Source organism: Delphinus delphis, chromosome 1 (genome assembly GCF_949987515.2).
Source record: "Delphinus delphis chromosome 1, mDelDel1.2, whole genome shotgun sequence".
Taxonomy (NCBI): domain Eukaryota; kingdom Metazoa; phylum Chordata; class Mammalia; order Artiodactyla; family Delphinidae; genus Delphinus; species Delphinus delphis.
The window spans coordinates 80,840,516-81,097,427 of record NC_082683.1 but is presented as its reverse complement, the minus strand read 5'-3'; the positions used below and the strand labels follow the sequence as shown (position 1 = coordinate 81,097,427).

The following is a 256,912-nucleotide window of genomic DNA, read 5'->3' as shown; positions in this document are numbered from 1 at the left end:
GGTAGTGAATGGGGAATAGAAAGGGAGTTGGAGGATTTCTACATATATGTTAGAAACAGCAAACATCTACTGAGACTTTACTAAGTGCCAGAGTCTATGCTAAGCGTTTACTACATTTTCTCATTTAATCTCAAAACTGCTTTAGCAGTAGTTCATTATCCCCATTTTACAGATGAAGAAAAGGATGCCACAGCCAATCACAGTGGGACACAGGGATTTTTTGAATCTAAGCCTGCCTTAAAACTGTACTAAAATAAGGAACTTGTACTCTAAAAAACTCATAAATGTGTATATTTGACTTTGGAATATATTCCCTGATGTATTTTTGTTTGACTAAGGGGTAAACATTCTTTGGCTTAGACTAACGACAATTAACTTTGTATAAAAATAAAGGTGAAACTGCAGCTAGTAAACTGTTGTCATCTTCTAAGTTATCAAAGCGAACCTGAAGCTTTACAAACTTCCAGAAAATGAAGACTTAACAAAATTCTGATCAGTTTGAACTAAGGAATGTAGCTTGTTCACTAGATGAAGCCCATATTATTAGAAGTAGGAGAGAAGCCCTTTAAGCTAAAGAAGACAGTCTCAGGACAAATCTGAGAAGTCCAGAACCACTTTGTTAGATGCTTAGTTAATACATGAAAGTCAAAAAATTTAAATGATTCAGTAATATTTACATGTTTTCCTGGAGACTAGATTTATAGTAAGTTATTAAGAAAAAGTTTGAATGTCTAGGGATTGCTAAACTTTAGAGGTCAGTGCTGCTTTCAGGGCAGTTATCACCTACCTGCTCACCTAATAAAATCTATTACTGCCACAAAATCCATGGAGGTATGAAATTAGGGGAAAGAACCTACGTGGGAATTAAAATTATGTGTCTTCTTCTTTCCTGGAATCATCAAAATTAACTATAGTCTTATTTCGCCAGTTCTTCAAGGCTTAAAATATATGACTAATGACAAACTCCATACATCCTTTTGAGATTCCACTTGTTAAATGACACTAATAATATTTGTCTCCCTCTTCAGTTACTTCGGGAATATAAGGAGGACCCAAGGTACACACAAGAAAGCCCACCAGGGCTTCCCTGGTGGCGCAGTGGTTGAGGATCTGCCTGCCAATGCAGGGGACACGGGTTCGAGCCTGGTCTGGGAAGATCCCACATGCCGCGGAGCAACTAGGCCCGTGAGCCACAACTACTAAGCCTGCGCGTCTGGAGCCTGTGCTCCGCAACAAGAAAGGCCGCAATAGTGAGAGGTCCGCGCACCGCGATGAAGAGTGGCCCCCGCTTGCCACAACTGGAGAAAGCCCTCACACAGAAACAAAGACCCAACACAGCCATAAATAAATAAATAAATATTAAAAAAAAAAAAAAAAAAGAAAGCCCACCAAGTTCTGTGGGAGAAACAACATAAATTATTGTGGCTGATTCTCCCCTTACGACATGACAGTAAAACCAGCTTCTGGATTCTCCCTATATCCTGAGTCAACTTCTTCAAGGAAATATTGCTAACAGAAAAAGGTGTAATTAGATCTGTTACAGACAACTTCAAAGCGATGTTCATAACGTTCTGAGTCATTCCCGCATTTCTGTGAGGGGTCAGCATCTTGAAGAGTCTGTGATTAAAGGCACAGTGTCTTGAATGGCACTTGGTACTGGCATCATAGCCATTAGATGAGTGAATACTCAGAATGACTCTAGGAGCTCCAATGGAGGGCAGGACAAGTACATGTAATGTACTTGCTATAGAGCAAATAACACAAAAACCCTTATAGTTATACTTGATGCCTCTCTTCTAATCAAGTTCCACATCCATATCCTGGTGGTGGCTGTATTTTTTTTTTTTTTTTTGTCACACCACATGGTTTGCAGGATCTCAGCTCCCCAGCCAGGGATTGAAGCTGGGCCACGGCAATGAAAGCCCAGAATCCTAACCACTAGGCCACCAGGGAACTCCTGTGGTGGCTGTACTTTTATATATATATGTAAATAAAATATCTGACCACTTCTCATGCCCTGGTCTAAGCTACCATCATCTGTTACCTGGATCATTGCATTAACCTCTTAGCAGTTCTCTCTGTTTCAAACCTTGCACTCCTACAATCTATTCTCCACACAGTCAGACTGATCTTTTAAAAATATGTCAGATAATGTCACTTCTGTCCTCAAAACCCTTCAATGGCCAAAGTTCCCATCATAGCCTATGAAGCCCTACAGGGTCTGTCCCTGCCCCTATGTATCTCTGACTTCATCTCCTCTCATTCCATCCCTTCCTCATTCTACTCCAACTTACTGGCCTCGAAGCCATGCCTATCTTGGAGCTTTTGCACCATTCCCTCTCTCTTGATAGCTCATCCCCCAGATATTCATGGGATGTGCTGCCTTACTTCTTTCAAGTCTCTATTCAATTGTCTTCCTTTCAGAAAGGCCCTTCTTAACCACTCCATCTAATATAGAACACTCCATCACTCTCTATTCCCCATAGACTGCTTTTTCTACAAAGCATTTATTACCACCTAGCAATTATCAATTTATTTGTTAGTTTTTTAATAATCTATCTGCCCTCCCTACAGCAAGCCCTCCCCTTAAGGAAAGGAGGGACATTATCTGTTGCAATCACTGCTGTATCACCACCATGAAGAACAGAATTTTGTATGCAATAAATTGAATGATAAATAAAATGAGAATAATATCATGATAGCCACATGATAATCTCTGATCATTTATTCTGATTATCCCATTTATCAATTGGTATGTAACAATCTACCTCAAAACATAGAAGCTTAAAATAATAACATTCATTTATTTTGCTGTGAATCTGTAATTTGGGCAGGTCTCAATTTGGACGGCTTAGCTGTGGTCCATTTGGCATCAGCTAAAGGAGCTCAACTGGGGCCAGAAGGATCCACATTCAAGATGGCTTATTCACATGGCTGGTAATTTGGGCTTGCTGTTGGCTAGGAGCTTGGTTCCTCTCCATGTGGGCCTCTCTATGACTTCCTCGCAGAATGGTGACTTGGTTCTTAGACAGAGTTCCAAGAGAACAAGGTAGAAGTGCATGGCATAGTGTGATTTCTACAGTACTCCACTGGACAAGGCAGTCACAAAGGCCCACCCAAGAGGAGAAGAGGCATGGACTTCACCTCTTACCCAGTAAGTGGCATAGTTCTAGAAGCACATGTAGAATGGGAGAGATTGTTACAGACATCTATTAAAAATACAATATTCTAGGGACTTTCCTGGTGGTCCAGTCGTTAAGACCCTGTGATTCCACTGCAGGGGGCAGGGGTTCGATCCCTGGCTGGGGAAGCAGCATGGCCAAAAACAAACAAACAAACAAAAAACAATCATCTATGCTAATTAAACCAATTTTTGAGAAACCATAAAATAATTATAACAACAAATATATTGGTGTGTATGGAACTGTGCTACATAATAACTGTACGTTTTGGGGGCTCATGTTACAAGTTATGCTTAGAGTATCTCAGAAAAAGAAATATTCAATTTCTTTCTGGTCTTCACCTCTGGTCCTACCTTCTGTGACTCTTTTCCAGCTTCCATAACCACCTCTTTAAAAGGGACTTCAACCAGGACTGAATTCTTGCTCTTTTCTTTCCTCTACTATTAAAAAATTATATTAAATAAAATTTAAAATAGCAATTAAAAAGTCAATAAATGTATTCTGACCACACATCCCAAACGTTTTCTTTTTCTTTTTTTTTTTCAAATTTATTTATTTTAGGCTGCGTTGGGTCTTTGATGCTGCCCGTGGGCTTTTCTCTAGTTGTGGCGAGCGGGGGCTACTGTTCATTGCTGTGCGCGGGCTCCTCATTGCGGCGGCTTCTCTTGTTGCACGGGCTCTAGGCACGCGGACTTCAGTAGTTGTGGCGCACAGGCTTAGTTGCTCTGCGGCATGTGGGATCTTCCCGGTCCAGGGCTCAAACCCGTGTCCCCTGCATCAGCAGGCGGATTCTTAACCACTGCGCCACCAGGGAAGCCCCCAAACGTTTTCTTAACTGTCTTCATTTTCAAATATTCCTCTTTTTGTGTAGTTGGATACGCATGATTGTTCGTCTTTTAATTTTACGTGAGGTATTTTTTGATGTTTATAAGTTTACAGTTGATTATGGGTAGTTTGGTATTGCTTGCAGTGCCTCTGTGCACCAGAAGGAGGATTGCACTCAGAAAGCTGCCGGAGGGGTTTCCCTGGTGGCGCAGTGGTTGAGAATCCGCCTGCCAATGCAGGGGACAAGGGTTTGAGCCCTGGTCCGGGAAGATCCCACATGCCGTGGAGCAACTAAGCCCATGAGCCACAACTACTGAGCCTGCACTCTAGAACCCGTGAGCCATAACTACTGAGCCCACGTGCCGCAACTACTGAAGTCTGCGTGCAGCAACAAAGACCCAACGCAGCCAAAAATAAATAAATAAATAAATTTCTTTAAAAAAAAAAAAGAAAGAAAGAAAGCTGCCAGAAGATCAAGCTGTATTTCAAGAGAGAAAAGCCAGTAGGGAAATGAACAAATGACTTGCTCCTCTCCGTCCAAGTGTACCTGAAGAAGGGCACAGCTACTGGCTACTGTCCCAAAATATGGGAAGTACAGGAGGAGGATGCAAATGAAAAGCTGGGGGAAGTTTTTAAAGATTCCTCTATTTCCACTAACGGCGGGACAGGAGCAGGTCAGTTTTAGGGTTTGTGCATGTGTGTCTGTGTGTATGTTTCAGGTGGGGCAGGGAGGATAGGGAGGAATGCCTCAGGGAGAGAACATGGGTAATGACAGTCAGTAGGTGTCATTACAGTAGTAAGCGACTTCACAAAAAAACAAAACAGAAACAAAAACAAAACAGGAAGTAAGCACAGGACTTCATAGACATTATACAGTTCATATCCATGTGCACTTCTATGTTTGGCCCTAAAATACGAGATGACCTATATGTGTGCCACAACTGTCCTTTGTATTTCAATCTTCTATAATACACAGATGGACATTCTGCCTCCAGCACGGAATTGACTGTATCTCCTAGGCCCACTGTCTCCTAATTTTTGCCCCATCTCTTTAACCCATTAATACCTTCTGCCACTCTGGTTGAGATAAAGACCAGCTTAGTGTGGGACACCTTTTCAAGAATATCTGAGGTTCAGTTGTAGTGACTTTGTATGTTCTGAAGACCTTAAGTGACTGAATCACTTCTGGGATAACTTTAAATTTGAAACCACCAAACGAGAAAGACTCCAGACCATTATGGGTCCCAGGGCCAGGGTAGTGTCAAAGAGGGAGAATAGGCTTTAGTATCTGCACAATGTTCATTAGCACCGCAGTCATTGAATAGACAATTAGTATTTTCTCAATTTCTGTAAAGTGCTATGTAAATGCAGCTTCGAGACCTGTTCCCTCACCCTACCTTCCCCCCCTAGAAAGCTGCCTGTCCCAGGCCCCTGCCATGTAGGAATCCTAAATCCATCACTAGTTCCTTATCTGCAATGACCCAACAACATTCGGCTTCCTGACTTGGCTTGATGATTACAGTCTCATCTTCGGTTTTCGAGTGCGTGCAATTGAGAGTCTTTGAACTTTGCTAAACTTCAAGTCTCACACAACCAAAGTAACTGCAGTGTTTACATTGGAATAACAGGTTCTGATCAGCATTAGTATGGGTACTTAAGTGTAGTTTTAACTTCTTTGCTTTTAGTTCACTGTGCATACTTTGGCCATTTAATCATGGAAGTAATCATTAAAACATGGTGTTATCCCAGTCATAGTGAAGTAAAGGCCCAGTCCAAAAAAAAAGTCTAAAATGGCTCTTGGCTTTATTTTTTTTTAATTTTTATTGGAACATAGTTGATTAACAATATTGTGTTAGTTTCAGATGTATAAAATGGCTCTTTGGTTTAAAACCACAAGTATAAGAATAATTTTTCATCTGCCAAAAGTATAAAATTAACATGACTTTCTAGACAGAAGACTTAAAATTTTGCTGTTACCATTACTTGACACATTTGTTAATGAATCATAAGTCCTTTTTCCCAGAACAAAGTAAGTTTTTTCTCTAGAACAGAGTAGATAACTTTTTTTTTTCCTACCAGAATTCTTCTCAAAGAGAGCACTTGAGAAGAAAATACTTGGTTAAGGTGCTGGTGTGAAGAGTGAGATCCCAAGGACATGTTCAAGCGTAAAGCTTGCTAAATTGCTATGCAGAAAGCCAGGTGAAGAATTTGCTTTGCTTCTGGAAGGGAGTAGGGTAGGTGAGAGAGAATGGAAAGCAAAGAGAGAAAAGTGAAGCTTTCTATGGATTGACCTCTCACCATGATCCCACATATCTTCAGTGAAGTCTACTAAAATTCACAAAATGTTGGTGGAAGTGAATTTCTTGTGAAAGCTCATGAAGGGCTGAGTTCTGGGAAGGCATTAACGAAAGAGGAACAAAGACAGCAAGGCCCAAAATATGAGCTAAAGGCAGAGATGGCCATGAAATCAGAAGCCACTGGGAAGTAACAGAAACCTTGATTAGGACATTGTGTTTTACAGATCTCAGAAACTGAGGGATTGAGCTCTCTGAGAGGAAAGGAGGTTCCCCAGCTGAATCTGAATTAATCCTCGAAGAGAATATTTTATGGAAGGTAGAGGACTGCCTAACACGGAGTGTCAAACCTGACAGTTCCTGTCAAAAGGAAGGGTAATTGTTGCCTAACTTCATAATTTGGAAATTTAAACCCATGTAATAAGAATTGGCTTTTTAAAAAAATAAATTTATTTACTTATTTATCTTTGGCTGCATTGGGTCTTCCTTGCTGCACACGGGCTTTCTCTAGTTGCGGTGAGCAAGGGCTGGTGGCTTCTCTTGTTGCTGAGCATGGGCTCTAGGCACACGGGCTTCATTAGTTGTGGCACGTGGGCTCAGTAGTTGTGGCTCGTGGGCTCTAGAACACAGGCTCAGTAGTTGTGGCACACAGGCTTAGTCGTTCCGTAGCATGTGGGATCTTCCCAGACCAGGGCTTGAACCCGTGTCCCCTGCATTGGCAGGTAGATTCTTAACCACTGTGCCACCAGAGAAGTCCCAAGAATTGGCTTTTTTGTATTACCTTAAATAATCTACAAACTGTGTTTTTTAAAATTTTCTCTTCCATCTCCAAAATTTTGGAGAAATATATCTCATTTTTAAGCAGTTAACTGGGGCTTAAGAATGGAATTCTGATATGCCCAAGTATCAACTTTGGTAAATCTCCCCAGAACTGATTTATGTTCTGCGCCATTATAATTTACTCTATTCCTCTGCACCTTGTTTCTCTGGGATGAATGTTAAGCTGTACCTGTGAAAGCCTGGGTTTTAGGGTGAGCAGCTTCTAGATTTCAGCATGGCTCCACCACTTATTATCTCTCTGAGCCCCACATTCTTTTCTTTTTTAAAAAACATCTTCATTAGAGTATAATTGCTTTACAGTGGTGTGTTAGTTTCTGCTTTATCAAAGTGAATCAGCTATACATACACATATATCCCCATATCTCCTCCCTCTTGTGTCTCCCTCCCACCCTCCCTATCCCACCCCTCTAGGTGCTCACAAAGCACGGAGCTGATCTCCCTGTGCTATGCGGCTGCTTCCCACTAGCTATCTATTTTGCATTTGGTAGTGTATATATGTCCATGCCACTCTCTCACTTCGTCCCATCTTATCCTTCCCCCTACCCATGTCCTCAAGTCCATTCCCTATGTCTGCGTCTTTATTCCTGTCCTGCCCATAGGTCCTTCAAAACCATTTTTTTTTTTAGATTCCATATATATGTGTCAGCATACAGAATTTGTTTTTCTCTTTCTGACTTACTTCACTCTGAGCCCCAAATTCTTTATCTGAGAAATGACAATAATAATAGTACCTACCTCCCAGAGTCACTGTGAGAATTAAATGAATACTCAATGTTCATTCTTATTAGCAGTATTGATGGAAATATTAATGGAAATACATACAAACCCAGTTTCTATGCTGATGTTTCATAATCTTCTTAGTGTTCAGGTTTATCTCTTGAAATGGATAGGAGGAAAGTGTCAGTGTACCTGAACACAAAAGGAGTTTCTCCTGAATAGAGCTAGACATAGACAAGGCAGGCGCAGGCAAATGATAACAAGGGATTATTCAGAACACCACAGCCTGAAGGCTCCATAACTACCAAATGCCTCCTCAGCTCTTGCCTAATATTCCGGGATCAGAAATCTAATCATTCGGGCTTCCACAACTACTGAAACCCACGTGCCTAGAGTCCTTGCTCTGCAACAAGAGAGGCCACCGCAATGAGAAGCCTGCGCACCGCAACGAAGAGTAGCCCCTATTCGCTGCAACTAGAGAAAGCCCGCGTCAGCAACAAAGACCCAGTGCAGCCAAAAGTAAAATAAATAAAATAAATAAATTAAAACACACACACACATACACACACACAAGAGATCTAGTCATTTAAGTAAAGGCTTGAATTCCCTGATGGTCCACTGGTTAGGACTCCGCACTTCCACTGCTGGGCCCCAGGGTTCGATCCCTGGTCAGGGAATTAAGATATCACAAGCGGCTTGGCGGGAGCAAAAATTAAATAAATAAAGGTTTTATTCAAATGTAAATACAAATACTGCTGGTAAAGATAACCATGGAGTGAATAATTTAAAACCTTCCTTTCTTAAGAAGAGGTTTTGAATGAGATTATGAAGGAGAAAATATGGGGGCAATGAACAGACTTCTGATAATCATAAAAAGAAAAAGTTAGAAAATTGAGAAGAGGTGGGCCTCAAAGACAAACTTGAAGGATTTAGTGGTTCAAATGTTAATAGTTAAGAGAGTCTGTTTGCAAAATCCTGAGAGTGTAGCAGATTATGAATGTGGGCAGTGTTAGACAAGCCAACATGGAGAGTGGATATTTCAGTCTGTGGGTGCTGTCTTCGAAACCAGAGTGAGTGGTTAGGTTTGCTTTCCTCTCGCTCTTAAATTGCTTAACCTCACCACCAGAATTTATTTGGGCTAATTTCTCTGGAAAATCATGTGGTCTTGGAAATTGAGAGCTAGAACTGAGGGTAACAGTGAGTGCGCTGGCCACTCTCAGACCTGGGGCTCTTGGCTTTGAGGTAGTTTCCGTGATTTCACCAGAGACTTGGGGACTAAGCATACACAGGAGATCTATTCGAGACCAAAAAGATTCCCTAGAACACGGACTTGTCAGGAGTCAGACAAGCCTAGGTTTGCATCCTGACTCAACGGCTTACTCATTGTGTGACTTTAAGCAAATTACTTAACTGCTCTAAACCTCAGTATCATCATCTGTAAAACAGGATTAACAATACTTACCTCATAGGGTTGTGAATATTTTTTTAACATCTTTATTGGAGTATAATTGCTTTACAATGGTGTGTTAGTTTCTGCTTTACAACAAAATGAATCAGTTATATATATACATATGTTCCCATATCTCTTCCCTCTCCCTCCCTCCCACCCTCCCTATCCCACCCCTCCAGGTGGTCACAAAGCACCGAGCTGATCTCCCTGTGCTATGCGGCTGCTTCCCACTAGCTATCTACCTTACGTTTGGTAGTGTATATATGTCCATGCCTCTCTCTCGCTTTGTCACAGCTTACCCTTCCCCCTCCCCATATCCTCAAGTCCATTCACTAGTAGGTCTGTGTCTTTATTCCTGTTTTACCCCTAGGTTCTTCATGACATTTTTTTTCTTAAATTCCATATATATGTGTTGGCATATGGTATTTGACTCTCTCTTTCTGACTTACTTCACTCTGTATGACAAACTCTAGGTCTATCCACCTCAATACAAATAGCTCAATTTCGTTTCTTTTTATGGCTGAGTAATATTCCATTGTATATATGTGCCACATCCTCTTTATCCATTCATCCAATGATGGACACATAGGTTGTTTCCATCTCTGGGCTATTATAAATAGAGCTGCAATGAACATTGTGGCACATGACTCTTTTTGAATTATGGTTTTCTCAGGGTATATGCCCAGTAGTGGGATTGCTGGGTCATATGGTAGTTCTATTTGTAGTCTTTTAAGGAACCTCCATACTGTTCTCCACAGTGGCTGTATCAATTTACAATCCCACCAACAGTGCAAGAGTGTTCCCTTTTCTCCACACCCTCTCCAGCATTTATTGTTTGTAGATTTTTTCATGATGGCCATTCTGACTGGTGTGAGATGATATCTCATTGTAGTTTTGATTTGCATTTCTCTAATGATTAGTGATGTTGAGCATTCTTTCATGTGTTTGTTGGCAGTCTGTATATCTTCTTTGGAGAAATGTCTATTTAGGTCTTCTGCCCATTTTTGGATTGGGTTATTTGTTTTTTTGTTATTAAGCTGCATGAGTTGCTTATAAATTTTGGAGATTAATCCTTTGTCAGTTGCTTCATTTGCAAATATTTTCTCCCATTCTGAGGGTTGTCTTTTGGTCTTGTTTATGGTTTCCTTTGCTGTGCAAAAGCTTTGAAGTTTCATTAGGTCCCATTTGTTTATTTTTGTTTTTATTTCCATTTCTCTAGGAGGTGGGTCAAAAAGGATCTTGCTGTGATTTATGTCATAGAGTGTCCTACCTATGTTTTCCTCTAAGAGTTTGACAGTGTCTGGCCTTAGGTCTTTAATCCATTTTGAGCTTATTTTTGTGTATGGTGTTAGGGAGTGATCTAATCTCATAATTTTACAATGTACCTGTCCAGTTTTCTCAGCACCACTTATTGAAGAGGTTGTCCTTTCTCCACTGTACATTCCTGCCTCCTTTATCAAAGATAAGGTGACCACAGGTGCGTGGGTTTATCTCTGGGCTTTCTATCCTGTTCCATTGATCTATCTTTCTGTTTTTGTGCCAGTACCATACTGTCTTGATTACTGTAGCTTTGTAGTATAGTCTGAAGTCAGGGAGCCTGATTCCTCCAGTTCTGTTTTTCCTTCTCAAGATTGCTTTGACTATTCGGGGTCTTTTGTGTTTCCATACAAATTGTGAAATTTTTTGCTCTAGTTCTGTGAAAAATGCCAGTGATAGTTTGATAGGGATTGCATTGAATCTGTAGATTGCTTTGGGTGGTAGAGTCATTTTCACAATGTTGATTCTTCCAATACAAGAACATGGTATATCTCTCCATCTATTTGTATCACCTTTAATTTCTTTCATCAGTGTATTATAGTTTTCTGCATTCAGGTCTTTTGTCTCCTTAGGTAGGTTTATTCCTAGATATTTTATTCTTTTTGTTGCAATGGTAAATGGGAGAGTTTTCTTGATTTCACTTTCAGATTTTTCATCATTAGTGTATAGGAATGCTAGAGATTTCTGTGCATTAATTTTGTATCCTGCTACTTTACCAAATTCATTGATTAGCTCTAGTAGTTTTCTGGTAGCATCTTTAGGACTCTCTATGTATTCTCATGTCATCTGCAAACAGTGACAGCTTTACTTCTTTTCCAATTTGGATTCCTTTTATTTCCTTTTCTTCTCTGATTGCTGTGGCTAAAACTTCCAAAACTATGTTGAATAATAGTGGTGAGAGTGGGCAACCTTGTCTTGTTCCTGATCTTAGTGGAAATGTTTTCAGTTTTTCACCATTGAGGATGATGTTGGCTGTGGGTTTGTCATATATGGCCTTTATTATGTTGAGGAAAGTTCCCTCTATGCCTACTTTCTGCAGGGTTTTTATCATAAATGGGTGTTGAATTTTGTCGAAAGTTTTCTCTGCATCTATTGAGATGATCATATGGTTTTTCTCCTTCAATTTGTTAATATGGTGTATCGTGTTGATTGATTTGCGTATATTGAAGAATCCTTGAATTCCTGGAATAAACCCCACTTGATCATGGTGTATGATCCGTTAAATGTGCTGTTTGATTCTGTTTGCTAGTATTTTGTTGAGGATTTTTGCATCTATGTTCTTCAGTGATATTGGCCTGTAGTTTTCTTTCTTTGTGACATCCTTGTCTGGTTTTGGTATCAGGGAGATGGTGGCCTTGTAGAATGAGTTTGGGAGTGTTCCTCCCTCTGCTATATTTTGGAAGAGTTTGAGAAGGATAGGTGTTAGCTCTTCTCTAAATGTTTGAGAGAATTCACCTGTGAAGCCATCTGGTCCTGGGCTTTTGTTTATTGGAGGATTTTAAATCACAGTTTCAATTTCAGTGCTTGTGATTGGTCTGTTCATATTTTCTATTTCTTCCTGATTCAGCCTTGGCAGCTTGTGCCTTTCTAAGAATTTGCCCATTTCTTCTAGGTTGTCCAGTTTATTGGCATAGAGTTGCTTGTAGTAATCTCTCATGATCTTTTGTATTTCTGCAGTGTCAGTTGTTACTTCTCCTTTTTCATTTCTAATTCTATTGATCTGAGTCTTCTCCCTTTTTTTCTTGATGAGTGTGGCTAATGGTTTATCAATTTTGTTTATCTTCTCAAAGAACCAGCTTTTAGTTTTATTGATCTTTGCTATTGTTTCCTTCATTTCTTTTTCATTTATTTCTGATCTGATTTTTATGATTTCTTTCCTTCGCTAACTTTGGGGGTTTTTTTGTTCTTCTTTCTCTAATTGCTTTAGGTGCAAGGTTAGGTTGTTTATTCGAGATGTTTCCTGTTTCTTAAGGTGGGCTTGTATTGCTATAAACTTCCCCCTTAGAATTGCTTTTGCTGCATCCCACAGATTTTGAGTCATCGTGTCTCCATTGTCATTTGTTTCTAGGTATTTTTTTATTTCCTCTTTGATTTCTTCACTGATCACTTCGTTATTAAGTAGTGTATTGTTTAGCCTCCATGTGTTTGTATTTTTAACAGATTTTTTCCTGTAACTGATATCTAGTCTCATAGCATTGTGGTCGGAAAAGACACTTGATACAATTTCAATTTTCTTTAATTTACCAAGGCTTGATTTGTGACCCAAGATATGATCTATCCTGGAGAATGTTCCATGAGCACTAGAGAAAAATGTGTATTCTGTTGTTTTTGGATGGAATGTCCTATAAATATCAATTAAGTCCATCTTCTTTAACGTATCATTTAAAGCTTGTGTTTCCTTATTTATTTTTATTTTGGATGATCTGTCCATTGGTGAAAGTGGGGTGTTAAAGTCCCCTACTATGAATGTGTTACTGTCAATTTCCCCTTTTATGGCTGTTAGTATTTGCCTTATGTATTGAGGTGCTCCTATGTTGGGTGCATAAATATTTACAATTGTTATATCTTCTTGGATTGATCCCTTGATCATTATGTAGTGTCCTTCTTTGTCTCTTCTAATAGTCTTTATTTTAAAGTCTATTTTGTCTGATATGAGAATTGCTACTCCAGCTTTCTTTTGGTTTCCATTTGCATGAAATATCTTTTTCCATCCCCTTACTTTCAGTCTGTATGTGTCTCTAGGTCTGAAGTGGGTCTCTTGTCGACAGCAAATATATGCGTCTTGTTTTTGTATCCATTCAGCCAATCTGTGTCTTTTGGTGGGAGCATTTAGTCCATTTACATTTAAGGTAATTATAGATATATATGTTCCTATTCCCAATTTCTTAATTGTTTTGGGTTCGTTATTGTAGGTCTTTTCCTTCTCTTGTGTTTCTTGCCTTGAGAAGTTCCTTTAGCAGTTGTTTTAGAGCTAGTTTGGTGGTGCTGAAGTCTCTCAGCTTTTGCTTGTCTGTAAAGGTTTTAATTTCTCCATCAAATCTGAATGAGATCCTTGCTGGGTAGAGTAATCTTGGTTGCAGGTTTTTCTCCTTCATCACTTTAGATATGTCCTGCCAGTCCCTTCTGGCTTGCAGAGTTTCTGCTGAAAGATCAGCTGTTAACCTTATGGGGATTCTCTTGTGTGTTATTTGCTGTTTTTCCCTTGCTGCTTTTAATATGTTTTCTTTGTATTTAATTTTTGACAGTTTGATTAATATGTGTCTTGGCGTATTTCTCCTTGGATTTATCCTGTATGGGACTCTCTGTGCTTCCTGGACTTGATTATCTATTTCCTTTCCCATATTAGGGAAGTTTTCAACTATAATCTCTTCAAATATTTTCTCAGTCCCTTTCTTTTTCTCTTCTTCTTCTGGAACCCCTATAATTCGAATGTTGGTGTGTTTAATGTTGCCCCAGAGGTCTCTGAGACTGTCCTCAGTTCTCATTCTTTTTTCTTTATTCTGCTCTGCAGTAGTTATTTCCACTATTTTATCTTCCAGGTCACTTATCCGTTCTTCTGCCTCAGTTATTCTGCTATTGATCCCATCTAGAGTATTTTTCATTTCATTTATTGTGTTGTTCATCATTGTTTGTTTCATCTTTAGTTCTTCTAGGTCCTTGTTAACTGATTCTTGCATTTTGTCTATTCTATTTCCAAGATTTTGGATCATCTTTACTATCATTATTCTGAGTTCTTTTTCAGGTAGACTGCTTATTTCCTCTTCATTTGTTAGGTCTGGTGGGTTTTGATCTTGCTCCTTCATCTGCTGTGTGTTTTTCTGTCTTCTCATTTTGCTTATCTTACTGTGTTTGAGGTGTCCTTTTGGAAGGATGAAGGTTCATAGTTCCTGTTGTTTTTAGTGTCTGTCCCCAGTGGCTAAGGTTGGTTCAGTGGGTTGTGTAGGCTTCCTGGTGGAGGGGACTAGTGCCTGTGTTCTGGTGGATGAAGCTGGATCTTGTCTTTCTGGTGGGCAGGTCCACGTCTGGTGGTGTGTTTTGGGGTGTCTGTGGCCTTATTATGGTTTTAGGCAACTTCTCTGCTAATTGGGTGGGGTTGTGTTCCTGTCTTGCTAGTTGTTTGGCATAGGATGTCCAGCACTGTAGTTTGCTGGTCGTTGAGTGAAGCTGGGTGCTGGTGTTGAGATGGAGATCTCTGGGAGATTTTCGCCATTTGATATTATGTGGAGCTGGGAGGTCTCTTGTGGACCAGTGCCCTGAAGTTGGCTCTCCCACCTCAGAGGCACAGCACTAACTCCTGGCTGCAGCACCAAGAGCCTTTCATCCACACGGTTCAGAAGAAAAGGGAGAAAAAGTAGAAAGAAAGAATTAGTAGAAGTAGAAAGAAAGAAAGGAGGGAGGGAGGAAGGAAGGAAGGAAGGAGGGAAGGAGGAAAAAAAGAAAGAAAGAAGATAAAGTAAAATAAAATAAGATAAAATATAATAAAGTTATTAAAATAAAAAATAATTATTACGAGAAAAAGAAAACGGACGGATAGAACCCTGGGACAAATGGTGGAAGCAAAGCTATACAGACAAAATCTCACACAGACGCATACACATACACACTCACAAAAAGAGGAAAGGGGGAAAAAATCATAAATCTTGCTCTCAAAGTCCACCTCCTCAAAATGGGATGATTCGTTGTCTATTCATGTATTCCACAGATGCAGGGTACATCAAGTTGATTGTGGAGCTTTAATCCGCTGCTTCTGAGGCTGCTGGGAGAGATTTCCCTTTCTCTTCTTTGTTCTCACAGCTCCCAGGGGCTCAGCTTCGGATTTGGCCCTGCCTGTGCGTGTAGGTCTTTGGAGGGCGTCTGTTCTTCGCTCAGACAGGACGGGGTTAAAGGAGCCACTGATTCGGGGGCTCTGGCTCACTCGGGCCGGGGGTAGGGAGGGGCACAGAGTGTAGGGCAAGCCTGTGGCGGCAGAGGCCAGTGTGACGTTGCACCAGCCTGAGGCGCGCCGTGCGTTCTCCCGGGGAAGTTGTCCCTGGATCACGGGACCCTGGCAGTGGCTGGCTGCACAGGCTCCCCGGAAGGGAGGTGTGGAGAGTGACCTGTGCTCGCACAGAGGCTTCTTGGTGGCGGCAGCAGCAGCCTTAGCGTCTCATGCCAGTCTCTGGGGTCTGCGCTGTTAGCCGCGGCTGGCGCCCGTCTCTGGAGCTCCTTTAAGCAGCGTTCTTAATCCCCTCTCCTCGCGCACCAGGAAACAAAGAGGTAAGAAAAAGTCTCTTGCCTCTTCAGCAGGTCCAGACTTTTCCCTGGACTCCCTCCCGGCCAGCCGTGGCGCACTAACCCCCTGCAGGCTGTGTTCACGCCGCCAACCCCAGTCCTCTCCCTGCGCTCGGACCGAAGCCCGAGCCTCAACTCCCATCCCCGCCCACCCCGGCGGGTGAGCAGACAAGCCTCTCGGGCTGGTGAGTGCCGGTCGGCCCTGATCCTCTGTGCGGGAATCTCTCCGCTTTGCCCCCCCGCACCCCTGTTGCTGTGCTCTCCTCCGCGGCCCCGAAGCTTTCCCTCTCTGCCACCTGCAGTCTCTGCCCGCGAAGGGGCTTCTAGTGTATGGAAACCTTTCCTCCTTCACAGCTCCCTCCCACTGGTGCAGGTCTCGTCCCTATCCTTTTGTCTGTGTTTTTTCTTTTTCCCTACCCAGGTATGTGGGGATTTTTTTTTGCCTTTTGGGAGGTCTGAGGTCTTCTGCCAGCGTTCAGTAGGTGTTCTGTAGGAGTTGTTCCACGTGTAGATGTATTTCTGGTGTATCTGTGGGGAGGAACGTGATCTCCACGTCTTACTCTTCCGCCATCTTCCCGGAAGTCGGGTTGTGAATATTAAAAATACAGTTCGTGTGAAGTGCCTAGCATTATATTTGGTGCATAGTAAATGCCCAAAAAAGTATAGGATTTTTGTAATCACTTTTATATGGAGGTATGATGGTTTGTCTTACTTGGCTAGGCTATGCTATTTATTCAGTCAAACATTAATGTAAGTATTGCTGCAGTGGTATTTTATAGATGTGGTTAACATCTACAATCAGTTGGCTTTAAGTAAAGGAGATGATCTTGATAATGTGAATAGCCCTCATCTAATAAGTTGAAGAACTTAATAGCAAAAACTGAGATTTCTTGGAGAAGAAATTCTGTCTCAAGTATGTAGCATAAAATCATGCTTGGGTTTTTAGTCTTCCAGTCTGCCCTGCCAGATTTCACATTAGCCAATCCCCACAATCGCATGAGCCAATTCCTTAAAATAAAGGAATTGTGTGTGTGTGTGTGTATTCTATTGGTTCTGTTTCTCTGGAGGACACTGACTGATACATGGGTTATACTATGGGCACAGATCAACGCAAGAGGCTTAGAAAATCCAGTTAAGAGAGTGGAAAGAAGGAGAGAGGGCAAGAGAGGTTATAAGAAAAATAGGATCCTCTAAACAGCTCCATAAACCCAAGTAGAATTTCCACAGGAAGTGGGAGTCCCTCAACTAGTGTGCAACCCAAAGTGGCTGCACAAAGCTGGGCCTGGTCCCCCCAGAGGAACTTCCACTCGCTCTTACTGAGGATCTTCTTCCACTCTGAATTGCTTGCTCAACCACACCCCTTCCTCTGTGGTCCTATGGGATTCACTGGGAGGAGCGGTCAGAGGTGCTTCTTTCCTCCTGGCTCAGGGACTGAGGACTGAAAGATGCTGTACCACAGTCATTGCAGGAACACTGGCCCTCTCAGCCTCCTATTCCTTAGTGGCTCTGGAGAAAGTCAGATGGGAACAAAAATCTCCTCCAACCCCTAAGGATTCCAAGGATGGACTCTCTCCTGCTGTGTGTCACTTACTGTTACATGTTTCCAAAAATACTACAGATATAACATAGTGATTGGAATCAGAGTTGGAAATTCCTCTCTTAGAGCCCCAAAGGGCACCCAGCTATTAATTAGAACTCAGATAAAATAACTGCTGCTTCTGGGCAATGAAGCAGTTAATTAAGCAGAATTTGTTTAGATAATACTCATATTAAAGATTCAGATTTTTAAAATTCAACTTGTCAAATGACTCAAGAACCACTCATTTCATACTCTGCTTAAAATTACTTAAAAATCAAGGCATTACTATGCTTTGAAGAACATCTGAATGAAGGGAAACCTAAGAGGCACAGTACCAGTGTGGACTGTCTCAGTGAGAAGCTTTTCTCTGTATTACAAACATCAAATGCTTAGCTGATCAAACATGGCCAATTATACACACTCTTTTGTCTCGCTTAAGTTTCTTGCACCATGGGTAACTTTCTAACCTATCATTAGCATCTTCTACCTCCATCTATTCTCCCTACTTCCATTGTTTCACCTTTCTGAAATTCCAGCTTTATCAGATCATGATTAATAATGAGCTTCCTCTGATTTAAACCTGGGTACATAAAACAGTAATATCTATATTTTCTAATTAAAATTCTATAAAACTTTCTTCCCTTGTAAAAAGTGTTTCCAAAGATAGATCAAGATCATTACAATATCAGTGGATATTTATTGGAAATTATGTCATTGTTTGGACAAACTAATTTTGAAAAAGTTTGAGCTGAGTTAGGAACTAATTACGTCCCATCAGGTGTTCATATGTTTCCCAGGTCCTAATAAAGGGTAGGAAAAAAGGGTCTGTGGACAAGATTAAGCATGGAAAGATGTGATCCTTAGGATACTCAAGAATTTACTAAGCCAAAAAGCACAAGAGAAAGTAATAAGGAAGGAGAAATTAATCAATGTGTGAAAACTGTTGATAAAATCTTGGATGACTAACCTGAAGAATCAAATTGAAGGGTCAGAATGGGTAGACAGTGAAACTGATGTCCATGAAACTGAAAGACCAGAATGAAGAGGCAAGTATTGAGTAGATATTGATAAAATTTTGTATTGGTAGAAATATGTTTCATCCTATTTTCCATGAAAGAAATAATTTGAGGAAGAATGAAGCTGTAAAATCATAGAGAAAATGCTGTTCATTTGACCAAAATCTGAGTTTTGATTTCATTTGTATCTCTGTCTACTATGTGTCTACATCCAGGTGGCTCAGTGTGTTTGAGGTAAAAGCACAACCATACTGACTGCTCTCATTTTAAATTTGTGACTATGCACATCAAGTGGGCCATTGATGCCTGGCAATCATATTATATTTCTCTAGTGAATTTATTTTTTCACTCTCCTAGACAACTATTTCATACTTTCCTATTAGCTACATCTTCCACTTCTTCTTCTCCTTCTTCTTCCCCTTCTTCTTCTTCTTCTCCTCCTCCTCTTTCTTCTTCTTCTCCTTCCCCTTCCCCTTCTTCTTCTTCTTCTTCTCCTTCCCCTTTTTAATGGATGCTTCACAAATTTGCATATAATCCTTGCACAGGGGCTATGCTAATCCTCTCTGTATTGTTCCAATTTTAGTATATGTGCTGCCAAAGCAAGCATTCTCTTAGCTTAGAGAAGATGACTTCTCTTGTTTCACTGAGAAATAAGCACAATCAGAAAAGAATGTCCACAAATTCCCAGCATCTCTACCCAACTAAACACTTTTGTGTACAGATACCCTGCCTTTTCTCTTGTAACAATGGATGAATTGCCCATGATTCCATCTGAGGCTAACTCTTCCACGCCAGCACCTTACTCTGTGTTATTGTTTCAGTAATTCTCTCCCTTCTCTCCTGCACCCTCAATTTCCCCTTTCTGATAGATCTTTCTCATTAGCATCCAAACAAGATGTTATTTATCTCACTTTAAAAACAAACAAAAAACACTTTCTTACAACTACTCCTCCATTCTTCACCTTTCCTTTACAGCAAAGCTCTTTCAAAGGTTTGTCTGTTTCTCTGATTCCATTTTCTTTCCTTTTATTTTTTTCTTGGTCGCACTCCAGTCAGGCTTTTTCCTACACTGTTCCATGGAAACATCTCATGGTCAGCAATCATTTCCATTTTGCTAAATCAAATGGTCATTTCTCTTTACCCATCAATAGCAATTGACTAAGTATTCTTTAAATACTTTTTTCTCTTGGCTTCCCAGAGACTATACACTCTCCTGGTTTCCCTTCCACTTCACTGGCTGCTATTTCCCAGTCTCTTTGGTTAGTTCCTCTTCTCTTCAACCTTTCTAATTGTGCCCTAGGTAAGACTCAGTCTTTGAACCTCTTCTTTTTTCCATCTATACTCACTCAGTTCAATCTTATGGATTTCCACGTATCGTATCAGTAACTATGATCCCATTTTTATAAATTAACCAACTATAGGTATTCATTTACTCAGAAATGAGACAGAAAGGAAAGAGACCAAAAAAGTCAAGGGTGATTATCATTTGATGATGAGATTACAAGTGATTTTAATCTCTGTAATCACATTTTATACAATTAACATGTTTCTGTAATCAGATTTTAAAAAAGAAGGATACATGGCTGAAGGGATGCAGAGAGATTTACCCCAGAAAACTTTAAAACGTTCTTTTCCCAACCTAAGCATCAGAACGCTTTGGAAATAAAGAGGGGCATGCAGATTTGAAGTGATTCTTTAAGAGTGGGAGAAAAGAAGCCTTGGTCAGCAAAAACTATGCCAACTTGCTTGCATTGTCCAGGACGGGACCTGTTTATATTTCCCAAGCTCTGAATGACTGAGAGTCACAGTCATTTTCCTGGGGAAGGACAATGGGAAAGTCTGAAGGCTTGAGGATCCCAGTCCTTGAGTACTTAGGCTCCAGAATTTTCTCTGATGTAGAAAAAAAAATTCCCTGAATATTTTGTTCCCTACAAATAGAATTTTAATAGTATTACTTCTTGTTTACTAAATCAGAGTTTCCCTCTTTAAAATTGTTTTGGTATGTAATATTTCCTCAAAAAAAGGATATCTGTGTGTAATGAAACTCAGCAACAAAACAGATGGCCTTGAACAACCCAGAAATTTACCTGGTCCCTATACATCACCAATACCTTTGCATGTACCTGGGCCACCCCTTTCCTATCCTATTCCCCTACCTCTCTCCCCAGAAGAAAATACCACTAACCTGATGTCGTTGCCATTTTCATATCTATTTTAGTAGTTTTGTTGGGTATGTATACTTTCTTAAACAATGTATTATTTAGTTCTTTTTAGAACTTCCTAAAAATAGTATCATATCTTATGAGGCTTTCTGCAAGGTGCTTTTGCAACTCAGTATTATGTTTCTAAAGTTCATCTACACTGTTGTGTGGAGCTGTAGTTCATTCATTTTCACTGTTACATAATATCCCATTGTGTTAATATTCCATACACATTCACCTGTCAATGGATATTTGGTTTGTTTTTAATTTTTTCTATTACTAGCAATGCTGCTATGAACTTTCTTGAAACTAATATACATGTGTAAGCATTTTTCTAGGCCAATAGCTTTCAGGCTTTTTTCACTGCAACCCAAGCAATAAGTATATTTTACTTTGCAGTTCAGTACACCTATATGGCACAAATGATTAGGGGTTCATACATTTCCATAGTGTAGAGTTATTACTGGAAAACAGAAGTTATTTAGAAGTGTATTTTCAAATATTGAGATCTCTAGGGATTAAAAATTATTTATCTGGGCTTCCCTGGTGGCGCAGTTGTTGAGAGTCCGCCTGCCGATGCAGGGGACATGAGTTCGTGCCCCGGTCTGGGATGATCCCACATGCTGCGGAGCGGCTGGGCCCGTGAGCCATGCTGCTGAGCCTGCGCGTTCGGAGCCTGTGCTCCGCAACGGCAGAGGCCGCAACGGCAGAGGCCGCAACAGTGAGAGGCCCGCGTACCGCAAAAAAAAAAAAAAAAAAAAAATTGATTTATCTATCTTCTTATCTTTAAGATAGAAAGGTAAATAGATAAAGTTTTTGCTGGTGACTTCTAATTTAGTTGCATTTTGGTCAGAGAAAATATTCCATATGATACCAATTGCTTGAAATTTGTTGAGACTTGCTTTATCGTCTGAAAAGTGGTCAATGTTTAGAAATGTCCCATGTCAATTTTTAGAAATGTTCAGTGTGTGCTTGAGACAGATGAGTATTCTCAAATTATTGGAGACAGGTTTCTATTTTTCCATAATAAATCAAGGTTAATTACTTTTTAAAAAATTTTAATTTATTTTTTTTGGTGGCGCCTTGAGGCATGTGGGATCTTAGTTCCCCGACCAGGGATGGAACCTGTGCCCCCTGCAGTGCAAGTGCGGAGTCTGAACCACTGCACTGCCAAGGTTAAGATTTTTTAAGAATGTTTAAAACAATGTTTACAGATGAAATGATTTGCTGCAAGAATTTGCTTTAGGGGCTTTTCTGGTGGTCCAGTGGTTAAGAATCCACCTTCCAATGCTGGGGACGCGAGTTCCATCCCTGGTTGGGGAACTAAGATCCCACATGCCATGGGGCAACTAAGCCTGTGCCACAACTACTGAGCATGCGGGCCACAACTAGAGAGCCCACGTGCTGCAACTAAGACCCGATGTAGCCTAAAATAAATAAATATATTATTTTAATTGCACACAATACAAAGTTAAAAAAAAATTTGTTTTAAAATACTCCAGTTCCTCTTCCTCAGAAAAAAATTGCAGAGATATCTTAAACAAGATTCCCAAAATGGGGAATTCCCTGGTGATCCAGTGGTTAGGACTCAGCGCTTTCACTGCGGTGGCCCCTGCAAGCCGCGCAGTGCAGGCAAAAAAAAAAAAAAAAAAAAAAATTGCCCAAATGGTTTAGTACTTAGAGGTTCATTACATCATACCAAGGTTTCACAAAGTGTGGTCTTCCAGCCAGTAGCATCAACACTACCTGGGAACCTGCTATAAATTGGTCTCACCCTTAACCTACCAAATTAGAAACTGGGGATGGAACACAGCAATCTGTTTTAACAAACTCTCCAGGTGCTTCTGATGCACACTAAAGTTTGAGATTTTACCACAGCTGTCTTTAGTTGATATTTGCCTGACTTCTTTTTCTAGTTGAAATTCTATTAAGATAATTGTACATTTATACACAGTTGTAAGAAATAATACAGGGAAATTTCTTGTATAGTTTGCCCAGTTTCTCTTACATTTTGCAAAACTATGGTATATCATCACCAGGTTACAGACACTGATGATTTGTCTTTTTTCTATCTCTTTAAACCTTTCTATATTCTTATGTTTTACATATGTCTCTTGTAAATAGTTGGGTTTCATTTATTCTTCAATCCAATCTACTTTAACAGGCTAGTTCATTCCATTTACATTTATTAAATTACTAACATTTCTACTTGTTTCCACTTTCTATTTATTCTTTTTTCCTGTTTTTTTCTTCATGACCCTTTGTTTTTTCATATTAAGGTTTAAAAATTATTGTTATCTAGTATGTTATCATATTCCATTTTCTCCCTTCTACTAACTTGGAAATTGCATGTTCTATTTTTGTTCTTTTAGTGGTCACCCTTGAAGCATTCGTAACAATATCCCAAGTTAATTCTTCCCTCCGAAACAATATAAGGACCTTTGAACTCTTTAACTTTGGTCATCCACCTTACCAACCTAAATGCTATTTTTTCCAGTTTTTGTTTTACCCTTTTCTTTAATCTTTCAAATTAGCAATATTTATTGTTATACAGATATTTGTTTAGATTTGACTACCTGCTTACCTATATCTTTGCTCAGTAGTTCATCTCCCACCTTTTAGCTAGGATTATTTTCCTTCTTTCTTTTCCTGCTCCTGGTCTGAGACCAGCAACATTGGCATCACCTGGGCAATTAGGAGAACTGCAGACTCTTAGGCTCCTCCTCAAGATCTACTGAATCAGTATCTGCATTTAATACAATCCCTGGGTGATTTGTATACACGTTAAAGTTTGAGAAGCATTGTCCCAACGAATTCCCTTTCAAAATTCTGTTAGTGCAAGTCTCTTATGGTAAACATTCTCAGTTCCTATTTATCCAAAAAGATCTTCATTTCACCATTCTTCTTGAATGGGAGCACAATTCTTCACTAACAATTATTTTCTCTTAGCATTTTTAATGACCTCATTTCTCTGTCTTCTAAATTATTTGCTTTTAAACTTGCTGTTTATCTAATTACCATTCATTTCTCTCTGGCCGCTACTGAGATATTTTCTTTGACACTATTCTGTTTCACTACAATGTTTTCAGCTTTGGATAGATTAGGAGTTTTCCTTGTGGTATAGATTTGGGAATATCTAAGATAAAAATCTAGAGTGAATAGTTATATTAAAAAAAATAAGTGGATAGAGCTCATGGAGTCACAGGTGATAGTTTTACAAATGATTGATAATTTCTTGGCTACATATAGATGGTAATAAATCAGACCTGATTGTCATTCAGGCAAAAATATACAATAGAAGTGAATTACATTGTGTTTTTCTTATTGCTGGATGTTAATCGTGACTTGAATTAGATATTATTTGAGACGCACAGAGCTACAGTTTTGCCTTTTTTATACTTAAGTATACTTATTACAAAAACTTTATGGATCATAACTAAACGGGAGTTAAGCCCTTTAAAAGATAATATGATGGAGAAAATAGAATTCTGTGCCATTGTTTCAGGTCTACCTCAAGAGATTAAAGTCTTAAAATTTGAACTCAGCTATAAAAAAAAGAAATATTGCCATTTGCAGCAACATGGATGGACCTAGAGAATACCGTACTAAGTGAAGTAAGTCAGACAGAGAAATATAAATGTTATATGACATCACATATGTGGAATCTAAAAAATAATACAAATGAATTTATATATGAAACAGAAACAGACTCACAGACATAGAAAACAAACTTATGTTTACCAAAGGGGAAAGGCAGGGGGAGAGGGATAAATTAGGAATATGGCATTAACAAATACAAACTACTATACATAAAATAGATAAGCAACAGTAAATAAGGATTTATTGTGTAGCACAGGGAACTATAGCCAACATCTTGTAATAACCTATAATGTAAAACAATCTGAAAAAAATATATGTATATATAATTGAATCACTTTGCTGTATGCCTGAAACTAACACAATATTGCAAATCAACTATATTTCAATAAAAGAAAAAAATATTAAATGCTGAAGTGAGCACAAGTTAGGATCCAAGACTAGTAAATTGTGTGTTGCCCATAACTTATACTTAATTACAAACAAAGATAAAATATTCTTTTTCATCCTCCCCAGTTTTTACAGAATGAGTAATATTGGGGCAGGGAAATCACTTTCAGCTTTCTGGGAAACAATAAATAAGTAAGGTTTACAAATTGAATAGATTTTAGTTCTAATTTTTATTATTATCTTTAAAATTAAAAAAAATTTTTATTTTTGGCCTCACAGCTTGTGGGATCTTAGTTTCCTGACCAGGGATTGAACCCTAGCCCTGGGCAGTGAAAGCGTGGAGTCCTAACCACTGGATCACTGGGGAATTCCCAGTTCTAATTTTTTTTTTTGTTTTTTTTTGCGGTACGCGGGCCTCTCACTGCTGTGGCCTCTCCCGCCGCGGAGCACAGGCTCCGGATGCGCAGGCTCAGCGGCCATGGCTCACAGGCCCAGCTGCCTCGCGGCATGTGGGATCTTCCCGGACCAGGGCACAAACCTGCGTCCCTTGCATTTGCAGGCGGACTCCCAACCACTGCGCCACCAGGGAAGCCCTCTAATTATGTTTATATTGGTCTAATTTAAATGAGGTACTTACAACTTTTATTTGTGAATACAATATTTATTATTATAGTTATTTCATATGTGTTTAATTGCTCATTTTCAATATGTGTTCCAAAATATCTAGGGTTTTGTCTATTTTGTTCATTATTGTATTCCTAGTACTTAACCTTGCCTGGCATGAAACAGGTGTTGAATAAACATTTGCTGATTGAATGAATGAGTGAACATAGTGATGCCATACAACAATTCTCCAAGTATTACATGTCACCATCTAAAAGATAAAATGAAGCTGGTGTGGAGCAGAGCCTGCCATGGAAGGAAATGTAAGTGGAAAATAAATCTCTGTTGGTGTAAGCTGCCAAAATTTGGGGGACTTTTGTTACTCAAGATTTGGAGGTTTTTGTTACGGCATAACTCAGCAAAAGCCTGATGATACAGCATATACAATAATATGCACGTATAGAATACAGCCCAATAGATGAGATTCCAAAGAAAGTGAGCTCAGTAAGCATTGACTAAATACATCTACACCCTTTTCAGTTACCTAACAGAACAGAACTTTTGTTCACTAAGATCTGCCTCAAATATCACTTACTTTGTGGAAACTTTTCGGACTACCTCAGTATTAGGACTCTTGACTGCACATGACAAAAACCCGACTCTAACTTATTCCCCACCACCACTCACGCTGCTCATCCTTCAGTCTTCCCTGTCTTGTAAATGGCAACTCCATCCTTCTGTTGCCCGGCCCCCAAATCTTGGAGTCATCTTTGATTTCTCTCTCTTTTTTCCCATAGCCAATCTGAAGACAAATCATGTTGACTGAAAATACATCCACGTTGATCACTCCTCTCCCTCTTGCACTTCCTACTCTGGTCCAAGCACTCACTTTTCTCAATAGCTTCTGACTCGTCTCCCCGTTTCTACCCTTCCCTAGAGTCAATTCACTGCACAGCAGCCAGCTGATGATTTTAAACGTAAAACATGGATCAGATCATGTCACTCTGCATATCCATCCCACTTAGAGTAAAAGCCAAAGTCCTGAAGATGGCAGGGTCCCCTATGTATTCTGGTTCCATTTTCTCTCTGATTTCATATCCTAGCATCTTCTATATTGCTCTTCCCATTCTAACTACACCAAAGCCTTGCTGTTCCTTGGATATACCAGGCACATTCCTGCCTCAGAGCCTTTGTACTTGCTTTTCTCTCTGCCTGAAATGCTCTTTGCCAGACCTCTTGCTCTCTTACCACCTTATTTGTGAGGTCTTCCCTGACTATTCTATTTAAAATTGTAATAACCCTCCCCCACACCCCTTCGCTTCTGTTTGTTTTCTCCATATACTTACACCATCTCATATACTATATATTTTGGGGGGTGGTTATTTATGTGTTCAATTTACTATTTCAACTAAGTCAAATCAAGATTCTCTTTCTCGGGCTTCCCTGGTGGTGCAGTGGTTAAGAATCCACCCGCCAATGCAGGGGACACAGGTTCGAGCCTTGGTCCGGGAAGATCCCACATGCCGCGGAGCAACTAAGCCCGTGCTCCACAACTACTGAGCCTGCGCTCTAGAGCCTGCAAGCCACAACTACTGAGCCCACGTGCCATAACTACTGAAGCCTGCGTGCCTAGAGCCCGTGCTCCGCAACAACAGAAGCCACTGCAATGAGAAGCCCGAGCACTGCAACAAAGAGCAGCCCTCGCTCACCACAACAAGAGGAAGCCCGCGCACAGCAAAGAAGACCCAATGCAGCTAAATAAATAAATTAATTAATTAATTTAATTAAATCAAAAAAGAAAGAAAGGAAGTATGTGTACATTATTTTTAAAAAAATAAAGATACTCTGTACCCATTTTGCACTAACTCTCCATGTCCCCCTCCCCTGGACACTAGTAAGCTCTATTCTACTTTCTGTCTCTGTGAGTACCTAGATATCTCATACAAGTGAAATCAAACAATATTTGTTCTTTTTGTATCTGGCTTATTTCACTTAGCATAATATTTTCAAGCTTTATCCATCTTGTATGTATCAGAACGTCATTGCCTTTTACAGCTGAATAATATTCCATTGTATGGATATACCATATTTTGTTTATCTATTCATTTGTTGATAGACACTTGGGTTGTTTCCCTTTTTGGCTATTGTAGATAATGCTGCTATGAACATTGGTGTGTATGTTTGAATTCTTGTTTTGAATTCCTTTAAATAACTTGATGTAGAATTGCAGGGTCATATGGTGATTCTATTTAACTTTCCGAGGAACTGCCAACTGTTTTCCACAGTGGCCGCATCAGTTTACATTTCCATCAGCAATGTATAAGGGTTCCAATTTCTCCAATGTCCTCAGCAACATTTGTAATTTTCTGTTTTTTTCTTGATAGCCATCATGGTGAGTGTGAAGTGGTATTTCATTGTGGTTTTCATTTGCGTTTTCCTAATGACTAATAATATTATACATCATTTTGTGTGCTATTGTATATCTTTTTTGGTGAAATGTCTGATCAAGTTCTTTTCCCATTTTTTTATTGGCTTATTTGTGTTTTATTGTTAAACTGTAGCAGTTCTCTATATAGTTTAGATATTATTCTTGATCAAATATATGGTTTGAAAATATTTTCTCTCATTCCATGAGTTATTTTTTAACTCTTTTGATAGTGTCCTTTGATGCAGACACATTTTTAAAAATACATTTATTTATTTATTTATTTTTGGCTGCATTGGGTCTTCGTTGCTGTGCATGGGCTTTTCTCTAGTTGCAGCGAGCAGGGGCTACTCTTCCTTGTGGTGCACGTGCTTCTCATTGAGGTGGCTTCTCTTGTTGAAGAGCATGGGCTCTAGGTGCACGGGCCTCAGTAGTTGTGGCTCACAGTCTCCAGAGCGCAGGCTCAGCCGTTGTGGCACATGGACTCAGCTGCTCTGCGGCACGTGGAATCCTCCTGGACCAGGGCTTGAATCCGTGTCCCCTGCAGTGGCAGGCAGACTCCTAACCACTGTGCCAGTAGGGAAGTCCAGACACATTTTTAATTTTGATGAAATCCAATTTATGTATTTTTTCTTTTGTTGCCTGTGTTTTTGGTGTCATATTTAAGAAGTCCAATGTCATAAACATTTTCCCGTTTTTTAAAATTATTTATTTATTTATTTATTTATTTTGGCTGATCTGGGTCTTAGTTGTGGCATGCATGCGAGATCTAGTTCCCCCACCAGGGATCGAATGTGGGCCCCCTGCAATGGGAGCGCAGAGTCTTACCCACTGGACTACCGGGGAAATCCTATATTTGTTCTTAATAGAGCTGCTCACACATAGCAGCTGGCTTCCCCCAAAGCATGCAATCTAACAGAAAAGGGGAAAACTACGGTGTCCTAATGACTTAGTCTCAGAGGTTATACTCTATCATTTTTGCCATATTTTATAGATCACACAGTCCAGCCCTTACTCAGTGTGGGAGGGACTATACAAGGACATGAAGAACAGGCAGCAAGGATCACTGGGGGTCAAATTAGAGGATGGCTACCATGTGTATCTATCCCCAGTACCTAGAACAGTGCCTAAATAATAACCTGGTATAATAAGTAGTATATTATATATAAGCAGTATATATATGTAAATGTTCAGAAAATACTTGATGATGAATGAGTCACTTGGAGGTTCTTGGTGAGATCACAGCATTAAAGAAAAATCAGAGTGACAATCATCGACAGAAAGACATTGTAACTCACTATAAAAGATACCCTATATCCAAAGACAAAGAAGAAGCCACAATGAGACGGTAGGAGGGGCGCAATCACAATAAAATCAAATCCCATAACTGCTGCGTGGGTGACTCACAAACTGGAGAACACTTGTACCACAGAAGTCTACCCATTGGAGTGAAGGTTCTGAGCCCCACGTCAGGCTTCCGAACCTGAGAGTCCGGCAATGGGAGGAGGAATTCCTAGAGAATCAGACTTTGAAGGCTAGCGGGATTTGATTGCAGGACTTCGACAGGACTGGGGGAAACAGAGACTCCACTCTTGGAGGGCACATACAAAGTAGTATGCTCATCGGGACCCAGAGGAAGGAGCAGTGACCCCACAGAGACTGAACCAGACCTACCTGCTAGTGTTGGAGGGTCTCCTGCAGAGGCGGGGGTGGCTGTGTCTCACCGTGAGGACAAGGACACTGGCAGCAGAAGTTCTGGGAAGTACTCCTTGGCATGAGCCCTCCCAGAGTCGTCCATTAGCCCCACCAAAGAGCCCGGGTAGGCTCCAGTGTTGGGTCGCCTCAGGGCAAACAACCAACAGGGCGGGGACCCAGCCCCACTCATCAGCAGACAAGCAGATTAAAGTTTTACTGAGCTATGACCACCAGAACAACAGCCAGCTCTACCCACCACCAGTCCCTCCCATCAGGAAACTTCTACAAGCCTCTTAGATAGCCTCATCCACCGGAGGGCAGACAGCAGAAGCAAGAAGAACTACACTCCTGCAGCCTGTGGAACAAAAACCACGTCCACAGAAAGATAGACAAGATGAAAATGCAGAGGGTTATGTACCAGATGAAGGTACAAGATAAAACCCCAGAAAAACAACTAAATGAAGGGAGAGAGGCCACCTTCCAGAAAAAGAATTTAGAATAATGATAGTGAAGATGATCCAGGACGTCAGAAAAAGGATGGGGGCAAAGATTGAGAAGATGCAAGAAACGTTCAACAAAGATCTAGAAGAATTAAAGAACAAACAGAGATGAACAATACAATAACTTAAATGAAAAATATACTAGAAGGAATCAATAGCAGAATAACTGAGGCAGAAGAATGGATAAGTGACCTGGAAGACAGAATAGTGGAATTCACTGCTGCGGAAAAGAATAAAGACCAAAGAATGAAAAAAAATGAAGACAGCCTAAGAGACCTCTGGGACAGCAGTAAATGCAACAACATTCACATTATAGGGGTCCCAGAGGGAGAAGAGGGAGAGAAAGGACCCGAGAAAATATTTGAAGAGATTATAGCCGAAAACTTCCCTAACATGGGAAAGGAAATAGCCACCCAAGTCCAGGAAGCACAGAGAGTCCCATACAGGATAGACCCAAGGAGAAACACACTGAGACAATCAAATTGGCAAAAATTAAAGACAAAGAAAAATTATTGAAAGCAGCAAGGAAAAAATGACAACATACAAGGGAACTCCCATAAGGTTAACAGCTGATTTCTCAGCAGAAACTCTACAAGCCAGAAGGGAGTGGCATGATATATTTAAAGCTATGAAAGGGAAGAACCTACAACCATGATTGCACTACCCAGTAAGGATCTCATTCAGATTCCATGGAGAAATCAAAAGCTTTGCAGACAAGCAAAAGCTAAGACAATTCAGCACCACCAAACCAGCTCTACAACAAATGCTAAAGGAACTTCTCTAAGTGGGACACACAAGAAAAGAAAAGGACCTACAAAAACAAACCCAAAGGGACTTCCCTGGTGGTGCAGTGGTTAAGAATCTGCCTGCCAACACAGGGGACACGGGTTTGATCCCTGGTCCGGGAAGATCCCACATGCTGTGGAGCAACTAAGCCCATGCTCCACAACTACTGAGCCTGTGCTCTAGAGCCCACGAGCCACAACTACTGAGCCCACATGCTGCAACTACAGAAGCCTGCTCACTTAGAGCCCATGCTCCACAACAAGAAAAGCTACCACAACTAGAAGCCCACGCACAGCAATGAAGAGTAGTCCTCGCTCCCCGAAACTAGAGAAAGTGCGTGCGCAGCAAAAAAGACCCAACACAGCAAAAATAAATAAATTTACTAAAAAACAAAAAAAAGAACAATTAAGAAAATGATAATAGGAACATACATATCAATAATTACCTTAAACATGAATGGATTAAATGCTCCAACCAAAAGACACAGGCTTGCTGAATGGATACAAAAATAAGACCCATCTATATGCTGTCTACAAGAGACCCACTTCAGGCCTAGGGACACATACAGACTGAAAGTGAGGGGATGGAAAAAGATATTCCATGCAAATGGAAATCAAAAGAAAGCTGGAGTAGTAATACTCATATCAGATAAAATAGACTTTAAAATAAAGAATGTTACAAGAGACAAGGAAGGACACTACATAATGATCAAGGGATCAATCCGAGAAGAAGATATAACAATTATAAATATATATGCACCCAACATAGGAGCACCTCAATACATAAGGCAACTGCTAACATCTATAAAAGACGAAACTGAGAGTAACACAATAATAGTGGGGGACTTTAACACCTCACTTACACCAATGGACAGATCATCCAAACAGAAAATTAATAAGGAAACACAAGCTTTAGATGACACAATAGACCAGATAGATTTAATTGATATTTACAGGACATTCCATCCAAAAAACAGCAGATTACACTTTCTTCTCAAGTGCGCACGGAACATTCTCCAGGATAGATCACATCTTGGGTCACAAATCAAGCCTCAGTAAATTTAGGAAAATTGAAATCAAATTAAGCATCTTTTCTGACCACAATGCTACGAGATTAGAAATCAATTACAGGGAAAAAAACCATAAAAAACACAAACACATGGAGGCTAAACAATACATTACTAAATAACCAAGAGATCGCTGAAGAAATCAAAGAGGAAATCAAAAAATACCTAGAGACAAATGACAATGAAAACACGATGATCCAAAACCTATGGGATGCAGCAAAAGCAGTTCTAAGAGGGAAGTTTATAGCTATACAAGCCTACCTCAAGAAACAATAAAAATCTCAAATAAACAGCTAACCTTACACCTAAAGGAACTAGAGAAAGAAGAGCAAACAAAACGTAAAGTTAGCGGAAGGAAAGAAATCATAAAGATCAGAGCAGAAATAAATGAAATAGAAACAAAGAAAATAATAGCAAAGATCAATAAAACTAAAAACTGGTTCTTTAAGAAGATAAACAAAATTAATAAACCATTAGCCAGACTCATCAAGAAAAAGAGGGAAAGGACTCAAATCAATAAAGTTAGAAATGAAAAAGGAGAAGTTACAACAGACACCGCAGAAATACAAAGCATCCTTAAGAGACTACTACAAGCAACTCTATGCCAATAAAATGGACAACCTGGAAGAAATGGACAAATTCTTAGAAAAGTATAACCTTCCAAGACTGAACCAGGAAGAAATAGAAAAGATGAACAGACCAATCACAAGTAATGAAATTGAAACTGTGATTAAAAATCTTCCAACAAATATAAGTCCAGGATCAGATGGCTTCACAGGTGAATTCTATCAAACATTTAGGAAGAGCTAACACCCATCCTTCTCAAACTCTTCCAAAAAAATTGCAGAGGAAGGAACACTCCCAAACTCATTCTATGAGGCCACCATCACCCTGATACCAAAACCAGACAAAGATACTACAAAAAAAGAAAATTACAGACCAATACCATTGATGAATATAGATGTAAAAATCCTCAACAAAATACTAGCAAACAGAATCCAACAACACATTAAAAGGATCATACACCATGATCAGGTGGGATGCAAGGATTCTTCAATATATGCAAATCAATCAGTGTGATACACCGTATTAACAAATTGAAAAACAAAAACCATATGACCATCTCAATAGATGCAGAAAAAGCTTTTGACAAAATTCAACACCCATTTATGATAAAAACTCTCCAGAAAGTGGATATAGAGTGAAACTACCTCAACATAATAAAGGCCATATATGACAAACCCACAGCAAACATCATTCTCAATGGTGAAAAACTGAAAGCATTTCCTCTAAGATCAGGAACAAGACAAGGATGCCCACTCTCACCACTATTATTCAAAATAGTTTTGGACGTCCTAGCCATGGCAATCAGAGAAGAAAAAGAAATAAAAGGAATACAAATTGGAAAAGAAGAAGTAAAACTGTCACTGTTTGCAGATGACATGATACTATACATAGAGAATCCTAAAGATGTCACCAGAAAACTACTAGAGCTAATCAATGAATTTGGTAAAGTAGAAGGATACAAAATTAATGCACAGAAATCTCTTGCATTCCTATACACTAATGATGAAAAATCTGAAAGAGAAATTAAGGAAACACTCCCATTTACCACTGCAAGAAAAAGAATAATATACCTAGGAATAAACCTACCTAGGGAGACAAAAGACCTGTATGCAGAAAATTATAAGATACTGATGAAAGAAATTAAGGATGATACCAACAGATGGAGAGATATACCATGTTCTTGGATTGGAAGAATCAATATTGTGAAAATGACTATACTACCAAAAGCAATCTACAGATTCTATTGAATCCCTATCAAATTACTAATGGCATTTTTTACAGAACTAGAACAAAAAATCTTAAAGTTTGTATGGAGACACAAAAGACCCTGAATAGCCAAAGCGGTCTTGTGGGAAAAACACGGAGCTGGAGGAATCAGACTCCCTGACTTCAGACTATACTACAAAGCTACAGGAATCAAGACAATATGGTACTGGCACAAAAACAGAAATATAGATCAATGGAACAGTATAGAAAGCCCAGAGATAAACCCATGCACTTATGGTCAACTAGTCTATGACAAAGGAGGCAAGGATATACAATGGAGAAAAGATAGTCTCTTCAATAAGTGGCGCTGGGAAAACTGGACAGCTACATGTAAAAGAATGAAATTAGAACACTCCCTAACACCATACACAAAAATAAACTCAAAATGGATTCGAGACCTAAATGTAAGACCAGACACTATAAAACTCTTAGAGGAAAACATAGGAAGAACACTCTTTGACATAAATCACAGCAAGATCTTTTTTGATCCACTTCCTAGAGTAATGGAAATAAAAACAAAAATAAACAAATGGGACCTAATGAAACTTAAAAGCTTTTGCACAGTAAAGGAAACCATAAACAAGACCAAAAGGCAACCCTCAAAATGGGAGAAAATATTTGCAAACGAATCAATGGACAAAGGATTAATCTCCAAAATATGTAAACAGCTCATGCAACTCAATATTAAAAAAACAAACAACCCAATCCAAAAATGGGCAGAAGACCTGAATAGACATTTCTCCAAAGAAGACATACAGATGGCCAAGAAGCACATGAAAAGCTGCTCAGCATCACTAATTATTACAGAAATGCAAATCAAAACTACAATGAGTTATCACCTCACACCAGTTAGAATGGGCATCATCAGAAAATCTACAAACAACAAATACTGGAGAGGGTGTGGAGAAAAGGGAACCCTCTTGCAGTGTTGGTGGGAATGTAAATTGATACAGCCACTATGGAGAACAGTATGGAGGCTCCTTAAAAAACTAAAAATAGAATTACCATATGACCCAGCAATCCCACTACTGGGCATATACCCAGAGAAAACCATAATTCAAAAAGACACATGCACCCCAATGTTCATTGCAGCACTATTTACAATAGCCAGGTCATGGAAGCAACATAAATGCCCATCGACAGACGAATGGATAAAGAAGATGTGGTACATATATACAATGGAATAGTAGTCAGCCATAAAAAGGAACGAAATTGGGTCATTTGTGGAGACATGGATGGATCTAGAGACTGTCACACAGAGTGAAGTAAGTCTGAAAGAGAAAAACAAATATCGTATATTGACGCATATATGTGGAACCTAGGAAAATGGTACAGATGAACCGGTTTGCAGGGCAGAAATTGAGACACAGATGCAGAGAACAAACCTATGGACACCAAGGGGGGAAAGCGGTGGGGGGTGTTGTTGTGATGAATTGGGAGATTAGGATTGACATGTATACACTGACGTGTATCAAATGGATGACTAATAAGAACCTGCTGTATAAAAAAATAAATAAAATAAAATTCAAAAAGAAAACCCAAAACAGGCCAGGCATTAAGGCAAAAAAGATTTAGAAGGGGGAAAAAAGAAAAAGAAAAATCAGAGCAACAGAGGCTTAGGAAAGGCAGGATTGACTGGAACCAGGGATTGTGTATCTTCAGGATGCTCTCCATTTCATTTTTAGTTTTCTGAGAATAGCCAGGATCTCTGGGTTCAAATCCCTAGAGCTTCATAATGAGAGGGCAAAGGGACTTTACTTTTGCAGCTCTGGTTTGAAAAATTCTAGGTGAGGACTCTCCCAGTCTTACCTCCTTGACCCAGTTACTATGGTCAGAGGGTTAAGGTAATGTGATTGGTTTAGCTTGTGTCAGGTGCCTATAATTGTTCATAGAAGATGGAAGGGGATGTGGACAAATAAAAATTGTACAACTCCCTGGCCAGGTTAGGTAACCCCCATACCGTATGTTCCCGCCATACTATATGTCCATATAATAGAACATATCAGTATTGTCCATTTATTTGTTCACATGTCTGTCTTCTACTCCAGACCATACATTCTTAAACTAAAGTCTGAACACAGGTACTACATTTTGTAACTCCAGACGACACAGGTTTTGTAGTGAAGACAGAGTTATGCTTGTATTTTTGCTTTTCATTTTTCTGTCACTGTGACTTTGGACCAGCCAGAGCTTCCTCAACTTTTAAATGGGTCTAATGATGGCTGCCTCATTTAGAAGCACATTATATTATTACTGACATGTTGTAGGAGCTGAGAATGTTAGTCACTATCCTTCCTGTTAGGAAAGTGCCTGACACAATTGTATGTCCTTAATACCTTTATGAATGAATGATTGAATGAATAAATAAATGAAGCATTCTTAGTGATTTGCTTGGGTTCACTTGTAAATGAGGACAATAATAGGGTTATGGTGAAGATTAAGTGAGATGATAGATAAAAAGTGCTTCCATAGCCCAGTTCACGGAGAATGGAGTATCTCCATTTAGATTTCTCTCACAAGGTGCATCACTTGCCTTTGTATTTCATAGAAACTCTCAATTAATAGTCCTGAATAACACAAATGCAATACCTATTAATAGAACACAAAAGCCTGCAGTATTCCAAAACCTCAGTTAAAGAGTTAAAAAAAACCCCAAAGGGTAAGTTCTACCAAGTTAGTAATTTTGTCTAATGTCAAATTCAAGTGCTGAAACCACCTAATATATAGAAGCTTCTAACTAATGCCTCAGACTGGGCACCCCCAAACACAGTAACAATTAGTATACAATTGTCATTCTGAGACCAATCAATTCACTGAAGGAAGGAAAGTGAAAGAAAGAAAAGGGAGGGATGGAGGAATAAAAGAAGGAAAGGTGGAAGAAAAACAAAATCAATTAGCACTCATGCCCAGAAAGTTTTGTTTATTGCATTCCTAGTCCTCCACATTCTCAGCTTCCCCTAAGGATACTACCTAGCAAATGTACAGGGTGGAACTGAAAGGGTGTTAGGTGGGTGGATCCCCGTGGCAATGTCTTGTAAACACTCCCTATGAGTCAGCTATAAATTCAATTCAAATCCCCAGTCTCCCTGTCTTTGCTTATCATGGTTACCACCAAAATGACTTCTGCCTTTAGAAACCCTAATAGGAAACAGGTAAATGTCTAACAATGTTCGATTTTACATTAAAACTTATAAAAATGTAGTCACTGTGCAGAAGATATTTTGTTACTGAGTTAGGGTTAATATACCTTCCTTAATCTTCAAATCACAGGAACAGCTGTGAACATTTCAGTTTTATTTTGAGAATGTTATCTCATTGTATTGCGGCCATTTGAGTGAGGAACAAAAATTTATGAAGGGTTAGGTTTAATTCCACACCTGTAAGAAAGATTATTTTAGTAAGTGCCTTTTGTAATTCGATACCATTTCTCTCCTTGCTGTAATTGGCAGCTGGTTATCTTTTTTGAATGTGCTTTCTCAGAGGAGACAATGTGTCTGTATGGGTTTCAAATTTCTCACGTGGAGAAAAAGATTAGCTGAGGAAAATGCTGGTTACCAGCATTTGGTCCTAATGTCGATGGCTGTATGGCCTTTCAGTGATGACTTCAGCAGTGGTTGCTTCCCAGTCCTGCTTAGGAGCACAGGACATAATAAAAACTAAATTAATTTTACCATAAAGTAGCACCTTCCTAATGTAGTTTCCCAATTTCCTTTTTGGTAGAGGTGGGGACAGAGTACTAATTAACATTAGCTAAAGTTTGTACTTTATACTGTTATTAGACAATTTTCACATGAAATAACACATCCATTGTTGGCAACTCTTATCCTTATTTGTCTGATGAAGAAACTGAAGCTTACAGAGGTCAAAGGCCAAACAATTAGCAGGTGGTAGAGTCAAGAGTTTTCTACTTAAGAGTCTGTTTAAAATCTATTTAAAATTTTTTGCGTGTTGGTGCTTTGTGGCTTTGGATAATAGCAATTACCATTCGTTGAATGCTTATTTTGTGCCTTGCATATATTATTTCATTTAATTCAACACTTACATAGATACTTTTATTATCTCCAGTTTATAGACGAGAAGATTGGAGCTCAGTGAGGTTAAACACACTTTTGGCAAGCACACTTGAAATTTTAGGTCACAATCTAGTCACATGCATTAATTTGGAGGTTACTAGTTCCCAGATAATTGGATAGATTAGAATTGCTACTATAGTTGCACTAAATTTTGTCTTGCGGTAAAACAGATATTTCAGACAGTCAAGAAAAGAATAGACTTCTCGTCTGGTGGGTGAGGTGGAAATTAGCACTCTACTGATGTCCCATTTTGGTGGCACAATTTCAAAAGCTGTTGTTGGGTTGATAATGTGAATGTCTGATATCACACATAGAAATGATGTCCAACCTCTAGAGCCCGAGAGCAAGTTCTTTACCACAACTGTGGCAGATATTGTCCCTACCTGAGCACAAACGCCAAGAGATGGCAATAGAGGTGTGTTCCTCTTAACAAACAATGTTTGTGTCTTGCAAACAACAGAATGCAGTGGAGGTGAAGTGGTGACGTTAAAGCCATTCTTACAAACTCGGTATAAGGAGAGGCCACAGTTTTTGCACTTGAGTGGCTTTTGGATTTGTGCTGTGGAAAGCATTGAGCCGAGTGAAATAAGCTTTCACTATTTCGTTGTGAGCCTTCAGTTTTCAAGGCAAAAAAAATCTGAATATTAGCTGGAGGTCACAATGGAGTGTTGTTTCTCCTTTTTCTAGAATAGTTCTGCCAAGAGAACTTTCTGATGGATGGACATGGTCTATGTGTGCTGCCCTAGTAACAAGCAGCCACATGTGGCTATTATTAAGCACTTGAAAGGTGTGAGCGCGACTGAGAAACTGAAATTTTAATTTAAGTTTAAATGTAAATAGTCACATGTGACCAGTGGCTGATGTATTGGACAGTGCAATCCTAGAATGTAACTGAGATGCCCTGGTTCTCTCTGGAAGCTCCAGATGCCAGCTGCTCAAAGTGAGAGTGGACAGTGAGTTTGACTCCACTGGTGAGTTCCTTTTCTGTACTCTGGGTAGTTTTTGCCTCTCAGGGGAATGCCTCCCTTGCCTTTCCTTTCTGTGAGCAATGAGGCTCACATGGCTGACTTATAAAACACTTTTGGCAGTTGAGAGCACTGTGTTCTGATACTTAACCCTTGCCTGGTTTAGAGGGGATTAGAGCTCAGACCCTCCTTCTGTTCCCCTCCTGGACAGTGAAACAAATCAATGATAAGGGTGTGTGGTATTAGAACATAGGGAATCTTGAATTGCTAACTGAATTTGCCTCATACTCAACTGTCTCTGAGGAGGGTGCCCCTGCCCACTGCCCCCATACTTCCTCTATCTTCTACTCTAGTTTCAGGGTGTGAACACCCGAGGGCAGAAAGTTGGAGCAGAGGCAGTGTTGGTGTGGAATTCACACAGTGGGATTTCACTTACGCGAGTGCTCAAGCACTTGGGAGAAGTTAGAATTAGCTATTTCTCTGGTTAGAATTAGCTTTAATGTTAATTTTATTATTTATTTATACAAATTTTATTTATTAAAAATAAAAATATTAATTTTAATTTTTCAGTAAAATAAATGTGCAAGCTCTTTCATCAAATAAATTGGAAAGTCAGAGCTAATGGTAGAAGCTTCTCTCCTCAGGCCCATGACCTCATTAGAGATAGTACATCTCAGGCACTTAGCACAATGGTACTGATTATTTGGATTATTTAGAATATTTTTTATATATATGTACAATTTGTACCAATTAAAAATGTGTAATTTGTACCAATAAAATTAACACCAAGCTTGTTCTTTATCATTCATTCAAAATACATTGAACAGCTACTATGCAAAGTGCTGGGGCAACTGAATAGTCTAAGACAAAATATGATTTCAGTCATTGCAAAGCTCTTGATCTGGTGGGTAAGTAATATAAACCACTTCTGACATTAGACGGACTGATTTCAAAGCCCTGCCCCACCATTTTCCATTTGTATAAATGGGGGCAAGTTACATGGTATTTACTAAGTGTCAATTTTCTCATATGCAGGGGGGTTATAATGATATCTGCCTCATGAGGATAGTATGAGGCTTAAAAGAAATTATGTATGTATAGCCCTTAGCCAATACTCACACAGAGAGTGCTCAACCGTGTGTTAGCTTATTTGTTTTAAAATGAAGTATAATTGACTCAGGATATTATATTAGTTTCAGGTGTACAGCATAGCGATTTGATATTTTTGTTATGAAACGATCATCACAATAAGTCTAGTTACAGTCTGTCACCAAAGTTATCACAACATTATTGACTATATTCTCTACATTACATTCCCATGACTTATCTATTTTATAACTGGACATTTTTACCTCTTAATCCCCTTAACCTATTTTACCCAATCCTCCACCCCCTTGGTGACCACCAGTTTGTTCTCTGTATCTTTGAGTCTGTTTCTATTTTGTTATTTGTTTGTTTTGTTTTTCAGAGTCCACATGTAAGAGAAAACATATGATATTTGTTTTTCTCTGCCTGACTTATTTTACTTAGCATACATACCCTCTAGGTACTTCCATGTTGTTGCAAATGGCAAGATTTCATTCTTTTTTATGCCTAATATTCCATTGTGTATATATACACCATATCTTTATCCATTCACCTTCTGATGAACTCTTAGGTTGCTTCCGTATCTTGGCTATTACAAATAATCCTGCAGTGAACTTTGGGGTACACATATCTTTTTTACCTTTTTTTTTTTTTTTTTGGCTGTGCCGCAAGGCTTGCAGGATCTTAGTTCCCCGACCAGGGATCGAACCCATGCTCCCTGCAGTGGAAGCACGGAGTCCTAACCACTGGACCGCCAGGGAATTCCCTGCACATATCTTTTAAAATTAGTGTTTTCATTTTCTTCAGATAAATACCCAGAAGTGAAATTGCTAGATTGTATGTAGTTCTATTTTCAATTTTTTGAGGAATCTCCATACGATTTTCCATATGGCTGCACCAATTTACATTCTCACCAATAGTGTGCTACTGATTTGAGTATTTGAACTCTCTAATCAATAGAAATTGATAAGAGGCCAGACAAGAAATTCAGGCAAGTTACTGGGGCTCCTGGTGCAGCATGAGGGAGCAAAAACAAGTAACAGGTGCTCTTACTCACTCCTAGGGGTCAGGGGGCAAGCTGGTTCCCTTGGGCAGGAGGCATAACTTAGGTGGTCTGTCCACCCCCTTGGTGGTGCTCTGTGCAGGGGTCCTGCATAGTACCCTGCTTCTGTTCCTGGCATCTCAGAAACAGCAGTTCGTTTGTGGCCTTTTTGTATTGTGTCCTAACTGCCCCAACTGCACATGTGCACAGTTATTTTTAGTCCCTTATAGTTTCTTTGTATTCTGTTGCTCAAGGAAACATTTGTGCAGGTGCAAGCACTTTAGTAAAGGGTCCCAGGTCCCAGCCTAGCTCAAGTGCGGGAGGGTTTTATGACCCAGAAATTTCTCTCATACACCTTCCCAGCCAATTTCCGGCCAGAGGCAACCAGTTACAATTTTTTTTTCGTAGAATTTCAAATAAATAGAATCATAGAGTATGCACTCTTTTGTGTCATTTATTTATTTTCAAGTAGGTGATATATTCACATGGCTTTAAGTTAAGAAGGTATACAAAAGGGCAGGCAGTCTCCTTCCCAGCCCTGACTCCCAATCATTCAATCTTCCTCCCTTGAAGCAAAAATTATTATTAGATTCATGTGGGCCCATCCCATAGCTATCATTATTAATTCAGGGCTTTACACAGGTACTTTGAGAACTCAGTTTTAAAGGTTACCCAAAGGATCTTCTGACAGCCCAGCTAAAACAATATAAAATCAGTTTAAAAATAACTGGAGTTCTTTTTAGACTCTGATTCCGAATGTCAAATTGTGACATTTTACCTATCTATGACTTAGGTAACCTTCAAGCTATATCTAGTTCAAGTTCTGGCATCCTATGATTCTCATTTATTGATGAAACAAAAAAATATTGAACAAATATGGAAATACAACCATGAACCAAAGAAAACCAAGCTCCTGGCCTTATTGATGTAATTAGTCCAGTGGGGGAGGGGAAACAAAAATTCACCAAAATAATCATATAATTACAGTTTCAGTGTCATGTGATAGGAATGGACCAAGATAGGAAGTGTGAAGATGCTTCTCAGAGGTAGAGACTAGAGGTGTGGTTAGAAGGATGAGGATTGGAAGAGCCTTCCAGGCACAAAGCAAAGCATATGCAGGTCTGTGGAGGGAGAAAACTGAGGAATTGGAAGAGGCCAGTCTGGCTGGAACAGAGAAAGGATGGAATGTGGTCTGAGCAGTGAGAAGAGGTGGAGAGGTGGGCAGGCCACCAGACCATGCAGGTTAGTTAAGAGGTTTTGTCTAAGGAAGTGGGAGGCCATTGAAGTGGTACATGCTGAGAAGATAAAAGATCACACAGCCATTTGTGTGGAGAAGAGATTAGAGAGGGGCTAGAGGACATGAGGGTAAACCAATTAGAGACTAAATTTGTAGCCCTCCCAGGCCCCTGGCCCTCCCAGACAAAGGGAGTTTGGACTAGGGTGGTGATGCAGGAGATGGTAGAGGACAGATTCAAGGAAATTTTGGGACGTAAAATCTATAGAATTTGCTGATAGATGGAATATAGGAAGGAAAGGTAGATTAACAAAATGTCTCTTAGCTTCCTATACAAGATGGATTCAGTTGCAATGAAACTGTTAGTTGAAACTACTTTAAATAATGGCATAATCTGAAGTTATGCAAAATTTTGCCTCAGATGCAATTTCAAGTTTTTAGCTGGGTGGAGAGCATGGCTCTACTTCCTATTTTCTGGTATTTCTTAATCTTGTTTTTTAAAAAAATAGAGGATTTTTCTTTTTCTGAAATACTTATTACAGTGGAATTTATAATCTCCCCTTCTGGAGATTATAAATTTAAATTAGGTAATAACCAGGACTATCTAATTTCTAGGCAATTTTTTTGGTGCTAATTACTATCATTTTGTCACTTCTAAATGTATAATGAAAGTAATTTACATTGCCTTTGTTATTATTATTGTTATTTTTTGCCTGTTTTTCCTGGGATTAGACCGGAATTAGTAGGTTGTTTCTGTTCTTAAGTACTTTCCTTCTAAGAATTTCTTCGTTGATATTGGATGACTGCCCGGCTGGACCTCACATATTTGTGCCCATGTCCCTGCCGGACTCCGCATAAATCCAATGTGTCGAGACGACTGATGGTAGAGTGATTTGCAATCACAAGTGCCATTTACACGTTAATTATTGTTTTTGGGAGTGACCAGGTCACCTCTCGGGGAAGCACGGACGGCCTTTCGAAGGTTGCGCGTCTGCATCCCGTGGCCGCGACCTGGCGACATGCGCATAAGCAGTGCAGCAATGCGAGGCCCGCAGCCTTAAGCGCGGGGTCGCTTCGGGGCGGGGGTAGTGTCTGGTGCAGCTCTTACAGGCAAGGGGCGGTTCCAGAGACTGGGGAAGTCAGCAATTTGTGGGTCCGACCGCTGGAACTTTGAAAGAGAGGCGGAGGAACAAGCGGGAGTTCCCCGCCCCCGTTCCCCACGGTCCAATCCCTTCGGCTTGCTTTCTCAGCCGGCCCGCCCGTCCCCTAACCTGCTCGAACCCATTAAGCGCTAGGGCGGCCCGGTCTCTTTAAGGCCCTGCCGCGCCTGCGCCTTGAGCCTTCCTGACGCGGCCGGGCCGGACCCGGGAGGAGCCGGCAGCGAGCACAGTAGGGGTTGGGTGGTAGTTGAAACCGCGGCGGTGCGGGGGGAGTGGGTCAGCGTCTGAGGCGGCCCCGAGCTCCTGAGTGAGCGCGGCGCTCAAGAGGGGGCGCGGACGGCAGACGGCGGAGCCGGGAGAGAGGCCGAGGCGCTGAGACGCGGCGGCGCGGCTGCCGGCTGGATGGGAAGTTAATGTTTACGGCGGAGTCCACCCAGCGTTTCCAAGGTGAGGGGCGCCGCGCCAGGCCGGGCGGGCCGCGAGCCCGGGTTCCGCGGGGCGCACAGCCGGGCCGAGGCGCGGCGAGTGGAGGCCGCCAACCAAACTTGCGGCGCGAGCGGGGCGGGCGCGCCCAGGCCCCCGGGGCCTAAGTTCCCTGTGGTCGCTGCGACCCTCCTGCCGTGGGCGCTGGGGAAGAAACTCTTCCGCGGGACTTCCAGTGGAGTCCCGGGGAGGTGGAGGGACTAGGCAGCTTCGGGAGCGCTTCCTCGTAAATTCTGTGGGGGAATACTGACTCTTCACCCCCGCCCTCGAGGCCAGGAGTCTGTTCCTTCTGGGTGATCTGATGGGGCGAGACCGTCCGCGCCTCTTGCAAAGTTGGCGTCTTTATTTGGCCTCTGGGATTCTGCGCAAAGCCGTGTCTCCAGGCAGGTGATGGGCGAGCCAGGTGTGCTAGATGACGCCCAAGGATGCACTTGGGGAGCGTTTGTAGCCATCACTGAATCACCTTATGACCAGCGGGGCAAGCCTCAAATTAACCACAGCATTTCCGGTAGGTTGGATTGTGGTGTTGGTGTTTGCTTTAGAGTTGCTGTGATTTCTTTGTGGCTTCATTTTTGTCTTTTGGGCTACACAAATCAACTCAGCTGGCATTCTCTCACCGAAGAGCTAACCAAAACTTTTGGAATGGTTTCTTCACTTTCCTATCTGTTGTTGTTAGAGGTGATTTCAAAAAGTAGCATTTCCTTGCAAAGATTTCTTTGGGTTACAGTGTAGAATAACAGACTCCTTTTATTGCTGAAAGAAATCCGGTGCTTCGTGAAGATCAAGAAAAGTTATCTGTTCATAGTTTTTACCTTTGTTCTGGGTTGAAATGTGTTAGCAGCTTTTTTTGTTTTGTTTTTTAAAAAAATTTTATTAATAAACTTTCGGCTGTTTACCAGAAGCTCCTTTTCTATTCTAAAATGCTAATGTTAATGTCTCTGAGAAATTTGTGTCAAAGAAATCTTAGAAAACTTATTGTAGTATAATATATTTTAAAAAGTGCACAATCTTGAGTATGCAGGTAAAGAATTTTTACTAAGTATACTATCACAGATCAAGAAACAGAACATTGCTAGGTTGAGGTTTATGTCTAGGAGTGGAACTCTTGGTTTATGAGGTATGTAAATGATAAAACTTTAGCATTAGATACAGTTGAACATTTTCCCAGTGTTCTACGAATTATCAGGGAATGGTATTCCATTTACCTCATATCCTTGCTAATGCTTGTCAGTTTTAAAAATTTTTGCTATTTTGGTAAAAGTGTAGTAATATATGTGTGGTCTTATTTACATTTTTCTGATGATTGTGGTTGGGTATCTTTTGTTGGCCATTTATATGTCATCTTTTGTGAAGTGCCTGTTAAGTCTCACTATTATTTTTTTTAATTGGTCTGTAATTCTTTATTCTGGATATGAGTTCTGTGTGTGTGTGTGTGTGTGTGTGTGTGTGTATACACATCTGTCTTCCATGAGTCCTTTCTGGACTTAATCTTTTTCCACTCTGTATGTTGCCTTTTCACTCTTTTAATGGCCTTTTTTTGATGAATGGAAATTGTTATTTTTTTTCTTTTTCTTTTGCGGTACGTGGGCCTCTCACTGTTGTGGCCTCTCCCGTTGCGGAGCACAGGCTCCAGACGCGCAGGCTCAGCGGCCATGGCTCACGGGCCCAGCCGCTCCGCAGCACGTGGGATCTTCCCCGACCGGGGCACGAACCCATGCCCCTGCATCGGCAGGCGGACTCTCAACCACTGCGCCACCAGGGAAGCCCGGAAATTGTTAATTTTAATGAAATATACTTAATCCTTCCCTTTATGATTACTGCTTTTTGTGCCCTATTTAAGAAATCTTTGCTTAGCCTAAGAATATGGAGATATTTCCCCATGTTACTGTACAGAAGTTTTATTTTGTTTTACTTTTCGTATTTAAGATGTACGATTTACAGTAAATTCCAGATGGATTGTAGGGGTCCAGCTTCACTTTATACCATATGGGTATCTATTTGACCCAGCACCATTTACTGAATATACCATCGTTGCCCTTCTGCACTGTGTGACACTTTTTCATAAATCAGGTGACTGTATAAGTGTGGATCTGTTTCTGGACAATATTCTGTTTCATTGGTCTATTTGTTATCCTTGCACCAATATCACTATCAGCTGATGTAACTTTATAATAAGCTCTGATATCTGTTGTTCGTATATATATATATATATATATATATTTTTTTTTTTTTTTGGCTATGCTGGGTGTTAGTTTCCTCACGCGGGCTCCTCGCTGTGGGCTTCTCTCTAGGTGCGGCGCGTGGGTTTAGTTGCCCTGTGGCCATGTGGGATCTTAGTTCCCCCATCAGGGATCGAACCCGCATCCCCTGCATCGGAAGGTGGATTCTTAACCACTGGACCACCAGGGAAGTCCCGATGGTTGTTCCTACTTTGTTCTTTAAGATTGTCTGGGAAGTTCTTGGTTCTTAGAGTTTCCACATAAATTTCAGAATCTTGTCCATTGCTACAAATTTTGGAAATAGAGAATTGACATCTTAACAATATTGAGTTTTCCAGTTTATGAACATGGTATATTTCTCCACTTATTTATGTCTTTTAAAATTTCTCTAATATTTTGTAGTTTTCTGTATAAAAGTCTTCCACATCTTTTTTTAAAATTATTTATTTATTTTTGGCTGTGTTGGGTCTTCATTGCTGCACATGGGCTTTCACTAGTTGCCGTGAGCAGGGGCTACTCTACGTTGCGGTGTGCAGTCTTCTCATTGAGGTGGCTTCTCTTGTTGCGGAGCACAGGCTCTAGGCGTGCGGGCTCAGTAGTTGTGGCTCATGGGCTCTAGAGCGCAGGCTCAGTAGTTGTGGCGCACGGGCTTAGTTGCTCCGCAGCATGAGTGATCTTCCCGGACCAGGGCTCGAACCCATGTCCCCTGCGTTGGCAGGTGGATTCTTAAGCACTGTGCCACCAGGGAAGTCCCACATCTTTTCTTATTTATTCTTAGGTATTTGTTTTTTTAAATATTGTTGTAAGTGATATTTTAAAACATTTGTGGCCAGTATATAGAAATACAGCTGATTTTGGGGGGTGGGGAGAGTGGCTCTGGGATTATTTTAAAACAAATCCCAGACGTCATTTCATCAATAAATCCTAAATCTTTAATGTCCCTTCAAGACCTAGTCCAAATTACACCTTGTATGCTCTAGTTTTCCAAGGTTTTAAAATCTCTTGTATGTTATCTCCAGTGTCTGGGACCAATTAAAGATTTATAGAGTGTTTAACATGGAGTGTAACTGTGTTAGGCTCTGGGGATATGAAGCTGATTAAGATGCTGCCCCTGCCTTTAAGAAGTTGAGAGTCTAAGAGGAGTTGTAGAAATTCAGAAGACCTTTATCCTCCACTAGGAGAAGTGCTGTGATGAAAATTAGTTTGGCTGCATGCAAAAGGGGCATTTAAATCCAAGTGTGGGGCACGTACTGTGCCTGGCTCCCGGTGTCCTGAGAGCTGCACGGAGGAATTGGGCTGTGGGTGAGGGCTGCTATTACCGCGCATACTTCTGCATTATTCCTTGGCTTTCAGCCTTGAGCCTCGCTCCACTCTTCTTGAGTCTGGAGTCTCTCCAAGTCACTGTTTCCAGAGAATAAATTTATGAGAGGATGTGAATAGTGGAGGAGGGAAACTGGAGGTCCATGTACAGACTTTACCAGACTTTAAACCACTGACCTGCTCTTCAGCCCCATACTTCTTCCCCACTGACTATATCCCTTGAGACTCTCAAGGGCTGAGCCTTTTGGGGCTCTGTGAGCGAGGCACATCAACCCGTTGACCATATTCCCTTGTGCAGGCCTGTAGGTTTAGCTTCCCATCCTCTACTCAGTTACTTATTCCTCAGTTACTTACGGCATCTATGAAACAAGAAAAAGTCTCTTTTCTTGTTTCATAGATGCCATATCTCTCTTACCTACCTGAGATTGTTAAAGGCAGTTTCTTTAAGCTTTCTTTTTCCTTGCATAGCTTGTTTCCTCCAAGTTACTTTTTTTCTGTTTGGTATAGTCTCAGCAGTAGAGGCCCTCTTCAGAGGTCTGATAATCCTCCTTGGTTGTTTGCTTGTGACTGAGGGACCAAATACATCAGGTAGCAGTACTTTTTAAAAATTTAAGTGTGATTGCACACAGTAAAATATATAGATTTTAAGTGTATAGTTTGATGATTTTGCTGTGTGTACACCTGTGTAATGAACACAAGGTACAGAGCATTGTGAAACCCCTAGAAAATTCCTTCATATCCCTTCTATCTTCCCCACTCCTTGCCCAGAGGCAACCACTATTCTGATTTCTGTCTGCATAGATTAGCACCAGTATTTTCTAAAGTTGCCCAGGTGATTCCAGTGTGTGGTCAGGATTGAAATCATTGGTTTGGGTGGGCTGTTTGAGGCTCTCTCCAGTGTCTGTCTTTCCATTTGGCCTGGTCAGATTTCCCAGAGAGTATCCCAGTTTTCTGCTTGGAGGCCAGAGGTCTAGTTGCCGGTGGTCTGGGAACTCAGGAAAAGAGGGCTGGGTAATGAGCCATAGAGCATTTAATATGAAGGGACATACAATTTGCCTCTTTATGTTAGGATACCTTCATCCTCCACCATGTGTGATTTACTCTTTTTAGAGAATAAATCTCTAACCTGCTGCCCCATTGAGGTTGGGTCACTCAGCAACTCGGGAGAGGCATGGGCTCTAGGTTTCTAACTGTTCAAACAGCTTTCACCTGATCCTTTCTTTCTTTAGTCTCCCTTCCCCCTCTGTGTTCTGGCAGTTCCTGAACCCTTTGAGGATTCTGTAGCGCAAAGTGGGTTTGTTCTTAGTTGTCAGCACTGCTGTCTTATAATTTGTCTTTGACCAAATCAGTTATCACTCATCCATCTTTCCAGCTTCCAAAATTTTGTTGCTGTTGTTTCTTCCATTCTCTCAATGCTTATGGTTTGTGTCCTAAAAACAGAACAAAACAACAGCAACATTTTCTTTATCTTGTTTTAGTAGGGTTTCGTGAGGGAGCAAAATTAGATGTGTGGGTTCAGTCTGCAGTCTTAACGTGCAAGTCCCTCATCTGCTTTCCATTCATCATACAAAAATGTGCTGCCATCTGCCCACCACTGTTTTCTCCTCCCTGTGGGGTTGTAGCTGTTAAAATTTCTTTACTGTTATCTACATAGAATGTTAGGAGGAAGAGCACTTAAATGTTGGATCAAACTGTAATTTCTCTAGAAACCTCTAAATTCTTTTGAGAAGTTTACATTGTCCCAGAATCTTATAATCTCAGGATTGGAAATGATTTTAAAGATAAGCCAGCTTATGAGCTATTTGATACTTTCTGTAGTGGGAAACCTGCTATAAAGAGAGAAATGACTGGAGAAACAGAGTGGGCTGTGGATCTCTGCAGTGGGTCTGGAAATCAATATGTGCATTAAACATTTAATATTGAAAGAACAAATAATAGATCTTGCATATTTGTAACATACAGGAATTATCAAAAAGTCGTGGTGGTTTTGTTATTTTAATCAATAATTCTTAAATCCAGCTACTGTCATGGGTGGGAGGTAATACTTAGAATTTTTTTTGTTTTTTTTGTTTTTTGTTTTTTGTTTTTAGCTGAGTTCTCTGAATACTTATTACAACGGGTCATCAGCAGTAATAGGGGTACGGGAGAGAGATAGGAGATGCATTTGCCCCTCAGGTAGATCTTGGGGGTCTGCCAGCCTGTGGGGGTTTCCTTCAGGCCCGCCTTCCACCAGATGCACTTCAGGTCTCTCTTGAACTTGATTTGCTGCCGTTTCAGGCGTCCTTCCTTGACTTTCCGCAGTAGGTACTGGGTCCTCTTGACCAGCTTGCGGTACTTGCGATGATTCATATTGTACCGGCAGATCTTGAGTGTGTTTTTGCATTGCATCTGGGGTGCATCCCAGACCTCCTTACTCCACTGCTCGACCCCCTCCCCCACCTGGCTGGGCGGACACTCAGAGTTGGGCTGGAGACACAGTCCCTGGGACCCCAGCGTCCAGTCTGGGCAGGAGGTAGCCAGCTCTCTAGGTCAGCCAGCTCTCCAGGGGACTGATGGATATATTCCTGCACAGCAGCATCTCCTCAAGCTCCAGATGGACCCGTCTGCCAGGGAGGGAGGCAGCGCCACTTGGGCCTGTTGGTTGCGTGTTGTAGCGAGGCCTGCAGGCATGCCTGCCCAGCACCCCTGAGACAGGCCAGGACCCACTGCAGCCTACCCGGGAACAGCCCTGAGCAGCTGGGAAGTGAAGCGCACCAGGAACAAGGTCTATGTGTGGCGGCGGCCCCAGGTGCTCAGTGGAGCCCCTGTGAGCCTCAGCTTCACCCCGAGGTGCCCACTGCGTGGGTGGTGTGGACTCTCAAGTCCCAGGTCCCCAGCCCAGCCGGCAGCAGCCGCCTCCGCTGTCCCTGGAGCCCGCGGCCTCATGCTGACCCTACCCAGACACCACTGGGAGACTGACCATTCTGCTGCCCAGTATTTTTTGTTTTGAGAAAAAGATTATATTCCAGAAAAAATTGAAAAGTATTGCTAAAGTTGTAGAAATCTTATAGTTAACGTAAACTGGTAAATTAATTAGAACCACCCACTAAAGCCTCTCTGTTAAGCTCCTCTGATAACTTTGTTATGCTTTGCACTCCTTTTTTCTTTAAAACACTAAGTATGTTTCCAAATGCTCTTTGAGATAAGAGTTTTTTATCATAAAGTTCATGATGAAATGAAAATATTATTCTCAATATAATTTGTTTTTTCTTAGGCTAAATTTATAAAATTTTATGTGTTTACCTTTATATTGTGTCCATCCTTATCTGTGTTACAGTATCCTTTTACACTTGAGATTTATGCTAGATAGTGAGTGGGTTTTTTTGTTACTTTCTGTAATGCCCTTATTTAGCCCTTTGTTACTCTTCAAATTAATTTTGGACAAGTTACATAAAATATAAAAGTCTGCTTATCACTGCACACAGTTTTATATGTTTGCATATAAAATTCAAGCTATCAATTAAAGATAACATTGGCAGTTATTACTATCTGTTTTGGCGGTATGATAGTCCTTCCTTATTGGAAACATGTAGGTTAATTAATGTGTGTTTTGTGGCTAGAAGCTGTTGACTGTGGCCTCATATGTTTGCTCAGAAAGGGTCATCCAATTTCTCATAATTGTAAGTTGCCTGGTGTGTTTATTTGTTGCCATTCCCAGATGTTTATTACTGTCTCTGTACTTCATGAGAGCATTCCCTGCCTGTGCTGTTGGCAGTTTATTGTTTAAGTGGCCAGACAATGTGGGTTTAGTGCTTGTTAATTGTTCTTTGTACTAATCCAACTGCTCACAATTGTACTTTGAAAAATGTTCCCTAAAGCTGGTTAAACTAGCTATTATCTGGGTCTTCATTGTTGGTTTTGCTATTCATTGTCTTTTGGGTTCATGATTAGGGCTCTCTCCTTAAGGAACTGCTAGCTCCTGTGTTTTTGGAAGGAACCTTGATAGAGATAGGAGGAGAATGGTTTTATTATGGATCATTGCTCTTTTTGTTTTTCATAAGAAAGTGTAAGCACTGATAGGGAGGTGAAGATGGGGATTTTGTCGTACCTTTGAATTGGTATTCAAATGATTAGTTGCTGTATTTGGCTTGATACAGATCTTTTGCTGTGTTAAAAATGAATCCAGCATTCTCATAAATTATGCTAGTAAGTTTGTTAGAACAATGTTAACAGATACTGGATAGGAACTTCCCTGGTGGTCCAGAGGTTAAGACTCTATGCTCCCAGTGCAGGGGCCTGGGTTTGATCCCTGGTCAGGAAACTAGATCCCACATGCCACAACTAAAGATCCCGCACATGGCAATGAAGATCCTGCCTGCTGCAGCTAAGACCCGGCGCAGCCAAATAAATAAATAAATATTAGAAAAAAACATACTGGATAAAAGTTTCACTTGAATGAACCACTGTATAATATGATATTTGAATGAGATACATAAGAGAAAGAAGAAAAATTTAATATCTTCAAGTATACCAGAATCAGGATAGTTTAGAAGACTGAGCCAGAATTTGCTGGTGAGGAGGTAGACCTTGAAGTAAATTGAGAACGAATCTTAGGGAATAATCTCATGAAAAGTGTAATGCCTTTAAACATTTAATTTAAAATACATGTAAGAGAGGAGCACAAAGACTCAACTTGGCTGCTTTTTTGAAAATGTGGAGAAGCTTCTTTTCTGCTGCTGGATGAACAAGGTTATAAATGTTGTCAAGCATTTAACACACGAGATCAGAAAACTGAGTTAGTAAATGATCTAGAAATTTAATGAAGTTATGAACATTGTCAGTAAGTCAGTAAGAACCACCAAAGGTAACACATATATAGCATCTCCTATGTGTCAAGCATAATGATAGGTACTGGGAAGACAACGGTGATCAATACTACATAGACAAAAATCTTTGCTTTCACAAAATTTATAAACCAGGGGAACACACAGTTGGTATAGTCTTGTTTCTTTACTTTTTTTTTTTTCTGGCCATGCTGTGCAGCTTGTGGGATCTAAGTTCCCTGACCAGGGATTGAACCTGGCTCCGGCAGTGAAAGCACTGAGTCCTAACCACTGGACCACCAGGGACCACTGCAGACCAGGGTAATTAAGTGATTAATTTGTCTTAAATCTTGAGGGTTTTTTTTTGTTTGTTTAAATTGAAGTATAATTGATTTTCAGTGTGTCAGTTTCAGGTGTACAGCGAAGTGATTCAGTTATACTGAATCTATTCTTTTTCTTTATAGGTTATTACAAGATATTGAATATAGTCCCCTGTGCTCTACAGTAGGTCTTTATTGTTTATCTGTTTTATATACAGTAGTGTGTATCTGTTAATCCCAAACTCCTATTTATCACTCCCCCCTTTCCTCTATGTCTGTGAGTCTGTTTCTGTTTTGTAAATAAGTTCATTTGTATCATTTTTTTGATTCCACATGTAAGTGATATTATATTTGTCTTTCCTTGTCTGATTTTACTTATTATGATTATCTCTAGGTCCATCCATGTTGCTGCAAGTTATTTTATTCTTTTTTATGGCTAATATTCCTTTGTATGTGTGTATACCACATCTTTATCCATCCATTTGTCGATGGACATTTAGTTTGCTTCCATATCTTGGTTATTGTAAATAGTGCTGCTGTGAACATTGGGGTGCATGTATCTTTTCAAATTAGAGTTTTCGTCTTGTCTGAATATATGCCCAGAAGTGGGATTGCTGGATCATATGGTAATTCTTTTTTTTAAATTAAATTTTTATTTATTCATTTGGTTGTGCCGGGTCTTAGTTGCAGCTCGCTGGCTCCTTAGTTGTGGCTTGCCAGCTCCTTAGTTGTGGCATGCAAACTCTTATTTGTGGCATGCATATGGGATTTAGTTTCCTGACCAGGGATGGAACCTGGGCCCTCTGTGTAGGGAGCATGGAGTCTTAACCACTGTGCCACCACGGAAGTCCCTCATATGATAGTTCTATTTCAGTTTTTTTAAGGAACCTCCATACTGTTCTCCATAGTGGCTGTACCAATTTACATTCCCACCAACAGTATAGGAGTGTTCTCTTTTCTCCACACCCTCTCCAGCATGTTATTTGTAGACTTTTTGGTGATGGCCATTCTGACAAGTGTGAGGCTTTTTAAATAATTAGTATGGAAAAATGCTGAGTGAAGTAAAAGTTTTAAATTTTAATATTTGCTTTAAAAAATTTTGAGGTAAAGATTACGTATAGTGAAATGAACTTAACTCTACAATTGAATGAATTTTGTCGAATGTGTACTCCTGTGTTAATCTCTCCCTCCCCAGTAATCCCACATGGTTCCTTTAGTCAGTTCCTGTTCTGCTGTCTTTTACCACAGATTCATTTTTCATGTTCTTGAACTTCACCTAATAGAATAGTAGAATTAGTGTGTATTCTTTTCTGGCTGGCTTCTTTTGTTCAACATAATGTTTTGAAATTCATCCATGTTAATGCTCCTTTCAGTAGTTCTTTTTAACTGGTGTATAGTAATAACATTGTATAACAATAACACAGTTTGTTTATCACTTCTCCCATTAGGCTATTATGAAAGCTGTTATGAACACATAGCTATTAGTCTTCTTATAGACGTACATTTTCGTTTCTCTTGGATAAATAACTAGTGGTGGACTTACTGGTTCATAGAGCGGATGTATGTTTAACTTTAGAAGACATTGCCAAACAGTTTTCCCAAGGGAATATATCATGTTACATTGCAACCAGCAGTCTGTGAAAGGTCTGCTTGAGTGACAAATCAGAATTGAGTTTCAGAAAGACTGGTACAGTGGGGTATGAGACTTGAGATAGGGAACACACACAGTTAAGTAATACAATTGAAAATTGATGTATTCTTGTTCTAAGGAATTGATAGGGAGGGAGAGACTTACAGATTCTGGAGCCTGTGGTATGTGGGGTGAGGATAAGGCAGGGGTCAGGTGATCCCCATGCATCTGCCATAGGCTGTTGGATATTGGTGTGTCAGTCATTAACAGAGAGAATACAGTGGAGGAGTAGATTTTAGAGGGAAGAAGGAGAAGTAAATCTGTTATGTTTGTAAGTAGTAATAAAAGGAAGTAGCAAAAGGAAGTAGATTAAATAACTGTGTATAGTGAGGAGAAGGCCCAGGATGGAATTGGAATTTTGGGGACCATTGACATATAAGAAATGAGCTGATGACGAGAAGTCTGCAAAGGAGCAGAAGGAGTGAGTAGCCACCACAGAAGGGAAACCAGGGAAGTGATTTAACAAACTGAAAGAACAGAACTTCGAAAAAGGAGGGAGGGGCTTGAATGTTGTTAATGTGAGTAAAAAATAAGTGTAGCCTTTCTGGAGGTTAACTTTTTTTTATTATTTGACCCAATAGTTGCACTTTGTGGAATAACTTCTAGAGAAACAGACAAATGTGGAAAGGTATCACACACACATACACAGAGTATTATATAGTTTTCTATTGCTGCTGTAACAAATTAGTACAAACTTAGTGGCTTAAAACAAAAATATAGTCTCTTACAGTTATGCAGGCCAGAAGTCTCAAATGTTTCACTGGGCTAAAGTCAAGGTATTGACCCAGCTGATTCCTGGGGTAGAATCTATTTCCTTGCCTTTTCCAGTTGCATTCCTTGTATTCCTTGCATTGCATTCCTTGATCCCTTCCTCCATTTTCAAAGTCAACTGCATAGCATCTTCCGATGGGCCCAACCCAGATAGTTCAGGATAATCTCATCACAAAATCCTTCCCTTAATCACCTCTGCCAAGTCCCTTTTACAATTTAAGGTAACATTCACAGGTTCTGTGTTTTATGATGTGCTCTTTAGGAGGCCGTTAATTAGTCTACCACATAATACTAACAAGGACAGAAGATCAAAGTACATTAAATTAAATTCTCAAAAATGTATAGTATGATCTGATTTTTTTTGGCTGCACCAGGCAGGGCATGCGGGGTCTTAATTCCCTGACCGGGGATTGAACCTGTGCCCCCTGCAGTGGAAGCATGGAGTCTTAACCACTGGACCACCAGGGAAGTCCCCAAGTATGATCTAATTTTTGTGAACTTAAAAAAAATACATATACCTGTATATTACCATATGTATAGAAATCTTAATATATACTGTACAGCTAACAGTGGCTGTCTTTGAGAGTGGGATTACAGAGTACTCAAACTTTTCCATTTTTTTCTGTGATATTTCAATTCTTAACATGTATTTGCTAATCAGAAAAATAAAAAATAAATAACAGGAAAAGTACTGTATGGATCACATGTTACAGAAAGGTCTGTAAGTAAGATAAGGACTATGAAGCATTTACTGGATTTAGCACAAAGGGGCTGTTGGTGAGTGACCTTTGTAAGTGTGGTTTTAGTAAAATGGTATGGTAGAAGCCACATTGCAGTGAAAAAGTGGGAGGTGAAGAAGGGAAGAATGAAAGCTAAAGCTATCTGTCCAGTTGCTTAGCTATGGGGGAGGGACGATACTGTGAGACAGGGGGTACTTAGTGGGATGTAAGGTCCAGCGAGAGCGCTAAATATGGCAGAGCAGCCTGTTTAAAAGTTGAGAGCAGAAACTGGGAAGAAGAGAGAGACCACCTGAGTTCCAGGATAATTCACAGAGCACGAGGCCTGTCTTCTGACTTCAGACAGAAGACCCACTTACCTGTGGCAGGTGAGACTACAGAGGTGTGGATATGGGCAGTAGTTAAGTTTATAACATTTTCGTTTTCTTTAATATTATCAGATTAAAAAAAAACACACAAACTCTTGTAGTCCTAAATGCTTCTTTGGCATTTTGTTAAAGTCCAAAGTTATTGTGTACCTGTGTTAATTTAGTCTTGCTAATGTACTCTCATTTTGTTGGTTTCTGATTATTCCTGTAGCCTCATAGTATATGAGTATATGAGGTTCAGGGAATGAGACCTTAGTTTTCTGGTGCAACGTTTTGAGGACTCCTCCCCCCCTGTTATTATTGAAACTAATCATTGCATAAAAAATCTGCTTATATGAGTTTATCAATTTTCTCTTGACTCTACAGTGTCACAACAGGAAAACATTAGAGGTACCATTCACTCCAACCTTTTTTTAAGTTCCTGACAAGGAAACAAGGTTTAAAAAATTTAAATAACTTGTGAAGGCCTTATGCACCTTGTCAAAAGAACATGTTACTTTACCTTGCTGTGATGCTGAGGACCTTTCAAAAAATTATTATTTCATTGATACTATATTTCTGCCAGGATTTCCTGAGTTTTCATGTGTCCTTCTATCCAATTCCAATTAACATACATTTTCCACCTCTTAATTTCATCACTCTTCTTTCACCAGTATCAGTGTAATTAAATTAATTAAAATGACAATTTAAAATACAGTTTTTAAGGCCTTGCCATGATCTGTGCATTATTTACCTATTTGGAGAATTATGTTGAAGATTCCTATTGACATTTTAGGATTTTTCAGAACTGTGGCAGTTCATTTTGTTTGTTTGTTTGTTTTTGTTTTTGTTTTTGCGGTACGCGGGCCTCTCACTGTTGTGGCCTCTCCCGTTGCAGAGCACAGGCTCCGGATGCGCAGGCTCAACGGCCATGGCTCACGGGCGCAGCCACTCTGCGGCATGTGGGATCTTCCCGGACCGGGGCACGAACCTGTGTCCCCTGCATTGGCAGGCAGACTCTCAACCACTGCGCCACCAGGGAAGCCTGGCAGTTCATTTTTATTTCACACTGGGTATGGGGTGATGGTGCTTAACACACTTCTTGACACAGTGCTTGATGTATTGTGTATATTAAATAAAAAATTTGCGTAATATGTGATATATTTTAAGAGGTACTTGTTCAGAATTTGTGCTTTTTTTGGACTAGATTAAGACCTAAGGAAACAGGTATTTTAGTACTCTTGCTGCTGCCGGGAAAAAAATTGTGTAGATATGCCTTTTTTTTTTTTTTTTAAATAATTTTGTCTTTGTAACAGTGGAAGGTTGAGGTCAGGGAACAGGCTTATTAGCTCCTTATTCATGAACTTGAACACCTTGGCTATAGCAATTTTAGGTGCAGCTCAAATTATCAAATCTTTAAATAAATTTATTTGTTTATTTACTTATTTTTGGCTGTGTTGGGTCTTCGTTGCTGCATGGGGGCTTTAGTTGCGGCAAGCGGGGGCTACTCTTCTTTGTGGTGCGTGGGTTTCTCATTGCAGTGGCTTCTCCTGTGGTGGAGCACGGGCTATAGGCGTGCGGGCTTCAGTAGTTGTGGCTCTTGGACTCAAGAGCGCAGGCTCAGTAGTTGTGGCGCACGGGCTTAGTTGCTCTGCGGCATGTAGGATCTTCCTGGACCAGGGATCAAACTCGTGTCCCCTGCATTGGCAGGTACATTCTTAACCACTGCGTCACCAGGGAAGTCCTTCATTTTCAAATATAATTTTCATCTCATTATTTTAGTTAATTGAATTGCTTAAATAGGTAATCAGATTGGTTTTGGGCAGGTCCTATCTGTCTGTCAGAATCCTTAGAGTCATGACATGTTCTGACGTTCTGTGTTTTTACTTTTGTGTTCTTCTGTTTTAGCTCACCTTCCTATCAATGATTTATACTTGTCAGGATGTTTTTGTTTTAGGGCTTAATGTTTAGTATCCTGGTTCCATCGTTTATTAGCTAATGGATTCTTGGGCAAGTTGTTTAACCTCTATAAACTTCAGTAAAATCTGTCTCAGGATTATTGTGAGGATTAAATAAGATAATGAATGTAAGTGTTGTCGAAGTGCCTGGTACATAGTAAAACTTACAGTAGATGATGGTGGTAGCAGCAGCAATAGTATATCACTGTGTACAAAGTTTTCCTTTTCTTTTTTTTTTTTAAATTAAAGTGTAGTTGATTTACAATGTTGTGTTAGTTGCAAGTTTTCCTTTTCTGAAATTTTGTTCTAGAGGTAGGAAGGATCAGAGAGAGATGAATATATGCTGTATGCCTATAGAAAATAAATTAACTCAGAGAGATTTGTTATATAGACATCTAAAGGAAGAAGACTTGTCAGCAGTGTTACCCTTATTTCCTGTTTTTTTCCCTTTCAGTGTAATTCCTGTTTGCTGTTTTTTCTATTCCTGTTGAAGCCAGTGCTCTGTATCTTTCTCTTCTTCCATCTGACAACTGTTAACTTAAAAAGTGAAAGACAGGGCTTCCCTGGTGGTGCAGTGGTTGAGAGTGGTTGAGTGGCAGGCGGCACGGGTTCATGCCCCGGTCCAGGAGGATCCCACATGCCGCGGAGCGGCGAGGCCTGTGAACCATGGCCGCTGAGCCTGTGCGTCCAGAGCCTGTGCTCCGCAACGGGAGAGGCCACAACAGTGAGAGGCCTGCGTACCGAAAAAAAAAAAAAAGTAAAAGACATAATTTGCAGTTCTTCTTTGAGGATATTTATAGACTGTATTTTAAAATCTGCACTCCATATTTATTGATAATACTCAAAACATGCAAGACACTGCTATTTATATAATAATGTTGTTTATTCCCATGTTTGCAGAGTTGGAATAACACTTCCTTATAACCTGCTTAAAAGATTGAAGATAGATATTACATTTGCCCCAAGCTTAAATCCTACTGGGACAACGTTGAGTATAAATAATTTTTTTTTTTTGCTTTCTACATGTTTATTCAGTTGTATACCAAGATTTTTATGGGTTCAAAATTTCCAACACCTTGAAGAATGTTGAAGTAACGGTGTGTACAGATAATTATTTTTTATATTTATATTGGCATAGACCATTTTGAAATTTGATCATATATTTTAGGTATACTTCTAAGTTTGATACGTTTGCTATTTATTTTGGAAGCAAATAAGAAAAGATCTCTCTGGACCCATTTGGCATTACAAACACTTAGGCAAATAGCCACTAAAAAAGTATGGTGCTGTAAGTTGGTGAGTTTTCTGGGCTTGTAATCTTGAGTAATCAGTCAGAGTTGTAGTTTAAATAATGGTCCCAGAGATACAATTTCCTGTCACTCATCTACTGGCCAATTTCCCCATAAATTTATGGGTTCGTATAAAACTTCCTGTGAAACTTGAGATGCTCCTAATAATCTGTTTCAGACTAAGTATAAATAGTTAAAAAAACATGATGTAGTTGGAAGAACTCAGATACCTATAAAATTATCCATCTATTTTTTTCAGCCAACTTTTGTTATTGAGTTTCTAGAATACACTGGGTTCTGTGCTAGGCATTAAGGAGGGCAAAGTAATACCTTCTCTTTGGTCAGAACAAAAAGAAGATGCTGTTTCAGGCTATAACTCTGCTCCCTTCTCAGTATTGCTCCTAACCTGCAATCCTGACCTTAGTAATGATTTGTTAATATGTTACTTAAGCATTGTTGCTTTCTCCCTTTTATTTCCTTCTTGTATATTTTTCAGATTAGAAATATGAAGTCTGTCATGATGAAGGACTCCAAAATTTGGAAAAATCAGAAGTATAAATAATTTAAAAACCATAAAGTTGGGACTTCCCCGGCAGTCCGGTGGTTAAGACTCTGTGCTTCCACTGCAGGGGGCACGGGTTTGATCCCTGGTGGGGGAACCAAGATCCCACATGCTGCGTGGAAAACCCATGAAGTTAATGTCTTATATTCTGTTCTATTGTGGTAATTGCTGTTGGCAGCTTCTGTTGCTGTTTTTTTTATAGTCCTTTTCTGGCTTTCCAGCCAGAGCAAACTATTAAAAGTCTATTTGGCATTTGTATGCCGGTGTTCATAGCATTATTCACAGCCAAAAGTTGGAAACAACCCAAAATGTCCATCAACAGATGAATGGATAAACATCAGATGAGTAGAGTTCTTCCTTCCTTCTTTTTTTCCTTTCTGTCTTCCAGCCTTAAATATACCAAGTTTTTCATGGGCTCAGAGTTTCTAGCACCTTGAAGAATGTGAGAAGTATATGTATATAATAGAATCTTATTTAGCCATAAAAAGGAATGAAGTTCTGATACATGGTGCAGTGTGGATGAACATTGAAAACATTATGCTGAATGAAATAAGCCATGACACGAAAAGACAAATATTGTATGTATGATTCTACTTATAAATCTAGAATAGGTAAATTCATAAAAATCAGAAAGTAGTTTAGAGGTTACCTGAGGCTGTGGAGAAAGGAATGGATACAAAGTTTCTGTTTGGGGTGATGAAAATGTTTTGGAAATAGACAGTGGTGATGGTTGTACATCACTGTGAATGTAATTAATTCCAACGAATTGTACACTTAAAAATTGTTACAATGGCATGTTTTTATGTTCTATATATTTTACCCCAATTAGGAGACAGGCTGTTAGGAACCTGCAAGAGGCTTGTGGCTAGTTCACAGTTTTACTTCTAAGTGAGGCTGAGGTCTTGCTCATTCATGCTTCCCTTGTTCATGCTCCATTGTTTTTGAAAAAAAAAAAAGACCAGCACTGATTGAGTGGTGTTTCTGGTTGATTCATTTTTCTTCATGATTTTCTTTTTTCTTTCCTTTTTTCCATAAATATGGATCACTTATAAGGAAAATATCCATAAATAAGACTTATTTTAAGAACAAAATCAGGAGACTTCCCTGGTGGCACAGTGGTTAGGGATCCTCCTGCCAGTGCAGGGGACACAGGTTCGATCCGTTGTCTGGGAAGATCCCACATGGTGTGGAGCAGCTAAGCCCGTGCGCCACAACTACTGAGCCTGCGCTCCAGAGCCCGTGAACCACAACTACTGAAGCCCGCGCGCCTAGAGCCTGTGCTCCGCCACAAGAGAAGCCACTGCAATGAGAAGCACGTGCACTGCTACGAAGAGTAGCCCGTGCTTGCCACAACTAGAGAAAGCCTGCATGCAGCAGCGAAGACCCAATGCAGCCAATAAATAAATAAGTGAATGAATGAATGAATGAATAAATAAATAAATAAAAACAAAATCAAGTCAGAAAATATTTATCTTCTTTGGCTTACTATATAGTATTCTTTTCTTTCTCTTATCCTTTATCTCTTCTTGATCATCTTTCACTTTTTTTGCATGTATGTATCATTCCTTAATTTTACAGTTTTTAATATAACCAAATTGGAGATAATTGTTAAAAGAAGGGATTCTTCCCATCCCCAAATTCACTACTATAACACTGAGTTTCTTGGTTTTTAATTTTAATGTATTTTTTCTATTCTCTTCTTGCTTATATCTTTGTTCTAATAAGAATTTATATATAATTTGAGTTTTTTTCATTTTTTGCTGCATTAGCCTTCTGCATGTGGTCTGCCTTATTATCTTCCTAACCATGTTTTTAAAACAAAGTTACAACTTCCAGTTTCTAGTCCAACATGGAAGTTGCCACTTCCTGTTAACAACAGGTAAAAAAGCTGAACAAACTGAAAAATCAACAGTTCTTAGATTCAGCAGGGAGGTGAGGTCACAGGACAAAGCACCGCCCCCTGAATTGGAAAGACAGACGGCAGATACAGAGAATTACAACTTAGTGGAGAGAAACCTGTGAGTTGAAACCGCTGTGGGAACCAGTGGTAGGGAAGGGAAACCTGAACTACTGATGAATTGCTGCAGGCTCAGTGTGGACAAGTCTGAGAGATAAAAACTCCAGGGGGACCCAGTCATTGGGTGCCCGCACACTTCTGTGAATTTTGCCTCCAGGAACTTGGCCACGTTCTCATAATGAATATTAGAGAAAAATCCCCTCTTGCGTCCAGCTGCGGGAAGGAAAAGGAAGTATTTTGAAATACTCCAGAGTATTCTGTTCTTAACAAGGTCTGCCCTTAGGAGAAACTACTTAACCAGAGCCTCACCTGCTGGGGTTTGATCAGAGCCTAACTGACCTGGGGGAAATAAGCAATTCTGGCCTAGTATAGCCATTTTGTGCCACAGGAGGGGAGTGGAGTGATGGGAGAGGCCGATGACTGAGAAGCACATGTAAAGTTCAGAGTTTAGAGATACAGGCTCACTGAAAGACTAAGATCTAATCATAGGACTATAAAATGCTTCCCTGCCCTCCACACCTTACTACCACATTATTAAAGGCCTATTTACAGTAGTTCCTTTACACAGTACATCATAACTATCAAAAAAAAATTACAAGACATACTCAAAGACAAAAAACAGTTTGAAGAGAGAGTGCAAGCATCAGAACCAGATAGAGATATGGTAGGGACGTTGGAATTATCGGACAAAAGAAGAATTTTATTTATTTATTTTTTGCGGTATGCGGGCCTCTCACTGTTGTGGCCTCTTCCCTTGCAGAGCACAGGCTCCGGACACTCAAGCTCAGTGGCCATGGCTCACGGGCCCAGCCGCTCCGCGGCATGTGGGATCTTCCTGGACCGGGGCACGACCCCGTGTCCCTTGCATCGGCAGGCAGACTCTCAACCACTGTGCCACCAGGGAAGCCCCAAAAGAAGAATTTAAAGCAATTATGATTAAGATGCTAAGGGCTCTGATGGATAAAATAGGTAGCTGACAAGAACAGATGGGCAATGTTAGCAGAGGGTGGAAATTCTAAGAAAGAACCAAAAAGAAATGCTAGAGATCAAAAACATTGTAACAGAAATGAAGAATGCCTTTGGTTGGGCTTATTAGTAGACTGGATATGCCTCAGGAAAGAATCTCTGAGCTTAAGAATAGCTAGATAGAAACCACCAAAACTGAAAGGCAAAGAGGAAAAAAGACTGAAAAAACAGAACAGAATATCCAAAAACTGTGGGACAACTACAAAAGGTGTAATACATGAGTAATGGGAATTCCCGAAGGAGAAGAAAGAAAAGAACAGAAGAAATAGTTGAAATATTAATGACTGAGAATTGCCCCAAATTAATGTCAGATACCAAATCATAGATCCAGGAAGCTCAGAGAGAACCAAGCAGAGTAAGTGCCCAAAAGACTGCACCTAAGCACACCATTTTCAAACTACAGAAAATCAAAGATTAAAAAAAAAATCCTGAAAGAAGCCAGAGGGGAAAAACACCTTACCTATAGAGAAGCAATTATAAGAGTTACACCCAACTTCTCAGAAGCCATGTGAGCAAGCAGAGAGTAGAGTGAAATACTTAAAGTGCTGAGAAGAGGAAAAAACACCAGCCTAGAAATCTGTGCCTTGCAGTATTATCCTTCAAAAGTGAGGGAGAAATAAAGACTTTCTCAGTCAAACAAAAATTAAGAGAATTTGTTGCCAGTAGACCTGCCTTGCAAGAAAAGTTAAAATAAATTCTTTAGAGAGAAGGGTTGTAATATAGGTCAGAAACTCATACCTTACTTCCTTACATAAAGTAAGGAAGAGTAAGGAAATGGGAAAAAGGAATAAGTGATGGTAAAATAAAAACTTTAGTGTTTTTGTTCTCATTGATCTAATAGATAAGTTTGTTCAAGATATTAATGTCAACTGTGATTTCATTATGTATACTTATGTATATATGTGTGCTATGCATAAGTTCAATGAATAACACCAGTGAAACAAGGGCACAGGGGGGAGGATATATGATTATTTTGTTACTATAAGGTACTTACACTACCCATGAAGTGGTGTAGTGTTATTTGAAAGTGGAATTGGATTACCTGTAATTGTATATTGCAGACTCTAAGGCAACCACTAGGAAAAGTGTAAAAAAAAGAAAAAGTATAACCAATATATAAGAAAGGAGAGAAAATAGAATCATGTAAAATCTCTTAAAACCATGGAAGGCAGAAAAAGAGTGGAAGACAAAAATAGGAACAAAGAACAAGGAAGGGCAACAAATAGGTAACAGTAACAAATTTGGTAGATGTTAGTCCAACTATGTCAGTAGTCACTTTGAACATCAGTGGTCTAAATGCACAAATTAAAAGACAAAGACTGGTAGAGTGGATCAAAAAACAAGATTCAACTATGTTGTCTACAGGAAATCCCCTTAAAATATAAAGACACATATAGATAGGGGATTAAGAGGTACAGACTACTATGTGTACAGTAAATAAGCTACAGGCATATATTATACAGCACAGTGGATGACTACAGCCAATATTTTATAATAACTAAGTGGAGTATAACCTTTAAAAATTGTGAATCACTGTTGTATACCTGGTACTCATATAATATTGTAAATCAACTATACCTCAATTAAAAAAACATAGATTAAAAGGAAATGGATGGAGTGGGCTTCCCTGGTGGCACAGTGGTTAAGAATCTGCCTGCCAATGCAGGGGACACAGTTCGAGCCCTGGTCCGGGAAGATCCCACATGCTGTGGAGCAACTAAGTCTGTGCACCACAACTACTGAGCCTGCACTCTAGAACCCGCGAGCCACAGCTACTGAAGCCTGCGCACCTAGAGCCCGTGCTCCACAACAAGAGAAGCCACCGCAATGAGAAGCCCGTGCACCACAACGAAGAGTAGTCCCCACTCACTGCAACTAGAGAAAGCCCGCGCCTGGCAACGAAGACCCAACGCCAAAAAAAAAAAAAAAAAAGTAAATGGATGGAGAAATATATAAAAGGTACAACATTGCTAACACTAATTAAAGCAGGAATAGCTATATTAATTTCAAACAGCAGATTTCAGACCAAGGAATATTTTCAGGGATAAAGAGCGAGGGGAATTACATAATGATAGAGGGATCAGTTCATTAAGAAGACATACCAATCCTTACTATGTATGCACCTAAAACAGGGTATCAGACTATGTGAGGCAGAAACTGATAGAATGCAGGGAGAAGTAGATGAATCCATTATCACAGCTGGAGACTTTAATACCCCTCTATCAGAAATGGACACATTCAGCAGACAGTGAGGACACAATTGAACTCAACAGCACCATCAAATCAACTAACTAGAATGGACATCTTATACTACTTCATCCAACAACAGAGTGCATAGTCTACTGAAGGTCACATGGAACATTCATCAAGACAGACTACATTCTACATTCTAGATCATAAAACCAATTTTTTTCTTTATTGTTTTTTTGGCTGCGTCGGGTCTTTGTTGCTGCGTGTGGGCTTCCTCTAGTTGTGGCAAGCGGGGGCTACTCTTTGTTGTGGTGCGTGAGCTTCTTAATGCGGTGGCTTCTCCTGTTGCTGAGCACGGGCTCTAGGTGTGCGGGCTTCAGTAGTTGCAGCATGCAGGCTCAGTAGTTGCAGCACGTGGGCCCTAGAGTGCAGGTTTCAGTAGTTGTGGTGCGTGGGCTCAGTAGCGGTGCGCAGGCTTTAGGGTGCATGGGCTTCAGTAGTTGTGGTGTGCAGGCTTAGGAGTTGTGGCTCACAGGCTCTAGAGTGCAGGCTCAGTAGTTGTGGCGCACGGGCTTAGTTGCTCTGTGGCATGTGGGATCTCCCTGGACCAGGGTTCGAACCCGTGTCCCCTGCATTGGCAGGCGAATTCTTAACCACTGTGTCGCCAGGGAAGTCCCCAATTTCTTAAAAGACATGATCTGCCCAAACTCACACAAGAATAGACAATTTCTTTTTTATTATTATTTATCATTTTTTACTTTTTTGGCCGTGCCACGCGGCATGCGGGATCTTAGTTTAGTTCTCTGACCAGGGATTGAACCCATGCCCCCTGCAGTGGAAGCATGGAGTCTTAACCACTGGACTGCCATGGAAGTCCCAAGAATAGACAATTTCTATTAAAGAAATTGAATCGATAATTAGTAACTTTCCAGAACAGAAAGCACTAGGCCCAGACAGGTTCACTGGTGAATTCTACCAAACTCAGTATTTTAAGAAGGTCAGCTCTTCCCAACTTGATCTGTAGATTCAGTGCAATCCCAATCAAAATCCCAGCAAATTATCTTGTTGATATTGACAGACTGATTCTAAAATTTATAGGGAGAGGCAAAAGATCCAGAATAGTCAACACTGCTGAAGGAGAAGAAGAAAGCTGGAAGACTAACACTACTCAACTTCAAGATATACTATAAAGCTATAGTAATCAAGACAGTATGGTGGAGGGGGGAGGGATAAATTGGGAGATTGGGATTGACATATACACTCTACTATATATAAAATAGATAACTAATAAGGACCTACCGTATAGCACAGGGAACTCTACTCGGTACTCTGTAGTGACCTTATATGGGTAAAGAATCTAAAAAAGAGTGGATATATGTATGTGTATAACTGATTCACTTTGCTTTACAGCAGAAACTGACACATATTATAAATCAACTATACTCCAATAAAAATTTTAAAAATTTGTTTTTTCTAAAGGGAGAAAGGAAGGAGGTGATGAGGTCATACAGACAAACTCTAAATGATGACTGGGGGGAGAAAAAAAAGACAGTATGATGGATAAACAACAAGGTCCTACTGTATAGCCCAGGAAACTATATTCAATATCCTGTGATAAACCATAATGGAAAAGAATATGAAAAAAGAGTGTATATCTGTATGTATGATTGAATCATTTTGCTGTATAGGAGAAATTAACACAACATTGTAAATCATTTATACTTCAATTAAAAAAAAGTATGATATTGATTAAAGAATAGATATATAGCTCAATGGAATGAAATAGAGAGCCCAGAAGTAGTCACACATAAATATAGTCAATAGTCAACGATTTTTGACAAGGGAACAAAGGCAATACAATGGAGAAAAGATAGTCATTTCAACAAAAGGTGTTGGAGCAACTAGGCATCCACATGCAAAAAATAAATAAACAAATAAAAAAGACTTAGGTACAGACCTTACATCCTTCACAAAAATTAATTCAAAACGGATCACAGACCTAAATGTAAAAGGCAAAACTATAAAACTCCTAGAGGATAATATGGTAGAAAATAGGTCACCCAAGTAGGTGACCTTGGGTTTGGTGACTTTTTAGATGCAACACCAAAGGCACAATCCATGAAAAAAAGAATTCATACCTGAATTTCATTAAAATTAAAAATTTCTGCTTGTGAAAGACACTGTAAAGAGAATGAAAAGGCAAGACACAGACTGGGAGAAAATATTTTCTAAAGACATATCCGATAGTGAAACCACACTCCTACTCAGATGGGACTCAAACCTAGCCAAAACTCAAATTGGAACTTGAACCCATGGGCTGGCACTCGAACCCACTGTCTTTTAATTAAAACTGCTCACCTGGTGTCAGGACTTTCTGAAGCTCAGGTTCTTTTGTCTCTATGCAGAGAGAATTTGGCGAGAGGCAAAGTGATAGTAGAGTGAGTTTATTAGCACAGGACGCTTTTGCAAGCAAGGGAGTGCAGTCTGGAGAACAAAGAGGCCTACGTTTTTATAGTCAAAGAAAAAGTGGGGAGGGGAGAAGACCACCTTCTTCCTTATTCTTGGGTAAGGAATTACATCAAGGCTTATATCATTAGTTCCTCCTTTGACCCTATATGGTCTAACCAACACAGTCATGGCGCTATTTAAATCATATGTATATTAGCAGAAGGGTAGTAACATATACTAAAATATGGTAATTCATCTCAGGTTTCATTATAATGTCCCCTTTCACCTATATTCTTGTCCTGGCTACATGCAGAGATGCTACTCTTCAAGGACCATTAACTCTGACTTCATGTAACGAGATTCAGACCCCTTATCTATTGTGTTTTGTTTTAACCATCAGGATTTGTGGCTTGAATGTGCCTGGTCTTCTTTCAAGGTAGTGTAGATTGTTGCTAGGTTACTGGATTCTTGAGTGGTCATTAGCTTACATGAGTCTCCCAAAACTCCCTTAAAATTCCCTGTCTTTAATCCCCTAGTGGGATTTTTATTTTTAAAAATTTATTTATTTATTTATTTTTGGATGCACTGGGTCTTCGTTGTTGGCTCTTCGTTGCTGTGCGCAGGCTTTCTCTAGTTGCGGCGAGTGGGGGCTACTCTTCGTTGAGGTGCGTGGGCTTCTCATTGCGGTGGCTTCTCTTGTTCTGGAGCACAGGCTCTAGATGTGCAGGCTTCATTAGTTGTGGCACGTGGGCTCTAGAGCACAGGCTCAGCAGTTGTGGCCCACGGGCTTAGTTGCTCTGTGGCATGTGGGATCTTCCCCGACCAGGGCTCGAACCCGTGTACCCTGCACTGGCAGGCAGATTCTCAACCACTGCGCCACCAGGGAAGCCCCGCCTAGCAGGATTTTTAAATGAGCTATTTAATTATCCTACTTTATCCCTATCACTAATGGACTGTTACCCCAAATATTCAGAGGATTCTTAAAACTCAACAATAAGAATACAACACGATTAAAAAAAGGACCAAAGACCTTATCAGACACCTCACCATATGTACAGATGGCAAAAAGCATATGAAAAAAAAAAACACATATGAAAAGATGCTCCACATCATATGTCATCCGGGAAATGCAAATTAAAACAGCTATAAAATATTACCATATTCCTATTGGACTAGCCAAAAATCTAGAACACTGACAACATCAAATGCTGTCAAGGATACGGAGCAACAGGAACTCTCATTCATTAATTGTGGGAATGCAAAATGGTACAGCCACTTTGGAATACAGTTTGTCCAGTTTTTACAAAACTTAAACATTCTCTTACCACACAATCCAGAAGTCATGCTCCTTAGTGTTTACCCAAAGGATTTGAAAAGTTGAAAAATGTCCACACAAAACCTGCACGCAGATGTTTATAGCACCTTTATTCATAATTGCTAAAACTTGCAAACAACCAAGATACCCTTAGTAGGTGAATGGATAAGTAAACTGTGGTACATCCAGACAATGGAATATTATTCAGCATTAAAAAGAAATGAGCTATCAAGCCATGCAAAGACATGGAGGAAACTTAAATACCTATTACTGAGTAAAAGAAGCCAGTCTGAAAAGGCTACACACAGTAGGAGTCCAACTATATGACATTCTAGAAAAGGCAAAACTATGGAGACAGTAAAAGGATCAGAGGTTGCCAGGCATTGGGAGGAGGGATGAGATGAAGAGGCAGAGCACAGAGGACTTTTAGGGCAGTGCAACCACTCTGTATAATACAGTTGGACTTCTTTATCCTTGGATTTCTCATTCATGGATTTGGCCAACGACAGATCAAAAATATTCGAAAAAAATTCCAGAAAGTTCCAAAAACCAAAGCTCGAATTTGCCTCAGCTCAGCAACTGTTTACATAGAATTTACATTGTATTAGGTATTATAAATAATGTAAAGATGGTAAAGTATACGGGAGGATATGTGTAGGTTATATCCAAATAGTATGCCATTTTATATAAGGGAATTGAGCATCCACGGATTTTGGTTTCCATGCGGGGTTCCTGGAACCAATTCACTGTGGATACCGAACGTATCTTTATGCATTTGTCCAAACCCATAGAGTGTACAACACCAAGAGTGTACCCTAATGTAAATGATGAGAATGACAAGAATGGGAATAATGGAGTGGGAGGAATACAGATCAGCTAGGATCTTCTGTCTGTGTGACCAAAGCCATTCAAAAATACCTTTGAACTCTTTACTTCTCCCCAAAGCTGCAGAATTAGTTGCCCCTCTTACTTGTTTCTGTGTTATCTTATATATACTTTTCTGTGGCCTTTGTCACATTGTGTTATAGTTGTTTCCATGTTTGTCTCCTCACACTCCATGGATGGTGCTACTTGAGGACAGGGCAAGACAGGAACCATATGTCATATTCCTCTCCCCCTCAGTGCCTAGCCCTATACCTATGCTTAGTAAATATTTGTTGAGTGAAATTGATAGGGTTTTTGTGGAGGTAAAGAAGTTAGAAGGAATATTAAATTCCTGAAGCTGAGATAGCCAGGTTTTTGAGTCATTGTTAACTTGTATAGAACACCCTGTTTCTTCTGAAGAGTAGTCACAGTAAGCTTCTGAACTACTGTTACTTTGGCTGTAGGAGTTTGGCACTGATTTTGAAGTCTTGGCATTTGTCTTCTATTTTGTTATTGTTCTCTGGGGCTTGGGTTAGGAGAAAATGTTTTCTGTAGAAGATTTTGATTTCAGACTCCTTCTGGGCGTATTAACTGAAGGTAAATTTTTTCTTTTCATTTTTTCAAAATATGAAAGAATTATAAAAGACCCAAAGGGGCCTTTCAGTTGAGGATTTTGCTGATGGTGTCACAGGAGGCAGTTCTTAGCTACATCCTAATGGAGTATTTTTATTTATAGATTTTGGAGACACAGTATATTACCACAGAGGGTAATATACCTAACTTTAGGAGATCTGGGTTTGAGTTTCACTTTTAGTATTTATTTGTAAGTGTGAGCCTCTCTGAACTTATCTTCTTATTTGGAAAAATTCTTGATTTCATTTTCATGAACTCTAGCACCCCCTGCCAAATAACAACAAAATGCCAATTTCTCTGGTTTCAGTAAATGGTACAATCAATTGCTCAAGTCAGGATAGAATGTACTCTTGATTCTTCTTTCGTCCTCATTCTCTCTATCCACTTCATCAGGAAGTCATTTTGTTCCACCTCCACAAAATTATTTTGCATATATCTATTTTCTTTGTCTCTGCTATCCCATAATAACTTAAATCTTAATTCTTACCTAGATTTCTGTAACAGTTTCCTGCCTAGTCTCCCTACTTCTGCTCTTGCTTCTCTATAATTTGTTTACATAGGAGAATACTTTTTTTTTTTTTTCCCGGCCATGCTGTGTGGCATGAGGGATCTTAGTTCCCTGACCAGGGATAGAACCTGTGCCCCCTGCATTGGGTGCGTGGAGTGTTAACCACTTGACCGCCAGGGAAGTCCCAGGAGAGTACTTTTTTATAAAATAGAAAAGACCATATTATTCTTCACATGTTTAAAATCTTAAGTGACTCTCAGTCATACTCCAGATAGAGTCCAAATTCCTTTCTTATAAGATCCTTACTGACTGGGCCCTGGTTGACTTTTCTAATTTCATCTTTCTGCACTTCCCGTTAAACTACTATGCATTAGCCATAATGATCTCCTCTTAGTTCTAACCTGTGCTATTCAGTATGGAGGCCACTAGCCATGTGTAACTGTTGAGCACTTGAACTGTGACTAGTCTGAATTGAGATGTGCTATATAAAGTACACACTGAATTTCAGACTTAGTATTAAAGAAAGAATGTAAAATATTTCATTAAATGTTCATTTTCTGTTGAAATAATGTTTTAGATATATTTGGGTTAAATAAAAGATATAATTTCACTTGCTTTTACTTTTTAAAGTGTAGCTACTAGAAAATTTTAAATAACTAATGTGGCTTGCATTTGGCTCACCTTATATTTCTGTTGATATTTCTGTTGATAGATATCCCTTATCTAACCCACTGAGTTTTTAAATTACTCAGGGCCTTTGTACATGTCGTTGCTTTCTTTGCCTAGCCCGCTGTGTAGCTGGCTTCTTCTTGCTCATCTAGAAGATCTTAACTTAAATATTGCCTCCTAAGAAAGGCAGTCTTTAAATGCCCTATCAAATTAAGTTCTAGTTTGTTGCTCTCATGCCATATATCCTTCCCTGCATTTGTTTGTTCACTATTTGTCTGACTTCTTAACTAGTTCCATCAGGGTAAAGAACATGTCTCTTTTGTTTATGACTACATATTCATGTATATTCATCAACCAGTAAAGTGCTTTTTCAGAGTAGGTTCTAAATAATTACTTGTCAAAGGAGTAATACTGGAATACCTTCTTCTCAGATCTGTTGTAAGATCAAATATGTGAAAATATCTTGTAAAGGGCTGTACCAGTGTTATATGTAGAGAAGCGGAAGAAATTGGTCCTTAAATGTGCTGAGATTATCAGAATACAACTCAGTATTCTAGTCAGTATACAGGTATCACTTTTGCTAACTTAAGAATAAAATTCTTTAAGAAATTACTTCCAAAGGAAGAATTCTTGTCAAAAAGAAAATTTAATTTGATTTTGTTCTTCAGTAATTTCACAGCTATGTATTTGTATTTAAGAAAATAAAGGTTAACTAACGTAGTTTGTAACATATTGATTATAAGCCCATGAATAGCAGCAGAGATCTGGAGAAGAATGATAATTCTTACTTTTTAAACTGTTAGAGATGGGGAAAGGAAACGAGCAAGATTTAAGTATAATTTCAATATAGGTAGTTAGTTTAAACCTCTGTAAAAGCTTAGGATATAGGTGGGGAGGCCATCACGAGCCTTTTAAATAGCAGTAATAGCAGTGGTAGCAGCAGCAGCAGAGGCAGTAGAGGTAGCACTAATGTAGTAATAGTGGCAAAACTTTGAGTGCCTACTATGCCAGGTAGCCTTCTAAGTCTATAAAAACATAACGAAAACCATAGGAGATATGCTTATTAACCCAGTTTTTCAGATGAGGGTTTGAGGCATCAAGTGGTGAAACAAATTGCCCAAGGTCACACAGCAACACTTGGGTACAGAGTTTGTATTTGATCTAGCATAGAGTAAAAAGAGAAGTGGCCAAAGATGGATTTGTAGAGGACAACATCGGATAAAGCATAAAAAGGATCCAGGAAAAAAGATACCTGAGAAGTAGAAGGAAAAACCTAAGGACATGCCGTCATAAAAGCTATGGGAAGAGAGAGAAGAAAAAAGAAAGATTGTTAGTATGAAAATAGCTGCATTTATTGAGTGCTAGGTATATGCCAAGTGCTTTGTTTATATTTTATTTATTACTATTATCCCTATTTATAGATAAGAAGCTGAGGCTTATGTCAGTATTAAGTAGAGGAGCTGGTGTTGAACTCAGGCCTTTAACTTCAAAACCCAGGTGCCCAATCTCTAAGCCGTCCTGCTTTGCAACAATATGAGGGTTTGTAAAAAGTAGTGATTAAATTGGGAGGAAAGGTAAAATTAGAAAGCCAGCCCAAGAAGTACAATAACTGAATAATAAGAGTTTAAGAAAGATATTGTCAAAGAAACAAATTAGGAAAACTTCCCAGAACGAAGGATATGAATTTCTAAATTAAAAGGGCCCATCTGGGACTTCCCTGGTGGTCCAGTGGTAAAGAATCCGCCTTGCAATGCAGGGGACGCGGGTTCGATCCCTGCTCAGGGAACTAAGATTCTACATGCTGCAGGGCAACTAAGCCTGCGTGCCACAACTACTGAGCTTGCACGCCTCAATAGAGCCCACATGCTCTGGAGCCTGTGCGTCACAACTAGAGAAGAGAAAACCCTCACACCACAACTAGAGAGAAGCCCACGCACCACAATGAAGATCCCGCATGCCTCAACAAAGATCCCGCGTGCCGCAACTAAGACCCGACGCAGACAAAAATAAATAAATAGATTAAAAAAATAAATCTTTAAAAAAAAATTGAAAGGACCCATCATAGTGCTAAGCACAATGGATGGAAAAAAGATTTGTGTCAAGGCATTTCATTGCAAACTTTTACAACTAAGGAGCCAAAGAAGAGTTGGAGAAGTTCCCAGAGATGAAGGGAAAATGGGTTATTAATAAAATTAGAGTGATTACAGACTCTTCAATAAGAATAGTGAAAGGTAAAAGGCAACTGAGGGCAATATCTTCAAAAATCTCGAAAAATTATTTCTAATGTAGTTTGCAGTGCAGCCAGATTTTGAAGTGTGAGAGTAGAATATATTTTTTCATGTATGCAGTGTCTCAAATTTACCTCTCGCTCAATCCCTCTCAGGAAGCTTTTGAAGGCGTTAACCCACCAAAATGAGAGTATGTACCAAGAAAAAGGAAGACAGGATTTAGGAAACAGATTATCCAAGCCAGGTGCAAGGTGGATCACACTGAAGGGAAGTCCCTGGAGGACAATTGTATACCAGGTGTGAGAGCGAACAGTCCAGAATGGAGCAGGTCAGGTTTCAGAATGGACGTGTTCAAAAATTGATAACACATGATAAATGTGTTGTGGAGGCTTATAAAATTGGATGAATTGGGGAACAAATTAGGCATGAATTAATAATATGTACATATAAAGCTAAATAAAATTAAAGCATTTGTTAACTCAAGGGAATGTAAAAAGTTGGGCTAAGAAAGTAAAACTAATCATAGCACACTTCATAGAATAGCTGTGACTTAAGTTACATAGTCATGTTAATGTACACACAGAATCTTGATCCAACCGAAAGTATGTTTTAATTATATAGGGATGGTGAGATGTAAGGAGTGTATGTGTGTTATGGTGGGCAAGGAATGGATGGTATGGGTGATGCGGAAGAGAACTAAATTGTCCTTTTTTCATAGTGAGAGGTCAATAGATAAATTATTTAAAAGTTTCTTTTTGGTCATAGGCCTCATATAACTGGTAAAAAATTTTAAGTAAGGGGAAAAAACAGTGATGAAGCAGACATTAGCTGAAGGAAGATCCGGTATTCTTATTACTGCATCTGTGGATTACGTGAACCTTAAAGCTATTTGCAAAATTTTGTCTATATGAGCATGAAGTTCTCAAAGGGATTTGTGACCCTAAAATGTCCAAACTTATGCCTTAGTAAGAGAGGTGTAGGGGATGATACGGTGATGGTGTTATTTTTCAGCATGCTCATAAGATGTGGTTGTTTTGGTGTTGATTCTGTTTTTGAGCCGGGGCTACTCTTCGTTGCGGTGCTGTGAGCTTATTTCCATCTGGGTCGACTTTGGTGGCTTGACTGAGCATTTTTTAAAAAAAATTATTTTTATTTATTTGCTTGTGGCTGCACTGGGTCTTCATTGCTGAGTGTGGGCTTTCTCTACTTGCGGCGAGCAGGGGCTACTCATCGTTGCGGTGCGCGGGCTTCTTGTTGTGGTGGCTTCTCTTGTTGCAGAGCACGGGCTCTAGGCACGTGGGCTTCAGTAGTTGTGGCACGTGGGCTCAGTAGTTGTGGCTTGCGGGCTCTAGAGCGCAGGCTCAGTAGGTGTGGTGCCCGGGCTTAGTTGCTCCGCGGCATGTGACATCTTCCCGGACCAGGGCTCAAACCCATGTTCCCTGCATTGGCAGGCTGATTCTTAACCACTGCGCCACCAGGGAAGTCCCCTTGATTGAGCATTTTAAGTAAAGAGACTTCAAGAGCAGTTATGTGAACCTGAATTGGTATGGGTATTTGGAAATTTGAGGCTGTGGGCCCAGTTTTAGCAGGAGGTATATGGCATATGATAAGTTTGGATATGCATTTTAATGATAATTTGAGTGATTAGCAAACTACTTTATTTCTTATGCTTTCATGTGCTCTAAATAGGGAGGGAGTTTCCCCCTAGTAGCTGTCTGATGTCAGCATGATTTAGCTAATTAAAATGAATAGTCATTATATGTACTAGTTATTACTCTCCCATTTATTATATATATAACTTACTCTTTACTGCACAGACATTTCTTGAATATCTTCTTTATGATAGACACAGTCTTTGGTACTAGGGATATAGAGATATTCAAGACACAGTCTCTATTTTGGGGGAAGTCAAGTAGCAGATGAAACTGAGAAAAACCTTACTGAGAACTTATGACTGCTCAGGCTTCATTGTTCACATTATAGAATGGTTGCCTTTTAAAAAGTTGGAAATGATCGGGCTTCCCTGGTGGCGCGGTGGTTAAGAATACGCCTGCCAGTGCAGGGGACACGAGTTTGATCTGGCCCAGGAGGATCCCACATGCTGCAGAGCAACTAAGCCCGTGCGCCACACCTACTGAGCCTGCGCTCTAGAGCCCGTGAGCCACAACTACTGAGCTCACCTGCCACAACCACTGAAGCCTGTGTGCCTAGAGCCCGTGCTCTGCAACAAGAGAAGCCACGACAATGAGAAGCCTGCGCACTGCAACGAAAAGTAGCCCCTGCTTGCCGCAACTAGAGAAAGCCCGCGCACAGCAACGAAGACCCAACACAGCCAAAAAATAAAAACAAATAAATAAATAAATTTATTTTAAAAAAATGTTAGAAATGATATGGTGTATTGGCAGATAGAAGGGGTACCTTGTTCTGAAGTAAGAGACAAAGATGTTTTGAGGTGAGTAGAGAAGTAAATGAGGAACATAATATTAGACCACTTCTGCTTCATCAAGGTGAGGCCATTTGCTTGGGAATGTCTAAAGAACCAGATGGTGAGGCAAGCTGGGGAAAGACATGAAGATAGGAAGATAGGAGATTTGATTAGAGGTGAGGAAGGTTGTCAAGCATTGTCTGCATCATAATCTGGTCTTTTTTATTTTATGGAGAAATTTGTCTGACCTAAATTTTGTTGTTGTATATACAATATAATACTAATTTTTATTGAAAATACATCAAGTATGGAATAAAATATATCCAGTATCAATAGTACTGACCTGAATTTTTTTTTTGTGGCTGTGCTGCGTGGCTAGTGGGATCTTAGTTCCCGAACCAGGGATTGAACCTGGGCCCTTCACAGTGAGCAGACAGAGTCCTAACCACTGGAATTCCAGCACCAGGGACTTCCCTGACCTGAATTTTTAAAACAACTTTCTTCATATGTAATTCACATACTATACAATTCACCCATTTAAAGTGTACAATTCAATGGCTTTTAGTGTATTCACAGGTATGTGCAACCATTGTCATAGTCAATTTTGAAACATTTTCATCACCTCAAAAAGAAACCTTGTGCCCTTTAGCTATCACTCCCTGTCCCTGCATCCTCCTCAGCACTGTGCAATCATTAATCAACTTTCTGTCTATAGGTAATGCCTAGACATCTCATATAAATGGAGTCATTATATGTGGTATTTTGTGACTGGCTTCTTTTACTTAGCATAATGTTTTCAAGATTATGTTATAGACTGTGTTAGTACTTCATTCCTTTTTTAGCTGCGACCTATTTTTTTTTAATTAATTAATTTATTTTAGTTTTGGCTGTGTCGGGTCTTCATTTCTGTGCGAGTGCTTTCTCTAGTTGTGGCGAGCGGGGGCCACCCTTCATCGCGGTGCGCGGGCCTCTCACTGCCTGCGACCTATTTTTTTAAATGTAAATTTAATTGAAATTGCTTATGCCTGGACTTCCTGGTGGTCTAGTGGCTAAGACTCTGTGCTCCCAATGTAGGGGGCCTGGGTATGATCCCTGGTCAGGGAACTCGATTCTGCATGCTGCAGCCAAGAGTTCATATGGCGCAAGTAAAAAGATCCCGCATGCCGCAACAAAGATCGCGCACACGCCAATGAAGATCCTGTGCGCTGCAACTGAGACCCGGTGCAGCTAAGTGAATGAACGAATGAATAAATAAATAAATCTGCTGATGCCATTGAACTAAGCTCTTTTGGATTTTTTTTTTTCTTTTTTTTTTTTTGTGGTACGCGGGCCTCTCACTGTTGTGGCCTCTCCCGTTGCGGAGCACAGGCTCCGGACGCACAGGCTCAGTGGCCATGGCTCACGGGCCCAGCCGCTCTGCGACATGTGGGATCTTCCCGAACTGGGGTACGGACCCGTGTCCCCTGCATTGGCAGACGGACTCTCAACCACTGCGCCACCAGGGAAGCCCTCTTTTGGATATTTTTACTGAAAGATTTCTCTTCTATTTTAGTCACTTGTTTTAGTTAAAATATAAATATTTACAATTAAATCTTCTAACTAATTATATCCTATATTACTCAAAAAAACAAGATTCCTATTTCAAGAGAATAGCCTACTTGTTAAACAGAAGGCTTCCTTGAATATCTTATTTCTTGGCACTGCTTTAACATACTAATCAAAATGCCATTTTAATAGCAGTGAAAAAGTAATGACATGATTTCAGTGCATTTGACTATGAGGTGCAAATCAATGATACATTTTTCTAACTTAATTAAATGCTGTTCTCTCAGGCCTTTGGAGCATTAATATAATTTTCTGGTTCTACTATTTACTTATATTTTCCTAGTATACTGTCCTTGTACCTACTCACAGCATACTACAGCCATGTAAAAAGATGATTTTTCTCAATTATGTGCGTCCTCCATTCTCTCAAAAACAAAAACAAGTGCAGTAAGAAGTCTTTAATAATATACTATACTGCAACTTCCTGGCTTTATTTTAAGCATTATTAAATATTTTAATTTTATTTTGTGAGTTATAGCTGTGTAACAAGCCCCCATAAAACTAGTGGCTTAGAAACAGTCATCTTAGTATGTCTGTAGATTCTTTGGGTCAGGAATTTGGACAGAGCCTTATGGAGAGGGCTTGTCTCTGCTTCATAATGCTTGTGAAGCTGAGAAGCTGGGAAGACCCTTCATCTAGGGCCTTGAATTATTTGATCATGTATCCACACTCATGTCTGGTGGTTGATGATGGGACGTCAGCGGGGCTGTTAGCCAGAATAACTACATACGGTCTTTGTGTGGGCTAGTTTAGGCTTCTCAACAGCATGGTGTCTGGGTTCCAAGACTGAGCCTCAGTAATGACTTCGTTAAATAAATAAATTTTAAAAAACATCTTTATTGGAATATAATTGATTTACAATAGTGTGTTAGTTTCTGCTTTATAACAAAGTGAATCAGCTGTACCTATACATATATCCCCATATCTCCTCCCTCTTGCATCTCCCTCCCACTACCCCTATCCCACCCCTCTAGGTGGTCACAAAGCACCAAGCTGATCTCCCTGTGCTATGTGGCTGCTTCCCACTAGCTATCTATTTTACATTTGGTAGTGTATATATGTCCATGCCACTCTCTCACTTCATCCAGCTTACCCTTGCCCCTTTCCGTGGCCTCAAGTCCATTCTCTACGTCTGTGTCTTTATTCCTGTCCTGTCCCTAGGTTCTTCAGAGCCTTTTTTTTTTTAGATTCCATATATATGTGTTAGCATACGGTATTTGTTTTTCTCTTTCTGACTTACTTCACTCTGTATGACAGTCTTCCATGTCCTAGCTATTGTAAATAGAGCTGCAATGAACATTGTGATACATGACTCTTTTTGAATTATGGTTTTCTTAGGGTATACACCCAGTAGTGAGATTGCTGGGTCGTATGGTAGTTCTGTTTTTAGTTTTTAAGGAACCTCCATACTTTTCTCCATAGTGGCTGTATCAATTTACATTCCCACCAGCAGTGCAAGAGGGTTCCCTTTTCTCCACACCCTCTCCAGCATTTATTGTTTGTAGATTTTTTGATGATGGCCATTCTGACTGGTGTGAGTTGATACCTCATTGTAGGTTTGATTTGCATTTCTCTAATGATTAGTGATGTTGAGCATCCTTTCATGTGTTTGTTGGCAATCTGTATATCTTCTTGGGAGAAATGTCTGTTTAAGTCTTCTGCCCATTTTTGGTTTGGGTTGTTTGTTTTTTTGTTATTCAGCTGCATGAGCTGCTTGTAAAGTTTGGAGATTAATACTTTGTCAGTTGCTTCATTTGCAAATATTTTCTCCCATTCTGAACGTTTTCTTTTTGTCTTGTTTATGGTTTCCTTTGCCGTGCAAAAGCTTTTAAGTTTCATTAAGTCCCATTGGTTTATTTTTGTTTTTATTTCCATTTCTCTAGGAGGGGGGTCAAAGAGGATCTTGCTGTGACTTATGTCATAGAGGGTTCTGCCTATGTTTTTCTCTAAGAGTTTTATAGTGTTTGGCCTTACATTTAGGTCTTTAATCTATTTTGAGTTTATTTTTGTGTATGGTGTTAGGGAGTGTTCTAATTTCATTCCTTTACGTGTAGCTGTCCAGTTTTCCCAGCACCACTTATTGAAGAGGTTGTCTTTTCTCCATTGTATATTTTTGCCTCCTTTATCAAAAATAAGGTGACCATATGTGCGTGGGTTTATCTCTGCACTTTCTATTCTGTTCCATTGATCTGTATTTCTGTTTTTGTGCCAGTACCATACTGTCTTGATTACTTGATTACCATAGCTTTGTAGTATAGTCTGAAGTCCAGGAGCCTGTTTCCTCCAGCTCCATTTTTCTTTCTCAAGATTGCTTTTGCTACTCAGTGTCTTTTATGTTTCCATACAAATTATGATTTTTTTTTTGTTCTAGTTCTGTGAAAAATGCTGGTGGTAGTTTGATAGGGATTGCATTGAATCTGTAGACTGCTTTGGGTAGTATAGTTATTTTCACAGTGTTGATTCTTCCAATCCAAGAACATGGTATATCTCTCTATCTGTTTGTATCATCTTTAATATCTTTCATCAGTGTATTTATAGTTTTCTGCATACAGGTCTTTTGTCTCCTTAAGTAGGTTTATTCCTAGGTATTTTATTCTTTTTGTTGCAGTGGTAAATGGGAATGTTTCCTTAATTTCTCTTTTAGATTTTTCATCATTAGTGTATAGGAATGTCAGAGATTTCTGTGCATTAATTTTGTATCCTGTTATTTTACCAAATTAATTCATTAGCTCTAGTAGTTTTCTGGTAGCATATTTAGGATTCTCTATGTATAGTATCATGTCATCTGCAAACAGTGACAGCTTTACTTCTTCTTTTCCAATTTGGATTCCTTTTATTTCTTTTTCTTCTCTGATTGCTGTGGCTAAAACTTCCAACACCATGTTGAATAATAGTGGTGAAAGTGGACAACCTTGTCTTGTTCCTGATCTTAGAGGAAACAGTTTCAGTTTTTCACCATTGAGAACGATGTTGGCTGTGGGTTTGTCATCTATGGCCTTTATTATGTTGAGGTAAGTTCCTTCTAGCCTACTTTCTTTAGGCTTTTTATCATAAATCGGTGTTGAATTTTGTCGAAAGCTTTTTCTGCATCTGTTGAGATGGTCATATGTTTTTTCTCCTTCAGTTTGTTAATAAGGTTTATCACATTGATTGATTTGCATATATTGAGGAATCCTTGCATTCCTGGGATAAACCCCACTTGATCATGGTGTATGATCCTTTTAATGTGCTGTTGGATTCTGTTTGCTAGTATTTTGTTGAGGATTTTTGCGTCTCTGTTCATCAGTGATATTGGCCTGTAGTTTTCTTTCTTTGTGACATCGTTGTCTGGTTTTGGTATCAGAGTGAGGGTGACCTCGTAGAATGAGTTTGGAAGTGTTCCTCCCTCTGCTGTAGTTTGGAAGAGTTTGAGAAGGATAGGTGTTAGCTCTTCTCTCAATATTTGATAGAATGTGGCTGTGAAGCCTTCTGGTCCTGGGCTTTTGTTTGTTGGAAGAATTTTAATCACAGTCTCCATTTAAGTGCTTGTGATTGGTCTGTTTATATTTTCTGTTTCTTCCTGGTTCAGTCTCAGAAGGTTGTGCTTTTCTAAGAATTTGTGCATTTCTTCCAGGTTGTCCATTTTATTGGCGTATAGTTGTTTGTAGTAATCTCTCATGATCCTTTGTATTTCTGCAGTGTCAGCTGTCACTTCTCCTTTTTCATTTCTAATTCTATTGATTTGAGTCCTCTCCCTTTTTTTCTTGATGAGTCTGGCTAATGGTTTATCAATTTTGTTTATCTTCTCAAAGAACCAGCTTTTGGTTTTATTGATCTTTGCTGTTGTTTCCTTAATTTCTTCTTCATTTATTTCTGATCTGATCTTTTATGATTTCTTTCCTTCTGCCAACTTTAGGTTTTTTTTGTTCTTCTTTCTCTAATTGCTTTAGGTGTAAGGTTAGGTTGCTTATTTGGGATGTTTCTTGTTTCTTGAGGTAGGATTGTATTGCTATAAATTTCCCTCTTAGAACTGCTTTTGCTGCATCCCATAGGTTTTGGGTCACTGTGTTTTCATTGTCATTTGTTTCTAGGTATTTTTTGATTTCCTCTTTGATTTCCTCAGTGATCTTTTGGTTATTTAGTAGTGTATTGTGTAGCCTCCATGTGTTTGTATTTTTTTACAAATTTTTTCCTGTAATTGATATCTAGTCTCAAAGCGTTGTGGTCGGAAAAGATACTTGATAAGATTTTAATTTTCTTAAATTTACCAAGGCTTGATTTGTGACCCAAGGTATGATCTGTCCTGGAGAATGTTCCATGAGCACTTGAGAAGAAGGTATATTCTGTTGTTTTGGGATGGAATGTCCTATAAATATCAGTTAAGTCCATCTTGTTTAATATATCATTTAAAGCTTGTGTTTCCTTATTTATTTTCATTTTGAATGATCTGTCCATTGGTGACAGTGGGGTGTTAAAGTCCCCTGCTATGATTGTGTTACTGTCGATTTCCCCTTTTATGGCTGTTAGCATTTGCCTCATGTATTGAGGTGCTCCTATGTTGGGTGCATAAATATTTACAATTGTTATATCTTCTTCTTGGATTGATCCCTTTATCATTATGTAATGTCCTTCTTTGTCTCTTCTAATAGTCTTTATTTTAAAGTTTGTTTTTTCTGATATGAGGATTGGTATTCCAGCTTTCTTTTGATTTCCATTTGCATGGGATATGTTTTTCCATCCCCTCACTTTCAGTCTGTATGTGTTCCTAGGTCTGAAGTGGGTCTCTTGTAGACAGCATATATACAGGTCTTGTTTTTGTATCCATTTAGCCAGTCTGTGTCTTTTGGTGGGAGCATTTAATCCATTTATATTTAAGGTAGTTATTGATATGTGTGTTCCTATTACCATTTTCTTAATTGTTTTGGGTTCATTATTGTAGGTCTTTTCCTTCTCTTGTGTTTCCTGCCTAGAGAAGTTCCATTAGCATTTGTTGTAAAGCTGGTTTGGTGGTGCTGAATTCTCTTAGCTTTTTGCTTGTCTGTAAAGGTTTCAACTTCTCCATGGAATCTGAATGAGATCCTTGCTGGGTAGCGTAATCTTGCTTGTAGGTTTTTCCCTTTCATCACTTTAAATATGCCCTGACACTCTCTTCTGGCTTGCAGAGCTTCTGCTGAAAGATCAGCTGTTAAGCTTATGGGGATTCCCTTGTGTATTATTTGTTATTTTACCCTTGCTGCTTTTAATATTTTTCTTTGTATTTAAGTTTTGATAGTTTGATTAGTATGTGTCTTGGTGTGTTTCTCCTTGGATTTATCCTGTATGGGACTCTCTGTGCTTCCTGGACTTGATTGACTATTTCCTTTCCCATATTAGGGAAGTTTTCAACTATAATCTCTTCAAATATTTTCTCAGTCCCTTTCTTTTTCTCTTCTTCTTCTGGGACCCCTATAATTTGAATGTTGGTGCGTTGAACGTTGTCCCAGAGGTCTCTGAGATTGTCCTCAGTTCTTTTCATTCTTTTTTCTTTATTCTGCTCTGCGGTAGTTATTTCCACTATCTTATCTTCCAGGTCACTTATCCATTCTTCTGCCTCAGGTATCTGCTATTGATTTGTTCTAGAGAATTTTTAATTTCATTTATTGTGTTGTTCATCATTGTTGGTTTGCTGTTTAGTTCTTCTGGGTCCTTGTTAAACATTTCTTGTATTTTCTCCATTCTGTTTCCAAGATTTTGTATCATCTTTACTATCATTACTCTGAATTCTTTTTCAGGTAGACTGCCTGTTTCCTCTTCATTTGTTTGGTCTGGTCGGTTTTTACCTTGCTCCTTCATCTGCTGTGTATTTCTCTGTCTTCTCATTTTGCTTAACTTACTGTGTTTGGGGTCTCCTTTGTGCAGGCTTCAGGTTCGTAGTTCCCGTTGTTTCTGGTGTCTGCTTCCAATGGATAAGGTTGGTTCAGTGGGTTGTGTAGGCTTCCTGGTGGGGTGGGCTGGTGCCTGTGTTCTGGTGGATGAGGGTGGATCTTGTCTTTCTGGTGGGCAGGACTGTGTCTGGTGGTGTGTTTTGGGGTGTCTGTGATCTTATTATGATTTTAGGCAGCCTCTCTGCTAATGGGTGGGGTTGTGTTCCTGTCTTGCTAGTTGTTTGGCATGGGGTGTCCAGCACTGGAGCTTGCTGCTCATTGAGTGGAGCTGGGTCTTAGTGTTGAGATGGAGATCTCGGGGAGATCTTTTGCCATTTGATACTACATGGGGCCAGGAGGTCTCTGGTGGACCAGTGTCCTGAACTCGGCTTGGCTCTCCCACCTCAGGGGCTCAGGCCTGACACCCAGCCAGAGCACCAAGACCCTGTCAGCCACACGGCTCAGAAGAAGAGTGAGAAAAAGAAAGAAAGAAGAAATAAGTAAATAATGTAACATAAGTTATTAAAATGGAAAAAATTGTTAAAATAAAAAAATTAAAAAGTAATTTAAAAAAGAGAGAAAGAAGAGAGCAACCATACCAAAAAACAAATCCACCAATGATAACAAGCGCTAAAATCTGTACTAAAAAAACAGAAACAAAAAATGATAGTCAGAACCCTAGGACAAATGGCAAAAGCAAAGCTATACAGACAAAGCCACAGAAAGAAGCATACACATAACACACTCACAAAAAGTGAAAAAGGAAAAAAAAGAAATATATATTTAAAAAAAGGCAGAGAGCAACCAAATCAGTAAACAAATATACCAGTGATAATAAGCTCTAAATAGTAAACTAAAATAAACATTAAACCAGAAACAAATTATATTCAGAAAGGAAACTGCAAGCCTACAGTTGCTCCCAAAGTCTACCGCCTTAATTTTGGATGATTCATTGTCTATTCAGGTATTCCACAGATGCAGGGTACATCGAGTTGACTGTGGACATTTAATCCACTGCTCTTGAGGTTGCTGGGAGACATTTCCCTTTCTCTTCTTTGTTTGCTCAGCTCCTGTGGTTCAGCTTTGGATTTGGCCCCGCCTCTGCGTGTAGGTTGCCTCATGGCATCTGTTCCCCGCCCAGACAGGATGGGGTTAAAGGAGCAGCTGATTAGGGGGCTCTGGCTCACTCAGGCCCCGGCAAGGTCAGCATGACGTAGCAACAGCCTGAGGCACACCGTGGATTCTCCTGGGGAAGTTGTCCCTGGATCATGGGACCCTGGCAGTGGCAGGCTGCACCCGCTCCCAGGAGGGGAGGTGTGGATAGTGACCTGTGCTTGCACACAGGCTTCCTGGTGGCTGCAGCAGACCAAGAAGCAGACGGTCTCATGCCCGTCTCTGGTGTCCACGCTGATATCCACGGCTCGCGCCCGTCTCTGGAGCTTGTTTTGGCAGTGCTCTGGATTCCCTCTCCTCGCGCACCCTGAAACGATGGTCTCTTGCCTCTTAGGCAGGTCCAGAGTTTTTCCCGGACTCCCTCCTGGCTAGCTGTGGTGCACTAACCTCATTCAGGCTGTCTTCACGCAGCCAACCCCAGTTCTCTTCCTGGGATCTGGCCTCTGAAGCCTGAGCCTCAGCTCCCAGCCCCCACCTGCCCCGGCGGGTGAGCAGACAGGCCTCTCAGGCTGGTGAGTGCTGGTCCGCAGCGATCCTCTGTGCAGGAATCTCTCCACTTTGTCCTTTGCACCCCTCTTGCTGTGCTCTCCTCCGTGGCTCTGAAGCTTCCCCCTTGCCCACCCGCTGTCTCTGCCAGTGAAGGGGCTTCCTAGTGTGTGGAAACTTTTCCTTTTTCACAGCTCCCTCCCCGAGGTGCAGGTCCCATCCCTATTCTTTTGTCCCTGTTTTTCCTTTTTTCTTTTGCCCTACCCAGGTAGGTGGGGAGTTTCTTGACTTTTGGGAAGTCTGAGGTCTTCTGCCAGCATTCAGTAGGCGTTCTATAGGAGTTGTTCCACGTGTAGCTGTAGTTTTGATGTATTGTGGGGAGGAAGGTGATCTCCATGTCTTACTCCTCCGCCATCTTGAAGGCGTCCCCCAACTCAACTATTTAACAAATTTTTGTTTTATTTTTTGGCTGTGCTGTGTGGCATGTAGGATCTCAGTTCACAGACCAGGGATCGAACCCATGCCCCCTGCATTGGACGCACGGAGTCTTATCCTCTGGCCCGCCAGGGAAGTCCCTATTTGTAGACTTTTTGATGATGTATGTCATCGTGGTTTTGATTTGCATGTCTCTAATAATTAGCAATGCTGAGCATCTTTTCATGTGCCTGTTAGCCATCTGTATGACTTCTTTGGAGAAATGTCTAATCAGATCTTCTGCTCATTTTTTGATTGGGTTGGGTTTTTTGTTTTTTCAACTTTGAGTTGTATGAAGCTATTTGTGTATTTTGGATATTAACCTCTTGTCGTTCACATCATTTGCAAATACTTTCTCCCATTCCATAGGTGTTCTTTTTGTTTGGTCAGTGGTTTCCTTTGCTGTGCAAAAGCTTCTAAGTTTAATCAAGTTACATTTGTTTATTTTTGCTTTTATTTCTTTTGCCTTAGGAGAGTGCCACAAGAAAATACTGCTACGATTTATGTCAAAGAGTGTTTCTTCTAGGAGTTTTATGGTTTCAGGTCTTATATTTGAGTTTATTTTTGTGTATGGTATGAAGGAATGTTCTAACCTCATTGTTTGACATGTGGCTGTCCAGTTTTCCCGGATCACTGTTGAACAAACTGTCTTTTCTCCATAGTATATTCTTGCCTCCTTTGTCATAGTTTAATTGACCGTAGGTGCATGGGTTTATTTCTGGGCTCTCTATTCTATTCCATTGATCTATGTGTCTGTTTTTGTGCCAGTACCGTTCTGTTTTGATTACTGTACACATAGCTTTGTTCTTAAGTCATCAAGGATTCATGAAAAGTAGAGAGTAGTCTCTTTGACCTATTATACTCTTTTTGGTGACAATATGAATATATATGAAATATTCTTTTTATTTTGTAAGGAACTAAGAGGCAGTACATCTAAATAGTTAATAATGTAACAATATAAGGACAATATGACACGTATACCATAGGGTTGGAGGTTAAATTAGGTGATATCATCAAGTATCTGAGTATAAGCACTCAGTAAATATTAACTGGTATTACTTTACTAATGAATATCAAAATATTCAGTAAAGTCGTTCTCAGTATCTTCAGGGGATTGATTCCAGGACCCCTGTGGACCAAAATTCTGGGATACTCATTGGCGCAGTATTTGCATAAAACCTATGCACATCTCTGAATACTTTCAATCATATATAGATTATTTATAATACTTAATAAAATGTAAATTCTGTGTACATAGTTGCTAGTGAGGGGCAAATTCAAGTTTTGCTGTTTGAAACTTTCTGGAATTTTTTTTCCCCTCAATATTTTCTATCCATGGTTTGTTGAATTGGTGGATGTGGGACCACCGTTTACAGAGGACTGACTATATAGAGGAAGTGTACCATAGAAATGAAGGGAAAGGTGAGAACACGAAGTTACAAATGCCTTAAAGAATGAATACTGTTTGGAAACAGCATTTCTCAGAATATGTTTTGCAGATAATGGTGAAAAAAGGATTTACGGGCAGTTAAGTTTGGAAAGTACATTCCTCTACCTTCTATAGTTATGTCTCTGAGAAGTTCTATAATAAAAAAAAAAATTCACCTAATCTATAGGACTTCAGCTTTTAGCAGTACGGTTCACTACATAGCTTAGAAAAACTCTTCCTATATAAAGCATCTAGAAATGCAAACATCTTTTTAAACGCAAAATTGTATTTCCAGGAAGGTAAGGGAAATAACCCAGGCAAAAACAGCCAGAAACTGGAAACCAGATGGCCTTCAAACCCACCCATGTATTGTATGAATTATTTATTTACTTTTTTGTATAATCTATAGAAAGCTGGAGTAGCTATATTAATTTCAGACAAAGCAGACTTGAGAAGGAAAATGTTCAGACATTATGTATTGATAAAGGGGTCAAGTCTCCTAACAGACATGGTTTATTAGGCAAAAACTGATAGAACTTCAAGGAGAAATAGATACATTCACTGTTATGGTTGGAGACTTCAGCACCTGTCTTTCAGTAATTTATAGAAACAGCAGAGGCAGAAAATCAGTAAGGATATAGCTGAACGGTACCATCAGTCAAGTGTATTTAATGATGTTTATCTGACAACCACTGAATATACATTCTTTTCAGGCTCACATGTAACAGTTTTCAAGATGCACTATATTCTGGGTCATAAAACATACCTGAACATGTGCTCTTAGACCACAATGGAATTAAGTTAGAAATAACAGAAAGTTAGTTGGAAAATCTGAAAATATTTGGAGATTAAACAACACACTTTTAAATAACACATGGATCAAAAAAAAAGTCCAAAGAAAAATTTAAAATATTTTGAAATAAAGGAAAATGGAAAGCAGCAAAAGCAGTGCTTAGAGATTAGTTTAGAGCATGGAATGTATATGTTAGAAAAGAAGAAAGATATAAAATGAGTTTCTAATCTTCCAGCTCAGAGCACCAGAGAAAAAGAGCAATATAAGCCTTAAGCAAGTGGAAGAAAGAAATAAAAATTAGAGCATAAATAAATAAAACCAAAAACAGGAAGACAATAACAGAAAATCAACAAAACTAAAAGCTGGTTCTTTGAAAAGATTGATAAAATTGATAGACCTCTAGCCAGTCTAACAAAGACCAAAGGAGAGAAAGACACAGATTACTAATATAAGGAATGAAAGATGTAAATTTCTTTTTTTCATTTAATTATGATAAAATACACTGTTGACCCTTGAATAACACAGGAGTTAAGGGCACCGACCCTCCCACAGTTGAAAATCCATGTATGACTTTACAGCTGGAACTCTGTATTCATGGTTCTGCATCGTCGGATTCAAACAACCACAGATCTTGTAGTACTGTAGTACATATTTATTGCAAAAAATCTGTGTATAAGTGGACCCATGCAGTTCAAATCCATGTTGTTCAAGGACCAACTGTACATAACAAAAAATTTACCATTTTAAGCATTTTTTAAAAAATAAATTTATTTTATTTATTTATTTTTGGCTGCGTTGGGTCTTTGTTGCTGCACGCAGGCTTTCTCTCGTTGTGGCAAGCAGGGGCTACTCTTCGTTGTGGTGCGTGGGCTTCTCTTGTGGAGCACCAGCTCTAAGCGCGCGGACTTCAGTATAGTGGCACGCGGGGTCAGTAGTTGTGGCTCACAGGCTCTAGAGCGCAGGCTCAGTAGTTATGGCGCATGGACTTAGTTGCTCTGCAGCATGTGGGATGTCCCTGGACCAGGGTTCAAACCTGTGACCCCTGCATTGGAAGGCAGATTCTTAACCACTGCGCCACCAGGGAAGTTCCACATTTTAAGCATTTTTAAGTGTACAGTTCAGTGGCATTAAGTACATTCACATTGTTGTACGACTGTCATCACTCCATCTGCAGAGTACCCATTAAACTCCCCACTCCCCACTTCCCTGGCAGCCAATCTACTTTCTGCCTCTATGAATTTGACTACTCTTGGTACCTCATATAAGTGGAATCATAGAATATTTGTCATTTTGTGACTGGCTTATTTCACTTAAAATAATGCCTTAAGAGTTCATTCATGTAGCATATGTCAGAATTTTCTTCCTTTTTAAGGCCAAATAATACTCCATTACACTTAACAATGTGTATATAATACTTTTTTTTTTTTTGATTTGATTTATTTATTTATTTTTGGCTGCGTTGGGTCTTCATTACTGCATGCGGGCTTTCTTAAGTTGCTGCGAGCTGGGGCTACTCTTCGTGGTGGTGTGCGGGCTTCAGTAGTTGGGGCACGTGGGCTCAGTAGTTGTGGCTCATGGGCTCTAGAGTGCAGGCTCAGTAGTGGCGCATGGGCTTAGTTGCTCCGTGGCATGTGGGATCTTCCTGGTCCAGGGCTCGAACCCGTGTCACCTGCATTGGCAGGCGGATTCTTAACCACTGTGCCACCAGGGAAGTCCCTATAGTACCTTTAAAAAATCCATTTATTCATTGATGAGCACTTGAGTTGCTTCTGCCATTTGGATGTTGTGAATAATGCTGCTACGAACTTGGATATACAAATATCCCTGCTTTTAATCCTTTTGTGTACATACCCAGAAGTGGAATTGCTGGGTTATATGGTAATCCTATGTTCAGTTTTTTGAGAAACCATCATATTTGTTTCCACAGCAGCTGCTCCTTCTTACCACTTTACATTCCTATCAGCAATGCCAATACTTGTTATTTTACGTTTTTATTTTTTTAATTTTAATTTTTATAGTAGCTGTCCTATTTTTTTCAAATTCCTTTTCCATTTAGGTTAATACAGAGTATTGAGCAGAGTTCCCTGTGCTGTACAGTAAGTCCTTGTTGGTTATCTATTTTAAATATAGCAGTGTGTACATGAATAGATACATGTATATGTAATCATGTGTAAGTGAATCACTCTGCTGTACAACTGAAACTAACACGACATTGTTAATCAGCTATACTCCAGTATAAAATAAAAAAACAGCTATCCTAATGTGTGTGAAGTGGTATCTTATTGTGGCTTTGGTTTGCATTCCCTAATTAGTGATGTTGAGCATCTTTTCATATGCCTGTTATGCTTATTGGCCATTTGTATATCTTTGGAGAAATGTCCTTTGCCCATTTTTTATGGGATTGTTTGAGTTGTTGATTTTAGGAGTTCCTTATCTATTCTGAATATATGTGAATATATACATATATATGTGTATATATAGATATACATATCTATATATACACATATACATATATGTATATATTTGGCATGGCCAAAAAAAAAAAAGAGTTAATACTAGTTGTTGTGAAAAGTCCTAAAAAAATATGCTAAATTGTTGAATCAGCCTTGATTTTTTTTTTTTTTTTCTTTTTTTTTTGGCCACACCACACGGCATGTGAGATCTTAGTTCTCCGACCAGGGATCGAGCCCATGCCCCCTGTTGGCAGCGCGGAGTCTTAACCTCTGGACCGCCAGGGAAGTCCCAGCCTTGATACTATAAAAAAAGTAACTGCAAAATGATAGAAAAAAAAAAAGAGTCTAGTTATCTGAATTGTATCAATTTTTTCTTTGTTTCATAAAATCAACTGAAGTTAGTGTGTTTGAAGGCATTTTTGGAAAGTAAGGTTTGTTACACAGTAAAATCCTGACCAACTTACTGGAACCTCCAGCCTTCAGGATTCAGACTGAATCAAGATGTCTCAAGAATAAAGGTCATAGTGATAGAAATGGGATTATTTTGCAGCTCCTAATTCTCTAAGATGGTCCTCAACCTTCTGTAATCTGGTTTCTGCTTCCTTCACTGTGGAATGGATTAATTGACGTCATTAGTGACTACATCTCTTGCCAACTTTTGGTCTAATACACTCTTGTTTTTTTTCTTTTTTTGACCATTGAATTGTACACTTTATTTTGTTGTTGTTTTAACATTTATTTATTTATTTATTTTGGGTGGCACCGGGTCTTAGTTGAGGCATTGCAGGATCTTCATTGCAGCATGCGGGCTCGTAGTTGCAGCACACATGTTTCTTAGTTGCAGCCCGCTGACTCTTAATTGTGGCATGCTACCTCTCAGTTGGGGTATGCATGCGGGATCTAGTTCCCCGACCAGGGATCAAACCCGGGTCCCCTGCACTGGGAGTGTGGTGTCTTACCCACTGGACCACTGGGGAAATCACGGGTCTTATTCACTCTTGACAGTGGTTAAGAGCAGAGAATCTCAAACCAGACTGTCTACGTTCCACTCTTAATAGCTTTCTAATATAAAAGTTGTGTTACCTCTCTGGGTCATCATTTAAAAAGTGTCATCACTTTTACAATGGGGAAAGTAGTGATACCTGCTTTAGAGTATTTTAGATTTTGGATCTAAAATTGGAATCTTTAAAAACAGTCCTTTTGGGGAGTTAAGAGCATCTTTGTAAGTTCTAATAAAATATAAAGTGATAAAGGAACCATGATTGTTTCTCATGGGAGATCCTATTCAAATCTTATAGCAATATCTAAGGCTTTTACTAAACTTATTTAATTTATTTTATTAGTATTTTATTTTTTAAGAGCAGTTTTTGGTTCACAGCAAAATTGAGTGGAAAGCACAGAGATTTCCCATCTACCCCTTACCCCTACACATGCAGACCCATCCCCCATTATCAGCATTCACTACCAGGGTGGTACCTGTGTTACAATTGATGAGACTATGTTGACACATCATAATCATCCAGTCCATAGTTTATATTATAGTTCACGCTTGATGGTTTACATTCTGTGGGCTTGGACAAGTGTATAATGACATGTATCTACCATTTTTGTATCATTCAGAGCATTTTCACTACCCTAAAAATCCTCTGTGTTCTGCTTGTTTGTCCCTTCCCTCGCCCAAATCCTGATCTTTTTACTGTCTCCATAATTTTGCCTTTTCCAGAATGTCATATAGTTGGAATTATACATTATGTAGATTTTTCAGATTGACTAAGCTCTTTTAAAATTGAGATATAATTCACATACCATAAAATTCACTCGTTTCAAGTGTACAGTTCAGTGGCATTTAGTATATTCACAGGTTCGTATAACTGTCACTGCAGTCCAATCCCAGAGCATTTTCATCACTCTAGGAAGAAACTCTGTACCCATTAGCAATCATTCCCCATCCCCCCTCCTACAGTCCCTCCAAGCCACCCAACTACTTTCTGTCTCTGGATTTGCCTATTCTGGACATTTTATGTAAATGGAATCATACGATGTATGGCCTTTTGTGTCAGATTACTAAGCATTTTTAATGATGGTTTTAATCTTTCCAAAGTATGTTCATGTTTAAAAATAAATGCATAACACCTCTATGAGGTAGACAGGAACTTTGTGACAACCTTTGTGACATAATTGCATTGTCAGATTTATTGTGTCCTCATGACCTCAGTTTACCATAGGATGAGGGAAAGAGGTTTAGAGGTGGCAGGTTAGAGATTTGGAAAAGTAGAGTTAAAGGAAAAATAGGACATGATGATACATGAAAAATAACTCATCCTGTGGGATTTCTAGAACCATGAGAATTAAACTTTATTAAAGTGCAACTGCAATTAAATACTTCAGTTATATTTAAGAATTTTAAATTGTAAAGATGGGTTGTTGAGCCTTCAGTAGTTATAGACTGAATCTCATTTCATCAAGGTTGAAAGGATGTCAGGATTGTGCTCCGGGTTATTCCAAATTTTTTAAATGGAAGCCTGTTGCTACAGTGTGCAGAAAGAGTATGATAAATTTATTTTTAAAAACAAATTAAAGCGAATAATAGGTGTCTTTTGCTTTGCTACAGTTAGCTTGAGTAGAGAACTTTTATATAATGGAAACGTAAAGCATTAATTCTTTCTTTAAAAATTTTTTTCCGTATTTATTTCCATATACTTCAATTTTAAGATTGAAGTATAGTTGATTCATAGTGTTTCTGGTGTATAAATCAAAGTGATCCTTTGATTCTTTTTTTTTTCCAGATTCTTTTCCCTTATAGATTATTACAAGATCCTGAATATCGTTCCCTGTGCTATATATACAGTAGGTCCTTGTTGTAAGCATTAATTTTTGAAAGTTGTGAGTATATTTGAAATTTGTCGTCAGTGTTAGTAAAGGGTAACATTTTTCTGTAAATTTTATGTGTTAGGTTTTCTGTTTTACAATATAGTGTGCTTGTGGGATGCAAATTAGTGCCATCTTCACAATTGAATTTGTAGTTGTAACTGAGTAGAGAAAATCAGTAGGATAACAAACTACAACTGCCTTGTCTGCCATGGCTCTTACCATTTCCTGGTACAAAGGAAGTTCTGGCTAAATTATTTGGTTACTATCTGGCCTTTTGCCTTAATGAACTGTGCTGCTGGTCTGTTCATTGGCGAGGACTTTTTTTTTTGGCCTGGAAGCCTAAATGATCGTCCCCATACTTCTTTTCCTTGGTTCCCCTACTTCATCCTGCTTGTCTTTCTTGGGGGTTCTTCCCTCAACAGAAAGAGCTCCCTGATCCCTTCTATAACGCCATTCCAAGGGAAGTAAGTTCTAAAATGAAAAAGTTACTGAAAATGAAAAGAAAATGAGAGGTCTCTTTAAGTTAATGAAACTCTTGCCCCTATTCACTTGTAATCAAATCTGTGTCTCAGAAGTTCCAGCCTCACACTGAGTGGCATAACTATGACCTTAGAATCCCTTTTCCCTACATTGAATTTTTCTGCTGCTGGGTGAGGTGGAGGAAGTGGGGACATGTATGTGTTGATGAAGTGAGAAGGAAAGACTTGGACAACCCATGAGGGGAGAGTAGTATCCGCTAAGATAGTCTAGGTGGCATTTTTATTTGTGTATATAAGTTAGTGTTTAATTTTTGTGTGTATAAGTTGCTGTATATAACCAAGGTTAGCTGAGAATATGTCTATCTAGGAAACAACTTTATAGTGCTTTAGTCATTTTCTGTTGCATAAAATTTAAGATCTTCTCAAAGCACGTAAAAGCACTTCATAGTTTCTGTCTAAGAACTTCACAATCAAGAAGCTCTTTTTCTTTTTCTGACTTATCTTCACTCTGGGGCGAAGTGAGAGTAGCATCGACATATATACACTACCAAATATAAAATAGTTAGCTAGTGGGAAGCAGCCACATAGCACAGGGAGATCAGCTTGGTGCTTTGTGACGACCTAGAGGGGTGGGATAGGGAGGCTCAAGAGGGAGGGGATATGGGGTATATGTATGCATATGGCTGATTCACTTTGTTGTACAACAGAAACTAACACAGTATTGTGAAGCAGCTGTACTCCTATAAAGATCTGTTAAAAAAAAAAAAAGAAGCTCTTTTTGTGATAGTTTCAAAAAAGTATAATCCCTTAAAGAAACTACTGTACCTTATTTTGTAAACTCAAATTAAGAATGTTTAGTTTTATATGTATATTCAAATATGGTTATTGTTCACATTGTTTTTCATTACTGAAGTGATAATGCCTGTTTGAATATTACTTATGTATATTTTGTGTTTCAAATGAATTCGCTGTAGGCATATCTGCTTAGGACTTTGGCATGATTATGAAGAATATATAGACGTTTGTATAGTTCATTGAATCTTAGAGATGGGAGGGATTTGAAAGGCTTTTTTAGTCCTGGTTGCCCATCTAAAGCAGAAACTCATCTTCAACCAACTCTTGACTTTTGACTCTTATATTATTAATTTTTTTAACATTCTTTTTCATATTCTTTTCCATTATGGTTTATCACAGGATATTAAATATAGTTCCCTGTGCTATACAGTAAGACCTTGTTGTTCATCCATTCTATATATACCAGTTTGCATCCGCTAATCCCAAACTCCCACTCCACTTCACCCCTCCCCTAACCCTGTCCCTCTTGGCAACCACCAGTCTATTCTCTATGTTCTTGAGTCTGTTTCATAGATATGTTCATTTGTGTCATATTTTAGATTCCACATATAAGTGATATCATATGGTATTTGTTATTCTCTTTCTGACTTCACTTAATATGATAATCTGTAGCTGCATCCATGTTGCTGCAAATGGCATTATTTCATTCTTTTTATGGCTGAGTAGTATTCCATTGTATATATGTACCACATCTTCTTTATCCATTCATCTGTCAGGGGACATTTAGGTTTCCATGTTGACTCTTATAATGAATTTTTAAAAAAAATTTTTATTGGAGTATGGTTGCTTTACAATGTTGTGTTATGGATTCTTAATTGTAGCCATTGGTAGGAAATGTCTACTGTTTCTAGGCATCCCATTCTATTTCTGACTAGTTCTAACTATTTGAAAATTGTACCTGAAACTCTCTTACTCTGTGAAATCAATCATTTATCATAATTTTGTTCTTCTAGAGCTAAATCCTCTTTAATAAAAATACTCTTTAGTGGTTTGAAGATACATCATGAGTCTCATTTCATCTTATTTATACTAAGCCCAGTTTTTGTTGAATTGTTGGTCATATAGGATTTCCCTGTCCTCATCACCTAATGGACATGTTTTAGTTCCTTGGCTTTCAAATGTTTTTGACTGTAACCCAAATAAAGAATATATTTCATATCCCAACTCAACATACATGTAGTATGTAGTTTTAATACATATATGCAACTGAGACAAATTTTATAAGACAACATACCTTTACATTGACACTTTCTGCTCTTTTTCATTTTTTAAAAATGGTGGTGTTACCTATTAAATTGATTTTATCACTCCCTGATGGATTTTAGCCTGTAGTTTGGAAAACATTGTTCTAATTTGTTCATGTCGCAGAACTGAAATAAGGAGTTTCCAAAAGCTGTATGTTAGGACAATCATTGCTAAAACAGGTTTTACCTTTATTAACTCAAAGAAAATATTCTGATGGTGGTTATAAAGTAAAACTAAACAGGATTATCAAGTTCTTGGTAATGCATACAATACAATTGACGTATGCAACTATTATTTTTATCCTTAGGTGGCGACAGACAAGGTTGCAGAAAAGTTGAGTTCTACTCTCTCATGGGTGAAGAACACAGTGTCACATACAGTCAGTCAGATGGCCAGTCAGGTGGCAAGTCCATCTGCTTCATTACACACTACATCCTCGTCTACCACACTGTCAACGCCAGCCCTTTCACCATCTTCCCCATCACAGTTGAGTCCAGACGACTTAGAACTCCTGGCTAAACTGGAGGAACAAAATAGGTAAGTGAGGTTGCTTGGGTTTTCTTTCTTTTAATTATCATACAAAGTCAACCATTCATATATGTATATATGCCATAATCAAAATTTTAAATATTTGTTCAAATTAAGAATGTTTAGGGGAGTTCCCTGGTGGCCTAGTGGTTAGGATTCTGGGCTTTCACTGCTGTGGCCCGGGTTCTAGTCCTGGTCAGGGAATGAGGTGCCGCAAGCTGTGTGGCGTGGCCAAAGAAAAAAGAATGTTTAGTTTTAGGCTCCTTGTTTATCAAAGCTACTTAACAAAAGTATTCAAGTCTTTTTTGGAGGAGTTGGTCTTAAAACTAAAGTTGGACTAAAATTTTCTTCTGCCTTGGATAGCTGTAGAGATTTGTTTTCTTAATATAGCAAATTATCTAAATTTTTCCTGAATTTTAGAAAAGGTTTTTAAGGCAAATAAAACTACCATTTTTGTTTTTTAAACTCTCTAAATAGTCCCCTTTGGTTAAGCTGTAGAATTATTTAATTTAGGATGGATATCTGATTTGTGATTTAGAGTGGGAAATCTCTTCATAAATTTATTCATGGAAGGCAAAGTATTCTTTTCTTTTAATGGTGTGATATAGAATACTTGTTTACTCTGTTATTAATGTGTACTGTGGACCCTGGGTACCCCTTCACTAATATTACTATCAGAAGTTCTCTAGGGCATCAGCTATTAAAGAGTTATTGGAAGAGCGTCCTTTTACGTTCAGTCAAGATATATACCACCACTGGCTTTAAGGGTAATAAGAGAGATAATTTCTAACAGCTCTTTTGATATACAATGTACATAATAAAGTACACATACTTAAGGTATACAATTTGATAAGTTTTGACATATGTATATATCTGTGAAATTATCAACCAAATCAAGAAAATGAACATATCTGTTATCTGCCTTTCTATCCCCAGATAGCCGTTGATTTGCCTTTTGTCACTGTAGATTAGTTTGCATTTTCTACAGTTTTATAGAAATAGAATCATACAGTATGTACTCTTTTTTAATGGGTTATTTCACTAGCATAATTTTTATGTTGTAGCACATATGAATACTTCATTCCTTTTTTTTGCTTAGTAGTATTCCATTGTATGGATATATCACAGTTTACCTACTCACCTGTTGTGAAATGCTATAAACATTTGTGTACAAACCTTTGTATAGATTTATGCTCTCATTTCTCCTGGGTAGATACCTAGGAATGGAATGGCTGGTTTATATGGTAGGTGTACATTTAATTGTCAAACTGTTTTCCAAAGGGCCTATAGTTTTCCACATTCTCATCATCAGTGTATGAACATTTCAGTTCTTCTACATCCTTACCAATGCTTGGTACAGTCTTTTAATTTTAGCCATTCTAATAGGTATTTGTATCTTGTGGTTTTAATTTTCATTTCCCTAATGGTGTTGAGCATCTTTTTATGTGCTTATTTGCCATTGATATGTCATCTTTGATTAAATGTCTGTCTGAAATTTTTGCCCATTTAAAAAAAATTAGGTTGTTTGCTTTCTTATTATTGTGTTTTAAGAGTTCTTTATATATTTCAGGTGCAAGTCCTTTATCCATATATATGTTTTTCAAATTTTTTTTGCAGTCTGTGGCTTATGCTCTTAGCATTATCTTTTGAAGAGCAAAAGTTTTAAATTGTAATTAAGTCCAATTTGAAGTTGTTCTTTTATGGACTTTGCTTTTGATGGCTCAAGGTCACACAGGTAGACTCCTGTGTTAGAGAAGGTTTATATTTTTAAGTTTCAGATTTACTGTCGTACATTTGAGTTAATTTATTTGTATGAAACAGAGCATAGATCAAAGTTCAGTTTTTGAATATGCATGTTTAATTGTTTTTGTATTTGTTGAAAAGACTGTCCTTTCTCCACTTAATTACTTTTGCACTTTTGTCAAAAGTCAGTTGTCTGTATACGTTATGTGCTTATTTCTGGATTCTTTTTCTGTTCCACTGATCTATTTGTCTACTTTAATGTTAGTATGACACTGTCTTGATTATTGTAGCTTTCTAATAGGTCTTGAAATCAGATAGTGTTAATCCTCCATCTTTGTTCTTTTGACGATTTTTGCTGTTTATCATACCCTTGTGAATTTTACATGAAGTAATTTGTACAAAAATGCTTGCTGAGATTTTAATCAGAATGCTGTTGAATTCCTAACAGTATTGCCTTCCACCCATGAACACAATATATTTCTCATTTACTTATTACTTGTGCATGCTATTGTTTTTGTAAATTTAATTTTTGATTGTTCATTGCTACCATATAGAAATACAATCATTTTTCTTTTGTCATTCGTGTATCCTGCTGCCTTGATAAATTCACTTGTTCTGGTAGGTTTTGTTGTTTCTTTAGATTCCATTAGATTTTCTACATAGATGAGCATGTGGTCTGTGAATAAAAGCATGTTTGTGTCTTCCTTTACAATATGGATGCCTTTTATATCTTTTTCTTGCCTTATTGCAATTGACTAGTACCTCCAGTACAAATTTGAGTGTAAGCGATGAACAGATAGCCTTGTTTTCCTGATCTTAAGGGGGAAGCATTAAATATGAAGTTAATTGTAGGTTTCTGTAGATGACTTTTATCAAATTGAAGAAGTTCCTTTTTATTTCTCATTTGCTGAGAGTTTATAAGAAACAGAAGTTGGATTTTGTCATATGCTTTTCCTGAATCTTTTGAAATGATTACATCGTTTTCCTCTTTTAGTTTAATATGGCAAATTACATTGATTTTTAAATGCTAAACCAACTTTGCATTCCTAGGATAAACCCCACTTAGTCATTATATACTGTCTTTATAAAGTATTGTTTACTGTCTTTATAAAATATTGTTGGATATGATGTGTTAAAATTTTGTGTGGAATTTTTGCATCTATTTTCAGGAGGGAAATTGGTCTGTAGTTGTCTTCCGACATCTTTGACCTTTATCTGTAATGTCTTGTGTCCTTGTAATGTCTTTGTGATCTTTCCTCTTTTCTAATATAAGTGTTTAGTGCTGTACGTTTCTCCTAAAGCTCTGCTTTAGCAACATCCCTTTAAATTTTATGGTCCTGAGTGTGGTCTGTTTTGATAAATATTTTATGTGCACTTGAGAAGATTGTGTATTTAGCTGTTGTTTGGTGGCGTATTCTATAAATGTTAATTGATTCAAATTGATTGATAGTGTTGTTCAAGTCTACTGTATCTTTGCTGGTTTTATGTTTACTTGTTGTATCAGATATTGATGTCAGATGTTGAGAGAAGAGTATTGAAACCTCCAACTATAATTGTGGATTTATTTCTGTTTAAATTTTATCAGTCTTTGTTTCATGTAACTTGAAGTTTTATTATTGTGTATATAAACGTTCAGAATTGTTATGTCCTGTTGTGAAATGCACTCATTATCCCTAGTAATATTGTTTGCTTAGAAATCTACTTTATCTCATCTAGTCACTGTAGCTTTCTTTTGAATAATGTTAAAATTTTATATATTTTTCCATTCTTTTATTCTATTTTTTTCTTTATCTTTAAAGTTTGTCAGTTAGCATATAGTGGCTCTTGCTTTTTAAAATACAATCTGACAATCTTTGCCTTTTAATTACAGTAATTGGATCACTTTTTAAAAAAATTATGACAAAATTTTATTTCTTGCTCACGTTAACGTTCATCCGAAACTGCAGGCTGAGTACATTTTTGCTGCACACTTCATTTCTGGAACAGTGACCAGCCCCTATGCAGGATAAACCAGACTCATGGCAAATAGTGGAAATATATCTTAAAACATCTGCTAGAGAGTGATACACATAACTTCAACTCACATTTTATTGGCCAAAGCAGATCACATACTCACACTCCTTATAGAGTGAAGTGAGGATTAGAATCTTCTTGCTGGATCTTAGAAAATACATGCTTATTATTATTTCAGCACCTTTTCCAGTATTTTTATTGTATTGTTATTGTGCTCTTAATTATTCACATACCATAAAATCCATCCCTTTAAAGTGTACAATTTAGTGGTATTTTTAGTACACTCACAGAGTTGTGCAAACATTACCACTATCCAATTTCAGAACGTTTTTATGACTCCCAAAAGAAACTTTGTACCCATTAGTCTCCCCTTTCCTCCCTCCTTCCAGCTGCTGGTAACCACTAATCTACTTTCTGTCTCCATGGATTTGCCTATTCTGGACATTTCATTGGTAGTCTTTTGTGACTAGCTTCTTTTACTTAACATAGTATTTTCTAGGTTTTGAGGAAAATAGATCATTTACATTTAATGTAATTCTTGATATGGTTATGTTTATATTTGTCATCTTGTTTTACTGTTCTTTATCTTTTAATTTTTCGGCCTTTTGACTGAATGAAATGTTCTTTATGATTCTGTTTTATCTTTTGTTGATTTATTGGCTATAACTGTTTTTTTTATTTTTATTTTTTTAACATCTTTATTGGGGTATAATTGCTTTACAATGGTGTGTTAGTTTCTGCTTTATAACAAAGTGAATCAGTTATACATATACATATGTTCCCATATCTCTTCCCTCTTGCGGTTGCTTTATGGTTCATAGTATATATCCTTAACTAACTTAGCACGGTATGCCTTCAAGAGATCTCATACCATTTCACACGTAGTGTAAGAACTTAGAATAGTACATTTCCATTTCTCCTCTCCAATCCTTTGTGCTAGTTTTATCATGCATTTTGCTTTTGTATATGTTATAAACCCCATACTACATTATTATTTTTGCTTCAGTAGTCAATTATCTTTTAAATGAGATTGAAATAATAAGAAAAAATCTTATATTTGCCTACATAGCTTCCATTTCTGGTGCTCTTTGGTTCTTTTTTTTTTTTTTGTGGTACGCGGGCCTCTCACTGCTGTGGCCTCTCCGTTGCGGAGCACAGGCTCCGGACGTGCAGGCTCAGTGGCCATGGCTCACAGGCCCAGCCACTCCGCGGCATGTGGGATCTTCCCGGACCGGGGCACGAACCCGCGTCCCCTGCATCGGCAGGCGGACTCTCAACCACTGCACCACCAGGGAAGCCCTCTTTGGTTCTTTTTTAGCTCCAGATTTCCAACTGATAGAATTTTCCTTCTGTCTGGAGGACTTGCTTTTATGTTTCATGTAGTGTGGGTTACTCCTGTATGTCTGAGTCTTCATTTTGCCTTTGATTTTTAAAAATATTTTTTCTGAGTATAGGACTCTAGGTTGACAGGGCTTTTTGTTTGTTTTTTTTTGTTTGTTTTCCTTCAGTACTGTAATGTGTCATTGACTTCACTCTTGTATTGTTTACATCAGGAAATCTGATGCAATCCTTATCTTTGTTCCCGTGTATATAATGTGCCATTTTTCCTCTCTGTCTCCTTTTAGAGTTTTTCTTTATCCCTGGTTTTGTTAATTAATTAATTAATGTATTTATTTTTGGCTGCGTTGGGTCTTCATTGCTGCGCACAGGCTTTCTCTAGTTGTGGTGAGCGGGGGCTACTCTTTGTTGCGGTGCATGGGCTTCTCACTGCGGTGGCTTCTCTTGTTGTGGAGCATGGGCTGTAGGCTCCTGGGCTTCAGTAGTTGCGGCATGCAGTCTCAGTAGTTGTGGGTTGCAGGCTCTAGAGCGCAGGCTCAGTAGTTGTGGCACACGGGCTTAGTTGCTCTGCGGCATGTGGCATCTTCCTGGACCAGGACTCGAACCCGTGTCCCCTGCATTGGCAGGTAGACTCTTAATCACTGAGCCACACAGGGAAGTCCTTTATCCCTCGTTTTAAGCAGTGATTCTGAGGTGCCTTATTGTAGTTTTCTGCATGTTTCTTACTTTGGGGTTTTGTTGAACTTCTTGTAGACTTAATAATTTTCCTCAAATTTGGAAACTTTTCAACCATTTTATTTTTCAAAATTTTTTTGTGTGTGTGGTACGTGGGCCTCTCACTGTTGTGGCCTCTCCCATTGTGGAGCACAGGCTCCAGACGTGCAGGTTCAGCAGCCATGGCTCACGGGCCTAGCCGCTCCGCTGCATGTGGGATCTTCCCGGACCGGGGCACGAACCCGTGTCCCCTGCATCGGCAGGCGGACTCTCAACCACTGCGCCACCAGGGAAGCCCCTTCAAATTGTTTTTGTTCCTTTCTCTCCTCCTCCTCAGTGACTCTAATTACACAAATATTAGGCCACTCGAAGTTGTTGCACAGCTCACTGATATCGTGTTCACTTTCTGGAAAATTTTTATTGCTTTGTATTCAAGTTCTCTATATTGTGATCTGCCATGTCTAATTTGCCATTAATCCTATCCAGTGTGTTTTTCCATCTCTCACATTGTTCATCTCTAGAAGGTGGAGCTGAGTGTTGTTTGTATGTCTTTACTTAAGTTTTGAATATACAGAAGTATAGTCTTAATAACTTTTAATGGCCTTGTCTGGTAGTTCTAACATTTCTATCAATACCAGTTTGCTTTTGATTAATTGCTTTTTCTTCTCATTGGTTATATTTTTCTGCTTCTTTGCATGCCTGATAATATTTGATTGGATGTCTCACATTGTGAATTTTACCTCACTTGGTTTGGCTTTTTTCCTATAAATATTCTTGAGCTTTGTTCAAGAATGCAGTTAAGTTACTTGGAAAGAATTTGCTCTGGAGTAGTGCACAGCCTAGGGCTATTATTCCCTCCTACTGAGGCACGACCCTTTTGTGTACTTTACCCAATATGCCTTGAAACAGGTTTTCCAGTCTGGCCGGTGGGGACAGATACCATTCCTGGCCCTGTGTGAATGGTGGCCACTGTTAAATCTAATCTTTTCTGGTGTTTTTTTCCCTCTAGCTTTGGGTAGTTTCCTTACATACATGTGCTGATCAGTTCCCAGCTGAATACTTAATGGGTATCCTCTGTCAATCTCTGAAGGTCTTGTTTGTGTACTTCTTACCTCTCTGATACTCTTTTCCTTGGACTCTAGCCACTTTGGTCTCCTCATGCTCTCAGCTCTGTCTACTCAATTGAGAAAGTTCACTAGGATCTGTTGAATTTTTCCTACGCATGCCAGAATCTGGAAACTCTCTCATGGGAGGTAAGATGGCAGTCATAGGTCTTACCTCACTTATCTCCTGAGTTTCAGAAATTGCTGTCCATTGTTGCCTGTTGGCCAAAGTCTTACATATTCTGAATATTAACTCTGCTCAGCTTTAAAAAAATTTATTGCTGAGGTAGTTGTTGAAATTTTTGCTTTCAAATGACCTGTCCTCAGGTTCGGTCCCTTTCTGTTGATATGGAGACAGAAAATAGAGACGTGAAAGAAATTACCTGGAAATAGAATTTACAAGCTAGCGATTTTGAACCTGGCCCAAATGAACAACTAGAAGAAGACCTAATGTTAGCCCATTCAAACCTGGCAATAGAAATTGTCCCCTTCTGATTATTGTTTCCTAGAAAGTGCTTTTAAAGGGTTTTCTTTGGCTCTCAGCATTTGATGGGTAAGATAGAAAGCTTGGTGTGCCACATGATGATAACTTTATGTGGGTTTTATGTGTGTATTGGTATTAACTTTGTGCCCCTTTGCTTATTACATTTGAAAGACTTAGAGCAAAGTCTTTTGGTTGAGGTTTTAGGAGGAGGTAGTTTTCTAGCATAATATGTAGATTGGCAAAGTTTCTTGGATAAGATGAATTTGGAAGAGGCTCATGAAAGAGCAAAGTGGAGTGTTGGGTTGTGTGAAGGCAGTTATGAGTAAATAGATGCTCACAGAAAACAAAGTGGCGGGGACTCTCAAAAGGAGGTGTATGGTGTGGAAAACTTAGTGGAATATAAAACCAGGGCAGGACTGGCAAAGTAAAACACTTACAGATGGTGCTAAAGGATGTAAAGAATTTATAAGTTTTGAATTGGTTCTTATATGGAAAAGTAGTTCGCACAAAAGATAACTTTGGCCCTGAGTTTGTAAGTGACCAAAGTTGAACTTATGGTTATGATCAATAATTACTGTATAACTAAAATATAGAAAACACCATATAAAAATTGTTGCAAGTGATGTGTGTATAGATGAACTTTTTCTCACATAATTCACAATTTATTCCAGAATACTAGATGTGCTTGGCATATATCTTAACAATTAAATAATAATTGTTAGAATTGTTTAAAGATGTCTAGAAAAGAAATTTTGACAAGTAAGACTTCGAAGAAGTTAAAGAAGCAGAAGGTTTTCACCCTTTGTTCCTGTGTGGAATTACTCAAAACTTTGTACTTTTTTGAGTTCACATTTTTAGTCTCTCACTCTTTTTAAAAAAATCATTAAAACCCAGAATCCATGGGAAGGATTTATGTGTAGAGAATGGGTAAATGTAGCAATATTTTGTTTTGCCTTAGGAGAACAGTCCTGGTGGAAAAACACATCTTTCTGACTTTAATAAAGAATAAAATGACAAACACTAAGATCTAGCTCACCTTCCCCTGTTCTGCTCTAGTACCCCAGCAATGTATTAAGTCCAAGAAAAAATTGCAAGAATAATAAGCTAAATTTTCTCCGACCACTTTTGTGGTTTGTAATGTAGATATGCAAGTTATGTATCTAAAGTAAAAACTGAGACGCAACTGTTACTTCTAACAGGTGAAATGCTTTTATTTAGGATGTTTTCTTCTCTTTTGCAAATGTAGATGAATCTCTTGTGTTGTTTAACCATCTTTGATTAAGAAAGTATAAAATACTTTGGCAGTATTTTAGAAAATTAAAATTGAAGAAACATGAAAATACCAAATTCTATAAAGAAACTGTTTTTCCTTCCCATAGTTTTGCTGCAGTTATCACTTTTTAAAAATCAGTGCATCTGGCAACCCCAGGAAGATGTGAAGAAATGGTTCAATACAATGTCAAAGATCTGTTTGATGAAAGTTAATTATTGATAGCCTTGAAGTTGAAATGGGACAGCTATTTTTTTTTCTGTGTTAAGTGTGTTTTTCATTTTAAAAATACAAAGGCTTTGGCTGAGATGAATTTAAGAAGGTAAGGTTCAAGTGTAATAGCAATGCATTTTAATTAAGGAGGGGAATAGCGCTAATTTAAATTTTAAACGGGCCATTATTTGTGTGGTTTAAAAGTTTGGCATTGCAACCATGTTTGTTTCCTTTTGCGTTCTGTTATTTAGAATCAGATTTTACTTTTTAGCAGATTTTGGGGAGTGAAATATGAGGATGAGGAAATGGTTCTTCTAAACTAAAGTAAATGTATTTTATTTATTTTTTGAAATATGGTAAGCAGGAATCTTTGAAACCTTAATTTATATATCTTTGTATCCTACCAATATCTAAGTCTACACTGTCGAATATGGAAGCCTTTAGCCATATGTGACAGTTGAGCTCCTGAAATGTTGCTGGTCTAAATTGTGGTGGGCTGTAAGAGTAAAATATACTCTAGATTTTGAAGAGCTGATTTTGGGGGGAAAAAAATCTCATTAATTAAAAAATTTTGATTACATACTAAAAATATGTAATATTTTGACTATATTTGATAAAATAAATTATTAAAATTAATTGCAACTATTTCTTTATACTTTAAACTTGGCTATTAGAATATTTTAAATTATGTAGGGGCTTGCGTTATATTTCTATTGGACAGTGCTGATCTAGGTGATCTAACTTTTATGTTTATAATTTTAGCACCACAGCATTACCTCAGTTTTCCTAAGGATACTCTCTATAACACAGCCATGAACATTTAAGGAAGTAGTAAAAAGCTTCTGAACAAAACATGTATTTTCAAGTCTTTGCGTTAAAAATTCATGTATTTTTAATCATAGGAGAAGCCTTTAGATCTTCACTCGAACTCTTTATTCTTTTTCTTTTCATAGGATTGTTTTAAATTTTTAATCGGTTATCTGATTTCCTGAGGAATTTGATGATATGATTAATTAAAAGAATTTATTGTACTATTTCTGTTGCAACTAGCTTAGCTTCAGTCTGCAGTGTCTATGCTTTCTGTCTGGAGTGTCTGCGTAAAGCAATCAGTAAACCATCAGTTTCTTTTTTTAAATTTTTTTTTAACATCTTTATTGGATTATAATTGCTTTACAATGGTGTGTTAGTTTCTGCTTTATAACAAAGTGAATCAGCTATATATACATATATCCCCATATCTCCTCCCTCTTGCATCTCCTTCCCAGTTTCCCTATCCCACCCTTCTAGGTGGTCACAAAGCACTGAGCTGATCTCCCTGTGCTATGGGGCTGCTTCCCACTAGCTATCTATTTTACATTTGGTAGTATATATAAGTCCATGCCACTCTCTCACTTGGTCACAGCTTACCCTTCCCCTCCCCGTGTCCTCAAGTACATTCTCTACGTCTGCATCTTTATTCCTGTCCTGCCCCTAGGCTCTTCAGAACCTTTTTTTTTTTTTTTTAGATTCCATATATATGTGTTAGCATACGGTATTTATTTTTCTCATTCTGACTTACTAAACTCTGTATGACAGTCTCTAGGTCCATCCACCTCACTAAAAATAACTCAATTTCATTTCGCTTTATGGCTGAGTAATATTCCATTGTATATATGTGCCACATCTTCTTTATCCATTCATCTGTCGATGGACACTTAGGTGGCTTCCATATCCTGACTATTATAAATAGAGCTGCAGTGAACATTGTGGTACATGTTTCTTTTTGAATTATGGTTTTCTCAGGGTATATGCCCAGTAGTGGGATTGCTGGGTCATATGGTAATTCTAGTTTTTTAGGGAACTTCCATACTGTTCTCTAATCCATGAATTTGGTAAAGTAGCAGAATACAAAATTAATGCACAGAAATCTCTTGCATTCCTATACACTAATGATGAAAAATCTGAAAGAGAAATTAAGGAAACACTCCCATTTCCCATTGCAACAAAAAGAATAAAATACCTAGGAATAAACCTACGTAAGGAGACAAAAGACCTGTTTGCAGAAAACTATGAGACACTGATGAAAGAAATGAAAGATGATACAAACAGATGGATAGATATACCATGTTCTTGGATTGGAAGAATCAACATTGTGAAAGTGACTATACTACCCAAGGCAATCTACAGATACAGAGCAATCCCTATCAAACTAGCAATGGCATTTTTCACAGAACTAGAACAAAAAATTTCACAATTTGTATGGAAACACAAAATATCCTGAACAGCCAGAGCAATCTTGAGAAAGAAAAACAGAGCTGGAGGAATCGGGATCCCAGACTTCAGACTATACCACAAAGCTGCAGTAATTAAGACAGTATGGTACTGGCATAAAAACAGAAAGATAGATCAGTGGAACAGGATAGAAAGCCCAGAGATAAACCCATGCACATATGGTCACCTTATTTTTGGTAAAGGAGGCAAGAATATACAATGGAGAAAAGACAGCTTCTTCAATAAGTGGTGCTGGGAAAACTGGACAGCTACATGTAAAAGAATGAAATTAGAACACTCCCTAACACCATACACAAAAATAAACTCAAAATGGATTAAAGACCTAAATGTAAGGCCAGACACTATCAAACTCTTAGAGGAAAACAGAGGCAGAACACTCTATGACATAAATCACAGCAAGATCCTTTTTGAACCACCTCGTAGAGAAATGGAAATAAAAACAAAAATAAACACATGGGACCTAATGAAACTTCAAAACTTTTGCACGGCAAAGGAAACCATAAACAAGAAAAAAGACAACCCTCAGCATGGGAGAAAATATTTGCAAATGAAGCAACTGACAAAGGATTAATCTCTAAAATTTACAAGCCTCTCATGCAGCTCAATATCAAAAAAACAAACAATGCAAACCAAAAATGGGTAGAAGACCTAAATAGACATCTCCCAAGAACATATACAGATTGCCAACCATCAGTTTCTGATCAGAATATTTGAGAGGGGGCTGCAAGACTCATGCATTCACCTTCTCTGAGATCTCATCTTAGGAAACAAAAGCCAAAGAAAACCCCTATGCTTTCAGAACTGGAGAGATTCTTGTCGTCTAGGCACCTCCCTCCTGAGTTGTCTCTGAATTGTTTCCTGTGCTAATTCCTTGTCTTTTCTCTTAATTGTCCCTTCTTGCTTCTCTTGTTCTGAGACTTGTATATGTGCTTGATGATGTTGCTGTGAAAGGGTGTGACTCCTGTGAGTCAGAAGTGTATTTTGTTGCTATTGATTTGCCTTTCTTTTAGCCAGCAAGCTGCTGTCTTTCTCCATGCACTTTCATATCCTGTTTGTTTGGTGTAACATTACAAGAGTGTTTGACCCTATGTTTGAAAGGTTGCTCCCTCTGCAATAAAGTGCCAGTGTATTTAGCTTTCCACGTGTTTTTCTTGTATAGCAGTTTTCTTCCTTAGCTTTCTTAGATCTTTCCTTAATTCTTTATAAATTAACTTAGCAGTTTACACATTCCCAAATGGCATGTTGACCTGTCATTTTTGTATCCTGCTCTCTTATTTCTGGTATCCATAGGAAAGCATTATACTGAGTACAGCAGGATATTCAAAAAGTTTGTCAAATAATTGCCCAGTTTCCATTTGTAGACTTTTCAACTTCTGGGCTTCTTATCTACGTGGGTAAGTCCCACAAGTACTTCATATTCCAAATAACCCAAAAGAGAACCCATTCTTTATCTTCTCCTCCTTTGTATTTTTCATAGTATTGTAGTAAGTAGAGGGTTTTTTTTCTTTCATGTTTGTCAAATATGTCCTGCTATACATAAGGTACTTTTTTTTTTTCATGTACCCATCATTGAAGTGCACAGAGTACCATTTTTCTCAGATAGGTGACCCCTTGGTGAGGTGAAGGTTCACTTCTCAGTAGCAGGAATATGGTGAAGGTAATCTCTCTAAAATAAGACCCAAAGACCCTGATTACTCTCTTTGTTGGCATATTCCCTTGTTCTCACTTTAGTCCCTAGTCCTGTCTATTAGGGAACTGGAAATGCTTTCTCTCTGCCAAGTATTCTAAGCTTCTGCAAGCAAACAATCCTAGACTTTTTCCATCCTTGATACTATTTGAAGTCCAACTGATAATTGGCTTTAGCACCTCCACCTCAGATAATGTGGAGCTGTAGCCATTTTGAATGCTGCCCTTAGAGCTGGAGGTACAGAAATTTGGAATTGCTTAGCTAGGAGACTGAGGACTATGTATTTATTCCCCAGTCAGTAGAGATTCAACTCTGATGTCTTAGTCTGGCAGCATTCTAGGAGGATGAATAAATTTGGGCCTCTGAATTATTGTATAGCAGCAGGCCACACATACCTATGGGGAATGCCTTTGATTATAGTGTACAATATTCCTACCAGGCCAATATTCTTTTCCTTAATTTGATAAATTTCTTCTTGTATTAGTCATAAGGAAATTATGTTGGGGTGGGAAGGTAGTTTCCTTTTTTTTTTTTTTTTTTTTTTTTTAAAAAAAATTACAGTAAATCCATGCAAGGCAGTGAACCCATGTGCTCTGGGAAGAGGAAGATAACTGAATAAGTTTTGAATAGACTTCTCACTAGCCCACGGATCATGAGTAATGTTGTTGTATTACCACTTTCTCAGTTGCCAGGCTAAAGTCTTTGGAAACTGTTGGCATTTTCAGGCATTGTGCCTCTACTGCCATGTCAAGAGTATTTTAATTGAATTTAAACTAGGTGGCAACCTGTCTAGCAGTCTTCCTGAGGTGGTTTTTTTTTTTTTTAATCACTGCTTTTAGGAAAAAGAAATAAAAATATCTGATTTTAATTACACATTCTGTAAGGTCTACATATTCTTAATTAGTATGTAAATTCTTCTACATACCATGACTAAGTAGCTACTGGGGAGAGACTTGATAGTATCAATTCAAATGTTACTTCTTTTGGAAAATGTTAGCGGTCTCTCAGAAGGATTTCATTATATCCATAGCACTGGAAAAAAAATTATAAAATTTTTCCTTAGAAAATTCTAAATTTTGATAGAGTGACCAACAAATTTGAAAAAAGAGAAAGGAAGTAGTGTTCATACTTCCCTTTCTTTATGAAATAGATACACTTAATATATCAAAAACAGTTACTGTTTCTTGTGATAGTAATAGTCATGGTTTTTAAAACAATTCTGAAGGGCTTCTAGTAATAAAAAGCAGTAGTTTCTCACCTAATTCTCACTACCCCTAATGTCATTAACCAGAGACAGTATTTTTAATACATTTTTATAAAGTTGATGTATAATTTGCAACAGAGAAATGCACAGTTCTTAAGTGTACAGTTAGAGCTTTGATAGATGTATACACCTGTGTATAACCCACAGGCCATTAACACGGAGACAATTTCTGTCATCTTAGAATATTCATTTGTGCCCTTTTTAGCAACCCCACCACCTGAAACTTTTCATCTGATTTTTATTGCCATGGATATATTTCATTTGTTCTTTTTTCGATATAACAGCATTTGGGGGCTATAATTCATATACTGCAATTCACACATATGAAGTGTACAATTGAGTGTTTTTTCATGTATTCACAGAGTTGTGCAACCAATCACCACAATCAATTTTAGAACATTTTCATCACCCCCCAAAGAAACTTTGTATCCATTAGCAACCACTGCCCATTCCTTCTTGTTCCCCTTACTCCCACTCCAGTCCTCAGCAGCATCTAATCTACTTTCTGAATTCTAGCTGTTTCCTATAAATGGAATCATACAATATGTTTCCTTTTGTGACTGGTTCTTTCACTTAGCATAGTGTTTTCAAGGTTCATCCATGTTGTAACATGTATCACTACTTCATTTATTTTCAAGACTGAATGATATTACACCTTATGGATATACCAGTGTTTTTATTCATTCAGCACTTGATGGACATTTGGATTGTTTCCACTTTTTGGCTATTATGGATAATGCTGCCATGAACATTCGTTGTATAAGTTTTGTGTGGACATAGATTTTCATTTCCCTTGAATATATACCTAAGAGTGGAATGGCTGATTCGTATGGTAATTCTTTGTTTAACCATTTAAGGAATTGCCAGACTATTTCCCGAAGTGGTTTTAACCACTTTATATTCCCATCAGTAGTGTCTGAGGGTTCCTGTTTCTCCATATCTTCACCAACACTTATTATTTGTCTTCTTGATTATAGCCATACTAGTGGTTGTGAAGTGGTGTGTTGTTATGGTTTTGATTGGCATATCCCTAATCATTAGTGATGTTGAGCATCTTTTTATGTATTTATTGGCCATTTCTATATCTTTGGAGAATTGTCTTTTCTTATTCTGCGCCCGTTTTTATTTATTTTTTAGTTTTTTAAATGATTGCTTTATTTTTTAAAAATTAATTAATTAATTTTTGCCTGCCTTGGGTCTTCGTTGCCGCGCACAGGCTTTCTCTAGTTGTGGCAAGCAGCGGCTACTCTTTGTTGCGGAGCATGGGCTCTAGGTTCACGGGCTTCTGTAGTTGTGGCACACAGGCTCAGTAGTTGTGGCTTGCGGGCTCTAGAGTGCAGGCTCAGTAGTTGCGGTGCACAGGCTTAGTTGCTCCGCAGCATGTGGGATCTTCCAGGGATCGAACCCGTGGCCCCTGCTCTGGCAGGTGGATTCTCAACCACAGTGCCACCAGGGAAGTCCCTGTGCCCATTTTTAAATTGGTTTGTTTGTCTTTTTCTTATTGAGTTGTAAGAGTTATTTATGTAGTCTAGATAGAAGACTCATGGGTTACAAATATTTTTCCTATTCTGTGGGTTTTCTTTCCACTTTCTTTTTATTTTTTATTATTTTTATGTATTTATTTTTTGAATTTTTAATTTATTTTTATTTATTTATTATTTTTGGCTGTGTTGGGTCTTCGTTGCTGCGCGTGGGCTTTCTCTAGTTGCAGCGAGCGGGGGCTACTCTTTGTTGCGGTGCCCGGGCTTCTCATTGTGGTGGCTTCTCTAGTTGCAGTGCATGGGCTCTAGGCACGCGGGCTTCAGTAGATGCAGCGCGTGGGCTCAGTAATTGTGGCTTACGGGCTCTAGAGCACAGGCTCAGCAGTTGTGGCGCACGGGCTTAGTCGCTCCACAGCATGTGGGATCCTCCCGGTCCAGGGCTTAAACCCGTGTCCCCTGCATTGGCAGGCGGATTCTTAACCACTGCACCACCAGGGAAGTCCCTCTTTTCACTTCCTTGATGGCATCCAGTGAGGTACAAAACATTTAAAATTTTGATGAGTCCAATTTATACATGTTCTTTATTGTTACTTGTTCTTTTGGTGTCATGTTTAGGAAGGCTTTTCTTCTACAATATGTGAAGGCTTGTTCTTGAACTTCTTATAAGTAGAATCATATAGCATGTACTTGTTTGCATCAGGCTTCTTTCACCTAATGTTTATAAGATTCATGTATGTATCAAAGTTTGTTTCTTTTTATTGCTGAATAGTGTTGCAGTGAATATATATGCAGTGAATGAATATATCACAATTTGATTATTTTTCTGGATATTGGGGTTATTTCTGGGCTTTGGCTGGAAATAAAGCTCTTCTGAACTTTCAATTGCAAGTCTTTTTGTGGATGTAGGTTTTCATTTCTCTTGCTGTGTCATATAAAAATGTGTTTAACTTTGTAAAGAATTGCCAAACAGTTCTTCAAAGTGGTTGAACTCTTACATACTTCTGACATGGTTATATGAAAGTCACAACTGCTCCCATCTTTATCAACACTTGGTATGGCCAGTCTTTAGAATTGTAGCCATTCTAGTGTGTACATAGTGTGGTTTTAACCTGGGCTTCCCTGGTGACTAAGGATGTTGAATGTTTTTCAGTTGCTTATTGACTACTTGACTATTTTGTTTTGGAAAGTGTCAGTTTAAGTCTCTTACTCATTTTTTAAAAAATGTGTGTTTGCCTTCTTAATTATCAATTTTAAGTGTTCTTCATGTACTCTGGATACCAGTCCTTTTTGTCAGATGCATATGTTGAGGATTTTTTTTTTCAGTTTGTGACGTACCTTTTCATTTTCTTAAAACAGAGCTTTTTAAGTTTTGAAGTCCAATTTAGTATTTTTTTAATCAGATTTTTCCTTTATTGTTAGTGTTTCCTTGTGTCCCATTAACAAATTTTGCCTATTCCAAGGTTGTGAAGACTTTTTCCTGTTTTTTTCTAGGAGTTATATAGTTTTAGGTTTTATATTCAGGCCTATTGTCCATTTTGAGTCATTTTTTTAAATCTGTGAATTAAGGCAGAGACAATATAATGTAATGTCTTTACTTGGAATATTTCATTTGTAAATGTTTTTCACAGTTTTGTATATTTGTTTATGTTACTTATTTCATTGTCCTCTGAAGGTGAACTGCTTAACCCTTTTCTCTAATCTACCCATGAATTCACTTGGCTTTCCTGCTTATACTTAAAGTTACAACGTGGGGATCTCTGAGACCCTTCTGACTCTTAAAAGAAAAAATAAAAGAAAACTTCTATTTGGGTACTTTTCATCTATACTTTCATTATATCTCAAATTTATGTTTAGCTTAGGAAATACCATTATTTTCTTTTTAACTGCGTGTCTCTTTGTTAATGGTAGTGGTGCAATTTAATTATTTGGCATATAGCAAGCATTCAGTGAATAAGTGAAATGAAGAACTTAGGTTCAGGTTATTTCTGTAAAGTTTGTTTCTGTATTCCATGTATAATTCTTAAGGTTTAGAGTCATACATAAAATTACTTATATACATACACTAATTTTTTCATAAGATATATTATGGACTTACTAAAATAACATGGGAAAAATAGTATTTCAAGCAAAACATTATCATTAATTAGTTTTTTCTTTTTTTATATAAATTTATTTTATTTATTTATTTTTGGCTGCATTGGGTCTTCGTTGCTGCACGCCGGTTTTCTCTAGTTGCGGCAAGCGGGGGCTACTCTTCCTTGCGGTGGGCGGGTTTCTCATTGTGGTGGCTTCTCTTGTTGCAGAGCATGGGCTCTAGGCGCACGGGCTTCAGTAGTTGTGGCTCGCGGGCTGTAGAGCGCAGGCTCAGTAGTTGTGGAGCACGGACTTAATTTCTCCGCGGCATGCGGGATCTTCCCGGACCAGGGCTCAAACCCATGTCCCCTGCATTGGCAGGCGGATTCTTAACCAGTGTGCCACCAGGGAAAAGTCCTAATTAGTTTTTTCTGATAAAGAATATTTATAGCAAAGAGTTGACCCTGAATTTGGCTGTTTTGTAAGTTTTTCTGTTCCTAGAAATATTTGGGACATTTTATTTATTGTTGCCATAAAAAATGTATTAAATTATCCCATGAATAAGGATAAAATGAGTACAGTTTATATTACTGTGTTATTGAATATGACTATCTGGTATTTGACGGTATTTTTTAATATGGGGATTTTGATTTTATTTCGATTCAGTCAGTGTTCAGTATACTTTGTATTGAGCTAAATACAAAGATGATATAAAGTTAAGCAAGATATAAATATGGCTCACAAAGGGTGTTTTTATAATCTGCTTGGTATAATTTGACTCATATGTTTCTTTTCTTAATTAGTTTTTATATGTCATAAATTAGTATTGGGAGCATTTCTTGTCTAAGCAGATGATTTTTTGAAGGAGTTACTGGAAGTAAATAGTAGCCATGTTAAATACCCAAATAGATGTTTTAATAATCTATTGAATGACATATAATTTACATCTTTATAATGATAGAGCCACATTTTTCCAGCCTTTGATTTTTTAATAGCCTGTGTACATGTGAAAGAAATAATGGATTTGATGTTGTAATGAGTCATGGAATGGATCTCTGAAATTATATTAACCCATCATTCTACAGATAAGGAAGAGGCCTTAAACAGGGCCTTAAGAGTAAAGACGTTTCAGTTTAAAAGTGCAAGTCCAATGATAAATGACAGCTGTTAGTTGGCCTGAGTTTTCGGGAGATAGTAGGGATTATGGAGAGTTAGTGGATTAAAGTCCTTTCTCATTTAAAGGGAGAAGCTCCTATTCTGCTGCATCCTGTTGTTTCTGTTTAGGAATGTGGGCCTAGTCCCTATCTTTTTATTTTTCAAGAGAGTCCAGAATTGTAAATAAATATAAATATATGTGTATATAAACAGATAAATGAAATTTTCTAATTTTAGTTTTAGTAATTATTCAGTTTTTTACTCAAACATTGCATGGGCCAAACAAAACACTTTTTGTTTGGGCAGGTTAGTTACGCATCGGTAAAAGCAAAATGAAAAAAGACTAGGGATTTGATTAATTTGTGTGTCTGCCTTACTTTTTTAGCCCTAGACACATTGTAAACATGATAGGGTTAGTTCTTTCATAGAATTGGTTATACCTCTTCCAAGTAGTTTTTTTTTCCTGAAGCCCTCCCAATCACTTTTCTCACCAGAAGATTTCTTTTAATTTTTAGTGGTGATGAAGGGAAATTATGAGGGGACTAATAGTAAAATATTTAACATAATTTACTATTTCAAATTTTGAAATTGTATGCTTAGTAGAAAAAATAAAGCAGTTAATTTTATAGATGCTGACCAAATATTATTGGAATTATATATATTTTAAAACCATGGCTAAATTGCAGTAGTGAAGCTCTTAAGTATCATCATGTCATCTAGTGTCACAGTGAGATGTTGAGCAATTTTTAATTATGTTTTAGATTGTTAGAAACAGATAGTAAATCTTTAAGATCTGTAAATGGATCAAGAAGAAACAGTGGCTCCTCCCTTGTATCAAGTTCATCAGCCTCCAGCAACCTCAGTCACCTTGAAGAAGACTCTTGGATTCTTTGGGGAAGAATTGTTAATGAATGGGAGGATGTGCGCAAAAAGAAGGAAAAGCAAGTTAAGGTATTCATATTCTTTGCTTAAGTCCTTCCTCTTATCCGAAAGGGCATGAGGCATCAATTAATAGAGGATTAAAAAAAATCAGATTCAATACTTCCCAAGTGCTATGATGAAGAGGTCTGCTTTATATATTTGTGCCCATAGAAGTTTTGGTTTGTAGCTATCAATTGTTATAGAGGTCTCCTAATTGTAGAAATATATAGCTGAAAATTATTTTAGATATTAAATTCTCTTATTTTATAGATTCAGAAATGGAAGTTGTGACATCCTATATCCTTCAGTTACCAGTATTTTACTTTTTTTATTTTAAAACATAAAACAGCCCTTCGAAAGATGATGGTTACAGTGCCATCATTCACAGCTCTGCAGATTATCAGGTCCTTAATACCTTTAGAGGCCATACTCTGAGTGAAATGACAAGAATTTATCTGTGGCATTGTTGTCCCTCTGATCAGAACAGAATATACCCGTATCTTAGCCAAATCGTAGCCTTGGTTAAAAAGTTCCCTAGTCTTATTTTTATAAAAGTAGCTTTGTGAATTATAAATTTGAGAAAGTCATCTATTCTACTCCAACCTCCAATAAGTCTTCTTTGGCTTTCAAGGTAGGAAGCCTAAATAAGTCACTTAAACATTTTTATTTTTATTTTTATTTGTAGGAACTTGTTCGTAAAGGGATACCCCATCATTTTAGAGCAATAGTTTGGCAACTTTTGTGCAGTGCACAAAGTATGCCAATTAAGGATCAGTATTCAGAACTCCTGAAAATGACCTCACCTTGTGAAAAATTGATCCGAAGGGACATTGCTAGAACTTATCCTGAACACAATTTTTTTAAGGAAAAAGATAGTCTTGGACAGGAGGTTTTGTTTAATGTAATGAAGGTAAGTTCTATTTATTCATTTTTTGAGATGAAATGAATTCTCAGGAGGTTGAAATTAAACATTTCTCATAATGAAGTATGAACTCTCACCCCAGTAATCAGTTGCTTTGGCAATAAATTTGACTTTAGCATAATTTTGGCTTTAATTCTGATGCTAGATTATTGTCTAGTTTGGAGAACTCTTAGAAAATTCCTCACATTGCTTGGTATCAGTTGACTGAAATCAAATAACCTATAAATCACTATACATACCATAGAGAATATCTTCCATGAGAATGAATAATTCACCTTCTGTGAGTCACAATCTGGGAGCAAATTTTTCGCTTGCTGTGGCCAGCATTGCTAAGAGCTCTTAGCCCTTAAAAGTGTGTGCCATTGTAATTTTTTCTCCAATGTTGCCTTTTCCCTTTGCATAATTCCTTTTCCTTCTAGCTACCTCCGTGAAATGTTGATTTCTTGTTAAATCATTTCAATTTTGTCAGTGCTTCGCCTTCATCCTACTCTAGTTTTGATCTTTGTCAGATATATATTTTTAATGATTTTTAAGCTTTGTCCCTTTCCTGAGTACAGATTCCTTTATTTTCTTGTCCTTAGGAGTTGTCAGTTCCTAATTGGGAAATCATCAAAATAAAATTTTATGTGGTAAATCATTTGCTTTTAAAATACTTACAGGATAGGATAACATCTACAATAAAGCAAGCAAGAGCTTCTCTAAAAAAAATGGTCTTTAATCCACCTTCTTACTGTCTTTAGGCTTTTAGAGAAGGAAGGTATGATAAATCACGTGAAAGTATTTTGAACAACATTTTTTACTTTTTAGGCATATTCTTTAGTGGATCGTGAGGTTGGTTACTGTCAAGGAAGTGCTTTTATAGTTGGATTGTTGCTTATGCAGGTAAGTTAGTATAAGTATTAAATGTCCAATTAAGTTCTTTATTAAAGTCGGAGAACTTAAATATCATCCTTGTTTTAGTAAGTAGATATTGGGTATTTCCCCCTAAACATAGTCTAAATAGGAACATTTAGTTTGCATTTTAAAATATTAAAAGTATTGAAAATAACATACAGTAGATATCCTGCCACTAAATCAAATTTCACCTTATCTACATTTGGACCATAATATTCTCTAAAGCCTGTATCTACTTTTAAATCTTAACTTATATGTCAATATTTAATGACGAATAATCTTTTCTCAGCCAAGGAGGACTGATTAAAGTGTTGGTATGAAAATCTTATTTATGGAACTTCCCTGGCAGGTTCTATCGCTGGTTGGGGAACTAAGATCGCACATGCTGCGCGGCGCAGCCACAAAAAAAAAAAAAAGAAAGAAAGAAAGAAAAGAAAAGAAAAGAAAATCTTATTTATCATGTACAACGTCTTTGGAAATTTATACAGTAATTTTATTTGTCACAGAGCTGAGGGCTTGTTATGCCTGTTTTACTATAGGCTCTATAATAGAGGTACTTAGTCACTTTTACTGCCCTGGGGATATAACATGTATTTCCATTGGCAGTGACTTATTTTGGGTGGGGTGTTTTCAGAAGTCAAGGACAGGGACAATCAGTCATAACTTTGAAGGGAAATAGCATGTTGTGTTACCTCTCCAGCCTTATTGAAATTAAAAAAAAAAGTCTATCATACTCTATATTTAGTCTCAGAGTAAAATATGATCTGAAAAGAAACCTTGGAGATAACTTCATTTGATCATGTGGGCTTGTTTTTGCAACTCAGTTCTGCACTGAGTTCAGAACTCAGTGATTCTTATTAACTCAGTGTCATAGAGAAAGTATGTAGAAACACATTGCTGTAAGACTCAAGTGTGCAGATTTCTTTATCATAAAAGGAATGACTATAAAACAACTGGGTGATTGTTCTTCATATTTATATTTTACTTGGTGTCACACTTTTTCATTTTGTGACTATCGTTTCAATCTTTTTGAGAGGGACCCAGTGATAGTATTTTTTCTACCTCCTTTTGGTCTTTTATTCAATCATTTCAACTTATTTTTTAAAATATCACCATTTTTAAAACCTTCTCCCAATTTCTATATCAGTGCTATTGTGGAGGAGAGAGGGAATGAATTATTTGATATGTTCAGAGGAGAAGAAGTTCTTACAAGGCAAAAAAGGGAGAGAAATTGACTCATTCTCACTGTGACTGGAGTTGAGGGGTGGAGGGAGAAGTGGAAAGCGGAAGGTAGTTGTGGGAGATGAGTTTGGAGAAGTAGTAAGGGGCCACATCATGTAGGACCTTGTAAGCATTTTGACTTTTACTGAGGATATGGGGAGGCACTAAGTGTTTTGAGCAGTGGAGTGATGTGATGTGATTCATACTTTAAAAGTATCACTCTGGGATTTGAACCTCAGGTGGTGTGGCCCTAGAGCCTGCACTAGTAACTACCTGCCAGGATCATTGGAGGAAAGGAGTCAAAGATCTGCTAGGCCAGGGAATTAATCCTCATGAAAATGAATGGAGTTTGGGGTTGGGGGTTGATCCAGAGGTTTGTAGATGGTGCAAAAAAGAGGAGTAAAGGGTAATATCTGCTGGTATATGTTTCAGAGAGAAGGGTCAGTTAATGCAATGGCAGTGAGGCATTGAGGTCCGAGGAGGGACATAAACCTCTCTACCCCAGGCCTCTTCCAGTGCTCTGAGAGAGAAAACAGCCACCTCAGGAGAGAGCCAGGTTTCCGTGTTGAAGTATTCTTCGGGGGAATCAGGTTTCACTTAGAGAAAGACAGTGAAAGAACATTTGGTAAACAGATTGAGGGTATAGGTAGGATATTTTGTTGATGGCGTATTATCAGGTTCAGAAAGTACTGTGGAAAAGGTTTCGGGAATATTGGAAATGGTGTTAAATTATGAGCAATAGAACCAAGCACATGGGATGAGAGTTCTGGGAGGTATGGTTTCTTGCAGTAACTGATATAAAAATCAGTGGGGCTATAAACCTTGACAGGATTAATAAGGATGGTCTCCAAGGCAAAACTGTGGCTATGTGTGTTGGGAGGAAGGAAGGAAGTGTGGGTTTTGCCAAGAATAACTCTTGGCTCCTGTCCATGGCTGTGTCAAGGCCAGGAAAAGTGTATTGTTAATAAAAGTAGTCTTCAGTAAGAAGAGTGCCTAGAGACCCTTTGAGGTTTCGTCTTTTGAAACACACTGGTATAATGTGAGTGAATGAACATTAGAAAATTTTATTTTAAGAAAAGCCACACAGGGGAATTCCCTGGCCGTCCAGTGGTTAGGACTCCACGCTTCCACTGCAGGGGGCATGCGTTCCATCCCTGGTTGGGGAACTAAGATCCCTGCATGCCATGTGGCAGGCCAAAAAAAAAAAACCACAAAATAATTTGTATAAGTGTTATGTGCCTACATATTCTTATTACAGAGCTTTTACGTTCATTATCTTAGTTGATATGATTATCTAGTGAGTTACACATAAAATGTGAAATTGGAACCTTTAAAACTCTAATTACAGGTTTTTTTAAAACTTATTTTACAAGTTCTTTTAACACTTACGCCATATTGTTTCTGCTTGGAACCCTTGAAAGGCTTCCTATCTCACTTAAGGTAAAAGTCCACATCCTTACAGTGGCTTCTAAAATCCTATGTAATTTGCTTCCCTTTATTTCTCCTCCATAACCATACTTTCATTTGTAACATTACTACTAATTTAGTAGTCCCCTATTCGTTGTTCCTTGAGCATGCCAATTGTGATTCCATTTCAAGACCTTTGTATTATTCTCCCAGGACTGTTCTTTCTTCAGTTTTTCCCTTACCTCAGTATTTTGCTCAAATGTTACCTTATCAAGAGACTTTCCCTGACCTATCTATATATAAATAGCAGTGTAGCTCCCCGGGATTCCCTCTTGCTCTACTTTGTTTTATTTCCATAGCTCTTCTCACCATCTGACGTATATATTAATTGATTTATTCCATGTATTATCTGTCTCCCCCAACTAGAAGGTTCAGTCTGCTTGAGGGTAGATACTGTTTATTTTGTTCACTGGTATATACTCAGAGAGAGAAGTATCTGGCTTTAAATGAATATTTGTTGGTTGAATTCATGAGTAAGGCAAGTGAGGCAGCTGGTCTCAGAGGCTGTAAGATTTGTCTAACTTCTCATTGTCGGTGATAGAATGGGAAATTAGAAGCTTCTGATTTCTAGTCCATTGCTCTTAATATTGTACCACATGGCACTCAGGATTGACATATATACACTACCATGTGTAAAATAGCTAGTGGGTACATGCTATAACGCACAGGAAGCTAAGATCGGTGCTCTGTGACAACCTAGATGGGTGGGGTGATGGGGGGGATGGGTGGGAGGGAGGTCCAAGAGGGAGGGGATATGTATATACACATATAGCCGATTCACTTCATTGTACAGCAGAAACTAACACAACATTGTAAAGCAATTATGCTCCAGTAGAAGAAAAAGTTAATGACAATAAAAACCAAAATAACAACATTGTTTATAGTTGGATGGGTACTTAGTTTAAATGTGTTTAGCTTATTTGCATATCACAGAACATTAACCTATGTTGCTTTTTTCCTCCTAATGCAGATGCCAGAAGAAGAAGCTTTCTGTGTATTTGTTAAATTAATGCAAGATTATAGACTTCGTGAACTTTTTAAACCAACTATGGCAGAATTAGGCCTTTGTATGTACCAGTTTGAATGCATGATACAGGTAAAAGTGTGGTGTTAACCAAAAACATATTGCCTTTATATTTTTTGTCATCTTGGTTTGAGTGACAACTAAGCAAATTTAATGTTAAAAGCATTAAAGCAATAGAAAAAAAAAACAGTGTTTTAATCACATCATCATTTGTTCAGTTAATCCACAGTTTAGACCTACTTCTCAGTTAGGCGCTGTCTGCAGGTAGATCACAGTCTGGAACTTGACTAGTTCTTATATTCAGACCTTAAGCATTTGTGCCAAATATAGTATATCATAACCTAGATGCATGAATTTCTTTATTATGCCATATTGTATCCTATTATTTTACGTAGACTGTGCTCTCTTACAGAAGCCCATGACATTTGGACACTGATATCAATTCATTTCCTTTGAGACTATCTCTCTTATCTCTTTCAGTCCTCTCCCCTGCCTTTCCCTTTTCATCACTTTTTTTTGCTAGCCTGTAATCTTTTAAAAAATATATTGTTTCTATCCTTTTGTGTTACTAGTTTAAGAGTCAGAGTCTTAGTGACTGTGTGAGGGTGAAGAGGAGGAAGAGAGGAATCAAAACCAAGTAAAAAATACCTTTGGGGGCTTCCCTGGTGGCGCAGTGGTTGAGATTCCGCCTGCCGATGCAGGGAACACGGGTTCGTGCCCCGGTCCGGGAAGATCCTACGTGCCGCGGAGCGGCTGGGCCTGTGAGCCATGGCCGCTGGGCCTGCGTGTCCGGAGCCTGTGCTCTGCAGCGGGAGAGGCCACAACAGTGAGAGGCCCGCATACCGCAAATAAAAAAAGAAAAGAAAAAAAATTTTTGGAAATATTATAGTTTATAGAAAAGTATAGAAAATATCAGATACCCATGTACCCACAAATAAGATTAAAGAAATATAAAATTTTTACTTATTTATTGTAATTTTTCTTTTTATTAATAAATCATTAAAAAGTTCCAACTTTTTTTTTTTTTTTTTTTTGCGGTATGCGGGTCTCTCACTGTTGTGGCCTCTCCCGTTGCGGAGCACAGGCTCCGGACGCGCAGGCTCAGCGGCCATGGCTCACGGGCTCACGGGCCCAGCCACTCCGCGGCATGTGGGATCTTTCCGGACCGGGGCATGAACCCGTGACCCCTGCATCGGCAGGCAGACTCTCAACCACTGCGCCACCAGGGAAGCCCCCAGTTCCAACTTTTTAAGTTCCAACTCCACATCCTTTTTCCCTTCTTTCTTTTCCAGACAATAACCACTATCCAGAATGTGTCAGTTTCTGCCTCTTAACTCTTCCGTATGAAGCCTAAATTTTATGTTTGTGTTTGCTATCAGCTACTTTAGTATGTATACAATGGTCTGGCTTAAAATACTCAGTTTTACCATGTTTTAACTAAGAAATTCTTTTCATCTCTTTAGGAGCATCTTCCAGAGCTCTTTGTGCATTTTCAGTCTCAGAGTTTTCATACCTCAATGTATGCATCATCTTGGTTTCTGACTATCTTCCTTACGACTTTTCCACTACCAATTGCAACAAGGATATTTGATATCTTTATGTCTGAGGTGAGTTAATGCGCAGACTGAGCAAAGGAATCATTGGGTTAATGAGAGCTGGGCAATGAGGCCAATGATAAAGGAGACCCATGTGTTCCATGCTGAACTGCTTACCTGGATAATCTCATTTAATCCTTTAACAACCCTATCAGTACTATTCATCTCCCCATTTGATAGACAGATGAGAGATTAGGAAGCCAATATTTGGAGAAAGATTAAGTAGCTCGTCTATGGACACATAAGTGGTATAGTAACCAGGATTCAGATGTAGGCATTCAAAATCTGGAGCCTACACTCTTAATCAGACCTCTGTTTCACCTCCTTTTTGATTTAGTGAGAATTAGTGAGGGGTAAAATCTACCTTACAGTCAATATTGTTGCAATGCATCTGTTACCCAAAGAGGAAGAAGTAATGAGTATAATTGTTTCTCCTATCCCATGAACACCTTGCAGGCAGTCCTTCTAATTGTCAGTGATATGTAGTAGTGATCCTTTGTCTTGTATATTTTGAGTGAGAAGGTAGGAAGGTAAGGATAGGTGATCAGTGACGGAGAGCACCTAAGAATATTATAAATTGTTATTAATTACATCTTGGGAAGATCAGTTTGTATAATGTAGCTAAGTTAGGTTAGTCTGGAGCCAGCAAGCTATGATTCATATACTAATCTCTTCTGGTTTGTATGCCAAATCTGTCCTTCCACTTATTTCTGTAAATAAAGTTTCTTGGAACATAGCCGTGACCATTTGTTGATGTGATGTCTGTGTCTGCTTTTGAGCTGCAATGGCAGGGTTGATTATTTGTGACAGCAACCATAGGTAGGGCTCATAAAGCCTAAAACATTTGTTCTCCAACTCTTTACAGAAAATGTGTGTGCACCTCTGTTTAGATACCTAAATGTTTACCTTAGTATTCTTTTGAATGATTAGTTTTTGTTTTGAAAGAATAAGACAAATTTGACTTTATAATTTGATTCCTCAGGGTTTAGAAATAGTGTTTCGGGTAGGATTAGCGCTTCTTCAAATGAATCAGGCAGAACTGATGCAACTCGACATGGAAGGGATGTTACAGGTAAGCCAGGCCATGATTTCTTGAATGTCTCTAGATTTTACTATTAATTAATTGATAATAAACGGTACTAAGTCATTCTTATGTTTTTCTTCTATTGTATTTTAGCACTTTCAGAAGGTCATTCCACATCAGTTTGATGGTGGTCCAGACAAATTAATCCAGGCAGCTTACCAAGTCAAGTATAACTCAAAAAAAATGAAAAAGTAAGTATTTTATATTTTGTTTTTTTAGTTATGGGGGTTTGTTGATGCATTTAGGAAATTAAATGGAAGAAGCAAAACATTCTAGTGGTGAGTGCAGATTTCCTCCTCATTTTATAGAGCTGTAATGTTTTATTTGGTGGTATTGGTTTCAGTATAACCTAAATTTAATATTGGAATTTCATAGTGCTCTAGTGGTGCATGGGATTATTGTGTATTACTTTTAAAACTCCCCTTCCCATTCCACATTGATTAGAATTAGGAACCTGGTAAGTGTATATATGTGAGTGTGCTGTTATTTTAGAAACCGCTTTTATGGTGTGGTCTAAGTCACTGACATTCTTTTCCTCTTAGTTGATCCCAGTTTATCACTTAAGTTCAAGATTAGCATAACCAGCAAGATAGGCATGAAGTATGCATTAAGTTAGAATTTTGTTTACTGTGTATTACTTTCTAGTGAAACTTTTCTTTGAATATATTTCATAAAAGTTCAAGATATGCAGTGTTGGCCTGTAAAGGTTAATTTTTGAAATATGATAAAGGTGTTAATTAAGAACAACAGCTCTTACTCTTCTAGGTTCCAGTAATTAAATAAATCTTAGCCTGAGGTCATTGTTAGCATTCCTGACACTTGTTCTCAGTATCTCTGCTGCTGCAAGGTGAAATTACATTAACATGTACAACTATTCCCATGGAGATTCCTACTCCAGAAAGTATATTAGAATATGAGTAAGAATTATGTTATTAAAATTAGTTGGCTCTAATTTGAAAAAAAACAATTTATCATATTCAAATATTATTGTTAATAAATTACCTCTGAAATTTCTAATAATCAATCACATCACACCATCATTTTGAGACATTACTGACTGAAAAGCTGTTCTGTTCTATAATTGATAAAATCTTAGGCACCATCTCAATTTCTGCCTGTTGACCTTAATTTAAAAATACTTTATTGGGACTTCCCTGGTGGCACAGTGGTTAAGAATCCGTCTGCCAATGCAGGGGACACAGGTTCGATCCCTGGTCTGGGAAGATCCCACATGCCATGGGGAGCAACTAAGCCTGTGCGCCACAACTACTGATCCTGTGCTCTAGAGCCCACAAGCCACAACTACTGAGCCCGTGTGCCACAACTACTGAAGCCTGCATGCCTAGAGCCTGTGCTCCGCAACAAGAGAAGCCAACGCAATGGAAAGCCCACGCACTGCCACGAAGAGTAGCCCCTGCTCGCCGCAGCTAGAGAAAGCCCATGTGCAGCAAAGAAGACCCAGTGCAGCCAAAAATAAATCAATAAATGAATAAATAAATTTATTAGAAAAAAACTTTATTGCTAAAAATTGCTAATCATCATTTGAGCCTTCATCAAGTTGTAATCTTTTTTACAATAGTAACATCAAAGATCACTGATTATAGATCACCGTAACAAATATGCTTCTGTTTTCTTTCCCTTCCTTTTTTTTTATTTTGTTGGTACTTCCCTTCCTTTTCTGTTGCAGTATCTACTTCTTACTGCATTGACTACTTCTTAGTGGTTAGTAGTCTGTTTATGCATATTCTGGAGAATAATACTTTATCAGTATTAAAAGATGAGTGTCATCCATTTCTACTAAGTATCACTCTCAGAATGTAATGAACTTACACTTGGACCTGGCTCTGAAGAAGGTTCAAATTTCCTGTGGGTAGGATGGTGGCAGAACAGAATTAAATAGCCTATTACAGTCTGATAGATGTCAATATAACATGTTATTAATATAACATGTAAGAGATGCCTAAACTATGTGTCTTTAAACTGCATACACAGTCTAGTCTGTTGGGGCCCAGGAAAATGTTCAGAGCATGGTAACTAGATTTTCATTCTTTCCTAACTTTTATCTGCCCTGATAATATTCCTATGGTAGAGGTACTTTTACTGAGTTCAAGCTTGTAGTACTCGCCACACGACAGGCCAATAAATCGAGAGACATGGTGTTGGGGCAAGGAATAGTGACTTTATTTGCAAAGCCGGAAGACCAGGAAGATGGTGGACTGGTGTCCCAGTGAACCATTTTACCCGAGTTAGGATTTAGGTCTCTTTAATACTAAAAGGGCAGAGTGTGTAGCTGGTTGTTGCAGACTTCTTGGTGCCAGAATCCTTTGTTCTTCCAGCTGTCCACCTGAGTCTAGCCACAATGTTCCTATCAACCCTCAACAAAACAAATGTTTTGTTCTGCAACTTTTTATCTCTGTATGAATGGAAAAGTGTTATATTGATACTTTTAAAGATCAAGCCTGGGAGGCAGAGCCTTGAGAATGGGCTCTCATGTATATTTTAGGCTATAGGCGACATCCTTTTACAAAGGTGCAGAGCCAGCATAACTAAAAACAGAGCTCAAAGGTTAGAGCTAAAGGAATAGATCCAATATGGAGTCAGGTTTGTTCTTCTTTGTTACAGTATCTTTGTTCTCCTTTCTAGCTCCCCTTTTACAATCTGCCTTCTACCACTTTATAAAAGTAAGGCAAACCTGTCACTCCAATTCTTACTGTGGTACATTACTTTGGGATACAAAAATCTCTGGGGTACCAAACAAAAGGGAAAATTTCAGAATGCCTTGCTACAGAAGGAGTGTGCCCTTAGAGAACAAAGCAAGAAAAATCAAATGGGGCAGCTTCTTATTTCATCCAGCTGACAAATGCTTGGCAAGGCTGCCTTATCTTGCTTATAGTTAGAATTGAAAAATAGAATGGTGGTTATGGGGTTATGTATTCATATATACTTACTTGAGTTGAAAAAGAACATGAACTTTGGTGATAGAGAAAGTAAATGTAATTTGACTCATTGGTTTAGTAACAGTGACTGCCTTTGCTGCTTAGGTTATAGAGTAGACATCCATAAATCGAATAAGTCTCATTTAAAGTTTTAGTGAAAAAATTTAAGCATATATAAATCACATCCTTTGCAACTATATGCACTTAGGTAACAAAAATTTTTTAGACTTCTTTAAAGTATATAAGGGGCAACATTCTTTTAGCAGGTACATGAGAAAAAAAAGTTGAAGACCACTGACATGGCTGGATAGGAGGATGGCAGAAGATGAAGATTCAGGTTGTTTTCTTTTTTTTTTTTTAACAGAAGATGTTGGGGGTAGGTGTTTATTAATTAATTAATTAATTTTTGCTGTGTTGGGTCTTCGTTTCTGTGCGAGGGCTTTCTCTAGTTGTGGCAAGGGGGGGCCACTCTTCATTGCGGTGCACGGGCCTCTCACTATCGCGGCCTTGCTTGTTGCGGAGCACAGGCTCCAGACGCGCAGGCTCAGTAGTTGTGGCTCATGGGCCCAGTTGCTCCGCGGCATGTGGGATCCTCCCAGACCAGGGCTCGAACCCGTGTCCCCTGCATTAGCAGGCAGATTCTCAACCACTGCACCACCAGGGAAGCCCTCAGGTTGTTTTCTGAAGGAGAGGGCACCAGAGTATAGTTTTAAAAAACTTATGTTTCCAGTTGCTGGGGTTAAATGATGACTACAGAGAGGGAGTTCCTCCTTTGTGGAACTTACAGAAGTGCAGAAGACTGACTTTGAGATATAAAAACCTCTGGAGTTCCAAACAAAAGGTACAATTTCAGAATGACTTGCCCCAGAAGGAGTGTGCCCTGAGAGAGCAAAGCAAGAAAAATCAAATGGAGCAGCTTCTGAGCAAATATACAGTATCATGTCCATCAGTGTCAGTGCCATGAAGGAAAAGTAAAGGAGGATGAAGGACATGGAAGTGATGGGGTGCTTTTTTTAGATAGAGAACTCAGGATAGGGCACACAGACTGATAAAGCACCATTTGAGCAGACAGCTGAAGGAAGTGAGAGAGGGAGCCATGTGATTATCTGAGCAAGTATATTTCATGCTGAGAGAGCAGTAAATGTAATGAATGAAATAAGAATGCTTGATGTATTTAAGAACAGTAAAAAGCCAGTGTGACTGTACTGTAGGCAAATGGGAGTGTAATAGGCAGTGATGTTTGAAACGTGGTGGGAACCTAGGGGTATTTAAAGCTGTGCTGTCCTGTATGGTAGCCACTACCTGTATGTGGCTATTTAAATAGAATTAAAGATTCATTAAATCAGTTGTATTAGCCATGTTTCAACTGCTCACTAATCACTCACATGTGGTTTAGAGGTTTCTTTAAGATATGAATGTTGCAAGCAAGCAGTCTTAGCCTTTGGCTTCTTTTGTTGTAATTTTTTATTTTGGTATACTTTTAAACTTTTCAAAAAAGTTACAAATATACTACAAGGAACTCCCTTATGCCACTTATCCAAATTCACCAATTGTTTACATTTTGCCCCATTTGTTTTATTTTCCTCCCCCCCCCCCACATGCATATATATAAATAAAATAATATGTGTGTGTGTGTGTAAGTAAAATCCATACCCATTATTTTTGGGAGGACACATTTTAGAGTAAGTTGAGATATTGTGCCCTTTTTCCTTAAATACTTGAATATGTACTTCCTAAGAACAGAGCTTTTTTTTTTTTTTTTAAACCGAAGTCAGCAGTTAATCAAAATCAGGAAATTATCATAGATACAATAGTATTCTAATCCATAAAAGAAGTTCAAATTTTATCATTTGTCCCAATAATATTCCTTACAACAATCTCCTCCTCCCATCCCCAACTTCTACCCACTCCCCACCCTTAATCCCTTACCCCCTGGGTCCTGTATCCACTCCAGACCCTACAGGATCATGTATTGCAATTTGTTTATTTATTTATTTATTTAAAGATTTAATTTTATTTATTTTTGGCTGTGTTGGGTCTTCACTGCTGCATGCGGGCTTTCTCTAGTTGCAGCAAGTGGGGGCTACTCTTCGTTGTGGTGCGCAGACTTCTTGGCGGTGGCTTCTCGTGTTGTGGAGCACGGGCTCTAGGCTTGCTGGCTTCAGTAGTTGCAGCACGCTGGCTCAGTAGTTGTGGTGCATGGGCTTAGTTGCTCCACGGCATGTGGGATCTTCCCAGACCAGGGCTCGAACCCATGTCCCCTGCATTGGCAGGTGGATTCTTAACCACTGTGCCACCAGGAAAGTCCCGTGTATTGCATTAGGTCTTCCATGTTTGTATTGTAAATAGTGTCATTTCAGTCTCCTTTAATCTGAAATGCTCTCTCAATGCTTTGTGTTTCTCGACCTTGATATATTTGAAGAGTACAGGCTAGTTATTTTGTAGAAGATCCCACAATGTCGGTTTATCTAACATTTCCTCATTATTAGATTCAGGTTGCGCATTTTTGGCAGGTATACCAATAATATTGTATCTTCTCATCAGTCTTGGCTTGTCTCAATATTGATGATGTTACCTTTTTTAAAAAACAATTATTTATTTATTTTTAAATTTTTATTGAAATATAGTTGATTTACAATGTTGTGTTAGTTTCAGGTGTACAGCAAAGTGATTCAGATATATATATATATATATATATACACACACACACACATATATATGTATATATATATTCTTTTTTTACATTCTCTTCCATTATAGGTTATTACAAGATATTGAGTATAGTTCCCTGTGCTATACAGTAGGTCCATGTTGGTTATCTATTTTATGTATAGTAATGTGTATATTTTAATCCCAAACTCCTAATTTATCCTCCCCGCTTTGGTAACCATAAGTTTGTTTTCTATGTCTGTGAGTCTATTTCTGTTTTATAAATAAGTTCATTTGTATCATTTTTTTATATTGCACATATAAGCAATATCATATGCTATTTGCCTTTCTCTGGCTTACTTCAATTCACTTAGTATGATAATCTTTAGGTCCATCCATGTTGCTGCAAATGGCATTATTCCATTCTTTTTTAAGGCTGAGTAATAGTCCATAGTGTGTATATACTACATCTTCTTTATCCATTTAGCTGTTAATGGACACTTAGGTTTCTTCCATGTCTTGTATTGTAAATAGTGCTGCTATGAACATTGGGGTGCATGTATCTTTTCAGCGTATGTTTTTCTCCAGATACATGCCCAGGAGTGGGATTGCAGGATTATATGGTAGCTCTACTTTTACTTTTTTAAGGAAGATGATGTTAGCTTTGATCACTTGGTTAATAAGGTGATGTCTGCCAGATTTTACTACTATAAAGTTATTATTTTGTCTTTTATGAGTAAGTAATTTGTGTCAAGGTACTTTGAGGTTATATAATATCCTGTTCCTTACCGAACTTACCCTCCCCATATTTGTCTCTGTTTATGATTGTCTCACTCCCTCATTCCTTCCTTATTAATTGGCATTCTAGTATAAGGAAGAGGTTTCCCTTCTTTCTCTTTTTATCTCTTTGCTTGCTTGCTTGCTTATTTATTTATTTATTTATATCTGTGTGAATCCACTGAGTCTTATTATTTTTTTTTTTAAATTAAGAACTACTAGGTGGTTTTCAGACTGGTTTTTGAGAAGCCCTGATTTTTTTTAAATTAATTTATCTATTTGTTTTTATTTTTTGGCTGTGTTGGGTCTTTGTTGCTGTGCATGGGCTTTCTCTAGTTGAGGGAAATGGGGACTACTCTTCGTTGTGTTGCGCAGGCTTCTCATTGTGGTGGCTTCTCTTGTTGTGGAGCACGGCCTCTAGGTGCACGGGCTTCAGTAGTTGTCGCACGTTGGCTCAGTAGTTGTGGCTCACGGGCTCTAGAGCGCGGGCTCAGTAGTTGTGGCGCATGGGCTTAGTTGCTCCACAGCATGTGGGATCTTCCCGGACCAGGGCTCGAACCTGTGTCCCCTGCATTGACAGGCCAATTCTTAACCACTGTGCCACCAGGGAAGTCCCCCCAAAATACCACTCTGGTAATAGTGTTTAGAAAAGATTGAGTTAAGAAACTGGCAAGTAGCAAGAACAATTAAAAGATTCCTCTAGTAATTTAGATAAGCCATAACAAAGGCCTAAAAATACTACCAGTGAAGGGAGAGGGAGGTAGCTTTGCAGCTACTTGGAAGTAGGTTTGCAGAAACCTGATCATACCTCAGCCAGGTGATCAAGGTCAACATCAACAGTGGTATCCTGTTGATAGTTTATACCTTTGATGAAAATGGGACTTACCTCTGTGGTCTTCCTCCCCCAAAACCCATATTACCAATATAATCATGAGCAAAGCATGAGACAAATCCCAGTTGAGGGACATTCTACAGAACATCTGATGACCAGTACTCCTCAAACTGTCAGGGTCATCAAAAACTTGGAAAGTCTGAGAGACTGTCCTAACCATGGGACTTTAAGAAGACGTGACAGCTAAATGTAGTGTGGTATCCTGGATGGGATCCTAGAGTAGAAAAAGGACATGAGCCAAAAACTTCAGAAACCTGAATAAAGTATGGACTTTAGTTGTTAATAATATATTAATATTGGTTCATTAATTGTCATAAATGTACTATACTAATGTAAGGTTTAAACCTAGGAGAAACTGGGGATGGGGTTTATAGAAACTCTATATTCTTCTAATTATTTTGTAAATCTAAAACAGTTCTAAAAAATAAAGTTTGTTTAAAAAAATTATCAATGCAGATGAAAAAGTAATATTGAATTTTAGAGCAGTGTTAAGGTGGTTGAATTGAACATGCTTGGTGACTGAATTGGGAATCAAGGATTAAATGATAACTCATAGTGTTTTGTTTTAGGTTTGTGAATGAGTAATGATGACATTTATCACAATACATTACAAAATATCTGCTTCACAGTAGTCATTTGTGAAGGCTATAAAGTTATTTCAACAGTGCAGCCATTGCTCAAAATGTTTCGCACTTTTTTAGAATCAAAAATTTTTTGGATATCCTGTATTCTTTTAGACATACCAAAGTAAGAGACATAGCAGTGTAGCAGTTAAGGGTGTGACCTTAGGCAAGTTTCTCCTTCTTTCTAAGCCTCAAAATTGGCATATTACGTAGTCACTGTGGACAGAAGATTGTGAAAAGATGGCAGAGTAGGAAGCACCAGGAATCTGTCTGCCACCTAGACAGTAGTTGCACTGGCAGAATCTGTCTGATGTTAACTGTTTTGGAACTCTGAAGTCTATTGAAGACTTGTAACTGCTAGGGGTAGGCATGGTAAATTGCAGTTAATTTGATCAGTTCAGCTCTTAGCACATTACCCATTCTCTACCCCTTAGCCACTGACAGGCAGCTGTGCTTGTATTCCTGGAACAGCCTGCATGCAGCTTATGGGAGTCAGGGTGGGCAAAAAAGACCATGTCCTCCACATATTAGGGATCTGTGCTCTGATTCCTGATCACTGTTTTTGATTGGACAGGTGCAAAGAAGTTGTTTTTGCACATCTCCCCATTGATGTCGCACCTCTCTCCACTGTTGTTGCACCTCTTCCTCTGGCTGAAGAGACTGCCAAGAGATTTAAAGGGCTCATGCCCTTTTCTCCCCTTCAATTTTTTCTTTTTCCGCTTTTGGGAGCCAGACACAAAAGACTAGGACGTTCAAAAACAACTGCATATATGGAGAAAATTAAAACGTGACTGTGTATGCCCAAGGGAGAGGCTCAGAAAAGACCTGTGGATACCGTAAGTTTACAGCTCAGGTTGGTCATCAACACAGAGACAGCCTATAACAATCAAAAAGACAAAAACAATAACAAAAAACCCTCCAGCAAATCCTGGGGAGGGGGAGAATCTGATTTTCAGAGTTACCACATTACTAGATTCAAATGTCTAGTTTTCAACAACAAAAAAATCAAGGCATGTGAAGAAACAGGAAAATATGACCCATTCAAAGGAAAAAAATAAACTGTATCTGAAGGAAACTTCATGGCATATTTGGTAGATAGAAACTTTAAAAGATGCTCAAAGAAATAAAGGAAGCTGTGGGAAAAGTAAAGAAGATGTATGAACAAAATGGAAATATCAGTAAAGGGATAGAAAGTCTAAAAAGAAACCAAAAAGAAATTCTGGATCTGAAAAGTACAATAACTGAAATGAAAAGTTCACTAGAGTGATTGAAAGGCAGATTTGAGCAGGTAGAAGAATAAGTGAACCTGAAGATAGGATACTGGAAATAACTGAGTTCGAGGAATAGCAACAACAAAAAAGACCTAAGAAAAGTGAACAGAGCCTAAGGGATCTGTGGGATACCATCAAGTGGACCAACATACATATTGTGGGAATCTGAGAAGGTGGGGTGGTGGGATAGAATGTTTGAAGAAATAATGGCTGAAAACTTAACACATTTGTTGAAAGACATGAATATAAACATTTAAGAAGCTCATTAACTCCAAGTAAAGTGATGTAAGAAACACCCCACACCAAGACACATTATAATCAGACTTGCAAAAGGCAAAGAGAGAGCAAATCTTGAAGGCAGCAAAAGAGAAGCCAATCATTATGTACAAGGGATTCTCAATAAGATTATAAACATACTTCTCATCAGACACTTTGGAGGCCAGAAGACAAGTGGGCCTTTATATCCAAAGTGCTAAAAGGAAAAACAGTCAGGAATCCTGTATCTGGCAAAACTGTCTTTCAAAAGTGAGGGGAAAATCTAGACATTCCCAGGTAAATGAAGGCTAAGCTCGTTATCACTAGATCTGCCCTTCAGGAAATACTCATTCCTGCAGGGTGAAATGAAAGGACACTCACGAAACAGTAACTCAAAGTCATCTCACAAAATGAACTTCTTAATTAAGGCAAACACATGGGCAATTATGAAAGCTATTATTATCATAACAGTGGATTGTAACTCCACTTTTTGTTTTCTACATGATTTAATAAATTAATACATTTTTAAAAAAGCAATTATTAGTCTAAAAGTTACTAGTATTGTAATTTTTGTTTGTAGCTCCAAATCTTGTTTTCTACATTATTTAGGAGACTAATAGATTTAAAAGAATCATTAGTTTGTGTTTTGGGGCACACAATGTATAAATACATGTTTTTGTGACCAGTAACCAAAAGGGGTGGGAAAGAAGCTATAAAAGAGCAGAGTTCTTGTATATTATTGAAGTTAAGCTGCTATAAATTCAAATTAGAGTATTATAACTTTAGAATGTTAATATAATCTCCATGGAACCACAAAGAAAATAACAATGGAATATACACAATAGGAAATTAGAAAGGAATTTAAGCATTTCACTACAAAAAAACCAACTAAACACTAAAGACAACAATAATGCAGGAAATGAGGGACAAAAAAAACTACAAGGCATATAGCAAACAAATAGCAAAATGACAGTAAGTCCTTCCTTATCAGTACTTACTTTAAAAGTAAATGAATTAATGGGCTTCCCTGGTGGCGCAGTGGTTGAGAGTCCGCCTGCCGATGCAGGGGACACGGGTTCGTGCCCTGGTCTGGGAAGATCCCACATGCCGTGGAGCGGCTGGGCCCATGAGCCATGGCCGCTGAGCCTGCGCGCCCGGAGCCTGTGCTCCTCAACGGGAGAGGCCACAGCAGTGAGAGGCCCGCATACCCCCCCCCAAAAAAAAAAAAAGTAAATGAATTAAACTCTCCAAAAGACATAGATTGGCAGAATGGGGAAAAGCCACATGATCCAACTACATGTTATCTACAGGTGACTCATTTTAGATCCAAAGATGCAAATAGATTGAAAGCGAAAGGGTGGGAAAAGATATTCCATGCAAATAGTAAACAAAAGAGAGCAGAGGTAGCTATAGTAATATCAGACAAAACAGACTTTAAATTTTAAAAGTTTCCAAGAGGCAAAGACAGGTAATATATATTAATGAAAGGTTCAGTATAGCAATAGGTGTTACAATTATAAATATTTATACACCAATGACAGACTATCAAAATATATGAAGCAAAAATGGACAGATGAAGTGAGAAATGGACAGTTCTACAGTAGTAGTTGGAGACTTCAATATCCCACTCTCAGTAATGGATAGAACAACCAGAGAATATAAGTAAGGAAATAGAGGACTCAACACAATAAACCAACTATATCTAATAGAGATACACAGAACACTTTACCCAATAACAACACTATTAAGTCTCAGTAGATTTTAAGAGATGTACAAAATATCTTCTCCAGCTATAACAAGTTGAAGTTAGATATCAATAACAGAAGTAAAACCGGAAACAGCAATTTTTTGGAAATTAAACAACACACTCTTAAACAATCAGTGGATCAGTGAAAAAGTTTTATTTTTCAATAGCATCAAAATAAATACTTAGGAATTAACTTAACCAAGGAGGCAAAAGACTTGTACAATGAAAACATCAAAACATTACTGCAAGAAATTAAATATATAAACAAATGGAAACACATCCCATATTCAAGGATTGGAAGACTTAATCTTGTTAAGATGTCAGTACTACCCCAAATGATCTACAGATTCAGTGCAGTCCTTATCAAAATACTGATGACATTTTTTTTTGCAGATAGAAAACCCCATTCTAAAATTCATATGGAACCTTAAAGGACCCCAGATAGCCAAAATAATCTTGAACAAGAACAACAAAGCTGGAGGACTCACACATCCTGATTTCTAAACTTACTGCAAAGCTACAGTAATCAAAACAGGTTGGCACTGGAATAAAGACAGAAATAAGCCCTTACATACATGATCAAATGATTTTTGTCAAGGATGCTGAGACCATTCAATATGGAAAGGACTGTCTTTCAACAAATGGTGCAGAGAAAACCGGATATCCACATGCGAAAATAGGAAGTTGGACCCTCACCTAACACCATATGCAAAATTTAAGTCAAAATGGATCAAAGATCTAAGGCCTAAAACTAAAACTCTTAGATGAAAACATAGGGCACAAGCTTCATGACATTGGATTTGACAATGATATCTTGCATATGACACCAACGGCACAGACAACAAAAGAAAAAATAGACAAACTAAAGTTCATGAAAAATTTAAAATTTGGTTATTAAGAGGTAAAAACTTTCAGTTACAAAATGAGTCCTCAGTGTGAAATGTACAGTGTGGAGAGTATGGTCAGTAGTTATGTAATAGCTTTGTTAGGTGATCCTTTTGAAATGTATAGAAATGTCAAATCACTATGTTGTGTACCAGGAACTAACATAGTGTTGTAGGTCAGTTATATTTCAGAAACAAATAAGCTCATAGAAAAAGAGATCAGATTTGTTGTTACTAGAGGTGGGGGCCAAGAGAGGGGGAATTGATAAAGGCAGTCAAAAGGCACAAACTTCCAGTTTTTAGATAAGTAAGGACTGGGGATGTAATGTATAACATGATAAAGATAGGTAACACTGCTGTACATTATATATGAAAGTTGTTAAGAGAGTAAATTCTGAGTTCTCATCACAAGGAAAAAAAATTTTTTTCTATTTTAAGCCCTAGAGCGGAACAACTTCAATTTAAAAATGTAACAGGCGCAGTGGTTAAGAATCCGCCTGCCAATGCAGGGGACAAGGGTTCAAGCCCTGGTCCGGGAAGTTCCCACATGTCACAGAGCAACAAAGCCCATGCGACACAACTACTGACCCTGCACTCTAGAGCCCGCGAGCCACAACTACGGAAGCCCATGTGCCTAGAGCCTGTGCTCCGCAACAAGAAAAGCCAACACAACGAGAAGCCTGTGCACTGCAACGAAGAGTAGCCCCCGCTTGCCGCAACTAGAGAAAGCACGCAGGCAGCAAGGAAGACCCAATGCAGCCAAAAATAAATAAAGTAAATAAATAAATGATTTTTTAAATCTATATGCGGTAATGGATGTTCACTAAACTTATTGTAGTAGTAATTCATGATGTATATAAGTCAAATTGTTATGCTGTACACCTTAAACTTATACGACGCTGTATGTCAGTTATATCTCAATAAAACTGGAAGAAAACATAAAAATAAAAAATTCAGAAAAGTTCTATCCATTAGAGGCTCATAAAATTTAAAAATAAAATATTACTGTACTTTGAGAAAATTTTTGTGTATTCTAAGACATTCAACAGAAAAAGGCAACCCGCAGAATGGGAGAAAATGTTTGCAAATCACATATCTGATAAAAGATTAATATCTAGAATATATAGAGAACTCTTAAAACTCAACAGCCAAAAACAAAACAGCTGGATTAAAAAATGGACAATGGATTTGAATAGACATTTCTCCAAAGAGATATAAATGGTCAGTTAGCACATAAAGAGACGCTCAATGTATGGTATAATATGGGTGAACTATGGGGACATTATGCTAAGTGAAATAAGCCAGTCACAATAGGACAAATACTGTATGATTCCACTTATATGAGATACTTAGTGTTGTCAGACTCACATAGACAGAATGTAAAATGGTTGTAGCCAGGGCCTGGTGAGAGGGGGAAATGAGGTGTTATTGTTTCATAGGTACAGAGTTTCAGTTTTATAAGATGAAAAAAGCTGTGGACATGATGGTGGTGATGGCTGCACAACATTATAAATGTATTTAATACCACTGAATTGTACATTTAAAAATAGTTAAGATGGTAAAGTTTGTTATGTGTATTTTACCACAATAAAAAAAATGTTCTGTGAGATAAATGAAATTATACATAGATTCTTGTCCTTTGAGGGAGAACTTGATTCTTAAAAGAAGCTATAAGTTATGTGGGACCTGGTTATTATTTGGAGGGTTTAACTTGTTATTAACATTTTTGATTGAGAGTAAGGTATAAAAATAATTTGGTAGGACTAATTTTTGGATGGCTGATAATTTTTTGTTTATAGTAGAGTTGCAAAAATAGTACCTTGCATTTGTTTGTCATTTCTTAGTCTCCTACAGTCCGTGACAGTTCTTCAGTCTTTTCTTGTTTTTTCTGACCTTGGCACTTCTGATGCGAGCTGGTCAGATATTTTTTAGAATGTCCTTCAATTGGGGTTTGATGATTTCTCTTGATTAGATTGAGGATATGCATTATTGGGAAGGATACCACAGAGGTGAGGTGCCGCCTTTCTCAGTACTTTTTATTTAACAGGGGGTGTGTCATGTCGGTATGCGTTACCGGTGATGTTAACCTTCATCATTTGGCTCAGATGCTGTCTGCTAAGATCCTGTACTATAAATTTACTATTTTTTCCTTTGTAATTAGTAAATATTTGGGGAGAGATACTGTGAGACTGTGCTTAAACTTTTACCCGCTAATTTTAGCATTCATTCATTTTTCTTGCCTACGGCAGTTATTTATTGTGGAGTTCTAATGGTGATTTTTATATTTGCCTCATTCTTTCTACATTTATTAACTGGAATTTTTTTGTTAGGAAGAGTTGTTCCTTTTCTCTCCTTACAAATTTCTAGTCAAGTTTAGTTAAGATCCAGTTGAATTTTATCAGTGTATTTTAATTTGAGAGGGAAGGGTTTGTGCTTCTTCTGTAAGTTAAGGGCTGAATAGAATCTCTAAACTCAGTTCTCTGGTGCTTTATAGCAGTTTACTTTCTAAAGTTTACTTTTGTGTGGTTCTTATATTTGTTATTTTTGAAGTAATTTTTTTTCCTGATAGCCTGTATAACTATTGAGATGGTTTTTCTGATTTCAAGTATCTCAAGTCATAAGTTGGGGGAACATAGCAAAATTGTATTTTGTGTTAATATATGGTTTTAAATTTTATAATTTCCGTAACTAGTTTGGAATGAAAGCATACCTTTAACTTTTTTTTTCTTTCTCAGGCTTGAAAAGGAATATACTACAATAAAAACTAAAGAAATGGAAGAACAAGTTGAAATTAAAGTAAGCATCTTAGGACTTTTAAAAGTACTGAACATAAATTCATTAAAGTCAGTTATTTGGCAGTAGATGTTATGTTGATATATTTATTACCTGTTATAAATTTAACAATGATGTTTGTATTTATTTATTGATAAATTTACCATCCCACTAGATTATAGTTAAAAACAGACATTTCAAAAACTGATCTGAAGTGGTTTTTGTTCTAGTGTGAAAGAAAGCAGCTTCCTTTTTCTGGATTTATTGGTGGGTCATCAGGAGAAAATACTTCTTTGGGGAAGATAATTATCATTTCATTTAAGCATGTTTTAAAAAGTTATAGAGAATATAATCTGTAACATGCTGAGACTAACAGCAGTATAGTATAAAGGAGACCTAATAGAGTAGATCATTGCATTAGAACTAATTATGGCTGCCTTAAAGATGCAGAAAGCTTTGACTAATTAAATTTTCTCATCGCTAACCAAAGATTATTTTTGAATTACTGTTCAGAGAAACAGGTAGATTTTCAATTTGAAGGACATGTAAATTCCCACGTGTACCTTAAAATTCTTGTTTGTATCCCTGTAGGCCAGAAATTGTTGAGGATCTTTGGCATTGTGTGAGCTGGGTGTTAAGGAAAATTGAATTGGCATTTATGCTGATATTTCAGGATGGGGCTAATGAGTAGAAGCATGAGTTAGTGAAGGAACTCAGTGACTGGCTGATCCAATTCCTTACCTTTTATTTTCCCCCCAGCTGCCTGAAAAAAAAGAAAAGAAAAAAAGAAACAAAAAAACAAATTTATTGAATGACTCCACTTTTGTATATTTGGATGTGTCTGATTTTTTACTTCAACCTGGCAAGACATTTGATGACCATCTTATTTACAATTCCCTACCTGTGTATTATTTTGCCTTGCTATAAAATAACACTTCGTTACTCACACCCCGCATGCCTTTTTACTAGGAATGGGTTCTGTTAAATTACTACTCTTTCTTACCATAATCCTGCTCAGAAGCCACCTGGGAGACAGTCTCTTCCCTCATCAAATCTGTCTCCCTTTTATACATGTTTTATTTCCGTTTCTGTCACCTACTCACTATCTGTTGGAAATAGATACTTATACATTTTCTTCAGAGAGAGAGAGGAGGAGAGAAGGAAAAGATCCCTGTGGATGTTTTTGCCTCTTTTTTTTTTGTTCTGTCACCCACCTGCTGCTCTACCATTTGCTTTTCTTTTAGGTTCCATGAGTAAGGGTAATATTGAATCATACTCTCCACTTCAACCTACTGAAAGTAAAAAGTGCATCATCCTGATGAGTGGGGAGAGAGTATGGGTTATTGCATACCACAAATATTTGGAACTGCAAATCAAGAATCTGAGGATGGGGAAGCCATCCTGTTCGTTTCCTCATGCTTGTAGTTGCAAAAAATAAAAAAATAAAAATAACAGTTCTATGAACAATCCTTGCTCTTGAAGAAGTTTTTTTAAATTAAGTCACATGAATGTAGGAATAGCAAAGGCCTTTTCAAAAAGATCTAGCAGACATTAGCCTATATTTGCAGTTTTTTTCAAATTTTGATTTTTGGGGAAAGTTATAGTTCATATACCTCACAAAATACTTTTGAGTATGTCTTAGGCAAAAACAGATGGCACAAAGTTGTTTATAGAGAAGAATCTGGGGGGGGGAAAGTTTAAAAAGTTAGTGGAGTGCATTGGGTAAATAAATACGCTGATCTCAGAGATAGTTCCTTTTATAAAATCTTGTTTCCACATAGTTCTTTTTTTACTCTTGTACCATTTTCATTCCTTTCTTCATTCCTCCTGCCCTCTGAAGGGCAAAGCCAAAACAATTTTTGTGTAACTCTACTTTTTTAACTTCATGTTTGCATATGTCTGATTTTTAAGCTGGACCTGGCAATTCATCTCATTCCCAACCAGAAGACCACCTTATTTACAATTAATTAGCCATGTATCATGGAGCCTCTCTCTTCTTTGGGAAATGTCACTTCCTTATTCAATTCCCTTCCCCTCCCCCAAGGGCCCTTTTACAAGGGAATGAATTCTGTTAAACTAGTACTTTCTTGCCTTGGTTCTCCTCAAAAGCCTTCAGGGAGATAATCTTACGCTGTTCTTTACGCAAGTAGTATGATCATAATTATGTGACGTTTTGATATAGACGTAAAAATCAGCCTTTGATGCTGTGACATGTGTTTAAGGTTTGACCTTCGGGTCAGTGACCTTTACGCTAGGAATTATACCTGTCAGCTCCCTGATCAAGACGGTGACTTTCAAGTATTTTCCATTCCTTCTCTGAAAGTATTACAGGAAGATTTTGATAATAACGATTTCATACGGTAGATCTTACATTTTACTGTGCGAAATTTTTTGTTAATAGAAACACCTTTGTCAGTATCTTCTTCCAATCTCTTGATGTTCCACCTGAGGGGGAGGAGGTAAGAAATATTAAGATTCTAGCTTATATTGGGATAAACCACAGATCTTTAAAAAAGGAAGAGCCTTTATCCCCTACTCTATTTAAGATAGACATATGAATTTATGTTTAAATTTATGTTTTGGGGTATAGAGATTTAAGCCCTGTGAAGAGGAGTTAGAAATTCTGACTGGTTTTTAGTCAGAATTTGGATATTTTTTCTTATTTCAAAAATTATGGACTATTCCAGATATGCTGAAAACTAGAGCGTAATATAAAAACATCTGTGTTTTCACTGCCTAACATAAAAAAACATGACAAGTATTATGTAAGTCATCCAGGAATTATATTGAACAATCAATATAAAGTACTAGTACTGACACATTTATTCAACACTTAATATATGAAGGATAATTTACGTACATTATCTCCTTTTATTCTTCCAGTAACCTTATGAAAGTGTTGTTTATCTTTCTATTGAAGAAACTAAGGTTCAGAAAGCTCAGATAATAAGCTAGTGGTCATACTGACAGAAAGTGGTAGAAGTCAAGAGTTTGAACTCTGATTTGGGTTAGTCTTAGACCCATATATGTTCTTCAGTGTATACACACTACTACTTTGCAAGAGAGACTTTAATGTATTGTGATGTAGGAAGGATTTGGATGCCCGTTTTTTGTGGCATTACAAACTTTTCATTAAAAAATGAATAGCTACTTAATAAAATCCAATGGGGATATAATAGCTTAATTTATTTAAGAAGTCGTTCATTTAACAGATATTTACAGTGCCTGCTACATGCCCAAACACTGTTCTAGGCACTTGATATGTGTTTATGAAACAGACCAATTCCTGCCCTTGTGGTACTATATACTCTAGTATGGAAATCAGACAATAAGTAAAATGTACAGTGTTTTAGATGGTGATAAGTGTTAAACAGAGGAAAAAAATATCTTAGGGAAGGGAAAATAAAATGATAGTGTTCAGATTAAAAGTTTAGAGAAGTTGACCAGGTTACCTTTGAATAAAGACCTGAAGGAAGTGAGGGAGCTAGATATATAAGGAGAGCAGGGTCTGGTCAGGAGCATGCTGATGAGGAGTAGTGATGGGACAACATGAAGATGAGGGAAGTGAAAGGAGGTAAGGTGTTGCACATTGCAGATAATGTAGGAAGTTGCTGAACATGAGAAGACTTTAGCTTTTACTCTGGTGAGCCACTGGGGTTTTCAGTAGAGAAGGACAAGATCTGACTTAAGTTTTCAGTGCATCTTCTGGCTGCTGTGTTGAGAGTATATTGCAGGGGGTAAGAGCAGAAGCAGGGATATTAAGTAGAAAGCTGGTGAAGTAATGCAGGCAAGGGGTGGTGGTGGCTTGGACTGAAGTGTTAAAAAATTATTAGATTCTGAATAGGTTTTAAAGGTATAGCTGATTGTGGAGGTGTCAGAGGGACAGAAATCAAGGACTTTGGCCTGAGCAGTTAGAAGAATGCAGTTCCCAGTACCTGCAATGGGAAAGTCTACAGGAGGAATACCAAGAGCCCCAGTTTTGGTTATATTAAGTATGAGATGCCCAGGAGCTGTTCAAGTAGCTCCTCGAAATACAGTAAGTCCCCTGTGTACGAACGAGTTCTGTTCAAAGAGAGCGCATTTGTAAGTTCAGTTTGTTTGTAAAGTCCAACAGAGTTAGCCTAGGTACCCAACTAACACAGTCGGCTATATAGTACTGTACTGTAATAGGTTTATAATGCTTTTCACACAAATGTTACATAAAGAAACAAGCAAAAAACATTTTTAATCTTATAGTACTGTACCTTGAAAAGTACAGTAGTACAGTACCACAGCTGGCATACAGGGGCTGGCTTTGAGTGAACAGGCAAGAAGAATTACTGACTGGAGGAGGGAGAGGAGGTGGAAGATGGTAGAGCTGAAGGATTGTCAGCAATAAGAGACGGAGGGCAAGCTGCAGTTTTAAGAACGCATGTTCAAATCTTTGAAAGTTCACAACTTGAAGGTTCGTATGTAGGGGACTTATTTAAAGTTGGAGTTAAGAGAGGACAAGCTGGAAATAAAAATTTGACAGTTATTGACATGATCATATTAAAAGCCATGAGAGTAGATGAGATTACCTGGGGAATGGATGTAGATAAAACAGAAGAGTACAAGAATTAAGCCTGAGAGTAAGCCAACATTTAAAAGTTAGGAAGACCAAGAGCCAATCAGCAAAGTAGGAGAACACCAGGGAAATGTAATGTTCTAGAAGCCAAGAGAATAGAGTGTTTCAGAAAGAGAGGCATTTACTGTGTCAAATGCTAAAGAAAAGGGACTTCCCTGGTGGCACAGTGGTTAAGAATCCGCCTGCCAATGCAGGGGCTACGGGTTCAAGCCCTGGTCTGGGAAGATCCCATATGCCATGGAGCAGCTAAGCCCGTGCACCACAACTACTGAGCCTGCTCTCTAGAGCCAGTGAGCCACAACTACGGAAACTTGCGTGCCCCAACTACTGAAGCCCACGCACCTAGAGCCCATGCTCCACAACAAGACAAGCCACCACAATGAGAAGCCTGTGCACCGCAACGAAGAGTATCCCCGGCTCAAAAAAAGAATCAATACCAAAACAGCCACATCTTATGAGCACACTGCAACTAGAGAGAGCCCGTGTGCAGCAACGAAGACCCAATGCAGCCATAAATAAATAAATAAATAAATATATTTTTAAAAAAGAACAAGAGAGAATGTAAAATATATGGGCAAAAATGTAGGTAAGATGTTGGTTGTGGGATGTTGTGAAGTTCTGTTGTGATTGCTTCAATTTTTTCAATGAAATCAGAAACAAGATTATCATCTGAGAGTGACAGTAGGGTGGAGGGTTGCTGGTTTGAAAACAGAGGAGAAAGTATGAAATAGTGATCTAAGAAGGTGGGAGAAGGAATGGACTAAGGAAACACATTATTCTAGGATGCATTAAGAGTCCAACTGAATTTAGTGATTGTTAATTGAAATAAACTTTACCGTTTTATTTTTCTTTGGTCATATTTACTGGCTGAGGTGCAGACTCAAGAGTTGTCAGTGTGTTGACCCAGACTAGTGGTTTCCCAGGCTAGTATGCTCACTACTAAAGAAGAGAAGGGAAAGGGGGATAAAAGCAAGGGAAAGTCTGCAATGATTGGAAATTAAACTTTGTTTGGGAAGAGAGGATATCAGGCAGTGAGGGACAGTGAAAAGTTGGTAGGATCCATGGATTATCCCAACAAGAAGGAGGATTATTGAGTTTGGGTTACTTCATAAAATGAGTAAGCTGGAAAGAATAGAGTGGTTTGTTTGAAACTGAGATTCCCCTATTTTGGCATATTTAGGTGGTTTTTCGTTTTTCATCATTAAAAAATAATGCTTATGTTAACATCTTTGTATATAAAGTTTTGTGGTACCTTCTATTTCTGTAGTCAGTTGTAAAAAGTAGAATTACTGAATTATAGGATATTAGTATTTTTACGACATTCAATATGCACTAAGTAAATTTCCTAAAGAATATTTCCAGGATATGTTCTTGGCAGCGTTTCCATTTCACTAATACCTTGCGTATATTAGATATTTCATTCTTGTTCTCACCCTTAGTCTCATTTTCTTTTCTAATTTGGTAGGTCAAAAAAGTCTCTCTTTTTAAGTGTATGTATCTGTTGCTCTTTCTCTTTGTGGCTTTCACTTTAAAGTTTAGAAAACACCTTTTTAATTAATTCTAGGAAATGTGATTAAAAGTAAGGATACTCAAAAATTAATGAGAGGGCATCCCTGGTGGCGCAGTGGTTGAGAGTCCGCCTGCCGATGCAGGGGACACGGGTTCGTGCCCCGATCCGGGAAGATCCCACATGCAGCGGAGCGGCTAGGCCCGTGAGCCATGGCCGCTGAGCCTGCGCGTCCAGAGCCTGTGCTCCGCAATGGGAAAGGCCACAACAGTGAGAGGCCCATGTACCGCAAAAAAAAAAAAAAAAAAAAAAAAAAAAAAATTAATGAGAAATCAGTCAAGTGATAGATTTTAGTCATTAACTTTCCTATATAGCAGCAATAAACATTTCAAAAGTATCTTGGAAAAAAGAAATTCAATTTGAAATAAAGATAAAAGCATATTTGGGACTTACCTGGTGACACAGTGGTTAAGAATCTGCCTGCCAATGCAGGGGACGTGGGTTCAAGCCCTGGTCCAGGAAAATCCCACATGCCACAGAGCAACGAAGCCCATGCACCACAACTACTGAGCCTGCTCTCTAGAGCCTGCGAGCCACAACTACTGAGCCTGCGTTCTAGAGCCTGCGAGCCACAACTACTGAGCCCGCGTGCCTAGACCCCATGCTCCACAACAAGAGAAGCCACCCCAATGAGAAGCCCGTGCACCGCAGTGAAGAGTAGCCCCTACTCACCACAACTAGAGAGAAAAGCCCTCGTGCAGCAATGAAGACCCAATTCAGCCAAAACTTAATTAGTTAATTAAACTAATTTTTAAAAAAGCATATTTAAGAATAGCCTAAAGGAAAAATAGTTTAAAACCTAATGAACACCGAAAAAACTTTGCAAAGGGTGTTTTTAAAGGATGAGTAAAGGGGAGAGACAAAAATAACTACGTGTTGTATAAAAACAATCTAAAGAATAATTATTTTAAAAAATAGACGAAAGTAATAAAATTATATTCATGCCCTAACTTTAAAAATATTATAGCAATGCTTATCATTAACCAAGTATTTGGTATATATTAGGCAGTATGCTATCTCGTTGAATTCTTGCAGCATCATTGTAGGTTTTATTAGTGTAATTTTCTAGTTGAGGAAATGGAGATTCTAGGGCACTGAATGATATCCACAGGTGTTAATTGTACAGTGAGGATTTGAACCTAAACCTACCTCATTTCAAAACCCAGTCTCTAAACTACTAGTCTACTAGTAAAGGTTTGCGGAGGATAAAAAACACAATATAAGAAGGGGGAAAATTACCTATAACAGACGTTAAAATAGATTACAAAGCTCTAATTACCAAAATACTATGAAGGTAACCCTGAAACAGTCTTTAATAACTGTAAAGTCTATTATATTTTTCAACTCATAATGAAGTGGGTATCACACAAATAAGGAATTGATTATTTATTTAAAAAGTGGTATTAAGACGTTTGTGTAGGTGTTTGGGGGGAAAATGAATTCAGGTTTTTATAGCAAAATTTCAGAAGATTTAAAGGGGGTGGGGAGGGAAATCCAAGTGAATGTTTTTAGTTTTAAATTTTAAGCATTATTTCTATTGAAATATTAACTTTATTCACTCAATTGTCTGGTTGAACTTAACTTCCTAAGTCTTTTAGAAAACAAAATGCTACTTTTTTTTTCATGAAATATGTTGAGAAGATTTTGAGAATCACATTTATTTCTTTGGCTTTCCAGACTTTAAGAGCATTTAATAATTGCTTATTTGTGTAGACCATTATGCTATACATAATGTGAGTAGCAAAAAAATGAGAAATATTTTCTTTTTCTCAAACTATTTTGTAGATTGAGATCACACATAAAGTAATATCTATTTCAATTCATCCAAATATATTCTAGTGAATAGAGCAAAAATATTTAATTTGCAAACTGTCTTTGTAATAAATAAGATTTATTTGTTCCAATTTGTGGTCCACTTAATAAGACAACAATAATTCATAGTCTTTTATTTGCTTTGTTCTGAGATTTTATATGTCATATAAACTATATTTTAGTCTTTACTGGCAAAATAATAGGTTGAATTAATAGAAGAATTTTCTGAGGAAGACATTTTTAGCAGGAATTTAGAGGAAGGCAGGGTTGGAAGAAGTCTGGATTGCACTCTAGAGCAAATGGGTACAAAAAGGTCAGAGGGAGTTTGAAATTATAATGATGGCAAAATGAAGGGATAACTTATATTGGTGAACTATACAAAAAGGAGATGATTTTTTAACGTAGAGTGTTTTGTTTTTTTCATATTATTTTCCATTATGTTGTCACAGGAAAGAACTGTAGTTCCCTGTGCTATACAGTAGGACCTTGTTGTTTATCCATCCTATATATAGTAGTTTGCATCTGCTAATCCCAAACTGCCAATCCATCCTTCCCCAACCCCACTTTCCCCCTTGGCAACTACAAGTCTGTTCTCTATGTCTGTGAGTCTGTTTCTGTTTCGTAGATATGTTCATTTGTGTCATATTTTAGATTCCACATATAAGTAATATCATGGTATTTGTCTTTCTCTTTCTGACTTACTTTGCTTAGTATGATAATCTCTAGGTCCATCTGTGTTGCTGCAGATGGCATTATTTCATTCTCTTTTTATGACTGAGTAGTATTCCATATTGTGTGTGTGTGTGTGTGTGTGTGTGTGTGTGTGTGTGTGTGTGTGTGTGTATCACATCTTCTTTATCCATTCATCTATCGATGGGCATCTAGGTTGTTTCCATGTCTTGGCTATTGTAAATAGTGCTGCTATGAACAAAGGCGTGTGTGCATCTTTTCAAATCATAGTTTTGTCTTGATATATGCCCAGGAGTGGGATTGCTAGATCATATGGCAGCTCAATTTTTAGTTTTTTTGAGAACCGCCATACTGTTTTACATAGTGGCTGCACCAGTTTATAATGTAGGGTGTTTTAGATTTAATACTTAATAGCAGTAATTTGACAGGGTTTTGGGAGTTGGGCATTGAGCAATTAGGTGAAGTGTTTTTTTTTTTTAATCTGGTTTTACTCTTTTAACTACAAGAAAATGCTAGTAATTTTCTTAAATTGAAAACAACTCATGATTAATAATTCATTCAATGAAAATGACTCATTCTTCGTATTTTCAGAATGGAACTTTGCAACTTGGCCTATATAACACATAAATGGAGGCTGATCTAGTTCTAAACTGACAATTTGATATTTATCCTACGAACATGCATTTTTCAGGTTTCTTGTTTATTTGATAGACATTTGAATATTATTTGTGTAGTCTTTGTAGGAGATAAATGAGTTAGAATCTTTTCTATCTAATAGGGATATTAAGACATATAAGAAAATACTGGGAATTCCCTGGCGGTCCAGTGGTTAGGACTCTGCACTTTCACTGCCGAGGGCTTGGGTTCAATCCCTGGTCGGGGAACTAAGATCCTGCAAGTGGTGAGGCGCAGCCAGGAAAAAAGAAAAAGAAAATACTGATTATGAGTCATTATGCTAGGTACAGAAAAGGAAGGGGTTATTTTGTATGTATTCTAGCTTATATTTAAAATTCAGTCACAGCTGGAATGATGAATGTGGTCGTTTCCTTTGCCATGCATTTCTTACTCTGAGCCTTTAAGAATTTCACAGATGATAATGTAGCCATTTCTTGGACTCTTTCCTACTTATAAAAGGTGGTACATTTTATCGACTGTCATTTTTCCTTCTCAGGAATGTTTGCAAGCAAACCTTTGTTTGTTTTCTTTTTCTGCAGAGGTTACGCACAGAAAATAGACTATTAAAACAGCACATTGAAACATTAGAAAAAGTAAGTAAATTGCTACTTATGTAAACTTCAGTTGAATGCACAATAATTTTTCTATTTTAAATAAAGGCTCAAGAAATCTGGCACATGTCTCTGAAGTTGTGGTATTGACTGCTTAGCTTGCATAGCTTACTACTTAACTAAATAACTTGTCAATAAAAATTGATCATTACTAGTCCTTGAACTCTTAAGGTTAAAGTTTCAAACTGAGATTATTAGAGTAACATAGTGATGTCATTTGTTTTTGTTACATAATCTCTGAAAAGTATGTTCTTTAGGGGTAACCTAATTGAGGATCCATTCTGTGTAGTATTTTAAAGATGAATTTCAAATGTTGCCCTGTCGAGCCATATATTAAATGTGGCAGTGATTTCTTTAAGGCCTAGGATTGCTTTAAGTTTAGTCAAAATGACTGACTGATTTCTTATGTAAAAATTCACCATGATGTTTGTTGATTTTCAACACAGGAATTGTGACTAAACTTTTGGTTCTTAGAATTATTTTGATACCGCTTGTTACCTCTTCCTCTGTTTCATATAAAATAACTGGGTAAATATGTCAATCTTGCATTATTTTTCTTATTGTGCTTTTGATGTAGTGTCTTTCGTAGTCTTGTTCCTGATGCTATAAGAATGTATTAAGTAATAGAAGTATAGCCTAAGAGTTTTGGTTTATTAAAGGAGAAACATCTGAATTCACAAACTGTTTTGGGTTTTTTTTTTTGTTTCTTTTTACCAAAAATGAAAGTTAGTAGTTTAAAAAATAGTCCTCATGATATTGCCAAGTATCTTAAAATCTTCCCTGAAAGTCTACAGGTCAATATTTAGGAATTAAATGAATGAAGATATAGATTATTTGCATGTTTATCTTTTGTTTGAAAGTATTGATGGTTTCATATTAAATAGCATGGCAGAAGGACAGGATCTTTGTTACATGTATATTTTTGTTATATAATAATTGCAGGTACATTATATTAAGGATATATTTCTTTCATCTTATTAGAGTTTGAAGATAATTCTGCTTTTTTGGTGACTGCAAAAAGGTTGAGCTTAATTGTTTTTAAGTCATTTTGATTTTATCGATATATATTTTTTCCACTAAACACTCAGTTTATAGTAAAATGTACATCTTCCTAGGTGGTCTTTTATCTTTGGAGTAAGACATTTTCACAGAGAAAGCATTTTTATTTCATTGAACCTTAAGAATAATAAAGGTGCTGTCTGAAAGAGTTAAGTTTGGATTTTGCTTCTAGAAAATTAAGTACCTTTTTACTGGCTTAGATGGCCTAGGTGTGTTCTTTAGCACTTAGAATTCTGTAAGTACGTAGATAGCAATTAAAGTCTGTAACTGAAATGTTTACTTACTCAGTAATTGCTAGAGTTTATTATGGTTGAGCTCATTAATTTCATTTGTCATATTTTCCTTGCTTTGCTTCTTTGGAAGTTGCTGTTGCACAAATTGCTGTCACACTTCATAAGTGATATTGCTTACTCAAATTCCTTCTCCTTTTCATATAAATGATTTGACAATATGGCTGACGCTAAAAATACTTAAAGTATGCTTTAAAAAGAAGATATTAGCTTGTCCCAAATAATGAAAACTCTCTTGGAATGATCTCTTCTAGAAGCACATGATTTTCTGCAGTTTATCCTTATTTTGATATATACTTTTTTAAGAATAGAAACACATGCAATAAAAAATAGTTTTAAAATCTAAATGTCCATCTTAATTACAGTGAAACGTAGGTGGAATTTGGGTATGCGTTGTTTCTTCTTATTCCTAATTTTATCACCTTTATTTTGTTTCTTTCTCTTATATTTCTATCTGAATTTTTCCTTTTGTAGGAAAGTGCTTCCTTGGCAGATAGATTGATACAGGTATAGTTTTTTTTTTTTAAGCATTTTCTCTAACATCTAAGGAAAGTCCTAAACCTAGAAATTCATATTTTAATGCATGCAATTTTACATGCATTTATCTAGAAATAATTTTTGGGGTGGTATCTATGGGTGTAAACTTAATTTTTGATAATAGTGTGTTATCTTTATTAAAATAAACCCATCTTTTGCACGTTTTAGAGCTAACCTTATTTTAAAGTTTATTCCAAAATGGCAATCAGTGGATTCTGCGAAATTAACCACTATTCATTGAAAACATTAGTCCTGCATGTACAATAATATTGCATGAATTGAATTTTTATTGACTGAAAGAAGAATTGTTCTTAAGATTATCAGATGAATTTTTCATTTGGTTTCCCAAAATTTGCTGGAGCAATAATGAGCTGCTGGCTAATAATTACTCAGGCTGTTCTGTTCTCTGAGGTGATCTTTTTTTTTTTTTTTAACATGTCAAAGTAAGTAACTAAACCTCACAAAGGCAGTCTTTCTTGAATCTATCCTAAATTGCTTTACACAAAAAAAAATTATGTCCTAAGGGACAAGTGACAAGAGCCCAGGAGGCTGAGGAAAACTACCTCATAAAACGGGAGTTGGCCAACATCAAACAGCAGAGTGATGAGGCCAGTGCTAAACTGGAGCAAGCTGAAAATACCATCAGGAAGCTCCAGCACCAACAGCAATGGGTAAGGAGTCTGGTAGTGGTTTTTCTCACCTTTCTCATCCCCTTCCTTTAAACTTTTTTTTTAAAGCACAACTTGTGTGCTCTTGTTTTAAACAATTTTGTTTTCTACTTTAATTGAATTCTTAATCAACTTTAAGTTCTGTAATATTTACAGGTCTTATTGTGGCCTAAAGACTCCTTGTTCTAACATTTTTTTTTCTGTCTACACAGTTTTGTTAGAATTAGGTAATGTTTTCTTTCCTTACATTATATTTTAAGTCACAGCAAATAAGTGATGTATGTCAGACCTGCTTTTTAGGTTTTAGAAATCTGTTTATTTACAAAAGATATTTTTCCATGGGTAATTATTAAATCTTCTGATAGTTTTTGCTAATTGTGTACACGAGATACTACCCAACATGTAGAAAATATGTAACTATCTCATTTAAGTCTTTGATAATATGGTGATTTATATCTTGTGAAATACTATAGTCTTCTTACATCAAGACATTAAATTAGGTTCAGTTATATGCTTACATTTTTTTCAAAAAGAGAGAAGTTGTGAAAATGAAAAAAATGGACTTTTAAAATATTATGTTAACTGAGAGTACTAAACAGCTTCTGATTGTACAGCTATCCTCAGGTATCTTTTGTAACTTAGATATTATTTTCCATTGGCAAATTCAGACAAGTGTGATATTAATAAAGAATATGAGAGTTAAAAAGAAAGCCAGCTGTTTATCTTTGAAAAGATATTATTTCTTGTTTCAGTTTTCTGTTTTCAAGTAGGAGTTGGATTGTAACAGGTGGAAAAAGTTGTGGTAAACCTAGAATTCTATATAGGTCTGAAAGGCAAATAGAATGACTTCAAGGTTGGATGTTATTTTTATTCAGAAAAACTAAGAAACATTATCATCTGAGTATGAAAAGCAGAAAACTAAAAGCAAAAAGAAATTGGTATTTGAAAAAAAAATAACATAAAATTTTTCCTATTAATGTTAATTGAATATGGTTACAAAAAATGAATAGCAGAGTGGTAAGAGAATACATTCATCCCTTGTTATCTGTGGGGGACTGGTTCCAGGACCCCTGAGGATACCAAAATTCTTGTATACTCAAGTCCCTTTTGTAAAATGGCATAGTATTTGCATTTAATCTGCATATATCCTCCCACATACTTTTTTAAAAATTTTTTGCACTTAGTAAATATGTTTTTATAATGAAAATTCTTGAAGTATAGCTTTGAACATATATACAAGAGTAGCACAATGTGAAACAAATTGAGATTGTGTATTTTTTCCCTTTAAATCTTGGAATTGCTATTTTGGTATATGAATATTTCATTATAAACATTTATATTGTATGTTAAATATTTAAAAATTCATATTCACACACATTGTTGCTGTAGTCTCTACTACATTAGTGCTTCATGCTGCCTCCCATATACTTTAAGTCATCTATAGGTTACTTATAATATCTAATACTGTGTAAATGCTAGGTAAATAGTTGTCTGTGTATGGCAAATTCGAATTTTGCTTTTTGGAACTTTCTGGATTTTATTTTTCCTGAATATTTTCAATCCACAGTTGGTGGAATCTGCAAATGCAGAAGCTGTGGCTGTGGAGGGCTGACTGTACTAAAGAGATGGGTTTCGTTTTGCCTTTGTATGAAATGTCAATAATATCAAAGCATAAAAATAGGAAAAGCAGAATTGGAGGGTCATGTTGAGAATTAAGCTGAACTGAGTTATCAGTGTAATGTGATTTTGTTATTGGAAAAGATAAGTATTATATTTACATTTAGTATAAGCTACAGTCTTTAATACATTGGAGTCATAAATTATTAGTTTCTTTGCATAGTTTTTCATATAGTAAGACCTGTGTATAGATGTGTATCAAAGATAAAAAATGTTGGTTTATAATGAAAAAGCTAAGTGGGCAAGCAAAAACAGCCAGAATGAACTGAAGCTTTTGAAAATAGTTAAGTGTAACAAAAAGAATCTTTGTACTCTAATTCAAAGGACAAGATAGACCCATATTGTGGGGCTATGATACAACAAGTAGAAATCAAATCTCTACTTCGATTTTGCTTCCATTTTTTTTTTCTCACTAAGCAGACATTCTCCTAAACTGAAATAAACTGTAAAGCAGACATATAAAGCAGTAATGCACAAAAATAGGTGAAGTAACAGAATTTTCGTTAAATTTCTAGTTTCAAAGTAAAGTGATATTAGATATTAAAGTAACTTGCAAGATGATCATAGGAATATTATTATTTTTTTTTTTTTGCGGTATGCGGGCCTCTCACTGCTGAGGCCTCTCCCGTTGCTGAGCACAGGCTCCGGATGCGCAGGCTCAGCGGCCGTGGCTCACGGGCCCAGCTGCTCCGCGGCATGTGGGATCTTCGCAGACCGGGGCACGAACCCGTGTCCCCTGCATCGGCAGACGGACTCTCAACCACTGCACCACCAGGGAAGCCCAGGAATATTATTTTTTAAAAAGGATTTTAGAAAATAAGAGATGTTGGTTGAGGTTGGCAACTGCAGTTAGGTAATAGTGGTTAGATACCTCAGAAGAGGATCAGTGACCTTGCTGATGCTTCATTAAAAATTCCTGGAACATCTGGTTTGTGAACAATTAGATAACTTTTACTTGCTAAAAGCTAATTTACTATGCGTAAGTCATAACAAACTAACTTTGTTTCTATAACAAACAAAAATTTTTTACAAGTTGTTGGTAGCGTCTCTCATGATATTCTTGACAAGGTAGAGAAATACAGATGAAAATAGTAAACTTAAGTGGCTTTATAGGTGACTAACTATATCAAAATGGCTGTTCATGTTGAAGTAAAGAGGTGTCAGAGGTCTTTGTCTCCTACATGAAGTATTTCAGGAATGTAGGTAATATTTTTTATATATATAAATTTGTTTGTTTATTTTATTTTTTTTGGCTGCATTGGGTCTTCATTGCTGCGCGTGGGCTTTCTCTAGTTGTGGTGAGCAGGGGCTACTCTTCCTTGTGGTGTGCGGGCTTCTCATTGCAGTGTCTTCTCTTGTTGCGGAGCACGGGCTCTAGGCGCACGGGCTTCAGTAGTTGTAACACGCGGGCTCAGTAGTTGTGGCTTGCGGGCTGTAGAGCACAGGCTCAGTAGTTGTGGTTCATGGGCTTAGTTGCTCCATGGCATGTAGGATCTTCCCGGACCAGGGCTCGAACCCTTGTCTCCTGCATTGGCAGATGGATTCTTAACCACTCCGCCACCAGGGAAGCCCCTAGGAATGTAGGTAATATGTTAATGGTGAGTCAAGATTTTAAAATATTTAAACAGTCTATTCAGAATAAGAAACTAAATAAAAGATTATTTCATAGAAGTAAATCTATAGCCTGCCTCTAAGTTTAAAACTTAAAGATATATCTTAGTGATGCTTTATGTAGCAAAATTGAGAAATTGACAGCGGATCAGGAATTACCAATAATATAATGAGACTCCCTGCATTCCTTATCCCAAGTATAGTCTTCTAGAAGTATAATAATCCAGTTCAGTTCTAAGTAGCTTGTAGAAAATTTGTAGTGTTGTATCTGGTTTGAATACCAAAACTCATATGAAATGTTTACAGACTGTGTTATGGCAAGTATAGGAAGATGTGGAATCCCTGGATATTTTTAGACTCTACTAAAGAAGATTTTTATAAGAACATCACAGTTATGGTCATTTTAAAGTATTTGAGAGGTGAGGTGATCTTATGGAAAAGTGGTTAGTCTCTTTTGATATTGCTTCAGAGGGCAGAATGTGTTTAAGATCCAAAGATACAAAATCTTACCAATCGGAATTTTGACAAACGGAGTAGTTTCTTCACAAAGTAGTGAGCATACTACTGCTAGAAAGTTACCATCTATTGCTAATTGTCTTGATTACAGCCTTCCAATATAACAACATGAAGTCTTCAGAATTCTCTAAGGGTTTCAAGTCTATTCCAGCAGGAGGTATTGAATTACCAGTATAATCAACCACCACTACCACCCTCTACTGCCAGTAGTGTCATTTTATATGCTATAAATAGCTTTGGATTTCATATACAGAACTGAATTCTAATCCTGTTTTGCTAACATTGTGACCTTGGATACTCAAGGATTGGGTTTCTTTTTTTCTGTAAAATGATTACATAAGGCTAGATCACCTCAAGTCTTTCTTTTTGATTTTTTTTTTTTTTTTTTTTTTTTTTTGCGGTACACAGGCGTCTCACTGTTGCGGCCTCTCCCGTTGCGGAGCACAGGCTCCGGACACGCAGGCTCAGCGGCCATGGCTCACGGGCCCAGCCGCTCCGCGGCATGTGGGATCCTCCTGGACCAGGCACGAACCCGTGTCCCCTGCATTGGCAGGCGGACTCTCAACCACTGCGCCACCAGGAAAGCCCCTCTTTTTGATATTTTAAATGAACTTTATTAAGGTATAAATTACATGTAATAGAATTCATCAAATTAAAATGTATGGTTTGATATGTTTTGATATTAGTTGTATAACCATCACTATCACAATCAAAATGTAGAGTATTTCCATCACCCCCCATGATTTCTCTCATGTCCCTTTGCAGTTCACCTCTCTATCCCAGCAGCCGCTCTGCTTTCTGTCACTGTAGTTTTGCCTTTTCTAGAATTTCATATAAATGGAATTGTAAGGTATGAGGCTTTTGTGTCTGGCTTCATTCACTTAACATATTCACTCAATTTTTTTCTTCTTGGCAATTTTTTTTCTTTACTGTGGTAAAATAGACACAACATAAAATTTACCATTTAAGTTCACAGTTCAGTGACACTAAGTACATTTATAATATTTTGCAACAATAACCACTATATTTCTAGAACTTTGTCATCATCTCAAACAGAAGCTTTGTACCCATTTTAAAAAATAACTCTCCTTCCCCCCCTCCACCTTTTTGCCCCTGGTAACCTCCATTCTACTTTGTGTCTCTATGAATTTTCCTCTTCCAGGTAACTCATATAAGAATCATACAATATTTGTCCTTTTGTGTCTGACTTATTTCGCTTAGCATAATGCTTTCAAGGCTCATCCTTGTTGTAGCATTGCATTAATATCAGAATTTCCTTAGTTTTTATTGTGGCTGAATAATATTCCATTGTATGTATATATTTTGTTTATCCACTCATCTGTTTATGGTCATTTGGGTTGTTTCTACCTTTTGGCTGTCATGAATAATACTGCTGTGATCATTAACATACACATATCTGTTTGAGTCCCTTCTTTTGAGTATATACCTGGAAGCAGAGTTGCTGGATCAAATGGTAATTTCATGTTTAACTTTTTGGAGACTCAGCAGACTATTTTCCACAGCTGCTGCACCATTTTACATTCCCACCAGTGTACAGCGTTCCAATTAATTTCTCCACATCCTCAACAACTCTTGTTCTTTTCTTTTCTTTTTTCTTTACTGTGATTTTATTAAAAACCATCCTAGTAGCTAGTAGTAGGTGTGAAGTGGTATAAAGAAATTTAAGTAAATGGAAAGATCTCATGTTCATGTATTGGAAGACTTCATATTGTTAAGATGTCAACACTACCTAATATGATGTATAGATTTAATTCTATCAACCCTGTCAGTCTTTTACAGAAATGGGAAAGCTGATCCTGAAATTCATATGGGATTACAGGGAGCCCTAAATAGTGTAAACAATCTTGAAAAAGAACAGAGTTGGAGGACTCACATTTCCCAATTTGAAAACTGACTACAAAGATAGAATAATCAAAACAGTGTGGTACTGGCAACAGGATAGACATATAGATCAATGAAATAGAAATTGAGAGTTCAGAAATAAACCCATACATGTATGGCCACCTGATTTTCAGCAAGGGTACCAAGACCATTTGATAAGGAAGAATATTCTCTTCAACAAATGGTTCTTGAAAAACAGGACATCACCATGTGAAAAAATGAGCTTTGACTCCTACCACACACCACATAAAAAAATTACTCAAAATGGATCAGTGATCTTTATGGTTTTAAAACACGTAAGGATAAATTTTAATGAGCTTAGATTTTTGGCAGTGGATTCTTAGATATGGATTCTTTGACACCAAAAGGATGAGCAACAGCAACAACAACAACCGAGAAACAGATAAATTGGACTTCAAAATCAAACCTTTTGGGCATCAAAGGACATTATCCAGAAAATGAAAGGGCAACCTGCAGAGTTGAAAATATTTGAAACTGACATATTTAAGTGTTTAGCATCCAGAATATATAAAGAACTCTTTCAACAAAAAGGCAAACAACTCAATTTAAAAATGAGCAGAGAATTGCAGTATTACTTACCATAACCAAGACATGGAAACAGCCTAAGTGTCCACCAGTGGATGAATGGTTAAAGAAAATGATACACATGAATACACACACACATAGTGCACATGCTGGAATATTATTCAGCCAATAAAAAGAATGAAATCTTGCCATTTGCAACAACATGGGTGGACCTTGAGGGCATTATGCTGGGCAAAATGAAATAAGTCAGATAGAGAAGGCACATATCACATGACCCACTTATATGTGAACCTAAAAACAAACAACAAACCCCACCGAGCTCATAGATACAGAGAACGGATTGGTGGTTGCAAAAGATGGGAGGGTGAGTGAATTGTGGTTAAGGGGGTCAAGAGGTAGAAATTTCCAGTTATAGATAAGTCATGGGGATGTAATGTACAGCATGGTTACTATAGTTAACAATAGGCAACTGTATTTCCTGTTTGAAAGTTGCTAAAGAGTAGATACTGCAAGTTCTCATCTCGAGAAAAAAGATTGTAACTACCTATGATGATGGATATTAACTAGACATTGTGGTGATCATTTCACGATATATGCAAATACTGAATCGTTGTTTGTTTTGTTGTTTGTATACCTAAAAACTAATATAATGTTATATGTCAGTTGTACTTCAATAAAACTTTTTTTTTAAGTAAGCAGAAGACTCGAATAGACCTTTCTCCAAAGAAATATACAAATATCAACAAACGTATGAAAAGATGCTCAACATCATTAGGCTTTAGGGAAATGCAGATCAAAACCACTATGAGGTTTCCACACTCACTAGGATATCTGTAATAAGTAAAAACGAAAAGGAATGTTGGCAAGGAGATGGAGAAATTGGAACCCTTGTATATTGCTGGTAGAAATATAAAATGGTCAGCTACTGTGGAAAACACTCTGGTGGTTCCTCAAATGTTTAAACATAGGATTATCATATGACCCACAATTCAATTCCTAGATATATGCCCAAAAGAATGGAAAACTGATGTTCAGACAAGTATGTGTACACATGTTTGTGGCAACATCATTCACAAAAGAGTGGACATAGCCCAAAAGTTCATCAGCAGAAGAATAGATAGGCAAATTGTGGTATATACATACAATGAAATATTCAGCCGTAAGAAGGAATGAAGTACTGATGCATGCTATGAATAATATGGATGAATGTCCAAAACATTGAGCTAGGTGAAAGAAGCCAGACACAAAAGATCACATATTGTATGATTCCATTTGTATGAAATATCCAGAATAGATAAATCCATAGAAACAGAACAGAGGTTGGTGGTTGCCAGAAGGTTGAATGGGAAAAGGGTGAGAAACTGCTTAAGAGGTTTTACTGTGGACTGATGGAAGTGTTTTAGAGCTAGATAAAAATTTGTGGTTGTACAACATTCAGAATATCCTAAATGCCACTGAATTGTTCATTTAAAAGTGTTATTTGAATTTTGCCTAATTGTCTAAAGAAGAAGGCTACAGAACTGAAGGGTATATGGCTCAAGGAAATGACGCATTTAGTTTGAGTAATTGTGGTAGAAGGTGGAAATAAGGGAGAACATATAACATCCCAGTGCTGAAACTCATTGGTTGAGGTCAGGGTAGGACCAGAAGCAAGTGAGCTAGCTTGTATGAAGAGGCTGAGAGGACTGGAAGAGCCCTCAGGGCTGGAGTTGGGCATGTCTTAATCAGCATTGTGGTTGCATTGATACTAAAAGGAGAATGCAATGTGGAGTAGCGCAGAGCAGGTCAAGGTTGGCAACTACAGAAGTGACTTACAGTAGGTTGTCAGATGAATACCCTATAGGAACTGTAGCCCAAGGCAAGGGAGTTTAAGACATAAAAGAGACAAGAATTTGGATTATCAGGAGTTGAGTGGGCTAATGAGAGAGCAGCTTGGGCAAGTGTTGAACATGGAGGCTATTATCCATAGCTGTGATTTACGTGATTTGGGAAGATGTGGTGTTAGGATAGGCCATCTCTGTTAATGTGCCAGAGTAGAGCAGACATATTTTTATATTTTATTTATTTTTTTTTATGTCCTTCTACTTAGGAATAAGGTTGTTCCCAGAATCTCAGTGAATCTGAGATGGTCTCACTTAAAAGGGCTGGAAGTGACAGAGGCCAAGTAGGCTATTATATGAATATTGGGAATGTGGATAGTATGATAGCTAATGAGGGTGACACTCCTACAGTGAAAAGGATCAAGGTGGTCTTCAATATACTAAATTACAACTAGAAAAAAATGTAAAAAGATAAATAAGAAATACCATGCAAACACTAAGCAAAAGAAAGCTGGAGTGACTGTATTAATATCAGATAAAGTAGACTTCAGACTTCTTGGAATAAAGAGGTACATTACATGTTGGTAATATGGTCAGTTCCATAAGAAGACATAACAATCTTAGGATTGTTATGTATTTAGGAATATATGTCTCCTAATATGTGTATGCTCCTAATGATAAGGGAGCATGAAGCTGAACTGATAGAACTGAAAAGTGACGTGGACAAATCCACAGGTACAGTTGGAGTCTTTAATACCCCAGTCTCAGTAATTGGTGAAACAAGTAGGTGGAAAATCATTATGGAATGGATATCAAAGACCAACCAGCTTGGCCTGGTTGGCATTTATGGAACACTTCACCTAATAACAGAATACATGTTATTTTTAAGGACATATGGAACATTTACAAAGATATTTCTGGAGATAAAGATATTCTGGACCATAAAATAAATTTTGACAAATTTAAAGTAACTGAAATCATAAGAAGTATCTTCTTTGACTCTAACAGCATTCAGTTAGAAATTAATAACATATCTGGGAAATCCCTAAAATATTTGGAAACTAAACAACACATTTTTACCCCTGTGTCAAAGAGAACATCTCAAGGGAAATTAGAATGTGTTTTGAATTAAATGAAAATGAAGACACAACATTATCAAAATTTGTGAGATCTGCCTAAAGCAGTGCTTAGAGGAAATACTATAGCATTGAATGCTTATATTAGGAAAGGAAATAAGTCTCAAACCAACAATCTAAGCTTCTACTTCAAGAAACTAGACATGTAAGAGGAAATTCAACCTAAAGCAAGAAGGAACAAGTAATAGAGTAGAAATTAATGAAATTGAAAACAGTATAAAACAAAAATAGAGAAAATCTGTGAAATCAAATGCTCGTTCTTATAAATCATCAATAAAGTTGATAAAACTCTGTCTAGACTGACTAAAGATAGAAAAACAAAAGCCAGTTTAGGGGTGACATTGACTTTTTACAGATGTAACCAAGTTGTCTTGTCTCATATCCTGGATTTGTCTGATTCCTTTCTCATGGGGTCATATTTCCTGTAAACTAGATTCAGTTAAACATTTTTAACATTTAGATTATAGATGATGCTGTGCTTTAAATCAGGAATCACATAATGTAAGTTCCCACTATTAGTGATGATTCTGAGTTTGATCACCATGTTAAGTTTGGTTACCACACAGCCTTTCCCTTGTAAAGGTATGGTTTCTTCTTTGCCACGATTAAGTAATACGTTGGGAAATACTTCTGTACCAAATAAATATCTTGCCCTCTATTCACCTTTTACCTATGGTTTTAGCATTCTCTGATTGGGTTTCCAAAATTGAGATTTTCATATTTTCTCATTTTTTTCTGCACTGTTAGCTAATGTTCCTCTGTAAAAGAGACTTTTCTCTTTTTCCCCTTCAATCTCTCTCTCTTACTCACTATGAATACTTTTCTATCACTCCAGACTCATGGGCTTTTGTTTGTTTTGATGTTTCATATCATATTTAATGATTTTAATGCTATTGGTACAATGATATATATTAAACTTCTGAGCAGCAGTTTTTAAAAGGTAAATTTTATTTTTAATAAATTTTGAGTATTGATATGCTTTAAAAAGCATTTGTGCAGTACTCAATCATTGACTAATTGTCTTTAACACATCATTGCATTTTATGCTGGCTCTTGATACTTTGAACCTGATATTGCTGGTTTTCAAAAACGATCGTGTTAATTATTTTTTTAAATTGAGGTATAGTTGATTTACAATATTAGTTTCGGGTGTGCAACATATATATTCAGAGATTACACTCCTTTAAAGTTATTACAAAGTAATGGCTATATTTCCCTGTGCTATACAATATGTTGTGTTAATTTATTATTTAGTATTTACGCTAAATAAAATTTAATATTTACTTATATTTAGTAATTTTAAATTAAATAATATTAAACTAAGCACAAGATAAACCAAGCATTGAGATTAAATTATCCCTTTAAGTATTTGTTAAACATGTTGCATGCCAGTTTTTCTAGGAAACCCATAGAAGTAGAAATGATCCAATGATATTTCATACAGTTGCATGTCTGACTTTGTCCTTTTTGAGTGTGATGGGGCACAGATGTGTTTATATTGGATGATTTTTCCTGATGAGACCAACTGTCTGAGTCTTGCTTGATCTATTTATAAACTTTTTGCCCTATACATGACTGCTTATCATTCAGGTGTCCTGAATAAGTAATTGTTGTCCAGCAGTTTGTTGGCTAGGATCAGGGTATACAAGAAGGACTGTAACACTTAAAGCTGCTGAGCGCTGAAATGACTGCCTTTTGAGGTTGTTGGGACCTTTGTACCAGGAAGTACTTAACAGGAGGCTAGGCAAGATTTCTTTCGATCTTCCTTCCTCTTCCTATAATTCTAGAAGAAAATATGAAATAATTATGGGATACTTTTAAGAACCAAGGATTTGATATGAGGAATAAAAACTAATCTTACTTAGATTAAACACATGAATAAACATTAATAAACTAAAAACTATCCATTAGTGCAAGTTGTGAACTCGTCTAGATAATTTATTTTAGAAAGTGTGTTTGTTAAGCAGCATTTAGAATTGCCCCACACCTGATTTACCTAGTGGGTTTGTTTTTCTTTATGAATATGGAAATTAATGTTTAATATATCTTCCTGTATTATAAACACTTTTAAACTCTACTTTGGTGACATTTCAAGAAAAAGCCATTTAATTTGTAATTATTGGTAAGTTTATGTACATCTTCCTAAAAATCCAAACTAGACTGATGACTTAACACATTAAGCTTCGTAAACTCTCAGTATGCCTAGAAATCTGAACAGAAGCTTTCTTCCAAACTAATTTTGGCCTTAGTCTAAGATTAAATGTTTTATATTCATATGTAATCATCTCTTTTCAGCTTAAATAATAAGTGAACATTCATTTTAGTGGAAATAATTGTTTTCTTAACATTTTCTTCATCAAACTATCTTGGAGTTTGTGTATATAAATAATCAGAGATAATCTTCCACTTTTTAAAGGATGTGTGTAATTTTTCAGATGTTGGGAATAAATAATTTTAAAATGATATACCAAGTAAAAAATAAACTTATTTATTTTTGGCTGCGTTGGGTCTTCGTTGCTGAGCACGGGCTTTCTGTAGTTGCAGACAGCAGGAGCTACACTTCGTTGAGGTGTGTGGGCTTCTCAGTGCGGTGGCTTCTCATTGCAGAGCACAGGCTCTAGGCATGCAGGCTTCAGTAGTTATGGCATGCAGGCTCAGTAGTAGTGGCTCCCAGGCTCAGTAGTTGTGGCGCACAGGCTTAGTTGCTCCGCGGCATCCGGAATCTTCCTGGACCAGGGCTGGAACCTGTGTCCCCTGCATTGGCAGGTGGATTCCTAACCACTGTGCCACCAGGAAAGCCCCCAATTTCTCAAAAAAGTTTAGTGTGGCAAATCTTTAAATAGTACATCCATATTGCTTGGATTTTTAAAAAAAGACTCATTGGAACATGTGGTAGAGGGGATTACAAACATCTTTTTTGGGATCATATGCTGGGTGGGAGAGCAACTTTTTATTTAAGTTTTTTTCTCCTTTAATATTGTCTTGCATAGAATCATTCTGGACTCTTTGATAGTACAGGCATTTTCTCAGATGCTTTGGATGTAACAATGGAAATGTACCATATCCCCACACTATTACAAATTTTGTTTCGTTTTGAAACAAATAGATTTTTTTTTTTTTTTTTTTTTTTTTTTGCGATACTCGGGCCTCTCACTGTTGTGGCCTCTCCCGTTAAGGAGCACAGGCTCCGGATGCGTAGGCTCAGCGGCCATGGCTCACGGACCCAGCCACTCTGCGGCATGTGGGATCTTCCCGGACCGGGGCACGAACCTGTGTCTCCTGCATCGGCAGGCGGACTCCTCACCCACTGCACTACCAGGGAAGCCCCCAAATAGATTCTTATAGGTTATTTTTGCAGCATTGAATTTCCACTCCCATTGTTTAATATATGGTTTATGATGGGGGGGGGTTGTTGTTGGTTTTTAAACCAAGAGTTGACTAGCTAATTGATTCAGCAAATAAGGTTTCTCACTTACTATGAAAAGTACGGTTTAATTCTGGCAATATAGTGGTAAATTACACTATCCTTGGCATTGATTGTATAGTATTTATAGAGATAGATTTTGTGGAAATTATTTAATTAGAGTGGCAATTAGTACGACGAGAGAAGAATACAGCAATTCAGTCACATCTTCAGGCTCCACTTCTAATTCTAGTTCTCTTGCTGTTTTCACCACATCTGCAGTTACTTCTCACACTGACTTGAACCTCTCCACGTCATCCATGAGGGTTGGAATCACCTTCTTCCAAGCTTCTGTTAATATTGATATTTTGACCTTTTCCCATGAATCATGAATGTTCTTTTTGTTTTGTTTTGTTTTTTGGGGTTTTTTTGGCGGTATGCGGGCCTCTCACTGCTGTGGCTTCTCCCGTTGCGGAGCACAGGCTCCAGACGCGCAGGCTTAGCGGCCATGGCTCACGGGCCCAGCCGCTCCGCGGCATGTGGGATCTTCCCGAACCGGGGCACAAACCTGTGTCCCCTGCATCGACAGGCGGACTCTCAACCACTGCACCACCAGGGAAGCCCTCATGAATGTTCTTAATGGCATCTAGAATGGTGAATCCTTTCCAGAAGGTTTTCAATTTACTTTTCCCAGATCCATCTAAGGAATTGCTATTTATGGCAGCTATTGCGTTACGAAATGTATTTCTTAAATTTTTTGAAGACTTGAAAGTTGGAATTATTCCTTGATCCATGGGCTGCAAAATGGATATTGTGTTAGCAGGCATGAAAACAGTATTAATCTCATTTTACATCTCCGTCAGAGCTTTTGGGTGACCAGGTACATTGTCAGTGAGCAGTAATATTTTGAAAGGAATCTTTTTCTGAGCATTAGGTCTCAACAGTGGGCGTAAAATAGTCAATAAACCATGTTGTAAACAAATGTGCTATCATCAAGTCTTTGTTACCATTTAGAGAGCATAAGCAGAGTAGTTTTAGCCTAATTCTTAATGGCCCTAAGATTTTCAGAATGGTAAGTGAGCATTGGCTTCAGCTTCAAGTTTCCAGCTTCATTAGCCCCTAACAAGAAAATCAGCCTGTTCTTTGAAGCTTTGAAGCCAGGCATTGACTTCTCTTCTAACTGTGAAAGTTTTAGATGGCATCTTCTTCCAATAGAAGGCTGTTTCGTCTACATCAAAAATCTATTGTTTAATGTAGCTGCCTTCATTAATGACTTTAGCTAGGTCTTCTGGATAACTTGCTGCAGCTTCTACGTTAGAACTTACTGCTTCACCTTGCACATTTATGTTATGGAAAAGGCCTCTTTCCGTAAACCTCATGAACCAATCTGTTTTAGCTTCAAACTTTTCTTCTGCAGCTTCCTCACTTCTCTCAGCCTTCATAGAACTGAAGAAAGTTAGGGCCTTGGTCTGGATAAGGCTTTGGCTTAAGGGAGTGTTGTGACTGGTTTGATCTTTAATCCAGACCACTAAAACTTTTTCCATTATCAGCAATAAGGCTGTTTCGCTTTCTTATCATTTGTGTGTTCAGTGGAATAGCACTTTTAATTTTCTTTAAGAGGGACTTCCCTGGTGGTCCAAAATCCGCCTTCCAATGCAGGGGACGCGGATTCGATCCCTGGTTGGGGAACTAAGATCCCACATGCTGCAGGGCAACTAAGCCCACACTCCAGAACTACTGAGTCCGCGCACCGCGCACCTCAAGTAGAGAGCCCACATGCGGCAAACTACAGAGCCCACGTGCTCTGAAGCCCGTGTACCACAACTAAAGAGAGAAAACCCACACGCCACAACTAGAGAGAAGCCCACGTGCTGCAATGAAGAGCCAGCGCACCGCAACAAAAAGATCCCGCGTGCTGCAACAGAGATCCCGCGTGCCGCAATGAAGGCCCAACGCAGCCAAAAATAAATAAATATTTTTTTAAAGTTAGGATCATTGTCCAAAAAAAAAAAAACATAAAAAAAAAATTTCCTTTAAGAATTTTTCCTTGGGCGTCCCTGGTGGCGCAGTGGTTGAGAGTCCTCCTGCCAATGCAGGAGACACGGGTTCGTGCCCCGGTCCGGGAAGATCCCACATGCCGCGGAGCAGCTGGGCCCGTGAGCCATGGCCGCTGAGCCTGCGCGTCCGGAGCCTGTGCTCCGCAATGGGAGAGGCCACAATAGTGAGAGGCCCGCGTACTGCAAAAAAAAAAAAAAAAAATTTTTTTTTAAAGAAAAAAAACCACGAATTTTTCCTTTACATTCACAACTTGGCTGTTTGGTACAAGAGCCCTAGTTTTTGGCTTATCTTGGCTTTCGACATGCCTTCCTCACTAAATTTAATCATTTCTACCTTTCGATTCAAAGTGAGAGACATGCAACTCTTCTTTCTCTTGAACACTTGGAGGCCGTTGTGGTTTTATCAAATGGCCTGATTTCAGTAGTGTTGTATCTCAGGGAATAGGGAGGCCCAAGGAAAAGGATGGGGGGAATGGCCAGTCTGTGGAGCTGTCAGAACACAAACAACATTAGTAACACCGAAAGTCACTGGTCACAGATCATCCTAACAAATACAATAATAATGAAAAAGTTTGAAATATTGTGAGAATTACCAAAATGTGACACTGACTTGAAGTGAGCAAATTGTTGGAAAAATGACACTGATAAACTTGCTTGAAGTAGGGCTGCTACAAACCTTCAATTTGTGAAAATTGTATCTGCAAAGTGCAATAAAGCGAAGAGCAATAAAACGAGGTATGCCTCTATTAAATAATACCCACTGTAAGCACTATTAACAGATGGTGATATATAAGGCTATTGCGGTGGTTCAAAGAAAGGGATGAGAGCATAAATAAAAACAATGACTGTGAAGATGGAAAGCAGACAAATTCAAGAGATGTGCAAGTTACTAAGACTTTGTGATTGATTTGGTATGGGTTGAGTATAAGAGGGGAAGTTTTGGCTTGGTCAGTTGTTAGATGGTGGGATCCTTAGCATATAGTAGTAAATACACGAGGAGGAAAAGATGGGGAGTCCAGTTTTGACATGTTGAATGTGAGGTGAGTATGAGGCTAAAGAGATGAACAAAACCAGTAGGAAGTTGTGAGTATGAATCTGTAGCTTAGTAGAAAGATCAGAGCTGAGAATATGGACTTGAGAGTCATTGCTTTCTATGTATCTGTATATCTGTCAATATCTAACTATATATTTATTGTCCGTAGAGTTCCATTATTGTGTGTTCTTTTTTCCTCCCTCTTCCTGTCCCTCTTTCCCTCCTTTTTTTTTTTTTTTTTTACTATTTACATATACACAGTATCTGATAGTGTCTTTATACAGACTGTATTAGTGGATGAAATCACATAGGAGGAATCTACAAAATAAGAAAGTTAACAGGAAGATTGAGAAAAAACACACAATATTGGAACCCTGGGGCCTACTGATTGATACACACAGACATATACACACACAGATACACGTAGACATACATACCTATAATTAAGTAGTTCAGCTGACAGAGGAGACAGAGAAGATAGGTAGAACCGTGAAACAGTAATACCTCAGAATCTGAGGGAGGAGAAATTTTTGAGTTGTCAGTTGTTTTAAATTCCATAGACTATCTGGTGAAGGTAAGAGCTGAATAAAAGGGCTTTCCATTGAGTTTTTATATTGTTATTGGGTATTAATATTGTTAGCGATTAGAGCAGTTTCATCAAGGGATGAAGACTAAAGCTAGTTTGCAGTGGGTTGAGGAACAAATGGGAAATATGAGAAGAGAAATAGCATGTACACTATAGAATGTATCCCATTAACAATAGAGGATGATTAGAAGTTTTGTAAATTTTATTGATAAAAATTTGTTCCCAATATTAGTACAGTTTTTTGTTTACTTGGTTGGATCAGTTGGATTATACCAGATCAATGGTTTCATTCTCATTTTGGCTATTTGGGTTTGATGTATTCCTGGGGCTCTCCTGATAGAGTCTTGGAAAATAAGTGTGAAGTAACATAGAGCTTTAGATTAAAAGCAAAAAATTCTAGTATTACTCATAAAGTAACTATGACTAATTAAACAAAAATCATAGCACCTGCATTTTGGATGTGGTCATTCCAAAATTGCCATTCTCCTATTTGGTAAGGTAAGTATTTGCTAAGCTGTTACACCTATTGCAGATGTACTTCTTGTATTGATATATTTTTTTAATAGTATCAGAAAATTACTAGGAGAAACAACATGTAGTACACTGAATTTAAAAATTCTCATTTGCCTAATAAGTGAATGGTGCATTTTAAAAAATATCTTTTTGGGTAAGTGGGGCAAGGGAGTACCATATGTTTTAATTAAGTATTTAATAGTTTTTAAATAGAGTTTTAATTTGATATCTGTTTTGTTCCTAATGTCTTGAATAGTAAAAGGAACCATTCTTTACTTGTGCTAGTTCAGTGGGAGATTATTCCCTATGACTCTATGTTGGAATTTTGAGTTGTCGCTATTTTTTTACTACGTGAGTTAAATGTGAAGTGATAGTTTATTTTAGGAAGTCTTTTATAATGGTGAATTCAATATCTTTTTGCTTTTTTGAACAGCTTTGTGTAGAAACTAGTTTAAAAAAAGGGATTTCTAAAGTAGCTGTATTGGTATAAAGTAGGAAAGGAAATGGAAAGGTTTCATGCTTCCATGGCTAATTTCTTTATGCAGCATCTTCTTTTTCTTTGCTTCCAGCAGTCATTTTCATGAGTATATTTAAATAGATCTACATTTCTAACAGCAAATACTAAAATTTTTATTCTTTTGGGATTTAGGATGGTTCACGTTATTGTGGATGCTTTGTTTTTATTTCTATTAGGTTAAAATAGAATTTTCAGTAAATACGTACTTGTCTTCTGTAGTCTGTAATGGTGCTGTCTAATAGTAATATAATGTGAGCCAGATATGCATTTTAAAATGCCATGTTAAAAGGAGTAATTAATAATTAATGAAATTAATAAATAATAAAAATTTTATTTGATTAAATTAATATTTTGTTTAACTCGGCATTTGAAATATTATTTCAACATTAATCAGTGTACAAATTACTGAGATATTTTGCCTTTTTATTTCACACTAAACCTTCAAAATCCAGTTTGTATTTTACACTGAAAACTTTTCTTAATTTGGACTTACCACATTTCAAGTGCTCTGTAACCATATATGGCTGGTGGTTACACTGTTGTACAGTTCAGGTCTATAGAGCTGGAACAAATTCTTAGTATCTGGATGGATGGACAGATAAAAAAGATATTTATCTCCTATAAATTGGATTGTTAGTGTAATAACTGATTATGAACACCCAATAATATGATCATCTTTATGGATATCAAACCTGGAATTTTTTGTTCATTGGAAAGTTAATTGGAGGAGATAAGCTGGAAATATTAGGTGGATGGAACTTTTACAGTCTGGTTGCCCTCAATAGTTGTATTGTGTAATTGCACTTATTTTTATTATATATACATGTTCATACTTATGAAAAATTTCAGTGTATGTCTATAACTTGTAGCATAAATGCAGTTCCAACTACAATGAAGATTTTGTGCTACAGCTAGAGAAGGAATTGGTCCAAGCCCGACTGAGTGAAGCTGAGTCTCAGTGTGCACTAAAGGAAATGCAGGATAAAGTTCTGGATATAGAAAAGGTAAGAACAACATAAATGCTTTCATTCCCGAATTAGAATGGGACATGTGATAGATACTTGTTAAGTACTTACTGAGTAGTGAAATTGGACTTGGTGTTTTTGCACATTAAAAATCTTACATATTATAAGAGAGGAAAGGAAAAAAATACATGATTCCCATTTATTCTTTGTTGTTGCCATACTACTCAAAGTGCCATATTTAGGGTAAAAATGGAGATTAGAGCCCTTTTAGAGGAAAACAACCAGGATAATTTTGATATGAATAATGTTTAAATGTCAGAGAAGAGAAACTTAGGGGATAGAAATTAACCATTGTCAAGATGAATAGTACTTACAGCATTTAGACTATCACCCGAATGCAGCTGGTACAGTATCTCCCAGACTTCTCGTTTCTGAAATTCTGGGGGAAGTGGGACAATTTGAACTGTAACAGTCTACAAGGTAGTAATATTGCCTCTTGGCCATTGGCCCAGTACTAACCCTTTTTGTTTTGTTTTTTAGTATATAAAATATGCTGAAAGTATTTGTCTTAAGCACATTTCAATTAATGTAATTAAACAGAAGGCAACAACTTCTAGAAGAATTAGATTTAGCTATGAAAAACTTGCCATATATTTGTTAATTTATGGAATACTTTTTGGGTCAATCCAGACCATAGTGTATTTTTTAATTTAAAGGCTGTGCTAAACACAAGTAAAAAGAACTAAAAACATAATCACATTGGTAGTTTTTTTTAAAAATGAAAATTACCATTTTTATCCCTATAGTATATAAATACATCATGTTGCTTTTATCCAAATAAAAGGTAAATTTCAAAAAAAAATCCACTGTGAAATTTACATTCTGACTAAGCACAAAAGTACACAAATATTAGGTCTAATCAGAAATTTCAGCTGACAAGTGAACATTTTTACTTTGAAATATGTAGATCTGAGATATAGGAGTGAATATTTTGATTGAAACACATTGCAAATATACCTTGTTTTCATGTAAAAATAATTTTTTTAAAGAGAAAAAAGAAATTAACCATCATCTTCAAATATTATAATACCTTCATCTGCAAGAGGTGTAGAAATAGACCAATACATAAACATTTCAGCGAAAATTTCATCTGAGTGTAACTGTTACAGCTTTCCAAGCTGCAAAAAAACCACCTCCGAATATATAGGAAGATCTTAGCTGGAGGTGTACTTACAGAAGCTAACTTACCTTTTTTCAAAGTTATTAAAGAACAGATTAGTAGTGGAAATAGAAATGATTTTAGGTTTCTTACAACCCTCCGACTTGAGAGTCTCCGTTCCAGATCACAAACTCTGAATCTCTGTTTTCTCATTTATAAAATCATAGATGATTTGGGCTCTGTGTTGCGTTTGTTTCTTTGGCCCTTGGGTAGTATCTAGCCATTGAGTCAAAAACTCATAAATAATGGACATGAAAGATACCCTCAAATTGTTCTTAACTGTTAGAATAGGGTATAAGTACAATCAGTAGTGGAATAATTTTGCTAGAAATCTACTTGCTATTTTTATATGATTTTTGGAAAACTTATTCTCCTGTTTGCTGAGAAAAAAGCCGGCAAGAATGCTGTAAAAATTGCCTAATTAAGAGTATTCTGGGCTCCATGATTTAGGTAAGAATCTGGATCTTTTAGTTTTGAATATTTGGTAGAAAGAAATGTCCTTGGGTCCAATTTAAAAATAAATTTTTAAGTAGCTTTGTTGGTATTCATGTTATAGAGTAGAAAGGAAATTGGAAGGTTTCATGCTTCCTATGGTTAATTTCTTCATGCAAGATACTTTTTTTAATGCATATACAGTAAATTTCTGGTTTTCAATTGAGAAAATATTTCAAGTCCATCATAAAAATGTGTAGTTGGCAAGAATAACTTTATTCCATCATCTCTGTGGGCTAAAATCTTCATGAAATATTTCAGATAGAAAATTTCATAGACTCGGGACTTGATATTTCGACAGTACTTCAGTTTACCTAAGGAGCTTTTACTAGAGCCTAATTTAGGATTCTTTGGTCATTCCCCAGAGCAGTTTAATATGGCAACCCTATATCCTATGGTGGGTCTTTCAGCATGGTAGGAGATTAAATCTTGTACCCTTGAAGCAAATATTTAGGTCACCTTGGTGCTTATTTCTTGAATATTGATATAAATAGTGACTAAGGTACAGATGTTTTACACTCCCTTTTCAAAATGATATGCTGAGAAAATATAACAAAACAGATTTTGGACTATTCTCTTCCATAAATCTTTAAAACATAAATGATGTTCATGCTTTGTAGTCCTAATCAGAGGTTAGTATGTTCACTGCCATATTGAAAAACGTTTTTAATCCTGTTGCTCCATAATTAGTATTTTATTAAACAAAACAGAGTTAGACTTTCTGTGTCCTCAACATTAAGTACAGTTACCCTTATACCTTCCGGGTGGGAATGTAAAACGTGCAACTGCTTTGGAAAAGTTTGACAATTTCTTAAAAGTTAAATGTAGAATTACCATCTGATCCAGCATCTCTGTTCTTTCATATATACTCAGGAGAGTTAAAAACATATATCCACACAAAAACTTTTACATAAATGTTCATAGCAGTGTTATTCATGTAACCCCAAAGTGGAAACAACCCACATTTCCATCAACTGATGAACGTGTAAATAAAATGTGGTATATCTGTACCATGGAATATTATTTGGCAATAAAAAAAATGAAACTTGAAAACATGCTAAGTGAAAGAAGCTAGTCATAAAAGGCCATGTATTTTATGATTCCATTTATATGAAATATTCAGAATAGGCAAATTCATAGAGACATAGATTAGTGGTTGCCAGGGGCTGGGGGTAGGGGAAACGTAGAGTGACTGCTAATGGTATAGAGTTTCTTTTGGGGGTGATTAAAATGTTCTGAAATTAGTTCGTGATGTTGATTGCACAACCCTGTGAATACTCTTAAAACCACTGACTAGGGACTTCCCTGGTGGTGCAGTGGTTAAGAATCCACCTGCCAATGCAGGGGACATGGGTTTGAGCCCTGGTCCGGGAGGATCCCACATGCTGCAGAGCAACTAAGCCCGTGCATCACAATTACTGAGCCTGCGCGCCGCAACTACTGAAACCTGCATGCCTAGAGCCCATGCTCCGCAACAAGAGAAGCCACTGCAATGAGAAGCCTGTGCACCACAACGAAGAGTAGCCCCCACTTGCTGCAACTAGAGAAATCCCATGTGCAGCAATGAAGATCCAGCACAGCCAAAAATAAAATAATTAATTAAAAAAACAAAACAAAACCCACTGACTAGTGTTCATTAAAAGGGTAAGTTTTATGGTTTGTGAATTATATCTCAATAAAATTAAATACAATTACATATGGGAGAAAACAGCTCATTATTTTGTTGTATTTTATTGTTATATATGCTGTATTTTATTCTTAAAATTAAAAAAAAATCCCCAATTAAATTTTCTCTTGCTTTAGAGAAACAACTCGTTTCCTGATGAGAATAACATTGCAAGGCTTCAGGAGGAACTCATTGCTGTGAAACTGAGAGAGGCAGAAGCTATTACGGGTTTAAAAGAACTTAGACAACAAGTCAAAGATTTAGAGGAACACTGGCAGGTATATCAAAATATTTTGTGTGCTTTAAAAAAGAAAGGTAAAACCTGAATATCCATTTTGTGTGAATTTGAAGTAGTTAATGACCAACACTAGGATCTGAGTTTAAAGTGAGAAAGACCCTGTTTAATATACAAAACTGAGAGCATTTGTAAATTGAAAATACCTTTAGGCTTTTTCTCCCTTTCTGATTCTTATAAGTAAATAAAAGATAAAATAGAGATCAAGTCATTTTTATTGTGTTGTTATACCATTGTGATTTGTGTAATTTTTTCTAAAGAACTAAAAGAAAATACTTCTTTATATAGCACTTATTTCTTCTCCTGTTGATATTAAATTCATTGGTCAGTATGAAACATCAGAAGGGTGACATCAATATAAATTTGTTTATGAATTTGTAACTTCTTTTGAAAATGGTTTTCCCACAAAATAAAACATTCAGTTAGTTATATGCCCACAAATTGATTCACCCACAAATTTATTCACATATGAGGGAAACTATTGATAAGTAGCAAAAAAACAAAACAAAACAGAATCTATAAGAGAAGGGAGAGAGGGAAGAAAAAATAAACTACACATCATTTCAGAATAGTGATCTTGGTATGAATTTGGGATGGGGGATGCATCTAGCAAAGACTGAAGTCAGTCCTTTAAGTTGCCATGGCTTTTTTTTTTTTTTTAAGAAGTATCAGGTGGCATTAGAAATTAGAAACAAATGAAACAAAACTGTCCTTCACCACAGATACTTTGAGAACACTGCTCTCAACTTCTAATATTGTTTCCTTAATTCGTGAAAGGCCCAATTTTCCCCTTTTCTTGGGATTTCATTACAAAATAATGTAAAAATCTCTCAGAAAACAATTAGGGTGAAAAATGTATTCTTTACAATAATTAATCCACAGTATAAAAAAAATTGAACTATATCTGAGTTTATATCGCACGTCTGCCACTTACTGGCTGTGTGACCTTTCTGAAGTTACTCACAATTTCCATTTTCTCACCTCTATATTTAAAATAATAGTGTTTAACTTTTAAGATTTTTCTGGGGATTAAATAAAATGATTCATATAAAGTGCCTTATACAGTACTGGGCCTGAAATAAGTGCTTCGTTAAGTTGGCTCTTACTGTAATACTGGGAATATTTGTTGCGATATAATTTTTTTGTATCTCAGCGCCACTTAGCTCGTACTACTGGGAGATGGAAAGACCCACCTAAGAAAAATGCTGTGAATGAGTTACAAGATGAACTGATGACCATTCGACTTAGAGAAGCTGAAACACAGGCAGAAATAAGAGAAATAAAACAAAGGATGATGGAAATGGAAACACAGGTATAATGGGAAAGCCTAATAGCTTTAAAAAATACTGTTAGCCCATTAAAAGTTTATGCACAAATTGTATCATCCTTAGAACAGAGCCAAAAGGTGGACATATGAAACTGTCTAGACTGCAGTTTTCTAGCCCAGATAAAAAGGGCTAAAAGTGTATTCCTTGACAGCAGAGATTTAATATCTTCTTTGACTCTTTCAACAAAGTTTAAACAAGTCATAAAACTCTATATGACTTTGTTTCATTGTTGTACAACCTGAAAGGGAATACTCATGTTGAGCAAAATTTCTTAACCTCAACAATATTAACAGTCAGGACCAGTTAATTCTTTATTGTGAGACTGGCCTGTGCATTGTAGTATGTTTAGCAGCATCCCTGGCCTCTCTACCTACTACCATATCCCTCTACCCTCTACTCAGCACCACGCCCCTGCCACATTGTGATGGCCGAAAGCATCTCCACACATTGCCAAATGTCCCCTGGGGGGCAAAATTGCCCCTGGTTGAAAACCACTGATGTAGAATATAATGTGAATGATGCTTCCTGAAGTTGTGTAATGTGGTGACTCTGAGCAGTCAATTCCGAAATTACACTTCTTTCTTCTCAAGTCCCATTTTCTCTAATAAATCTTATCTCAAATATGCTTGACTTAAGATCTGCAAAGTCCTTTTTATGTAACCCATTTACGTTATAAAAGTACCTTTGGTACATTTGGTTTTTATGTGGTACATCTGTGTGGACTATATATTCTTTATTCTCTGTAATGTTATTCAGTTTTCAAAATACTTATTCAGTCAGTAGGGGGCATAGTTAACTCATATATCATTCTGTATACTTACTGCAAAATGATTGTCCCAAACAGACTCATATATAGAGAGAACAAACTGATGTTCATCAGAGGGGTGAAGGATTGGGGTTGGTAGAAATAGGTAAAGGGGATTAAAAGGTACAAACTTCCAATTATAAAATAGTTGTCATGGGGATATAGTATACAGCATAGGGAATATTGTCAATAATATTGCAATAACTTTGGACAGTGATGTTATCAGACTTACTGTGGTGATCAATTTGCAATATATATAAATGCCATACAATATGGCATTTATATGTCACTACGTTGTATACCTGTAACTAATATGTCAAGTATGCCTTAATAAAAAAATTAAAAATACATAGAAGATATTTAAAAAAATGATTATCCCAACTTGAACATGGTAATGTGGATATGTAAATCCTTTAGATTAAATGTATCTTGTTCTACATTGTTCAAAGTTATTTTCTTGTATTGTTCATTGTAATTAAAAATAACAGTAAGATTATGAAAAGTAGAAATCCAGCTTTGTGATGGTAAGTTTTATTTTTATAATCAGATTTTATCCCAGTATAGATATTAAAGATGCAAACACAACTTTTAAGCCAGTGTTCAGGATTTATTTCAGAGTGACTGTAGGTGAATGGATCAAACTCAGCAAATGTGGTTTTGGGAACTTGTGACTACAAAGCAGTATGCAGCCATCAAAGATCTTACACTTGAAAAAAAAAAGATCTTACACTTGAGAAATCAGGCAAGCACAAACTGTATTTAATATAATTCACTATGTGAGATAATCAAGGTTAACTAAGTTTACTGTGGTAATCATTTCGCAATATATGTAAGTCAAGTTATTATGCTGTACACCTTAGACTTATACATGCTATATGTTAATTACATCTCAGTAAAACTGGAAGCAATATATAATTCAGAAATTTGTAAGTAGAGAGTTAGATAGAAATTGCTATGGAGAATAGGACAGGACAGTTAATTGCAACTTGGTGATTTGGAGAAAGGCTTCCTAAGGAATTTGTATTTTGCACTGTGCCTGACTAATGATCGTGGCTCCTAAATGTCAGTGCATGTACTGGTGATGATCCATGAAGTTTTCTCATTGCAAAGTGAGGAAAATAAAAACAGATAGTGTCTTGTGATGTTAATGCTGTATTAGTCATCTAAAGAATATTACATCAAACACCTATGTATCCAGCATCCAGATTAAGAGATAGGTCCTTGTTGATACATGTAGCTCCAGTTCTTTCATTTTAATGACTTTTAGAAAAGTCCACCTGATAAGTATACCTTGGTTTATGGAACCACTTTCCTTTTCGTACCGATTTTTGCTATTACAAACAGGGCTGCTATGAGCATTCTTGCATGTTTTCTTGTGTATATCTCTAAGAGTTTCTTTAGTACAGGGGTTCTTATCTTTTTTGTGTGCCATGAACCCCTTTGGCAGTCTGAAACCTATGGACCCCATCTCAAAATGTTTTTTAATGCATAAACTACATAGGATTTCAAAGAAAACCAGTTATATTGAGGTACAGTTATCAAAATGCTGAAGAACAAGTTTGTAATAAGGAATGCAGACAGAGACATACACAACATATTCCCATTGCAGGAATCAGGTTTTCCATAATTTAGATTTTTTTGTACCTAAATTAAATTGTGCTATAATTTTCCTTTTGGGGGAGCCTTTTATCTGGTTTTGGCACCAAGGTAAGCTGGGGGTATGAATTGGGTTGTATTTAACTTTTTCTGTTCTCAGAAGTTTTATGTAAGATTGAAATTACCCATTACTTGAATATTTGCTGGAATTCATTCCTCTTTTTTTTGGGCCAGGTGGTATGTGGGATCTTAGTTTCTCGACCAGGGATTGAACCCGTGCCCCCTGCAGTGGAAGCACGAGATCACTGGACCACCAGGGAAGTCCCTGGAATTCATTCCTTTAAACAGTCTTGTTTTTTGTTTTGTTTTGTGGGTGTAATAATTATTGATCCTAGTTGTTGAAGGGTTATAGATCTTTTCAGGTTTTCTGTTTCTTCTTGAGTCTGGTGCTGTAAGATGTGCTAAACTTCTTCAAGACTTTTTAAGAAAAGAAAGAAGGCACAAATAAACACTATTAGGAATGAGAAAAAGGGACATAAATATAGATCCAGTGAAAATATTTTTTAAAAACATATTCTGAACAAGTTTAAGTGATACATTTGAAATTTGAGTATTTAGATGAAATGGGCAGTTTCCTAGGGAAATATAATTTGACTTGATGTGATTTTTGCTTTGGTTTTTTCTTGAGCTTCTGGGACCTGTGAATTTGTGACTGCCATGAAATTTGGAAATTTCTGGGTCATTATTTCGTCACATATTTCTTCTCCCACACTCTCTTCTTCAGGGATTCCATTTACACTTATGTTAGGTTGTTTGATGTTGTCCAGCAACTCTTGGATGCTCTCCTCTTTTCCCTCCCATTATTTTTTCTCTTTGTATTTCAGTTTCTATTGACTGACATATTTCTCTTGATTTATCACTAAGTTCACTGATTCTTTCCTCCAATTTGTGAGTTGTCTGATGAGCTGTTTAAGGTATTCTTTACACCTGTTAACTGTGTTTTTTACTTCTAGTATTTCTGTTTAATTCTTATAGTTTTCATTTCTTTGCTGATATTACCTATCCGATGTTGCATATTTTTCACCTTTCCCATAGAGCCCTTATTTTAAATTCCCTGTCAGATAATTTCAATATCTGTGTCATATATGAGGCTGGTTCTGTTGATTGCTTTGTCTCTTGGAAGTGTTTTGTTTTTTACCTTTTCCTATGCTGTGTAATTTTTTGTTGAAAACTAGATGTGTATCTTGTGTAGAGCAGTAGACTAAGGTAAATAGTTTCTTGCCTGGAAATGGGTACATCTTTCCTTCTACTAGGTCTTTAATGTGGGGGATTTGAGTTAATATAGTCAGGGGTTGGGCTGGTTTGAGGTTTGTTGTTTCTGTGGTTACCCTCATTGCACCACGGGCTTCAAATTCCTCTAGCAATATCTTATTTTTAGATCAGGGGTTGGTTTGCCAAAGGGTTTTCTTAATATCTTTAGGTCTTCCCTTCGTACAGTACTTCAGGGGGTCAGTCCCCAGCAGTATTCCACTGTTACTTGTTACAGGAAATTGGAAGGTCAGAGAACACTTCTGCCCTATTGTTCTGATAAAGCCTCAGTCTTAGGCTGCATCATGTCCCTGGATCTGGGGTGTTTGGTCTCATTAGTGCTCCTGTCCTACCCACAAGCTATAGTCCTGCCCCTTCCCCAGATGCACTGATATTCCCCGTGCCCCAGAGACAACAATATTTGTTGTCCTGCTCCAAGCAGATTAAACCTTTTGTTCTGTAGAGGAGATAAGCAAGAATTAGTGCCCCTGACATATCAGCTGTTTCCCCCCTCCCTGCGGCCTGTACCATGGAGATCTCTTTCTCAGGACTCCCACCAATCTTTTTCGTGTGTACCTATTGGGGTCCATGAGGGAAAAGTGTATAAGAGTTTATGCACTCTGTTCTCCCCACGGGCTCCACGCTCTCTAGCCAGCCCACACTTGAGCTCCACCAATTCAATGTTTATTCTAGCTGAATTATTCTTAACAGCTTCTAGCAGCATCTGCCCTGTCTCTTAGATTTTGAGCTAGTTGGTTGTCCTGTGACCTCACCTCTCTGGGTTCAACATTAGTCATGAACTTAGAGTTTGGCTGGCTTTTTTTTTTTTTAATTGAAAAGGTGGAAGCAATGTTCTTTCTGATTCTCTATATCCCCAATCAGAAATCAAGTCTTTTTTTTTTTAATTTTATTTATTTATTTATGGCTGTGTTGGGTCTTCATTTCTGTGCGAGGGCTCTCTCTAGTTGCGGCGAGCGGGAGCCACTCTTCATCGCGGTGGGCGGGCCTCTCACTGTCGCGGCCTCTCTTGTTGTGGAGCGCAAGCTCCAGACGCGCAGGCTCAGTCCTTGTGGCTCACGGGCCTAGTTGCTCCGCGGCATGTGGGATCTTCCCAGACCAGGGCTCGAACCCATGTCCCCTGCATTGGCAGGCAGATTCTCAACCACTACGCCACCAGGGAAGCCCAAAAAGTCTTTATTATGATGTATTTGAAATTATTTTATTTTGTATTCTGTTTCTTCTTTCTTTCTATGTGTTTTCTTCCTTTCTTGCTTTTTATTGGATTTAGTGTTTCCTTTCTCCTTCTATTAGTTTGACTTTTATAATTCCTTTTCTTTTCTATTAGTGTTTATTACCTAAAGGAAAGAAAAAAGGAAGAAAATGCTTGCCTGACTGAACAAAGTCTAAAGTTAGTAATTATCTCTGTCATTCTTCCAAACTATATAAGGGCCTTAGAATAACTCCATGTGTTCTTCTTACATCTTACGATTATTGTACATTTTTTTATATCTCCAAATTCCTAGGCATTATTATTGTTTTATGGAGTCAGTACTCCTGTGGATTTGTCTACCTGCATGCCAATTTTTTGCTCTCTTCTTTCTTTTATCAAACAGTTTCTTTCCAGTTTTGATCATGAGTTGTAAACTCTCTCACTTTCTTAAAATAAATGTACTTTTCTCTCACTCTTGTATGTTGTTAGCTGAGTATACTTTTATAGGATGAATTTTTTTTAAGCACTACCAATTTCTCCTGTTGAGATGTCTGCTGGATATTTCACTTTCCACCTTCACAGATACTCAGTTTTCCCCTTGATTTGCCTCTTCATTTCTTTAGCATTTTTTAAGTTTTGTTATAATGTATTTTGATGAGGCTTTATTTATGTTGATATTTATCCTGTTTGGGACTAGTTGTGCTTCCTGAGCTGTAGATTCATATGTAGTTGTTGTTGTTGTTGTAAAAGATTCCCAACTATTACCATCTTCTTAGGCCATCGTGTCTCACTTTTTTTTCTGCAACGCCTGTTAGGTATATTTTATCCTGAAACACCTAATAGGTGTATTTTATACCCCCTTATTCTCTTTTCTGTGTCTCAACATAATTGAATTTTTAACAGCAGTGTCTGTTAATTTTAAAAATTATATTTGGTTATTTTTCAAATTTGCTGAATGCTTTTCTGACAGCGACCTGTTCTTTGTTTATGTTTTTGCTTCCTCTTTTTATGTCTATGTCTAATAATTTTAAACATAAACTATTTTGTATAAAGCCCTTATGTGATTATTTTACTATCTAGAGTTCTTAAAAATCTATTCTTGCTATTTATTTATTTTTTTGTCTACCATTTCTCACTCATAGTCAATTCTTAGATTTTGTTTATGTGTGAGTGTTTTGTTTTGTAATTTTGGATCGTGGAATGGTATTCAGGGGTGTAGGGAGGAGTTTTGTCTGTGGGAATTCTTTGCAGCTTGTGTTGAAGTTGTGTCCCTCTGTAGTATAGTTGTTTGTCTTAATGGTAGGAGGTAAGACAGTAAAAAGAGGTTGTAGAACATTTTGAATACAGTACTAAGAAGTTCACTCTTAATTTTGTAGACAGACAGTGTTCATTGATTGAAAGTGAGAAAGAAGGGGGTGACATAGAGGATGGTCTTAGGAAGGAGGCATTTCTTCTGTGAGTCAGGAAGATGAGTGGTGAAGATGAAGAAACCTGGAAGTGGTAGAAAGTTTTAGAGCTTAAATCTATTGGATGATCCAGATTTTAAAATTAAAACTGGAGGCAGGATCATCTTCATAGAGTGAGATAGAATAGGTTTAATAATAGTAACAACTGAGTATTTATTAAATGTCTTAAATTTCAGGCATTAGGTGAGAACTCCTTCCATAAACTTTTCTCACATACTTCTCAAAACACAGCCTTAAAAGAAAAGCAGTAATATCTATGGTTCTATCAGTGTACTATAATTTGATGGCATTAGTTAACTTGACCAAGGTTGAAGAACGGTTAAATGAAGAGCCTAATTTTGCCTGTCTTTGGTTATGAAAATCCATACTGTTTCTTTCAGGCCTCTAATAGAATAATTTAGCTTTGAGAGAATTCAAGCTGGGTCAAGCCTGAATGTGAAAACTGCCTCGTGTCAGTAAATTCAAGATCTATAACAAGATCCTATTGTACAGCACAGGGAACTATATTCAATATGCTGTAATAAACCGTAATAGAAAAGAATATGAAAAAGAATACATATGTAAAAAACTGAGTCACTTTGCTGTACACCAGAAACTAAAACTACATTGTAAATCAACTATATACTTCAATAAAAATAAATAAAAGATCTATTTTTTTTATCATGTCCTATAGTTATACACTAAGCAGCTAGCATGTATTGAGTTCTTACTATATATTAAGCTCTGTTAACATGTATTATTATCTTGTTTAATTCTAAAGATAACCAAATGAGAAATAGATAGTATTTTTATATACATTTTTCAAATGAGGAAATAGAAACTAGATATTAACTAGTTTGCTTACTCACCAAATAGCAAGCCAGAATTCAAAACCAGTCCATCCTCCGTAAAAACAGACTGTGCTATATATATTTTAGGAATGTAGAAGTTCATGTGATATATTTTGTGACATCAAAAAGTTTACAGTCCAGTAAGTGGTGATGATACCTTTTGATTAGTCTGTGTTTTCTTTTGGGAACTGGAAAAGGGAGTTAAATTCATCATATCACATCTATTTTATACCATATTGCCTATTTCAGAAATTAATACCTATAAGTTCTATGTAAACATCTTTATAGTTTATAGATATTTATTGTATAAATGGTAAATGGACCTCTAATGAGAATTTCTAATATGAACCTTATGCATCCTTTTGGATGATTTGATTCTTAAAGCAGTTTTATAATTTTTTTAATGTATTTAACTATTTGTTGAATAAAATAGGCCTATAACTAATAATAATATTAAGAATATTGTTGAGGCATAATATGCGTAGGTAGAAATTTATAAGTTTCTTCAGGCCTTTTATCTATACTCTTGAGTTTTTATATTTTTAATTATTAGAACCAGATCAATAGTAATCATCTTCGAAGAGCAGAACAAGAGGTGATCAATCTACAGGAGAAGGTGCAGTATCTTTCTGCACAGAACAAAGGACTACTTACCCAATTAAGTGAAGCAAAGCGCAAACAAGCAGAGATTGAATGCAAGGTAAATATATCATTTAGCAAGTTTATGTTTTTGTCAATATAATAATACCTTTTTTGTTTTTGTCTCATCATTGAGTACATTATCATAAAACCAAAAAAAAGCTAGTCTTATTTCCTACTTTTCCTGAAGTTACTTTGGCAGTTGCTTTCAGGCCAGGTTAGCTCATCTTGCTCTGGGTGGATTTCAGTCAGGAAACTTCATTTTCAACCACTTGGTTAAATGCCAGTGCAGGAAATTAAGTTAACCAAGTGGTTGAAGATTGGTATCTCTTTTCACCCATAGCCCTTTAAAACCGAAGCTTTTAATGTCTCAACCAAAAAGATAGGTAATTTAGAAAGGTTGGGGCAACTCTGCTTTCATTGGTACCTTATTGGCAGGCTGTCAATATTGATATATGTTTTCTGGCTAGAGAGCAAAAGAGGTGTGCGTGTACCAGTGGGTTGGGAAAATTGTGTACATTTCACATTGCTATTTTAATCAGTTTTTAAATTTTTTGTGAGGTGTTTAGATTCGTAAAACGTGGAAAAGTTTTTGAATGCAAGTACGTTTTTTCCTTAAATAAATTTACAATATACTAATGGTGAGAGAGAAGAGGAGGTTGGGAAATGGGGTGGAAGGAGAGGGACTGTGTGTGTGTGTGTGTGTGTGTGTGTGTGTGTGTGTGTGTGTGTGTGAAGTAACTAAAGAGAAGACTGTGGTGTGAACATTAGAATGGATTACTGAGGACAAGTAATGGGATTTTAAAAATAAACTAGACATCCATCTTTCCATGGTGAGATAGTAGGAATGATGCCCTTTAAAGATTCCAGCCTTATTATTCTATGATAAGAAATAAGACTTTCAATGGCACATATAAAGCTGTAATTCCATCAACTTGTTCTGGTGTCATTAAAAACCAAGAGTGAAGCTTGAGTGGTTTATCAGTGTCACTGAAATCCAGAGATGAAATTACATCCTAATAAATATGCATGGCTCTTACAATTTACACTGACAGAAATCTGTAGGCAGTACTGAAGTTTGTACTGACATAAGAGTAGTCCCTCTTGAAGGATGTGACTAGGCTTTTATTTTTGGCCTCATCATGCAGCTTGTGGGATCTTAGTTCCTGGACCAGGGATTGAACCTGGGCCACAGCAGTGAAAGCGCCAAGTCCTAACCACTGGACTGCCAGGGAATTCCCTAGACTAATTTAAAAATAAAATGATGTGACATGAGGTTACATCAATTTGATTTATCATACTAATATCTGTTTGAGTTTTTTGGTGCTATAGTGTCTGTGCTGACTTACTTTTAATAAAGAATTAAATTTAGCCTTTTTTATTATTGGTATAAGTTTTCCTTTAAACATGTTGTTAACACTGTTACTGGATTTAATATTGCTCCTCAAATGCCTTAGCACCTTTTAATCAAAGTACAGTATTCTTTGGAAATAAATATTTGGGGAGTTTGCTGATGAAAATAATTGTTTTCTTTGAATTTATCTAACTAATGGGCTCAGATTCAGAATTTTCAGAACCGATATGAGATTTTATTTAGTTTTAACTTTTCATTAGTACCTTTGTAAAGTATGTTACAGATACTGACTCTGAGATCTCCCCCATGTTTAAGGTGTATATTGATTTATTCAATCTTTTTAATGCCATTTGCAGATTTCAAGAATGATCAGTGATAATTGTCACCCTAGCATCTAGTACATTCTGGTTAAGTGTACGTATTTTATTTTGTCATGTTGGAACAATTCAGCAACAAACCTAACTTTTTCAAGGGAACTAGTCCTTCAGTTATATAAATCTGATTCATTTTCATTTAGTTTTATATGATTATGGCTTATGATTTGCTGATAAGTAATTATTAAAGCTCATGTTATTTTCATTGATGTAAAGTATGTCAGGATACTGTTTTTAATATTAGTGTTATTTTCCCTCTATAACTGAATTTAAATGTTCCCACTTAAAGATGAAACAGTACAAGTCTAAGACCCCTAATACGAATTTCCAAAACACTGAAACTTAAACATTTTCATAAATTTCACACAAATCCATTTGGAAGCAAAACCAGATTTGAATTAATTTACAGCCATTTATAATTTTTATTTATCCCACTTGGTGTGGGTATTTGTACTTCACTGCTTCATTGTGTTAAGCATTGAGTATACTCTTTCATTATGGATGCTGCCTCAGATCCCACTGGAGAGTACTAATGTTTGGTTTATGCACCTTACTACTCTTAGAAAGTCTAAAACATCTGAAATTCCGTAACACACCTGGCCCTCAGGATTTCAGTAATAAGATTGTAGGATTCCTACATAAATCTAAATTTGAAGACTATAGAAAGATTTTCTATTCTCTATGCATATACAAACATAAAATTGTGTAATAAATAATGTTAAGAGGAAAGCTGAGTGAAGTATTATACTATGATTATAATACTGTGCATATATGGAATAATCATAGGAAGAAAAAAAGAAGAAATAAACCTCTTATATTTCATATACATTTTATTTGCTTATTTATTTTTTAAATATTTATTTATTTGGCTGCATTGGGTCTTTGTTGCGGCACACGGGGTCTTTGTTGCCGCATGCGGGATCTTCCCTGCGGCATGCGGGCTCTTTGGTTGCAGCATGTGGGATCTAGTTCTCTGACCAGGGTTCGAACCTGGGCCCCCTGCATTGGGAGCACAGAGTCTTAGCCACTGGACCACCAGGGAAGTCCCTCATATAAATTTTAGTAGCTTAATACTTACACATTTTTTCATAATGTTTTGATATTTTTAAACTAAAATATAAATGAAAGCATTCCCCTTTTAGTCTCTTCCTGACCCTACCAGATACCCTTTTACTTTTTTCCCAGGTAACTGCTTTTATTATTTTCTGGTAAGTTCTTTTAGAGTTTCTTTTAGGCAGATACTAACAATTTAAAATGTATACTTTTAGAAATATACACTTTTATACAATTAAAAGTGTATACTTCTTCTCCTCACTTTCTTATGTGAAAGTTAGCAGACAGTAATATATTCTACTTTTTGCGCTTTTTTTGGTGGTATGTTTTGTAGAGCTTTCAATTATCAGTGCTTAAAGAATCTCCTCATTAGTTACTAAGGTACATTGTTTTCCATTGCATGCATATACTATAGTATACTTAACTAGGTCCTTATTGATGAGCACATGGGTTGTTCCCAGTGTTTTGCTACTACAAGCAGTGTATAGTGAATAACTTTGTACATACATAATTTCAGATGTATAGAAGTATATCTACACATTCCTGTAGGATAAATCGCTGTAAATTTGATTGTTTTGTCAATTGTACTTTCATAGATTTTGTCAAATTACCCCACTTAGGGTTGTACCATTTTGTACTTTGACCTGCAGGGCATGATAGTACCAGTTTCTTCATCATGTTACTTGCAAATTGTGTAACCAAATCTTTTCATTTTAAATAGATATAATTTATATGTTCTAAGACAGTGATTTTCAAATAGGGATAGGAAGAGGTGAGATTATGAGACTTTAAAGAATGATGGCATCTATCAGTACTTAACATATTTGTCAAATATTTGGGTGTCTTCTATTTGTCGGTTTTTCTTGTAGGCATTGGGGATACTGTAATGGAGAAAGTGGGCATAATGTTTCGTGAGACAATAAGTAAAAAATAGGAAAGATCATTAGTAATGATGTACTATAGAGTGGGAGGTTAGGGGAAGTGGCAATTAAGATTGAATGCCAGGAGATGGTAGCAGAACTGGGACCTGAAGAATAAGAAAGAAGCAGCCATATGAAGAGTTGGAGGAAGATCTTTGCATGAAAAGGGTCAGAGTTCAAGACCCAAAAGCAGGAAAGAACTTGGTTGCTGAGTCTCATGTATAATGCAGAGCTGAATGAGATAAAGTCAGGGAGGTAAGCTAGGACTCCACTTCTTACTGTGTAGATTTTTATAGGCCTTGGTAACAAGTTTGAGTTTTACTCTTAAATGCTGTGGGAGGCCACTAAAAGGTCTTAAGCAGGAAAGAAACATGATATATTTTTTGATTTGCTATATTTGCTTCAGTTTTTTTACTTTTAATTTTGAAGTAATTTTATGTTTACAGTGAAGTGGCAAAGATAGTACAGAGTTCCCATATACCCTTTAATCAGCCCCTCCTAATTTTAACATATTACATAACCATGATGCATTTATCAGTACTAAGAAATGCACATTGGTATAATGTTATTACTAAATTACAGACTTTATTTAGATTTCCCCATCGTGTCTCATTCTTCTTTGAGCTGCAACAGTTTCTCAGTGTTTTCTTATCTCTCATTACTTTTACTATTGAAGAATACTTGTGAGGTATTTTGTAGAAATCTTTCAGTTTGGGATTGTCATATGTTTTCTCATGCTTTGACCAAGGTTATGTATTTTAGGAAAGTATACAGAGATGAAGTGTCTTTCCCAGTGCATCATATCAGGGACATACTGTCTTGATATATCTTACATCTAGTGGTGTTGACTTTGGTCATTTGATTAAGTTGGTTATCTGCCAGCTTTCTCTACTACAAAGCTTTTTCCCCCTCGTATTCTGTCCTTACAAACAAGTTACTGAGCCTAGACAATGGTCTGAGTGGGGGAAAGGTCATTGAGCCACAATTCCTGAAGGAAAGAGTATCAAAGGACTTGTGGGCATGTGTTAAGACCACCAGAGTAGGACAATAATTAATAAGTATTTGGAGGAACTATTTTGAGTTTATGCAAATATCCTTAAGGTTTCAGCAACTAATTCTATTTCATTTTATTTATTTATTTATGGCTGCGTTGGGTCTTTGTTGCTGCATGAGGGCTTTCTGTAGTTGTGGCGAGCAGGGGCTACTCTTCGTTGCGGTGTATGGGCTTCTCATTGCGGTGGCTTCTCTTGTTATGGAGCATGGGCTCTAGGCATGTGGGCTTCAGTAGTTGTGGCACACAGGCTCAGTAGTTGTGGCACACGGGGTTAGTTGCTCCACGGCATGTGGGATCTTCCCGGATCAGGGATCTAACCTGTGTCCCTGGCATTGGCAGGTGGATTCTTAACCACTGCGCCACCAGGGAAGTCCCTCAGCAACTAATTTTAGCATTTATTAGGGGATAATGCTTGTAGTGATTAATATAATTTTTTTGTTGTTTTTAGCTTTTTAAATTTTTATTTTATTTTTGGCTGTGTTGGGTCTTCGTTTCTGCGCGAGGGCTTTCTCTAGTTGCGGCGAGTGGGGGCCACTCTTCATCACAGTGCGCGGGCCTCTCACTGTGCGGCCTCTCTCGTTGCGGAGCACAAGCTCCGATGCGCAGACTCAGTAGTTGTGGCTCATGGGCTTAGTTCCTCCGCGGCATGTGGGATCTTCCCAGACCAGGGCCCGAACCCGTGTCCCTGCATTGGCAGGCAGATTCTCAACCACTGTGCCACCAGGGAAGCCCTGTAATTATTTTTTAAAAGAACACACGTGCCACTGTGTGTGGAGATGGATTTGAGGCGGGGTTGGAGAGGGATTTGATATGAGATCATCAGGTAATAGTATTGAATACAAGACAGAGTTGCTAGCCTGGGCTCAGGTGTTGGCAGTGGTACTAAAGCAGAGTAGATCAGTTCAGTATTTTTGTAGAGACTTGGTGATTGGATTGGAGAGGGGGAAGATTGGGAGAAAACTGCTGCCCAAATTTTTGTTTTTTTACTTGATGGATATAATATTTTTATACAATGTTAAAATTTGTAGAGTATAAATGTATTAGTTATCTATTGCTATTTAACAAATTACCTCTAAAACTTAGTGGCTTAAAATAGCAGTAACCACTAATATCCCAGGGTTTCTGTGGATCAGAAATTCAGGAGCAGTTTAATCAAGTGGTTCTGACTGAGAGTCTCATGAGGCTACAGTCATCTAAAGGCTTCGCTAAAGCTAAAGGATGAGGTTTTTTAGGTGTCCCACTCACATGGTTGCAAGGTAGTGCTGGCTGTTGGAGAGAGATCACTGTCCTCAAGGGGCTTTCTCTTAGCAAAGGATATAGACAAACACACCATTACAATGCAGTATGAGTAGTGCTATGATTGAGGAGGTATATAGAATACTATAATGGGCATTTAGTGTTACGGTTATGGTTCAAGCAAAGCTAACTAAGGAATGATTAAGCTGAGACCTTAAGGATATGTAGGAAGTAGTCAAGGAAAGGCAGCAGAGTTCACTAGACAAAGGGAATAGCACATGTGAAGAGCAAAAGTGAAAAGGAACAATAGGTTTTTGCTTGAACTGAGGAAGTTCATTCTAGTTGGAGGGAAGTGTGTGGTGAGGAATACTGGTGAGATATAAAGCTAGAGCAGTAAATAGGGAGCCAAATCATATAGAATCTTGGACACCAGTAAAAGAACCTGTTATCTCAAGATCTGTGGAGTACCATTAAAGTGTTTAAAGTTAGAGAGTGACAGAAAGAGATTTGAACTTTATTAAACATAGACACAGAGGTGTGCTGGAGCTGGCTAGTAAAGGCTTGCAAGAACCGATTGTTACAAGATGTTATGGAAAAACCTGAACGAACTTTTTGGCCACCCCAATAAATTTTCAGGAATTTTGTGGCACATTTGTTAAACAGCCATATTAAAAATTAAATTATTCAACATGATTAGACAAATTATGGTAGTAAATACTCAAATGTCATCATTTCCTAATTATTTTTACATTTTACTATTATCTGTGCTTTTAAGATTATTTATACCTATTTGTATCTGTTTAGTGGAAATACCAATGTGTGCTACTCATGTTATATTCATTAATGTTCACTAATGTTATGTCGACTTGAAAGGAGCCATGTTGGGAGTATTTACACCACATAAATTGGCAAACTACAAATCAGGGCTTGATTTATTGTTTTGTGGATTATCAAGACCAGAAGTTGGCAAACTATAGACCATATCCCAAATCTGTCTGGCTGCCTGTTTTTGTAAATAAAGTTTTATTGGAATACAACCTTTCGCATTCATTTATATATTGTATATGGCCACTTTCATACTCCAGTGGCAGATAGAGTGGTTGTGATAGACTGTACGACCCACAAGTCTAAAATTATTTACTATCTGGCCCTTTAAGGAAAAGTTTTTGAATCCTGCTCTAGACTGTTAATGCAGATTAAAGCTTAAAAATGTGTTGTATCTTTAGTCTTTACATTATGAATAGCACAAAATATTGAGGAAATCATCTTTCAGTGTTTGATTACTGTTATCAGAATGATAATAATTCTATTATCAGAATAGATAACTTGAACAAAAATTAACCAACGTTCATATCCATACTTCACTTTTTCCTCATTTTCAGTGGTAGATGACCTATGGATACAATAGTTTGGCAAAAAATTAGTGAAAGCATTCTCTGAGAGTATATTGACTACATAGAATTTATAATAGCATTATATATATCTTATTAACTGTGTGTTGTATATTATACATCTTCTATTTCAGTCTGTATTAAAATATATAATAAATGTACATACAATCACATGTGTACACACGCACACGTACACACACTTGCTTGAGAGCTGGTCGTTAAGCACTTTCCATCACAGCACTGGGTACAGAGACTATACTTTCTGGCCATGTACAAAATGGCAAAATATTTAAAGCAGTATTTGCTTGTAGTGATGTACCAGTATCATATCTAAGATTAAAATATATATATATTTTTTGAGTGAACTATTTCTTTATTGTTACACAGTAGGGTCATTTACAACTTTTTACCATTGTAAATAGTGTTTTGATGTACTATAATTGTGTACACTTGTCTGAATATATATATTTTTTAAATTTATTTATTTTTGACTGCATTGGGTCTTTGTTGCTGCGTGCAGGCTTTCTTTAGTTGCGGCGAGCGGGGGCTGCTCTTTGTTGCGGTGCGCGGGCTTCTCATTGGGGTGGCTTCTCTTGTTGCGGAGCACAGGCTCTAGGCGCGCGGGCTTCAGTAGTTGTGGTATGGGGGCTCAGTGGTTGTGGTGCGCGGGCTCTGGAGTGCAGGCTCAGTACTTGTGGTGCACGAGCTTAGTTGCTCCGCAGCAAAAAAAAATATATATATATATATATATATATATATATATATATATTTTGTGGTATGCGGGCCTCTCACTGTTGTGGCCTCTCCCGTTGTGGAGCACAGTCTCCGGACGTGCAGGCTCAGCGGCCATGGCTCATGGGCCTAGCCGCTCCGCGGCCTGTGGGATCTTCCCGGACCGGGGCATAAACCTGCGTCCCCTGCATCGGCAGGCGAACTCTCAACCACTGCGCCACCAGGGAAGCCCTATTTTTTTAATTTAAAAGTTTAATTATTATATTTTTACTAAATTTAGTATTTTTAAATTTTTGATATTATATTACTGTCAGGTGCTAAATTTCTCCTATGGTCACCATGATGCACATTTTTGATACTAAATGATTGCTAAATTTCTACTGAAGTTAATGAAGGAGCAAAATATTTTTGTATACCCCATTTTCCTCTGTCTTTCTTCATATTTTGTTACTTCTGGATCATTATTATTTAGCATGGATATTGTAGAATACAATTTTAGAGCTTTTCGTTTGTGAAATTTTGAAGTGGTAGAATTGATATTATGCTTTTCCTAGGAAGATTAAAATTATGATATAATCTAATTTCTATTACTCTCCTTTGTAGTGTAATGTAAATACTCATTAAAGTTCATTGCCTCAGAAAAAATGTAGTATAATGTAAATACTCATGAACTTTCATGCCTCAGAAAAAATGTAATTTAAAAAATATTATCTAGCTATCATACTCTTAGTGTTTATATTCCCTGTTAATCTGTTGTCCTAGATACGTGTTTGAAAGTTCTCAGTAATTGTTCTTGGTTAAAAAATTAACAGCTTTCACAGTCACCAGTTTTAATTAAGTTAACTTTTAGTTGAAAAGTTTGAGTAGGGCTTCCCTGGTGGCGCAGTGATTGAGAGTCTGCCTGCCGATGCAGGGGACATGGGTTTGTGCCCCAGTGCGGGAAGATCCCACATGCCGCAGAGCGGCTGGGCCCGTGAGCCATGGCCGCTGAGCCTGCGCGTCCGGAGCCTGTGCTCCACAGCGGGAGGGGCCACTACAGTGAGATGGAATGTTATTCTATACATTTATTCTTCATTTTATACCAAGTTCAGGATATAATGGCATTTTTTCTCTCATTTAATCATGGGTTTATTTGTCACTTTCTAAATTTGAGGCATGTTACAAGTGTTTATGTTTTATTAATGGTTTGGTTTATTATATGGTTTATTTTTGGTTTGTTTTGTTTACCACCCTAGAACAAGGAAGAAGTGATGGCTGTGAGACTCCGGGAAGCAGATAGCATAGCTGCTGTGGCTGAACTACAGCAGCACATTGCTGAGCTTGAAATCCAGGTAACACATGAAAATAATAAAGTACATGTAAAAATAATGCAGTTATTTCCCCTTCCCTCTGCACCTGAATAGTGACTTATGTCTTCATCCTAATGACTATGCTTCTATTTTCAACACTTATTCATTTCCAAGTCCATTTTTTTCTATTGTGGTAAAAATACACGTATTGCTATAAAATTTACAATTTTAATGTATACAGTCTGTGACATTAAGTGCATTCTCATTGTTGTGCAGCCAATTTCCAGAACTCTTTACCTTGCAAAACTGAAACTTTGTACCCATTAAACAACTCCCCATTCCCCTCTTCCCTCAACCCCTGGAAACCACCATTGTCCTTTCTGTCTCTGAATTTGACTACTCTAAGTATCTTATATAAGGATTGATAAAATCATAGGATATTTGTCTTTCTGTGCCTGGCTTATTTCACTTAGCATAACGTCATCAAGGTTCATTTATGTTGTAATATGTGTCAGAATTTCCTTCATTTTTAAGGCTGAATAATATTCTGTTGTGTGTGCATACTACGTTTTGTTTATCCATTCATTCATTGATGAACACTTAGATTGCTTCTACCTTTTGGCTGTTGTGAATAATGCTGCTATGAATGTGAGTGTACAAATAGCTGTTTGAATCCTTGTTTTCATTTCTGTTTTCATTCATACCCAGAAGTGGAATTGCTGAATCAGGTGGTAATTCTATGTTTAATTTTCTGAGGAATTGTTATACTGTTTTCCACAGCAGCTGCACCATTTTACATTCCCACCAGCAATGCACAGGGACTAGTTTTTCCACAGCCTCACCAATACTTGTTAATTTTCTGTGTTTTTTTTTTAACACCCATCCTAATGTGTATGAAGTGGTATCTCATTGTGGTTTTGATTTGCGTTTCTCTAATGATTAATAATGTTGACCATCTTTTCATTGTGCTTATTTGCCATTATGTCTTCTTTAGAGAAATGGCAGTTCAAGTCCTTTGCCCAGTTTTTAAATGGGTTGTTGTTGAGTTGTGGAAGTTTCTTATATATTCTCAATGTCAATCCCATATCAGATATAAACAGATATTTTTGCAGATATTTCTTCTCATTCTGTGGGCTGCAGAATTTTCCTAGCACCACCCTCTTTGACTCTCTTCTTTCTTGTTGAACTTTGTTTTCAGTCTTTTTTCCCTCAGTTCTGAGTGTTTGTATTCCTCTGAGCATCCAAGTTTTTTGGCTTTTTAAAAACTACTCAGTGTACAACAATGAATTCTAATCTATCTCCATCCTAGCATGTTTCCCCTAATCAATAATCTTACACCTTTAAAAAAAATTATGAAGACAATAAACAGAAAAGTTCATAAAACAAAGCTACATTATAATATGTATAAAAACAGTATCCATGTAACCACTACTTGGGTCAAGATACAGAATATTGCCTATATTCCAGAAGTCTACCCAATCACACCCTTTTCCCTTATCCCGAATTTTATAGCAGTCACTCCTCTGCTTTTCCTTTTAGTGGTGTCATCTTTGTATGCATCTCTCATGCACACAGTTTAGTTTTTCCTATTTCTGAATTTCGTATAGAGTCATGCTGAATATTTTCATTTGTCTCTCTTCTTTCTTTGTTCAGCACTGTTTTAATGAGTCATGATTTTTATTGTTGCAACGTGTTCCATTTCATGAATATGTCACAGCGTACATATCCACTCTGATGTTAGTCGTCATTTGTAAATTTCCAAATTGGGACTGTTATACACAATGCTGAGATCGTAAGCAATCTTGTACACTATACTGACTACGTGTGCACACGTTTCTGTAGCATGATGCCAGGGTGTGGAATGGCTGGGTCATAAAGCATGCAGATAGATCTTCAGTTTTATTTTCCAAAGTGTTTGTACCACTTTAACTGCCAACCACAGCCTATGAAAGTCCTGTTGTTCCACATCCTCCCCAACACTTGGTGGTGTCAGATGCTTTAATTTGTGCCAGTCTGGTGGGTATGCAATGGTATTTCATCATGGTTTTAATTTGTATTTGCTGGATTACTAATGAGGTTGGCAGTTTGGATTTCATCTTTTATAAAGTGCCTATTAAAGTCTTTTGTGTATGTCTTTTCTTTAGGATTATCTTTTTCTTATGTACGCGTAGTTCTTTCCAAGTTGATGTTATGTTTTACAGATAGCTACTCCCACTTTGTAACTTGTCATTTGTCATTGTTGTTTTTAATTTATTGTGTCTTTTGATCAGTAGACCAGTATGTTTAATGGACAGTAGAGAACTCCTCCTGGAACTTGTACAGGACCTTCAAATTCAGCATGTTTAAAATCAAATGTGTTCCTATTCCAGCCAAAATGTTTTTATTCTTTTGTATCTCAAGGCTTGTTCAGTGGTATCATCTCGTCTTGAATTATTCAGCTTAGTAGGAACTTCACTTATGCTTTTCTTAACGTTATGCCATATTTATCAAGGCTACGTATGCGAACTTTCAACTTTACTTGAGAGTACCAAATTATTTTTACAAAGTGCTTCTGCTAGTTAACATGCCTACCAGCGTTTCACCTGCTCACCTACTCATATAGATTTGCCTTCAGATAATTCTTAATAATTCATACAGATTAAAGTACCATGTCCGACTCTTCAATTTCTTCAAAAGATAAAAGTCGTGAGTAAATCTAAAACTAAATCAAAGGTAATTTTACTCATTTCAGAAACTTTAAAAAAAATCTTTCATGGCCTTTCTATTCCCCCCTGCCACTCCCTTCATTCACCTGCCTTCGTCCCCACCTGAACGTCACAACTTCCTGTCCAGCTTCTTTTTCTCCACCCTGAGCTCTTCCACAGAGCCACCAGAATTTTCTGTCTAAAACATAAAAACCTTATCTTTTCATTATTGTTCAGACTTGCATTTCTAGCCTCTTCTTTGACCATTACAACCCCATCCTCTCTCCCCACCTCCTACACACACACACACACACACACACACACACACACCTCTTTACAAAGTCTCTATATTCTTTTAAAATTCTGTATCATTCTACATGCTATTATGTCTTCAAAAAATTGCTGTGTTTTTCTGTATCCCCTAGTCCTCTGCTTTTTAGGTATTTCTGCTTACTGAGTTCTCCATGGCTAGTTTGCCGTTAAGACATTTGATAAATGTGTTTTCAGTAAACATCTTAATGATTCAAACTTCATTCATTCATTTATTTATTATATGCAGGTTAAGATCCATAAATAGATCTTTTGTTAAAACCTGAAACTCATTTTCAATTATAAGAGTAATACATTTTAGGTTATTTTTATTCATGGAAATATCTTAGATCATTTTCAAGTTCCACTAGGGGGAGAACTCAACTTAGTCAAATATTTTTGTACTTCAGATCTCTTCAGACCAACTCTTCCAATTACTCCTGCTCTCTTGTGAATAAAACTTTTTCCCACAAACCAAATTCTTTCAAACCCTTCATTTAATAAATTACATAATTATGTAATTAGTTATTGATAAAATTAAAGCCTGCTTTTTTAAGTGTAGTTATGAAAATTGTACTTTTGTGAATGTCTCATTTAGATGAGGAAATACTCATTTTTATACACACTATAGCATTCTGTAGTAGATATATTTATGAGGTTGAAGTTTATTAAATTTATTTTCAAAGATCTTTCAGTCAACTTGAAACTTTAAGGTCTGGTTTAAAGTTCATAATCACCACCCTCCCCATGTTAATCTGAGATAACTACATTTGTAATATACTTAATGTTCTTTATAATAATGCCTTTTCCACCATCTTTGGAGGATCTGTTTTATATTAGTGTCTCAGAGTGAATTTAACCTTTTTTAAAGTGTAGCAGCTTTCAGGTTTTAGCCATTTTCCTGAACTCTTTGTAAAAGTTATTGCTGAGGTTTCCTCCTTCTCAAACAGAATTACACTTCTTAATGGATTTTAGTCACTATCTACTGTAATACTTATTTAGAGCAGATCATACCCCTATAATAGAATTAAGAGGTTGAACTCCAAGGTGCCATGAAATATTAAAAAATATGATATCATGTATATCATTTTAATATTTTTTGACAATTCAGTGTTATCATTATGAACTTCAAATACTGTATAATCTCACTTCATTCAGATCTCTATTGTTTTCTTACATAAAGCTCCTTTGGCCAAACTTCTATCTAAAATAATATTCATATCCTAATCACTGTACTCTTATGCTGCTTTATATTTCTTCAAAACAGTTATTTCTTGCCATAAATTATACATGTTTGTTGTTATTGTCCACATCCCCCCACAAGAATGGAAGCTCCGTAAGAGAGGAATTTTTGCCTGTTTTATTCAGTTGCTGTATTTCTCAGCGTTGGTATATAATGCTTAGTATATAGCCATCATTCAAATATTTGTATTTGAAGAAATTAATATAATAATTTGCTCATCTGTTGTTTTTACAATAAGTGATTTTTAATGTATGTAATTTCAGCATTCAATTTTTTTTTTTTTTTTTTTTTGTGGTACGCGGGCCTCTCACTGCTGTGGCCTCTCCCGTTGCGGAGCACAGGCTCCGGACATGCAGGCTCAGCGGCCATGGCTCACGGGCCCAGCCGCTCTGCGGCATGTGGGATCTTCCTGGACTGGGGCATGAACCCGTGTCCCCTGCATCGGCAGGCGGACTCTCAACCACTGAGCCACCAGGGAAGCCCCAAATTTTTTTAATTCAGAGATTATCACTGTATTCACACATGCATCAATTTGCATTTTTTTTTTATCATTAGGTCACTACTGGCTAGGAAGGATAAAATGAATTCAGACTCTGCCTAAGTGCATTTATCATTATACAGAAGGAATGATTGAGTCTGGGTCCCTTCTTTGCAATATCATTGAGTAGAATTTAAACCTCTGAAAATTTATGTACATTTATTGGTGTTAATGGCTTTAATTACCTGTGAGAGGATGCCAATTGTTGTCTTTTAAAGGAGAATTTTTTTTCTTCCTACCTGTACATATACTTTACAAGCTAATTGAATGGCTCAGGCTAAGTGGAATTTCTGTAAGTAGCCTGCAAAAATAAATATGACATACCCTGATCAGAATAGAAAGAGTCAATAAATTTAATTATTATTGGGAACAGGAGGATTTTAGAATCCTAAATAACTCTGTGGTGACAACTTTTATCTTTCTGTTTTCTTATAATTGCTAGAGATTTTGTTGATTGGTTGAGAGTAGATTTTGAAGACAAACTACTTATTAGCTGTCTTGTCTGACAAGTTATTTAACCTGATTTTGAATTTACTCGTTCAAAACTAAGGGTCCTAAAGTTATCTGCTTTAGAGTTGGTATTAAATGAGAAAGCATGTGTCAAGTGTTCTTTCCTCCCTAACTAGTTTCCAGCAAATCAGTTTATCAGTGACCTTTTATAAAAGATCACACTCAGCATTGTAAGGGCTTCCAAAAATTACAACCAGAATGGAAAGTGCAGAAAGTCTTTTGAGTTCCCTTCAAGATAGTGTTTACCCACCCCAGATAATGAATTTATCCCTTTCCAAGAATTAGATATAGCTGCAAATTAAGAATTGTTTTGGCTGGTTTTTTTTTTGATTGAACTTGTTTCTGTCCAGTGTAGGCCCTGTTTAACTTACTCTTCATTTTTTATGTATTTACCATATTATCTGTAACTTTATTTCTTCCAGAATACTAATAATTAAAGTATTAATAGCTAGCATCATTGAATACTTAAAACATGCCAGGCAGTACTATTAGCCATTTAAATATATTCACTTATTTAATCTTTACATATGACATTATTGTTAGTATCCTCATTTTATAGTGGAGGAAACTGAAGCATAAAGAAGATTTTTAAATGAGATTTTGTTGTATGTTTAAGAACCCACTCTAACTTAAATTCTTTCCAGGATTAAAATGAAATTTTTTTTCTTTAGTATTACAGGTACTGTCATGTTAGTTATATGGATTTTCTTGGTAGATCAACTGCCTCCTATAACTTTGTTACTACTGGTTCCCTTTTCCTCACTTAAATCTTTCAGTAGCTTCCCATGGCTTTCGGGACACAGTTCAAATTTTGGCTGTACTCACGAGCCCCTTCCTGCTCTGATTCTTGCCTCCCTTTCTAGCTTCATTTCCCGCTTTTTCCAGCATATACCTGTGCCTGAGCCATAATAAACTAGTTAAGAACTCTTTAAATATGTCATAGAGATTCACTCTGTTTTTCTTCTCTCCTCCTTTGATCTTGCTTATCATTTCAAAGGTCAGATTAAGTTTGACATGCTGTGATCAGCCTTCCCTGATGATGCCAATCCAGCCAATTTTGTTGTGTCTCTGCTGTTTAACCCTCTCTGTTATAGATCTCTCTTATACCGTCTCACATTATTTTAATCATTCTCATTTAAAAGCCTATATGTGAAGAACAGATTAAATTATTAATTTAAATGGGGTGTCAGTTTCAATTCAACAGATACTTATGGGGTACCTACTATGTGCTAGTCACTACTCTACATACTTTATAAGAATTAGTGAACAAAACACATGAAAAGTCCCTTTCCTCATCAAGCTTAATGGTAGAGGAAGAAGTAGGATGAACAAAATAAATGAATCGTATAGTGTGTAATTTAGAAGATGATGAGTACAATGGAGAGAAAAATGTCGGAAAAGGAGAGGGTTGGGGTATTGAGCGTAGGGTACCATTGCTATTTTAAATAATGTGGTCAGGCAAGCTCGCTAGAAGGGGATATTTAAACAAAGATTCATGCAGATTTGTGGTAGAAATACCCTGATAAGGGAATAGTAAGGACAAAGGGCCTAAAGCCAGGGGCATCTCTGAGACCCTGAGTGGAGTAAGAGAGGAAGTTAGAGGAAGTATGAGAGGTAAATAGGGCAGATTACATAGGGCCTAAAAACTTTGGCCCTTCTCTGAGTAAGGTAGAAAGTCATGGGAGGGTTTTGAGCATAGGAGTCATCAGTTAGATGACATTTAAACCTATTAAAAGGATTCATTTGAACTTGATTCAGAAAAAAATGCTTGTAGGAATTCATAGTATTTAGATGGGAGGAAATGGTGGTTAAAAATTGTTTCCTCCTCCTCTTAGTGGAATTTTCCACCTTTATTCTATTGATCCAAATGTTATTTATTAGTTGAGGACTTTATTTTTATGTTAATGCTAAATCACACTTTCTCCATTTTCCAAGTGGTGGAACAAAACACAGAAAAGTTAATTTTTGCTTAGTTAATTGAGGAAAATAGATGAAAATTGAACCCAAGCCTTGTGATATTTAACCTGGAATTGAGTTTGTGTTTTGATTTTTATAAAGATAAACATATTAATTTGTCATAACCATATTAAAAGCTTCTGTGGGCTGAGCACATCTATAAAGTTAATGCTGCTTTGTTATAAATAATGAAAAGTTTTGAGTTTAAAACAGTTTAGTTCTACGCAAATCCAACTTTGTGTTCTTTTCCTGGTACGCAGTAACATTTACCCATTTTCATTACTTTGCCCAACAGATAACCTCTAGGGATGCCTCAGATGGGCAATACCCCAACCGCTCTTGGCTTAAGAAACACCCACTCAAAATTCTGTTCTGACATAAAATGAGGGAGTTAGATTTAAATCAGTGTGCCCAGCTCAGTATGCAGTTTTGACAGAGATAGAGAGGAAGTGATAAAAATCTTTACCATTTAACAAAAAAAATTTTAATAATGTAAAATTACAATGACATTACTAAAGGATGGAGTTTAGCATGAAGCTTTGTGATCAGTTGGTGCTTTCTAATTTCCTGAGCTCATTTGTTAATAGTTTCACAGCAGGTGGTAGTTTATATGCCACCTCTTGACTAACAAACTTCTTTTTGGAGGACTTTTTTTTCCCCCTTTAAGTACAGTGGTTTCTGTTTTGAGCAACTTGTTTAAACATTAAAATATTTTTCATTTTTCTTTAATGATTTTTCTCAAAATTTTAAGCATTTTTAAATTAGAAAAATAACTTCTATAATCTTATCTAGTCTTAATGCTGATTCTCAACAAAGGGAGTTAGGTATACAGAATATTTTACTCAGCTTGCTCTCTGGTCATTAGGTATTAAAAACTTAAAAAAAATTTTTTTTTTTTTTAACTGAAGTGCTCAGAGATGATTCTCTGATCTCCAACTTTAGTATGCAGTTAAATATAAAGAGACTAAGTATCTAGAGGTTTTTAAATTTGCTATATCTAGGAATGAAGGATATCATTCACTTACTCAAGACCAGTTCATAATAGTATCTAAAGAATTAGTGAAGATAGTTTAGACCCTTAAAGTACCATGCTACCAGTGATCATCTTGGTGTTATTAAAATTAGTTTAGAGAATTCCCTGGCGGTCCAGTGGTGAGGACTTGGCACTTTCACTGCTATGGCCCGGGTTCAGTCCCTTGTAGGGGAACTAAGATCCCTCAATCCATGTGGCGTGGCCAAAAACTTTTTAAAATAAAAATTAGTTTATGTACACCTAGCACACAGATCTTGGTTTCTAATACCATTCTCCAATAACAGAAACCAAGGTTCCTGAGAGAAATAGCTGATTCCAGGACTAGAACAGGAAATACACAAGATGAGCCTGGAGTATCTTGCAGTGTCAGAAAGTAAGGAAGTGTTCCAAAACAAAACAAAACGAAACCCTGCATTAACAGGAATATGTTAAAGGGACAGAGAGGAGCCAACTGAAAAAGCTCCCAGTGGCCAAAGGTGGAACAATATTTAAAATAGGAAAAAATAATTAACATAGTAGTGGATTATAATTCAAGGTATAAAATAAATATCCATGGATCCATACTGATATCAATAATGATTGAATAAATTAATAAATGAAGAGGAAGAGAGAAATCTCTATGCAGAAGAATTCCAAATAACTTTTGTAGATACTCTGCCTTCAGAAGGGAAGCATAAATTTCTATTCTTTTAAGTGTAGCCTGTGCACAGTGACTTCCTTCCAAGGGGTCCAGTATGGAAAGGGTAAGGGAAAAAAGTAACTTTTTTGGAGAAACCTGACAAACACTACCTCACCCAGATCAAATCAGCATCAACAGTTGTAAATCACACTGCTAGTAATATACTCTTGATAGGATGTGACAAAATGGCACTTTACCTTTGTGGTCTTCCAGTAGCCCATAATCACATTCTTACTATGAGAAGAATATCAGACAAATTTCAATAGTAGGGCATCTGGCAAAACACCTGACCAGTACTCCTGTAAGCTGTCAGGGTCATCAAAAACATAGAAAGTCTGAGAAACTGTCCCAGCCAAGAGGAACGTAAGGAGACATGACAACTAAATGTAATGTGGTATCCTGCATAGGATCCTAGAACAGAAAAAGAATATTGGGTTTAAAAAAAAAAAAAAAACCCTAAGAAAATCTGAATAAACTTTGGACTTTAGTTAGTAACAGTGTATCGATATTAGTTCATTAATTGTAACAACATGGAAGATATTATTAACAGGGGAAACAGTGCAAGGGAGTATATAGTACTCTTATCCTCTCAATTTTTCTGTAAATCTAAAACTGTTTGAGAAAACGTCTGTTATAAAAAATAGTTTATGGGAATTTCCTGGCGGCTCAGTGGCTAGGACTCCACACTTTCACTGCCAGGGGCCTGGGTTCAATCCCTGGTTGAGGAACTAAGATTCCACAAACTGTGTGGTGTGGCCAAAAAAAAAAACAACAAAATTTTTTTAAAAATTAAAAAATAGTTTATATAATTCCATGGTTTTTAGGAACCCCTGGAATTAGATAGAATTTTAAGTATTGGTCACAAAATTTGATCTGTTTTTAATTAAACTGATTTATAAGAAATATTTTCTAGCTTTTGGACCTTGTACAAATGCTGATTTTTCATGTGTGTATTTAGCTGATCCTGTAAGAAATATCACTTTAACTATGTGTGGGATGTATTTCTCTTCTGAAATGGAATTAAATCAGTCTTAGTAGTGAGAAAAAATTTTGATTTATTTCCTCCCTTCCATACTTTTCAACTTACCTTATTATTTCTTTAAAGTATTTATATGTACTTTTTTCTAGTTACTAAAACATAAAGAATAGTCAAACCTTTTTGTCTGTGACTTGAAATTACAGGAAACTGTTTTAGAAACTTACCAATAGTACGTGATATGAGTATGATTTGGTTTTAGATGTTTCAAATGAGTCACCTTGAAGTCATGGAGAGGCTACCATTTACCACATTTACTATTCTGATTAATTTTTCTTAAGGCAAAGTACAAATCAGTAAAAACTTACTAAAGCTTAGTGATTGCTATTGATGTTTCAGTAAGGTTATGTTGATTAATCGCGGTGATTGCTTATCGACTGTCACAGACTTACTCAAATCATTGTGTTTTCTGCTACTATCGTCATCTCACATGCAGTTATAATTTGGTTAATATAGCTTGCTTTAATTGAAAATATCAAATTAGAACTTAGAAATTGTGCTCCTGCTGCTGCAAGTTAATATGGTTGCCTCTGTGACCGTTGAACATAGTTTCATAATATAGCCTTGAAAAAAAGCATTATTTAACCTTTAAAATAGTCAAGATAATGCCTTTTAATGGTCTCTAAAATAGTTAAACTTTTACAAAGGAGAGAGAGAGCTTGTATATATCTTTCTGTAGCATAATCTCTCTTTTCGTTACATTTTCTCATCTGTGGGTGTAATTTAAAATATTTTTTTAATGTAAGCTTTACACTTGCATTTGAGACTAAGCAACCTGCATTGTGTCATGACCCTTCCAATACCACAAACCTTCTGTAATACTACTCCCAGCGAAAAACCCACATCCTATGTATAACCTTAGATTTATTTTGAAATCTCTATGAAGAGCGCACAGAGAGATTACTAATTGTTTCTGTTATTTCCTTTAAGGGTGTGATGTCTATTTGTAAACCATGTTTTAAGTTTTACTTTGTCAGGCTTAAAATGTTAAAATATATTAAGTACTGATTTCCTATTCTAAAGTTACTATATAAAAGTTTAATAACTAACGATAAGTTTCAGTTCAGAATTGGGTGGTATGTTAGACATCTGTAGGGTGTTCAAGAAAGGAGAAAGCAATGGTACTTGCAGTAGCCAATATTTCTAATACCACTGGCCAGCACAGTACTAGTAAACAATTGCAAATTTTAACAATAAGCAACTTTTTTTCCCATTTTATTCCTGTTCTTTTATTATTTCCTTTTGTCTGTTTTAGCTTTGGTGTGTGTTCTTTATGTAACTTCTTAAGATGGGTGCATAAATCTAACATTATTATTTAAAAACAAGGATAACTACTGATTATTAGGAGAATGGTTAAACCATAGTAGATCCATATTTGGAAAAGTCTGTATCTTTAAGAAAGAATAAAGAAAGATCTGCAAGACATAATAATGAGAAAAATTATAGAATGTAGTGATAATTCCATTTGTGTATGTTAAAAAGTATATGTGTGTGTGTATTTGTTTAAGTAGATTGGGATGTCTGCTGTGATACCTATCAAAGCTCCCTCTGGGGAGCATAAAGGGCTTGGTGCAAAAGAGAAAGGGAAACTTCAGTTTTTATACCATATGAATTTATATGATTACCATTATAATTTTTTAATGTACATACATTAAAATAACTTGAGGTAACCATTGCTAGAATGGAAATAAGAATCATTGGAAAACAGCAATGTAGAAAACTTGGTCAACCTAGCAAAAATGCCACCCTCCTTCTCTGGCCTTAAAGTCTTTGAGTTGTCTGGCTCCTGCCTACTTCTCTGACTGCATCGTAAACCACACTCCCCTTCATGTCATGCTCTAGCAACACCAACTTTATTTTTGTTTCTAGAACCAAAGCTCATTCATTCCTACAGGCTTTTGCTCTTGCTCTTGCTCTTCCCTGCATTTGGAATGCTATGCTCCTTGATCTTCCCATGGCTCGTTCCTTTTCATCATTTATATCTCAACTTAAAAGTCACCAACTCGGGCTTCCCTGGTGGCGCAGTGGTTGAGAGTCCGCCTGCCGATGCAGGGGACACGGGTTCGTGCCCTGGTCTGGGAAGATCCCATGTGCCGCGGAGCGGTTGGGCCCGTGAGCCACGGCTGCTGAGCCTTGCGCGTCCGGAGCCTGTGCTCCGCAATGGGAGAGGCCACAACAGTGAGAGGCCCACGTACCGCAAAAAAAAAAAAAAAAAAAAGTCACCAACTCATAGAGATTTTCCCTGACCACCTTTATAAAGTAGGACCCTAATGCCGTAACTCTCTATTTCATCATTGTGTTTCATATTATTTGTAGTTCTTATTAGTGTCTGAAATTACCTTCACTTTAAAAATCAACTCACACCCACATGTAATATATTAGAACCTGGTTTGTCTTACATACTGCTGTATGCCTTGTGCCTGGCATGTAACAGGCGATCAAAAAATAATTGTTGAATGAATCTTAGGCGGCAGCCATGTACATGAGAATTTAATATTATTATGCCATAAGAACAGGTAGGTTCAAAGTACCTTTTTTTTATTGAAGTATAGTTGATGTACAATATTACATAAATATCAGGTGTAAAGATTCATTTGTTTAAATGCTGCCCCAGAGGTGGACTGAAACTGATCCCATAATTTCCTACCTCAACTGTCTAACAAAATAGTAAATTTTTTTTTTTAAAGGCAAATACTTTCCCACTAAAAGCAGCCTGAGAGGAAAAGGATCTTACCCTAATGCAATAAACTTTAAAAGTGACAGTTAAGGAAAGAAATAAACTATTTAAGAGCAGAGAGGCCTAGCAGGGCTTGGCTTCTAACCTCAATTATCTCCCTCTCTCCTATGTCACCACGCTGTATATATAGGTAAGTCAGCAAAACCCCCGGAAGATTCAGTCATATCCCAAATGTGGAGAGAAGGAAAATGAGTATGTCTGACTGAGAAGTTGTAGAAACTTCTAGAAGGAACAACCCAGTGAAGGAGATTAGAAAGTGAACATCTGAATCTTAATTAAAGTGAAGGCCCTGGGACAACACACTCTATTTGGGAAATGATCTGAATCCTAAAACCCAGGTTTTGGCATGTATGCCCCCAGTTAGGTAATACAAAATATCTAACAGAATCTCAGAAGAATAAAGAGTGCCCCTGTTTAGCCAGGTTCTTCTTTTCCCCATGCTGTCCCTCAGGCCTTAGAAATATGGGAACAAACTTGAGCTTGGAGGGCACAGAAAATAGATTTTAAATATGATGGAAAGAGAGTTAATAAGTAACTCATATCATTAGAGCATTTAGAATATCTAGACAGTCACCTAGCCATGAGCATGATGAGAAGAAATGGCACAACAACTTGGTTTCTATTATTATAGCAGAGAAAAGAGAAAGAAATACTATTCAGAAACATCCCAACCAAGAAGAAAGGTAATTCAAGGGTAAGAGGAATTACAATTACTTCATACTATAAAACAACTAAACGTGAATTTAGTAAAATTAAGAAATCAAAAGATAAGATAATTAAAAAGTGCACTGAGGTAAGAAGGAGGGGATTGTACCACTAAGGGAATAAATTGAAGCCCAATACACCATTGCAGAAACCACAAAAGAATAGCCTATTCAATGGACAATGCTGAAAATCGGAATATTGGCATAGAAGAAAAGCTTGAGATAATAATCACAATGAATATAGAGGTTAAGAATGAAAAACAAGTATATTAGCTAATGCTTATGGATGACAGACAGATAATCTAACACTAAGAATAATTGGTATCCCACAACAAATAGAAGGAAGATATATTCAAAAATAAGCAAGAAGAGGTCCTTGAAATTAATGAAGACGCAAATTAAAAGAAAACCTTGTGTTCTAGGAAAATTTGACACAGAATGCTCCTTAAACACTTAGAGCAAATTACCTACAAAGTTGTATGGGAAGATTAAGACTTGTCCTCCAGATTTCTCACAGCATATTCAATGCCAGAAATCAGCAGAGCAATGGCTATGCTGCACTCTCCAATATGATAGTCACTAGCCAGCCAATGTGGTCATAGCCTCATTTTGCACAGTAGCTCCTAGCTAACATATTAGACAGTGCAGATGGAGAACATTTCCATCACCACAGAAAGTTGTCTTAGTACTAGTCTACAACATTCTGAGTTTGGCTGACCCAAAAATGTTATAGCTAAACAATGTGTCATCCAGATATTTTGAAGAAATAGATTGTTATTTTCCAGTGTGAAAAGATTGCTAGGATACTATTCTCATAATCTTGAAAAAATTACTGGATAGTGAAATCCAGCTTAAAACAAGTCAAAATAAAGAACTATGAAATGTGGGCACTATTTGAAAAGATGGGTGGTAAATGTTGAATCTGTTTAAATACGGAACTAATACTAAACAAATATGGGAATAATGATTACAGGTGAGAGAGTTTTTTTAAAATAAACTTTGACAGTGTAAAAATAACAGCTAACAAAAATCTGGAAGTGGAGGGAGAGGGGATATGAAGGCAGGTATAAATGCACTCATATCCCAGCAAGATAGTCAATCAATACCACATACATTTAAAGCATGTAATAAAAATGCAGACTTCTAACATCTTAATGTTTTTTTGTTATCCCTTAAATGTAGAGGTTTTTTTTTAAAAAAAGGAAATTACCTCTCATATTGAAGAAACACTTGGCATTCACTGTACTTTCTTTTCCTATTAATTTTAGCTAATATTTAATTTTCATTTTTGTATTTTTACCACCGTCCAAGTTGCTTAAGGCAAACATATATAATTTTACAGAAACAGTTATTTTTATTAAAAAAAAATCTGGCTGCGTGTATTCCAAGATGTTAACATTGATCAATTCTGAGGAGTATGAATAGAAATGATTGTTACTCTCTTTATGTTTTTTTTTCAATTAAAATATTTTTCCTGTTTTTTTCTACTGTATTAATCACAGCCAGGCCAGACCACCTCATTGAAATAGTTGAGAAAGGAAATTAATTTTATATATGAGTTACTAATTTGAAATTTATAAAGTATTATTGATATTATCTTTACATGGGCTGTCTTTGATTTATCTTTTTGTTTGTTTTGTTTTGTTTTTCCGCTGAGCTGCACAGCATGCAGGATCTTAGTTCCCCAACCCATACCCCCTGCAATGGAAGGCGAATTCTTAACCACTGGACCTCCAGGGAAGTCCCCCTATCAAGTTTTAATACTCTTAACAGTCTAATAAGTTGATAAAGATGCTTTTTGGCAAAATCAGCTCTGCATGGATTCTTTAAACAGGGCACAGAAAAACATGTTTTATCCATGAGGTGAATATATAAGAGCCATGTATATGGTCATCTGATGCTAAGGAAGGCAGATGAGAAATTTTGACAGCTAAGGACTGAACTCTCCAGCTTTGGCTTACTAACACTCTGTACAGAGGGTCCAGAAAAAGATAAATGAGTAACATAAGCAACACCAATTTTGGGAAAATAATTCTAGCACATATCCTGCTGTGATTTGTCTTACAATTAAGGCACTAGGAATGAAATCTGGTTTCTGTCCCTGGCTAGCCATGTGATCTTTGACAGGTAAGCCACTAGTCTGTCTAATCTTTTAGTGTTGTTGAGGCCAGGCTGTGCTTAGATCAAACCACCTGTGAGGACAATAATCAGGTAAAGCACCAGGCCAAAAGAGAGGGCTTATTATTAGTCTGTCAGTCTGGAGAAAATCTGGCTAAGAGAAGGAAGTGGTAGTAAGAATCCAGAGGATGGAAATAACAGGCCTAGGTCGTAATCATCATCAAGCTGGGAGAAGACAATCTAGAGAAATAAAAGTGATGGGCAGTAGAATGACAAAGCGATGAAATGATGTTTGCATAGATCTAGAAAGGCTTTTTGTAACTAATTCTTCGAAAGTCTTGGTTTCCCAAGACAGTACTCCCCAAAAGGGTTTGTCAGGTGTTTACTCAGCCTGGCATAACAGTGTTTATCCTTAGTAAATGGGATACATTACCATGTATCCTTTCCTCATAAGGAACAAGTGAGACAGAAGCTGCTTTACAGTGCATAAGAATACCTATTTGGAATTTAAGTTTGTGGTATTAGAAACAAAAAAAACAAAACCAAGAAACAAAAATAGAGATAAATCTTTCACTGAGATGATAACCCCCATGACATGGAATATAAGGGTATTAAAATATGACAGTTCCACCTCTCCAGAAGGTGAATCACATTTTCTTCAGTTACACAGTTTTCCAGCTGTGAGCACTATCTCAGTGAGCAAGATAAAGCTTAATGAGTGGTTGTTTTATGCTTTCTTATGACAAGTCTTCTCTTTCTTAGAGATTTCTTTGTGATGAACACTATGCTTTTCCCAGAATTTAAAGTCATCTACCTACTTTATAGAATATTTTTACAAAGGGTTTTGTGTGTTTAAAGTGATGTTAAATATAGAGAGTTCTGGGCTTCCCTGGTGGCGCAGTGGTTGAGAGTCCACCTGCCGATGCAGGGGACGCGGGTTCGTGCCCCGGTCCGGGAAGATCCCACATGCTGCAGAGCGGCTGGGCCCGTGAGCCATGGCCGCTGAGCCTGTGCGTCAGGAGCCCGTAAAAAAAAATAGAGTTCTTTGGACCTCTTAGGAGTGAAATGTTAAACACGTTAATCTATTAATAAGAGGCAAGAAATCATAACTGCTAATATTTATAATGTTTATCTTTTACCAAATACATATAAATAATAGAGTAAATATTTACAAGGGTAATATATAAAATGCTGTATTCCTATAAATATTCTGAGTCTTTGGCTTCAGATATTTAAATTTCTGTGCCCATGTCTTCTATATTTACTCCCTTGACCCAACCAACCATTAAATATACATTATACTAGTTTTACTCTGTTACCTGTTTGATTTGAAAAAAGGAATAAAAACAGTACTTGTTTTCATTCGAATGGGAAATTTTTCTATTTCAGCTTTGACTCTTAAAATATCAACAGTATCATGGGGAAAAAAGGCAAAAGTACTACTTTAGATTAAAAAAGGCTAAAGAGATATAATAACCAAATGTAACCATGAACCTTGGTTCAATTGTGGATAATAATAAAACATTTTGGGCCCTTTCAGGAAAGTCTGAATAGGAAGTACATGTTTAATGATGCTGTGAAATTACTATTAATTTAGGTGTTGTAAGGACATTTGGTTTCTTTTAGGAGATGCATGCTGAAATATATAGTAGTGAAATGTCATATCTGCAATTTACATTCAGATGTTTCAGAAAATACACAAATAGGAAAAACAAAAGCAAATGTGGCAAAATAGTAATTGGTGACTATAACTAAGGGGTATATGGGTATTGTACTATTATTTCAGCTCTTCTGTAGATTTGAAAATTTTAAAAATTAAAAAGCTAGAGAAAAACTTTGCAAGATGTTAATGATAGACTAGATGCTTTTATATTTGATATAGGGTGCTTTCTGCTACCTTCATCTACACATCTAGTATATTAAATGGGTGTTAACTGGTTAAATTCTTTTAAAAAAAAACAAAAACAAAACAAAAACCCTCTAAGCAAATTATCTGGTTGTGTAGAGCATTAAAAAGCCTATGGCTTGAAACACAGCTTTTTAAAATCTGCTATCTTCCTGTCTAAGGAAGTGTCCTTCCTGTGGCAGGATAGGGGTAAGTTATAACCAGCCTTAAAAACATAGATAAAGAAACAAATAAACAAGAATGGACTCTTAGGCATGCCTATTACAACTTCTCTTTTAAAATGAGGCTAATTCATGAATTTAAACAAACCAGGGCCCCTGCCTCCTCTTTTCTCACTGCCACAATATTTTTTAACGTTGTCCACTGCTAAACCACACTTTTCTCTCAAACACTTGTTCAAAGCAACTTAACAACATATTTATCTCAGTTTTGCTGCAACATGACACGTAAAAACATGCTGCTTAGAGCTATACGGTAAACATTTCATGTTTTCTCTTCACTCTTTTAGCTTGATATGCATTACCATACTTAATTGTTCAACCTTTTTAAATAGTATGTTGGAGTACAGTAGACGTAGGTGAAGGTATTTCTAATTAAAATGTCCACTTTCTGCTGTGACTTACACAAATACATAATTCACTTATTTCCTGCTGAGCACAGCATTTATGATTTTTCAGTCAACAGATTGAAAATATTCAGGTAACAGAATATTTTACATATCCTGAGCACAGTCCATCTCTACCTCATCCTTTCTGTGATTAGAGCTCCCAAAGGTTGCAGGGACAAAAACAAGTGAAAGTATATGCCGAAGGTTGTTAATCAACCGTCTAGGTAGTTGAACACCAGAATCACTGCTCTAAGTAAAATATTCCTGTATACACATTTATATGTGTTATATTAAAGCACATAGCTTTGGGGCTATAACAGTCTGTTACCTGATAAAAAAAAGTTTAGAGAATTGGACTCCATACTTTCCTTATTTATTGCCATATCTCCTCATAATATTGGTACTTTAAGTTTTAAAAGAATTATTTTGTTGGTCCCCAAATCTTTGGTTTTTCTTCATTCTTTAGAACAATTAGTTTTCAGTCATAGGGGTCATACATGTGGAATTTTCTCAGATCCTAAACATTTTATTTAGTTCCTCATCATGCATTACCAAACTTTAAATCATATTTTCTGTTTGAGAGCTACGTTAACCAAGACAGGGATTTGAGTTCAAAATTGAACCAACCTCTGCAGACAGGGAACTGACCAGCTGAAACTATCACAGAAATAATGTGAAGTGAAACTGATAGCAGAATTGAAAGAAATTAAAGAACCCTTGACAGTTTTCCTCTATTTTTGTTTTTAAATATATTCTCTCTGGAAATGTAGCGACTATTTGTAGATAAGTTTATCAGTCTTGGTCATTTACCACATTCACCATTGTGGTAGTTGTAAAAACATCTCTTTTTTTATATGTAAAATTATACTAAGTAAATTCTGTAATGAGTGTCAATTCATAAAATATTAGAGATTTTTAAGAAATAGGGTAAAAATTAAGCATTTTATAATTGGCATATAAATAGAATTTTGAATTTGTGTTTAAAAAAAATAGTTAATTTTCAAAGATGGTTCAAACCAGTGCGTTTCAAGTGTAGTTTATGTCACGCTGGTTATGTCAGAATCACCACTTGTTTAGCTTTCGAAGTATACTGATTTTCAAGCTCCATTCCCAGACATTTAGAATTCAGTAGGTCAGAAATTGGTTCTCTTAATCTATATGTTTACAAAACTCCCAAAGTGATTTTTTTTTCCATAATCATCATTTGGAATCATTGTTTTAAGCATTTCATAGATTATGTTGTTTATATCATGGTGTTTATTTACTTAGCCATATTTTTTAAAATATTTATTAGGATGTTTTTATTGCAGGCAACCCAATTCTGGATTTGTTAATGGCATAAATAATATGGCTTAAATAATAAAGGGGATTTATTGGCTTACATGCCTGAAAAGTCCAGAAGTAGGGTGTGCTTCAGGAAAAGTTTGGTTTGAGCTCCATTTTGTTGTATTTAACCATGATTCTTAAGGCTCAGCCCTCCTTGTCATTTTTATCTTCAGGAGGTTTTCCTTATTGTGCTAAAATGGCTTACCGGTGAGCTTTATACCCACATATCGTAATATCCAGAATAAGAAACTGTACCCCATACTTTCCAGCAAAACTTTTGAGTGTCACATTTTGAGAAACCCCTGAACCAATCACTGTGCAAAATAGATGCGATCATCTTGTTTGAGTTAAACCCCACCAATCAGGGCATACCTGTGGAGTTAAGGATCAGGATAATTCCAATTCTGTCACCACTACATAATGAGGGAGAGAGAATGGATCTTGAGGTAACAACCATAAAATCTACTACAAAATATTATAGAGATGAACTATAATTTAGCCTGCTCCAAAATTATATTGTTTTAATGAAGTACTAATTGTATGATTTAATCATATTGCTTTTTAGTTTAAGTTTTCAGTAAAATGTGAAGAAAGTAGTATCCATTCTAGAGCAAAACATGGATTTTTTTTTTTTTTTAAACATGGATTTTTAAATGAAGAAACATTAAGTAACCTTTGGTAGATATGTGTCTTTTCACATATGTAAAGAACAGTGTGTACCAAGTGCTTACTTTTTAGCAGGCTGGGGAGGGAGATGAAATTAATTGCTTTTTATTGATGACTTCCTCCCCATATTTTATTATGAAAAATTTCAAACATACAGAAGTTGAAAGAATTGTATAGTGAACATCATAAACTCACCACCTCCATTCTAAAACTAATATTTTGATATATGTTTTAAATGTTGCTTTATCAGATACTTACCCATCCACCATTCTAGCTCACTTATATTTTTGATGCATGTCAGAGTAAGTTAAAGTTGTCATACTTTACCCCAGTCACTTAAGCTTGCGTATTATTAACCAGAGTTATTAATGACCTTTTGACTAAGAGGCTCATATATAAAGCTCAGTGGCTTAAGGCCTTAATATGAATTAGATTATTTTAGACTTCATAATGGTAATTCCTAAAATAATCATTCAAAGATAGATCTAAGAGTGAAATATGCATTTAAAACTTTCATAAAGTTACTTTATGCTCTCTTGATATAGTTTCTTTTGCTGTGTGAAAAAAGATATATATTTAAGGTCTGTTCACTGAAATTACTGACAATTGCCAAAATTGTTTATATGTTGGATCTCTTTAAGTTTGTTACTTACCTTATTAGTTTTGCTTAGGAAACCAGTTAACTGGCAATCTGTTTTTGTTATCAGTTGGACCAAAAGAAAACCTCAAGAAAATGCAGGTTCCTGGTAAATTTATTAGCGTAGCTGACATTTTCCCACCTGCTTATCAGAAAGAACCATGTGGACATTGCTTGAAAACAGAAAGCTATAAAAATAGTTGCAAAAAAATCTTAAACATTAGAAAATTGAATGAACTGCCTCAGAAGTGAAATCAAATTGATATCCACTTATTAGAATATAATAGTTAATTGTATTTTGGGGTGTTAGAAATATACAGTTATTCAGTTTTTACATTTAAAAAGGATCCTTAAAAGGCTTTATATTAACATATTTAAATGAGACCCTATTTGTAGAACATAAAAATCACAGACTTTTAGATAAAAGGTCATTTTTATACATTTCAATGTATTAAATAGCATTTAGGGCATCTCTCAGTTTTTACTTCTATTTTTGAAATATCAGCTATATTCCCTGAAAGCAGACTATTGAATCAAAATGCCCCAAGCAGAGCTTTCCAGCTGTTGTGTCTGTCACACTGGTGTGCTACTAATGTGTGACAAGTGTGCCAGGATGGTGATTGTCTTCTCCTGGGGTCACTGCTAGAGCCTGGAGTTGCTTAATCACCCTTCCTCTTTCTTCAGTTTAGCCAGTGTGCCTTATAGGTTGTTTATTAGGGTATCTGTCTGTCTGTCCACAGAAACAGTGGTTTGATGGGCATCAGAATCTTTTTGTTTGTAAAAATTTTGCAAAAAAACCCAATAGTAACCTTTGTATTTAAATCTAAAAAGAACAACTACATGCAATTAGATTTGATCAAACATATAAAGTGTTTCTCTTTGAAATTATGCTTTTTTTCTGCAGTTAATAGAAATTCAAAGAACACCATTTTTTTAGTCATAAAATCTAAGAGGGCTTCTTTGATTTTCACAAATATCTTTCAGGAGTCTTTTTTTTAAGCTAAAAGCATTCCATTTTTTATTGTAAAATTTCTTAACTGCCGTTTTTCACTAAACACTACCTTTCCTCCAAAGAAATCAAAGTGCTATAACAAACTTTTTAGCCAAACCCTACAAAGACCCACCTTTGGAAGAAACAAATCTTTGGAGTCACTTGATCGCTTTAAAAAAAATTTTTTTTAATTTATTTTATTTATTTATTTTTGGCTGCGTTGGGTCTTCGTTGCTGCGCATGGGCTATCTCTAGTTGTGACGAGCGGGGGCTACTCTTCGTTGTGGTGTGTGGGCTTCTCGCGGAGGCTTCTCTTGTTGCTCAACACAGGCTCTAGGTGCGTGGGCTTCATTAGTTGTGGCACGCGGGCTCAGTAGTTGTGCCTCACGGGCTCTAGAGCGCAGGCTCAGTAGTTGTGGCTCACAGGCTTAGTTGCTCCGCCACATGTGGGATCTTCCCAGATCAGGGAAGGAACCTGTGTGCCCTGCATTGGCAGCCGGATTCTTAACCACTGCACCACCAGGGAAGTCCCTTGATCGCTTTCTGTAAAACAGATTTAATGATTTCTATCTTGCCAAGCATTTTTTTCATGCAAGTTTTCCTGTAGGGAAGAAATGATATTAATTATTGTTACTGGTCATTCTACAGCCATTCAGACCTAAAGCATTTCTGCGTTCTTGAGCTTCTTCCCTGCAATATTAGAGCTTACCTTGGGCTTTGTCATTTTATTTGCCCTGAAAATTTTATGTTATCCCACATGATGATATTGCTATGCAGTGTTCAAAATCCTCAAGACCTTTGCCTTTATTGGGGACCTGATTTAAAACCACCTTTCTCCAAGTCTGATTCCAAACCATAAACATTTAGCTTATTTCATTCAGAAGGATTTCTCCCTAGTAGTGGATTGCACTTTCCATTTAATCAACCATTTCAAGGGAATTAATATGACATGATAGTAAAATTAGACTAAAATTTAAAGCCATCAAAAACGACAGCTGGACACATGTTAAAATGAGTAATTCTTATCAAATTACCCTGCTTTGGAAGTATATTTACGTACTAAATTTCTGCTGCCATTTCTCATGTCACACATGGGATTTAGAAAGTACTTTCTATAAGAATAACGGCTTCATTTATTTACGTCAATGACTATTCTTCCTCCAAAAATTTTTTTCCTACATTATTCCTTCTCTCATGCACTCACTACTTAATCCCTTCTGCTTAACATCATCTTTGCCATCTTTGAGATATACAGGACTAAGGCGGAGGAAGTCTAGAGCCAAGGAAAATCTTAGAATGAGATGGTTATGAAACAGGCTGAATTTGGGTGGTGGGTTCATTAGTCTTTATTATAATACTCTTTTGTTCTTATTCTGTGCCTTTGAAATATTTAATTTAAAAAGTGGAGTGATTAAAAGTAAGATGCAGGTATAAGTACATGTAAGTGGTATTAGACAACTGTAAATTGATAATATGGGTCATTAGCTTAGGGCCATAAATGAAAGTTGCTATAGTTTTTTTTTTTTTTTTTGGCTGCATTGGGTCTTTGTTGCTGCGCGCAGGCTTTCTCTAGTTGTGGGCAGCGGGGGCTACTCTTCCTTGCGGTGAGTGGGCTTCTCTTGTTGCGGAGCATGGGCTCTAGGTGCGCAGGCTTCAGTAATTGCAGCACGCGGGCTCAGTAGTTGCGGCACGTGGGCCCTAGAGCGCAGGCGCAGTAGTTGTGGCGTCCTGGCTTAGTTGCTTCGTGGCATGTGGGATCTTCCCAGACCAGGGATCAAACCTATGTTCCCTGCATTGGCAGGCGAATTCTTAACCACTGCGCCATCAGGGAAGTCCCTGCTATAGCATTTTATCTTTAATTCTTTTGATATTGCAATTACCGTTTAAATCAGCAGAGGCTGAAATAAATACATAAAGATTTTTGTAACAAATCCAAGAAAGCTAATTTGTGTGATCCTTTGCATAGATTTCCATATATTCTCTTCTGTTTCATTATTTCTCATGTTCATAGTGCTGTAAATTTAAGGTGAAAAATGTGTCAACTGTTGCTGTGACTCTTACGCAGACAGTTCACTCAGTCTTTCATTTAAGTTTCCTTATCTAGGAAATATGAATAAAAATAATACCTATTACACAGGGTTGTTGTGATGATTACATATAAAGGGCTTAGAACAATTCCTAGCTCATTGTAAGCCCCAGTCTTTCTCCACCACAGCTCCACAAAAGAATTAAGTCCTACAGAAAACTGAGTAACTATTTTCTCGATTCTTCTAAGGATGGTACATAGCTAGTACGATTTTAGATGCATAAGAGGTAAGTTAAATCATTACATACAATGATGCTTTAGGCATTAGGGCTTAATTCCTGTGGGGAACCTCAATTGTGAAGGTCTAATAAGTGCTCAAGATATGTTAGCTTTTATTTTTTTTTGGTTGCAAGGGACAAATCCATATTCGAACTGGTTTAAATAATAAAGGGACTTTATTGGTTCATATACCTGAAAAAACAGGTAAGGAAGGCTTCAGAGATGGTTTGATTAGGATCCTGACTTGGTATCCCTGCTGTTCTATTGGTTCTGCTATCATTTATCTGACCATCATACTAATACTTATAACTAAATCTTCAAAAAATTTTTTTTCTTCAATATGGGAATGTGGGGCTTCCCTGGTGGCGCAGTGGTTGAGAGTCTGCCTGCCGATGCAGGGGACATGGGCTCGTGCCCCGGTCCGGGAAGATCCCACATGCCGCGGAGCGGCTGGGCCCGTGAGCCATGGCCACTGAGCCTGCGCATCCGGAGGCTGTGCTCCGCAACGGGAGAGGCCACAGCAGTGAGAGGCCCGCGAAACACCCCCCCCCCCAAAAAAAATATATGGGAATGTGGCTGAAAACCATAAGGTGTCTCTTGTATATATTTAAGAAGCCCTGCATATTTGGAATATAGTAATTGTTAAGTTAGTTCTTTGCTTAGATGATTATATGTGATATTCATGTGTTTAAATGTATAAGAAAAGTTTTAAAGCCTGTAGAAACAGTAGTTTTTCTTTTACATCTATACAAACATTGGTTACATCAAACTGCTTTAGCAGGCCAAATTCCAGTAAAAGGTTTTTAAGGCAGGTTGCCAAAAGAAAAAAATAAAATAATAAAGGTATGTATAGGAATAACGTGATGAAAGGATTTGCAGAACACGCTAAGGGTACATGAGAATGAAATCAAGGTGGCAAAGATAGTTTAACACAGAAGAGCAATCCTGTTGGCATGGTGCCCTGACTCTGCAGAGGAGCTACCCATTCTGTTGCCGGAGCAGCTCTGTCTAGTTCTTCTTTCTGCCAAGGATGTTAGGGGAAGGTGTGTAGAAGAAAAGTAGAGGCTGGATTTGGCTGCAGTCAGAGGTCCAAACCGGATAATGTCCAAGGTCCCTTCTTACTGTGAGTGGAAAGAAACATTTTCCACATTGGAAAATGCTCTTCACTACAACCCATTACAAGGTAATTGTACAGAACCTAAGGCACCTTTTAAAACCTACTTTAAAAAACCGATAAATATTTAGATACCACTAAGATAACTTTTACAGGAACTTCAGAGCTCTTTCAAATCAAAATGTATTATCTTTCTGCTCTATGTATACTGATATTGAATGATCTTCAAGTTGTATTCTTGAGAGGTAATAGCAAGTGTAGAACAGCTTGTATAGTGTCAGTAGTATGAGTAAAAATATGTGGGTATACATGTGTGTTTGATTATATATGTAGAAAATACCATGGAAAGACTACACTAAAAAAACTGTCAACAGTGGTTGTCTCCATGGAAGGAAACTGAGTGATGACTATTGAAAGTGAATTGGTACTTTTCTGGCATGAGTAGTTTCAGTAGATGTCTCTGCATCAGAGCTTCTTAACATTTTAAGCATCAACTTCCTAAACAAATAATCTGGAGATAACAAAAACAATCCTGTTTTCACTCTTTAATAAGTTCTTTACCTTCAAAGTACATTTGTTTTCAGGTGGTATAAGAAAAGGCAGCTCCTCCCCTTCCTAGTCTACTTCCCTGGAAAATGATCCCAGCATGATTCTAGAACTAATTCTTAGGATTGGAGCACCTTTTAATCACATTCCTGAACTAATTAAACAGAAGAGATTTCAGAGCTGTCCTCCCCTTTTAAGAGTGGTTTGGAGAACCTGTTTTTTTTCCTTCTCTGTTCCCCAGCAAAAGCAGGTTCGTAGTGTAGCTGTAGGAGGCTTACAACCTTCTCAGCTAAGCATTGAATCTCTTATAGAACGGATAGAAAAGCATTTGCCCTCAAAATAACTGGATAAATGACTTCTGAATTCTAGGGTAATTTTTTTCACTAGTAGACCCATTTGATTATTGATTTCTAAGAGTCTCTCAAAAGGTACATTTTATAAATTGTATTAATATAATTAATAAGCACTATTTAGAAATATTCAATATAGTTTACTATTAATTATTATACAGAAATAGTTTGAGAATAGATTTGTTCAGAATTTAGCCAATTAAAGGATATGCCCTTATGCTATCCTGTATCTTCAAATGTTCGAGTATATGCTGTGAAAATTGTCTCTTGATTTTGCTTTGTTGTATTGTCACAAAACAGAAAGAAGAAGGAAAGCTTCAAGGACAGCTTAACAAGTCTGATTCTAACCAGTACATTAGGGAACTGAAAGATCAGATAGCAGAGCTGAATCATGAGGTAAGTGATAAATTTTGATCTTCACATATTTCTTTCTTCCTTCCTCTGTATTGACACAACACTTTATTATTGCTTATGACTGACTCTTTCATGGTAAATATTTTCTGTGAATCTTTGATTATGATTCATAATAATATTTTGGAAGATTACCTTCTTTTTAACATGAATTTTTCTGTTCCAATATTGAGGATTTATTTTCCTTAAACCGCTTTAATCATGATCTGAAACGATCAATTAATATTTGTATGGCAAATATTTCACTTTTTTATTGTGATCTGAAAAGGTAGTTTGTCTAGGTGTCAAAGTTACTTAAATTAAATGAAAATTTTCTTTTTACTTCTATAGTAGATTTGTGGTATTTACCGTTGTGGATAGAGGGAAGTTTTTTTTACTCTTCTTTTTCCCAAGCGGTATTACCGAGATTGCAAAAAAGGATACTTGCCTAATATCAGTTAACAGATTTCTTAGTATCTGAATACTTTTTAAACTGGCACTGCCTTGAATCTGTGAGATTCAGCTCATGAAATTTTCAGATAGTTTTACTAGATAGTATACTAGGTAATTTAAATTATTTAATGTGTTTTGATTAGAGAGACACTTTTTATTAATGTGGCTCTAGGTCAGTTTCCTTTTTTTTTAAATGATAAATATCTGGCTAAACATGAATGGAAAAGTGTGTTTCTTACCTTGAATTATTTGTACAATAATGTTTATTCACAGTGATGAGATTTGAATGGGTAACATAAACCTCATTTGTTAAGAAAGAAACTCATTTTCTTCACTAAATTAATTTAAACCTCAAAGGAAAAAGTTTGGATATTACCCTTTCCTGGTATTACACTCTTCAGTGAAAGTCTAAGTGTTTTGGGTAATACCTCCTGGAGGCAGTCAATCTAAGTAAAATCTGAATGAAAAAACAAAACATTAACAAAAATGATAAATCTTAGATGTGGTTTAATTTAATTTGTCCTGAAATTTGGGAGGTCATGCCTATAAATATTGATTTTCAGCTCTGATAACATTTGAGGGATTCAGGATCATGTATAATCTTTACCTATTCGTGTGCATTTTTTATAATCTGTTCTGATCTGATAGCCGTGAATGAAAGAACAAATTACAAATAAACATGTTCTAGAAACCCTTATTCTTTTGAGAACCCTAAGAATTATTCCTTATGTTCAAAGATTTTCCCAAAGGAAATTATGACTAAAATAAAGCAATCTCCCATTTATAATTTTGACATCTAGTGATAAGGAATGTACCTTAACTAAAAATAATGATATTCTCGGGCATCCCTGGTGGCACAGTGGTTGAGAGTCCGCCTGCCGATGCAGGGGACACGGGTTCGTGCCCCGGTCCGGGAAGATCCCACATGCCGCGGAGCAGCTGGGCCCGTGAGCCATGGCCGCTGAGCCTGCGCGTCTGGAGCCTGTGTTCCACAATGGGAGAGGCCACAACAGTGAGAGGCCCGCATACCGCAAAAAATAAATAAATAAATAAATAAATAAATAATGATATTCTCCTCATCAGGAACGGCAGAAAATATAATAGTTCATGAGGTTTAACTTTAATGTAGGTAGGGTTTTTTTCTGTGGCTTGTGAAAGCAATCTTTTATCTTATGCAAACATGAAAAGAAAATTACTTAACAAGTAGAAGTTTCTTCTGTTAAAATAGAGAGCTAGATTGTGCAAATTAAAAACTAGAACAGTTTGTGATAAGATGCTAATTAGGTGATTCAGAATAGGCCAGAGTCCTGGGCTTAACCAAGTCCCAGTTAGGAAGCATAATAGAGAGGAGAATGAGTACAGCTGGGGACCACACAAGCACACAGAGGTGAGAGTGGGTATGGGGTTGGGAGTTTAGAGGAGGCCAGATTTGATTAAGAATTAATGCGACTAGGCTTCCCTGGTGGCTCAGTGGTTAAGAATCCACCGGCCAACACAGGGGACACGGGTTCGAGCCCTGGTCCGGGAAAAGCCCGTATGCCACGGAGCAGCTAAGCCCGTGCGCCACAGCTGCTGAGCCTGTACTCTAGAGCCCGTGAGCCACAACTACTGAGCTCACGTGCCACAACTACTGAAGCCCACGCTCCTAGAGCCCATGCTCCGCAACAAGAGAAGCCACCGCAGTGAGAAGCCTGCGCGCCGCAACAAAGAGTAGCCTCCGCTTACATGCCACAACTAGAGAAAGCCCGCATGCTGCAACGAAGACCCAACACAGCCAAAAATAAATAAATAAATTTATTTTAAAAAAAGAATTAATGCGACTGCGTTGTGGAAATAAGGTTAGACTGAATAGAGCCAGCTTATGGTGAATCTTCAAAGCTAGAAGAGATTAAGTTTACTATTATAGATAATGTGAAACCACTATAGGTCTTCAGTTGGAGACTTCTTTTCATTATGTTTTCTGAGCAGATTTTAATATATGCACCTGTTCAAAGTCTTATAACTAAAGAAAAGATAAGTGAAAACAAGTGAACATTTAAACTGAGATAAATGGTTGTAGTCAACTTACTATAAAAATTACTCTTTTTTGGACCAGGTTCTTGAGAAGTTTAAACAAGTTGTCACTTCTTTAGTGTTTTTTTCATTCTTGTTTATAGCACTTCACAGTGGTAAAAAAAAAAGATAACTGAAGTCAATCTAATTGCTCCAACTTAACTTTTGTCTGTATGCTAAAATTTGCCAGAATCTTTGGCTTTCAACATAAGAATTGACTTTTAAGTGTTAATGTTGTATTTGAGCATGTGACTGTTAATAGTCACTTTGTTAGCTGATCTTTGTACTTCTCTAAATATTGAAGGAAATAGTGAGACAAACTTTGTAGATTCATCTTCCTGAAGATACAGCAATGTTGTACATGTTATAACAGCTATGACCACTTAGCATAGTTAGCTGGATGAAATAGTAAAGAGGATTAAGCAGGTTATTTTTATGAATGGCTGAATATATTGTTAATCTATAAAATAACAATAATAGATACTATTCATTGGTCTGTCGGCCAAGCATTGTGTCAGATACTTCATATTTATTACTACTAATCTTCATAATAATCCCATGTGATGGTGGTATCCTCAGTTGAATGGATGTGGAAACAGACTCACAGTGATTAAGTAACTTTTCCCAAGGTGATGCAAATAATAAATGGTTGAGCCAGGATCTAATCCAGTTTGGCCTGTTCTTTTCTGTGCTGCTTACAGAGACATTAGATTAGAAAACATGTCATCGATGTTTAAAATCCTAAGAATGTCAATTAATGACAATATTTTAACTGTGTTGTCCTCCTTGACACATGAATCTGCATATATCCAGTAAGTAAATTCTGCAGTTGACCTAGCCACAAGGGCTCTCTCTGTTAACATTGCAAATAGAGATTTAGCTTCACTTTCTGCACCTTACTGTCATCCATCCATGTGATTTCTGTGACTCCCAACTCCTGTGATTCCTACCCTCACCACTTAATTTTGCTCCTAATATTACCTACCTACCATAGCAATCTTTTAATTTGAAGCCTTTTACCCTGCCAAGAGCTTCACAGAAGCCACTGTGGAAACTCTTGCTGCCCCAGACCTGGCAGGAGCTGTGGTTAAATCCTCCCCTTAAGCCTACATTCTGTCCTCATGGGAGACATAGAAAAGACCCAAGGTCCCAATTTAAGTGCTTTCGTTATCCCGTCTTCCCACCTCCTGCCCTTACACCCATCTATCATCACAGCACCTACTCTGTACTAGGCACTGGGTTTAGAACTGAAGATAAAGAAGATTGAAACACAATCCATAGCCTCAAGGGGCTCACAGTCTAACAAAGGATGTAGGCGTACAAATAAACAAATTGTAATACATAATGAAAAGTACAGCATTATAGTAGCTACCATTCATTCAACAGCTGCTCTGTGTCAGACACTGTACTAAGTATTATACTTCCTTTATTTCTTTTAATCTTCACAACAGTCCTCTGAAATAGGTAGCATCATTATTATTCATGCTTTACTTGTCATAATGCTGAGGTTCTGGGGTATTAAATAACTCCCCATGGTCATACACTAGTCAGTGATAGAGGTAGAATGCTAGACTATATGACTTTAAGCCCATCCATGCACTTAACTACCATATGCTATATAGCCTCCTTTGAAACATACAGGGATAAGATGGCAACAGCATCTGGGCTGGGTTTTGAAAAATGAAATTTTTTCAGGCAGATTGGACATCAGAAACATTTCAGTCGGAGCCATAAAACAAAAATGTAGATTCCAGAAATGAATAAGCCATCTACTTTTTCAATGCTGATCTGTCTTCTTGCAGCTGCCGACCACTAAAGACGAAGAATATTTTCTAAATGCCAGGAAAGGGAGATAGAAGGAGGTAGAAAGTTAATCTCATTTAGAAGCCAAAGGAAATGTACTCAGAACTCATTTATGTATTGACATATTGAGAAGTATAATCATATGGTTCACCCAAATTATCAGTTAACTAAGCTCCTCTGGGTTCCTTGAAGCCTTGCTACCATTTACGGTATTGTTTCACGCGAAAATGCGCGCTAAACAGCTGATTTGAAAATGTTTTTGGAATACAAATTTTATGTTTTCACTTGTTCTTGATGGTGATGTGTTCCAGTGGATGTTCTAGGAATAGGTAAATTTATTCCAGACTGAAGATAGTTCACTTACACTAAAAAATATTTCCCCATTATACAGCTTTGCTCAATTTTTATGTCTTAATAAAATAGTTTTTTTTTAATAAAATAGTTTTAATGTGCTTTATATCCATAAAGTCTCACAAAAGTAATTCTAGTTCTATTCACTTAGTAGCTTTTCAATGTAAAGCAAATATTCCCCATTTTTATTAAGCTTTCTATGTGGTTGTTGCTAAACCAGGTATAGATCTTTTGGATAATTATTTTAATCTTCACAGTTATTCTGTAAAAATTATTATTCCCATATTATAGGCTCACCAAGGCTAAATAACTTGTCCAAAGTCACACCTATTCCTGATACTAAGACCAAACAACAGTTTCTTCATGGCTCTTTTCATAAAGAAGACCTTCTAGTATGAGTCCATCAGCTATTATCCTTAACATTCTGTAATAGTATGGGTTCATAATCATAAAAACTGAACAGTCTAAAGAACACAAACTGTTTTAAAACTTTTCTATAGAAGTAAAACTTACAGAAAAGTGCCCAGGTGACAAGTTTGTTGCTCAGTAAATTATCACAGTAATCACACCCATGTAACCACCATCCAGGTCCAAGAAATAGACCCCAGAGCTCCATTCATATTCTTTCACAACCTCTCCTTACTCCCTCCTCCTCAAAAATAACCACAATATCAGTTTCTAATACAGTAGTTTTAAGTTTTTGAATTTTATATAAATGGCTTCTTATGGTATATGTTCTTTGGTGTCTTCTTTTGCTCAAAGTTGTTTGTGCAGTTTAACCATGTTATTTTTAAATGTAGCTATAGGTTATTCATTCTCATTGCTGTGTAACTTTTCTTTGTATAAATATACCACAATTTATTCTGTTCGTGAATATTTGAATTACTTCCATTTTGGCCTTTTAAGAACATTGCTGTTATTTATACTCCCATGAGCAGTAAAGATAGTTTCTATTGTTCTGCATCCTCATCAGCATGTAGGATTGTCAGTCTTTATCTAATTTTAGTCACTGACTGTGAAGAGGATTCTCATTATGGTTTTAATGTATATTTCCCTAATTACTAATAAGATTGGGTACCTTCCCCCCAGCATCCAGAACAATATTGGCATGTGGTAGTTACTCCATGAAAACATTTTTAATGAAGAAATGATTGTGAAAGGCTTTGCTGATAACATAACATATAAGTTGTGATAGGAATGCTAAGAAGCTTCCTGATATGCGAAAAACATTGGAAAGATCATGCCTGGCAGAAGAAACAACTAGCACAAAGACCCTAGACAAAAATGAAGTGGACTTTTTGAGAAACCATACTAATGTGGCTGGAGTGTAGCACAGGGCGGGAAAAAATGGTATGAGGTAAGATTAGAGAGGAAGACAGAGTCAAATCATATATGGTGTTTTGTAAGCCAGGATAAATCATTTGAATTTTATTCTTGGTTGAGTGGGAATGGATTTAAGCAAAGAGTGATGTGTTTTGATTTGCCCTGCCTGCTATGTGGTGAATTGATTGTAGGAAAGTAAGAATGGAAATAGGGAAGCTCATTAGGAGGCTGTTAAAATAGTCAAGGTAAGAGCAAAGGTGACTTAGAAGGATGGCAGAAGTGGAAATCTTAGCAACGTGGATGTATTAGAGATATGTTTTAGAGGCAGAGAATTTGCAGATGGATTGTATGAGGGACATGAGAGTGCAGTCAGTGACTCCAGAGGTTTTTGGCTTCATAGTTGAGTGAATGGTTGGTGCCACTTACTGAGGTTAGGGAAGGGGAGATCCAAAGCTTTGTTTTGTTTATGTTAAGATTGAGATTCCTGTTAAACATTAAAATGAAAATAGCAGGTAGACAATGGGTATGTGAGTATGAGGTTCTAAAAAAGAGGTCACGGCGAAAAATAGGTTTACTAGTCATTGGCATATAAATGGCATTCGTAGATAAAGAGAAGGAGGTCCAGGAGCAAGTTAGTGGGCTCCTGACCTTTAAGGTCAAGAGAGCCAGCAAAGGAGGCTAAAACCACCAGTGGGATAGGAGGGGAACTGGGAAGTGTGAAGATATAGGAACCCCCCAAAAGGAGACTTTCAAGAAAGAAGCATTTCAGCATAGTTGTTTTAATTAGATTTTTAAACTTCCCTGATCCATCTGAAGAATGAGTTTATGTAAAGAGGTTTCGTCATCATTTTTTACCATTTATCAGAAAACGGTGGATGATTTATGAAAGAACTTGAGAAGGATCGATCTATGGTCTGTCACTGAACGATTACTAACACCTCCTTCTTGAAGAAATTAGAGAACTGTTAGCTATTTCAGGACAAAAAAAAAAAAAAGAAAGAACTATTACAGGATGCTCTAAACAACGTACAATCCGGGTAAGTGGAACCAACTTTCGCTCGAAGGATAGACATTGTGCTGGTTTCCAAAAGGTCTTCTGTCTTCCTGTCTCCTTTGTTGGGGAGGCAGGTTTTTTTAAGTTAAGTTGTCGTATGTCACTAGAATCTTCTTTTTTTTCTTCTAGCCAAGTATGAAATTAGGAGTTTGAGTAAATAAAAAGAAATCTAAACAAAGCCCTTACTGCAGTTTGGCTTAGGAAATATTTATACATGTAATATTTAAGTTTTTAAATTCTGATAACTCTGTTTATGTATACCTGAGCTATGGATTTAATTAAATATCTACCAAAATGTATTTTAATGTCCTAAACAGTCTTAATATGTTTAATATGTATACTCATTTTGTTATCAACTAGAATTTTTGAAATAAGGATCTTTAAGAGTCAAATGACAGATGACCCTTTGGTACTGTTTGAGTCTTTTTTTCTTCCCTGTATTTTTCAGTTTAAAAATAGTTAATAAAACCACTTGAACTTGAATTAAAAAAAAAAGAAGAAGAAGAAGCTTTTTAAAGACTCAATAAACATTGATTTTCATCTAGGCATTAAAACCAGAATAAAGGTAGAAAAGAACTTAGTCATTTGGCTCTGTAGGTATTGACAGCTATTTTTTCCTCTTTTTGTCCAACTGAATGATTTTGGTTTTGTTTTCTTAACTGGATGCTTATTCTATGCTACTGTTTCTACCAGTGTTTGTTTCCTTTTAAATCTTGCAAAACTCTGAGTATATTACCTAGTTTACAGAGTGGTAACCTAGAATAGAATTTACATTCTTACAAACAACTTTGATAACAACAATCTGTATCTGGAGGCAGAAATAAGAATCAAAAATAGTGTTTTCTGTTTGTACGGTTGGCTGTTGATAATTGAATTATCTTTTTTAGAAATACAACTACTTTTTAATTTATTTATTTTTGGCTGCACTGAGTCTTTGTTGCTGCGTGCGGGCTTTCTCTAGTTGCGGCGAGCAGGGGCTACTGTTCATTGCAGTGCGCGGGCTTCTCATTGTGGTCGCTTCTCTTGTTAAGGAGCATGGGCTCTAGGCACGTGGGCTTCAGTAGTTGTGGCACACGGGCTCAGTAGTTGTGGCTCGTGGGCTCTAGAACGCAGGCTCAGTACTTGTGGCACACAGGCTTAGTTGCTCCGCGGCATGTGGGATCTTCCTGGACCAGGGCTTGAACCTGTGTCCCTGCATTGGCAGGCGGATTCTTAACCACTGTGCCACCAGGGAAGCCCTGATAATTGAAGTTTAATTTTAAGGTTATTATTTAAGAAATTTTTCAAAATGTGGAATTTTAAGCCTTCATGTATGTTTTTACAGTGAAAAGTGCTAGGTTTCTCAGTGTAGAAGCTTCTTAATAAAAGAAATTATTTCCTTCAACTTGTTCTTTCTCTAGTTAGAACAATGTGAAGTACCATGCAGGAGCTCACACAAGCCTCAGTGCAAGTAAATTCTTTTTTCTCTGCTGCCCCAAAAAAAGGTCCTATGTAGATAATGAGAGATTATAATTGTACTCCTATGAAAATTGGTTTAAGGCCCTTGAATGAAACGTTTAGCACTGGTTTTTAATCTTACAACCTCCATTTACTGATAAAAAAATTGATTCTTAATGACTTCTTTAAATGAGTGTTATTACTCCTGTTTCTCTTATATGTTCCATTTTATCTTCGGTAAGCAGCTTATCTTATTTGAAGTCATAAGATTAAAAAAATTATTGTACAATATTTTATGTCTGGAATAATATCACTATGTAAAAGACTTAAAGCTGAGATTTCAGATTTATGTTTTTTTTAAACCAGGCATGTTCTTAAAGTTTATCTAGTTTTTCACTTGGTAAATGAGGAAGCTGAGGGCCCAAGACTTAAAGGGACTTACCCAAAGTTGCACAGCTCTTTGGTGGCAGAGACGGAACTACTGCCCAGGAGCTCTGGCCTCTGATTTACTACATCCCACTGCCCTACCAGTCCTGCCGACCAATTTAGCTGTCTCATGGTAGATAGAGTAGGAGTTTCATAGATGTTTAATTGAATTAAAATTAACTACCTCTCTCAGATGAGAACCCAGTGTCTAGATAGTAGAAATCTACTCTCACTTAGTATTCTTTACTTTTCCTTCAGCTTCAGGATCTGAACTTTTATTTGATCTGAGACTGGGGACTTGACCCTTCAGATTCTGCTTCAGTTTCCAGTGGTTACCACTAAAATCTTAGCTTTTAAATATTAGATGATTTTCTGAAAACAGAGGCAACTGAGATTTTTTAGCCAAATCTGACATTTCTAGAAACCAGGTAAAATAGTCAACCCAATTTTATATATACATATTATTTAAGAAATACAAGCTTACTCAAGGACGTAAATTAGCTTAGCTATTCAATACATTCTGTTTGAAGAGTCTGTTATTTAGAGAAAGACAAATATATGATATCACTTATATGTGGAACCTTAAAAAATGATACAAATGAACTTACTTACAAAACAGAAATAGACTCACAGACATAGAAAACAAACTTACGGTTACCAAAGGGGAAAGGGGGAGAGAAATTAGGAGTTTGGAATTAACATATACATATTACTATATATACACTAGGTAACAACAGGGATCTACTGTATAGCACAGGGAGCTATATTCAATATCTTGTAATAACCTATAATGGAAAATAATCTGAAAATCATATATATATGATTTTCAGAGATACATATATAGGAAAAAAAAATATATATATATATATGAGTTTGATATTTAACTGGTGACCAAACTTCCAGTAATTGTTTCTAGATTAATTTTTCTTTTAATCTCCAGGGATATATGTCTTTCCATTCATTCTTTGCCTCCAAAAAGAAATACCACATTCATATAAAGAAATCTATAATAATCCCACACTTTTACTTTTATTCAAGACTTTTAGACCGTTTTCTAGTTTTATGTTACATTCATAAAAAGAGTGTTTTCTACCTAATTACATGCATCTGTGTATCCTGTTCCTACTGTAGGTAAAAAGAGATTTTTTAATTTGTCAATGAAAAATGTGTTTCTAATGATGGTAATTTCATTAAGGAATTGGAGTTGAATCATGAGAATATGAAAAAAAAGGTCTGGTAGGAGAGAGTGAGATAATGAAATCACTTAGGAAAGAAAAATTAAAAATATAAAACAATTTGCTGTACACCTGAAACTAACACAACATTGTAAATCAACTATACTCCAATATAAATTAAAGAAAAAAAGAAAGCAAGGCAGGAAAAGAAATTAGAACATAGAAAAGATGAGATACCAAGGAAAGAAGACTCTTAGGAATATTGACTGAAGTAGGACATGCCTCTAGAAGGGTTTGTAATGAGATTTCTAGGATAAACTCTGGGTGAGCAGCCAATTTAGAGAATACAAAAGCAATATAGAACTAGGGTTTTAGATCTGAATTAAGGACCAAGTACTCAGAATTAAGGACCAAGTAAATATCCTCAAGAGATAATATCACACTGGCCAAGGAACAGAACCCGTTAGAAGTGTAAAGTCAGACTTGGATATTAAGCTGTGTCAGGTGGAACTTTTTCTGATATTGTGCCAGACACTATAGGAAGTACAGTGTAGTCTTACTCTCAAGGAATTTACAGTCTGATGGGAAGAAGCAGAACAGTTAATTTGATAAAGACTATGTGGTTGGTACTGATAATACTTGATAGTTCAGAAATGGGAGCAAACACAGCACTTAATTTCGTTTATTTTAATTAGTGGCTGTTATACTGTCCTTGATGCTCCAGGGCAAGCTAAGCTGTGCGTTCCTTGATGGGAAAAGTTGTCTTATTCAGCCTTATATTTCTTAGAGTCTTTCAAAAGTCCTGACGCAGTACCATAAACTGATGGATTCAGTTAGTTCTCATGGTGTTCAGATTGTCCTGAATTTGACCAGTGGGAGCTCTTTAAGGCTAGCTTCAGTATCTTTTTTTTCCTTTACAAACCCATTAGTCTTTGAGCATTTTTGCGTTTTCTGGCACTAATAGTACTTTACATCAAATGAGTATAGCTGGATTTTCAAATGTAAGGTAGTGAAACAGTGTTTATTAGTATAGTCGGCCCTCACCATCCGCGGGTTCCATATCCGCGGATCCCGCCAACCTCAGATTGAAAATATTCGAAAAAGAAATATTCCAGAAGGTTTCAAAAAGCAAAACTTGAATTTGTCACACATGCAACTATTTACATAGTATTTACATTGTATTTACAACTATTTACATAGCATTTACATTGTATTAGGTATTATAACTAATTTAGAGATTACTTAAATTATACAGGAGGATGTGCACAGGTTATATGCAAATACTACACCATTTTCTATGAGGGACTTGAGCATCTGTGGATTTTGGTATCCACAGGGTCCTGGAACCAATCTCCCTTGGACACTGAGAGACAACTGTACTGATCTGTAAATTGCTTAATAAATGGTCCCAACAATTACTCTTATGACTATTAGATTGGAAACATACCTCACAAGAAACCACTTCAAGGGAAACTGCATGTCAAATACCACTTGGGTTATGAGAAATAAAGGTAGATGATAATAAGCATTTTTTTAAAGGAAATGGATCTAACTATAAAGCCTAGAGTGACAGTTTTTATAGTTACTTACAGCAGTTCTTAAACAGATTTAATTCAATAGGGGTGGAAGAGACTTGCTTTCAGCCTTCCCACGAAGAGGCCATCTAATAGTATACTCTTAGATCTAAGACATGAGGAAAATAAGATATAAATGCCTAAAGCCATTTCAATCATATGTATGATACCAATAAGGTTTTAGCATGACTACAGTATTACTTGTTGACATTTAGAATGATACTAATAAGGTGTGCTTGAAGATTTCATTCAACCTGATATGGGGCAACCAAAATGAGCTATGATTTTTAAATCCAGTGAATTTACTCATATACTCAGGTTTCAAGACTTCAGTATTCAGTTTTTAAATTTCCTTCATTTATTTGAAAGCTGATTATCCCTACTCTTCACCTCTTACTTTCTCCTTCACTATCATGTCACTACTGCTAAACACATTCATAAAATAGAGAAGAGGGGAAAAATAAATATCCATGCAATTTATCAGGTTCTTAATAGCATTTCCGGATTTTGTTTGTTGTTCTTTGGGTTTTTTCATTTGATAAGTTTAGTTTTGTTTCTGAATTTTGTGTCTTTGCTCTCCATCTTACTGCAGGTGGTTGAGAAACTGTCATCCTGGATTGTAGGCCTAGTTCTGCCACTGATTAACTGTGTGACCTCAGGATGCCAATTTACTTCATACATTCATTCAGTGAACATTTGGACATCTTTTAGCTCCCAGGCATGCCTCAGGCTTTCCCTCAGTTTCTACATCCCAAAACAGTTATACTAAATGATCTTTAAAGTCCTTTCCATCCCAGTCCTGTGCTAGGTGTAGAAAAGTCATAGTCCCAATTGTTAAGGAATTCAGACTGGTAGGGAGAGCCAGTCAGTATGGGCAGTGCTGTGGTAGAACCGTATGGTACCACGGCCCAGAAACGTGAGGAAGCATCTGGGCGTGGGGCTGCCTAAACTCTGTATTGAAGGAAGAATAGAAGATAACCAGGAAAAGGAAAGTAGAAGGATATTTCAGGTAGAGAAGCCATCATATGCAAAGGCTTGGAGGCAAGTAGAGAGCAAGTAAGGAAGGAACAGCTAAAAAAGTAGGAGGGAAATCAGTAAAGAGGGACACCTCTGAAACCAGAGAGAGCCTTCCCCTGATCAGTCTGTTTTTAGTGTGTGGTAGTGAAGAAATCATTTGTAGAGATTGATCTGATGGCTGAGGGTAAAGCTTTCTTAATCAAACAAGAGGAAATCCATAAAATACAATCTTCTTCCTTGATTATGTTATGAGTTATTTTCCTTTTAAGGCCTTGGTTCAAATGATGCATTTCAGAGCCAATTTGAATCTTTTCAATCTAATTTAGGTATTCTTGTGCTATTATTCACCAAGCTATCCAGTACTTCACACTTGTTTTTTAGTGCTCTATTCTTAAGTATTAGTCCAGTTTCTTCAACTACACTAAGATTTTGAAATATAGTCATTTTTAAAAACTTTTTTTTTTTTTTGCATCACGTAATTCAATTTTAAAATGCTAGTTTTTAAAAGAAACAGTAACAGGGCTTCCCTGGTGGCACAGTGGTTGAGAGTAAGCCTGCCAATGCAGGGGACACGGGTTCGTGCCCCGGTCCGGGAAGATCCCACGTGCCGCGGAGCGGCTGGGCCCATGAGCCATGGCCACTGAGCCTGCGCGTCCGGAGCCTGTGCTCTGCAACGGGAGAGGCCACAACAGTGAGAGGCCCACATACTGCAGAAAAAAAAAAAAAAGAAACAGTAACATAGTATTGACAGTTTTTCAAACTAGGAACATTTGAAAATGTGCTCCATAAATTTACTGTGTCGATTAAAGGAAAATCGATAAAAGATGAATAGCTAACTCTCTCTGATTTACAAAAACTAAAAATTTTACATTGTGGTTGGAAGTCTTTAGTGCAGTAAATCATGCGCTTTTCATGGACCATATCTCACAGATGCAGTTGGACGTGAGATAATCAGATTTTCACTCCCCACAAGCTGAACAGCTGAAAATGTCATACCAATAATACTTGTCAAAGACTCAGTGCTCCTTTCCTGCCTGTCTGATTTAAGTTGTTGTGGTCAGTGTGAGGAACCTGTGATATGATAAGATAGCATTCGTGAGGTCATGTGGTTTGCAAGTACCCAATCTTAACTAAGCAGCCTGTGAGCACCTCCGAATGAGGAAGAAAGGGATACTAACCTTGTCTGTTTGAAAGCTTATTTTGTGTTCAGTGATAAAATAGTGTGGGTGTGTAGCCATATATATATATATATATATATATATATATATATATATATATATATATATATATATATATAGTATATATTTAAAATTATTTTTCCATCAGGAGTTTTAGTTTCTGAAGAAAGTAAATACTATAAATGCATTCATCTCCTTTAACTTCAGTCTAAAGGGTTAAACATTTTATTGCAAATATTTTCTGCCTGTTTAAAATGAAACTGTAGAAAGTAGCCATCATTTCTTTTTCTGTTGAGAAAAAACTAGATGTTAAAGGTTAATATTGTTGGTGAATTTTTTTAATCAATTAAAATTTCTGCATTTCCTAAATAGAAAATTATTTCTTTTCAGTCTGGCAATATCTCCATTGAAAACATATCCACAAAATGGATATCTGATATATGTGTAAATATATATATAGATGTAGATACTTAATATATTTATATATATATAACAGCTTTATTGAGCTTTAATTCACATACAGTACAGTTCACCCATTTAAAATGTGCAATCCAGTAGTTTTTTATATATTCACAGAGTTGTGCAGTCATCACCACAATAAATTTCAGAACATTTTTATCACTCAAAAATTAATCACATTCCCATTATCAGTCACTCCTCATTTCCCCCAAGTTCCCGTCCCCCAGCTCTAGGCAAACACTAATCTACTTTCTGTCCCTGTTGATTTCCCTATTCTGGACATTTCATTTAATGGAATTATACAATATGTGGTCATCTGTGACTGGTTTCTGGTACTTAGCATAATGTTTTCAAAGTTCATCCATGTAAATAGTAGCATGTATCAGTACTTCATTCCTTCTTATTGCCTAATAATATTCCTTCATATGGATATACCATAATTTATTTATCTATGCATCAGTTGATGGACATTTCGGTTGTTCCCACTTTGGGGCTATTATAAATAATGCTGCTGCAAGCATTTATGTACAGGTTTCTTTGTGAGCATATTTTCATCTGTCTTGAATGTATACTTAGTAATGAAATTGCTGGGTCATGTGGTAACTCTATGCTTAACCATTTGAGGAACTGCCATACTGTTTTCCAAAGAAGCTGTACCATTGTATATTCCCGCTGGCTGTTTATGAGGGTTCTAGTTTCTTCACATCTTTGCCAATACTTGTTATTCTCTCTCTTTTTTTATAGCTGTCCTAGTAAGTGTAAATGTCATATCATTTTGTTTTTGATTTGTATTCTCCTGATGGTTTATGATATTGAGCGTCTTTCCCTATGTTTATTGGCCATTTATATCTTCTTTAGAGAAATATCTACTCAGACCCTTTGCCCAGTTCAAACTGGGTAGTCTTTTTATAATTGAGTTGTAAGAATTCTTTATATATTCTAGACACTAATCCCTTATCAGATAAATGATTCAAAATTTGGCTGATTGGATGGACTGATAAAACCCATGATTTAGTTTTAGAGAAGAATAATTCCTCTTAAGAATTCAATCCAGATAGAAAAGAAATGCTTCGTTTTTATGAGGATGTTTTGCTAAAGGTTTGAATTTTTTTCAGTGCTCCAGCTAAAGGTTAAATCATATGAAATGTACGTGGTACTTTGATGTAGCTTTAAAAGTTCAGAGTGAAACAAGTGTGAAGTGATTTATTTCCTGTAATTGGTCATAAATTTACATAGAACCTCATATATTCCTAACCTCATCACCATTGACATTAGAGTACCTTCTAAATAATGTTAATGGTTTCAATTTTATCAAGATGTGTCAGCTGCCAGGAAGAGGGCAATGGCAGTTTCATTTTGTTTGCCCAAGTGTACTGGATAAATCTAAGTATGTGCTACAGAAAGATTAAGAGTTCTTTGTAAATGACTTTTATTTCTTCCCCCTCTCTCCTTCTCTGGTAACAAATGCACAGTATAAATTTCTTCAGTTTCAAACCTTACTTTTCTCCTTTTTCACTTATTAATGTGGGTATGTACTTTTTTTCTTTGCTTCTAATAATGTAGGTTTTAATTATTGCATTTTATACATTTAACATAGAATCTATATTTTTTTAATTCTAAGTGTTTTATCAGTTTTTAAAAAATGATTTACATATATTAAAACCAAATACATTTTCAGCATTGTCTATTTTATATTATTTCAATAAAATTCTTGAATTTTTAAACTTAATCTGATTTTTAATTACTGTAGGTAATTACTGAATTTTGGCTGTTTATGTTTATCGCTAGTTTTTTGGGTGTTTTTGTTTTTAAACAAGCCTGTTTATTGAAAGGATCTGAAAATAGTAATCAGGCTTTCAACATTTAACAAATTTTCAAGATATTAACAATATAGAACATTAAGAATTGACTTCAAAAACCCAAAGTTTCCTAGGTCATTCCCTGTCACACTTAGGACCTGGTCTACACTGGCTCTGTTGTCTGAACGAGTGACCTGTGTTCTGAATGCCACTCTCTTCTGGACCTAAAGCTGGGAGTGTCGCCCCCTCAGCCCATGGGAGGCCGGGCGGGCTGCCCGCTGTGCCTGAGCTCGCAGGCAGAGGGTGGGAGCCGACCTCCGTCCCCAGCACCAGCTGAGCTACCCAGACGGGCACATTATCGCTAGTTTTAATCTTTGTTGTGTGTATAATTGAGAATAAATGTAGTGTATTATTTCCCATTGACATTTATTTTAAATTTTGAAAATAAGGAAAACTATTAAAATTATTCTGTAAGGAATCCAACAAAATCACTGATTAAACTTTGGGAAAAAAGAGTAAAGCCTTTATAACTTAGAAGCACAAATCTATGTTATTGGACTTTATGTACATCTGCCTATATATATATATATATATATATATATATATATAAAATACATCACTTATAGAAATGTTACGTTTAGCTTTAAAAGCTATAGCTCTGTGTTTTACAAAGATTGATTATACAAACCCAAATGTACAAATAGGAGCTTTTATAATCTGATATGACTCAGTCTTGGAAACTTACTGCAACTGTTTTGCAGTTCACTTGGTATCACATGACTCACTTCAATGGTTTAAACCCTGTCTAGTAGCGATCAAAGTTCATTTGGTTAGGGGTTTTTTTGGTGTGTGGATGACTTTTTTCCACTTTGTTGTGGATTGATTGTCTTTCAAAATACTCAGTGCAGTCCTTCTTATTATTCTTCTGAATCTCAGAAAGTAGTAGTTGCCTGCACAATTCAACTTCCAAGCATACACACTGGGAAAAATTTTTAACTTGAAATAATACACATGGAAGCAGTTTTAACTGTAAAGCATCATATAAATATAAGTGTTCATTATTAATTCTGTTACCTCTACATGTTGAAAATGGAGGGAGAATAACCTGTTGTGTCTCTTTAAAATCAACTATAAAATCAACTCTAACATTTTTCAAGTTACCACTGTTCTATAATGTGCAGAAAGAAAGCAAACACATAGAGAACATGTTGTGTCCTCTGTTTACATGGTCACTAGCCCAAATGATCAAGTTTTCTTAGGACAGATTTTCCTGTTATTTATTAAGAAGTTATATTTAAAAGCTGTATGTCTCTAAAACTATCACACTTCTCTGTTTTACGAAAGAAACTTCTATCTTAACCTTTAGTTGTTTAGCGAATGAAGTAGACTAAGGAAATATTACAGAAAATACTTCTATATCCTTAATGATTATGAAGTCCCTTGGGGCTTCAGAATATTCACCCCTGCAGGTTTTCCTTGCTTTAAAATTTTAATATAATTTTTTCTGTGAAACAACTGTAATAGTTTTTAATACTCTTTTTTAGTGTTTGTACTTTTACTGTCATACAGTTAGAAACTCTGCTGTTTCCTGTCAAAACCTACGTTCATCAGACTATGAACATGACAGTTTCCTGTTTTCTTATTACCTATAGTGCATTTTGTGCTTTATTCTTTATAAGTTGTATAATATCTTAGCTTATCACTTTCCTTTTCTAATTACTAAATGCTTTCTTAGGTCAGCATTGCTTAATACATGCAGAGAAATCCTTAAGTCCAAACTCTTTGTTGATAGTGAGAGGTTAAGATTTTGTTAACTTTTTAAGTTGTAATGAGTATATCAGAATGTCTTAAGTATTATTTAAATAAATTCTACATGTTTTTACTTTTTTTTTACTCTGTCTCTTAATGCATAACATGATGAAGCAATCCACATCAGGTAAGAAACAGTACATTATTTGGATTTTGTATATTAGCACTTTCATCTGTCTGCTTATTAGTATTCTCATTCAGCATTTAAAAGGACAGGATGAATAATCAGTACCCCAGGGTTTTTTCAAGAATCCTGCTGTCTTTTCAGTGTAGTTCTTCAACATTCTTAGGTGCCTACTCTGGTCAAGTCAGAATGCTAAGTTCTAGGATACAAAAATGATTAAGAAATAATCCCCATCATCAGGCGCTAACAAGAGGTAAAATATATGTACAGCAAGCAACCATTCCATATTTTTCCAGACAGTACTGATTTTAAATATTTAATTCCAGTGTTAAATCATATCATTTGGAAAAAACATATCTATTAATATAAACTCAGGGACTTCCCTGGCGGCCCAGTGGTAAAGACTCCATGCTTCTACTAGAGGGGGTGCGGGTTGGATTCCTGGTCAGGGAACTAAGATCCGTCATGCCTGTGCAGCACGGCCAATAATAATAATAATAATAATAATAATAATAGTAATAAAAAGTCAAATATACATGTGTGTGTGAATCACTACAATATTAAGGTATGTGTGAATATATTTATGCCTGTTGATTTATTTAAAATGTTATAAAAGTTATAAAAATGGTTTGTAAAAATGCTAATATTTTAAAGTATTAATATCAAAATAATACTGGAAAACAAACAAAATACTTTCAAAAATAAAAGAAGCAATTTTGATTTTTTTGTTATAGGATTATTTGGGGGTTTTGTTCTGGTGAATGTAACTAATTTATTATCAAAATGGTCAAACTACAGATAAATTTGGAAGCATATTTGAGGCTTTATTGATCACCTAGTCTTGGGATACAACTAAACAAATAATTGAAACTAAGAAACTTAATATGCATGGTGGATAATGTTTCTTTTTAGATTTATACCCCTCCTTGTTCCCTAAAGATTTTGAGGCAGTTTGTATGAATATATATAATACAAAAATAACCAAAAATTAGGTTAATTAAGCCAAATGAAATTGCTGATACTTGACTTTCACTTACAAAAATGGCAATATCATATGATTCAATCTAACAGTTAAAATAATTAGTTCTTGGACTTTTATTTAATAATAGACATTTTAATTTAAGTGTAAGATATATACAGAAAAATGCATAAATCCTAAGTGTCCAGCTTGATGAATTATCACAAAAATGAACATGCCCATTTAACCTTCCACCAAGGTCAAGAACTAGAACCTTGCCAGCATTTCAAAAGTCTCCTTGTCACTCTTCCACTCACTGCCTAGTTTTTAACCTTATACTAATGAAATCATACAGAATGGATTATTTTGTGTTTGGCTTCCTTTGCTCAGTACTGTGAGATTTATGTTGTTCCATGTAGCAGTAGTTGTTCATTCATTTTTGTCACTCTATTGTGTCAATTATATGACTATACCATAACTTATTTACTCATTCTACTGTTATTTCCATTTGGGGTTATTATGAATAAAATCGCTATGAACCCTGTTATAAATTTTTTTAGTGTATTATATTTATTTCTATTGTTCATATACTTAAGAATGGAATTGCTGGGTGACTTATTATTTATCGTTCAAACCAGGCCACTTTTGAGAATGAAAATAGTTTGTCCCAAGCAAACTGTAATCTGTGATTATTTTAGGTGTAGGGTATGTAGATAGATGGTCAACTTTAGTAAATACTGCCAAACCATTTTCAAAAGTGCTTTTACCGATTCACACTTCTACCACCAGTTTACTTCTACCACCAGTTTACATTCCATGTCTTCGCTAATGTGATTGGACAGCTGAAAATTCAATGTTGTATTTTCTAATAAGAACCTGGAATGAATTTAATCAGTGTGATCCGTTAAGGGACCATTAATTTGCTTTAACGACCAACCTGGCAGAAGGTAAGGCAAAAGTTTTCTTGCAAAAATTAAAGAGCTTATGTTACAGCACTTTGGAAAATGGCTTGGCAATTTACTAGAGCTTAACACAATGACCCAGCAATTATATTCAAGAGAAATGAGTGCTTATATTCACCAAAAAAACATATTTAAGAATGTTTCTAGCAGCCTTATATGCAGTAGGCTGGAGACAACCCAGAAAGCCTTTAACATTATAATGGATAGTTAAATTTTGATATGTTCACATAGTGGAATACAACATGGCACTGAAAAAGAGTGAACAACTGCTATACATGCCAACGTAGATGAATCTCACAAACATAATGTCAAGTAACAGGGGCCAGACACAAATGAGTACATACCACATGTTTCTTTATATTAAGTCTGAGGCAATACTATTTTATGGTGATAGATGTCAGAGTAGTGGCTACCTTTGAGGGAATGTAGGGTTATCACTCAGAGAAGAAGGGATACAAGGAAGCCTCCTGGGGTGTTGGAAGCATTCTGTATCTTGATCCAGATGGTAGTTACATGGGCATATACATAAGTAAAAGTTTATCAACCTGTACACTTAAAATTTGTGTGCTTTTTACTGTGTTTTATCTTTTTGAAGAACACGAGCCTAAACATTACCTTGAAACAAACATACTCTCAAAATTTTCTCAAGCAGTTTTGATATTATAGCATTGTGGTCATAGAAGAATACCACAGAACATCTCATTTTTTTTAATTGATAGATTTATTTTGGGGAACAGTCTTAGACTTACAGAAAAATTGATCAGAAAATGCAGAGGTACACCCCCTCAATGCCTTTCCACAGTTTTCCCTATGCACATCTTGTGTTAGTGTCATACATAAGCTGATATATGATATATTATTAACCAAAGTCCTTATTTACTTTAGGATGCACTCTTTGTGTTGTACAATACGTTCTGTGGGTTTTTACAAATGTATGATGACTTGTATCTACCATTACAGTATCATACAGAAGCGTTGCACTGCCAAACAATCTCTTGTGCTCTACCTATTTATTCTTCCTTCTCTCTCTTTGAACCTCTAGCAACCACTGGTCTACTTACTGTCTCCATCATTTTGCCTTTTCCAAAATGTTATATGGGTGGAATCATACAGTATTTAGCCTTTTCAGATTGACTTCTTTGACTTAGCAATTTGCACTGCCCAACACCCCTAGCAGCCTAATATTAAACTGTTTAACAGTTCTTCAGACCTCTCTCTTGCCTCCATACTTTTAGTACACGCTTCATCTCTTTAAAGGGACCTTTCCAATGTGTGTGACACCATGCGATACTTTCTAACCAGAAAGAATTACTGGTACAGACTCAGTCATTTGGAGAGAAACCAGGACCCTACTCAAAGATTTGGAAGGGGTCCACTCCTAAGAAAGGTACATTTCGTGTGTGTGTGTGTGTGTGTGTGTGTGTGTGTGTTAAAGCTCCTGAGTAGTTTCCCTAGAGGCCTCTCCTCTAGAGTGTAGACCAAAGACAGGCCTGGAAAATCTTATTTTTAACAAATTTCCAAGATGGTCTTATCAGGGAAGTTTGAAAAATAATGTTTTGGGGAGAGTTTGTTTTTCTGGCTCTAGTTATTTTAAACAGGTTTATTGAGATATAATTTACATATCATAAAGTTCTTCCATTTTAAGTGTAAAATTCAGTAGCTTTTAGTATATTTATAGAGTTGTGTGACCATAACCACAATCTAATTTTGGAATATTTCTATCACCCCAGAAAGAAACCTCATGTCCATTTTCAGCCATTCCCTTTGTCCTCCCCCCACTTCCCTAGTCGCAGGCAGCCACTAATCTACTTTCTGTCTCTGTGGACTTGCCTGTTCTGGACATTTCATATAAATGGAATCATGCAATATGTTGTCTTTTATATTTGGCTTCTTTGACTCAGCTTAATGTTTTTGAGGTTCATTCATATATCACTACTTCATTCCTTTTTATTGCCAAATAGCATTCAATTGTATGGAAATAGTGTCTTATTGTGATCATTTTATCTGCGTACATTTATTCAAATGATTGTCTTAGTTTTTTCGTTTTCTTGGTGTGGTCTCTTATGCATAACTCTCCTCTAATACAGTGTAAATCTCCTGTTATGTGTTAATCTTTTCTTTTCAAACAATTTACGTGTACTACTAATTTCACCTTCTTGAAGAAATCTTTCCTCTGGCCTGCTGTTCTTCTTCAAAGAGGTCTGACTGCCTGGAGGCCTGCATAGATGTCATCTTGGGAGCTTTTTTTATTATTGTAGGAATTCCTTTTGCCTCACTTTTGTATTAGACTTCCTTTTTCCTGGATCAAAAACAAAAGGATGTCTTTCTTGGTGTACTTCATTTTGGTGGAGCATATCACCTACCTTTCGGTGTGGGGCAGGGGGAGAAAAACGATGGAAGATAAACTATAAAAAGGATTTATCTGATTCCGGTTCAAGTCCTTTAAGCTTTTAACTCATATTTTAGTCTCACATTTAATTGATAGTTTGTATGGGTATAAAAAATTTTTTTAAGGTAATTACAACTTTTTAAAATATAGGTTAGAAATGTTTTTCTCAGAATTTTGGAGGCATTGCTGTAATTGTCTGATACCATTCTGATTCTTAATCTTTTATGTAAAACTTGTTGTTTTAGGCTGGATACTTTGTCTTTTCTTTGTTCCCAGTGTCCTGAAATTTTATTGTGATGTACTGTAGTATAGGTCTACTTTTATCCATTGTCCTGGGCACTTGACAGCTTTTTCAATTTCAAAGCACATGTCTTTCAGGTCAGAGAAATTTATGTCTAAGACCCTTTTTTAGAATATCACTTTTTTTTTTTACATGGATGCAGCATCAAGTTTTCTTCTCCACAGATAGCCTGTTAACTTCTAGTTTCTTTTTTTTGGTTTCTCTTAGATGCTTTCCTCAAATGTCTGATAGTACTTTACTCTCTACGCAAACTTTAAGACTAAAGAACTTAAGGACTTCCCTGGTGGCGCAGTGGTTAAGAATCTGCCTGCCAATGCAGGGTACACGGGTTCGAGCCCTGGCCCGGGAAGATTCCACGTGCCACGGAGCAACTAAGCCCGTGTGCCACGACTACTGAGCCTGTGCTCTAGAGCCCATGGGCCAAAACTACTGAGCCCGCGTGCCTGGAGCCCATGCTCCGCAACAAGAGAAGCCACTGAAATGAGAAGTCTGCGCACCACAACAAAGAGTAGCCCCCACTCACCACAGCTAGAGAAAGCCAGCGCGCAGCAACGAAGACCCAACGCAGCCAAAAATAAAAAAAATAAAAAAGACTAAAGAACTTAAAAATCTGACAGGAAGTTCTGAATGCCTGGGTAGGATTCATTGACTATGACCGTCATTGTAGGATGATCCTGCTGAGATTCTTCTTTGGGGAATCCAGAGATTCCCGAATCCCTTTACATACAATTTAGAGACTCCTGGTGCCTATTTTTCCTTGGTGAATCTCAAAAGTACTTCTAGGCACATTCATTGACTTTAAAACCTATGTCTAATTTCACCCAGAAAAATAATACATTTTTTTCTTTTCCACGATATGAGTGTATTTCACAATTGAAGTTTTTGTCATTGCTGTTCCCAGTGTCACGAAGATATTCCTATAGTCTTTAACCTAAAATTAGAAAGACAGTGGGCCTCAAAAGGGTATGCTCCATCTAGTATGTATGTATACTTTTCAAGACAAAAGGCAGTAGCTTTTGTCAGATTCTTTATCCTGTGATTGACCCAAAAAAGATGTCAAACAAAACCAAACAAAAAAAATTGCCTAAAGAGTGGTCCTTATCCTAGGATGTACATCAAAATTACTCAGCTTTTTTGAACATATACATTCGTAGACTCTACCCTTAGACCAGAAGAAAGTTTCAGGAAAAGAGGTTTCAACAGACCACTCCTTGTTTCAACCACCAGATAGTAGAATTGGCCCAGAACAGCTTGGTTGTACTACTGAAAGATGGTGTCCATTTGTGTATACCAGACACAAACAGGTAGATGTTCATAGTTCAGGAGCACTTTTGTCCTGCATAATTGATAGTTGCATTTCAGGTAAATCAACTCCTTTCTGAGTCAGCCCCATTTGGTTTGAACATAGGATCTGCCACAGTGATTCTCTGAATACATCAAAATCTCCTAGATGCTTGTAAAAAATATAGTTTCTGGGGTTTTACTCTCCATATTTGGGATCCTTAAATCTGGGGAGCGATTCTACATTTTTAATAGGCATACTTGGTTATCCTAATGCTAATGATCAGTGGGCCATGTTTTGAGATATGCTAATCTAAGTTTGTTATTGGTAATATCCCTGAAAGTTTTTCTAGGGGGGTTGGGTTAAGAAGGTTACTTGTCTGCTTTTTGTTGTTGTTGTTTTCTTTCTTTTTTCTTTCTTTCTTTTTATTTGGCCACACCATGCGGCATGCGGGATCCTAGTTCCCCCGACCAGGGATCAAACCCATGCCCCCTGCGGTGGAAGCACAGCGTCTTAACCACTGGACCACCAGGGAAGTCTCTGTTGTTGTTTAAATATAATTAATTCCCAAGAGTCTAGTAATAAGGGTAAGCAGTACAGCTCTTAGATGCAGGCAACCAAGACAGCACTTCAGAGGGCCCAGCTCTGGTCCTCTCCCAGCCAAACCCCTTTTCACAGGATGCCCTCCCAGAGGACATCCGCACCTGAAGTCTAACCCCTCTGAGACCATACTCTACGTACTCAGTACCCTGGAATTCCTTGCCCAGATGTCTACCTTCAGGGCCTACCACAGGCCTCTTCCCTTTCAGAACCAGTATGCACACTCCTAGGTCCAGGGGATAACTAGGATATAGCTTCAGTTTTACCGTCCCTTACCTTCACAGTTTTCTTCTTTCCACCAAAAAATTTCTCGATGTCTTCGCTGTTCTACATTAGCAGTTCTCAAAGAAGCAATAATTGCATCTCCTTTGACATTGAATAAATGACCCTTCAATCTGTAGTCCACTTTATATAATATTTGAGGTCGATTATTACATTTGTTATGAGGGTACAGTGTTTTAATTGCAATAAATTTTGGTAGAGCAAAGAAAAGCATAGCTTTCCAAACAATTGGGAAGTTGTGGTTCCTCCGCCATACTCCTCCTTTATAGCCAGGAAGAAGGAAGACACGTGCTCTATATTATTTCTTCAAAAAGGGTTTGGGGACAAGAAAAAGGAAGACATCAACTGACTTAATTTTGCACTTGGAGCTATAAATCATGTGTTGCAATATGGTGATAGGATGTTGCATCAGAGTGTGGCAGTTGTAGTAATGCAGTGTGTATCACAACCACGGAGAGGTCTTTGTGGTGCTCTGTGCCCTTTCCCTAAAGATTCAACTCCAAGTTTATATCCAAGTTTATATCCCTTCTGCTATGCCAAAGAGGAAGGTTTTACTTAAATTACATTGTACCTCACTATGATGTTCTCTTAGCCTAGGGCACAGGAATTTCTTAATGGCTGAAGGTTTACCTGAGGCAGACATCATTGTGTTGAGTCCCAGCATCCCTCTTGTTTCCCATTGTCACATACCAACAGGGAAGTACTAGGGTTTCTTCACTTCTTCCTGGAAGTCTGTCAGGAAAGCTAGGAGGTGTTATGGCAAAGCTGTAATGTCTTTACTCTCAGAACCGTTAGTTTTGAAAGTGTATGTAATATTTCCTGAATATTTCACATTGTCTTTATCTCAAGATTCGAAAGATAGTGACCAGGAATTTGTCCTGGAGAAACAAAATTGCAGGTTGATAGTAATGATAAGGACAAGAGACATGGAGTATATTTTTAGCAAATTCTTGATAATAAAGGTAGATTTTGATAGTTAATGGTTTTTATTGTTTTGGATTTTTTTTAACTCTTCTACTTTGTCGTAGGAGAAAATTCATGGTGTATGAGATAAACAGGTGATAATATCAAAATTAAATTTTATATTTAAAACATAAGCCCTTGAGGAGAAGCTGATGTCTTAATTATATGATAGTGGATGTGGTAGTATCTATGGTGGTGGGTTTGGGAATTTGTGGGAATTTAGGCAAAGAAGTGGCAGATGATGAAAAGAAATCACCCTTAATACTGATAAAACTGGTTTGGGAGAATGTGGTTTTGATGTGTGCAACAATGGGTTTTTCAATACTGAACTCTAGAATTTGTCAGACTTGCCCCCCCCGCCCCCGAGTAATAGGTGGCATTTGATCTGCATAGCCCTTCCCACACAAGGGTATGGCCCTATAAAATTCCAGGGATAGAGAAACAGAACCTGGTTCCCAAAGATGGAAAGAGAGGGAAAAGAGCTGAGCAATATGTGCCATTCCTCTTCCCTACCCCTGGTGAAAGAAGTCACTCCTTCTCCCTGGGAGGAATAGGGGAGAGAAGGCAAAAATGTTATACATCACTGGCCTTCCCTCTACACAGAAGGACATATCAATAGTGGGAAGAAGCATTTCTGCCCTAATTGAGTGATACTGGTATGGTGGTGTTTAGGATATTATAACAGGATGGAGACTCCTAGCAAATTTTATTGATTTGTAAACCATTATCATCATTCACAAAATTATGGAGACATGCTCTAAGACAGTGTGTGTGATAGTTCAGAGTATTGTCTTTATTAAGTCCATATCTTCTACAGATGTACATTGAAATATTTGCAGGTGAACTGATAGGATGGCTGGGATTTACCTCAAAATAATCCAGGAACAAGAGAGGCATATTGTAACAAGATTGTCCATGATGTGTTAGATGTTGAAATTAAGTGATGGGCACATGGAGTTCATGTTATCTCTAGTATAACAAAGGTTCCATTTGAATCTAAACTTGGGTATTAGCTATGTGTCCTCAGCAAGCTACACTACCTGAGTCTCTATTTCCTAATGTCTAAAATGAAGGTAATAAAATCAACCACACAGGACTGTTGTGGTGATTCAATTAAAATAAGTTATCTGCTCATTGCGTAACACGTGAGAGTCACTAAAAAATTGGTAGTTACTATTTATATCCATAAATGGAAAAAGATCAGGGTATCTTCTTACTTAAACATGAAATGTTTGCTTTCTTGGAGTGTGTATATTTCCCCAAGTTGAGTATATTAACTTGGATTTTGTTTCAACAGCTCAGGTGCCTAAAAGGCCAGAGGGGCTTCTCCGGCCAACCCCCTTTTGATGGAATCCACATCGTCAGCCATTTAATAGGAGATGATGAATCATTCCATTCCTCTGATGAAGAGTTCATAGGTAATTCCTTACAGGAAAGTGGCATTGGTTTTCCTTTGCACAGAAAATCTGGCCCGATGTCTTTGGACCCTACTGTGGCAGATGGTAGTGAAAGCGAAGCAGAAGACAGTGCGCTGAAGACCAGAGAGAGCAGTGAAGTGGTTCAAAAGGAGCGGCCCCTGAGAAGCGAGTCGTACTCAACCACTGTCTGACCATCACTGTGACCTAGACTGTGGATTTTTTTAAGGGATCGGTTATCATGACTAAGGGTTTTTGGAACATATCTGTTTCATATGTATATATATATAAATATATATATTTTACAATCTTAACTGCCTTTTTATCTTTGCCAAATCTTCACCACTGACTTACCATTGCTATAAAGTAGAGTGGAATATGGTTAATGGGAAAAATAAGGTTCTAGCAGTATTACTAAATATTAATGTTTCTTGTTTAGAAAATGCAATTATATCTATATGTGGGAACGATTTTGAAGTTCAGAACTGTGGAAAATTGAATTTTCTTCAGACAAAACTGTTCTTGTGCAATACTTTATGCTCAGTGAACAAATTGTATATTTATGTTTATCAGTTTGTTTTCAGGGTGGCTGTCTACACACATTTGGCCGAGACATACATCTGATTTATCTTGGTTTTTTTGTGTTTGGGGAATTTTTTTTTCAACTAAAATTACTGCTTTATTAGTGGGTCATTGAAAATTCCCAAACGCAAAGCCTTTTTTTCACATAATTTTATAAACACAAATTAATGGTTATCTGTCTTGAGAATTCTAAATTTTGTTTTAATTTCAGATTTTTATGTGCACCTGATGCTTCTGTATGTTGCCTACCAGTCAGAGTAGTAAGTTAGCTACAAATATAGTGGGGTTTTGTACATATTTATAAATCTGCACCATGCAACATTGAACATTTTATGTGGAGAATGTATCTGTTGCAAGATGACTGCCTTCAGCATTATAAAAGGACCTCTGTAAATAATAGGTTAAAAGAAAATTGAAAATAAAACCAAACACTAATATTTTAATAGCTTTAGAATTTTGCTTTGCATTCAACACTAGCAGATTCATAACTGATGCTTGTTCAAAGACACTATTGATGAAATCTTTTACTTCATGTGTATGTAACTAATAAATTTTTCATGATTAGAGAGGTAATAGCACACATTACTTAGTGCTAATATTCTACTTAATATAATTTAATCAATGGACTGAGGTCCACAATACACAGCAATTGTATCTGCAAATAATCTACGAACATTATCTTCAGATTCTCTAGTTACTAATCTATAGATAAAGCAAGCCATAAGAATCCTTTCCTACCAATTCTTTATTATCTAGACTTTTTTTCCCTAGAAAACTGAATGCCTGTCATTGATAAATTAGAGGAAACACCCAAACTACACTTGTACTATGGAAAGACTACAAAAATGTGTTGACTGGATGCTTTCTACTCCCATTTTCATCAGCAGCCTACGGAAAAAAAAAAAAATAACCTTCAAGAATAAGAGGAAGGTAGAATTCGGTAAATATGGAGGTACAGTTTTGCACGATATGTTGCATGCAGAGAAAAAAAAATTACATGACACAATGGAACAGAAGAGACAAAAATAGTTTTCTGTCTAAACCAAGGAGTTAAGCCTTAACGGTGCATCGTAGGCAAGAGTTTCCCAGCAAACCCTTTATAGCCCTTTTGCTTGAGAAACAAGATTGAAAACATGCCTATTGTCTCCATAGCTCCAGGCTAAATTCTAGTGGTTAAGTAATTTACCTGTGGTCACAAGTTAGTAAGTAATCAGAGCCAAGATTTTAATCCAAGTCGCTCGGACACCAAAGCATTTGAAAAGGCTCAGCTAATGAATTTCTCAATTCCCTGCTTTTCTGACAGTTAATGTGATTTAAATAAGTTTGATTTAAATTGTTTCCTGAATATATTATATAGATATATATCTATATGTATAGATATGCAAGTATCAACACTCATAAGCTTTACGCAGCTCATGAACATAGATACTACTCCTAGAATTGTCTGACTGGTGCCTTTGGGATTCTCTTTTGGGGTTCATTGCTGTCAGTCTAGAGGCTGTTGATGCCCAAGTGAAATGAGATGATTCATGGCCACATGATTGCTTTGACCCCCCACATCAAGAAATCCGAATGATCCAGCCCATGAGCCAGTTCCAGCCAACATCCTGTTTTCACATGACCCACAAGCTAAGAATGATTTTTACATTTTTAAAGAGTTGAGGAAAAAATCAAAATAATAATATTTTGTGTCACATGAAAATCATATGACCTTCAAATTTCAGGGTCTAAGTTTTATTGGCGCATACCCATGCTTATTCATTTGCATGTTGTCTGTGGCTGCTTTTGTGCCACAGTAGCAAAGTTGAGTAGCTTAAAATATCTATTATCTGTCCCTTTAGAGAAAGTTTGCAGACCTTAATTTAGATACTCTAAAATGTAGGTTTACCTCTTCAGTTTGTCTCAAGTAGAAGACTGAACCATTTGCTTTTGCTGTTGAGCTAATGGTTTGGAAACCTAAAATTTCCTGTTGGATTCTATACTTATAACTATTCAACATGGAGAGTGTGCCAGCTATTTTAGATTACAAAGTCTTCGAAGCCATAGACAAATTTGGAAGGGTATCTGTGCCTTTGGAAATGGAGAAAGAAAGGAAGGAATACCAGAATCCTAGCACTGTTCTTGAAAGCATGCATCATTGATTGACCTTCAGGTTTATGCTTTATGCTTCACTGAGTCAGTGTTATAATTTGACTTTAAAAGTAAGAACATCTTTCTAGAACCATGTTTCAATTCTAAACTTTGAAAGATATTCTTAAAGAATTTCCTAAGTACTGTTTCTGGTTAGGAATTAGTTGTTAAAAGAATCATGGTAAGTAAACCTTACTCTGTTGAGACTCTTGTAATTTGGATAATGAAAAACTAGAAATGACAATCTTCTCATTCAAGATCTTTGATTCAAATACTCCTTAGAAGGGTTTAAAATCTTCCTGGCCTTTAGGATGTAATAGGATAACTTACTCCCTTGGGATAGTTACTTTCTGGTGTCATTGCCATCCTGGGTTGAAATGCTGAGAGAGACTACAGGTCACCTGAATAAAATGGAAATTGCATTGAGGTGATGAAACAGAGACCTTAAAGATCAAGAAAATATTTCAACAGCCTTTTAAAAAATTAGTGGTAAATTTTTTCTTCCTGGAAAAATAAGTCAAAGATGTAACTTTACACAATTTCTACCCTTTTTATTGATAGATATTAAGCATTCAATGTTTGATGACTAATTGAGACACCAAGTCCTAACTAACTGGTTGGCTATTTGGGGAAGGAAAAAACAACTTTTTCGTAGCTCTGGAATGTAATGCAGCTTGTTACTCTCCAGATAGTGCCTTTGATTGCAAACAAGGTCTAGACCTTTTAAAGTATTTTATTTCTGACATCGTAAGAAATGATTTGGTTCCTCATTCTTCTTTATCTTTACATAGTGCACTATAATTTTCAGATTTAAAGTAAAATAAGTGTATGAATCGTGTGTTAGTAAAGCCCTTTTATGACCAGCTTGATTTTTGTGTAAGTACCAAGTGTCAACAGCTAACATTTCATGAAATCAGTGATTTACTTCGTGAAAACAATGAGCTTTAGCCTGAAAATTATTGCTGCTCTGTCATTAATGAAACAGTAAGTTTTTTAAATTAATTTTAATTTAATTCATTCTACTGAAATTAAATTTTCTGATTAAAAATGGAGTGAATGCTATTTATAATCCAACTTTTTACATCAATCCATTGATCTACCTACCCCTTCTTTTCACTCCAAAGAGAGGATAGACTAATACATTAAATATACTATAGAGATGCAAAATTATAATGTATTTCATTTTACTGTTGGAATTTCTTATTGTAACATTGTATGATAACCTGAAATGTTTACTTGTGCCTTTGCTTTAAACAATTAAAGTTTTCCATTTTATAAGAATTTCTGTTTCCTTAAACTATTCAACTTAAAAGGGGATAGGCATCAAAAAAAAAAGCTGTTTAAAAATGTGTGGCCTAACATCAGATATTCATGAGTAAGGCTTGTGCTCCGTGGGTACAGGGACCATATCCACCTGTTCCACCTATGTGTAACTAGTGCCAAACAGAGAGCCTAGTATATATTTTTCGGTTTAATGAAAGGCCTAATACCTGGATTTGTTATTTCCTTCAGTAACATGGTAATTTTTTGAAAATAGTAATGGCAATATTTTCATCTCACATTGTGTTTTAGGTTATTAAATTAACTAGCAACTAATTCAATAAATATATTTAAATATATAATTTGAATATACATAGGTAATTATAAAAAGAAAGGTATGCCTTCTGCATCATCACAATGTTAATAATCATTTAATTCAGAAGCAGTAGTTCATTGTATATACATATTATATATACAATTGTATAAAATGTAATTTATAATCCAGGGTTTCCTACCTTGGCACTATTGACAGTTGGGGCCAGGTTGTTGCAAGTGGCTGTCCTGTACATTGTAGGATGTTTATCATCATTCCTGAGCTCTACCCACTAAATGCCAGTAGCACTCTCTCTTTCAGTTAGTTGTGTCTCTAGCTGCCAAAAGTAGGGAGGACTGGAATGAAAATCACCCCTGGTTGAGAATCTCTGGTATATATTTAGAAGTGAGTCAAAAAACAAAAAGCCACTAGGGCTAAAACTAAAAATATATACATCTATTGAAGATGGATATCAAATTTGTTTCTAGTAGCTGGTGAGAAAAGTAAAACCTGAACCACAGTGAGGTGCCTCTTCACACTTATTAGAATGGCTATTAAGACACATACACACACACACACATACACACACTAACAAGTGTTGGTAAGGATATGGGAAAATTGGAACCCTTGTCCATAGCTGCAGGGAAAGTAAAATGGTGCAGCCATTGTGGAAAAGTTTTTGCAGTTCCTCAGAAAAGTAACCATAGACTTACCATATGATCCAGCATTGCCACTTCTAGATATATACTCAAAAGAAAACAGGGACTCAAACAGATATTTGTGCAACAATGTTCATAATAGCATTATTCACAATAGCCAGAAGGTGGAAACAACAAATGACCATCAACAGATGAATGGGTAAATAAAATGTGGTATATACCTACAATGGAATATTATCCAAGTATAAAAAGAAGTGAAATTCTTTTTTATTTTTTGGCCGCGCCATGCGGCTTGTGGGACCTTAGTTCCCCCATCAGGGACTGAACCTGGGCCCCAGCAGTGAAAGCACTGAGTCCTAACCACTGGACTGCCAGGGAATTCCCCGGAATGAAATTCTGATACATGCTACAACATGGATGAACCTTGAAAAATGCTAAGTGAAATACACCAGACATATAGTGTGATTCCACTGATTTGAAGTACCTAGAATAGCAAATTTATAGACAGATATATCAACACAAGTATTTCTGTACTTCTGTACATGTCTAACACGTAGACATTAACCATGGGATAGTGGTGTAGGAGAAAGGGAAGTTATTGTTTAATGGATACAGAGCTTATGTTTGGGATGATGAAAAAGTTCTGGAAATGGATAGTGGTGATGGTTGCACAACACTGCATGGATTTAATGCCGCCAAATTGTACACTTAAAAATGGTTGAAATAGGGACTTTGGTGGGCCAGTGGTTAAGAATCCGCCTTCCAATGCAGGGGACGCAGGTTCAATCCCTGGTCAGGGAACTAAGATCCCACGTGCAGGGCAAGTAAGCCCTCGCACCGCAACTAGAGAGAGGCCGTGTGCTGCAACAAAGAGCCTGAGCGCTGCAATGAAAGATGCCGAGTGCCCCACCTAAGACCCGACAAAGCCAAATAAATAAATTTTCTTTAAATGGTTGAAACAGTTTTTAAAAAATAGGCATGTTGAGAACTTAGAGTCAGCTTACAAATTAAATATGTTCAAGTAAAGATACATAGAAGGAAAAAAACCTAATACCTGAAAACTTATAAAATTTGCAGTGTCCATGAAATAAAAAGGTTTTTTTAGGTGTAGAATTCTGGCACTAGACTGGGACTCGAGATTTGTGTTGTTGAAACCTGGACAAATCACAGAAATTTATGGTTTCCTTGCTGCTGCTGGTACACCAGACTCCTGGGGCCTTGCCCTTCCTGGAATGGGCTTCTGCCACATTCCCACAAGACTAGCTCCCTAACTACTCCTCTTCTCTACTCAAGTATCACCTGCACAGGAGGGCTTTCCTGACCCTTTTAAAAAGCCCATTCCCAGCTTTATTTTTCTCCATTGCATTGATAACTGTCTATGCATTTTACATCATCATTTGTTTTTGTCTGCCCACACTAGAATGCAAGCTTTATGATTTTTGTCTCTCTCCCCAGTATTCAGGACAGTATCTTGGCTCACAATAAATGTTTGTTGAATGAGTGAATGAATAGTTGAATAAATCACTGTACCTCAGTTTATTCACTATTAAAATGGGATAAACAACATCTGTGAAATATGAATATCAGTGGAAAACCCAGTGGAATCTCAGTGCAGCCAGCCTGACTCCAGAGTCCTCTAATTACTGAATACTGCTTTGGCGGAAGACACCCACCAGGCACCGTTGAGGAGGCAAAGATGAACCAGACCAACTCCTGTCCTCGCACATGGAATGAGAGATACAAAGGTATGGATACAGTGCCATCGGAATTCAGAGATCACATCCAGCTTGGTGGAAGGGCCTCCTTCGTACTGCTTCCTGCTCTCTGCCCATCCAAAAGCCCCACCCTGCACCAGGGCAGGGCCCGTGATCCCTGCAACAACTGTTCTGTAAGTCCCATTGTCTCCTACCCAGTGACTTGCTCTTACCTAGGTGCTAATGTCTCCTGATCTGGGTGTATGGCTTCATCTCTTCTGCACTCTAGATTTTACCAAGGGTGTCTAGAAATGAAGCATCATAAACCAGCATGTGGGATTTCAGGCCCAGAGAATCTTTTTGTATCCTGAGTTGACTCTAACAAAGTAGCTACTACTGTGTCCACAGCACCCCCCGCTTTGTCACCCAGGGCTGGCCACTTTTTCAGAGACTGCAAGGGATCTTCTTCTGAGGCTGTCCTCGTTAACAGGAGAGAGCAGGGCAGGTGGAAAGAAACTGGTTGACTTTCAAGATGTTGTTTCTCTGATTTTTTTTTTAAAGGAAATGCATACTGTACACATGAGAGACTCCAAGGCTGAGAGATGCCGTGGCAGTTGAGATGCACCTGGGAGCGCCTAACTGTTCCCTGCCTCTGCCGCAGGGGGTGGGACAGGCAGCCACTGCGTACAGCCCTCCACAGCAGACAGACCATGGCAGCCCATCAAGTCATAGCATCTCGTCTCCTCCCCTACCAAGGACTCTTCTTTCTCTCCAGGCAAAGGCTTTCCTTGTCTCTTGTATCATCTTTGTCACTCCCATCCAGGTCTGGAGTAGGGACCCCTCCTTGGTGTTTGCTGTACTTCAGTCTTCAAGGCACAACTCTGTGTGGACCTGCCTAACCCCAACCAGGCTGATTCTTCCCCGTAGGTAGAAGAGACGACAGCTATTCCCCACAGCCCTGCATTGTCCCTTCTATTTTGCATGTCTCGAAGTCCCGCTTCTACCCTCGTGCCCTTCACTGGAGCTCAGGATTGGGCCAACTACACTCCATTTACAAAGAGAGTTTTAAAACCTTTGGTGCATGAATAAATGTTTGTCTCTGCAGCCTTCTCTCTACAGATAAGCTTCTGGTCAGGCTTAAGCTGCTCAGCTTAAAGGAGTCTCTGAGCCATTTCCCTCTCCCCTGCCTCATCAGCCCACTGAGCTGCTGCCAGAACTGCAAAAGCAATCTGCCAGGTGACGCGGTGGAAACCCCAACAGTGAGGAGTCGTGATGTTCAGCATAAATTTATAAAGAAAAGCGTCAGGCATTTCCCCTCAGTTAACTTAGTTCAGAAGCTCAGGCCAGGTCCAGCTCTGGCCTATTCTGGCGAACTGCCTTCCAGTTGTGCTCTGTGGAAGGATGTCCCTGGCAGGCAGCTCCCCAGGCCAGTGCTGGGATTTGAGTAATCACAAGCCCAAGTCGGGTGTGTGGGAAGGTGTGTTGTTTGGTCTGGCTCACAGCCCTTGACACTCTGTAGCTATTTTAAACAGATCCCACAGCCTTTCATTTGCTTCACTAATTTCTCTAAAATAGAATTATTTGTGGGTCAAAATCGGAGAAGCTTCTTATTCATCACCAAACTGCTCTTTGATGAGACTGGAGGCAACACAAGGCCCAGAGCCCAGAAGGGCTTGGCACATAGTAAGTACTCAGTCAACGTTAGCTAACAGCGAGATCGTGCGTGGCATCTCTGAATCCCCAGAACCAGTACAGGCCACTCAGTATTCATGGATTTGAATGTCCCTTCTCCTGCCCTGACTTCTCATCTGCACTCCAGTTCTCTACTTCCACTATCTACATGGTATTTCCACATAAATATGTTTGAGGTGATGGGCCAACACTCTCTGTTTCCTAATTTCTGCCCGTAGTGGTAATTATACTACTTGTTGTTGTTGTTATTAACACATACCTTAGAATCTCATGGCTTACAACATCGTGTCTCACTCCTGCTACACGTCCATCAAAAGTTGGCTGCTGTTCTGCTCTCTGGGAACCAGGCTGATGAAGCCACTTCTATTCTTTTTTAAAATTTATTTATTTTATTTTTAGCTCTGTTGGGTCTTCATTGCTGCACGTGGGCTTTCTCTAGTTGCAGCGAGCTGGAGCTACTCTTCGTTGCGGTGTGCGGGCTTCTCATTGTGGTGGCTTCTCTTGTTGTGGAGCACAGGCTCTAGGCACGGGCTTCAGTAGTTGTGGCACACAGGCTCAGTAATTGTGACTCACGGGCTCTAGAGTGCAGGCTCAGTAGTTGCGGTGCATGGGCTTAGTTGCTCTGCGGCATGTGGGATCTTCCCGGACCAGGACTCGAACCCGTGTCCCCTGCATTGGCAGGCGGATTCTTAACCACGGCGCCACCAGGGAAGCCCACCACTTCTATTTTGAACATTGTTGACTGTTAAGGCAGAGGGAAAAGTGATATGGTGAACAATATGCTGGCTCCCAAATCTTCTGCTGGGAAGTGATATACATCATTTTCATTGATGTGTATCACTTAGCCATTTCATTGGCTAAGTCACACCACTAAGACTCCTCCAAGGAGAGGCAGTAAATATTTGGAAACATAGTACTTACTTTGTGCCAATAACTATTTTTAAATAACAGCTTTATTGTGATATAATTCACACACCGTAAAATTTAGCCTGGGACTTCCCTGGCGATCCAGTGGTTAAGACTTTACCTTGCAGTGCACGGGGTATGGGTTCAATCCCTGGTCCCACAAGCCTCACGGCCAAAAACATAAAACAGAAGCAATATTGTAACAAATTCAATAAAGACTTAAAAAATGGTCCATATCAAAAAAAAATCTTTGAAAAAAATTTAGTCTTTTAAAGTATACAATTACATAATTTTTAGTGTATACACAGTTGTTCAATCATCACCACTAGTAATAATGGTTCACACCAATTTTAGAATATTCACATCAATTTCAGAATATTTTCATCACTCCAAAAAGGAAACCCCATACCCACTAGCGGTCACTCTCTATTCTCTCCTTTCCCCAGCCCTTACTATTAGTAGGCAACTATTTTTTTCTGAATAATATTCCAGTATATGAGTATACCATATTTTGTTTATCCATTCATCAGTTGATAAACATGTGGATTGTTACTAGCTCTTTGCTGTTGTGAATTATGCTGCTTTGAATATTTGTGTACACATTTGTATGTGAACATAGGTTTCCAGTTCTCTTGGGTGTATACTTAGGAGTGGAATTTCTGGGTCATACGGTAACTCTGTTTAACATTTTGGGGAACTACCATACATATTTTACAACCCCACCAACAATGTATGAGCGTTCCAATTTCTCCACATCCTCAACACTTACTATTGTCTGTCCTTTTTATTTTAGGCATCCTAGTTGGGTGTGGAGTGGTATCTAACTGTGGTTTTGATTTGCTTTTCCCTAATGATTAGTGATATTGAGCATCTTTTCATGTACTTATTGACCCTTTATATATTTTCTTTGGAAGTGTCTATTTAAATCCCTTGTCCATTTTTTAATTGGGTTGTTTGTTTTTTTTATTTGTTGAATTAGTAAGAATACTTTGTATATTCTGCATACCAGTCCCGTATCAGATATATGGTTTACAAACATTTTTTCCTATTCCATGAGCTATCTTTTTCACTTTCTTAATGGTATCCTTTGAAGCACAAAAGTGTTTAATTTTGATGAAGTCAATTTTGTCTGTTTTTTCTTTTGTTGCTTGTGCTTTTGGTGTCTTATCTAAGAAATTATTGCCTAATTCAAGGTCACTATGACTTATAGTTTTATATAAAGGAGTTATATAGTTTTAGCTCTTACATTTTGGTTGATGATCCATTTTGAATATGGTGTGAGGTAGGGGTGAATACTTTTTTTAAAAATAAATCTTTTATTTTGGAATAATTTTAGATTTGCAGTACAGTTGCAAAGATAGTGCAGTTCCCATATACCTTTCACCCAGCTTCCCCTAATGTCTAACATAACTATAGTACATTTGTCAAAATAAGACATTTTAAATGGTACAATAGGCTTAACTAAACTACAGCCTTTATTCGGATCCCACCAGTTTTTCCACTTATGTACTTAATGTACTTTTTTTCTATTCCAGGATCTAATCCAGGATAAAGCATTGCATTTAGCTAAGTACTTTTTATATATTAAGTAATTTAATCCTCACAACAATATAATTATCTTCACATTACAGAGGAAATAAAGGCGTAAAGAGCTTAAGTAACTTACCCAAGGTCATATTGCTAGTAAGTGATGGAATTTTTCTCATCTTTATCATCAATCCAAAATTCTAGGTAAATTACACTACATCCTTCAGTCACCTCCCAAGGAAGGTGCATGGGAGTTAAATGTGAGATGTCGCTAGTCTGAAAATGTTTTTATTCTTTTTTATTCTATTTGATTGATAGTTTGGGCAATATGATACAGACTGCCTGATGTCCCCCAGTATCTTGGGGTTCTGAAATTTCACAATGATATCCTATGATATAGGGCCTTTTTTCTTTGATTGTGTTGGGCCCCCACTGGGTCCTTTCAATAAGGAGACTTATGTCCTTTAGATTTGGAAACATTGTCCTGATTTCTGTGATAATTTCCTTTCTATTCTATCAGTGGGACCCCTGGATTGCTCC

General features: G+C 37.3%; 1 protein-coding gene and 1 non-coding gene across 8 annotated transcripts; one reads left to right on the top strand and one right to left on the bottom strand.

Moving 5' to 3' along the window:
* Nucleotides 1-18,991: 18,991 nt before the first annotated feature.
* LOC132416194 (U6 spliceosomal RNA) lies at nucleotides 18,992-19,094 on the bottom strand. The gene has a single exon (XR_009517485.1). It is a non-coding gene; the product is annotated as a U6 spliceosomal RNA (small nuclear RNA).
* A 24,256-nt stretch (nucleotides 19,095-43,350) lies between these two features.
* EVI5 (ecotropic viral integration site 5) lies at nucleotides 43,351-249,596 on the top strand. Of its 7 annotated transcripts, none has more exons than XM_060025583.1 (20): nucleotides 43,351-43,594; nucleotides 96,021-96,250; nucleotides 115,812-116,001; nucleotides 116,657-116,881; nucleotides 117,701-117,775; nucleotides 121,446-121,571; nucleotides 122,963-123,106; nucleotides 124,077-124,166; nucleotides 124,272-124,369; nucleotides 138,948-139,008; nucleotides 148,874-148,927; nucleotides 150,769-150,801; nucleotides 151,356-151,502; nucleotides 169,728-169,820; nucleotides 173,296-173,436; nucleotides 174,607-174,765; nucleotides 182,550-182,696; nucleotides 191,985-192,080; nucleotides 218,334-218,429; nucleotides 245,492-249,596. In XM_060025583.1, the coding sequence occupies exons 2-20, from the start codon at nucleotides 96,102-96,104 to the stop codon at nucleotides 245,801-245,803; spliced, it is 2,436 nt and encodes an 811-aa protein (XP_059881566.1). In that variant the 5' UTR covers nucleotides 43,351-43,594; nucleotides 96,021-96,101; the 3' UTR covers nucleotides 245,804-249,596. The 7 variants fall into 7 exon arrangements, with proteins under 7 accessions (XP_059881566.1, XP_059881555.1, XP_059881574.1 ...); XM_060025572.1 differs by having other exon boundaries at nucleotides 169,686-169,820; XM_060025591.1 differs by lacking the exon at nucleotides 117,701-117,775 and having other exon boundaries at nucleotides 169,686-169,820.
* Nucleotides 249,597-256,912: the final 7,316 nt, after the last annotated feature.

Bases quoted from the DNA above. Each gene is read 5' to 3' on its own strand.
- EVI5 (XM_060025572.1), top strand. From the start codon at position 96,102: ATGGCCAGTCAGGTGGCAAGTCCATCTGCTTCATTACACACTACATCC. The intron at 148,928-150,768 runs GTAAGTAAATTG...TTCCTTTTGTAG, and splicing joins ACATTGAAACATTAGAAAAA to GAAAGTGCTTCCTTGGCAGA. The intron at 151,503-169,685 runs GTAAGGAGTCTG...TATAACTTGTAG, and splicing joins TCCAGCACCAACAGCAATGG to CATAAATGCAGTTCCAACTA.